The sequence below is a fragment of the Ammospiza nelsoni genome, chromosome 5, assembly GCF_027579445.1.
Source record: "Ammospiza nelsoni isolate bAmmNel1 chromosome 5, bAmmNel1.pri, whole genome shotgun sequence".
Taxonomy (NCBI): domain Eukaryota; kingdom Metazoa; phylum Chordata; class Aves; order Passeriformes; family Passerellidae; genus Ammospiza; species Ammospiza nelsoni.
Window position 1 is genome coordinate 68,160,273 of NC_080637.1, and position 288,358 is coordinate 68,448,630.

The 288,358-nt window shown below is 41.2% G+C and overlaps 3 protein-coding genes across 5 annotated transcripts; 2 read left to right on the plus strand and 1 right to left on the minus strand.

The window, feature by feature from the left end:
• The first annotated feature begins 34,284 nt into the window (after positions 1 to 34,284).
• On the plus strand, positions 34,285 to 166,757 carry PHF21B (PHD finger protein 21B). The gene is made up of 14 exons (XM_059472906.1): positions 34,285 to 34,338; positions 34,892 to 34,924; positions 35,218 to 35,283; positions 132,085 to 132,177; positions 141,166 to 141,516; positions 143,362 to 143,484; positions 148,335 to 148,386; positions 154,133 to 154,209; positions 156,644 to 156,698; positions 160,876 to 160,898; positions 162,243 to 162,401; positions 163,083 to 163,158; positions 164,263 to 164,366; positions 166,533 to 166,757. Exons 1-14 carry the CDS (start codon positions 34,285 to 34,287, stop codon positions 166,755 to 166,757), a joined length of 1,491 nt encoding a protein of 496 aa, XP_059328889.1.
• Positions 166,758 to 216,033: 49,276 nt separating this feature from the next.
• On the plus strand, positions 216,034 to 232,787 carry DDX11 (DEAD/H-box helicase 11). The gene is made up of 26 exons (XM_059472403.1): positions 216,034 to 216,191; positions 216,265 to 216,471; positions 216,961 to 217,047; positions 218,495 to 218,652; positions 219,782 to 219,830; positions 220,335 to 220,442; positions 220,979 to 221,066; positions 221,948 to 222,150; positions 222,716 to 222,868; positions 222,977 to 223,023; positions 223,791 to 223,870; positions 224,656 to 224,700; positions 224,825 to 224,892; positions 225,272 to 225,310; positions 225,775 to 225,898; positions 226,418 to 226,552; positions 227,022 to 227,134; positions 227,455 to 227,527; positions 227,893 to 227,996; positions 228,541 to 228,690; positions 230,573 to 230,641; positions 230,812 to 230,912; positions 231,321 to 231,405; positions 231,981 to 232,056; positions 232,194 to 232,348; positions 232,456 to 232,787. Exons 1-26 carry the CDS (start codon positions 216,048 to 216,050, stop codon positions 232,483 to 232,485), a joined length of 2,691 nt encoding a protein of 896 aa, XP_059328386.1. The 5' UTR covers positions 216,034 to 216,047; the 3' UTR covers positions 232,486 to 232,787.
• Positions 232,732 to 270,548, minus strand: WASHC1 (WASH complex subunit 1). 3 transcript variants are annotated; one of them, XM_059472405.1, is made up of 11 exons: positions 270,489 to 270,548; positions 259,360 to 259,513; positions 243,667 to 243,778; positions 242,830 to 242,976; positions 238,334 to 238,470; positions 237,299 to 237,434; positions 236,069 to 236,273; positions 235,446 to 235,610; positions 235,083 to 235,241; positions 234,445 to 234,513; positions 232,732 to 233,898 (listed from the first exon to the last, which is right to left on the minus strand). In XM_059472405.1, exons 2-11 carry the CDS (start codon positions 259,506 to 259,508, stop codon positions 233,747 to 233,749), a joined length of 1,431 nt encoding a protein of 476 aa, XP_059328388.1. In that variant the 5' UTR covers positions 259,509 to 259,513; positions 270,489 to 270,548; the 3' UTR covers positions 232,732 to 233,746. The 3 variants fall into 3 exon arrangements, with proteins under 3 accessions (XP_059328388.1, XP_059328390.1, XP_059328387.1); XM_059472407.1 differs by lacking the exon at positions 270,489 to 270,548 and adding an exon at positions 263,354 to 263,447; XM_059472404.1 differs by lacking the exon at positions 270,489 to 270,548 and having other exon boundaries at positions 259,360 to 259,538.
• Between the last annotated feature and the right edge of the window lie 17,810 nt (positions 270,549 to 288,358).

The following is a 288,358-nucleotide window of genomic DNA, read 5'->3' on the forward strand; positions in this document are numbered from 1 at the left end:
GAAAAGTGGGAGCAAGGCAGCATTTCCTGGTAAGATTATAATGAAGCAAGGAATAAATGCTTCCACAGGAAAGCTCAACACAAGGCAAACCTTTGTGGCTGCAGCAGTGAGGTGACATGGCTGTGACCATGACCCTGACAGGACAAAGAACTGGAGAGCAGCTCGTGGCACTCACTGATACCAGGCTCCTGAGATGTGAGAGGGCAGCAGGGAACTTGGTGGTTGAAGGTCTTTGCTGCCTTCCTTGTGGCACTTGGGGACAGATGTAAAGGTCCCAGAGCTTGTCAGTGGCTGCTGATATGAAGGGGATGTAAAGTTATGTGACATGTGAACACTGCAGAAATACTTTGAATTACATTGTAGGGATACAGATAGTGTTGTGAGGGAGATACAGAAAAAAATTGCAAAGGTGAATGTTTGGTTCTGGTTAAGTTTTCATAACTGAATCCATTTTCAAAGCAAACAGAATAGATGTTTAATATTTATTTAGCTGCAGTTCTTAAAAACCTCCAGGCTGTCTTACATTCCCAGCTTGAGAGAAGCCAGAAGATTTTGAACTGTGTTGTCAGTATTTTTTACACCTTCCTATGCTCAGGACAAGTGTCCTTGAAAGGGCAGCAGCTTTGGATTAGCTGGTTGTCATGTAGACAAGGATGTTTTCAAAATAAAGGCACACAATCCATTTGTAAATCTTCCAGAATATATGAAAGTCTAATCAGACTGACTCAGACAGCCAAACTGCAGTGAATCTCATTTGAATTCTCTCTTCCCCCAGGCCTTGTCTACAAGAAATATGCAGACATTGTATTGGAAGTAGAAAGCATGAATGATAACAATACTCAGTGCTGCTGCAGTCCTGAATGTATTTTAGTTTTAAATGCATCTAAGCATTTCCATTTTTCATATACTGGCTGTGGCTGCACCAGCATTATACAATACCTACTTTTTGTCACCAACAATGTAGTCCAGGAACAACACAACCTTGCACTGCCCCACTTTTTCTTACTGTTAACACTTGGTGGTATTTTATTTTCTGCAGTAAGTTACATGGTTATTGATCTGATAGACAAACAGGGATCTTGCACAACCTTCTCCTTGAATGAGGGCATTATTATAAGACTCTCAGGCAAAGATATGGGATTAGCAATAATAGTTCTTTACCAGGAAAAACATCACCAAAAAACCCAAAAAAACACTGACAGGGTCAGAATAGGCCCTGACACCCTGTTGGTCAGGGTGTTGGTATCAGTCCAATTAAATGGTAGCTGCAATCCTCCTGCAGTGCCAGGTGTGGTTCTGTTGGAGCAGGGATCCAGTAGAAAGGTGGAGTTTTCCTCTGAAGGTCCTGTGGTGGTATAGAGGGTTTGGTCTTCCTCTGGGAATCCAGTGGGAAAAGGCTGTCCTGGTGTCCCAAAATCTCAGATTGTATCCAGAACAGAATGCTTGGCTCCTCCCCCTGGGCGGAGCATCTCCCAGTGGGATGATGGAATTTTTTATCACACTCAATTAACAGCAGATATGTCCTGGAGGGAGGATTGGTTTGTGGAAGAGATAAAGAAAACTGCCCAATTAACAGAAGATAACTGCCCCACCTCTAACAGATGGCAAATAGAACACACACCTTACCTTGCAATCTAGGACATTAAGACAAGGTCTGCTGCAAAATCTGACACCTGTTTCTTCCTCTCTCTATCCACACAGGTGAGGCCACTGCTGTGGCTCTGTAGATAGAACATGATTCCACTGCCTTTCCCCAGAGATGAGAAATGCTCTTCTGGCAGCCAAACTGGCTCGAGATTCAACACAGTGCCTATAAGTGTCAAAAATGAGACAAATTATAAACTTCAGAATTCTTTAGAAAAGGCGAAGAAACATTTTTAGAAAATAACTTTGAAGTAAATGTTAAAATGAGAACTCTAAGGAGATCAACATTTAAGGGTGCTACATTTGATGTCTGAATTGTTTGAAACTGCTGTTTGCTATTGTCATAATCAAATGTTTCAGGACAATGGTATTGATAGCTATTCTACAAGATATTTTCTAAGTCCTTGTGATTCAAGTATAAAAACTGTCAGGAAACATTGTGATTTCCTCTCATCTTTTACTTTATTTTTCATAATCCAAGATAATAAAGCCCTTATTTCACATCTAGAAATACTTGAAATAATATGCTTTACAGCTAGGAAAAAGACTTGGCAGCAGTTAAGCTATTATTTTCACTTAGCCAAATAATAGGCTTTAATAAAAAGCCTCTTCTTAGCTGTGTTGTCCATTATTAACATGACTACATCAGTCCTGTAATATTAGTTTTTTAAGGACTCTTGATGGTGCTTTTTTCCTCATGAGAGTGGTGATCTGTATGTTAGAGGCTGGTCCTGGCTGATGTGCCAGTTGTGCCTTTCCATGGAAATCCTCATTTCCCCAACCAGCCTCTGACAGCTGATGCACTTGGGTCAGTCATGCCTGTATTAAGTGCATGGCAACCTAAATAATCTTGCTAAAAAATACTGCAGTACACCTGGGATTGCAAATGCTTTGGGGTTTTGGTGTACTTGTGAAGATAAAAGGAGAGTTTAATACTGAGTGAAGGGATCATTAGTGCTGGGGCAGTTGTCTGTATTAACCATAATACACTGAATGTTTTTAATGCAAAACCTTTAACAAAAAAAATGTTAATTAACATAAAAAATGTTAATTTTGCTGAACATTGCTGTCTCCACACATCCTTGGGGTCGAGCACTGCATGTTAAAGTGCAGAGCCTGCTGATTCCCATAATTTCTGAGTTCTTTGGATCAGAAACCTGCCAGAGTTTGTTCTGGAGTGCCCAGTAGCTTTCTTAAACCAATTTATTTAATCTTTGTAGCCAGAAGAGAGCAGAACACAAGAGAATGATGTTTTGATGCAGTAGAAGAGCTACATGCCTGTCTTTCTTACCTTAAGGTCTCTGCCCTGTGGTGCAAAGTAACAGAATTTTTGCTTCTTCAGATCTCACAGTAAAATCATTGTGCATTATTCTCTGTGGAATTTCTTTAGGGAGATTATTTTAGTCTGACTTCAGATTTTAACTGTTGCCATTCTTTTGGATGAGTTTGCTCCCAGACTGGCGAATTCAACAGTGTTAACCTTGCTTGTAGTCTGTCACAGGCTAGAGATAATTACATATATTACTTGACTGTTAGGGCTGTTATTTCAGTAGTTACTGCTTTCTGCCTGAGAGTTATTTTCACCTAGATCCTTCTCCAGACCTGGGCAAGACTGCAGTCTCAGATCTGCTAAAGTAGCAAAAACCTCTCAAACTGATGAAGACAGTGTTGGGAGGAGTACAGAAGAGTTAGAACAGGAGTGAGTACTAATCACCTAGTCATCAAATCTACTGTTTCCAGGAAATAAATGTATTTACACCTTGAAAGCAGCACCATCCAAGGGAAGTGCAAAGATCTTTCAGTGACCCACCCAGAGTGGTGTCAGGGGGAAGAGCCAGTTGCTATTTTGTCATGGTTTTTCCCTGTGATTTGTTTTTTTGCCTTATATCTTTTGTTATTAATATTGTTGCTGTTGCAGTTCATTTTCTTATCTCATTTCTGCTTCCAGTAAATTGTTCTTATCTCAGCACGTAATTTTTACTTTTTTGTGCCTGCAATTCTCAATGCCATCCCCAGAGTGGGAAGAGGGAGGAGAAGGATGGGGTGAGCAGGTGGTGCCTGGTTCAGGAGAGTTTCAAGGAGGGGGTGTACTAAACTGGGGAGTGGCATTCCTAAACCAGGACACCTATAAAATACAGTATCACAACAACCAATAATTTAAAATTAACTTTATGTCCTTTGCAGCCTATGCAAAGTGCAAAGTTACTGACTACCCTGGTCCTTACTCTCTTACATGTGCCAGTGAGAAAGGACTACTCAGAGCTTCCATTGTGTTGTGATAAACATCCTCTCTCAAGGTGAGAGGATTCTTACAGAATGCTGTTTATGACTGTTTTTCCCTTTAATGAAATATCCCACAATAAACTGCTGGAAAATGTTACCTTTTTTTGGCAATTGTGAAATTTTCAGTGTCACTGGTGGGGTTGCCTCATCAGTCCACAAACAGGTCTGAAAGCAACAGGGAGTTTTGTGTATGAAGCATGTTTCCTACTAATGCAAATTTCACTAGTCGAATTACAAGAAGAATTTCCATAGTTAGGGTTTTATGAGTCAAACAGTAACATCACTGAGTGACATGACTGGAAGAATTTTTTTTTTTTCCTTATGGAGTAACATACCTAGAGTACTAAGGAAAGTGGACCCAGGTCTTGGATCTGAAGCAGAGAACAAAACACATTGATTACAACTTTTCAGCCCTCATCTTAGAGGCCAAAACTGTAAGAGGACAGGCTCATGTCTTCATCACTTGCTACGTATGTAGAGGGGCCATTTCTGCTGGCTTTTGGCTAGCTTAAGGAGCATGTTCCAGTGCACAAGGTATTGAGCTGGGTCCTGGCCATTTCATCATCTGAAATTTTTTTCTGCTAGGAAATAAAGGATAAAATGGCCATCTATGTACCTATACAGAGATTAAGTGATGATATAATCATGGCATGAAATGTATGAAATGCTGTTTTCTTTCTTTTTTTCCTATCCTGAAAGGTTTAAAGACAAGATTTTCAGTGTATGATTGCCAATTTTCTGGGTATTCCTTTGATAGAAAGTGTCTGCAGCCTAGCTCACACCTGAGTCTTTGCCCATAAAGTGAAGAGATTTATGGATTATATTATGTTGCCTCTTAGCAAAGTTATTTTCCTTTGTCTGAAAACCAAGTACATTTATTTTAGAAAGACCAGTCTCTTCATATCCTCAGTGTAACTGTGCTGTAACTGCCTGTGAAATAATACAAAAGGAATTTCCCAAATAAACTTTAAATTTCATTAATTAATGGAAGAAAAACAAATTCATTGGTTGAAGAACAGCCATTTTTTGCAGCTTTTCACACAACTGCTCTAGGAACAGATTTAAAGAATGATTCAAATATCCTATTACTCTAATTCAATTTTTTCCCCCTATTGCTTACACTTTTGAGTAATACTGTGTAATACTGTGATATTCATGTTACCTTGAGAGAGGTTCAGTTTATTTCTTTCAAAAAGTTGGTAAGATATTCAGAGTAAATCAATTTTATGCTGTTGGCACTTGGGTGGAAGGACTTGCTATAATAAGCACCTCCCATGGCAACTCCTGTACCACAGCACGATGTAGGTGGTTTGATTTCTGAAATGCAAACCTTGTCCTTCAAGAAGCCAGACAGCAATGCATGAAAGAGATGAAAGAGACCTTTTTCATCCTTGCACTGGAATGGTGAAAAGTTACAAGCCCAATTCTTTTAGCATTTGCAGTTCTAGAATAAGGGGAAGCACCAAGAGTGGATTGCAAGCTGGAGTCTGCTGGAGAATGATGCAGAAGGACAGATGTCCTTCCAGAGGACCTTCATGTTCCTCTGTTCATCCAGAAATTCTCATATGGCTTAAATTCTTGTAATTCTGTTCAGCCAGAAATTCTCTTATGGGTGAAATTCACATTTATTGTCTTCAGCCAGAATTTTCCATAAAGTTTATATAGTATCTCAACCTGGGCATTCATGGCACACATATCATTTTCACAAGACTGGGACTCCAGGCTTTGTCTGGATCATAGCCCCTATCAGTTGGACTGTTAAAGCTCTGAATTCTATCAAACCTTTGATACAATTCTGACCATAACAATACAAGCTTCCAAATCAAATTCAAAGTGCTGTGAAACCTACAGGTTCCTCAGGCATAGCCAGGAGAGGCTTTTATGTTATTTGCCAAAATAACTTGTGTTCAGCTGAATACTGAAAGACTGGAAGTGACCCTTCTGCCAAAAATTACTTAGAAGCCAACTGATCAATAAATGGTACTCACGTAAACACTCTTTATCTAATCAGTTATTCCTTTCAAATGCTGACAATAAGGAATGTTCTAATAATTACTCAGTGTGTAGCCCCCAGGAAAGAAAACAATGGGCTATCAACCTAGCTGAATCTGCCTTTTTCAGCTGTTTAGATGGTCTTTAAGGGAACAGCAAATTGGGTCAGGCATTGCATTTGTTTAAAAACTATGTTTGAGTAAGCCTTTATTTCTGTTTATTCTGTAAAGCCTCCTGGAAAACTGCTGGGGAGTACCAGGGGTGTTAAATCATTACATCTGTTTCTAAACAGTTTACACCTATTTCTGTGAGGTTTCCTCAGTTCATATTTGTTTGCCTGTCTTTAATTTCAGTCTAGTTTGAGATCTGGAATTTAATTTCTGTGTATCTGTTTCCTTCAGCAAATAATGTACTGAAGCCATGCTGGGAAATGTGCTGCACTTTTATCAGAGCAATTTTCTCTGCATCTAACCCCAGATGAACTAGAGTTTTGAAAAATACTTCTGGCAGGTAATTTACTTTTAGTATGTTAGAATTTTGTTCAAAAATATGTTGTGTTACTTCTGCCTGTTTGTTACCCAGAATTGTCTGAGTCCTTTTTTCAAATTCATGTCAAATTAAGGACCACTGGAAAGTTGACATGCTTGATTGCCTTCTTTGATGTGTATTAAGAAGTTCACTCTGTATTGGATTACTTTTGCTCTCCTGGTGGACTATTGAAACTTTCATGGAAGAGTGGAAGAAAATGGGATTTCAAAGGAACAAAATTAATCCTGATTTCAATATATAATACTTCAGGTAATTTGTTCACAACTTGCTGATAATAAACACTACTCATACAGATGAAAGATAAAAAAGGAAATTCAAAGTTTTAATCCAAACACATATAAATATAAATTCAATCTAGCTAGTGTCAGTTATTGCTTGATAATCTTTGTCCAGGCTTGTATGACCAAGGGACTTCAGTCTTCTGATTTATTGATATAGTTATTTAAGTCCTATTTCTTTCCTTTAATCAGCTAAAAGTATTGTGAAGAATGTGTTACAGAAAACTGTAATTTCTTTTTAGTAGGCACTGATTAAAAATACAAGGAGTATGAATCTAGGTAAGAATATTTATTCTGAAAATCAATATTTTGACATGGCCAAAACATATTGGGAAGGATAAACTTTTAAATACACAGCAGTGAGACAGCCATTAATTTTCAGATCAATACAATTCCCATTGATTACAGTGGTAATCTTTGCATTTATTTCAATATTCAGTGAGTTCAGTCTCCTAAGCAGCAGTATCTTTTTCACTCATAAAACTGGCCTGACACCTTGTTTGTGTCCAGATTTCCTGCTGTCTTTGAGGTGTTATAGCTATCCAGACTGGGAATTGTGTTTGAATTCCGCTGATGGTTTTTTGGGTTTTGCTTTTGGGGAGGTTTTTTTTTTTTGTTTTGATCTTGTTATACTTCTGTGTATTGTTTTAGTCCTCATTGATAAACTCATTTATTTCAAAAGTTTCAACCTTTTGGGAGTCTCTAGCTTTTATATTATTATCATGTGCATAAAGACAAGAGTTGGTCTAAATAATTGAATATTGAAGAGGGTTTTAAAGGGAGTGGAGAGGGCAGAGGAGAATGGTGAACACTTCTCATGAGAGAAATCAAGCAGGACTCTGTGTGCAGGCTGTGGGGTGGGTTTTGTGCTGGGAGCAGGGAGATGAGTACACATTCCACGGATGACAACACATGGACAACACTTGGCTATAATGAGCAAAAGAAACCTGCACATTTGGGAGTCCCTCCACAGAAGTTAAAGTTAATTTATTGAATATTTGTTTCTATTAAAATAAATGGTGACTTTTCAAATAAGGTAGGGCAGTAGTACCTGGGAGAAGACATGATGGTGTCAGAGTAACTGTATGTAAGGTAGGGACAGCACCTTTTAATACAATCCCTGCAATAAATTCAAACACCCATATCGGGTATGTAGGTGTTTATATACATATGTAGGCCATATCTTTATGTATGTGTGTTTAATTTTTTAGTTTCTTGTGGTTTACCAGACATGTTGTAATGTCTCAGAAGTTAGTGTTATGGTATACATAATTAAAAAAAAAAGGGACAGCAAATTTTTAATATCTATTACCCAATATATTAAGGGAGCTTCTAAAGACCAATGACACTCCACTGCATACATGTGGGTTTCAATAATTAAAGAAACTGGATGATTTACTGAATGGAAAAAATATAAGTTTTCTGCTACTGGTCAAAGTTGGACTTGGTGATCCTTGTGAGTCCCTTCCAGTGCAGAATGTCTGTAATAATGGTTCTATTGTTCTGGTCTTCTGCATGCTGGATGAAATGCTAGCACATGATATAGGAAAAATTAGGTGTGATGAAACAGAACTCTGCCCCTCCACTCCACCTTTTAGCTAATGCTAAAATATGATGAAATATTTTTTGTTTTGCATTCCTTCTTTTCAAATATTGACCCTCTTGGTAGGAAAAGATTAACTGACTCATGATGGTGTTCCTGATGCTTGAGAAACCTCTGGATGGAGAGCAGTGTGAATTTATGTTCTCTGCTGGAAAGCACTGTGTATTTGTGTCCCATTCTGTGGCATCACAGAGGGCTTGTCCTAAAAGGACAAGTGATGCCTCATAAAGAAAAAGGCACTATTGTGGAAAAAAAGCAAGACAAATTTCTGAGAATTAAGCAGCATATAAAAAACATGTAGCTCTTGGCTTAAATTTTTGGCACTGTCTTATATTCCTCAGAGCAGTTCAGAAGGCAGCCATTTCATCCTTGTTTTCTGAGTCCCTGCAGATTGAGTAATGGGTGAGAATAAAAACATTTTGATGGCAAGAGGTTTACAATGGGCTCATTGTCAGATTGGTACCTTGAGGGCTCTACTGGGGGCTGTTGTCATGCCTGTTTCCTTTCTGCTAATGAGTGGATCCAGCTCTTACTGAGGTACAGGAGAGATCAGTGTAACAATCCAAGAGCTCAGAGTGGCTCATCTTTATTGTCAGCCTCCCATACTCACTGTGACAAAGTGAAAGGCTTTGGAAAAACCAGGCTCATTCAATGTAATTGGACTAAATGGATAATAGGACACTTATTAGACATTAAACAGAATAATACTCTTTGCTGGCTTTTGCAAAGACTACAGCTCTTTGTCATTTGATAATAGACATTCACTTAGGAGTCTATTATTTTTTTGTGTGCATTGGGATTTTTAAGATATTTTACTCACATCAATATTAATGAGAATTGTGCAAGTAAACCTTGGGAATTCAGAAAAATAACACCCAAAGACCTTTGTGTTTCTAGCAATCAAAAGCCTCAAATAACTGAGAATCTGTAATTGGTTCTATTATGGGACAATCTTGGATGGGATAAAGAGCTCCAAGTATAAATAAAAGTCCCCCACTTAAGGACAATTTCTACAGTCCTAGGTTTGCCTAGATAGTAACTTGCTCTTCAGACAATCTAAGTCTGTCCAGTTATCCCAGCTTTTTGTGGAGTAAAAGGGAACTCAGAATAAAGCAGTATGAACCTCCTGCTTCCCAGTCTAAAACCTTGATATACATTTCCTGTATAAGGTTATCCTCTTGTTCTGTTAGCATCATTCAGAAATATAGTTTTCAACATGAGGAATCATGTTAAAATGAGGATTTTTAAACTCAATGTTTAATTTCAATGATCTGAAAGTACTAGTAAGACTGGTATTTCCACCTTTCCAGTTCAGCTCTGCATAGATTCAATAACACCCATTTTGCAGTTTATGGATGCCTTTTGTCCTCAAAAGGCTTTTTAAATGTTCAACCATATTTTCTTGTCATTTAATGCTTTGGCATAACCCAGACCTGTGAAACCATCAGAGTCCACAGCAATTATAAACTATACAAAGCCACAAAGAAGTGATTACTTGTTAGTGTTTATCTTGTGGAGAAGTATTTCAGCAGGACAGCACTGTAATATCAAACTTTACATGATGAGACCAACATTACAGTAAAAGAATTCCAGCTTCTAATGTTTTTATCCTGCCATTTCTTTTTTGAGAGGTGGAAAAGCTGTGTGAGGAACATGGGTGTAAATTGTTCTGGTCTGAAAAGTGGATCAAATTAGGAGCAGAATTAACATTCAATTGCCACAGCTGCCCTTCAATAAAGTATCTCACAGTCCTTCAGAGTAACTTGTTGCTGGTGAAGCCAGCTGCAATTACAATGGAAGTACTGGAGTGAAGAAGGAACTGGGGTAAAAGGTAGTGCAGCTCTGCATTCTTGTTTTGTTAGTATGTGGGGAAAAAAGAGATATTTGCCTGGTATAGTGTGACCTGACCCTGTTTTGTCCCCTCACTTAGTTATTTTAGTCAGCTTAAGAAATATCCAATTTGTTCCTCATGGTTTCCTTATTAATTTGATATAGTACTTTGTGCATTTCCTTTGCCCTTCTAAGTGAGTAAGGATTTTCCTGAATGGATCAGTACACACCTACTCACAGCTGCAGAGAAATTTCAGTCCTTTGGGGCCACCTCTGGCTGGGCTAATGGTAGGAACAAACCCAGGATTTGTCAAGCACTGAGTTAGTTTTTCTGTTAGTTGTTTATCTCAAATAGACAGTCTCTAGGTCTGAAAAAAAGATTGCTTAGGAAAGCACCTCAATATACACATAATATGCCCCATTCCCATCATTTACCTTTATAAAATCAGAAACACACTCATTAATGCAGAACAGAGTTATGCCAAAGTAGAGCCAAGCTGATAAGAGAAACCAGCCTATTATATTTGGGATGTTATCTTTTCTTAAAGAGAGGAGTTAGCCTAATAAAATTGCTACTGTGTAGCTGAAAATGATGCTTTAGGAAGACTTTCAGCAAGGTTGCTGCCTTTTTGATTGCTACTTATACTGAGATCTTCTGAATGCGTGCAGAAACACTCTCTTCATTTTTCCCTGATTGGGAACATTCTGGTTGTGTTCCACTAGATGGCTTCAGGGAAAGCAGTTTTGCAGGGAGCAGGAACATGCAGCTCTTGGTATCCAGGGAAAACCTGTCTGGGATTTTTGTCTTTTCTTTGCAAGTTCACTCTCTATGTGATACAGCTGAGCCAAAAAGTCCTGTTCAGTGGGGCTGGAGAGCTGCCTTACTGGAGACTGCAGCAAATCCAACAGGATGATCCATTTGATCCTGGTTTCTTTCACTGACATTGCGAGTGCCAAGACTGGAGGTTTATCCTGAGTGTTGTGGGCAGTGGAGCTTATCATGGACCCCTGTAACAAGATATCAAACTAGATGTGGCCTTGCACAGATTATGCTTCACGGGGTGTTTGCTTAATCAGTGCTGCAGGAGCTAAAACTGGGTTTGTGCCTGACTTGGTCACCTGAAGCACTGAGGTGCAGAGCTGTGGAGAAGCGCTGGTGATGGAGTGAGAGGCAGTGGTGCTGGAACCTTCCAGAAAGGTCTCCAACAACAAAGCTGCTCAGTGGCACAGGCACACACACAGTTACTCAAGCACACACTTCAGGGAGCTCTTGTAGAATCACTGACAAAGAAATGGAAAGGATCTTTGTGTGGCATTTTGAGAAGGAGATTTATTCCAACCACACGCAAAGCCAACCATGGACAAAGACAAAAGCACAGAGCAGCGTCCAGGTTTAAATATGGGGACGGGGGGGTGGAGCAGAGCATCAGGGCCAATGGGCTGGGGGCTCAGGGAGGGACAAGCAGTGGCAGCCAATAGGGTAAAGGGGGTGGGACACTGTGGCAAATGGGGCCAATGGGTAAGCAGGGAAGGGAGAACATTCTAGGGGATATACATATAAGGAAAAAGGGGCGGAGAGAGGCCAACAGGCCAACCAGGGAGGTAGAACTGATATATATTTGCATCCACGACAAAGCATACTGGGAGTGGTTCTGATCAGCTGCCCTGAACAGGGGATATTTTTCCGACTTAGGGTCTGTCCCTCCAAGGAACCATAATGGACCCATTTTGTGTAGGCCCACTGGCCTCCACAACAAGCACATGCAGGCTCCTAAACAGATATCACTTTGTTTCCATCAAATTAGCCAGAGCACCTTATTCCAGCTCTCCCCCAGCTGCCAGAGGACACAGAATACTTGCTGTAGAATAAAACCTGAAATTTACAAATTAATTATAAAATGAAATTTATATTCACTGGCCAGAAACAGTCACTGTTAGATTACCCCCCACCTCTCCTTATTTCTCATGTGTCACAGGCAGTTAAGGGGCAGGTCAAGGCTTGGTGCTCTTGCAGTGGTTTTTCTGCTGTCTGTATTTTTCTCTCCTTGTGCACAGGGTTCTGCTGTGGGAGAGATGGGAATGCAATCAGAAGCTGCGCAAAGTGTATCAAGGAATACTGCCAGGGCAGCCAGGTTTCTCTTCACTTGTTGTAGCTCTGTGAGCAGAATCATAATCTCTGTGTATATGTGGAAAAAAATATGGCAAACCTACAGTGATAAAATAATGGAACTCGCAAAAGGCAGAAAATTCAGAGTTCATATTGGCAATCCTGCACTCCCTGTGCAGTTCAGAGAGCCAGGCCAGCTCAGCTAGCGCTGGGGATTGCAGCCATGCAATGAAGTTCAAATGCTCTCTCAGCACATGCCTGCTGTTTGGAGAATCTCCACCCAAATAAATACTTGCCTACTGAGTAGTTAAATTTGACAAGCAGCTTTCATTCCTATTTCTGTGGTGCTTTCCATCAGCTTAGTGTATGTCCCTCTTGTTACTGTACTGTCATGTTTTGATAACTTCTTTAGCCTGACTGTCCCCTTGTTCTGCTTCCAAGTGCTCTGTTTCCCAAATTCCTTCTCAATACATCTTGTAGCACTAGAGAAATGCTTTAATTTCCATCGGACTCTGCTGCTTTCTGCTCACCAAAGAAGCATCTGAACAGATTCTCTCTTGTATCAGCTGCTGAAGTTTGTTTATTCGGCACCCAGGAGAGGGGAAAACAGAAATGAGCAGGATTTTCCATGTCTTCTGAAAAAGTTTGGTTTGAATATCAATCTCCTGCAATTTTGCCCTAATTTATCTGAGACTGTAAGTCCCACTTTTGCTTCTTTCTGATGTGACTAATTCTCAATATGGGCTGCAGTAAGACTGATAGTGTAAGAACCTGAATTATCTACAGTAAAATTTGTAGCTTATAATATTCAATAGTAAGAAACTAAGTTGTAAAGTTTAAGCAATTTCTCTAAACTCATAGTAAAATAAAGCTGTGGTGGAAGATCATAAAACACATAAAGATAATTCAATATTTAATATCTTCAATCCTACTGGACTAAATTTATTAATGAGGTTTAGATCTAAATGCCATCCTGTTTCAGGTGGGACAAGTCAACTCTTTTACTATGACACAATATATATAATAATGGAAGAATCTTTCCAATCTAAAGTAATTTGAAGCTTAGCAAGAACATAATTGCCATGGGCATTCCTGTGATTTGGTCCAAAATCAGTTTCCCAGAGTAGGTGAAAATTGGTGGATTAACACACAGACATGCAGACACACACACATGCTACAAAGGCTAGATCTCTGCAAATAACTTGTCTCCTTCTCAAAGTGCAAGCAAGCTATAAAAAAAGAATAGTTTGGAGTTAAAGAAATTAAACAATGTTAATGTCAAGATGGACAAAAGTATCTAAAAGGAGATACTTAAGTTAAAACAAGAGAAAACATTTCTATGTGACTTCATGTCTTCATGATTAAGTTTGCTTCCAACAAAACTCTACGACCAGTCTGAACTGATTAAAGGAAGTTTTGTTTGGAATTTCTAAAGCAACTTAATGGTAATCAGCATTTCAGTCAATGTGAACTTCTGTTTCTTGAATGAAAAATTAATAAAAATAGTCTACTCTGTTAATGTTGCAATCAAATGGCAAAACCAAGTGACCAAATATCACCCACACATAAAGGAGGGCAAGGAAAACTTCTGAGTGTTCCAACCAGAAGAGGAGAGTTAAATGCAGAGTTTTGGGGAAAAGAAAGTACTGATAATCACCTCAAAATTGTAAATAACCTCCTTGCAAGCAGATGTCAGTTAGGCAGAGATTATTGATCGAATCAGAAAAATAATTGTTACTTTAAAGATATTTTGAGGATTAAAAAATAAGGAGGAAAAAAGCAAATAAGTTTAGGTGAAAGTTTTCAGAGAAAAATTCAATGCTTCCATTTTTGATGAAGTTGTAATTCCAGGGAGAGAAGTTACAGTCCACAAAAAAAATTGTACTTGAAAACAAATTTCTTGTTGAAAACTTGCTTTGATTGGTTTTTTTTTTCCTTAAAAGTTCCAAGCTGCTTTGGTAGAAATAGCTATATTCAAAATGTGTGAGACAGTAAAAGACCTAAAAATTTTGACAACATAAAAAATACTGAAAGATGTTGATGTACAAAAAGCTGTATAAAATCCTCTTCCTTTGAAAAATTATGGCCAGCTGTATTTAGTATGCCTTAATTATGCATTTGATCCAGAATGTCATTCATCCTGCTTTCCCCAGCTGATTTCTGACTGAGCATCTCAATGGTAACTGGGTCAGCTGCATTTTTGGTGTGAACTGAAAGAGAGAATAAGTTTTGATCCCTAAGGAAAATTTGGTTTTGGCTATGAGAAGAAGTTTGAGGTGAAGGAATCAAGCATGCAAACATATAAACATTTATTTGTAGTGGAAGAGTTTATATAGGACAAGACAAAATTATTTGCATTGCTGCAGTTACTCTGCATGTCAACACTCCTTGTTTTGAGGAACCATCTTGCTGTTAGCAATATATGGGCAGCATTCAGAGAAATTTCAATGCAAAAAGATGTAACAAACCACTGGTTACTGCTTTGAAATTCCCTTTCCCATGTCCAAGATTTTAAAACTTTCACACCAGATCCTTGCTTGCATTACTGAGGAGGAAGATCTCTCTCCAAGACATGGTTATTTCTTCCCACACCTTGCCAGAGTATAACAAGATAAAGAAATGGACCTGAACAGAGCTGCAGGAAGACAAACAGAAAAGCAAGTCAGGGGGATCTTATCACACCATTGTTTTTGAGGTACTGTTGATTTGTTCTTTCATTTTAATCCTTGCCTGTTTGGGAACCAGATCAGTTTAAAATAAGGAAACACTTAAAAAATATAACATTATGAAGAGATTTCCTGTTTTTCTTCTTCCCTTATATCCTTAAATTATTTAGTGTGCACCTGAGGACTGTCAAGTGGCAGGGCCCCAGGCATCATTCTGGGGAATACTTTTGTTAGAAGCATGAAGTTTTATAACCTGAACTGTGAACTCAGGTAAGCTCTGGTTCTCACTTGGATGGGCATTAAGTGTGAGCTGGTTAAGTACAATCTGTTTTCAGCCCTTTTGGGGAGCTTTTGGCTCATCCCATGAGCTGTGAGATTCTCCTCCAGCCCATGGGATGCTTTGGGGAGGGGTGTCCCTGCTGCTGGTGCTGATCACACCCAGGTTCATCTCACCACGGGAGCAGAACTTCCTTTTTTGTGATTATCTTTGTCTTCATCAGTTCAGGCTTATTAAGTTTATTTTGGCTTGTGAGTGTTCATTAAGCCTTAGCTGGCTGCTTTGAGAGGTATTATTATTCCTCACACAGAAAGGGACACTTAATTGTGAGGTGAGTCTGCTTCTCCTGGTCTCTCCAGATTTCACAGATGGTCACTTTGGCCCTTTCAAAACTGACTTGAGCATGGCACTGTAAGATGGCTCACACCTCTTCATGCAATTCCCCCAAATTAAACTAGAAAATGTAACAAATCCATATAAACTGTGAGGAAACAGGGAAATGTCTGAGTGACATTGGCCCTAAAGGGCCTTTTTTTGGAAATTTCTGATTCTGCCGTTTCTGCCCACTTATATAAGCTGGGTGACACTGCTGCAGAACAGACAAAGCATCTGCCTTGGATATTTTTAAAAAATGCCAATTTTGGAAAAGTGTGATTAGTTGTTTATGTTTTTTTAAAAGTAGGAAGGCTGGATGTGAGTCACTGGCTGGGTTGTCCCAATCCTGCAGGTGTTCAGGGACAGACAGGACATTTTCCACCTCTGCTGCTCAATGTGGGGTGCTGAGGGATGGCTTTGCTGAAGGAGTCTCTGGAAGTGCTGTCTCCTAGGATGGCTTTGTGCCCTGTGTTACAGCAGGATTGCACTGTCATTGTGCCTGTCATGGCAGCAGGGATGTGATGCCAGTTGGGCAGTGGAAAACATCCCCATTAAGTTCAACTTCTTTTTCTTTAGCAGGGCAGCACAGCATCTCAGCTGGGAGTGCAGTTCCTCCTCTGACTTTCCTGCTCCCCTCATGTGTGCATCCTTGTGCAGCCATGGAGCTGCCAGGTGTTAGATGGCACAGCCCCGGAATCTGATGGCAGAAACTGCAATTGTTACCTTTACAAGTAGATAATGATGCTTTTACCACCCTGTGTTCATTCTCACCCTGGTGCCTTCTGAAAGGGGTTAACAACTTGGATTTTTTTCTGGAGCTTGGAGGGTGAAAGCCTCCTACAGCAGCCCTGGAATGACAGACCTGCCTCTGCAAAAAGTGCTGCAGCATGGCAATGGAAGATAAAGTTGACACAGCGTCTTTATAAAGAATGATTGAAAAAACAGGGTTTTGGCACATGAGTGTTCCCTAAAATTTTGAAAAGAAAGGGCTAGGTACAGAAGCCATTGAGACTTCTAAAGACTTTTATTTTATAGACTTATGTCTTAACCTAGCTTGCTTAGCTTAGAACTTAGGGAGGAAACTTGAATAAAAAGAAACATCTGAAAGTGTATCCCAAACTAACACAACTTTGGTAGCAAAATTGTCAGTGTCCAAAAACCCTTCAGGCTGAGATGGCTAGTGACAGCTCCTGGCACCTGAAACTGAAACACGTTTAAAAGTGCCCTAAACATGGCAACTTTGGCTTCAAAGGCATCATCGGGAAAGTGTTTTGACTTGCTAAGGTTTGCCTCTTCTCCCTTATCTCATTTAACACCCAGCCTGTAGCCTGAGAGATTGGGTGTGACTGGGCAGCTGCTGTGAACGACCCATCATTAACAGTGTGTCAGAAATGTCAGAATCTTTGAACTTAGATCAAAGTTACAAGGTGATTATATAGCTTGAGTTATAAGGTATCAGTATATCCTGGTATATCTATATAACCTGATGTCAATATAAGCTAAATCACTTTTTATAGATCTATGTAACCTGATACCTTATATAGCCTGAATCATAACTTTTATACCTATATGTATGACCTGATATAAATAACTTTCTATACAATGTAATGGCTATTTGCTTAATGCTGAATAGATTAAAAAAAAGGAAAAAAAAAGAAGAAAAAACTCACCAGTTTTGTATAACCACCTAGTAATTTTGATCTAAGTTCAGAGAAAGGGGTCGTATATTCCTAGTTTGAATTTTTTTTCTATTTTTACTTCATGCTAATAAGATAGCCTGTGCCAGAGAAAATAAACTCTTTTCTTTTTCTCCATTCCTAGTCTGTCAATGTGATACAAATACCAGCCCACAATTTAGCATTGTTAATTAATATGTACTTTCCATTACCTTCCTTTTGGTTCCATTACTTTCCTTTTTCCATTACATTCCTTTCTTGAGGAATGTAGCTCTTCATTCAAACATTTCATTTCATAGCAGGAGAAAGAGACAGAGGCACAGAAGAACTACTTTAACTGGATGGTGTAACAATGGCTGTGCTAATAATTGTCTGGGAGAATTATATGGAGGTAACAAAAGGACTCACAAAATGAATACATTACAAAGACTCTTTTATGACTGAAAAATACTGATATCCTTAAAAGAGAGAGAGAGAAGTAGGAGTTGGATGATTTTTTTTTAAGAAAATGCAAAGATTACACATTGAAGTTTGTCTTGGCATAGGGAAGATGTTTTTTAGGACTGCTGGAGGAAATGGAGTGCTCTGTTCCATGGTTTCCTCCCCCCTATTTCCACGGCACACATTCCTTGTCCTGCCCTGTTGGCAGTGAGGGGCTGGGCTGGTCAGCCTGACCCGGGCTCCAGCAATTCTGCTGCCACCAAGTGCTCGTCCAGCAGAGCAGCTCCGGGTGCCTTGGCTGCTGTGCCAGTCTGATCGATCTCTGCTCAGACCCAGTTAATTTGGGCAGTCGAGCCTCTCTGCCAGTATGTCACCCTTTAGGATGCCGTTCTGCAAGCAGGGTAGTCCTGGATGGGGTCAGGAAGTGGGAGACTAAGAGGAAAGCAGAGAAGCAGAAGGGGTAGCAAGTTATTCTGGGCATCCATTACCATGGCAGTGATCTATTTCTAGATCTATCATATTCACACTTATTTCCAGACCATGCAGGGGCCTGGTCTACTAGGTAAAATATGGGGATTTGCCCCTGTGAAAAATATGAGATACTCTTTGTTGAACCCATTTGACAAGTGGATTCAATATTGTTCATTTTCTCTTAACTTTAAGTTATAATCATGAGAAGTCTTTTTTTCATATCAGCTATCATATCAGCTTCATATCAGTTTTTAGTATCAGCTATCTGTTTTTTATTTCAGCTGAGAAGTTGCACTTGCTGTCACCATTTGGAACGCTGTAGATGATTGTACTGAACACTGTTCAGAGATTTTAATTTTATCATGAAAGTACAGCTGTATCTTGGAGGTGCTACAGAATTAGAATAAGGTATAATGAGGTACTGTAGGTTGCTAATACACATTACACTCAGTAGCACCTTGGCATGTGGAAATGTGCAACTTTACACATCTGGATAACAGGAACCAACAAAAAAGAGATCAAAATTCTTTTAACGTTAACAGGGGAAATATCATCCTCAATGAAACAAATAATTTCTTCCTGTAGTTGGTGGCTGCCCAGATGATCACCTTTCCATGGATAGTGTTAATGTAAGCACTTCAAAGGCATGGGAATGTGGGAGAGGAAAAAATCTGCTTTAAAAAATATTTTATACTTTTCTTTGCTGAGCATCTTAATACAGTAGAACCAATCTATACCTTAACTTTTATCTATAGCCTATCATCACTACTATAATTACCATATTCATGTTACTATTCTCCAAACACTAAAAGTTAGTTCATTACAGTTTAAGCTAGAAGTCGTTATTCAGTTTTCTTGCAGTGGAAAATTCTGAGACCCTTTTTCTGCTTGCCACATTTGCTGACTTATTTGCCTGTGCTATCTTTCTGCTTGGTAAAAACATCTTCTTGTTTGAGGTGGGTTTATCCTTTGCTCTAAGCCATAAAAACCCCTTCTAACTAACACACCCTTTGCCTTCTTGGTTATCCAGTAAGACTGGCCCAGCAATTCTTTTCTTCTAGATCAAAACTTGCTTCCATCTCTATTCCTTCATCAGATTCCACATTCAAAAATCTTTCTGCTAAGCATACATATCTGTGAGACTTTCCTGTCAAACTTTCACCTTTCCCAACACTTCCCCTTTCTTTCTCTCTGCCCTCCGAGCAGATTCTCTCTGCAGCCAAAGCCGGTTTTCCCCGGCCAGTCATCAAACCAGCCGGATGAGGCTGCTGATGCGGTTGCGAGGAGTGCCTGCTGATCTGTCCTTTCATGTAGCCTCTGCCGGTTACAAAAATTAAAAAAAAAATAATTTAAAAACCAGACCCAAAACAAACAAGCAAACAAAAAAGCCCCAGCAGCTCCCTCAAACCCAGGCACCGCCGTGCGGGATGCGCTGGCTTTGGCGGAGGTGGGGAGGCGAGCGCTGTACGAGATTCCTGCGGACCTGCGAGGAGGTGGAGCTTGCTTTTCTCCGCTTTCTTTGAGCCGCATAATTCCTGAGCTGCCGGCGTGTAAAGGGGCTGAACTTGGGCGCAATTTGCCGGCCTCGGGTGTAGGACGAAGCCCTGTCCTGCTCCCCCATCTCGCAGCAGGGCAAGGAGAGAAGCTGGAGCATCCCTCCCCTTCCTCCGGATCCTTCCCTGGCATCCCTCTCTGGCTGTCCTTCCTCCTCTTCCTCCCACTCTCACCCCGCTAAAATACACAAGCCCAGCGGCTTTAATGTGATAAAAGAGGAGTTCTTGAGGAAAGTCAGAAGCACGTGGGGAAAGAAACAGGTTGGACATGCAAAGAGAGAAAGAGCTCAAGAGTTTCACAAGTGAAATGAGAAGTAACAGCTGGTGTACTGAAGGGAAGGAGAGTTGTCATGTGGAGCTGTGGATCCGAGGTTAGTGGGAGGGAGCTGGAACTTAAAGTAATTAGCCAGGCAAAGGAGAAAGCGAAAGAAGGAGATCCAGGCTATTGCTTTGTGCTGCTATAGCTTGGAAAGAATCACCAGGAAAACTGGCAAACATTTGCAAAAGCCTTTGTGTGGTCCAGAGCCCTTCCCCTCTCCTATTAGAAACACGAGGCTGAGCACCTGATTTACTTCCAAAAAAAAAAAAGAACAAAAAAGCCTAGAGGATTTCCAAGAATTTGCATTTTCTATTCTCACAGTTGAAAGGAAGAACCTATTTCACTTCCCCCTCCCCCCTAGTTAGAGCATAAATACAGAAATAAAGAGCTAAGGAGTAGCAGTAGAGGTGTAGGGGGTAACTGTGCATCGAGGTGTAGGTTAAAAATGTCAACACCCCTTAATTTTTCATGCAGAAATATTAAAATGAATGTGTTAGATGTTGAGAAGAATGTTGAGTTGAATACCAAATCCAAGGAAGGATTTTTCCTGCTCCCGTTTCACAACCTCCTATACAAACACAAAGCAGGGCAGAAGTTTTCCAAGGCCCAGGAGCCACAATTCCCATTGCCCAAGCCCTAGTGCACAGAGAGGGGTGACATGTCTGCTCCCTGTCCCATTTCATCCCTCAGCACGTGGCTTTTCCACCAAGTTGGCCAATGCCCCAGAACAATGAGGCCAAGGAGATTTGCAGGAACGAGCTCTCTGTGGGATCCTCATTTCCTCCTTTGCTCCATGGCAGTTGTGGCTTGACTGCATCTCCCAGCAGGCTGAGATGGGAAAGCATGGGAGAAAGGCTTACCTACCCTTTTTCCTTCCCCATTTCATCCCTCCTCAGTGAGATGAAAAAACCATACTCACTTTGCTGACACATCATGTGCTTTGAGAAGACGAGGTGCAAGGTTGCAGGAAGTCAGTTAAATCCTGAAGGAGGAAGGATGTAGCCCTGAGCTTTGAAATCTTAATAGAGGTGAGATTTTTTTTGTGTGCAGGACCAATCTCTCTGGATACACAAATTTAGGCAATCTTTTCTCCATCACCAACTAAAGCACATGCATGCCTTGCATAATATTGTTTGCCACCATACAAATATTTTTTTCTGGCCGCTGTAGAGGCTACAGATTGCTTTGCTGATCTTCTGCATCAGATGGCTTTTTCCTTCTGGTACTGCATATATGCAGATCTGAGGTCTGTGTAAATATGTATAAACAAAATGCATATTCTGTAACAGATTTATTTTTAGTCCCTATGTTTTTATGCTAGGGATAAAGAAGTTTTTTAAATTGATATCATTGGTGTGAAATGATTACTGCTAACAGTGGAAGCTGAAATCTTATCAGGACTTTTAGAATTAGAATTAGAATTGCTGGTTGTAAGTGGTCTCCCTATAAACACTGTTCTCTTAGTTATTCTTTTGATTTCAGCAAAGCAATGCTTGCTTAAATTAAGAGTTATCAGTCTCAGGTTTCTGAATAATCCCAGCCTCAGAGTTTCTTTTCAAGAAGAGCTTGGAAGTGATGATTATAATGAACTCTGGGAGAAGCATGCCAAGCTCTGCTCCTCAGAGAGATGGTTCTGCTCACACTGAGTGCTGCCCTGTGTGTGTGGATGTGTTTGGAAACTGAATTTAAATGACTAAAGCAAGCTGAGGAGTAGACCTTACCCTCAAGCATGGGGATTTGGGTATATATGTGAGTGTCTAGGTATTTCTGTGTGCATGTAGACATAAATAGCTTTATAAGTACTGCATATCCAGTGTGTAACAATTGTCTGTGTGGTATTGATGCCTTGTGAAGGCTGACCTAGAACAAGCTGGACAGAGTTACAGAATAAAGTAGGGATTTATTAAAGGCCTCAATTGATCCTTGGGCAGTACAAGAGCCCAGCCAGGGCTGCACCCAAGATGAGCCAAAATGGTCCCAAAATGCACGAGCGGTCACGAGGTGTTTCACTTTTATAACTTCTGGTCCATTAGCACATTGGAGTTAATTGGCCAATTATAGCTTTAGGTTATGAAGTTTGTTTTCCTCTCTTCATTCTGCCGTTGTTTCTGCTCTTGGGCCTGAGATTTGATCCTTTGTCCCTGGTCCCCAGCTAGAGGAGGAATTGTTTTGTCTCCCTACCCTGTACAGAGAGCTCACCATCCCCTGATATGAAGCCCAGACCCACACACTAAAGCAGTACAGAATCTGAAAAATATAAAAGCTAAAACCTGAGGCATCAATATCATGTCAATATACACAATTGTCTGTGTGATAAGAGAGAAATATAATGTCAATATATAGGATTGGGTTTTATTTTAAATTGTAAATTGCATCAACTTCTCTGGCTGATTTGGCAGAGTGAAAGTTGCTGGACCAGCCCTTTTAATAAGATCACATTTATTTTTGTGATATGTTTTTACAGTATATACTTATTAAGAGGAAATTAAGAGGGAATTAAGAGGAAAACCTGTAGGAATAGAAGCCAGGCAGTACAGGAGACACCTTTCCAAGTCATGTTATTTAGGTCCAAGTTATTTTAAATTATTTTTTGGCCTTTAAATTTTGTAATCATATATTTCTCAGCAATGCAAATCTGCCAAGGATGAGATGAAGAATTGTGAGGAGCAGAGGACAGAGACGTTCCAACAGCAAACTCAGGATTGCTGAGCCAGGGCACTCAAACCTCATGAGTCAGCCTGTTCCTGCCTAGTCATGAGACTGAATTAAAAAATCATGGGCTGTTCTCAAAGCAAATTTGGGCTTCCTCTTGTTTGCCCTTGGATTCTGGTTTTGTTTTATGCCTAGGATATGTGTCCAAGTTTTTCCCCATAGATAAAAGGACTACAAGGGGATTTAAGTCCCAAGCAAAGGGCATTTGAAAAGCAAGTCAAATGCTAGTCCTGCAAGAATGGGCCAATGTGCAAAAAAGGTTTCTACAGAGACATAAAGAGAGTAAAACAGGCATCACAGAACATAGCAGGATGAACTGCTTGGCATCCTTACACAACTCACCTAGTATTTAACTGGGGCAAGGACAGGGAGGCTGATGTTTAGCCCAGAAAAAAAAGCAGGGAAAGCATTTAGGCTGAGAATTTAGTGTGGAAAACAGGAAGCATCAGGACATCAGTGACGTTTTAGCTAACTTGCATGAGCTGCAGCTTGGAGATTAGCAACCATTTCTGGGCTGTGTGTCACTCAATCTGCTTGTTCTGACCCAGGCAGTGTGGCCATGGCTGGGGCACAAATCTCCCATGGGAGACACCTCTGCACCTGAGAAGTTTCTGTGTTCATCTGGGGTATGAGCACAGTGTTAGTATACCCAGTGCCCATCTTCCTCCTTTATTTTGACAGACCTGGCAGCTTTTGGAAGGCCCTCAGAAAGCTTTTGTTTTGCCATCTTTTAGAAGAGCGTTCACAAGCAAGGTGAGAACACTTTAATGCCTTACTAGAATATTGGTGGTCAGGAGAGAAAGCCTCACTCATGCAAGGGTTTAATACATTGTTTTCTGATAGCCTGTTGTGTTTTTTCTTTGCACATCTTTCATTGTACTTATGCTTAGGGCAGAGAGGACTATTTAAGGAAACTCACTATGTTTATTTAAAGAAGAGAAGAAAGCTCTGAGAATGCAGAATGTACTCTCTAATATTCTTTGGAGCTGTTCCCCATGATTGCATATTTAAGTAAGACAACCGATAATTGCATTGAACATGGAAACTTTCTTTCCTAAGTATTTCACAGAATCACAGAATCACAGAATTTTCAAGACTGGAAGAGACCTATAAGATCATCTAGTCCAGCCGATGTTCTAACTGTTCAGCTAGATCATGGCAGCAAGTGCCACATCCAGTCTTTTTTTAAATTCTTCAAGGGATGATTTCACTTCATTTCATTTCATTTCATTTCATTTCATTTCATTTCATTTCATTTCATTTCATTTCATTTCATTTCAATTTCATTTTTTTAAGCTCAGCTTGTACAGCTCCTAGCACAGTTGTCATACTGAGGAGCCTGTGTGTGTGCTGCTGCAATAGCAGGAGATAATTAGTGTACCCTGCCCTGCTCCAGAGAATGAGTGCATGGGCTGCATGAACAATATCCTGTTGCTCAACACTCTCATTTGACTTTCTCAGATCCCCATTCTGAAGATGATATTCCCACAGCCTCACTCTGTGATGCTCTGCAATGTTGCTTTCCAGTGATAGCAACAGGAATCGTATTGATCTGAATATATTCCCAGAGTGATCCTTGGAGCAAGATTTGTCGAATGAGTGTTATGAACAAATTCACCTCGATGTACAAAAGAAATTCAATTCTCCTCTTCAAAGCAGAGTGATAAAAGGATTCTGGGGACTGGATCAGCTTTGCAAGACAGTGAGGCTGGAAGTGAAGGACAACAGCAGCAACAACAAAATTGAAAAAGAGGATGGGGATGAAGAGAGAAAAGAAATACAGTATCTAGGAGGCTTCAGTAATTAAAACCATTTTAAATATCTGTGCTCTGCAAATTATACCAATTGATATAGTTTCAAAAAGCCATTACTGGGACTCCACTATGGGAGTTCAATATATTTTCTACCCTAGGGCTTTGTTCAGCAGAAATGTTAAGCAGGACATCTATGTGCAGGAGCCTGCTGAACACAGTGAAATGGGCTGCTTCATCTCCTCATCCCATTCAGCAGAAATTTAACTGTCCTGTGAAAATATGTCTCAGTACTGCTGGGAACTTTTGCATAGAGCCAAAGAGAGGTGAAGGCTTCATTGTAATGTTCCTCTTGCTCCCTGCTGGGTCACTCTCTGTTCATTGCACTACAAAGCCCTGTTGCTTTCTGCCACAGAAATTAATTTGATATTTTCCTTTGGAGCAGAATGGGTTTGGGTTAAATTCCGCATGGGAGATCAAAAGCTTGGGAACAGATGTGCATGAACTTTGTCTAAGAGCAAAATGTGGCATCAGGCAGCTGAGTGAGTTAATTGTGATGAAGCCAAGGTGATTGGTGTCTGTGGTGGTTTCTGTTCAAAACCAGGTAGAAACACCAATTGTGTTTAATGGTTTTAGTTTGCCAATTAGAAATTTCACCAACTTCTAGATTTCCCAGCCAACGCACCAAAGAGCTGGGTGGGTTGGTGCTGGCTGATCACCAGTGCATCAATTCCTGCTGTGAGATAAGTTTCTTTCATCTTTAACATGTGTTTTTCACAGAGGTGTGTACAGCACTCATTGGCTGAAAGATTTGCATCACTTTGCATGGACACATAAGTGTCTCCCATGCAAAACCATTACTTCTTCACTTGACCATGAGGAGAGGTGACAGAGAACAGAAAGTTTGTGGCATCTGCCAGAGCCAGGCCTGGTTTTTGGAGTAGTAGGACAAACACAGATTTCCTCCATGACAGGTTGGAGTGAAGACATTAGGGGCACAGATACCTCTTCCATAATAGTGTGGTTGAATTAGGAATCAGGCTTGGGCTGAAAACTGCTTATTCTTTCCTACCTTTCCCTACTAAAAAGCTTAAAGAAAGTATTTCCCAAACTGCTAAAGAGATTCAAATTCATAACTCTTGTTTGAAAGAGGCTTCTAAATCTCCTTGGCAGCTTGGGAAACCTTAGGCCTTGCATGAGACGTTTTTTCTATTACTGTGACTTTCAGCCAGGTTTATCCATCAATCTGCCCATGTTTTCCCAGGTGCCACAGGGAGATGAAAGCATTCTGTGGAAAGAGTTGGCTCATTACCTCCTGCCTGAAAAAGAGGTGAAGGCACTGAGATAGGGTTCTTTTCTCAAAGGAGATGAGCAGTTTCAAGGTCTCAGTGGGGCTCAAGTATGAGTGCATACATCCTGGAAGGGTTGAAGAATTCCAAGTCCAAATGAGTGATTCACTTGGAGGTTATGCTTTTATTTTCTGAACCTTTGACACTTTGACACAATGTTATGCTATACTACCTATATACCCCTGTTCTTATGCTTCTATCCTAAATTAAAAAAAGGAAGAAAAGGAAGAGAAGGAAGGAAGAGAAGGACGGAAGGAAGGAAGGAAGGAAGGAAGGAAGGAAGGAAGGAAGGAAGGAAGGAAGGAAGGAAGGAAGGAAGGAAGGAAGGAAGGAAGGAAGGAAGGAAGGAAGGAAGGAAGGAAGGAAGGAAGGAAGGAAGGAAGGAAGGAAGGAAGGAAGGAAGGAAGGAAGGAAGGAAGGAAGGAAGGAAGGAAGGAAGGAAGGAAGGAAGGAAGGAAGGAAGGAAGGACAGGGAATTTGTCTACTCTTTGTTTTCATATATGTAACCTAGTACATCTCAAATTGACTTGATTCTTCAGAAAAAAAAAAAAAATCAAATGTTAGCACCCTTTCCAATTTGAGAAGAGAAACATCCAGAATTTACTGATCTAATTTAACAATATTCCTTGAGTGTCAAGGTCTTCAGAGGGATTTTCAGAAGTGCTCAGCATTATTATATCTCATTAGAATTTTACTCCTCACTTCAAAATTAGTGATGTTAGCCCAGCATGAGAGCTTTAGGAAATCACAGTGCATTGATTTAGATCTCACGGGTGGTGATTGCCCTGTAGTGACATCATGAATGTGAATCAGGGCAGGGTAACACTCTCAGGACTTGCTTCAACCCAGGCACAGCTCCTGCTTTTGGAGTAACGTGCTGGAATTCTTTCTCAGTAGGAAAGAGCTCCACTGGAGCCTTTTCCAGAAAGAAACATTTTTTTGAGCAGCTTTTCCCAAATATCCAAGACTAGGTAGAGTTTAGCTCCCTTCCCATACAGGCTGCTCTATCATACGGGGACCATACTAGAATTTGGGTTTTCAATAGGACTGTACTTTGTATTGTCATTTACTTGGATTTAAAAGTGTGTTTAGCGATTCAAAATGTTCTTTAAAAACTAAAATAATTGACTCAGAATAAAACTCTTTTGTTTTAACTCTTGCCAGGGAAATTGAACACAAAAATCTCCCTGTAATGCATCATGCTTCCAAAAAGCAGTTTATTCACTTTACCAGACACTGTGGAGTAGGTGATATGTGAGCAGCAGCACACAAAAACTAAGTTTTGCATTTAGAATAAAAATAAACTGTGTAGGGAATGGAGGTGACTTTACTTTTTTGCCCCCAAATAAGGTGTGTATACCTAGTGTTTGGGTATGGAGGGATGAGTAAAAGAACTTCAGTCAATCCTTCACATTCACTCTTGACTAGAGTGGAATGTATTTTTTCTCTTTTACCTGAAGTTCTACATTATACTTACTGATGCAGCTGTTTTTCAAAAAAAACATCATGAGGGCAGTGCTGCTTGGCTTGCAAATGTGACAAAAAAGTTTGATATGAACAGACTTTTTTCCCTTGCATTGGCATGTCTGCATTTTTCAGAAGTTCTTTTACCTGTGGGTATGACAACACAGAGAGGCATTTTTCAAGGTCTAAAATGAAAGCAAAAGCCCAGCTGATAGTTTACACTGGCACATAACCCACTGGAAGTTTGTCAAATGCACAAAAATGCTGGTAGCATTTTGCATTTAAAGGGCCAGATATTTTCAGCAGATGGAATCAGGCATTCTCCACTGAAGTCAGTAGGAGTTGTTAATGCATAGAATAGAATTTTGTCCATCTTGAGATTCAGAGTCTGCTTAGGGGGCTCTGATTCTGTGATTCAGACAGAAGGCTAAAATGAGATAGCTGGGAAAAATCAGGGGAAATAGAGAGAGGAAAGGACAGGATGAAAGGCAGAACTGGAAAGTTCTTATAACACAATGAGAGAACAAGGAGATGGTTATAATTAGAGAGATGCTCAGAGCTGACAGTGGAAAGGAAACCATTTAATTGCAAACAATGGATTTGAGAGGACAAGAAGAAGAGCTCCTACCTCCAGAGAAAAGCCAGAATGTAAGCCTAAACAGGCACCTAACACCTCCTGAAATCAAAGAAATTGATGCTTTGGAGGACCAGCCAGATCTCTAAAGTTGTTTGAGGTCCAGTCAGAGGGATAAATATCTTTACAAATTTAGTCCCAAAACTCTCAACCCTTCAGTGTTGAGGAAATCTGTGCTCCAGAACTGGGCTTCAGCTAATGTTAGTCAAAGTAGAATGATAGAAAAGTCTGGTGAGGCAAATCCTGAATGCCTTGCTAGAACACAGACAAGGAAATTTGCCTTTAATAATGATAGGATGAAGACTGCAGAAAAGCCTCAAGATGTTCTGTTATAAATGCCAGTTTTGCAGAAGTAAGTTTTTGAGAAAGGCTGAAGTGAGTCTTGTGATTGCACTTTAAAATCCGTAGCTGCTTTTACATTATGGCAATATCCTAGAACAGCATCCTAGCTCCTGTTAGATTGGTACTGCAGCTTCTACAGTTTTCAGTGTAATCCTTTTCCATAAAGAAGGCCAGGATAGTGTGTTTACACCTCTCTAGAGTCTTCAAGTCAGGAAGGATCTTGTGTTTGTCCTGACTGGTACTAAGAATATTTCTGTGAAGTCAGTATGTGTGAATCATTTTGGTGGATGTGGAAGAAGTAAAGCAAGAAGATAAACATGTTCAGAAAAACCTTGATACTTCCTTAAAGCCTATCAGTACTTAAACTTCTTTTAAGTTGGTTTACATTTGGAAGATAGTTGCACTTAAGGAATAATATTTTAAAGAATTCCAGTTAAGAGGAGATTGCCAAAATTCAGCAGAGATTTTTTTCATGGTTGAAGGGATAAGCTCTCTTTTCCCATGCTGAATTTCCAAAAGAATTGCAATGCAGTCTGTTCTTGGTTTTTTGCCTAGCATTGTGTCATTAATAGCTGGGGTAGTGTCAGCTTTCAAGTGCACAAGGTAGAAATGATCCAAGGAGAATAAATTCTGCTTCTGGGACCCTGATCTTACTCCAGTAAAGGAAGGGAAAGAACACAATGCCTCTTGTAACTACATGCAAGACCTACCTTATAAACCAGTGAGGAATAACTGATTCAGAATTCTGGTGAAGGAATTGTGGGAATATGGACACTCATGGTAATGAGACAGTGAAGATGTCAAAGACTCAGAAAATAATCCAGAGGATCAGATCTTTAGACAAATGTTTCAGCCTCCTGCATACCTTAGCCTTCAGCATTTCATTGTTCTTCATATCCCTTCCCTCTGATAATCATGGGGAATTAATTAATTTCCTGACTCATTTTCCCTCTCCCAAAGGTTTTTCCACCAGAGACAAGAGCTGGCTACATCTCTCAGTTTCACCAAGATGACTAACCATTGTCTCTACTCTCCAGATAAGTCTTTTGAGAAGAGGAAAACGTTACTTCCATAAAATATTTCCTGTTCTCTAAAGCATCTCCTCAGTTAAGGTGGAGAGATGATCCTAAAAGGGAGAGAAATATATTGCAGGATGGAGGTATCCAGAGAATACAGGACATGGAACTTACAATGTCATTAATTCATTCGTTGCCTTTCAGTACTTAATTCCTCCATGTCTTTGTAGCATTTTCTGTAGGAAAGTGAGAATATTGCACAATGGTATGGGGGAATGTGAATTTCCAAGTTAACTATAATGAAAGACAGTATTACCAAAAATAATTTAATGCCTTGCCCTCCTCTGTGAATTTGCAAGTCTTGTTCTGAATCAGCTATAATATCTCATAAGGGAGGAAGATCATCAGCTCTTGTGGGGACTTGAAAGGTGAGATTTGACTCCCAGATGTTGGATTCCTGTATCTGATTCCTGGATATCTGTAATTAGATGCATGGGAAGAAAAAAGTTTTGTGTGTCTTCTGTTCTTGATACAACAATTGGTCCTGAGTCTCTGTATGCAGGGAATATTGTTACAAGTGTTATTTATTGCTCTTCTATTGATGCTGTACTATGCCTTTTTAGGTAACCTCATCAGACAGGTCAATCTGTCAATGCATTTCTGCAATAACTTTTAGCAGATAAAGGTTCTGATTTAGAAATGTATGAGCACATAAGTAACTTTATTAGCAAGGACAGTAAAAGTGATACACATTAAACTTTTTATGAGTGCTTGTAAATTGACTACTGTATTTGTGGGGTGCCCCGTGGCAGGAAGGAATGATGAATCTGACTCCATGTTCTTAGAAGGCTAGTTTATTATTTTATGATACTATATTATATTAAAGAATATTAAACTAAACTATACTAAAGAATACAGAAAGGATACTTACAGAAGGATAAAAAATAATGAAAACTCATGACTCTTTCCAGAGCCTTGACACAGCTTGACCCTGATTGGCCAAACAGTGAAAACAATTCACATGAAACCAATGAAACAATGACCTGTTGGTAAACAATCTCCAAACACATTTCAAAGCAGCAAAACACAGGAGAAGCAAATCAGATAATTGTTGTTTTCCTTTTTCTCTGAGGCTTCTCAGCTTCCCAGGAGGAGAATCCTGGGCGAAGGAATTTTTCCAGAAAATATGAATGTGACAATTGGCCTCTTTGTTCTCATCCAAACAATGTCATATAGAAACTAAAATACCTTCTGGCAACAAAAAAAGCTATGTTTATATTTTGCTGTTAAACACACATCTTTTCTCCAGTGCTGAAGAGTAGTTTTGTTTGTAAAAGTCCCTTTACAGGTTCTGAATTGTGTCTCTCCACCACTCCAGGAGAAAGAAGGGATGCAGTTCCTTCTGGAGGACCTCTGGGGCCCCACAAGTTCTTAGAGCAAGAATAATCTTTTCAGGAGATAATGAAAAATGTGTTTAATCACATGACATAGGACATTTCATTCAAAATCATCTTTTTGTGTTTAGCACTGACCATAAACTTCCACCTGCAAGACTGCCAGCCATCCAACTCACCCCCCAATTCACTTTGAAATCATTTCCCAGCCAAACTGTAGCTGTTCCTAATGCAGAGGAATAGATGGAAGGGAAGTCCCCTGAGCTCTTGCAAGCAGGATGATTTTTGCCATCATAATCCTCAAGTAAATTGCACAAAGCTGTTAACATTTTCCTAGGTGATTGCATAATGTTATCGCATAAATGTATTTGTCAGATTAATGTATTTCACACAGCTTCACTAGAAAACAATATTTGCAGCATCAATAAATGAAAAGCAATGCACTTCATTAGGGGTTATAATTTATAATTTATCACTGATAATTTATATTTATATTAAAATTTGTGGCCCATCAGAGTAGCATTGAAGATGTATAAACTGATATTTGAATGGTAGGCAGGTTAAACAAATTTCTAAACTTTTCCTGTTGACATCACGGTGCTGTGGGGAGGATGACATGATAATCCTCACCCCTTGCCAGTTAAAATCAAATTTCTACTTCATGAACCCATAGACATCTTTGCAGGAAGTCAGGCTTGCAGGAATCACCAGTTTTGTTGTGGTCAGCAAGTGACTATTTTATAATGGTAAGAAAAAGGCTCTTTGCTCTATGCATTAAAATAAATCAACCAGCCTAATGTCAGTGAATTAATCACTAACACATAAAGAAATCATACTTTACTAGTTAAATCAGCTTTAGTTGATGGCTGAACTCACAGAGGCTTTGCTCTGCTATAACCAGAGGTTACAAAGGTAACCTTCACAATTTACAAAATTACTTGGCAAAGCCCTAATTTTGTTGTGTATACCACTAAAAAATACCTTTGTACATAACATATGAGAAGTAACATCGCTTCAATATTGAAAGATTTTCATACTTATCAGTACCTGCAAGATTGACTGATTTCTCTTTACAAATGTGAGTAGAATTTAGATTTTAAACAAGGCTCTTCCAAAATAATTTATTTCATTGTAACATTAACAGAAAATTTCTGTTTAGACTGTACTCCTAATTTTGGCTGGCTAAGAATATTTCACCATGAATCTTCAAATTATTTTAGTGTAAGAAGTTGTGCTATGCTTGAACAGAATATGTTTGAGAAGTTTATTGGGAATTTGCTACATTGTTTTGGATTCACAACACATTATATCTCAAACCAGTTTTAATTAGAGTATAGTTGATGTAAGCTGGTTTTGCTATATATTGGTGCCTTTAAATAGTTTTGAGATGAATTAGTTATTAAAATTGGCATCCAAGTACAACAGCACAGTGGTGTTTTAAATACTGACTAATGATTTAGGCTGAGTTTCAGCTTTGTGTTTCAGTGCGGACTGAATAAAATATCAGTGTTCAATCAGTGCAGGAGTGGAGTATGTATACACCCAAATTCTGGTCCCAAGCACTCCATTGGCTAAAAGGTTCTTGCTAAAAGGTGCCCTAAATTTTGACTGTCATCAATAAAATTATTCTGAGCATTGTTTTTGGCTTCCAATCCTACTCCAGCCATGCATCAAGACAACAGTAAATCTAACTGCACAGCTCCCATTACTGCATGGAAAATACTGCAGCTGCATGGTATAACACTGACTGAATGTACATTGATGCTGCTGGTTTGAATCTATTTTTAAAAAGTTGGCAGCTGGCTTGATGCTGCATTAGGTGGGGTCTGTCTGTAGGACCTGGAGCCTTGTCACATATTCATGTGACATCAAGGTGATGTGTTTGTGTCCACATCTGGAGCACATCTGTGCTGCAGGGTGACCTGGTGGCACTCAGATCCCTCACTGATGCAGCAAGTCAAGTCAGCAACCATGACTTGATTTGGCTGAACTGGAGCATCCTCTTGAGTCAACACTTCTTGAGTCAACCAGTTTAAAGTATCACTGCTGTTATTTATTGACTAAACAGAGTGAAAGGATCTGTGTTGCCATCCCTCAGATCCAACATCCAAATGTCCCACACTCCCATCCCCTCCCCCTTGAGCTCCCTCACCGCAGGGCAGGCCCCAGTGGACACACTGCGGGTGGGTTGGAAAGGGAAAGGAAAGGAAGCTGTCCGTGCTCCTGTCCTTTCCTCTGTCCCTTTCTTTTCCCCTGTTCCTTTCCCTTTCCCTTCCCCTAGTCCTATCATTATCCCTGTGTGCTTATTTCTGTCCCTATCCCCATCCCAATCCCTGTATTTGTCCCTTCCCCTATTTCTATCATTATCCCTGTACCAGTGCCTGCCTGTCCCTATTTCTGTACCTGTCCCCATCCTGATCCCTGTATTTGTCCCTGTCCCTACCCCTGTCCGTATCCCTATCCCTATCGCTCTGTGTATCCCCTGTCCCTGTTCTTGTCCCTATCCCTATTTCTGGCCCTGTCTCCTATCCCTCTCAACCATTCCAATCCCTACCCTTGTCTCTATCCTCCGCCCTCTTTCTCTCCTTCTCCCTATCCCTATCCCTATCCCTATCCCTATCCCTATCCCTATCCCTATCCCTATCCCTATCCCTATCTCCTATCCCTATCTACAGACCCTACTCCCTTATCTCTCCCCGCCCCTCCCTCCCCACTTTGTTGTGGCGGCCCCGGTGGCCGCAGGAGCCGTTCCGCGCACGCGCGGGGCCGCGAGACCCCCGCACACCCCCTCCCCCCCCCCCCGCCTCTCCCCCCCACCCCCAGCTCCATCCGGGCACCCGCGCGCGCGCGCCGGGGCCGTTTCACAACTTTCTGCCCCCCCCGCGCGGCGGATCCCGGCGCGCGCGCGCGCGCTCTGCCAGGAAATATAGTCCCTGGCCGGCCGTGGCTGCGGGCCCGGCGCCGCCGGAGCGGCCCGAGGGGGCCCCCGGGGGGCGGCGGGGCCAGCGCGGGGCGGGGCGGGGGCCAACGGGGCCAGCGGGGGGGGCCCGCGGGCGGGGGCGGCCGGGGAGGGGCCCCCCCAGATCGGCGGAAAGTGAGTGATGAGTCCGTGTCCCCAGCAAAGAGGCGAACAACTTGCCGTGCACGCCGAGTACTTGTGTCTGCCCGCTGTCCTGCCGCTTTTCCTCACGTATTGTTGTTCTTGGTGGCGCCACTCCTTTTCTTTTTCATTTTTTATTTTACTTAATTTTTTTCCGTCTTTTCTTTTTTTTTCTTTCTTTTTTTTTTTTTTTTTTTGGTTACTTAAAAAAATTATTTTCTTCCATTTTCCCGCTGAGGGAGGGGTGGCTGGCTGGCCGGTCTGTTGCAAAAAGCGAGGGAGAAAAAAACAAAAACAAAAAAGCCAAAAAAAAAAAAAAAAGAAAGAAAGAAAAAGAAAGGCAGGGAAAAAGAAAAGGCCAAACAAAATCAAACCAAAAACCAAACCAAACAAAACCAAAAAAACCAAACTTCTCTCGGATCTGAAAGTGGCAGGAAAGTGCCTGGCAAGTTGCAGGGATGGAGCTACACAGCTTGCGGGAGGCGTTAAAAGTGGAAATCCCATGTCAGCAGGTAACAGAATGCAATGCTGAGGCACCGGCCGAGCCGTGCCGTGCCGGGCCGTGCCTGGCTCGGGCTCGCAGCACCGAGCGGGGTTGCATGTTCGGAGCGAGCCTCGGTGCCGCAGCGGCCCGGGGAGGGGGCGCGGGGGGCGCGGCGGGGAGGGACCCCCGGCTCCCCGCCGCAATGGCGAGCACTCCCACAAAGTACTTTGGCGGCTTCTTTGGCTGAGTTTTTTGTGTGTGTGGGTGCCGTGGAGACGCGGAGTCGACGCTGCAGTCGTGTGAGTGTGCGTGAGTGTGAGAGAGAGTGCGTGTGTGCGTGTGCGTGTGCGTGTGCGTGTGTGTGTGTGTGTGTGTGTGTGTGTGTTGGAGAGATTAGGACGAGACTTGAATATTTATGAGCTTTGCTTGAAACTGACTCGCAGTGTTTACTTGCCTCTTTGTTCCTTACCCCCCTCCCTCCCCCGTCCACACACATACATACATTTAAAAAAATCCATTAAACTTGAAACAGTTTCTAATTCCTCCTTTTTTGCGGGGCGATTTTTTTTTTTTTTTAATACAAACTAGTTGCACAGATGAAGCAAGATCCACAGGTAAATGCAGATCCTTTTTTTTTTTTTTTTCTCTCTTCTTCAGTATTTTATCCCTGCCGTAATAAGCGCAGTTGTGCTGGGACAGCAGGATGAGAAACTTTATCAGTAAGAGATCTCATTTTGTAGTCTGCACTGAGCTTTCTTGCTAAGGAGGGTGTTTTGTGTGTGCATGCTTCTGTACGGCTTCGGTGGAATGGTTTTTGCCTTTGAACAATTTCTAGCTCGCAAGTTTATTCATCACGGGGTTAGTTTGCACTTTGCCTTTAATATGCGTCTTGTTGCCGTTTTTGCAGAACGGGGATCTTAAGAAACAAATCCATGAAAGGCAATCAAGAATAGCAGCTCTTAATGAGAAACAAGTAAGGAACAGATCGATTCAGTTGTGCTTGGTTTTTCTTCTTGTTTTTATGATGCACTATCTAAACATCCGAAAAGTGTCTGCGTTAGCTGAAAAATACTGGCGGCAGGGGATATAACATCCATTTTCTTTTGCATAGAGTCAGAAAATGCATGTTTTGATAATGAGGTCGGATTCTCTGATGTCTTGCTGGGGGAAAGAATTATTTCAGGACTAGCAGCAAAAAAGATAAGCAGTAGTTAAAACGTAAGAAAAAAAAAAGAGGCGTCCATTTTGAGTTGGTCGACATGTTTTAGGAATATGGAAAATTCTCCTGTCTTGGGCTACTTTGTGCACTTCTGTGTAATGTGCAGAGCAAGAGTTGGGAAGGAGGAGGCTGGAGCCCCGTTTGGAGCCATTTCTGGGTTTAATTACAAAACTGATTTTTATTGATCACTTTATTTCTTTTCTTTTCTTCTCTTTTTTTTTTTTATTTTTTTTTTTTTATTTCCCCTCCCCACTTGCCTTTCTCTTCCCTTGGTCTGATCTGACGTGTTGCCTTTTGATTCGAGTTCACTTAGGCACTTTCACTTTTTTCCTACCCCTTCCAAAAAAATACGAATAAAACCAGATTAACCCGCTTCAGCAGCCAGGGAGAGGGGGGAGGAAAAAAAACACCAAAAACGGAGGAGAGAAACAAAACAACCCGGGAACCTTCCCCGCTGCCTCCTCCCCTTCCCGCCCTTGCCAAAGTTTCTGTTTTTGTGCCGGTGACCCCTGGGCCGAGCGGGGCCCGCAAGGAAAGTTCAGCGGCGGGGGCTCCGGGGGGCTCAGCACCGCGGACAGCGCCGCCGCCCTCACGGCTTCCCGGCCCTTCTCCCGGCACTTCCCGGCGGGAAAGGCGCTTGGGAAAGGCACTTGGGAAAGCAGCGGGAGAGCTGCCGGCCCGAGCTTCCCCCCTGCCCAACTTTGCGGGTGGCCTTTGGGCTGCTGGGCTCCCCGCTCCGTGCCGGCCCAGCGCGGCCTCCGCCTTCAGCACCGCGCCCGGGGACAGCGCCCACAGCCGCCCTCAGCCGCCCCTGCCTCCCCCCTGCCTCCCTCACACCCTCCCGGCGAGAGGCGACGCGTGTGCTGCTCCCCCGTTCCTCTTTTTTGTTTGTTTTTATTTGTTTGGTTTTATTTTCTTTCCTTCCCTTTTTTTTTTTTTTTTTTTTAATTGTGTTTTGTTTTGCTTTGCCGGAGTTGTGCTTAAAGTTGCCAAGTGCCTGCGTGCGGCGTGCCTGCGGGCCACGGCTGCACGCCACCCCTTTTTCTCCCAGGTTTATTGTAATGAGAATTGGTCAGCACTCTCAGTTTGGTAGTGGAAGCTTCCATTTTGTGAGGAAGGGGTGTTGGTTGCTCCTAACATGGAGAAAAGTCTGCGGAGTTTGCCGGTGGGGGATGGGGCCCCATTCATGCTGAACATTACCATTTTGATTGCTTTGATGCCGTTTTTGGAGGGGGGAGGGGAGAGAATGCCCTACTCAGCAGAGCACAAAGATGTTTAATCACTGTATAGAATCAAACCAGATAGTTTCTTTTAAAAAGCAAATCTGACACTACATGATGTGTAGGGGCTGTTAGTCCTTGTTGTGCAGTGTAAAACAGCAAATTGTTGACTCTAATACTCCTATATTTGGTAGAACCTTATTTTTTGTTGGTTTTGGTTTTTTTTTTTTTTTAATAAGGTAAAACCCTTTCCTACATCTTTATGTACTATTTCTTAAATATCAAAATAGTTTTACTGTTCTAAGTGGGTGTTTGGAACATAGATTTGATCATTTCCCCCTATATTGCAGCAACTGTTTCAAGGCTGTTTAAATTTTTATGATCGTGGTAAATGAGAAGCTATTTATTATATGTCATGTTGGAATTTAGATAAGGCAGAGAGACACATTTGAAAATTCAGTTTGAACATTCTGATTCAGCTTGGGGAAAATGGTTTTTGCTACGCTTGCACAGCATATTTATGTATAATCCAAACTAACTAGTAAAAATATCTTGTATATTTATGACTTGCTATTCTCATAATCTTGTAAATAAATCTATAGACCATGAAATAATTAACCATAAAATACCTAAATTCTTTAAACAGCAAATTTGGCCTAGCAGGAAATGTCCTATTTTTAGGCAAAACTCTGGATTTCTTTTGCTGTTTTCAACATGCTGTGCAACAAGAGCTCATAATTAAGAGTCTGGCTGGTGCTGTGGTGTCCTCATGCTCCAGGCTGCCACCTCCAGAGGTCTGTACTGAAATCCTTCTCAGGTCACAAGTGAAATGAGTTTGGAGGTCTTAGCTCGTGACCAGGTCACAAACCCATCGAGTAACTTTGCAGACTTGCTATAATTATTAGCTGCTCCTTAGGAGTGGCTTGTAAATGAGCTCTGTGTCCTTGGGGGTGTAGAGAAGGAGCAGTGAGACCCCTGAGACCACAGATGGGCTCAGGGTGGGGCTCTTTGGTGGTTTCATGCCCTCACTTTCACGGAAACACAAGTGTAAATTTAAAGAGGCAGTTCAAGCAGGGAGGTTATTTTTACATATGTGTTTACACTCTTTCCTCCTTTATCCCACCAAAGATTTGTTTAGGCACAACTAATTCATAATTCAATAATGAATACCCTTGATTTTGTGTACACTGAATACAAAAGACCCTAAAATTGCCTTTTAATTTAACTGCACATGTTAATGATGAAACAGTAAAACAAACAAACAAAAACCCCCATCTACACCTGTTAGGAACATAGCAGGAGTAAGTGTTATCTCCCAGTGCCCCCATTCATCACTTTCCATTGTAGATGGCTACAGTGGCATTTGTGGCAATGTGTACTTTTCTTGAAACTTACAAATGAAGACAAGAAAGAACTGAATGACAAACTCAACTTTTGAGGGAAATTTACAAAGTGGACTTGTATATGCAGTTAAAGTTGCATCCCAATCAAGGATCCCTGGTTAGTCATTGATGTTTCCTTTATTTAGAATAGTTTTAATATTTTTCAGTATGTGCAAATGAGTACTTAGAGCCATCATTTTCATTTCAGGAAGGCAATAGTTTCAATCAGTTCCTAATTTGGCATCCAACTCAGAAAGACAGCTTAGACTTCTGTCACAAGTACATCCCTCAGATGCTGTGGTTTTGATTAATTGTCATCACATTTGAGGATGGGTTACCTCTTCTTTAACAAGATATGATGTGTGAAACTCCATTAGTTAGTCCAGTGGTTTTACACCTTCAGTCTCCAGCACATGCAGAGCAGCAGTAACATTTTTATCTAAATTGTCAAGCAACAAGCATTTATATGGAAATAAAAGAACCATCATAAGAGCCAGCACTGGCCTTAATAGCACACCAGAGTTGCTCTGCTGCATGTGTTTCTTGCTCTTTATGTCCTTAAAGAGTTGTTAAGGGTCTTAATTCTAGGAAATTGTCTCTTATTAATTAATAGATCAAGATTTAAAAAAATAGACAAATCTTTAACCTCCATTGGAAGTTCATTTTTTCTTATTCCTCCTTACTGACATAAGTGTTAGGTGGCCAACCAGGTCTTTAACAATGAACATGAGTGGGCCACTATATTTTTGACCATGATGAATTCAGACACCCTGTCCTGTAGCACAGTAATAAAAATATGCCTTGCTGAAAGACATTATGCCATTCACTTGTGTGCTGCCTCATTTCTTTACCATAATTTACTATCTATGCAGAAAATCAGCATCAGTTTCAGGCAGACTTTCCCAGACTGTGTTATTGCTGGTTATTTGGGGTTTTTTGGGTAGTACACCTGAAATGAAAGCACTGACTGTATTTTGCCTGTGGTGACCACCAGCAAAACCTGCTTGTGGAAAGTGTTAGACTTCTTAAATTGAAGTAGAGTTCTTGTGCAAGTTGTTGGAGATGGTTTAGCTCCAGATGTCTCATTGTGCTGATACTGTCTCTGTTTTGGGGAAGAGGAGGAAGTGGATTTTGGGTTTGTTGAAGTTCGTGCTGCAAATGGCAGCATTGTTTACATGAGGTAAAGAGTAAATTATTGATATTGCCAGAGCTCAGTATTTCTTATGGCTGGGTTCTTTCAAGATTATTAAGGTAAAATAAGGGTTATAAGCTTCAGTGAAAACTCAGGTAAAATCTGAAAGGCATTTCCAGATTGAGTTGGACCTGATGTCAAACTCTGACCCAAGGCATGCATGGCCCTCCCTGTTGCTGTGGCAAGAACTGCATCCATGTCTGGCTCTGGGTGTCAGGGCAGGCAGGTGATGGGCTCCCAGGTGGAGCATTAAACTTTCCTGTCACTGCACTGAGTCTGTGAACACACAGACAACAGGCATTAAATATGAACTTGACTTTGCCATTCTTCTGTATAATGAGGTCCTGCTGACTTTGCTGGGAATCCTGGACAATTGCAGAATAAAATGAACTTGCTGGATCAGAGTAAAGATTCTGGATTGTAATTCAGAGAGCTCCAGCTCCCAAAAAGCTCCAGTTCTTTTTCTTTTTTTCCAAAATCAGGTGGCAATGTATTATTTGTTTTGCCATCTATACAAAGAGGAGGGAAAACTAGGGAAGGATTTACCTTCAGCTTCTTGGAGGAGAAACTTAGGGATATGGTTTGCATAATGACAATCCTGGCATTCTGTTTGTGCTTTCAGTAACAGCATACTGGGAGTCCCATGTCATATTGGAGAAAAAGGGTAATAAAGGACATTTTCATGGAGGAATGGAAATATGGCTTTCAGCCTGCCATCAGGTTGCCCTTAAAAAGATTCATGGAATTCACACATCTGTAACAATAATTTCTGCTGGAGGGGTTAGAACCCCATTTTGTTTGGTAGCTGCACTGGCATGGGAAATGCTATTTCATTCCAGCATTTTTCTTTGACTGCACACTTTTCTCTACTTGTACAGTGTATCACTTGGCAGGGCTAACTGCTGAAAAGAGAATGTTACATTCATTCTAACCATTTTAAAGAGTTCACTTTGATATTTTACCCACTTAAAACACCTGCTGTCAGAACAGTACAATTGATTTCAATTAACTTTGAATTTCTTCAATAAGATGACTCTTATAATAACTCCAGTAATCCCATGATGCCTCATTAGAGGAGCTGGCTATGATGATTATCCCTGTGATTTAGCAATTTTTTCCCTACAATGCTTTTGTCTATTTAGAAAAAGGAATTATGCCAACAATGCCTTCTTATTTCATTTCTGGTTTTACACTAAAGACATTTGCTACCTGTTACACACTAAAATATCTAATTTATGCTTGCAGCAAACAGGTATTTGTTCAGATGTGCACAATACTTTAGTAGGGAGATTCTTTCAAAGTAACTTTAGTTCTTTGTAGGAACTCTGCCTCTTGGAGTTAGAATTTGTTTTAATTTTTGAGCATTCACTTGGGTAGCTGTGAAGTGGTACTTCTAGAGGAGTCTTTGTCAGGAGCTCTGGTTTGATGGAACCAAATCTCCACTGCTCATGCTGTGTGTGGCTCATCCAGAGCAGAGTCATGGCAGATGTTTGAACCAGTTCCTCTTGTCTCAGGATCTGGTGCACAGACTCCTTGGATCTGTGGAAGAAAAGGGGAATGTCTGCTTTCCTTGGCATGATGCTAGAATGGTGGTTTTAAATAACATTTCCAATGGGATACTGCACCAATCTAAACACTTCTGCTATGCTCAAATAGAGAAAACCCCTTTTCATCTCATTGCAGATTTGATTGTCAAGTTGAAAGCATGAAGGCATATAAATGTTCATACAAAGTTACTTTTAACTTTTCCTTCTATGCCTTTCTCTTTGTGATCAAGGATATTATGTGCAGTATTTTTGTACTTGGTTATAAAATGATGCTGCCTCCTCCTCCCCTCCACCCCCAAAACAAAATCTGAAGCACCAACAACATTTTTAGGCAATAAAGGATAGAAATTTGCAAATCAATGAGACAAGGCCATGGTAAATGGTGTTTGTGAGGCCATAGTGCCAAGGATGGAAACTGGTACATGCAGAGGAGTTGGAGGTAAGGGAAGTATGAAAATAGGCTGCAAGTTTAATATAAGAACAAAGAGGAGCCAAAAAGAACCAGAATTGGACTGATTGAAGTGAAAATTTGTCATTCTGCAGTAAAGTAGACAGTTACTTCAGTGTAATAGACTCATATTTGGTCTATCCAATCCTCATCACACACTTCTCTTATATGTCTGTATATACAGATATTTTATATAATTTTTATTTTTTTTAACTTAGGGTGGTGCTACTTTTTTATTTGGAATTGTTCTTGAGTTAAAATGTACTTCAAGAAAAATGTTTTCTCCCCCACTGCTCTCTTTTTTGAATCAGCTGCTTATTGTTATGCAGTAGCAATTTCCAGAGTGTCATATGAAATTGCTGATGTGGCTTAGTTCCTGCTCCAACCTGCAACTGCCAATAGTAAGGCTCTATTGAAATCTAATATGTACCACAGGGCTTTTTGCACATGTACAGGCAGACCCTTCTGCTTAATAGACAGAGAACTAGGAAATAGGAGCGTGTGTCTTCCTTTTTTAACCCATGGAGAACTTAAATATATGTCCAAGTTTAAATTATAAAACAATCCTTTGACTGAATTAAAGTAAACCAGGGTATTGACCATAAGTGCAGCTGCAGTAAAATCAAAACAATAAGTACTTGAGAGCTCTGTAGATATGATGGGTGGTGTTAATTTAGGCTTTTGAGAGGCAATCTTATTTTCAGAGCTGTAATTCTGTTTTAAGAGCCTGGGTATTGAAGCTCTGGCCAGAGCAGTGTGTTCACCTGAAGGTTGGTCTGATTGTTTGTGTTTAATTGAGAGAAGCATATCATTGGCCTTGAAACAGAAGTTAAGTCTATATTGCTGATAAGTTATTTTTGTTTCCACATTAATTTAGCTTGATCCTGTTGGTACTTTGTGATGTAGCTTCTGTATTATCTGGGGAGAAGGAGTGGGATTGCCTTTCTGTGCAACTCAGCTATTGATGACAAATCTTATAAGGTTACAGAAAGTGAAATTGTATATTACATTTCAAATAATTGAGTCAAGTGAGAATCATTGATACTTTTGACATGCAGCAGAGATTAACCTACATTTTCTATAATGATCTGTTTTTCTAAAGTGCTTGAAATCAGCTAAGATTGCCTAAAGATTTATTGGTGAGTCAAAGCTTTTCTAAGAATGATGAAGAGAGAAGCTTCCATTCTCAGAAATGTACAGAGTGTCTCTGTGTATAAATTTGCTTCTGTGTCTGTGTGTGTGTGGGTGTGTGTGGTTGGGTGTGAGCATAAGGTCTTTCTCTTTGATATCATTCAGGCAGAAAGCCAATATGCGCATGTAAATGAGCCTGAAAATGTAATTAAAAATATATATACGTACTGGGGACTGCAGTACAGAATGTAGTGTGAGATGCAGGTTATAAAGTGACAAGTAACATTTCCTATATAATCACTGATACTGACTCTCAAGTGGGGTTTATGCATCTTGTGTGTTATTAAGTGCCAAACAGATAAATGCTGAAATTATTTCTTTAGCATTGTTTCACCACAATGACTGAAAGCAAAGTACATCTTGCCCATTCTCTTCCCTTCAACCAAAACAAAAGCCTGAGTACCCCTACCATCCAAGTGTTACTGGGAGGACTAAAAGTATTTTATATAAGGTCAGATAAAGACCTATCTAATAGCATATCTTTCTTGGCAGTAAAATATTACAAAACAGATTTACTTGTGAATATATTAGATCAAGGAAATTCTCTAAATCATTAATACACATCTAGGAATTTGTGTACAGATGGAAAAAGAGAAAGATTGCCAGGGGAAAGGCATGAACAATTTTGTCCTTTATGTCAGGGTAGATAACAAAGGCTTGCATATAAAAGCCTATATGAGAGGCACCTCATAAACTCCAAACTTTAGGCAAGAAGCCAGTTTTCTTTGCTTGAAAGTATTTTCTGAAAGTTGGGTCAGAGTGCTGGGTGCAGAAGCTAATGTTTCTGCTCTCTTGCTTAGGGATAAACTACTTGAAAAAGCATTTATTTTGCATTTAAAAATACAGGTGGAGTCCAGATGCATTTCTATCAACAGCTCTGCAGCCCATAAATATGTACAACCTAAACCAGTGCCTTATTTACATTATTTTATTAACATTCTTTGCTGAGTGGGCTTGAATGGAACACAATCTCTCATATAGAGGATCTAATTATAAACACAAGGGACAGAACCAAATAAGCAGTCTTTAAAGGGAAAAGAGTCTGGCAGCTTTGTTTAAAGTGTCCTTTAATGAACTTCTTTAGCAGCTTGTATCTTAGCAACACGTTTTATTACATACCAGTGCGGGAGAAGCAGTTTGCAGATGGAGTTGCACACAGTAATTTATTTCCCCCCTTTCCCCCCTTTTTTTTCTCCTCTGTGGTGACTCAACTGGAATCTGCAGAGTAGCTTTTCTAACACTGATAGCTCACTGGAAATCCCTGATTGGTTCATTTGTATCTGTTCTGTTTTGTTGGTTGATGAAAAAGGCATTTATTATGGTAAATGCATACTGATTTTGCGTGCTCTTAGAAATTCAGATATGACTGTTTTGAATAGGCATGGATTTAAATGGAAAACAACCCCAGCTTTTTCCAGAGCACTTTTATCCATGGATGTGTTGCATTCAGCGCTCGTCCTTGGTTGCACACGCCAACGAGTTTCTAGATTTGGAGGTTATTTACTCCCCATGTAAGATGGAATTGTTTTAATTTCTCATCTTTCACCCCTTCAAAAGTAATTGGAATATAGGAGTGACAGAAGTATTTGCAATCTTTTTTTTTTTTTGTCTTCTTTGACAAAACCTGGCACTTAAACTGCAAATACATTTTTTAAAAGCTGCTGTTTCAGAAACCAATTGAAATTCTGCACTACTGTCCCTCCTTCAAATGACCTACAGGGCTGATCTTTGTTGAAAGAAATACTTTTTGTTCTCTCCTCTACTAATTCCAGACTAAGTTCTCCTCATATGTTTTGAGTGAAAAAGTGGGTAGCTTTTTTCAATAGGATCATTTGAGGAATGTGGTATTACTGAAGATGAGTATGAGCAATGCAATCCAGATTTCATTTCTTTCTTATAAATTAAAGGGGAAAAATGCCTTTAATGAGCAAACTAAATACTATTCAGCTAAATTTACATTTTCTGCTGGCTAGGCAGGTGTAAGTCCGGAAATATATTTCCCTGGAGTTCACTGGAGTTACCCAAAGTTTGCACTGGTGTGATAAAAATCTGGATATTACCAAAGGGAGCAAAGCAGGTAGGAGGGGAGAGGGTAGATGAAGGCAGTCCAGAGTGTTGGGAGAACCCACAGAGGATGGAGATTGTTGGCTTAAAGATGCTGCTCTTGGGGATGGCTTCATTAAACTTCAGTTAAGAGCTAATATATTAGGGGTTGATATGAAAAAGACAAAACCTATCCATTTCATAAAGTCCATTGATATTTGCAAGTAGACAGGAGAAGGCTTTTGAAAGAGATGGAATTGTTTCTCTTCTTAACAGTAGTGAAATATAAATGCATTTCCATTAACTGGCAAACTGTTATATTTCTTGAGTGCTTAGTTCAAAAAACCCAGTTTCCTTTCACTCCAAAATATGGATGGATGGATGGATGGATGGATGGATGGATGGATGGATGGATGGATGAATGGATCTCTCCAGTTTTCAGGTTTCAGTATGTCGGGTGACAGCCTGCCTCTTGTCCCTTTTGGATCTGCAATATCTCAGCCTCAGCAGCAGCATGAAGGAGTGCTTTGAACTTTAAAAGCAGTAAGAGAGGTGAGCAGTGGAGAGGTAAAGGATGCTGTAGTCCCACTCCCCTTAAACCATGATGATACTGGTTTTAAAACAGAAGCATATCCTCAGCCAAAGATGATTTAGTTGCCATCTGATTAACTTACTTTTTCTTTCACAATTCAGCCCACTGTTAATTAACTTAATTTGGATTGAAAAAACTCTAATCTGGGGGAATGCACTAGAATCTTGCACATGATGGTAGTCTGAACTGTCAAACAAGCTAAATCATGAAATTTGCAATATTGCTGGACAAAGGCTTGTATCTTTTTTTGTAGCTGTAGATCCCTAAAAAAAGGGACCTGGAACAATTCATGTCCTGTCATGAGAAATAGTATTTATGCCAGGTACAGCATTTAAAGACGATGTCTTTGGTTAATATTTTAATGTGATAGAGCTGGGAATGCTTAAGTGAAGTGTTAAAACAAGAGTCTTAACACATGACAAAATTTCCTTCAGAAATGTTGCAGTAAGAAAGAACAAAATGAAGAACTTCGTTATTTTCTGAAACATTTAGGAAGGAATAGGAACCTGTGTGTCAGATTGGCTAAATAAATCAGCAAGACCAGTGTTTCATTTTTCCTTCAATAGAGGAAAAAAAACCATTTTTTTTTTCCAGAAGCACAAACATTTCCAGAAACTTCTTTAACCCTCTGAGTGCTAGTGCTGTATCTCATTACCAAAGTACTTTTAGTAAAGGAAGCTTAAAGGAACTTCCATCCCCAGATGAAGCAAAGACTCATTTATAAACAATGAGAGCAGGAACAATAGAATGCTGAGTGCATTCTGCATGAATAATATAACTGAGGATTGTGAGAAGCCTGTGATTTCTGTGTGCCAAACTCAGTTTGGGAGTGCAGCATTCTTTTGCAGCTGATTTTTTTGACACTGGGGAGTCATCCCTTCTCCCTGCCATGTGTGTGTGCAAACATACACACAGAGGCCTGGTACTGGTGATTAAAGAGGGGAGTCAGCAGCTCCCAGCAATGGTGTAAATTCATAAAACTAGTGTAAATTGGGCTGAGATCTAGGCCAGCACTGAGCCTGAGGTAGGTGGAGCAAAGGTGAAAGACCTGGTTTAGCAACAGAGTCTGAGCTTCTGTCTGTATCCTTGGCTGGGAGGCTGTTTGCATTTGTGTATTTTTAAGTCCGAGAGTTTATGAGGCCTTCAGCATGAATTCCTATTTCTCACATCTTTAGATAGATAATTTTTTTAAAAATGAGACTATATCTGGATTTCAGGCCTTTTGGTTGCAAAACTTTGGCCATAGTTGATTATTTTATCTTTTTTTTCCTCTTGCACTTTCTTAATAAAGTAATTCTCCTAAATATGCTGAAGTTTTTTGGGTCTGGGCCTGTCTTTATCCTGTGTGTATTTAGGTTTGGCTTAATGAGATTCTCCTCCAGGGTTCAGACCACAAGGTAATGCAAACAGTGAAAGCAGTAGTAGCTGACAGTTTCCCATACACAGTGGAAGAATAAAGTTCCCCCAAAACTCATCTTTGAGTGACTTTACCAACTGTTACAAATACAGAGCAAGTCAGCTGGCATTTTCCTGGCTTGGGCTGCCTGAGGTGGTCCATTTCACCCACTGTTATGAACTTGCTACCCTATTTTATAGAAAAATAAAAGAAAGATGTTCTTTCCAACCTAAGGAAAGGTGTTCTTTCCAACCTTAGCCATTCTGTGTTTCTGTGGTTCTCTCAAAGTTGAGTTGTTGGGTTATTTTGCAGTTCAGTCCCTGGTTGCTGTTTGAAATTGTCTCCTATTAAACTGAGTGCTGTCAAATGATGATGATTTTGTAAGATGATCCAATGTCCTGAAAGCTGGACTAATGTATTTTCTAAAGATCTTCCTACTGTGTGGCTCCTATTAGTTCTACTAGTGTTAGCTGGGTAAAGTGGTGTGCATCAGCTCTGTCTGTAATTACAATTTCTGATAGTCTTCTATTTGCTTCACTGTTTGAAATAAAAAAAAAAAAAGGAAAATATCTGAGATCTTCATGTTAAGATTTTGTAGTTTCCTTGGGTTCAGTTGAACTGTGCCTGTTTATACTTCTCAAAAATCTAGCCCAGGTGCACTTAAGTTTTCTTGCCATCCCAAAACTATGAAACTGGCCAATAACTCATACAACATTTGTCTGGATCTCTCAGGTTCTTGCTCTTTCATTAAGCTAGCTTCAGTTTAGGTTAGCATCAGCTGCTGGTTTGCTGGTAGACTTTCTCTAAAGTCTGTGGCTAAACCTTTAAATTTCAGTGTCAAAAAATAGCTTTAAAAATGTTATTCCAGAACAAAGTCTGAATAATAATGCTTAAAATTGCTACATATTTACTTAATGATTCACTGTTCCTTGAAAAAGATCTTTTGATCATCAGATAGTTATGTATTCATCAGCTGGCCTGTTCCAACCTATCATATAAATACATGAAATTTTCAAAATGCACAGTTCTCAGCAGACTGGGCATGTACAGAATCTGGCATTTATTAAAATGCAGTTTCTTGACATGACTAACTCAGCAGTCCTGTAGTCTGTTGAGTTATTATCCACTGAAGGAATTTTACCTTCTCCGGTTAAAGATCCTCCCAAGTAATTACACTATTTTCAGCATAAAAAATCTTGAAACTGGAATTAGTGGATGCTGGAATTCTGTGAGAATTTGATTTACTGTGCTGAATGTGCAATGGATCAGCCTTAAACAAAAATAATTTGGTTGCTTTACATGCTGTCCAGTGTTGTTCTGAGGGAACTGACTGTTGTCTGAGAGCATCCCAAATGTTTTTAGTGGAAATGACTTGGAAGACAAAGTTGACACAGGGATTTATATTTCAAGGACCAGATTCTGCCAAACCCAAGGGTGTTGGCACAAACACCCTTCAGATTTTAGAGAGAAAAATCCCCTCCTCCTGGAAGAGGTGTACAATGTGTACTGAGATCAAAACACACAAAGAGCTTGAGAAAACAAATTTGAGGTGATATCAAGAGCAAAGGGATTAAAATTGAACTGGCAGGTTCTTTGTGAAAACAGCAGGGAGGTCTCAGTATTTTGATGAGAAATAGAGAGGTAGGTCAAAGTTTGAGATGGAAGAGGATTTTCTTTCCCAATTCCTGGCAAAGCAGAGGCTGTGGAGCTTCTGTGGAGGAGCTGCTGGCAGGCACACTGTGACTTTATGGATACTCACAACTGGAAGAGGTCTGAGCAGTCTCCTTTTCCCACATTTCCTTGTTTCCCAGGAGAAATGGGAGAGAACATTTTAAGATTAATTAGCTAATGATGATATGCAGGAATTCTCTTCTACAAGTTTGATGCTAGAAGGGGTATTAAGATGAGGATTGAGACTCTTGTGAACACTTTTCACTCTTTGTTTATTTGCTTGGAGTTGATGCAGTCTTTCATAGAACAAGTTTTTCCTGAATGTGTACCTAGGAAATGTGCAGGAAGCTGAGTTTTAATGTAATTCAAATCAGTCAAAATGTCAATCAGCAATATCAAATCAGTAGTTGTCAGAATGCTGTGCATTTTTATATCTCAAGGCTAATATACTACATCTATATTTAATTACCAGCTGTAACTGGAGGTGTGATTGATTTTCCTCTACTGGAATGTCATTACTAGCATTTCTGTATTCAGTTGTCCATGTGTATGGACAACTGTTAAAGTTTTGAATAACAAAATTTAGAATGATGATGTCCCACCTCTAAGTGGTAATTTCAAGCTCAATAATTTCAATATTGAAATATTTTAATTCCCAGAATAGATGCATCACTTTGCTTCCCTCACTTGTGTTCCAGGGGGTGTAACATAAAGCTGATATAGCAAAATACATGAGGGAACCTCTCTTTCTGTTTGTTTAGCTAGGTACACCCACCTTAGCTAGGAAAGGAGGAAAATACTGAGTGCCGAGAGATGGTGGCATCTAATGCTGTCACTTCCTTAGAATTAAGATAATCAGTTTCTAATGTGGACACTGTATCCATCCCAAGGGCTCATCCCTAGGCTGATCCCAAGGACTGAATGGCTGTTTCTGTGTGCTCCACAAGTGTGCTCTGCTCCTGAGTTTAACCCCAACAGAATCCACCTGGTCCACTCCTGAATTACTTTGCACTGTAAAACAAAGTACAAGATCTGCTTGAGAAATGAGCTCCTGACTTGGAAGCAGTGTTTAATGTGGATTTACCCAGTATGTGTTCCTTGCTGGTGGGTTCCTCTGACACTTAAAACAGCACTTCTCATCTCTGGCCCTTCTGTCTTTATAATGATATCCCAGGCTCTGAATGGAGGAAAGGGAGAAAGGCAGGGGAGGGAGGAAGGCAGTTTCCCTGCTTGTGGGCATGGGCACATCAGGTGCTTTCCTCTCTATTCTGCATAATGAGGATGAAGAACCAACCCCTATTATCTTTTCCCACTTTATTCTGAGGGCTAGAAATGTTTTATATCCCTAAGATCTGGGCCACTTCAGGTGTTATGGAATTCAGGTCTTATGGAAGACCTTATCCTACTTAAAGCTTTTATTTTCTTATCTTGGATGAAAAACTTATATCCCATTATGGGTGGGAACAGGGTCCCTTAAGGCTGGAGCCTCTTCCATGACATTACAGTATTTTGGGTTGCAGTCTGCACTTAATTTGTCTGTGTTAACAGAACTTCATGTCCATTGATTTTGATATCTTGCTTGAACAGAACATTAGAGGGGCACTTTGGAACTCCTTATATTTCTTATGAAAATGCCACCTCTTCCTGTTTTCAGTAGGAATTATTGCCTCTCCTTTCAGATTCCTAATGTTTGTAGTGTTGTCCATTACACAAGACCCAAAAACTCAATGAGGTTCATAAACACAGTTGAAACTTACTTGACTTAGTTTACTCTGAATGTTTTGTTCACTATAGAAAAGTCAGCAAATACAATTGAAAGAGAGCAGAGATGTGCCATTTTAAAATGTTGAGACAGAGTAAAGATCCATTCTGAATTAGGTGAAGTGTCTAAGAAAGGTGAAAAGTCTGTGAGGCCAAAGCTGAAGGAAAAACTCGCATGCCGAGACAGCAAGGAGACAGAGAAAGAAAAACAGAAAAGACCACAAGGTCGATTTGCCCCCAACTTAGAAATTCCTTTGATAAAGAAGAATTGGTGCTAAATGTCACGCGGAATGAATATGTATGAACTTATTGTGAAACTGTATGCATATGCATTTGGAAGGGGGATAAAAGAAGACCCGAGGTCTTCAGAGGTATGCATGCCTTGTTGGGGGACTTGCGTCCGGCGCGCGTCGCGTGGTAATGAAAGCATACCGGGCTTTGCAACTTTTACAAAGTTGTGAGGTTTCTTCTTTTCTCTGCAAAACAATGTTAAATAATATTGACTGTTACAAAACAAGGAAACAAATGAGTGGTCTTCCAACATTCTCTAAAAAACCAGTAGCATTCTTCCATCCAGAACTTTACCACTGCTGACCTTCAGGAGCTGTGTAGCAGCTGGGCAGGGGGCCAAAATGCCAATGGTGCTTCCTCTCACTGGTCTGGGTTGGGTTGCGCAGGTTGGGTTGTGAGCTGGTGGTTGGGTAGCACAGGTTGTGTTGCACAGGTTGGGTTGTGACCTGATGGTGCAGGGTTTGTGCTATGAGCGGCAGGGAAGGGGGCTTTTCTGCCCCTCTGCCCTGCTCAGGTGAGACCCCACCTGCAGAGCTGCCTCCAGCCCTGGAACCCAGCACAGGAGGGACATGGAGCTGCTGGAGCAAGTCCAAAGGAGGCACCAAGATGATCAGAGGGCTGGAGCAGCTCTGCTGTGAGGAAAGGCTGAGAGAATTGGGATTGCTCAGCCTAGAGAAGAGAAGCTGTGGGGTTACCCAATTGTGGCCTTCCAGCTGAAGGGGACCTGCAAGAAAGATTGAGAGAGACTGCAAGGGCCTGGGTGTAACAGGACAAGGAAAAATGGCTTAATACTGAGAGACAGTAGGTTTAGATTAGATGTTAGGAGGAAAATCTTCCCTGTAAGGGTGGTGAGGCCCTGGCACAGGGTGCCCAGAGAAGCTTTGGCTGCCCCAGCCCTGGAAGTGCTATGGGCCAGGTTTGATTTGGCTTGGAGCTACCTGGGATAGTGGAAGGTGTCCCTGCCCATGGGAGAGGGTGGGACAAGATGATCTTTGAGGTCCTTCCAACCCAAACCCATTCTGTGATTCTCTGATAGGTTACTGGTTTTTACCCAGCAATTCCTCCTATACCAAATGCAGGTATAGCTGTCTCATACAATTCTTGCCTGACACACTTTCCTGATTTCCTGCTGTCAGCATGTTTTTCAATGGCATGGCACTCCTTCTCCACAGTAAAAAGTCTGCATAGAAACACATCACAGAATTAATGGAGAACTGTGGATGCTGAGGGATTAGTGTGTAGTGGGGATCTTGTGGGGTAACAAACATTTCTTTAAAACTTGTGAGGTTCGAGGTGTGTAAAGTTACATTCTGCTGTGGTCCTCTTACTGCAACCACAGTAGAAATGAAAGCTGGACATTGTGTTTGTCTCAAAATGACAAGAACACTGGAACACTGGAACAACTTTCCAATAGAGGAAGTGGAAGCAAACAACCAGTTTTTTATTATCCAGTGAATACAAGTGAGTATTTTTTATTATTCAGTGAATAAAAGGTGAATCTGTGACATGCAAAGATGTTGAGAAGCCTTGGCAGGAGAAGAAAACACATAGCAGCTACTTGTTTGTGGGCCATAATGTTTGAAACTATTTCTGCAGAAAAACAAGATAAAAGATTGAAAGAGCAGCTCAACATCTGTATTATCCAATCTGTATTTTATATCACGTGGGGAGTTGGATCCAGCTGTCATAAACTTCTTGATGGACAGATGCTTTTGTTCTAATAAGAAACTGATTTCAAAATTATTTGCTGTTCTAGTTCTTATGGTATCAGTCATAGGAGTGTTTCTATAGTAAGTTGAATATAGAGACTTTCAAGGCACAGATTGCTCAGTTTGTAGGAGAGAATTGTTATTTCACAGTAAATCATACTATTTCTGGCACTTCATTTTTCATTGGGATTGTGGTACGTGAAAGAGCCATGAAATACCTGAAGAGCCATGAAACATTTTCTCAGAGTACAGTGCTCCACTCAGGTACAGGATGATAAGGAGAGCACTCCCTGTATGGAAATAGAGGTGACAGTTTCAGTTCTGACACTGGAATTTCTGTTTTAGCTGCCAGGAAGCACCAGAAGATGGCATGGTTTGTACAGATGCGTGCTGCAAAGTGAATGAGCTTGTGAAGCTGCTATTAATAACCTTGGGCAGAGTGTTTAACACTGTAGTAAAGAAAAGCAGCAACATGAAGTGTTTTAATTCTAATTTCTTCTTTCTGCCAGTAAGGGACAGCAGTAAAGTCATTATTCATCAATTATCTATTGATTAATCTCTTTGTCAGTCAGTTAGTCTGTCTTTCTATCCTTCTCTGAGTTTGGATGGTGCAGAAAATGGGAGGGAAAAAGTGAAAAGAAAGCAATTGTGATGTAATCTTGGTGCAACATACACTGAAAGGTCATCCTGACAAAAATGGGTCTTGATGGTAACTGAAAAAGTTGCTACTGAAGTCTTCTTAAGAAGGTCAGATTTTTTAAAATTACTATATTGAGCTAATTTTGACCATCTTGTCTCAATTTTAAATCTCTGTGATTACTGTTTGCTTCAGTAGCCTCCAGATGCTTCTTCTTGTATGTGGAAAACCTGGCAGTTATGAATGTTCACTGCTAATGAGCTGCTTTTTGTGAAAATACATTGATTTCTAGATCAACATCACAATTTTAAATGGCCTTTGTAAACTCTGTTTTACAAATGGCCTTTGTAAACTCTGCAAACTGCAAACAGTTACAAGTAGCTGTTTGCAAAGTTCAAAGTCTAAAAGTTAATTAAAATCTGAGGCCCTCTTTGGTATAAAATATTTTCTTTCTTTTTTGTTTAGAATGTCAGATGTTTGTTCTCAGTTGGCAACTAACGATAGCTGCAAGTTAATTTGGTTATTGTATTTTAGGCACCACTAAATATTGAAATCCTGTTTCATTGTTACATTAACTGTGGTCTTTTCTGGATTTGAATTTGTAAAAATAGTGGCTAAGGTTTTGGAGCAGGACTGATTCACAGCATTTGAGGACTCATTTCTATTGTGACGCAAGACAAAGTACTGGCTGTTGGTTTTCCCTCAGAATGTGGTTTGCTGCAAAAGTGGAAGTGGTTGGGTTTAGGATGGGAGAAAGTCCTCAAAAACAAGGAAGGATCTTAGAGTCTGATCTTTCAGGAATCTTAAAGATTTCCAGGGGCTGTATTGGTAATTTGGGGAATAAACTCCAAAAACTTCCAAAGGCCATGTTGGTAATTTGGAGAATAAACGTTTGTCAGTGTTCAGTGTGTGCCTATAGCAAGTTTTCCTCTGTTGTGCAGGACTGTGGGTGGAATAGTCAAGTTCATTTCAGTCCAACAGCATCTGGAGCTGCCTGTTCACCTGTGTGAAACTCCTTTCCAGAACACCCAGATCTCTGGCACGTGTGAAAGTCCCCAGTAGAAGGGAACTTATTACAAATGTATAGAATGGTGCAATTTTTAAAGGAAAAAGTTTCATTACTTTCTCTTTTTTCTGTGTGAAGGAAAATAATATATTTGCTAATGTAATTACAGTTTTGGAAACCACTTGTCAATTATTTTGATTAAAGGAGCTTCCAGAAACCTTTCAGGAGTCTCTTGGTGTTAACCCAAGCACAGAATTGTGGGGAGAACTTCTGTCTGAAGAGCTTTCAGTTTAGAAAAAGTGAGATTATAGTTCCACTTCCACAGAGTGGCAGCTGAGGCTCAGAGGTATTTAGCAGGCTGGGAAGTTTGTAGCAGAGCTGGAAACTGAAGCCAGGGCTTCTATGTGTAGTTTATCAGTTTACCTGCATGGGCATCCTGTAAAGGTTCTGCACTTCTTCTGGGAGGGATGTGAGCATGCTCTGGCTCTTAAATGAAAACATTCAGAGTGCTAAATAATCTTCCTGATGGCATTTTCTACTAGTTCACATTTCTGCAGTGTGAAATGAAAAAAAGGCCACTGGCCTCTCCAAACAGCCACAACAACAAAAAAACTCACAAACAAACAAAAACCTCCACCAAAAAAAAGCAAAAAGAACAAAGCTTCATTTTTTATCCTTGATGAAATATTTATTTGGAAGCAGCACAGCAAGTTGGAATGGTTTGATTTGATTAGCAAGTCTAAATGTATTAGCAGCAAGACAGAAACTATATTACGATTAGTGGTAATTAGTTGCACTGATTACTTCAGTCTCAGCACTGTTTGACAGATGTGTTTCTGTGGTGCACTCCTGAAAGAGGAGCATGCTTTACCCTTGTGGTGGTTCTTGCCTTCCCTTTTTGTGATATCTTTGCCTTGTCATTGTTTGCTGATGAAGTCTCCACTGTGGCCGCTGCAATTTGTGGCTTGGCAATACAAATATTCTCTTGAAAGTGAAGTTTGAACTGGGAAATAGTGATGGATGTGCTCATACTCATGCTTGACAGTCCTAGAGAAGGCCTCTTGTTCTCTATGGAAATGGTCACAGCCAGCCCATCATCCTTTATGGTGCCCATCAGCCCTGTCCTTCAAGCCTGATCCAAACCTTCATGAAATAAGAGCTGCTTCTGTGACTGGAGAAGACTTTGGATCAGATGCCTCCACTGGACAGAAGAATCTGGCTTCCCTGCCTGCTTAGCCCTCAGTCTGTGGGGACTACTGGTGTCAGGATTTGTAGCAAAGAGGCTCCTTAGGATCAGATTAGGGAGAATAAAACCCTTTGGGTGGAGTGTATCCCACAGGGCAGAAACAACCTCTTCTACTGGCTTCCTGTGGTGGGGAAACGTGGAAATATAATTGCTGTTTTCTGACTGAGGAGCAAACAGGAAGGAGAACAAGCATTCTGGAGCTACAGTTCATGGTCTATAACCCATCTCAGATTCACTGCTCAATCACTACATCCCTATAAATTTCAGGTTCTGCTTCAAAGAGAATCCCTTCTCAAGTTGGGTGTCCCTTTTATAGACAGTCACTCTCTAGAACTCTGGATCAGACTGTGGATCCTTTGACACAATCATATTGTCCAGGAGCTATATCTAGCTAACCTCACTGGCTCAGCCTCATGTTGATAAACACATTAGGCTCTGACAATCATTCTGGTCCTTAGGAGTAAATGGAAACAATTTTGAATGTCCTGATTTTGGTGTATGAGCAATAATCCCATTATCAGTCATCCAGAATAAAGAGCATTATAGACCTATGCACTGTATTTGAGCTATTTGGGGACATAGAAGCCAGAAATATGAATTTGTGCAAGCCAAATGTTTTCCATCTTTCTCCAAAACATACATCTTATGTTACTGTGCATGTGTTTTGCTTGTTGCTTTAAAATAGTGGTTCACAGGCTATGAATGCTTCTATCACTAGGCAGATATGGTAAGTCAAAAGAAAAAGGAATCATTTAAATGTGTGACACAGTTACTTGTTAGTATGGCAGAAAATGCCACAGGTGAAACATTTGGGATTGCCCATGGAAAACATTTGAAGATTGCCAGACAGCTAGCTCTGGAAGAAAGGTCTTGGATGCTAAAACTACATGAGTGGACAATTCATAGCCATCAACTCTTCTAGAAATATTTGTATATTTCCAGCTGGATGAACTTATGAGGCAAACTTTAAATAGAAAAGGTAAAATGTAGAGTCTGTCTTATCATTCTGGAGATGAGATGATTATGTCCTTTGCCAATAAGGTTGTATTTCTGGATGTTTCTTTTGACAGCTCACCAATCCTTAGTCACTGCTATGATAATACTGAGCTCTGAAGGGTTTTCCTGTATTGTCATTTTCCTGTATTGTCTGACATATTGATGTCCTAGGGATCACTGTGTTACTTGTACATTTCTTAGGGATTGTAGTTAACCTGCAGTGCAAAATCAGGGTAAACTGTATGGCAAGTAGGAAAGGATCAGCTAAACTAACTCGTGAAGAAATGTTAGGAGATATTTGATTGCTGAGTTTTTTTCTCTGATGGTGGGATTGTGCCCTTCTGCAAAACTCTGGGCAACCTGAGTTGGTGCTTTCTGGCTTTTCTGGCTGTGTGGCATTTCCCAAGGGAGCTCAGCACGTGTCAGGACAGAGCCCAGAGCCTGCAGTGAGCAGAGGTCAAGAGAACCATCACAGAGATTGGGGCAAGAATGTCAAATGAAATGAATTTGAGGAATACATAAGAGAGAGTGGAGGACTGTGCAAAAGGCAGGAATAGAGGAGGTTGAAGTACTTATAAACCTGGTGGCAGCTCCACCATGGCTCTGCCTCCCATGGGTGCTGCTCCCTCTGAACACCCTTTCCCAGCTGGGAGTCCTCCTTCAGGATTACAGAAGGTGTCCCACTTCTTGTCATCCACCTTCCTTTAATAAAAAGACTTTGCTTTTCCATTTCCCTCTCTTCCTCAGCTCTCCAAGCAATTAATAAGCACAAATTAATACCAAACTCCCCAAGCCCTTATTGTAGAGAAGGTTTGTCCCCTTTTCTTCTGTTCACACAAGGGTGAGGAAAAGTATGGGGCTTAAGTGGTGTGACAAAAGTCACAATAAACATTTGTGGCAGGAGTGGGAAGACATCTTACTCATATGCAAACTCACAGAGACTTTTTGCAGCTAATAGCCCCTTGAAATCAAAAGCTTATAGATATGTTTATGGATCTGGACCTTATTCTGAACAGTGGCACTGTCTTTGTGGTATCTACCTTGTCAGCAGATGTTTCACTGAAATAATTATGCCCATGTGGTTTGGCAGCTGTAGAAAAAGGAACTGCACAATATCTCTTTAAATAGTATATGGGGTATTCATGTTCCCAATGCTTTTCTATAGCTCACACTTTTTACTTACAACTAAATACTTTTTATAAGCTTATGAAGTGAGCTGGTTGTCATGATGAGTGGAAAGCCATCTGTGAATGCATGGCTTCCTCAGAGCCTTTGTATGTAAACTACAATGTTATGACAACAGTCCATAGAAATCCTCCTTTACTGACTGGAATTATAGAAGGTGGCAAATTCATTGGTCAGCTGAAACAGGAAATTTAAGTGAAGGAGAAAAACAGTAGGTGAAATTAATCATAGAGCTTTGAATGTGGAAAAAATGGATTTTCAGAATTAAATGTAACTTTAAAAAAGGCTTTAGAGGATACATAAGGTAACCTTCTGGCTGTCATGCTCAATTTGTCTTGATTTTTGGCAGGTCACCTGCACAGGCCATTAAACTGATTGTCTTGGGATATATGCTAGAGATGGAGTAAACTCCCTAATATTAATTTAAGAAAAGGTGATAATGGTGTCATGCTGACAGTGTACATTTATAGCAACCAACACTGGCAACTGTTTCTTTGAAAGCTATGAAAACTAAGACCATGAATTTTCATTAATGAAAAAAACATTAGAGCCATGCCTAAAAATTGAAGTAGGACAGCTTTATACCAAGCTATTAAAACCTGTGTTTTCAGAAACCATTACTTGTTTTCTTGCACTGATCAGAAAGCTGCATTTAAGGCCTGTCATGACCTGCTGTACTTGTTGCAGGAAGCTATCAAAAAGCCTGGAGAACCCAAATCAGCTGAGAGCCCAACTTCACATCTACATCTTCTCTTAGTTACTTGGCCAAATGACAGTACCCCAGCACTCAGGATGGTGTCTTAACAACCAAAGTCTGAAGTTAAATTTGCACTTTTTTGTTTGATTATTAACTTCTGTGTATACACATATGTGTCTATTGGTGTGTAATCTATATGTATATATATATATATATATATATATAATTTCATCATGAGCACAACAGAGCTTTAGCATCCCTGCAAATTTTTGTCTTTGAAACTGACTTACAGAACATCCTTAAAATAGAGACCCCACCTGAGTTATTTTAAAATATGTAATTCTAAAATATAAAAACTTTATTCTGCATTCCCACTGACGCTTCTAACTCTTTTGCCAAGAGGAAGTAAATGGATATGAGCATAACTACCCCAGATAGCTGTTGCCTGTGACAGCTAATCAAAAGCAAAACTCTCAACCCATCTAGACAAAAGCTGCTGTCAAATATACAGCAGAGCTCACTTAAAAAAGGAAGAGTTTTCCCTTTGCTGATGTAGTTTAGTTATCACAGTTAGTCACCATTTGTACCCATAACAGATACAGTAATTTCACTGGTTTTTGAAGCTGATAATGTTTCTGTAACTACAGTAATACAGGTCACACTGTCTCTTATACAGCTGGCCACCCTCAATAACTCTGTTTTAAAAAATCATGTGGTGGTTGTGCAATATATGACAAGTGTCTTGTTAGATCTAATCTTTATGTAAAACATGCTTAGTGGTGTTCACTATATAATACTTGCCCTGGTGAATTTCAATTACTATTATAGTTAGGAAACTCTGATTTAAAGTGCCTTTCTAGATGGAATGGAATGTTACCTGTATTTAAAAGAGACAGTTTTCTTTCTCTTGCACTTTCTCGTCTTGTTTGATACCCAGTGTGCTTTGCTAGGTCACCCTGTGTGATGTGGCAGACTAAAATGACATAAAGAGGTGCAGCCAGGTATTCTATGGTGCCTGTGTGCAGCTCTTTTAGGAAACTGAAATGCAGCTTTATCTATTCATTTGCAAATGAAAAATTCCCTAGAAGTGCCTGACCTTACCTCTTGGAGTGGACATGTGCTACTCTTCATGGATAGGGAATATAGCAATGGTAACTGTTTTTTAGAGCTTGTTACTGCTTTACTCAGAGTTATGTGCCCAAAGTCATTGGAAATAATGCAGTTGTGTTTTAGCACTGTGAATATCCAACTACATACCCCAAAGATTTGTCTATATAAAAATGTTAGCAAAATATAACTGTGTTTTTATATATTACACCTGAGCAATTCCTTTCTAAATGTTGTGCACTCAAAACTTCTGCAAATTCCCTCTCCTTTTGTAGGAGAGCCTATCTGCTGGCTTACTTTCTTAGCACAATGTAGCCACATAAAGCATCACTGGCTTCAATTTCCTCCTGAACCTCTTTAACTTTAATCTTGCAACCTCCTGCCCTCTCTAGTACTGCTTCCCAGTTATCAGGCAAGAGCAGGGGGTCACCAGGGTTTTCAGAATTTGATTAGCACCGTTGTTATGAATAATTCAGATTGTTTGGTGCCAGCACAAGTGATCCAAGTAGCATTTTGAAAAATCTGATTTAGGATTTAATATCTCTGAAAAAAAATTAATTAGTGCTGCTGATGAGGGCTCTTGACTTTGTCCATTCATATTGATGAATTTGGTGCCAGTGAAAAGCAAGATTGAAGCAATCCAGCAAAAACAAGTGTTTTTGTGGCAGAGCCCATGTTTTGTTACAGATACCCAGGGTGCACATGCTCCTTCCTCCCTGTTCCAGCCCAGCTCTTTCACTGTGTACCCTTTTCCTACTAAAGAGCAAGTTCCTGAAAATCCATGTAGCTGTAGTAGCACACTGCTGTCAGTAATGGAAGGTGTTCCCCAAGTGATCATGTGCCCATTAAATAGTTTTTTGTGATCCTATTAAGTATTAGTTAACAGAACATTCTGCTTCCTTGGTTCTGTAAGAAATTTGAAATCCAGAAATTTGGGAGCAGAGCCTAATGACACTGGGTTTGCCTCTGATTAAGTTGTTGCATTTAACTCTGCCATCAATTTGACACAAGCCTCTGCAATACTTCACCATTTGAACAGTAATAACAAGACCTCTGCATGTTTAGGACAGTTTTGCACTGGTTTTGTTACACAAATATTTGGGGGTCACTGCACTTACTGTACCTCTTCTCCTTTCCCACTTTGTTTGAACTTTGCAGTCTCCCAGGCAGTAAGATGTTAATATTTTACACATTGAGGCCCTGAGAAATCAATGGAGAGTTTTTCAGGAATGCCCAACACTTTTCCCTGCTCATATCAGTGGGAACCCTTGGCCACTCTGGAAGATGAAGCTTCAAGCACAGCACCCCTTGCCTTGAGTCCAGAGTAACCTCACAAGGGTGAACCAGGGTCAGTCTGTGTGGCTAAGCACGTCTTGGAAGTTTTCATGCTGTGAAAATCTACCAAAGCCCAATTGGTAGGTATTTCCAAGAAAACACAAACCTGCACTTCACCTTTGAGCTGCTGGCTGTGTATTGTCTCAGATCTTGGAAGTTGTAGTGCCATCTCATAGGGACCCATCCTCAAAGTTTCCTTGCTTCCCACCTGACACGTTGGAGCCTCAGCTTGGATTCTGTAGAGTGGGGCAGCCACAAGACACTTTCTGGCTTTGCAAAAGCTGGGGCTGCTAAAACCCAAAGCTCTGCAGATCATCCTCACACCATGCTGCTGCAGAACCTGAAGACAATAACACAGCTATTACAATATTTCAGCCACTGAAACATATTTAGTTTCATCTCTTTCCAAAATCCAAAGGGCCATCGCTGTGTTTTGCACAGTGCCTGTTTGCTGTGCCCCTCTTTGCTCCATTGGCTGTGACAGTGGCAGAGGAGCCCTCTGTCCTGGCTAGTGTTGGTCAGACACTAGATGGTGGTCAGATTCCCTTGCCTTGTGCCCACCCAGCAGTGTGCCAGGCTCTGCTCCTGTCAGCTGTATGCAAATCCTCAGTGCTGATGTTAATGCCAGCTTGGTTTTCATAGCCTGGTGACAGCAACAGCCCTCAATATTAAACACAAGTACACGTACACAGTTACAGCAGTGATTACTCTAGATGTTCAGCTAGTCATAATATTTGCACTTGGCATGATAAGGAGCTTTGAATGATAATAGCACTGTAGTAGAAGCTTGTTAAAGTGACAGTAACCCTGGTGTCAGTGTGGAGTGGAGCACTGGCGCCTGCGTTCCTGCAGCTTTCCCACAGAGTACATCTCTTCCTTTGCTGGATGCAATGTGTACAAAGTGCTTGAGGATCCTGAGTGAAACCCTCTAAACTTCTCTCAGAGTTTCATCTGCTCTAAGACAGCACTGAGACATGAGGAGGAGTGTAGTTGTTAAGGACTATTTCTATGTGAGTCTTGTTTCATTAAAATAATGCAGTCCTGATGTAGGATAATTGACTCAAAAGGCAGTGCTTTTATTTTCTGACAGCAAAGAGGCTCTCAGCTCCTGTTCTGCTTCTTTGACTGGTACCAGCTGCAAAGGGGAGCCAGTAAGAGCCATACTGTCATGTCATGGCTGCATTTTATATTTTGTCTTTTTCTTTTGGCTAAAGTGAAAATTAAGCAGAGGACTAACAGCAACCATCCCAAACCATATGTCTTTTTCCAAAATGTAACCATGCAGGCTGGCTTTTATTTTAGGAATTCAGTTGTGTCAGTAAGACCCAGGATATTTCTGCTGTCAAATGAGCAGAGGCAGCTCCTCGAATTTACTGGCAAGGTTAGTGCCATTGCATCCATGGGTGTCACTCAGTAAACCTGAGCCAAAATCCTCCACTTCCCAAAGTGGCGTGGTCTAGTCAGAGCTCTTAGGTTGTCAGACTCTGAATGCCTTGTTAATGAAAGTTTTCTTTATGCAGTTACTGTTACAGCCGAGTCTGTCAGCACCTGAATGCTCCTTCCTCTTCTCAGGTCTTCCTTTGTCTTCAAAACCTTGGTTTGTGCTTTACCTGGGAAACATTCAGCCCATGGTGGTGTCTACTGGCCCTTTGGGTTTTGGAAAGAGATGAAACTAAATATGTTCCAGTGGCTGAAATATTGTAATGGCTGTGTTATTGTCTTCAGGGTGTGCCAGCAGTGTGGTGTGAGGATGATCTGCAGAGCTTTGGGTTTTAGCAGCCCCAGCTTTACAGTTCTGCCCCATTCCTGTCTGGTAAGACAGGAGAGACTGACTGCAGTGCTGGGCATCAGAAGGTGTAGAGAGAGCTCATTGGTAAACAAAATTAAATATATGCCTGAAAATGTGTAAATAACTACAAAAATACTAAAAATATGTATTTATATAAGTATATGGAAGACTGATAAATGTATGCTCTTGAGTTTTTTGTTTTTAAAGTGCCTTTTTATAGCCAAGAGACTTCTCTGGTAAGTAACAGGCACTTTTGAATTAGTCTTTAATTTGACCCATCTTCAGGAAAGCTCTTCCCGTGCATTAATGGAACCCCATGGATCACCCAAGCTATTTGTCAGGGATTGTAACACCCAGGTCTCCTCTTCCACAGCTGCCTTTCTGATGCAATTAAGAGCAAGATGGATGCAGGAATCATAGGACTTAGCCCAGACCAAACACTAATGAAACAAATGTAGTGATTTCAAATGGATTTCTTGTTAAAGCTGATGTTCTACAAGTAATAATCACATTTGGAGCAGGCTGTATTGGCAGATAATGTGCCTTTAATGCCATCTTATGATTTTGTCCTCTTTTCATCAGGAATAACTGGGATTGGAGCCTATTATTTGCCCAGGAAACCCACAGAATCCCTAACTAAATGTAGTCACCAGAGTATCCTCACCCAGGGGAAAAAGTTGCTTCCTTGAAGCCATTTTGTTGAACATTTAGTGTGCCTTTTCATTCCAGTTCTGTGTTTAATATGCAATATTTCAATTTCCATATATTGTATGTCTGCTTATTTTAAAAGTTTGGAACAGTTATTTTTTATATTGAGTTTCAGTTTTGTTTTACTTTTGAAAAAAATAATGGGCACTAGGCAATTCATTTATGTTAAAAAAGAATATGTGAGGAGTTTGAATAATTTGGCAAAAGACAGAATATTCTGATTTGAGACTATCATTTACATAGTTTGTTGTGAGATTTGAAAAACATGGAGCCAGTTAAACTCTGAGCCAGTAGATATTTCTTTTTCTAGACAGAAATCAAATGAGAAGCTGACAAGATACTTGTTTTATCTTCTACCATCTTGGGTGCATGTGCATGGCTACTTAGCTAATGCTAGAGGTTGAGGGTGTCTATTAAATGTCACAAAATTCAGTGTGTCCATGCAGATTAATTATGTTAGTGTTTTCCACTTCAAGTTCATTTATATTATAATATTGTGCTTATTTCAAAATCACTAAAGCATTACAGGGTGATTGTAATTTTCCCAGAAATAGCTATTATGCATATGCAGAAATAGAGTTAAAATATTAAAGTTTGGAAGTGTATCAAGCATGTCTTAATATGGAATTGCAACATTTAGCCACATTTAACTTTGTACTCAAGCAAAATCTGGCCTTAGCCATCCAGTTGGGATTTCTAGTTTCCTGTTTGCAGCTCTGGTTTTGATTGACCTAGTTTGTTTCAAAACACAGGAGGGCTTTTGTCCTTTCTTATTTTTATATTTGTGTTTGTGCTATCAGTTCAGGACAGAATAAAGGTGACCTGATTTTCTGTCACACCCCATGCTAGAATGCATAAGAGAGGTTGTACCACCTGCAACTGCTGTGACAGCATTGGCAGTGGCAATGGGAACACAAAATCACTACTTCCTTTTTGTAACTTCCTAGGAATTGTGATAATTCCTATGGATGTCAGTGACAGCTCAAGATTCTTTCTCCTGCTTTTTACAGAAATACAGATCAAAAAAGCATGTGTCCAGTCCCAAGATCTTACAGTCTAAGTTACCTTAATTTATATTAAAAAATCAGCATGCAGGGTTATTATGGTCTGAAATAATACAATGACATACTTTTAGAAGGAATTGACTTCTAGGCAAGTGCAATAATAAATTTTGTATGAATAATAAAATTAATTTCAATTTAAAATTAGAAAATGGAACTGTGTTATTTGCAGTTGTGAAACACCAGTACTGAAACTCCAGTAAAGCCTTGGTATACTGGTTTTGCAATAATTGATTTTTGGTGAAGAGGGAAGACATCAGCCACAGAAGTGATTTTTCTGTGAGGAGTACTAGCAACTTCCTCTGTGCCTGGCAAGACCAGCAGCAGGTTGGCTCTGAGGATGGGCACACTGCTAATGTGGAAACCCAGGGCACAGGGAATATTTCTCTGTCTGCTCTGGGGTGCCCTGACCCCCAGGGCAGCACTGACTCTGACCCTCATTCATGGAGAAAGTTTCCTGGACTTCAAGATAGACTGGAATCCACTAAAGTGTGAAACAGATTATAGAGAGCAGTGTAGATGTATCACTTGGTGAGAAATTTAAGTTTTGGGATTTTTAGTGTGTTGTGGACAGAAGCAAGATGGAGGGCACAGGGTGTCATCCTGGGTTTCTTCTTCATTCTTCTTCTTCCTTCTTCTTCTTGGGTTTGGATGGCATTTTGTAATTGGGCAGAAAAGTCTGCATTGTGGGCTCTTTGGGATCAGTTATTGGGTTAAAAGAGAAAATAATCCAGGTGTCAGTTCTTAATTGGATAGTTTGGTCTTAAAAGACCTTGTAACAAGAGATTGTTGGCCATTTTGTGCTTTGTTAATGAAAAGGTACCAAACTCAGAGTAGTGAGACTGTTTTACTGATAAGAAATAATAAACACCTGAGTCCAAACATGAACTACTGTCTCAAGTGCCTTCATACGATCAACTCAATATTGGTTTCCCAGAGAAACCAATAGCTAAGCCAATCAAAAGGCTGGACACACCTCTGTGAATCGTATTTAAGAAGGAAAAGCTGTAGGATGTTCCTTTTTTCCTGCCTTGGAGGCTCAGCCCCAGGCTGGAGCCCAGTGAGCTGAGATACGTGGCTGGGATCAGCACCAGGAGCAATCCCAGGGCCCAGCAGGGATCACAGCACCAACAGCAAGAGGAATTCCCCCATGCAGAGCTCAGGTGAGATTTACCTTTTCAGCACTGCAGAACTCTATAAAGTCTTTTCCATTAATAGAGCTTGAAAGCTGATGAACCTACAGGCATCAATTTTCTCCCAGAAAAAAGAAAAAGGTGAAGACCTGTGAGGAGAACTGTGGTGGTGTTAGGTTTTCAGGATGAGGTGAGAGATGAGAATTGGGCTTCAAATTTTTAGAAGGTTGATTTATTATTATATTATATGAAATTATATACTAGAACTGTACTATAGAAAGAGAAATGATACAGACAGAAGGCTAGAAAAGAATGAATAATAAAAACCTGTAATGGACCAGAGAGTCTGACACAGCTGGCTGTGATTGGCTATTCATTAAAAACAATTCATATTTTTGGATAAACAATCTCCAGACTACATTATAGAGGAGCAAAACATGGAGAACCTGAGGCCTCTCATCTTCCCAGGAGAAGAAAATCCTGGCAAAGGGATTTTTTGTAAAATATCACAGTAACAGAGAACATGGAAACACCAAGGTCAGTGGAGAGGGAGGAGGAAAAGGAGGTACTCTGGGCCCCAGAGCTGAAATTCTGCAAACTGTTGTGAAGGCTGTAGCATACCAGACTGTTTCTCTGTAATTCATAAAGTTTATAGGGGAATTCAGCGTTCACCCACAGCCCATGATAACTGGAGAATGTAGATGCTAAAAAAGCTGTGATCTTGACTTGAACAGAGAGAGAGAACTTCTGCTTTCAGAGATAGAAGAGGATTCTGCTTCTGTGTTAGAACAGCTCATCCTTAGGAATTGTACCCCATAATCCAAAATTTCCCACAAATGGTAGTTGTGGGAAGAATTCCAGAGCATGGGAGAGTTTCCACATGCAAGCAGGTGCTGGGCAGACTGTTTAGCCATTAAATTAAAGCCACAAGAAACTGTTCCTGTGGCATGGCAGGAGAGACTCCTCTCCCAAAGTGAACTGAAGAAAGACTTATTTTTAGACCTGGTGACTGACTCAAATCCCAGGTTTTGCCTCTTTACATTGTTGGTGGAAAAGAAAGAGGGGCTGGGGGGAGGAAAGGTGGTGTAAGGTTTATTTTAGTTCTTATCATTCTTCTTTTATTTTGATAAAATTTTCTTTATTTTATTTTTAAAGTTTTGAGCCTGCTTTTGCCCTTAAAATATCCTTATCTCACCCCATGAGCTCAATTTTTAATCGATCTTTATACCTTCTTTGCTCAATTAGAGCAGAAGAGGATGAGTAGGTGATTTTTGTGAGTGCACTGGTGTTTGGCCAACAGTCAACCCACTACACTTGAGCATTCTGGAGTCTATTTTTAAGGAGTAGCAGGTTGGCACTGAAAACCATGACTGGCAATTGTGCTGTGTGACTTTTTATCATCCTGTCCTCCACTGGGCAGTTTGCAGTCAGTGTGTGCTGCAAGCTCTAGCTGGATAAGCTTAGTGGAAAGAGCATGTTTTAAAGCAAATTTTTCCTGAGCCCAGTGTGCAAGTGCTTTGAGATGCTTACATAGGAAAGCCAAGTTGTTACAGCATGCTCCACTTTCCCTCTAAACATGGGAGATTCCTCGTGTATCACAAGTTTTTGTGGGCACACCTTTTTTGTAGGTAGTCAATTCCATCTCTTACACAAAAATATATGTTCTTATACAAAAGGATGTGTTCTTCATAAAGGATGAAGAACATGTTATGGCTGGGAATCTATTGATTGAAAGGGGAGCTAAGCCAGAGCACTTATGCTTTTATTAATAATCCTGGCAGGTCAGTATGAATGGAGAATGGCTTGTAAGTAGGTTTGCAACTATTATTGATTGTTGTCATTTTCAGTATCAATTATCTTACTGCTTGGGGAAAAAAATAGTCTGGAAACTCCTCAGGAATGCTGAGCAGAGCCTCTGGTCTGTCTTTCTGCTTCTCATGATGAAATGGAGCCCTGTCAGCTCTGTGGGTTGGGCTTTCAGTCTAGTGTTGCTGGCTGTGCTCTCCACCTCCTGCATGGCATCTGAGGTCATTGGCTGTCATTCCAGAAGGGATGCATCCTTTTTTTTTTTTGAACTGCTTCCCAATATAAATTTCTGGGGAAAAAAAGGGGCTAAATCTTTGTCTTAGATAAACAGCCAAGATTAATGGTTATTTGTCAGCTGATAACCATTGAAAAGTAAACATATCTGTCACTCACCCCTACAATCAATGTTGTATAAAGCCATGCATATAATGGCCTGGAACAAATGAGAGTATCATGGTATGAGCTAACAAAACTGAAATATAAAATACACAAAACTCCTTTAAAAAGTCTCTGTGATTTCAACAGCTGGCTGTACTGAGCATTCCACACATCTGTAAGATCAAGGTTGTTTACAAACAGATTAGGGAGCAAAGGGAATATGTGTTTTAAAAACAGCAGCAGAGTCCAAGTCAGTCTTTGGTTGTGGTGGCGTGGCTTGTAAAGGAATTTTGTGGGTGGCAGTTTGAGAGCAGAAAACCCCTGTGATTTGTGTTTGCTGAGATCACTGCACCTCCATCAGCACCCTGGGAGGCCAAAGCTGCTGGGAGCAGTGGCTTTGGAGGTTTAGAGGCCATTCCAGAGACTGGGCAGCATTGTTCCTTTGTCTCCTGCATTCAGAACAGAACAATGACATTTCTGGAGAAGAAAAAAATTCCTCAAATGCTTGGGATTTTTTCAGAGCCTTTTGCAACAAGGGCATTTTGCTGAGGTGGTGCTGAGTATTGAATTTTTGCCTAATGGAAGTTTCCTTGAATCCAAGAATATAAAGTGTTTCTAGTAAACAACAAGAGAGACAAAAGCAAGCTATTTTTTCCCCTTGGTCAACTTCTGCTAGATATTAAGGTTTTGGGTTTTCCACCATTTCTGTTTTGATTAGTATGGAACATCTCATTCCACAGTGGCCTTTTTTTTTTTTTTTTTTTTTTTAATAAAGAACAAAGACCCCCTCTGACCTGGATTTGGATGCATCTGTGACAGCTGACTTCACTGGCTGCCAGCTGAGCATAGTGCATTTAATTGATGAAATAATAATGATGTACCATGCCCGAACTTGCTCTGACGACCACTTGAAGCAGAAGCCAGAGTAAATCAGGCCAGTGCTGCAGCATCCCAGTGGTCATGGCCCATCCAGTGACTTGGTGCATGGGAGATGCCAATTTCCCAACCACATCCCCACAGGCTTGCTCCATTCCCATCTAACACTCTCCTCTCCTTTAATTAATTAATAGCCAAATTGAAAGAATCTCTGTTTTTTTAAAGAGCAACATTTTTATGCATCCTCTTAACTGCCCAGAGCATTAGGATTATTAAATCAGATATTTCCTTTTCTGAAGTGTCTCAGTGGAGAGACAGGCTAGGGTTGAACTGCTGAATGGGTTCACTGGCAGAGCAATCTGTCTGCCCTGGCAGTTCTATAGTCTGATTACTGGGGCATGTTCCCTCCAGGAGCCCAAACCTGCATGTTCTTAACTTCCAAACTGCATTTTCACTGATAACTGAGCCTCCAGCCCTGCAATTTTTACATGGGGGAAATCTCAGCAAACTTTGTATCAAGACTCAGCCTTTTTGTGTACATTCATAAAGATTAGTGGACTGTAACAGAGGTTGGTTTTTGTAGTGGTTTGGTGAGGGGAATAGATTTGGAGGGGGATTTGTATGGCTTACTTAATATTACACATTGGTTTAATGCTGTGGAAGGGCACTTCAAGAAGATTAATAGTTTGCCTCTGAAGTCCCCCCTAGGTGTTCTTTGCCTTGAAAATTTGGGTTTTGTTTTCAGGACCAGTGTGGAAAGAAGTATGGGATGTGGAAGAATAAATGGTTTTCTGAGGGCTCTGTTGGAATTTCAGGCTGTTTGTCTTTTGGTTTTGATTCCTCCCTCTCCCCCACCCCTTCCTGCTCAGACATGTATCCATTAACGGCAGCAAAGAGATCAAAGCAGTTCTTACTTAGCAGAAACCAATATTTATGCTCAAAAAGTGTCTTTTGGACCTGATAGTTTCTTTTTAAAAATACAATGTCTTTTTTTCTTGTCTTTAAAGAAAATAGTTAATCTCACCTACTGTTGATAATTAAATATGAAAATTAAATGCAAATGAAGTTCAAGAAAGAGAGTATTTTTTCAATGAAAGAAAATTGTGTGGAGTAAGACAACTGTGTACATGTATCACTAATAATTACCACTGCTTGTTGTGCAGCTTATTCCAAGCAGACTGGTGGTAGGAGGACTTGAGCAGATGTACTGGAGACCTTGGTACATTATCATGATGGTCAACTGCTGCAGGAGTTTTTGTTGTAAGGAATCTTTTCTGTAACCTGTAAGGAATCTTGCAGGCATTGTGAGCTGTAGTATTCCAGGAGCTGGTGATCACTTAGAAGCCTATTTGATTTGCTTGGGACTATTTTGGGATCGATAACCTTGACTTTACAAATTCTGTTCCATAGAATATTATTTCCCTTAGTCATCCCATATGAAAGTAACCACTTAAATGTCAAGTAATTACAACCATGAGGTTGAGAGATGAGAATTTTGCTGTGAGTTTCAATTGTGCAGTGCTTTGCTGTTAACTGATTTTACTTTCCACTCTAACCAGGATTTGTTCTTGCAGAGCTGTGGCTGGAATGCTTTAAATCTTCTGTTCTCAATTTCTTGTGGAAAATGCTGTTTAAGCAGTAGAGTATGGGGTGGGAACCAGGAATCTTGGATTCTTCCTGCAGCCTTGTGTGCACTGTGGTCATTGTCTGGTTCTTGGAGAAGGCATTCTCCTAATCTTCAGCAAGAAGTCACATATGGCTTTGACTGCATCGTTCTGTCCATTGTCATTTTTAAAGGAGGATCCCAAGTGCTGAAATCAATAATTCATGTTTCTGAGAGATCAAAGATATGAGAAGAAAGGGGTTCCCTTGAACAGTGTGTCACAGTAGTTACTGTTTTCTGCATTTTCTGCCTCTCAAAGCTGAGGTGTGCTGCTCCACTCAGATGTTTTGGTTAAGGCACTCAGGTAATCACAATGGCAACTTGGTAGCTGTGACTTCTCCATGTTACAAATGGTAAACCTGTTGGTGTGTTGGATGTGGTGCTTGGACAAATAAAAGTTCAGCTGTGTTCTTATGAATAACTAATATCTGAATAACTTCTGGAATTTCAAGACTTGAGAGTCACCTATCAAATGTCAGTGCAGATCTTCAGGAGCTCTTCAGTGGCATCAGCAATTATAAATACATACCACCATGATTTCATGACCTTTAACAATTAGGAGTTGGCTTTGTCTTTTTTTACAGTTTGCCACACACCATATGTGACCTCTTCACTGCTTGAGCACAGTTTTCTTAGGACCATAACAGAATGTATGGTTCTGGTTTCAATTTTATTAAATTAGGAATGTTCCAGTTCATAACACTAATTTTACCCATGCAAGCCAAATACTAGGGGAGAAAATTTGGGTCAGCAAACTCAGAATTCCTTCTTGAGCTGTATAAGTCCTCAAAAATGGGCATGAGTAGCATAGGTAGGTATTACTCAAATTGTTTCAAAGTGATCAAATGTTTAGAGTCAAGACTTTGGCTTTTTTCTTATATCATGATCTTTTGGAACTGAAGTGTCACTAACTACCAGAATTGGCATGTTTTTGCATGGCTTTAGTGCTGTGTTCCAGTGTCCAGCAGCATTATGACAGCATATCAGTGACTGGAAATTGATTTGTCAGTGCTTGAACTGAGTGAAACAGAAGCAAATGGTAGGAAGAATGGATATTATTGACTTAGAATTGATTTCTTATTAGGATTCTTATCTTAGTGTATTAGGATGAACGAGGCATTCCCCATAACCACACAGCTTTCAGTTAACAGTATTTGTTTTGCAAATGTAATCTTATATTACGAAGAAATACCTGTATTACTCCATTACTTTTAGTTTCATACACATCCTGTAAAAATGTCAACAGCATCATAATAGGGACTAAGTTCCATCTGGCATCAAGTCTTGCCCCTCACACAAACTCTCCAGCCTGTGCAACCTTCCTGCTAGAACTTCCCTTATCAGAGCATCTTGCCTCTTTATTATTCTCCACTCAGCACTGTGGGTCTCTGAGAGCACAGAATGAAATCAGAGGATTCTGAGATGCTGCCTCAAGACCGGCTGTTTTTCCATCAAGCTAAGGAATTATGACAAAAATGTCATAATAAAGTGTCACTTTGACACTCCCCTTCTCTCTGGCTTTCAGGCTGTGGTGCAAGTTCAAGCAGCTTTCAGGTCACTGTCCTGGCTGGAAACTGAAAAAGGCACAGACTCTGCCTTGCTGAGTGTATGTACAAGCCAGAACTGTGCTGAAGTGCATTTTTCAAAATATAAAACAGGCTAATATTTGGTGGGAATATCACAGGATCAATGAAGCTTCCCATGATTTCAGCTCTAAGTCTGTTTTTAAATCAGCTGAAATAGAACTTTCAGATTTGGAAAAGGAGTTTGGAAGGGAGAGGCTGGCAGAGTTTTGACAATGGCCTTAGCATGGAGTTGAGCTTTAGCCCTTACACAAAAGGATTGGGTAGATGAGTAGGTGACAGGGGAGCAGAGGCAGTAACAAGATGGTACAACCACCAAGGGATCCAGCAAGGTATAAACACTTCCTCACTGCAGAGGATGCTCAGTGCTCAAGGAGACTCATGTCTCACCTTCTGATGGTATGAAATTATCTGTCTGGAACAGAGGACCTTAGAAAGCCAGCTTTTGAAGTTTCTATTTAGCATTCATGCTATATTGTTGAGTAATGGAGAATCAGAAAAAGCAACAAAACGCCTTTAAACCCCTTCCATGGTACCTGGAGCCATTCTTCCCTTCACATAAAGCAAGGATGTGCCTCTCCAGTGACTGAACAGGTTTTAAAAATGTACAACCTGTCTTAGAATGCCAGAAGGATGACAAAAGTATTGAGAAGCAGATAGGAAAACTTTAGTCAGATTGAAAAAATACAGGAGAGAGAAGGCTGGGGGGTGGGGGGAAGAAAAGGAAAGCACCTACTAAAATTGTACCTTAAATGTGAAGAAATAGTGCTTCTATGAAGTGACAAGGGATCCATATCCACAAGTTACAATAATGCAGTTTTTAAATTGATTTTTTGTGGCAGACCAGCTGACTAAAATTGCAAAGCTGTGCTTCAGTTGTGTAGTAAGTGGTGCATGTGGTGTGAAAGACAAGCTGCAGTGTGATAACAGACTATCTCCTCCATGCACAAAGAGTTCTGTATTCTGATAAACTCAACAGCAGGTGCTGGTAAATATTGGTCCAAGCTATTTGATCATTAGAATTTAATGTGTTGGTTAATCATATTGAGTTCAGTCATTCTTTCTGCTGAATTTATTGGTTTGCTTTTGGAGACACTCCTGTGGAATTATTATCCTGTCTCCTATTGGCATGAGTTGCAGAATTACTGGGGATTCTGATGAGATGTAGGGGCATGAGTGAGAGGTTGGTGTTGGTGAAAATAGAATCAGCTTTTGCCTCTCTCTGGACTTTCGGAGTCAGTTCCAGAAGTAAGCATCTCTAATCTGAGTTTTTGGCAGGACTAGGAACAGAACAAATTCTGCCATGGTTCATTGCTCATCCCAAATTCATTTGGAGAAATTTTGGCTTGTGTTTGTCATGGGAGTGGTTCCCCCATGACTCCCCCACATCCTCCCCCCTCTCTGTGGCAGAGCTGCTGGAGTACTGGGCAGTGGTGCTGCTGGGGTTCTTGTTGTGCACACACAAAGCACTGCCTTTCATTTTCACGTATTTGCCACATGTCTTTTCCTACTATAGTTTACAAGACCTCCTGGGGTTTTTTTTATTTTACTTTTTTTTCATTGTAAGGTCTCTTGGTTATTGAAGTGAAATTAGTGGAAAAATCACATTTACTTTGGACGTGGCTATATGTGCAGCAAGTGTTCTGTCTTGATGTGGACTCAGATATCCTGTGATTGCAAATCCAAGAGTTCCTTGGGGAGATACTCCAAGCTGTCCCACTGTTTTGGTTGATATGGTTTAGTGATTTATGAGTTACAGTGGCAGTGATGGGTTGATCACTGGGGACTGGATCCAGAGACTGGATGGTCTTAAATGTCCCTTCCAACTGTGATGATTCTGTGATTCTCTGTTGACAAACAGGGATTAGAATGAAACAAATATTTTACTGCTTGTGATTTAACCCAAGTGTCATACCCAGACCAAAGCCCTTGTTTAAAATGCTGGGACTCTGAGGGTTTTATTGCTGTAGCCATCATGGTTTTATCCCAGATCTTACAGTGGTGAATACTTTTCAGATGAAGGCTTAGCTTTTGTCAGCAAACATTAAACTTTCATTTTAAATAAAGAAAAGGTTTTAGCTCATCTGGTGGTAGAGAGAAGCTCAAAAACTCAGTTCCTTTGCAGAAGCCATCCTGTAAGTATTGTGCTCACATCTTAAAGTTTTCAAGCTCATTTCTGTTCTTGTGTGTGGGAAGGGGCTTGGTCTTGTATTTCTGAATGTTTGGAGCTGCCAGTGTTGCTTTTTATGTACCACTGCAGGACTGTAATCTGAGGTTTTTTGGCTTTTAACTCTCAATGAAATCAAAGAGAGGACAAGCTCCTTTCAAAATTTGATCTCTATCTTCATACCAGCTTGTGCTTCACAGCCCATGTGATGATTCCTTTGAAAGCAGTGTAAGATTCTTTTGAAGGGAAAGAAAAGTTTCTAAAATCCCTGAAAGAATTTAGAATCATCTATGTTGTCTATTCTGAAGGTTTCCCTGAAGTGGAAGTAAGTTAGTGAGAAGACATGAAGGGAAGCTTTTTATTTTCAAATTGCCATAGCAATTTATTACATCCAGCTTGATATTTTTGCCTGTGATGTTTGGAGAAATAAACTCCTTTTAAGATGTAATTTCCAGAGTATTCTTTGTAATGTCTGCAGTGGTTCTGGCTCTGGGGATGCTAGGAAATATTGGAAAGTCAAGGTTAGGCATCCTTTCTGGTGCCAGTCAGGTGGGAACTTTGGCAGAGTTTTCATCATGTCCCTGCCAAGTTGGTGGTTTTTATTCTGGCCATGGTAACTTGAAACAGCATTAAGGATGAAAATTTTCAATCCTCGTTTCCTACTGGTGCTGACTTCTTAAATGCATAACTATTAATAAGAATTTGAGAGTGGAGTGGCCCATAACAGGTACAGGGAAAAGGCATTGGAGGGAGGGAGTGAGCTCCACTCAAGCTCCCACAATCTGTGGCTCTGGGCCTTCCTGAGCCAGAGGAGGTCTTTCTTTAACATCTCTGTACTAGTTCTTATCAATGCCTTTATTTAAAATTCCAGTAATCGTTTGCCTACTTGGACTTGAAATAATTTTGGAGGCATATTTATATTGGAGGCCAGGGATAAGTCAGAATATTTCTAAGTGTGAATCACCACAGGTAGCATATCAGTGCCCAGAAACACAAACCTGTATCAGCTGCCTTCATTACACTATTACACTTGAGGGGAGAAAGTGAGATGAAATTAAACCCCACAGCCAATTAATGAAACAAAAGGAGTAGGCTGTGGATTTACAGCCAGATTTTCCAAAGCACTCAATACTCCAAGCTCACACTGCTGAATAGTTGGATTTTCTGAGCAGCTCCATGCCTACTTGTGAAACCTTTAAAAAAATCTGCCTTAGACCCTCAGTGAGGGGTTTCTGAATGCTCAGCCTGTAGGTTTGCAGGCTGAGGAGCCCTGGCAGATGCTCAGGAATCATTTCTTGTGCTCTTTGGCCTCTTCCAATGAGCTGCACATTGTTGTGGTGGTGAGGGTGGGTGGCAGAGTGGGGCAGAGCAGGGGAGGGAGCTGGAGGCAGAGGAAGTAAAGCCTGTGTGGGATTGACCCTCACCAGGGGAGGGGGTTCCTGCTGCTGCTTTCCCAACCAAAGCACACTGCTCCTGCTTGGACACCTGTGCTCTCCTCACACTGGGATTTTTCTTGTTATCTGTTGCTGGAAGCTTGGAAGAGCTGGCTGACACATTACAGCTCACCATCCTCAAAGCACACTTTTGCCCAACTATTTTCAAATCTCTTACACTTCTGTGCAATGTTCATGAGCTTGCTGAGGGATTTTCCAGGGATTTGCAAAACATGGGTGCATCTTGGAGCAGTTTGAGGTGACAGAACAGCCAGAGGTAGAGTGAATGTCCACATACAGACCAGCTGTGGGACAGCATCAGGTCAGGTTGAAAATGCATACAGGAGAAATGTCGAGCAAACCCTTGCTAAATCATCGCATGGCTTCTCTGCAACCATGCAGGTGTGGTGCACCTCCTCCTGCCTCTTCTCATGGCCAGATGGATGGAGGAGTTTTCCTGGTTTTCCTCATCACCTGAGGTGCTCCGGAGCGGGGCTGGTGCAGTGTGATTTACTGCTGCCATAGATCAGCAGCAAAGGAGGGGCTGAGATTTGATTCTCTTCCAACAGGGATGCTGAGGAGTATCCACAGTGCTTGGGGCAAAGATCCAATCTGGCTCTCCATTGTTAGAGCTGGGGTTTCCACATGGGGCCATTAACACACACATAAATGTAAACAACAGACCCAGGATTTATAGGCACTCATTCAAAGTGCAGGTAAATAAAAATTGATCTCTTAGCAGAGAAAGGAGGCTCTTCAACTATGGGCACAACCTTATTTTCAAATGGCTACAAATATGAAATTACTCAACTCATTAATTGACTGTTCAGCTTTGTGAGGATAAGCATATGGCTATGAAATCTCTTATTCTGCAGTACTGTCTCCCCCAGTTTTCTGTTTAGACCTTGGAAATTCAATGCACCATAAAAGCTATTAGAATTCTCTGGTGTTTTGAAGCTTAAAATCTTTGTAGTACTTGTTATTCTACTATATCAATCTAATAAAGATTAGAAATGCTTTTGGTCTGGTTCAAAAATTTGCAGAGAGAATTTTCTAAATGAAGATCAGAAAAGTTTTTTGTTTGGCACAAATGCCTATGACAGGACCTACGGATTGAAGAGATTGTGATGGAAAATGGAGACAAAAATTCAGATATATTTTTGTGTAAGTGTGCGTGTTTTTCAACCAGATCTTTACACATGAACAGATAGCAAAGTATGATAACTGTGTGCTCTGCAATGACATACACAACACATGGATTTCCAAACAAGCATATGCAAACACATGATTAACAAAGCAGATTGTTACCCAAATTAATCCAAAAGCAGATTTTTCACTAAACTACTTATGGGAAACCAAAGTGCATTTCATAAAACTTTCTGTATCCACTGTGTAATTTCACATGTTGTGCTGTTGCCTGGGGGCTGAGCTGTTTCTGGCTATGCAGGTGGGTAGAGGAGACACTTTTTGTGTGCTCACATCTCTGTTTGGAAGCTGTGGCTGCACTTAGTAGGGAGCAAGGAAGGAGGGATGTGCAGGAGGAACCCTAAGCAGGGCAATGCAGGAACAACTCTGCTGCATTTTTCTGCAGGCAGAAATTCCCAGCAAAATGAGTGGAAGAAGCCATGCAGAGGCACACTCCTACAAAGCTGCCTTGGTCCCAAATCACAGATGAGCTTCTGTAGCTTTTCATAGGTCTTTGTGTTCACCTGCTGATGCTCTGTTCCAATTTTCAGCTGGTGCTCACTTGCCTCCCCTTCTCCTCCAAATATTTCCTCACTCACCTCCTGAGGAGTCACTTCAATGCCAGTCTATATACAAGCAAATGTTCCTCTGAGCTGTGTGGTGATTAAGGCAAACTTGGCCCCCAGTTCCATCTTCTTGCCGTGTTCTTTTGAGTTTTTCTAAGCCTTCTATGTTTACATTCTTGTAATGAACTTTCTCATGCGCTTTTCTGAAAATACTTATTGTTTTGCATTCTTTTATGGAGGAAGAGAAATGTGATGAACTGTTGGTTTGTCCAGTGTCATTGGAGAGGTGGCACTGTCATCCTCCAATCCACTGTCACTTTTGGAAATCTATAATTGTTGGAGTCAGAATTAAACTTCCCCTCTTTTTACCTTGGAGATTCCAATGTCCACATAATTTTATTTTTTGTTCTAGAGTGACACCATCTCAGCATGAGAGGGGATGAGAGACAGTTGAATTCTCAGCCTAGTGGTGCCTTTTCTTTCTAATTTGTGACTTTTAGGTAAAAGCTGAGCTGTCCATGGCAGGACAGTATTGAGATCTCCTGTATTTCAGTAACTGCTGGTATATGGAGAAGCCCCATTTTTCAGGAGGAAGGGGTTTCAATGTAAAGTCTCTCTCATCAGGGAGTTGAAGTGCATATTTTTGTTCACCTCAAACAAAAAGTGGTAAAAAAAGCAAAATATTGTGGCATGATCAAAAGGGAGCAATAGCATTGCTGCTTGTTTTCTCCTCTAGAAACAGGGCAAAAATTATCTGTCTTCACTTAATGAACTCTTGTGTGGTAAAAAAGGCAGAAATTAATGTCACCAAAATTTCTGGGTGACAAAATTTATGGGTACCCTCCCACCTGTGTAACGCCTTTTATGTAAGTAAGCCAGCAAGGTCAAAGGAGAGGGAATTAACCCTCATTGCCCTGGAGTGTCACTGGCATCTCAGGTTCTCCTGAATCCAAATGCTCTGCACCACCAGCTGGCAGTGGGTGATCCTAGAAGAATAAAGGTGTCTCAATTACCTTACTGGTTCCTCTGGAAACTCACAGTTGTCTTGTGCATCATCACTGATAGTGAGGAAGCAGGAAAAGGAAATGGCCCCTGGTGCTCAAAATCCACCCTCTGAGAGTGACATGTGACTTAAAGTTGCATGGATATTTTGCCTAATGAAGGAACCCCTTATCTTCTGAAGAGTCATAAAAACTGATAAATACCAATATTTCTGTTACTAAATGATATCGTAACAGGAGCTAAATCACCACCTGCAATGAGTAAATTAAATATTGACTATTTCATTGACTGTTAGGCTTAATTTGAAGCAATCATGCAGGAGGTATAATGGCACAGAAGATGAGTGACTATTTAATCTTGTCATCCCTGTTAAGTGTTGAATAATGAGAAAAATATCCACTTGACAGAATGAGGGAGTTGACTTCATCTTGAGTTTCTGTGTCAGGACTTCATAAATTTGAAACAAAGCTGTTGGGAACAGCTGTTGTTGCAGCTTTGCTCCCTGGTACTATGGCAGGATTTGGGTTCCTCAACAGTCTGTCTACATGACATCCAACCCAACTTTATCCAGCAGAAATATTTGTATGGGCTAGCCAAGGGAATCTGTGCTTTTCCAGGAGCCTGTGCTCTGCCAGGCCAGGTAAAGTTCCCATTGAACATCTTGTCTTCTCAAGCTGAGCTTAGAAAGTAACAGGCCCTGTTGGATTCCCTGGGATGGTATATTTGGCAGCTCAGGTATGCACACAGTGTCTTCTCTTCTTCCTTTTGGCTTCCTACTTTGCCAACCCCATTGAAACCCTCACCTCCTTAGCAGAAATCTTTGTTGTTTCTCAGGAAGTGATCTCTTGTTTAAAAAGGGAAAAGCCTGGTTCTCATGGAGCTCTAAGCCTTTTACCTTCCAGTGAAATCAGTGGCATTTTAGGACTTCAGCACTATTTAGCATCCAAAGAATCATTTCCCAGCTTTTGCTCTTCCAGAATTATTGGATTTCTAAGGGACAGCAAAGTTCATTCTTAACAATGCATAGACACTTGATCTTATGCCATGTTTAAAGCCCAGAGATCAGATAGAATTAAAAAAAAAATTTTAATTGAACTTATTTTTAAAAATCTTATTATCATTCTATTTGAATGGATATTTCTGGAGTGTGGAACAGACAAAAGTTCTTGTTTGCCCAATGCTGACATTCTTCTCCCTTGCATTCACATTTCTCCATGACATAGATTGTCTCTGAGCACTGCATTCAAACTAGCAGCTCTCTGTAGGTGAATGCCATCCTTACTTTGTCTGATGAAGTCTGCTCTAAGATGGTTAAATTGAAAAAGCATCTGTCATGTACAGGCAAGCACAGAAAGAACTGTTTAGAGGCAAACAGAACCATTTTCTGCCTTCTGGGTTTTGAAGGTGGCTGCAGTATTTTTCTCCGGCAAGTAAGATTTTCAGTTCTAGGTGGTCAACTCTGTGTTCCACTGAGTGCCCTGAAGTGTCCAGTGTGGGGATCCCACCCCACTCTGTGAGCAAAGGTGCCAAATGAAGTCTGTACTTCTGCTTCCCTTGCCTTTGCTCACCCAGATGGGTTCTGGAAACAGGAATGTGAATCTGAGATCTTCAAATAGCTGTCATCCATGTGATGTGCTTTCTGCAAAGTTGCTCCTGGCAAATGTTTAATAAGCCTAGAGAGAAAAAATGTTTGAAAAGCCCCAGTAGATAGTTTGCTAAGTAAATTAATTATGTTTGCAAAGGTAGGCATTAGAAAATGACAGCTCAAATTTAAATGGAACTTAGTGACAACTGCAGGAATAAAATAGAAAGACAGAAGGTTTACAAGTGTAACAGGTAAATAATTAATTCCTGCATCTATGAAAAGATGGATCAGACTGTCCCCCTGCCCTGTATTTAGCAGCTCTAAGTGAATCTTCTGCATGTTGCACTTTTGAGCTTGACCACAATGCCACAACTTAGATTTTTTTCAACATGATAATCCAGCTTCTGTGGAGAAAATGGTACCTTGAAAATTGAGTGGCTACAAAAATTTAAATTGGTTCTTGGTCCTTTCCAAACATTTTAAAGCTGGGTATAATGAGACACCCCTTAAAAATTATGCTTTGTGTGAAATGCTGAAAATGCCAAAGATTATCAAATTCCACAGCAAGCATGCTATTCAGGAGAAAAATTATATATTATATATATAAATTATATATATATAGTTATGTATATTTATATGGTTATATATATGTAGTTTATATATATATAGTTATATATATTTTTTAATATATATGTATATTATATATTCCCAGGAGACCTATTCAAGAAGATGAATATTCTGACTCCTTTCAGACACACTTAGCAGGAAGTAACAACTTTAGACCTAAGCAGGTTTTAAGATTTTAATTGTAACAGTTGAAGTTGTTTTAAGGAAACATGCCTATCAGGAAATAGAAAAAAAAAATAAGGATAGACTGTCTTTGTAGTCTTGGAGCTCTGCAATAAGTTATTAAATAACCAGGATCTTAATTTAAAAACATGAACCACATTCTGATTTGGTGTAAATTATGCAATTCTTTTTGAGTGAGTGGAATTACACTGATTAACATCATCTTTGTCTTCCTGTTTCTCAGAGGGAATCAATTTTTTTTCTTAATTCTGTAACTATTCTTTGCATTTTGATAATTGGCTAGATAGGATCTCAGACAACAAATATGTGTTTCTTCAAAATTGTGAATAAACTGCTAGTGTCAAGAAAGAAAATATAAAACAGGTTCACCAGAGGGAGGAAAGAAAAATAGATAATTAGAATATTTGTTTGCAGCTGTTTTTTGTCAGTCGTATTTCCTTGATAGCAGATTGCTGGAATCAGAGATTCTGAAATGATGATTTTAGATTTATCTTCCTTTTATGATCTTCACACAGGGTATTTTGTTCAATGTGGATCGCTGTTGCAAACTTTTGTGTTTGGTTTGTTGTTTGTTTGGGATTTTTTTTTTTTTTGTAGAAGTTGTATTCTACCTGTGTAATAGCAATGAGACTGAAATGGCAGCTGGAGATCTCAAAACTGATGATTTTTGAAGGATAGAAGGTGTTTCCATACATGTGAGCTAGGAGTGAGCAGACAGAACAACTGAGTTGTGAGGCTCAGATCAAAATCTTAGCCATGGTTTGAGAGATAGCAACCAGAATGGTGAAATATCAGAAGAATAAAATGCTAAATTTGTGTGTACTAAATAGTTCTCTAGAATCAATCTATACCTGAACTTTTATCTATAGCCTATCATAACTACTATAATTACTATATTCACGTTACTGTTTTCTAATCAATAAAAGTTAGTCATTACAGTTTAAGCTAGAAGTTGTTTTTCAGTTTTCTTGCAGTGGAAAATTCTGAAACCTTTTTTCTACTTGCAACATTTGCTGACTTGTTTGCTTGTGCTATCTTTTTGCTTGGTAAAAACTTTTTTTTTTCTTTGAGGTGGGTTTATTTTTTCAAGTCCTAAAACCCCCTTCTAACTAACCTACCCTTTGCCTTCTTGGTTATCCAGTAAGACTGGCTCAGCAATTCTTCTGTATCAAAAATTACTTCCTTCTCTATTCCTTCTTCAAATTCTTCATTCAAAAATCTTTTTGCTAAGCATACATATCTGTGACATTTTCTTGTCAAACTTTCATCCTCCCAACACCATAGAACTGATAATTTTCAATCTGGTACCCACAAAATGCCTCAAGTGTTGCCATTGACTTCAGTGGTGAAGGAGTGCTCGGGATACAACAGCAAGAGCCTTGAGCTGTGCCTCCACATGCCTGGCTTATGCTTAAGGGTGTGATGCTGCTCTCCCTCTCTGCATTCCCAGAGGCATTACTGTGACAGCTGTTGTGTGGAAGGGCTGCAGCGTGGTGTTTTTGGGGTCCCCTGTTGTGGGTAGGAAAGATGAATCTGACTCCATGTTCTTAGAAGGCTAATTTATTATTTTATTATCTGTATTATATTATATTAAAGAATGCTATACTAAAACTATACTAAAGAATAGAGAAAGGATACTTACAGAAGGCTTAACAAGATAATAATGAAAAACTTGTGACTCTCTCCTCAGAGTCTGACACAGCTGGACTGTGATTGGTCATTAAGTAGAAACAATTCACATTTTGGATAAACAATCTCCAACCACATTCCAAAGCAGCAAAACAGGGAGAAGAAAATGAGATACTATTCTTTTCCTTTTTCTCTGAGGCTTCTCAGCTTCCCAGGAGAAGAAATCCTGGCAAAGGGATTTTTCAGAGAATATGACGCAGGATGAGCCCCCTTCTCCTTCATGCTCCAGTTGCTAATATTTAAAATACGCTGGAGGAAAAATAATGTGACTAATTCTACTTTTTTTCCTTTGCAGCTCTTTAAATGTGAGGTCAGATTGCTAATGAGAATTTCCATTGAGAATTACTCAAGGAAAATCCAGCCCAACAGTTTTTCTCCGCTATAAGATTCTCCTTAGATGAAATATTAGAAACAATTAAAATGTTTAAAAAGTTAATAAAGACCACTCTGAAATGGGAAAAGGAAAGCCATGCTCATTTATTGAAGTGTTCAGAAAGAATTGTTATTATAGTATCTTCCAGTGTGTCCTTAATAATAATGTAATTGAGAGGAATTTTGCATCAATACATTCTTGTAAAGTTGTTTGCTGAGATTTTTTTGTCTTTTACTTCCCTTCATGCATTTTATCATTCTTCAACCTAGAGGATGAATTCTCAAGCTGGACAGCTCTAGAAGGAATGAAGAGGCAGGGGAAGCACCAGGGGGAAAAGGCAGACTGCAGGTTGAATTGCTGCTGCAGCAGAGCCCCAGTGGCAGGTCGAGGCAGGTGTAGGGGATGGAGGGAACAGGCTGGGACATGTCTTGCACTGGAAGGAAGGAATATAGGGAAATATGCAGTGCCTGAGAGGAGCAATAAGAGAGGCTGGTGGAAAGGAAAGAGGGAATGCTATGACTGATGGGAAGAGCTGTTCATCTCTAAGACTATCCTAGAGCTTGTTGGGAAATTTTCTGAATTTGGCAGTCAAAAATGTTCCCAGAGGAGAGGTGAGAACCTTGAGCAAGGAACAAGAGCCACTTCTCTCTGAACCAGAGACACTGTGTGTGCTCACAACCCCTGCCTACCTCCCTCCCCAGGACACAGAGCCGTGCTCTGATCTCCCCATGGAAAACCCATCTGTCCAGGCTATTCCAGTGACCTCTGATCACCACTGTTCAGTTCAGTGTATATTATGGAGAAAGAGGTACAAAATGAGTTTTTCAGCAATCACTTCCAATTTCCTGGTAAGAAATGATTTGAAGGCCAGGGGACAGTGGAGCAGTGTTTCACAGAAATGTCTTCTTACTCATAGATGACATCATGATTACACCCCAGTGACCAAAGGAGAAGAAATCTAATCTGGCTATTTTCTGATATCCTCCAGATCAAAACCCATTTTCCCTCTCTTCAAACTCAGGTTACTCTTACTAAGGGGACTGAATCCATGTCAGGAAACTTGAGTTCTGTCTTTTGCCTGGGAATTAGCACTGGAAACTTTTGGATGTCATTCAGTTTGCACACATCTTCAGCCACTACTCAGATGCCTTTAGCTGGATGATTAGGATGGAAAGGGAATCATCTCAATCTTTTATCACCACAGAATTTACCAATCTGTAGGTTTTATATTGAAAATAAAGGGCTAATGTCTTAGCATGCCTATTGACAGAAGTAAGCATTAAATTCTTTCTAAAATGAAAGAAAGGGGGGAAAAAGGTTGTAAAAGGAAAGTGAAGGCGTTTCCATCTGTGTTGCAATAGAAGTAAAAATTAGCAATAATCACAATATTCCCAAGATGTTTAAATATATTTACATTTTAGCATTTTCACACTAAGACTGTAATGCAGCAATGACATTTCATCACTAATGGCATAACAGCTGCCTGGGGAAAACTATAATGTAAACAAAACACTGTTTGTTAGCTTTATTGTTGCATGTGCGCTGTTCATTGACAAATGAAAACTTTATTCAAGCTAATTACTTCTTTACTTTCTGGGAGCAGTAATACTGACAATTAATGTTGCATTTTGCACTTGTCTCTGTAGCCTGGCCTACACACAAATAGCACTGGTTGGAATAAATTGGCTTCTAAATCAATTTAATAAACTCATTGCAATCCTGTTGTGCAGACATTCTTTAAACTGAATGAAGCTAACATGATATTAGCTATTCTTAGACCAATCTATGTGTTCTTGCTTGGAAGCTGCTCCAATTTAACTAAATTGAATTAGAAACTGATTTAGATTAAATAGTTGTTGTTTCTGTGTGTAGAGCAGATTAACATTCATCATAAATTGCTGGAAGTATCTGTTGATCTGGCCAGCATGCATTATAAAATTCTCATGGTTGTTAGGGTAAACCAGGATCAGAGGCAAGAATTATCGGTGAGAAATTTGTGTCATAATTGATCAAAAGAGAATAAACAGGGCACTGACAGCTGTAAATTAATGTCAGTGGAGTTGTACTGATTTATCCAGTAGCAAGGGGCTGCTCTAATTATCCTTAAATTCTGGTAATGTGATTCTGTTCTCTGATATGCCTGACTTTGTACAAATCAGATCTTACACCCTTTCTTTGTCATGGCTACAGGTGTGTCTGTCCCATCTGAGGATGCAAAGAATAACTACAAGGATCTGTGTTTCTTGTGCTTGGCTTTGAGGTGTTCATGCCAAAATATGCTGAAGGGGAAGTGAGTCCTTAGGTCTTCAGAAATTCAGTGTTCAAATGAAATCTCATCATACAAGCAGTCTGGCAGCAATGTTATATCCACTGTTGGGTAACCATCACTCAAAAGTAGAAGTTATACAGCAGGATATGAAAGTCTCCTTTCCAAACCTTAATTTCATAGGAAGATGAATACCTTGCCAGACACTTCACAGCATTCTCTTTTTTTTTTTTTAAGATTAAAAAGTTACTGACCCATATTTTATTTGATAAGAAGAAATGTGAATGGCTATGCCAATAGTCTGAAACAAGAAGCCAGTAATACTTTCCTCATGAAAGTGATGCAATTAATGCAATTGAAGTAGCCACTTATTTCTGTCACTTAGGAAAACAGTTCACAAGTAACTGCAATTTTTTACTGATTTCTTTACAGAAATTCATTTTCTTTATGTTTTTAGTCATAGCACAAGTGGACCTGGCTGCAGTAGTACAATCAACATATATGAATCTGAACTCAGACCTAGGCAAGTTCTCAATGGCAGTCAGGAGTTTTTAATTTAAGTAAAGAGTAGTGTGATTGGAAATAGTGTTTTCATTCAATCCATGTTTGCTAAAGCCCTTGTCTGTGAGAAAGGCAGGATTCTGTGCACAATCACTGATACCACAGCTGAGCTCTGCCCCACTTTCTGCAGGTTAGGACCTTGGTTTGTTGTGATACTTGAACAAGTCTTTAGTCCAGTGCAAATATGGACCTGATGGGCTTGCCCAGGGTGTGAAGAATTTTACTTCTAACTTCTGATGGCCTTGCTAACAGCACAACTGATCCTTTTTATATTAGAAACAAAACCCAAAAGAGGCGCTTAGACTTTCCTGCAACATTATGCTCTTTGGCAGGTAAACTTACAGATCCATAAATTCTCTTGTGATTTTTTTTTTCCTCAAAAGCAGCTTTTCATCATATTAAAAAAGTAAAGTGTTCTTTTCATGAAAAGGGTGGACAATTAATACATATATTCTCCTTCAGATCTTTTGTCTCTTAATTGGAACAGGAGGAAAGTCCTCTATCAGGAGGAAAGTCCTTTTAAGAAAGAACTAATTTAGCATTAAATGCATTTAATGTCAAGGCTTAATAGAATGAGTAAATCATCATCTAATACAAGAATATCTTAGGCTAGTTAGAAAAATTGTCAGAACATGAAGTAAGCATTGATATAGTGAAATCCCAGCAGAGCACATCTAACATGAAAAGCTGACTAATAAAATTCCTAGTTTGGCTAATAATTTTTCCAAGTATTAATACTACAGCTAGTGTGTGGAGTCTTCCACTGTTAGCACCATGAATTATTGGAACTCTGAAAACACATTGTAAATAAGTTATAAATGTGAATATGTTCACAAGGATCTTTATGCTTCCTTTCATTACAATGAAAAATTTCATATAATTAAGAACCCGACTTCTACTGCCAAGAAGGAATAATGGTTAAAGGTGGCTATGAAAAATGATGCTGAATGTGTAAACATGGAAACACACTTTGAGATAAATCTTCCTTCTAAAACTACCCTGTCAGCCACCATCTGAATTCATATGGCACAAAGAGAATATATCAAATGCTGCATCCATCTCCCTGGAAAGCAGAGAATACAATGTACAAGCAAACCCAAACCTCAGTAGCTGTTACAATTTCTTCTGAAGGTATGTAGTAGTTCACAGTGTCTTAGAAAAGTTCATTACCTGTCAGGCTTTTTGAATGCCTCATAATAAAATGCCAGCTACCAACAAGCTTCTCCTCACCCTCCTCAGCACACAATTTTTACACCTGCTAGCTCAGGCTTTAGTAAATATTCCAATTTAATTAGCAGAAATTAATATGGCTAAGTTTGGAAAGTCTGACAGTGGGAATCAAACATGAAGGAGTGAGTGTAGCCATGGAGCCTCTCAAAGACAGGGCAGTATAGCTTTTTAGGCAGCAAGGAGCAAATAGGAAAAACACCTTTAAAACCATGGAAAATATCTTACTTTGTCAAATGGCTGTGCAGGTATTATTTCAGTTGTAATTTTGAACATCTAAAGTAAAAAATTCTCCACTGGTGTTGCTTTGCTTACAGCTATTATGGGCACAGATTTACGTGATCTTATTTTGGCTGAAGAAAACAGTCCTTTTCCAAGCTCATTTGTCTTTCCAGTGATGTTAATGGGAGCTGTGTTGTTATGCATGGGAATGGGACTATTGTAATTCTCACACTTGTATCTCCAGTTAGAGTCCAAAATAATTTCTGATTTGGCATAACAGTTGAAAAATCAGCTTTCACTCATTAGCCTTCCTGACTTTAGGCAGGGAAAGCACAGATATTTAATGATATTTTCAGGACAATAGGTAAATAACTGTGAAGTGTCTAGAAAAGAAGTTGGAGCAAATTTCAGTTTACCTCTTCTGATCCTTTGCTTTAGTTAAGATGCATTGGCAGAATTTATCCCACCTGAGATTCATTAAATGACAGAATCACAGAATATCCTGAGCTGGAAGTGACCCATCCAAATCATTGAGTCCAGCTCCTGGCCCAGCCCAGGACACCCCAATAACCCTTCCCTGTGCCTGAGAGCTTTGTCCAAATGCTCCTGGGGCTCTGGCAGCCTTGTGACTGTTCTGTAGACCCTGTTCAGTGCCCAAGCACCCTCTGGGGAAAGAACCTTTCCTGATATCCAGCCTGAACTCCAGCCATTCACTTCACTTGTACCAAATCAGAGTCTATGTGTGAAACAGTCTTGCAAAAGTATCCTTAGTTCAATAATGTTTTCCACTGGAAATGGGTTTTCCAGGTCCATTTTCTATAGTATATTTCATATAAACTAACTTCTCAGTAGTCTTGACTCAGTTCCTGCTTCTGACATCAACTTTTTCTATTAGATTGGAAAACACAAGTATGACTACATGCTTGGTTTCTGTTGATATTCCCAAACCTAGTTCTCTGTGTCATCTACATAAGTAACAATCATATTAATAGCTGGGTACTTTATAAAGGAAGAGTTGTGATATAATTCATTAGTGGTTCAGGAATTTTTTGGGATTCCAGGAGGAAATGGGCATCATTAAGACTCCATTTATTACTGGTGACCAGTTCTTCCACTTCTCCATGGAAAAGAATATAACTGGATCAATGGCTTTCAGCATGACCTGAGGGGTCTGGGAGAGGCAACAAAAGGCTCAGGAAGTCACATTATTGGAAGCCATATTATTGCTATGGTCAAGTTTATAGTCCTGATATTCACAGTTGCATGGGGAAATGTGAGGACTGCACAAACAGGAAAAGCTCTGTTGCTTTGAAATAATGTTTTAAGAGCATGTGGTGGTTAATGCAGGCATTGTTAGTTAAAATTGGGCACTTAGAAAAGGTGTTTATTTCATATGAAGGGCTGCTTTTACACCCCTCTGTAAATGACCAAAGAGGTCTTCAAACCCTATTAAAAGACTGTTACAATGCAGTTTAAACCCCTTTTCTTTATCAAAGCAAATTCCATCAATTTCAGTCCAAAGCTGCCACAGGTGAGTTTTGGGAGCTTCCTGAGAGCCACTGAGATTTCTTAAGGATGAGAGAGGAATTCTCTGAGCCAATCCAAGTGGCACCTGGGTAGGCAACAGACTTTGCAGCAGACTTTGTTACACAGAGCCCTGCTGCTTTACTGCCATCCTTGTTGCCTCCAGGCACATCCCACTGGGTTTTTGTGTGCCTGGGCCCTTGGCGCAGGCAGAACAAAGAGTGATATGGAGTGGGAAAAGAGAAAAGGAAGAGGAATGTATTAGGGGAAAACAGTGTAATGCAGTGTAAATGCTGAACAACAGTGTCCATGTGACTCCTGAGTAACAACTGGAGAACCAAAACCCAAAAATCCACCTGACATAATAGGTAAGCTAAGTGCCAGTGAAAATCAAGCTCATTTGGAAGATCATTTGTTAGTGTTATTTGTGAATAATGATTCAAAACTTCTGCTTATTTTTCTTTGCGTTCTTTGTGCTCCTTTTTTTTGCATGAGCTGCAATATGTTATATTATACACCTGTGACAATGTTAGAACGTATAGGCAGAGGAAAGAGATGGGAGTAGGGACAGGAAGGACACCAGTAGACTTTTTTTTTAATATATACTCATGGTTTTTTATCAAGAATTTTGAAGTGTGAACTTTCTCCCTCTGTTATTTCTTTACAGATGGGAATAGTAAAGTGGTTTAAATCTTGAAAGCATGCGTAAGTAATCTTGAAGTCACAACATTGCTTTTAGACAACAAGACCAATAAAACCAAGAAATCCAAGGTCAACTCAAAGAATAGCTAAAGCTTTATTTGGTTACAGAGATGCCCAATTAAAGCATGTCAGAACAGCCTTACCCTGTCCCTCCCATTCAGTAGTTGTATATTAACAGAGTGCATGAGGACAAATGAAATTTCCCAGATGGATATTTTCCCCTAGTTTTTCCTTCTTCACCAGGTTTTCTAGTCTTCTGGACTGAGCTTCCTTTCTGGGGTTGTCAGCTGGTGGTTCTTAAGGCAGCACTCATGGCTAGTCCAGGATGAAGCTCCAGGCATGGCTTGTGTGAAGCTGCTTTAGGGACTGAATGTGCAGTTCCAGTGCTGGAAAACACTTCTGTCACTGTCATATTTTCTGGAAAAATCCTATTGTCCAGGATTCTTCTCCTGGGAAGCTGAGAAGCATCAGAGAAAAAGGAAAACAATAATTATCTCATTTGCTTCTCCTGTGTTTTGCTGCTTTGGAATGTGGTTTGGAGATTGTTTCATTGGTTTCATGTGATTTGTTTTTATTTAATGACCAATCACAGTCAGGCTGTGTTGGGGCTCTGGAGAGAGTCATGAGTTTTTCATTATTATCTTTTAGCCTTCTGTCTGTATCCTTTCTCTATTCTTTAGTAGAGTTTATTATAGCATTCTTTAATATAATAATAAATTAGCCTTCTAAGAACATGGAGTCAGATTCATCATTCCTCGCAATGATGGGGGACCCCAAAAATACCACGCACTTCAGCAAGGACTGAGGTAGGGTCAGCACAAGTTATTAGGTGTGGTTTTATCCAGTGTTCCCTGTTCCCAGAGGTGTCTGGGTCATCCTGTGTTCTACAGGTGGGGAGTAGAAGTGGCAGCATTGTTCCCAAGGCACTGCAGAAGCTCTGGGTTCCCTCCCAGTTCAAGTAGCCTGTCATGGAAGGATCAGGAATTTCTTTCTTGTTGGTAATGGAGGACCTGGCCAGTCCCTTTTCACAAGTTCTCTTTTTTCCTCTTTGAAGGATGATCTCATTGTTATGTGCCCTCTCCAGGCTGCCTTTGATCAGTGAGATGCAGGAGTTTGTACTGAGTAGATGCTACACCTGCCACTCACTGCAGCGTTTTGACCTTAATTTTGGCACTCCAAATCCACAACCCAGCATTGACAAATTAAAATATTTTTCCTCTTGGCAGGCTGTATTTTACTCAAGTGAAGTATAATTTTCTGCTGTTCCTCTTCCCTACTGTAGGGGTTTTTAGCTTTATAGATTTAAAAGCTAGTCATGGTGTGTCTTTTTTCAGAGAGATGTGGAGATGTAATGAAAGGAGCTTGCCAAGGTAAAAAAGGAGCAAAATTACCTGGCCTGTTTGTTTTAGAAAGACATCAATTCACAAAGACAAATTTAGTCATGGATTAACTGTGTAATAACATTAAAATTCTCCCTGCAGTTGGACTCTATTGATTTGCACCAGAATTATATTGCATTTCCTTTAGTGCACTTTCATACCTTAAGTCTTTACTGTCACAAATTCCAAAAGTGCTTTGTGTTCCATATGACTTCATTGGCTGTTGGATTTGGGGGCACCTAAAAGTTGGTATGAGTGTCTCTTGGGTGGTATGCAGACCACTCCAAAGGCTGGCAAAGAGTAGGGAGGGAGGATAGGGAGTGTGTCTTATTTATTTTAGTGGCACTCTAGTCTCTGTTACCTTGTTCTTCTAAAGTTATTCTAAGCATTCTGATGTTTACATTTTTATAATGGAGTTTCTCGTGCACTTTCATGTAAATAATGATTGTTTTGCATTCCTTTCTGGAAGAGGAGATAATTGATGTTGGTTTGACCAGTGTGGTTGGAAATGTGGCAATTTCCTCCTCCAATCCATGGTCACTTCTAGAATTCTATAAATATTGAGGTCTAGAAATCAATGTGCATTTTTTGCCTCAGACATCTCAGTGTGTGAGTGTCATTTCGTGTTGTGTGGAGACAAGTCTCTGCTTTTAATCCAAATTTGTTGATGATCTCCACCTTTCTTTCTTTTGTTTTTTCATTCTTTCTGTCCTTCAGCTCAGGTTCTTTGTTGTGTGATCAGAAAATCTCTATTTTCAGAGAGCTGCCTATGTAAACCCCAAATTAGTTCTCAGGTAAGAGAACTAATTGTTCTCTGAAGTGAGATGACTGCCCAAGGTCCCTGGGACCCAACATTGTTGTGCTTCTATTTCTTCATTTGCATAAAGAAACATATATTTTTTTTTAATTTGCATTTTGAGCTGAAAACTCTACTGGAATAGATCCAGAATACTGGGTCATATTCTTGTTTAACTTCCACTTTAAATCATTATATTTTTAATACTATAATTTACATAATTAGAAATATTGGTTCTGTTACAAATGAAGCAATTTAACTGCAAATGTGCCAAGAGGCCAAAAAGTAATCAATCTGTTGTTACCTTGCATACATGAGTGAATTGTGATCCAGAGTCAGCAGGGAGTTTTTTACACTCTGTGGTTTGGATCAGTTACCATTAATTTAGTATTGTCCCCATCTCATGTACTTTTTTGATTCCTTGGTGTCAAAGTGAAGCTAAAAGGCATAAAATGAGTGTGTTAAAATAATCTCTGATAGTATCATTAGAGGAACACAGCACTCTTGAATTGTGAAACAATTTCCAGCTCTAGTGCAGGTTTCTCCCGTGGGAGATCAGATAGTGAGATTTAAGTGTGAGCATAATCTGGGCCCTGGAGCACAGAAGCAGAGTGATGTTCTGCATGAGATGAGAGAATTAGAAGTTACATTAATTTTTTGCCTAAATAAGGCTGCAAAGTGAGGTCTTTATATTGCATCATTTGCAAAACACGCCGTCTCACTAGGTGCATGTTTCTGAAGCAATAAACATTGTGTGTTTATTGTTCCTGTGTGTAATGCACACAGGAAGTCTTGGTCTCCAGAGTGGAAGAAACAGATTCAAGCCTAGAGCTTAAAAAAAAACCAACAAGGAATCTTTTAATCAGTGTATCATTTACTGCATTCTCTGGTTGTACCTCTAGCACAGTGGTGTAATTTTTAATTTTTTTTTTCTCTCATAAAGTTTGTTAATGACATTTCTATGTAGTATTTGAAAAGAGTGGAAGACTCAGCCATTGCAGCTCTAAATCTCCCTGGAAAAAATGCCCAAAGAATTCATTCTGGCAGAGGGAAAACCAAGGTGTTAATTTCAGGAGAACTGAAAGTGAAAAAGTAATCTTTAACTACATTTCACATTGTAAGGATATTTTTTTACCCTTGGTTAGAATATGAAGCTGATTTTCAGCTTACTACACATTTTCAGTAAAACATGTTGTTCTTTCTAAAAATACAGACCAGGAGGGAAACAGGATATTTGGTCCCACTTGGGCAGGAGCTGGCTTCATGCACAACTCCTGCTACTAATGCAACTTCTGTCAAAGCTGTTTGGAACTGGCAATATAGTTGAATTCATGGCTCAAGAAAAGTTCAGTGTGGACTTTTAAATGGGCTTGTGCCTTTTCATGGGGTAAAGCTTAAAATAATGGGTGGATGCTGAAGGAGGAAGGCAAAGGGCTTGTGTGTGACTGCCCTGACACTGTAGCTGCTTTTTCCAAAACTGATGAACCTGGTATTTTTCTTGGCATGGCATTTGGAAGCTACTTTCTCCCTTTTCCCTCCCCTTTCTTGCTACATTTACATGAATGTATGGCCAAGGAGAGATTTAAAAGAGCAGAGGGACACTCTGTCACTCTTTAAAATCAATCCCTTTAGTTAAATACACCAGCAGTAGTATCCAAAGGAAGACTGGGAAGTGTAATGGCATACTGCATTTCCTATTTTTGTGACAGCTGTTTTACTGAATTGGAATAGTATTATGATTCAAATGTGCAGTCTGGTTTCAAAGCACTGTCTAAGATCTGAATCGGAAATAACACATACAATGGGCCCTTTAAAAAAGTGGTAGCTTGGCAAAGAGGAAATTCAAGAGTTTGTTTATCCTCTATTTTTTTTGTGATATTCTAGTGGAGACATACATAGAAATATGAACTTTTCCTCCATGAGTCTCACTGGTTTATTCCACATATCCAAACATTGTACTTTTAGAAGAATATACGAGGGGGAAAAACAGTTTTTATTTGAAGACCAAGGGTTTTTTTGCTTTCAGTTTCCTTTGATATGAATGCTATTTAAAGTGCTTGAGTGAGAAATTAATATCAGAAAATTGGCCAAAAACAAACTGAGGAGACATTTGCTGAGGAACTGGCACAGTTATTACCTAATTACTGAAATGATACTTAACATGTCAAGCTCCATTGTACAAATTGCTTGTAATGTAGTAGAGAAAAAAGTACTTTAAAAAAGCAATCCCTAGTATAGTGCACATCAGTCAAGTGGTTCTTTTCAGCATTTACTTTTATGTATATACAGTCATACAACTAAGTATTCAAAATTTGTGTGGCCTCATATATATGTGTGTGTAGTTATCTCCTTGATTTCATTATTGGTGTCTGTTATATCCTGTGTACTCCTGTGTAAGTACAAAGGGATGTAAATTTAAGTTGTCCCAGATAACTGAAGTGGTTACCAGTCTAGAAAAGCCTTTTTTATCCGGGAGAGATGTTCTGAGAAACATGATGCAAACTTTTTCACACTTTTCCATGAATTTCTATTCTTTCACTTTCTGGAAGTTATTTTACCTCACAGGTATGTACTGATGCTTGATGTGACTGCATCAGATAGGCACAGCAGATGCTGCCAACTTGTCTCTTCATGGCTGTTGGTGACAATATTGGCTAAAACCACATGATTTTGAGAGTAACTACTGGCCAACATTCTAGGGATATAGTGAGGAGAAAAGAGAGAGCTTGAAGATCATTTCCAGCCTGCTATAAGCAGCCAACATTAACTACTGTTAAAAAAAACCAAACAAAACAAAATACAGGAGACTGTACAGTGACCTGAAGCTGTCTGAAAGACAGTGCTCATATTTCTTATTGATTTGCATTTATGTGCAAAGTGTATTGTGAGGCAGCCCAGTGCTTTCAAATATTTCATTACAGACCAATCATTAAGACAGAAAGAGCTACATGGCTGCCATCAAGGGCACTAGTTAAATGTGTGTTTGGGTGTGCTTGTGATGGCAATGGGCTATAAATAAAATAAAATACAAAAATCAGGAACACACCAGATACTTTCCTACCTGGTATTTCCAAGTTCACTGTCATGGATGTTAGATGTGGATGTTATTGTCTTCTTGGAGAGGAAATTTAAAAACTGTTGGGTATTATTTCTGAGCTCTGCTGCAGTTTGCAAAATCCTGTAAAGCATAAAATCTGGCAATATTATATCTCTGTAAAGAAAAGGTCATTACTGCCTATGCTTTCTTTTATTGTTGCAGTTTTGTTCAAACAAGCAAGCAAAACCCCTTCAAGTAAATACCTCTGTGTTGCTCTGAGCAGCACTGTGTAGGTGTCTCATAGCAAAGAGGTGATTTAAACTGAGGGGTGTTTTTAATCACATAATACAAGTATTTTATAACAGCACTAACACCTAATTGCTTGTATTAAGCATTGTAAGAAAACTTGGGCCCAGTCACAAAAGTACTTAGGGCATTTCAGATGCCAGCCATGTGAATCTAGAACACGTGTTCTTGGCATGGGCTGGCAAACATTGCCAAGGGAGTCTCTAAAATCAGGAGTAGTGTGTGAGTATTAATCCTTAGGAGGTGCAAAATTGGCTTCAGTGTGCTCAGTTCACCTGAATATTCACATTTATACCCAGTCCTTAGCCCTTGTGCAGAGTTCTTCAAACATGGGAGTGGTAATGATGATTTCTCAGGTTTCTGTGGTTGAGATAACCCCCCAGGTGTTAGAAAGTCTTTTTGTCCCAGCTCCGCAACTGAAGAAGTTGAGATTTGTCAGTTCTGCTTTTCAAGGTTGTTTATTTTCTCTTATCCATTACATTCCTTCTCTGACCTGCTGAGATCTGTCCAGCACGTTGGGTTGTGGCACAGTGACTGCCCTTGGGGTGATGTTAGCTTTTTATAGTAAGAACTATGTGTACTTTATTTACAATAATTTTCCAATACCTATCACCTACGTTAGCAGTCTGTCTCTGCCCTAAACCAATCAAACAGTGTCACCATCCCAGCAGAAGATGGAGGACAAGGAAAAGGAGGACAGGACACACTCAGATTCCTCCATCTTGCTTCTTGAACCCCCTTTCTAAATCCCCAAAATTCTACTTTTTCACACTGCGACAAATTAACTACCATTCTACTCAAACTCTTGTGGCTTGTAACTCTTCACACAAAGTTGGTAATTGTTTCCATGGGCTAAAATTGAAGGCACAGGTGTTTTTGACTCCATGCCAAGGTCTCTGAGCCCCTTGCCAGGGTCTCAAATCACCCAGGGCAGTCAGAGGAATGTCCTGGGTCCCCACAATGATTCAGAGGAACGTTGATGCCTTGTCACTGCTCACAGTGATTGAAGTTCTGACCTGGTTTGGTACCCAAATGTCGAAAGCTTGAAAAGCTTGTGACTCACCAAGAATGAGTAAGGACTGAAATGTCAGCTTTGAACAGCAGCACAAGGTAAAATGGTGCTGGAAAATGTATTTTCATTGCCCAGTTTGAGTTTATAGCATATAAATGGAGGCCAGCCCTAGCAGGGATGTTGTGTGTCATGCAATGCTTGACTTTATTTTTAAAGCCCTAGCTGTAGAAATCATGTGATTGCATAAATTCTCCACTTGAATTTGTACAAATAATTGAACTTCTAGTGATTATTTCTGGAAGTTTGACCACACCACTCCTACACAATTATTAAAGGAGACAAACCCCCACAATTTATTGCTTTTATAAAGTCCCATATTTTTAAGTTGTTTCTGTGATTAGCTGGGGATACAGCATTTGAATACATTACTTTGTCAATATTCTGAATGTAAATGGTAAAAAGTTTTTTGGGTTTGATTGTTTTTTAAATTTTGTTCATTTGCATTCAGTGACCTGTTCAGAAATATTTGAACAATGACATCACTGATGATGGTGATGTGTAGCTGTTACACTGTGGTGTGTAAAAATATCATTAAGTTAGAGACAAGGCAAACACAAAGGTGTCTTAAGGTTAGAGACATGCATGGAAAGCAGGCTATGAGTTTCTTTCTCATCCCTCTCTGGTGGGGAATGATGCAGTTGTAGGTCCCACAGTGTAGTTTCCACTACAGCTCCAGAATTATGGCAGCACAGCAGTGGGAAGGCATTCACAGGAGGAACAGATCTTCCAGCTGCTCCAGGAACAATTGAAGTAACTCCATTTACTCACAGAAATATCCTCACCAGAAAAATCTGATTGTGCAACTTAGTCTCCTCTGCCTTAGGTTCTCAAAAACAATCATCTGTTTATCCAGGTTAGGGCAGAACTTGGATTATTTGTTGAATAACTCCCCTGGCTCATATTTGCACACATGCATGGGAGCAGGAATGCAGTAGGACCAATCCAGGATGTTGATCCTGTTGAGATTGAAAAAACTAGTTGTTCACAGTGAGCATTGGACTATGAGCATGTTTTTTAAATCTTGTTAATTTTGGAAAAAGAATTTGATTTAGTTATCATACCTGACACCAAAAATTATTGAAACGCGTACAACGAGAGAGAAAGAGGGGACAAATTCTGTGGACCTTGAAAAGAGAAATAGATTTTTTTGTTCCCATCCCTCTGGGGAGCCCCAGCTTATTTAAAGGCTGAAGTGAGCTGTGGGACTGTTTAGCTTGTTTTTGACTTCAGGAGCTGGAATAAGCATTGCAGGAGTAGGATTTCCCTCTGTAGCACTGAGCCATATGGGGAGTGTGTGTAATATCTCCTTGAGGGGAAAGGAATGAAACACAATCATGATTCTCTGCTTCTTCTTTGGGAAGTCCTTCATTATTGGATTTCTGCTCCTGGAAAAGTCTCCACCCTCTGAGACTCAACCACCTTTGTAAGAGCAGATATTCTGTTGTAACACATCCACACACAGTGCATGGTTCTGTGCCAGGCTGTAATTTGTTTTTGTCATCTATCTGCTGACTAATGTGACAACTCACACAGGTATTTATTTCCAGAAGGAGGAATGCATAATGAGAGCTGTAGCTCTCCCAAGCTCTGAAAAGCTGTTTAATGAAAAGGAGTGGGGGAAAAAGCAGCCTCCCACCCTTCCTCCCAAATGACAGGTTTTTCAAAGCCCAAGCACCGAATTCAACAACTTTGAAGTTGGCCTTATGCATTTTTTTAGCTGCCATTTTCTCTGCTGTAGCTTCAGAGAAGCTGGTATTTGTTCTTTGTTGGGCTGGGGGTATTTGGGGGCTTAAAGTGAGATGTTGCCAGGATGCAAATGGCTAGGAGCTGGGAAGGTGAGAGACTGGATTGCAACTGCATTGCACGTGAATGACACAAGCTCCTGCACACTGAGCCCACTTTGGCACCGTAAATCTCATTAAAATACAAAAATCCTAGAACAGAGAAGCACCCATCAAAATTTCTGGCCATGTCAGAGGCCCTTGCAGGCCTGGTTACAGCTGCAGGTGAAACTCCTGAGCAATTCAAGTCAAAAACCAGGGTTATATTCTACCCCAAACTTAGTGCCTGCTGTGAGTATTGATGAAACCAGAATCACTGTCCCTGTCTTTCAGGAAAGGAACATCTGAGTGAGGAGGCAGCTGTTCTGTGTAGCTGGGAGAAAGGTGTAAGTGGCTGGAAGTTAAACTGGAAATAAGATGAGGATGTTCAAGATTGAAAGCCATAAACTTAGTAAAATAGTAAGTTACTATTACTTGAGATACTTAAATTGAGGTTTCTCTTTGGTTTCAGAGTGGCTTCCAGGTAGAAATTATAAACTTCATGCTCAATACTTCAAATATTCCTGAATTGGGTTTTCTGAATGGTGCAATGTGATCTGGTAGTCACATAATCCTAAAGTTGCCTTAAAACATTTAGCTCTGCAGACAGTCATGTCCTGACCATTCTGAGATGGAAACCAGTGACTGTCCAGTGGAATTTTGGGGTATCCCTGCAGAGATTTTCTGCTAGACCTCAATTACTGTGTATGTCTGGCCGCAGCTTTCCAGCTTGGGCTGGAAATTAATTCACATCTGTGACTTGAGGCACTGATGGAACTGCCCTACAGACCTGACAGGCTTTAGCAGTCATTGTAAATGCTTTTTCAGAGGAGCCTATCCACAGAAAAATGGAACCAGGTTTGGAATGCTTGGGCCAGCCTCCATGGTAAATGTGACTGCTTTTCAGGGACAGCAATTCCTCAAGGTGCTAGTGAAGATGTGCAGCCCTCATTTGTTCTTGCCCATGTGTGAAGAAACATAGCAAAAGAGCAAGGAAAATACAAATGCTCTTGTAGCATTCTATTGCTGGAAGTCAGGCATGGTGGTTAAATACATCCTTTTTCCTGCTGATGCTGTGGAAAGTTTGTAAATGCCCTTGAAGGGCTTGTCTTTTTCATAAGCAATGACTTTTTCATGGTTGCTTGTGGCTGAGATGACAAATGCCTCTTGATATTTTAATACAACACAATGTAGAATAATTGTGCTGTTGTCTTATCAATTAGTGATATTATCAACTCCTGTCCTTTCAGTTATTGGCCAGTTTAAAAAAGCCAATATTGTGAGAACTTTTTTTTTTACTTCAACATGAAAATGGTTTAAAAGTCAATTTAAAAGTATTTCTGTATGAAATTGTAGGAAATTTTCCTTCCTTTTTCCAGGCCCTAAAAAGAATCACGAGTGAATTTAAAAAATTGAGGTGTCTAATTATAGTTTAGTAACGATGATATGAGGGCTGATTTCTACTGCCATGAGTCAACTTTTGCTTGTTCTTGTGCTGTCTGCCAGGACAATGAGTTTGTCCAGGTCATTTTGCTTTGTCTCCTGCATAGTTGTAAAAATCCTTGTTGATAATGTCACATCCAAGCTTCATTGCTCAGCATGAGCAATCTCAGCAGCATCAGCCTCCTCCCTAGCCAAAACTGCTCTTACATTTCATTGCAGCCTCTCAAGGAAAGCCAGAACTGTCCAAGGCAGGAGGATTTCTGTCCAAGGCTGTGCCAAAAGGACTGTGCATGTTGCCAGTGTCCTAACGAGAGCAAATATTAGGAGCTGTTTTTAAATTAAAAGCAGGAGCAATAACTGGCAGTCTTGGCAAGGGGGAGATGAGCCAATGTGTGCCTGCTTTGGGGAATGCTGGCTATCAGCACCTTATCTCCAGGGGTTAGATGGTTGCTGCAGGTGATGGTGACAGCACATCCTCTTTAGGGATGGCAGGATATTTTGTCAAATGGCAAGTTAAGACCACCTGACTGTGTCTGTCTGGGTCCTGAACAACTGGAGGGTGAGGGCTCTACTTAAATGGACTGTTCCTGAAATCAATACACAAATTTTCCTGCTTGTGTTGTTCAGGCTTAACATTCTTAACATGTTTGAAGCCAGATGAAATGTTCACAGCTATTCAGGAGTTCTGTCTGAACATCAGGAGACGTTCAAGGTCTAAGGCATAAAGGCCTGGGCTAAGGCAAGGTGAGCCCATTCTGTGATTTAAGAATATAATTCCTGCAGCTCACTCACCACTCTTATCCAACTGTTCTAAAACTGGGATACTCCCCACTGAGACTGCAATTTTATACAAACATGTGTTTCAAGACAACAGTGCACTTGCATCACCAAACATTTCACTGTTTAATTTTCTGGGCTAGAATTATCAAAATTTGATCACTCCCCTTTATCGCAGCAGCAAGGCTCATCTGGACATGTACATGTGCCAGTTTAGAACAGTTGGGTTGGGTTTTGTTCTCCTCAGACAGAGTTGCTCTTGGAAACAGCACTGCCTGCTCTGTAGCCACAGGTGTCTGTTGGGAAAGATGAAAGTTTGACAAGAAAGTCTCACAGATATGTATGCTTAGGAGAAAGATTTTTAACTGTAGATTCTGATGAAAGAATAGAGATGGAATCAAGTTTTGATATAGAAGAAAAGAATTGCTGAGCCAGTCTTACTGGATAACCAAGGAGGCAAAGGGTGTGTTAGTTAGAAGCGGATTTTATGGCTTAGAGCAAAGGATAAACCCACCTCAAACAAGAAAATGTTTTTACCAAGCAGAAAGATGGCACAGGCAAACAAGTCAGCAAAGTTGCAAGTAGAAAAAATGTCTCAGAATTTTCTACTGCAAGAAAACTGAATAACAACTTCTAGCTTAAACTGTAATGTACTGACTTTTAGTGATTGGAGAACAGTAACATGAACATGGTAATTACAGTAGTTATGATAGGCTATAGATAAAAGTTAAGGTATAGATTGGTTCTACTGTATTAGGATGCTCAGCAAAGAAAAGTATATAATGCACTGTAACCAAAACCAAAGGGTCTCCAGGCCTGCCTGCAGCTGGAGCTGACAGCTGTGGGCACAGCTCTGTCACCCATGACCCTGGACTGCTGTTACACCTTGGATGTAATAAACTGCATTTTGAAGAACCCCTGGAGTCCCACATCCCTCATTTAGGCTCTTGCAGGTGTCAGCATCAAAAGCCTGTGTTTCCTCCCCCTCCATGTTCCAGTCACTCCAGACTGGACTTGCCCTGTTTTCTGCAGCTCATGCATTGTGGCAAGTCCTGTCATACTCACAGACTACATGGTAACCAGCAAACTCTCTAGGAAATTGATCACATGTCTTAGAGCCCATCAATAAATCCAATCTCTCATCTGAGAGCATTTGTGCCCTGTTGCAACATATCTTCTGTTCATCCACTCCATGCTCAGATAACCAATCAGCTGATAAACTTCCATCATGTTGTGGAGTGGGAATGCTAATAAGCCCCGGAATGCAATGATGTTAATGGATGATGCTGATAGCATTGAGGGAGGTTAATGGATGACACATGAATAGCAGGGGGTTCAGTTATGCTCATGCTCACTGCTGAAATACTTAGGAGCTTTGTTTTAATTCCAGCTTGGAAAAGTTTCCATTTACAGATTGCTTGGCCCATTTATAGACTCGGCTCCTGCTGAATTCAGCAGTCTTTGGCTCTTGCTGTTCTGTCCACCTTCAGATTAAGAAAGCATCTCTGGTGCTGTAGTTGCTTCTTCCTGATACTTTTAGTTAAGAAAACTGAATGCATCTGCCTTTACCACAGCACTGCATTCCAGCCCAGCCTGCTTTTGGTTTTTGGAAAGAATGCTGTCAAGAAACATAAAATTTCAAATGTCTTTCTCTCAATATCCTTTTTTTTCCTTTGCCTCATCTATCCTTCTGCATTTGACTAATTTATTTTTTAATAATTTCCATTGAGTTGCTTTTTTTGATGACTCCTATTCCTGTGATTTATTTCTTATTCATCATGTCAGCAAAAGACTGGGAGCAGTGTCTGCAAGGTGGATGTGCCTATGTGGGGATGTTAGTGTCTGTTTAGCTGAGATGTGAACTTTTAGTGCACAAGCTCTTTTGATGAAGGATTTTTGTTAAAAGAAATTTTAGTTAGAATTATTAAGTATAAAAATATAATAATTTTTATAAAAAGGGATTTATTTTACTTGAAATGACTGTTGAATATACAGAACATATTCCCTGACAAGCTATAAATGCTTTCAGACAGGTCAGATTTTAGATCTAAATGACTTGATAGAGACCTATAATCTTCTGAGGGTAATTTATTCATTGTGTCCATGCAGCCTTCAGCCTCTTTGCTGAGTCTGCATATTATCATTGGCAGCAGCCTGCTGGAAATGGAATGTTTCCACACAAAACTGTGGGAAAAGTAAGTGTTGATCACTGCTGGAAGTGCTGTTACTAAACTTCTGGCCTAGCAGGGAAAGGCACAGAGGCTCTGTACTTGTTTCCTTTGGCCAAAGTGCACTGTCCTCATGCACATGTTCCTTCCTTTACTCTTTAATCCCTTCCTTTCTGTTTCCCACTTTCCTCACAGTTTGAGGTGAAATCACCAAACCTGTGCCCATTGCAGCCCCAACACCATCAGAACTCTCCTGTAATGGCATTTCCCCCTCCTCTTTCCCTCTTCCTCCCCAGTGCTTCCTTCTACCACTCAGGTACAGTTGTTTTTGCAGCAAGGGTGGGATCTGAAGTGGGAAATTCATCTGTATTAAAAGCTAGGGTTTGTTTCCTTTGACAGGTTAGCTTTAATTAATAAATTTAATTATTGCACAGCAATCTGAATGCTGGTGTAGTCACGTTAGTCTGTGTATCACAGGAGGAGGATTCAGGGACCAGGAGATGGTTTCCCTTGGAAGAACTGGGAATTCATGCTGGCTCACTGTGTTCTGTAAAACATGACCTGTTTCCCTCACCTCCTGGATGAGGCCATCATTGCTAAACTTTATTTTTCCCAATTACTTTTAAAGGCTTCAATCCTTTATGAAGAAAAAAAAAAATAAAAGCAGGGAAATGCAGGAGTGGGGCAGCATCTGTACAGAGAAGGTGTGTAGTGAGGAGAGCTACTGTTTCCACATTGAGTGTTGTTAACACCTCCTGCTCAGCTGGAATCCACTGGAATGAGCAAACTTGATATTGCCTCTTATTTGTCCCATTCTTTTCCTAAATTGTGCCATTACAGTTCACACAATTGCAGCCCAATCTTATTCCAAATTGGGAGTTACACAACAGATGATTTTGGAACTTGAACAAGGACTTTATTTTTCATTCCTACTTATGCCTTGTCCTGTATTTGATCTCAACTCATTGGTGGCTGCTGCACAAACCTGCCACTTAACCCTTGCCTTGAGCTCTGAAGGGTGTTCCACTCTTGCAGAAGAAAAAGGTAACTCAAATGGGAATGTAAAACAAATTGGGTGCACTACAGAACTGGAAAGCTAGAGCACCAGGTCTTTTTGACCACTTTGTCATTTTTTGTACTCAGCATCTTTGCAAAATGACTTTTAGCAGAAGAAAAGCTGTTGTCTGGGATAAATGTTCCAGGCAAAGGATCTGGTTGACTGATGGAGGTTGGTGTTTAACTGCTTGTGATGTTTTGCACTCAATAGAAAATGTTTCTTCTGATTCTGAAATGTAAAAAAGCTAGGGGAAAAGTTTGCTGAAGCTTCTCTCGATTACTTTTCACCTTTTTTGTGTCCTTGAACCCTTTCTGAGAATATACACAGATCAGTGCAACTCTGCAGCTTCCTGTAGAGTTCTCATGGCTGAAGTGCTTACCACTACAATAGCAAAAAACTCAACACACAAATGTCTTTCTTTCTCCTATTACTGTTCTTGGGAGTAGTTTAGAAATTAGCTCAGACACAACTGAAGACTAGGGACTAAATTTTGCAGATAATTTCCATTTTATAGATGCTTTAAAGAAGCATCTCCATTTTGATGTGTGAAGGCAGTGGCAATGTGGTGTGTCATTGCCTCCTCCTTAGCCATTGTGCTCCTCTCCTGTTGTTGTTTTGAAGTGCTTTCTGTTCTATGTCATTTTCTCTTCTGCATTCCATTTTATTTGCTATCATTGGCACAATCTCTGTTATTTTTTCCTTGTTACTCTCCTTGGTCTCCACAATAATGGCTGTGTACTCTCTTAGTTCCAAGGATCTACACAGTCCTTCGTTAGCAGCTCTTTTATCTTTTTAATATTCTTTCCCAACTCTGCTGTATACCTTTCTTTCCCTTTAAGCATTGTCTAATCATTTGCATTTCCATTAATTTAGTGTGAAAGCATATAATTCCCTTGTTTCTTAAATTTACACAGTATTTTCTACATCTGCTAATGTATTTGTACAGTTCAGTCATTCTAAATAGTTTTTTCATGCATTCTTGGAAGTCTCATTAACAGAAAAATATTACATGCTGTAATACTCCTTTTTTCAATTATCTCTTATCAATTATTATGATCTTAATATTATCAATTATTATCTTATAATCCTTATCAATTACATGCTGTATCCTCCTCTTGTCAATTATCCTCCACTGATCAATTATCTGTATCTAGTCAAGTGGTATTCCTTGGGATTCTCAAACTAAGTTGGCTTTTGATTTTTCACATATGTGTACTCAGACACCATTCTTTGTCATGGGGGAAAGGACTAGGAAGGGGAAGTTAATTTTTTAAATCTTTCTAAACCACCCATGTCCCTAGAGGAACTGGGCCATTATATGCCCTCAGTAAGAAAAAAAGTAATATATTGAATAGTGGTCTGAGCAAAGATGGGGGTTTGGAGCCCCCAATTTTCAGTTTTTCCCTCTTCTGTAGGAGGTGTTATTTGATCAGGCAGTAGTCATTCAGCCAGGTTTTGGACACTGCCTTATATTTTTGGTAAGGCATTATTTGATAACCTACATGCCTGAAAGGCAGAAAACCCCAGCAGTGCCTTTGCTGCCTGCCTGCACAGTCAGCCCTCAGGCTGGATAAAGAGAGCAATGTGATCATTCACAGTTATGTTTTGTGATGCTCCACATGGCAAATGAAGTGGTGCAAGTGAGGGAAAAATTAAATGAGGAGTGAAGGTGCTCTCTCAATAACTAAAGTTTTGTGCTTGTGGTGTGAGGTTCAGTTTCCAGCTTTGACTTGATACATCATGTGAGTGTTTCTGTGATTTCAGTTTTAGCTCCTGCAGCTTCCTTCCACATGTATACTCAGAGTTCCTACCTCTGGAGGAGTTTCCTGGGTCATGGGAATTTCTTTGGATGATGTACAGATGCTCAGACATCCTGGGAAGGAACAGAGAGAATCACTGAGATTGTCATCCTCTATACATTTTATGAGAAAGTAGGAAGTCTTGAGATGGAAGTTCATTGTCAACTCATCCCTCTGCATCCTTTACTTCTGCAAACACCTGCACAACAGTTCATGATTGTCATTCCATAGTTTGTAATAAACAGTTATTTTATGATGCAGGAGGAGAATCCCTCAGAGGTTTTCTACTTCAACTGTTTTCACTCCATTGATGGCAGAATGGCAAGAGTGCTGTTGAGAGAAATTTGTCTCTGTATATCTCTCCTGCCATCCCTTCTAGCTTCTTTGAACACTTTTCTTCAGACCTGTAGCACCTCTTTTTAGAGGTGTAGTTACCTGTTGTGTGTTTCCCATCTCTGGTCATGGGCTTTCCCACATTTTTTGGTCTGTAGATTGCTTTTTATGTAACATGTGGACAGGAAAAGACATGAAATCAAGTTTCTGCCATCTGCATAGTTCTTTTCATGAATGAAAGTTTTCATTAATGAAGTTCATAGTTCTTTTCATGAATTAGGAGGCCAAGCCCGCACACACAGAGGAAAATGCTTGGACTTATGAAATCTCATCATCTCCACCAGGTTTCCTTTAGACGACATGAGAAAATATTTCAGGAAAACAGCGTGATAGTTCACTACCTTTGATTTGACAGTCATAATCCTGTGGGGTTAAGATAAAATCATATGATTTAATTTGTCCTTAAAATATAAATAAGCAGTATTTAATGGATGCTAACAAGCCCATTTTCACAATACCTCAACGAGGAAAACATGTTATCAAGTTGGGAAACTGAGGCAAGGGGATTTATCCTGAAAGCAGCTCTGTTTCCAGCTCAGTGCTGGTGTGCTTAGCCAGAAGCAAACTCAGGCTGGGCTAGAAGGAGCCTGGCTCTTTGTGCTACCAAGCCATGGATTTTTCATTAGTAAAATGTCCTAACAGCTGATGGCTTTTACAACAAACTTGTTCATAAAGTTGCCTTCATCTTTGTCCTCTGAAGGAAGCACACTCTTCAGGTTCCATGATAAAATCAGCTTCCTGGGATGAAATGTGTGTGTGTAGAATTGCTGCAGAAATGTCTACACCAGGTCTGGAGAGAAGGCAGGGAATTTTTTTCCTTTCTTGGCAACTGATCCAGAATTTCTGATGGGAATACTTCAGCACTGAAGTTCTGCCTTCCCTTGGGGAAAATGCAGCCATTTAACTTCTGTCTTCTTTCTGTGTGTACTGAGGAACTGATGGTTTGATCCCTTGGGAAGTCTGTATCTGTTCACAGTTACATTTGTTCATTTCGGGAGGATTTTGTTATCTAGTAAAAAAGGGGGAGAAAAAAGGATTTGGCTTGGTTTATTGTACTGCTGATTCTTCCTGGCACTCCAAAGAAGATGTGCATTTCCAAATTTGATTTTAAACTGAGGTGAAGGAGGCAGTAATCAAAGAAATAATTATCAGGTTGGGATGGGGTTGGATTGGGACTGGTGGGAGAAATGAGGCACAGGGAATGTGAATTAGGAGGCAGCAGCATTGGAACTGGATACAATAAATTAATTTATTGTTAACTTTTCTGATTGCATGCAGTTACATCTCTTTTTCCAGTGCTTGGTCATAGGAAGCAGTGCCTTTTTAAGCAAAAATAGGAAGCTCCTGAGTTCTACACACATATAATACAAACTTAAATGACATTCATGGAGAGAAGAAAATAGGTAGAGTACTGAAAGGGAGACAAATGATCAAGAAATGTGAGCTTGATGCCATTTAGAAAGGGTCTGTGTCCCGTGATTTATCTAAAAATGACAAAATGCCACTCTGGAAATGCAAATGTCTGCCCTGCATTTATAGCTATAATGAATGAGTTTCACACAACGGAAACATTCAGCTTGTTCTAGAGAACTTATGCTGGCTGCATGTTCCTGGCCTTTAATCACTCTGCCTTTATTTTCTTAAAACTTAAATTAGAAGTACATTAGTGTTTATATGATTTACACCCAGGGTGTTTCTGTGTGTTTGTTTGTAGAGAGTTGGTTTTGTTTTTCACCAACAAATAAACCATATGAATGCAATCCTCTTGAATGCACGGGATGAGGAAAATCATGAGAAACTGAAGCTGACAACAGCAAAAGGGGAACTTTTGAGCTGCTAATGGAAAGTAGGACTCTGGCTTTGGGGCTATGGGAGAACACAGCTGTGTTACATAGCAGGGAGCCCTCCTCTGACCTGCCAGGAGGATGCCTGTGTGCTTTCTGCTTTATTTGCAGTGAGATCAAGCCAAAGTTTTCCTCTGTGGTGAGTTTGGGTTTAAAAGAAGCATGTCAGAGCCTTGCAGACCTGCTGCAGAACACAGTGCCCCTCTCTAAAGGCTCTGTCATTACTGGGGCTTCAGCACTGGCTGTGTCTCACTATTAGCAACTCATTGTATGTTTCACACTTGGAATTAAGGAAAATAATACAGATCCATCTATCAAATAAAATGGAAAACCAACTACTCTTGCCTTGAAGATTTTTTTGGGGGGAGGAGTTTATCCCACACACATAATATTTAATTTTCTGGATGCATATATGCAGCATGTGTGTGAGTGGGCACACATGTAAATCCGTTGCAAGTTTTTAAAGCTCTGTTTCTGACAGAAAACTGGTCTAATTAATAGGAGAAGGAGACAAAATGCCAGCTTGTAGATTTGTTTCCTAGGCAGAAATCAGCTCCCCTCTCCCTGTTACACTGCTCCTTCTTGATCTGATGTAACAAGAAGAAAGAGTCAGCTGTGAATCAAGCGCCTTGTTCTCATTTCCTTGATCATTGGCATGGTTTGAGAGAGAGAAAGGATGAGGGATTATTTGTGAGGTTATTAAAAAAACCCAACCCTTGTTCCCCCTCCTCCTCTCCTTCAAGATGCACAGGCAGTACCAGAATGTTCCATGGTATCAGTCTGACTTTTCTCATTTAATAGCATCCTCTTCCTCCCTACTCTGTGTTAGTTAAAAAGTGCTGTTTACACGTCACTAAGCAGCTAATTCCAAGCTTTGATGAGTGGATTGCCAGTTAGCAATACCATTTAAAATGCATTGGTTTTTGCAGTCAGCAAGATGTTTAATGGGTTCAGAAATTAAAGGCTAATTGCACTTGACTGAATATATGTATTTCTAAGCCCACGGTTACCATTGTTGGAGTATTTACCAGCTTGGAAAATTCTCTTTTTGCATAAATCTGTTAATTAATTCTTTATTGCTGCCCTGTCCTGGAGAGAGTCACAATGAGAGCTTGGTCACTCCCACTGACAAGCTGGGGTGGATGTTTTTGATGCAACTTTAATCATCGTCTGCCGTCACATTTCTGCACGATGGTTTTGCTTGGAGGATTGAACAAATTTGTTCATGTAACATTCAGGTTGTATGTGATCCCTTGTGAAAGAAAATGGCATGTTGGTATTCTCATTATGATGCCAAGGAGACAAGGAACTTGACTGTCTTTGAAAAAAAATACAAGGGTAGAATTAGAAGTGGGAAAAGTTTGGCTGTTGTGCACTGCCGTGTATAAAATTGCTGATGTGCAGAAGAGCTTGTGAATGCTTCTAAACCAGATTTTTAATACTAGTAATGTTAATGGAAGCCTTTCCTGGAGAATGTGGCAGGTTAGAAAATCAAAAGCTGTTTTGCACCTTAATAGAAAGACTGTTTCAATATTTCCTGGCATGTGCTTTCCTTCTGATCAATGTCATACACAGAAGGGGTAATCATTCAGCTTTAAAAGAGTCAAAGACTAAAAACCAAACAATTACACAATGTAATTAATTGGAGAAGGGATTTTGGGGGGCATGTCTGGGGGTGGTGGTGGTGTTGTGCATTGTTCCCCTCTACTGTTTCAGGCAGTGTTTGTCATTCTTTGGCAGGAGTGACTAATTTATTGTCTGACTGTCCTATCTGGATTCATAAAGGGTTGCTTTCAATCCCTCCCCCCTCCCCCTGACAAAACTCCTCTGATGTGCTGTGTATTTGTTTCGGAGGGGAAGGAGGAGGGGGAAAGGGAGGAGGTTATATGTTTCTGACCTGCTTTACTGCTTTTCAGTTGAAGTAAATTAATGCACACACCAGCTTCCCCTCTGCTGTGCTGATTGGATCCTTGTGCCGATTAAATATTTCACACTGATAGAGGGATGCTGAAAGCACTCAGCTGGTAATGCAATATGTACATCAGTGATACAATAACTGACTCTCAGGTTAAAGTCAAACAAAACCCCCAGTTTGCTGCAGTTTTGATTAGAATGAGTTTCACTTTGAATTTAAATCCTTGAGCCTGCCGCAGTGATGGCTAATTAACTAAGATCTGACAGAGACAAAGAAATACATTCTTACTTCTGATGACAGGCAGGCAGGAAGTTGTCAAAGAAAAGGAAAAAGAAAAAGAAAGGAGATGAAACCAACAGACAAAAGAAGCTGTAAAAAAACCCCTGACAAACTAATGCTGAGATTGTACTTCAGCACACACAAACCTTCCTGCGCGTGTTTAACACTCATCTTCCTTTGGCTGACACTCCAGCCCTGGAAAGGCTGTTTCCATTGACTCCCAGATTTTCTTCTGCTATTTTTTAAATTCTTTAATTCTTCTTACAAAAACTAACACTCGAGTGTTAGTTAGTTAGTCGAATAGTCGCTACCTCCTTGTTTATTAATCGTGCTTTTGGGGGCTTCCTTTAGGAAAGGGCAGGGGGCGGGAGGAGGAGGAGGAAGGCTGCCTGCCCCCGGGTACCTCACGTCAGCCACGGTGACCTCTCCCTGGGGGTCATTAAAAATGTCTCTGTCGAGAAATTCCATCCCCCTCCCCTCCTTTCTCCCCACCCCTGCCCCCGCCCAAGCTGGGCAGAGCGTTTGCATCAAGCTGACAGGTCATTTACCAGCAATTGGCAGGAGGAACTGCCCAACCTTCTTTAAAACCCTTCCCTCCACCTCCTCTTCCTCCTTTTACTCCTCTTCCTCCTCTTCTTCCTCCTCCTTGGTTGCACGTCTTGAACGCCTTAACATGAAGCGCAGCATTTTTGGAAACAGCGCATAAAATCTTTGCATGCAATCTTTTCGTTTTCGTTTGTATGAGAACCTGTTTCAATGTCTTCTCCTTGGGCACAGGTAACCTGGTGCCCAAGGCATAAATGCAAAAGGAACCATTCTTTATGGGATTTCAGGGATAAAATACAGACTATGAAGCCTTCTGCCTCCATAAGCACTGCCCAAACTCCTCTGGGCGCCTGTGCGCACACATGTGCCTGGCTGAAGCCCTGCTCATTTCTTTGTTTCAGTGTGTGAAGTTATGAGGATGGCTGGCCCATGACCTAAGGTTCAGATCGGGCAGGATCAGCCATGTATATAAGTAGCAATTTGGAAATACAGGAGAAATACATGGAAGTTCATAGGATTGAACCAAAATCCTCAGACAATGTACTAAAGTGCCATAGCTGGTGTCTGTGTTTACGGTGAGTTTGTGTGTTGTCGCTCTCTGAATATTAAACATTCTGTTGTTTAAGATAATTTTATTGTGACTATTGGGTAAATGAAGAGAGGCCATGGCTCTCATTGCTGGAGAAGTCTGTTCAGCTGGTTTGCATGCATGGCATTAGATTAGTGTGGAATGTTATATTATTGACAGAGACATAATTTTGGTTTGAAAGTGGATTCCCAGTGTTCTGCAAGCTAAGTAAACTCTCAGGGTTATGCCAAATGTTTTCTCATAGCCATGGGGCCACTAAGGGAAAAAAAATGATATTGCTCTGTAAACTGTTGCAGCTTTTCACAACCAGACTGCTTTGTCAGAGCATCACTCTGGAAAGATTAATGGACTGAGGGTTCTATCTACAGCGTGTAGGTGTTAAAATATAAATGTGATGGACAGTGAATTTAGGTCCTTTTTAAACAGATCTCATATTTTACTAGGAAAACATGAAGGTTAGCTGAAAGGTGTGTGCCTGTTTTAAATCACTTCTGTGGCAGACAGCAGCCAGGAGCTGAGAATTCCTCCCTTGTGGAGCATGACCGTGTTCCTATTTGAGATGCATGTGTGAAGTAATGTTGACATCAGATCAGTAAGGGTTTGAAGGCATGATGTAAAGTGCAGCAAGGTGACACTGAAGGAGAAAAAGCCAGCACCAGGAGCAGTGCTGTGTGTGTGCACACATGTGCCCCACTGCACAGTGTGTGGGTCACAGCAGCACAGCCACCTGCAGACAGTTTCTCCCTTTGCTCTTTCCATTGCTTTGTTCACTAAACAGAATGATTTGTGGTTTGTGATAGCAGAAGTAGCATTGGAGTAATCAAATTTGAGGCTAAAACTGTTGGACAGCTACCTTCTTACTTGTAAACCTTTACAGCACAGACCTAGCTGGAAAGGAGGGGATGGGGACAAGGCTTACATGCACTAATAAATAGGAAGGCCAGAGTTATTTTGATACATATGGAAAAAAACATTAACTCTGCTTTAAATAGTTGAGATCCTGCCACGTACAAGATGGGAAATCATAAACAAGTGGCAGATTTCCAGCACATTGTGGCATGTTTGCATGTGACCAGCATACATATTTCAAACTCTGGACTGCCTGTGGCATCCTGCAGTGAAAATGAAAGTCATGTTGCTATTGAAAAGATGCTGCTTCAAAATTGGTGTATTGTGTGTGCTATTATGCTGTGGATGAGAAGCAGAGACCTGCTTTCCAGCATTTATAGCAAAAATTATTTTTCTTTTCTTTTCCTCTCTTTTGGCTCTTCCATTGTATCAGCACATGTTTTCTGCTGCAGTGTCCAAAGCTTGCTTAGTATTTTATTGTTCATAACTCCAAAAGCATCTGATAATATATTATGCTTACTGATTCTCAAAATGTGAATTTTATTTATCTTTAAAAACTCAGATTATTCTTTTAATTAATCTGGCAGAAATAGAATACAGCAGGTGTATGTTTTGTTAAGGATTATTTTAATCTCTCATATCATAATCTTTGTTTCTTGTCAACACTCCTTTACCAACGTCTTCTCATATAATGTAAAAATGGCTGTTACAAAGGAAAAAAACATAAAGAGATGAAAAAAACTCATCTCTTAATTAACACAGTTTGATTAAAGGGGTTGTTTTAAAGTTTTGATAGGTGCATTTTAGAAAATTAGCAAAAGAGACGCAGAAGAGATGCTGTTGCTGCTTTTCCCTAAATGGACAGTTTTATGAACCTCTATTTTGGAAGCTAATTTTAAGTACCCGATCCTCTGTATATACTTCCATATTTAGTTTCTAAAATTTTCAGTTATTTAAATGAACTTAGTATAACATTGTACCCTCAGGAGGTAACAGATGTAACAATTGGTCTTTGCAAGCCTCTCCCAAAGACATAATGTTTTCCTTGTATGTACTTAGAAAAGCCACAAAACCTATATTCAAATGAAATTTTTCCAGTTTTACAAGCATTTCATATTTATCACAACTTAGACTGAAACAAGCAGTAATCTTTATTTCCTTAGCTCTTTTGGTGGCATGCACATGAATAGACAGAATTGTGAGGTTGTTAGGAGAAATGTTAACATGCATCACATGCAAAGACCCAAAACTGACCCACTGTTAATTCTGGTAGGGAGAACAAGTGAGGAAGGGATGAATGGTGGTTTGAATAGTGAATTTTTTTTGTTTGTTTACAGAATTTCTGCTTTTGTACTTCTCCACTAATTTGCTCCTTTGAAACAAGACAAAAAGTAATTAGTTGCTGTTGAAGTTAGTCAAGAAAGTCATAATCTACTTCTACTTAATTTGTTGTTGTTGTTTCCACTGAGCTACCAAGGATACTCTGTCTTTTGGAGTCAAGAACTTTTATTTGCTTAGGTGTTTTCTGTTGCTGAACTGTCTGAGAACAAAGTAAAGCTGTACTAATACCACAAGAATATTACTTATTAGAAATTTAAGTGAAAATATGAAATCAGAGTAATACTGAGTGTTTCTGTGAGAAGTTTTTTTATTCAGTAACCCACACATTCGTGTCTGAGAACAAACTTTAAAAGACACTTCATCAGAGAAAGCTCTTTTCTCTTCAAAACTTCTATGACACAACAGCATAGAGAGCAATTGCCTATGCTTCCTTGGGATGATTGTCAGGATAATGGAGAACAAAAGGCAAAGACAAAAATGAAGAAAACTCAAAACAATTTCTACAAAGTCACTATTGCTAGAGTAATGCTAACATTAGAATCACAGAACATTAGAATTCAATAAGGTTGGAAAAGACCTTAAAGATCACTGAGTCCAACCTTTGACCAAAAAGAAGTAATTTCTGTATATTAAAATCTAAAACTAATATCTCTGGTAAAGCATATGCTTGTGATTTCATATAAACACAAAAACTATAGTTCCCAGAGCACACATATACTTCCACTAAGCCTTTCTAATCTTAAAGTCCATGATGGATTTAAAGGTAAGACAGGATATATTTTCCTAGAAATCACTTAAGTTTTGTGATACAAGGTTTCTACTTTATGCCCAGTAGTAAGGTTTTCAGATATGATTCTGGAAAGAACTAAGCATGTCTATCACTTTATACACACACTTCTATACACACATCATATTTTAAACAAGCAAAGTTGACAGCAAAACTCTTATGGGCTTTAACAGCAGTCCAGCAGTTTCCCAAAGGCTGTTCATAAATGTAATTGCATTGGAGTCCAAAGTTATGGTCAGTGGATAAAGTTAAACATGGGCAGAACTGCTTGCAGGATTGAGTGCCTTTGATGTCAACTCTAGTTGACAAGATGCTTAATAATTAAAGGTATCAAAAGACGCTTGAACCGGCATATTTTTTTCACATACACCTAGCTTGCCTGAATGGCAATAATAAGAAAAGCTCCCAAGATTACTTAAAATGCAGCAACTTTATAAAAGTGGGTTTTTTTCTTTTTCAAAAGTGAGCATTTTGTGCACACACTATTATTTACCATATGCATCTTCAGAGTACCTACAGAAATCTCAAATAAGAATCTTGCCAGAGATCCTATAGCAAGCTCATAATCAAAATATTCCTATTACAGATGATGGAATAGCCACTCTGTAGCAATATAAAAGAACAACTCTTAAGAAAAACAGAGAACTGAGAGTTTAAATGGTGCTATGGAGAAAAGTTAGCTAGGATGATTATACTACTACTACTACTGCTACTAATACCCAGGAAGCCTCTTCCTAAACATCCGGGGCATGACCATCATCTACTGCATCCACTAACAAATGGAAAGCACATCCAGCCTCTTTAAAAACCAAATTGTCCTGTCAGGTTTTCTGGAGAAACAGTGTTCTCTTTAGCTGTTACACTGAGGTATTTGTCTGGGGAATTGGCTTTTGAATATCCATTTTGTATCTCATGCTAGGTAATTTCCTTTTTAGAAGGTATTGTTTATGCTTTACTGAAAATATACTTGATGATATCCTAGTAGATATTTCTTAGAATCCCGGAAAATAACTATATAAATGATAATAATATGAAAGATAATAGTTTCAATATTACAACAGTCTATCATTTTGTGAAGGACTGTCTTTTACTGTCACTGTCAGAAGCCATTGGAAGAAAATAATCAAAGCAGTGAGAGAAGAAGCTTGAAATATAATTAAATGTGTTTAGACCAAATAGTGAAGCAACAGTCCCAGGTGCTGGAGAGCAATGTGAGTTAGAACATTTGGCTGCAAACTTTTCACTTCTTCAAGGGCTGTTGGAGGAAGAGTTTCTAAGCTGCTGTGGTGCTGAATTTTCCATGCTCCTTCCCATTTATCCTTTCAAAAGGGCAAATGGGTCCCAGTCCCACCTTGCACGTCCCCAGGCCTGCTGGGCTCAGTGCTGTATTGAGCCTGCTGGAGCCAAGCATGATGCTCTCAAACCTGAAAGAGTGTTGGCCCTGCCATTGCAACTTTTCCTTGCAAGGAGCAGCTTCATTTCAAGCTGCTGTTGGAATGGCATGGGTATGTTGGCCAGCATTTGGGGTTTGCCTTGGTCTTGCTAGAAAGAAAGCTTTAGTGTTTTTACTTAGAGATGTCTTCACATAGCAAGCTTTCAACTTGTAGTTGAAAACTTGTCTTTTTGTGATTTAATTATCTCTGATTATGTTTGTAATTTATGAAGGAAGAAGCTGAGGAATGGCAGGTTTCTAATCAGAGGACTGTCATAGTTTTATCTTTTTGAGAATAGTCAGCAAGCATGGATAGAAGCAATAAGAAATATTGAATTTCAAAAACAAAAAATGCAAGCTGGCCATTAGTCCTAAACTGTCATCAAGCTTAGTGCCAGATTGTGTGTGATTTATCCCTCCTCTACCCAAATTAACCTTGTTTTGCAAAATTTATTTTTCTAGGAAAATAAAAAAAAACTGTTCTTGCTTCATGCTCAGTATCTTGATTGTTCCTGGAATGTTATAATGAATCAATGTAGTAAAACCTTAGCTACAAGCACTGTAGAGTTGGATGGAAATTTCATTACTATGCCTTCTTTTGAGGTTCTTTTGTAGTGTTATTACTGCTCAGTAAAGTTGTTTGGGTTTTTTTTCAAGAGGAGTGTATGTAGTTTGTAAGATGGAGCATAACAGATTTCTGCAAACTGGGCTAAAATGGCAATCTACCATTTGTAACTGAGATTATTGGTGTAGTGTAGCTTCTTCTGCATCCGCAAAGTGAGGGAAAGGGCAAGGGCATGAAATGTAATGCTATGAGTGTCTGAACAGTGCTTGGAAGTATTTAAAGGATGAGGATGTGTATATGGTCATGTCATGTGGTATCTAGCAAGAAGAATGAAATGCTAAATGAAACTCAGCAGAAAAAAATAGGGCATCAAACACTGTCTAGATACAGAACTTTCAAATACAGATAGGATTAAATGTAAGGTTGTTACAAAAAGTTCATTTGGGCAGCAGCAAGTCATCACTTCCATTTTAGGCTGTTGATTACCCAGCCAATTTTTAAAGTGATTTTGCAATGCTGTTGGCTTAATGGAAGCCATTTCTGCATGGGGAAAAGTATCTAAGTAAATACATGCATAACAATGCTAAAGGATTGTTTAGATACATATCACATGGTTTATTAGAAGCAGGATGCATTGTGAGATTAAAAAGGATTGAGATGTGTAAGCACTGGAAGTGGTGAGCTGCAGGAATCAGTGGTGATCCACACTATTCCCTGGCAGCCTTCCAGTGCCAATCCCATGTGTGAGGACATGACTGACAGAGCTGCACTGAGGAAAGGGTACAGCCAGGGATATCATGGGTGCAGCTCTTGCTCCCACGGCAAGAGATGGAGCTTGGACCTTCATTTGGAGCAAGTTATGTTGGCCAAAGCAGAATTTTGCTGGCATAAGCTGAATTTTGCTGGCAAGTGACGTATACATGATAGGTGTGCTTTGCCTTCAGAGAATTGCTAGAATTGTGTAGAGAGAATGGCCTGGAGCTACTGGGTAGGCAATGGTATGCCTGTACCTGCAACATACTTTGGTATAAAGAGATTTTGATATAAGCCTCTCAAATTTTATTTTTATTGCAATGATATTTATGTGGTATTTACCCTTTCCTATCCTCACCACAATTTCCTGACTGAAAGCAAGATCTGAAATTGCTTTGCTGAAGGACAAAGTCCCATCTTCTGTGCTTGAACAATCTGCCTTGTAAAGAAAAGGCCCTGGCTCCCTGTCCTTCAGGCCTCCACAAACAGAATCAAACCTGCCTCCTGCCCCTCTTTGTGCTTCCCTTCCCACACATGTATTTCCTGGGTCAGCTGGAGGAAATTTGGGAGTTTCCCCATGCACATGTACTCTTGTGTCCCAGGGCTTTTCTATACAGAGGGCTTCTTTCAAAGCAAAATGCAGTATGAGGATTTATAGTGCTATAAACTCTTGGTAAGATAGTAAACTGTCCACAAATACTTCATTAACTCCACAGCTCACAGAACTACTTGTGTCCCTGTTTAGACTGAGCACACAACACAGGTATCCATTTATTTTTTCAGGAAATGTGGCTTTTATACATGTAGGAGGATGCTCATTTATACCTGTTAGTTATCTGTATATTCAATTTGCCAGAAAAAAAAAATGCATCCCAGAACTTTAGGAACATACTCTTACCTACAATGGCCATTTTTCAGAATAATGTATTTGTAGAATGATTTATTACATTTCTCTTCACCATCCTACTTTATATGCTTCACTATGCTCTTTGTAAAAGTACTTCCTCCATAACTGTAAATCTGCCTGTGCATATGACTAAGTCCTCTTTGGTTGTTATTTATTATTTGTATTGCAGCAGTACTTAAAGGTTTTATTTATAGAGGTATTTACCTGTATTGGTTATGTGGCTATATATAGCTTTTTTTTTTTTTTTTAGAATTCATATTACTACAGTGCCTGAAAATGTGGCACTGGTTAATTTATCCTCACAATATGGAGTTAGTATGACTAAGGCATTATTATTCCGTGTTTTACTGTGGGAAAACTGAAAAATAAAGGATCCACTTATGCTGATCCCTTTGTGCTTCTCCATAGGAAGCTCACGAGGGCTGCCTTAGGCAGGATCCCTGTATTGGCAGCCACACTACAGGCCTTTTTGGTAACTTTGAAAATGCCTCAGACATGTCCACGCTGCACAAGGCATCCTTGGGAATGAGAACTGTCCAACAAGTCCTTGGATCATGCCATGGCCCCCTTTAGCCTTTGCTGTAGCTCTTTGTACCTCTGCCTCATACTTTTTGTTCCTTATCCATGTAATTCCATGTGCTGAAATGCAGGTGGAAATGATAACTACTAAGCACAAGGATAAAAGAACAATCCAGAGGCTCCACACAGATCTAAGGGAGGGGAAAAATAAAGACATTTTTCTATGAGTTATGAGAGCCTTGGTCATGTTGGCACCTCTCTGGCATCAGACACGTGCCAGGTTATCTGTGATTGCCCAAATTGTTGTGTTTCTGAAGTCCATGGCTCCTGCTCTTACTGTGTGTTACTACTGCTGCTCAGTTGTATTTTTCTTTAGATCTGTGTTGATCAGGGATGGCTGATGAATTTCAAGATATTGAAGAGATTTGTTTTTGTTGGGGGCTTACTTGAGCTTTGTTTTATCGGTCACTGGTTGGATTCTGGATGTCTGTCCTGGAGGAACAGAGCAATGACTGCTCTGTGTGGGTGACAGTTCCCATTGATGTTCCATATATTGTTCTGGTTTTTATGGTTTCCTCAAATGTGAAACAAGGCTGGGTTTCCTGCTGGGGCCTGATCAGGACTCTGAGCTTTCTGCTTTTGCTGGTCTATGAGAGCAACCTGGAGTGGTAACAGTGTTCTGTTCAAAGTAACAACAGAGGAGAAAACTCCACAGAAAGGCAGTGATGTGGAGATTTTGAACAGGTAAGTACTGACCATGCCATCATGGGCACAGAGTAGTTGTAACTCTGGAGGAATTCTGAAGTGTGATCCTATTAGAGTGTACCTTCAGGAGATATGTGAAAATAGAGGAGAGGTGACCTGGCCAAATTAAATTATGTCCTGGTTTAGGGCAAATTTGAGAGAAAAACCTCCAAAAGAGTTCCTCTTGAAAGCAGATTCAAGTGGCCCCTCATCTAAGTGGTTCAGGGAAATATTTCCTTGGAGAAAAATGGAAAAAACTTGTTTATTTAACAGGCAAAGCATTCACCAGCACAAAAAAAAAAAATGGACACAATTAAACAATAAAACCTCTTGCTGCTCCAAAGAGATGCCAAACTCAGGAAGCCCCTCCATGGGCTGCAGCTCAGCTCACTCAGTCTCTGTCAGCCCCTCCAGGGCTGGAAATGCCCCGGCCCAGGCCCGGCCCGGTGCCCACAGCTGGAGCTGCCGGTGCTCTGCTGGGTGTTCTGTGCAGAGCAGGGTTAAACAGGCCCAAGGAAAGGCCCAAGGAAAAGAAAAAACACAGTCCAGGGAACTTCTCTGCTTCAGCTAGTCAAAAACTAACTAAAGGCAAAGGAGAGCCCTGTCCTGCTGTCTGTCCGTCCACAGACAACACAATCCAGGAGCAGGATGGAGCAAGTGGGGTTCCTGAAAACAAACTCTGCACTTTCTCTCTCTCCTCCTTGCTCTCAGAACCATCTTAAAGGTGCAAAACTTATTTCTGGGCCAAACAGAGGATACAAGCATAATAAAGTCACCCCAGGACAGAATAATAATGAAGAAAACCACCCAGAGAGTAGGAACTCCAAGGATTTACCACTCCACTCACCATCCAGTGATCAGTGCTTGCCATTGGGGCCCAAGTTTTAACTCTACCATTAGAATGTTCTAAAGAACATGGTAATTTTAGGAAATGGGTTATAGAGTGTGTGTGACAGATTCTGCTTGTATCTGCACCCTCTTAGTTGCAGGTTCATTAAGGGAGGTTCATTAATTTACTCCATATTTAAATGTGGGTATCTAACAGCAGGATTTGGCCTTACTACTCTGATATATACAGCATAAAAGCACTTTAAAATTTGTATTTCTTGCTAAATAGCATAAAATTACATCCTTTCAGGTTAATTAAACCATTTCTCAATGCTGGTTGCTGTTGATGGTATATTTAAATGTCAGACTCACAATAAGCACTTATGCTTCCTGATGATAAATGGCTTCCTTTTACAATATCCCGTATGTGTCAATGCATCCAAAGCACGTGGATTTCTTTTCTGCTCAATCTGCATTCCCATTTGGTCTGCATTAGGGTTCAGACACCCAAAGACTGAATAAAGACTGAAAAGACAACATTCAGGAACTGAATAAAACCTCATCAGGCCCTATATAGTATTCATTACCCAGCCAAAAATTTTCAATGAAGGCAACAGAATATTCAGCAGGAAAGGGTAGGTAAAAGTGGATTTACACTGACTGTCAGATACTTTGTTGTAAAAATCTGAGAGCAACTTTTCCAAATTTATTTCTGTGGGAACTGGCAAACAAACACCCTGCTGGAAGAAAATGAATGACCAGGGAATGTGGGGTTGATAAGGAATGGTGTCAGGATGGGTTCTTGTTTGGGGATCCAAATGATGATTTATTGAAAACAGGATACCACTTTTAACACAGTTTAGAGACAAGAACCCAGATGGGCGAGGGTCCAGGATTATATGTGGGATAAGAGGGGATGGTTCAGAGGATCAGGGTCCAATGGGAGTAGGGCAAAATGGTGCAAGGTGTGGTTAAAAACAGGGGAGAGCCTTTGGGGATTGACTGGGCAGAGCAATGTGACAAATCAGGGCCAATGGGGATTCAGGGAAGGGAGAACAGTCGAGCAGATATACAAAAATGGAAATAGGGGCTGAACAGGGGGCAGGGCCAATGGGACACCACAACTCACAGGGAATTAACATAAGAATGCAGAGGCTTGTGGGAAAGAGGCTTTTCTCACCCTGACTTTGGGGTGCATTGTTTATTGTAAGGCCTCCAAAGTTGAGGAATGGTTTAGTCACTGATTCTTTGGCCTCCAGAAGGGAATAATTGTGAGTCCCAGTTTCTGGAGACCAGACAATGGTTGTTGTCTTAGCATTTGTGTCACTGAACATCCCATGTGCAGATCCATGTGCAGTGGGGTGTAGGAATGGACATGCTGCTAAGTATTTGTGGAATGGATTTTCTTCCTGTGAGTGTCTGAGAAGTGTCTCAACTGAGCAACACAAGCAGAGGGAGATTAACTGAAAACTGCTTTAGTTTTGTCAGTGGTTCCTGGTCCTGCAGAAGAATGATGGAGCTGTCAGCACGTTTGTATTTCCTTATAACCAGAAGTACTTCATTGTCCTGTCTATAGAGAACCAAACAGAAGAGACCAGGTTAAAGGAGGGAAATGCAATTGCTCCAATTTCATGCCTTTTCTTGGGAGCAATTCTAAATGCCTATAAAATAAAGTCTTAAAATTTAGGAAGATAAAAATGTAGAAGCATGGGCAGCAGGGGAGGGGGCTTTTCTGCCCCTCTGCCCTGCTCAGGTGAGATCTCACCTGCAGAGCTGCCTCCAGCCCAGGAACCCAGCATAGGAAGGACCTGGAGCTGCTGGAGCAAGTCCGGAGGAGGCACCAAGATGATCAGAGGATGGAGCAGCTCTGCTGTGATGAAACCCAGGGAGAATCCAGATTGCTCAGCCTGGAGAAGAGAAGCTTTGCAGGGACTTAATTGTCTGAAGGAACCAACAAGGAAGGTGAAGACAGAGTTTGGACAGGGGTGTGGAGTGACAGGACAAGGGACAATGGCTTCAAACTGACAGAGGGTTAGATGAGATACAGGGAAGAAATTTTCCCCCGTAAGGGTGGGTGAGGCACTGGCTCAGGTTGCCCAGAGGAGCTCTGGCTGCAGTATCCTTGGAAGTGCCCAAGGCCAGGCTGGATGGGACTGGGAGCAGCCTGGTCTGTGGAAGGTGTCTTTGCCCATGGCAGGAGGTAGGATGGGGTGAGCTTTAAAGGTCTTTTCCAACCCAACCCTTCCTGGAATTCTGTGATTCTGTGAATATATAGGCAGTCCCCTTATGGAAGTTTCTGTGGTATTTTCATACATCTTTATATATTATCCATACAAACAAAATTCTGAGTCCCTTACTCTGATGCTGAGGGTTTGTAGCACATGATTGTTTTGACGTTAATCAGAGTAGCTCCCGTGGAGAGCTTTGGTTCACTTCAGAATTGCAAAGAACGCTCTAAAAATGATAACACACTGTAGCTATTTCATTGTAACTGGAGGCTGTCTGTGCTTCACAGAAATTATCAGTCAAGCATTCCTGAAAATGTCAGAATTTTCAAGTTATTTCTATTTAAAATGGAGGACCAAGAATGTGAGGGGATGGATAGAAAATTTGAGGGCTGTGTGATTCAAACTTGAAGTGCAGTTTGTAATAGTGAAAGATGATCAGCTTTGGGGCTGGAGAAGTCATCTCCTAGGTATTTTTCTAAATTACGGGATGCATAAATAGGTCTACTTATTCTACATATGCCATTACTTTAATAAAAGGCACCACTTAAGGAAATGAAAGGCTTTGGAATATTGCTAAATGTCTTAGTTCCATTTATAGTTTAAAGGTGAGGTTTTCCCATTATGTTCAGAGTTTGTGACATAGTTGAATAATTTGCAGGAATCTGTTTGATACCAGACTGCAAATTCTGTATTTTCCTCTTTCAATGTTCATATTGTAAATACAGGCATGATAAGATCTCCTATTGGTGTTCTAAGTATATCAGGATTTGGCAATTGGTCTGCTGCTAATCTCACAATGTGCATTTGTGTCTATATTGAAATTGATTGGAAAAATGTATCAGGAAATACTGATCTTCAGCTATTTCATGTATAAATGTGGAGGGGTTGGTGAGAGGGATGAGTGAGACAGTAGATGCTGTAAACACAGAGTGCTGATGGATACTCAAGTAGTAAATAGAACTATCTTAGAAGTAACTCCTGACAGTAATAAGGGCAGTAATTCTATTTCATCTATGGATTTAATGAGTAGATAATAAACTTGTTTCACTTCGCAATATAAGTGGTGTTTATGTTATATTAATATTTATTAGTACTTATTGATGCTAGGGTTTAGTTGTTCTCTTTTCCTCACATCACAGCTATTTCATTAAAATTCAAGTTAAATTGCTACACAATAAGCAATTAAAAGTGTTTGTGTGTGTGAGAGAGAGAAGGAAGTAATCTGTGTGTGGAGATATTCCTATGGAGAAGGACAGACCCTCCCTGACAAGAGAGTTGTGCTCCAAGTGATGGATTCTGTTTGCGCTAGTTAAAAAATTTGGTTCTTTGAATGCATATTTCAACCCACAGGCACTGTTTTGCTGTTCATATAAGAGTGGCTTGGATGGGTTTCCTGCCTTTTCACGGGGTGTTTGTGTATCCCTTGCTTTGACTGTGGGCAGTGCCTCTTCAGGGGTGGGATTGTGCACTATGTTAAATGGCCTTTTTGTGTGACATGTGAAGGACTGCCAACTTGGAGGGTAATGTGAGTCACAAAGTGCCTGATCCAAATTTAACCAAATTTGTTCATCTCTAAATTTAGAGAATAGCTGAATGGCAAGACAGATATATTTCAGTTTCCATCAGTGACAAGGACAGAGTGTTGGCGGATGCCTGTTAAAAGCTATAGGGTGTGTTTTTGATACTCATATATGTGTGTATGGGTGGGAAAAGACTGGTTACTTTTAGTTATCATGAGCCTGTTTCTTCTTTGGCTGCTTTTAAATCACTCTTGGGCTTGATGTTTCTTCTGGGCAGACAATTCTATTGCAGATGGTATGCTGTGGTCTTGAGTCGTGTTTTTGTCCTCTTGAGTAGAAAGACTTGCATTGGAATTGGATTTTTGTCATTATGAAAACTGAAATATAAACCCTTTTAAAATAAGGCAGGCACCAGGCAAGGTAAGACAAACCAAACTTCTTTTTGTTGATCTTACAATCAGGCATCAATATCAGTGATTTCAGAAAACTATTTCAAGTTTATCCTCTATTTGAGCATAACCCTGAGTTAACATGTATATAATTCACATGTCTTCAACAACATTAGTCATATCCATGTATGAGTTAATATTTCCCTGCTTTTCTGTGCTGGGGTCTTAATCTTTTGACTGTTTTAATTCTTTGGCTAAATATTGTCCTTGGAGATTTGACAAGTTAAGGCAAGACCATCCCCTCTGCTTTTGTGCAAGGCATTTTGTTAATGGGTATGATTGTTTCTGTGGGGGGTTTTCTCCATGAGATCTTTATTAAAGGCATTTATTTAGCCTCTTTTTCTTATTTTATTACAACCCCAGTTCAATGACTTGTGTCATCAAATTTGCACATGTAGGATATTGCAAACAATTTGATTGTTGCATCCCTCACTGAATCAAGCAATGATACTGCTTGGGTTGGAGATGTGTTTCTTTTTATTTGCAGGATCACTGCAATAGCAGTGACTGAATAGGTAATACCAGAATGTGAATGACAGCTTTGATAGAACTAAAGCAACATCGTGCTTCCTGTAGTTTGCTGAACTGGTAATGATGATTTAAGGGTTTTACCTGAAATATTTACTATCCTTCTGGGTGTGAAATAAACCCACAAGTCAGCGTTGTTTAATTTAATATAATATTAATTTTTCTTTGAATAATCTCTTAGTACACTAAGATTTTTTTAAAGAAGGATATTGTAGACTAGCAGTAATAAGAATACTGTAGAAATTTGACAGAGATGCTTCATGGATACTATGATTTTAGAAGACTGTGTATGGTAATTAGTTAGCATTTGCTCTAATGAAACCCCACAAACCAATCTGGTGTTTTCACTTTTTTTTTAGGGTGAAACATTATATTATTTTCCCTCACACTTGACTTTTCACAATATAAGCCAATCCTCCATATTCTGTCGACATGTAGTTTTTAACCTTTCCTGTAATATGAGAAATTAGATATTGCATTTGTTATTATTGCTAGAAAAGGACAGCCCAAACTCCCTAATCAGTATGAGAAGATAAAAAGCTCCAGGTTTCTGGTGTATTTGTGGATTTGAGTGGGTTTCAAAGCCAGAGTAAGTGGCTTTGAACCATCGCTATGATGGCTCAGAATTGTCAAGTCTTGAGGAATATGAGCTCTAACTCTCATTCTTCTAGCCTGAATCCAGAAATTGGTTTTGAATTTAGAAGTTATTACATGAATTTAGAAGTTATTACATGCAGAATTAATTTATATTTGGCATATCATGACGTGTTTACACTTCAGTAAGTTTAAGTTTATAGGCCTTAATAACACAGTATTTCTCAGCAAATTCTATGAGCATTGTCAAATGTGTGAGTTTGGAACATCTCCACTGAAGTCAGGTCTAGAGAAGCTTTATTTGTACCAGAAGAATTAATCTATATCACTAGCATGTCTTTCACTATTTTCCTAATGACTGTACAATAGGCTTGGCAAGCTATTAGTGGTTTTTGTTGTTGTTATTATTACTGCTATATTTTCTTTTAAAAGGGATGTTTTCATACTGTAATCTTCACATCCTGCAGCTGTGGTAGGACAGTGGTGCTTCAGTAGCTGCTGGGTCTGTTGGAGATTTTCACTCCTGCCTGAGCTCACTTGAGGGAGAGGTGTGAAACTGCTTTGTGTGACACTGTTCATACATTTTCCCTTTACTTGGGAATATTTCTGCAAACTGTGAATGCAGACTAAGTAATTTGAAAACATTAGTCATTAAAAACCAGATCAACTTGGAACAGCTGAGTAGTTAAACAGAAAACCTTTTATGAATCATCTGAGCAAGAGACTATAGGTGTGATCACAGATGCTGAGTCTTGCTTCAACTCATTGGCATTATGCTCATTTGTGCAGGAGGTGGAGATTTAATTAGTTAAATATGGTTTCTGAATAAGGCTACAAATCACAGAACAGGTATGTGCATGCTAATGCATTTAGCACACCCAAACTTTCTTTTTTTCTTTTTTATTTTATTTTGATGCAGAAATTCACAGTGTGGTCTAATGCCTGTGGAAAAATCCTAATAAAAATAATTTATACTTATATATAAAAAATATTTTTATAATATATTTAGAAATATTTTATAAATCTTTTGATTGAAAAATGGTGCATTAGAAAAAAGCTACTGACCAGTAAATACTATGGTGCAAATTGTGTTTAGGAATAGGCATTTGGCACAGATGTCTCCTTGTGTAAGTAATCAATGGGATTTCTGAAACAGGGAAAAATGTGGGCTGTATTCATTGTGTTTTCCTTTTTCCAGAAAACATACCTACAGTGTGTTCAGAGTTTGTATTTTTCAGTCCACCCAGATGGCAATGTGCAAGTGGCAAGAAGTAGAGGTAGTGGTTTGAAAATCCCATGGTAAAAGCAGAGATAAATTTGGTTTGTTATATTAATATAATTCATATAATAATATATTTATTTATTTATTATATTGAATATTAAATATTGTTTATTTATTTCTTCTCTGGAAAGCCTGAGAAACGCAGGAAAAGCAGAACATTGCTTGCTTCATCTCTGCATATTCTCTTCTGATACCTACATGAGATGTGTTACCACCTTGGGCTTCCTTGCAAATGAGTGGTGATGAAAGGGATGAGTACAAAAACCTCAGCAATAACTAAGAATTTGGTTTTCAAAGCAGGTGTGGAATTTAAGGTGATGCTTTGCCTCCTACTGCTTGTGCCTACCCCCATGCAGAGAGAGCTGTTCCAGGACAAAAGTCTGAGCCATTAATAATTGGCTGTAAAGAAAGTTGTTTTAAATAGTATTTTTGGTGCCCAAAGAAAGGATAGTTTCAAAAATATTGATGTTTTGAAAAAGCAACAGGACCTATGTTTTCAATTGTCTACTTCATAACAATCATAAATTGCATATGCAAACATGATTAATGAATTCTGAGTAAAGGGAAAGGAAGTGGGGAGAACAAAAACTTTTTAAAACCTGTAAACCTTTAAATTTCTATGAAATTCCAATTAAATTACTGTTTACACAAAATATGTATCTGAAGTAACAGCCTCTTTAGAATACCATGAAATGTGAAACTGATACCTTATTCCATCAGTTTATTGGAAATACCATGCAAAGTGATTTCACCAGATTTTGGAGAATGAAAAATTATTTCCGTTGATTTTTATGCAAGTTGAGTCTAGAAGGAAAGAAAAAATATGTATCTGAACATGTCTTAGAGGAGCATCAAAGTTATGTCCAAAGGCCTGTTGCTTTTATTGGTGGACTCTGAAAACATGATCATATTCAGATGTTCAGGTGAGCTAGAGAACAGCAGTTATCCAGGATTTGTGAGGAAAGGGGCAGCAAGTTTTAGGTCAAATCAACTTGGAGGCTGCACACAGTGCTTGGCATTTATATAAAGCAAGCTTGATGTTGAATGCAGCATTCCAGTTGTAAAATGGATGTAGAATGGGTAAAAAACCCCTGCAATTACTTCAGCAATGATCCATTCAGGTTAAGAATTTTCGTCTTTGCTGTTGCCATAGCAATCTGTTCCCCTGTCACTAGCACATTAAAAATCCATTCTGTAAAACTGTTGTTGCCAATATTGAACACATAACAGACAAAAAGATTTTTTTTTAATAGCTTAGGTTCAACACGAAGAAGACTTAGATCTTAAAAAGATGCATATGTTCTTTAAAAAGAAGAAGATTAGTATTTCCATAATTCATTGCAGGAACACAGTATTTGTACTGCAGTATTGAGGTCAGTATAAAATAATTTGCAAATAATCCAACAATGTACTGTCAGTTGAGCTCAAATAATTGAACTGTTCAGCTGAGATACAACAAACCCATATGTTCCAGAGTTAAACTCTTATTTTGGTAACATGCTGTAGAACTGAATGTGTCTTTAACCTTCTGTTGCTGGTTGAGTCTGATTCTCTTCAGTGATTGACTGGAGTGATTTTATCCTGGTGTAATTCTGGAGTGGGAGACCAGTTATGTCTCCTAACAGCTTTACATCTGTGATGTAATCTTAAACTGCTCATGGACACAAGCTCTGCAATGAGTTTGTACAGATAATTAATTGTAGCAATAAGTCCTTAAGCATTTGTTACTACATCTAAAGGAGGGGGGAAGGCAATTTATTATTCAAAATGACCATAGCAATGGTTTCACAAATGTAGGTACCCAAACTCAGTAAAATGCAAATATTTTTCAATAGAGATACAATATGTAGATACATACATATATGTGTGTGTGTGTGTGTATTCATTCAGGACTGAAAGGCAAAAGCTTGTTTAAATCACAAATGGTCCTAGATTTGAAAACTCAGGCATTGACTAAATAAGTCATAACATAATAGCTGGAAACTGAATATATGGCCCTTAGTCTGATCACTGATAATGTAGTTTTCATCTTTGTTTCCACTGCAGCATTCTTTTATCCTCTGAGCATCTCTAGACTTCATGCTTTGAATTCTTATTCTCTGCCCATGCCATACTTCTTTGTTTCACTTTTTATGTCTTCCACTTGCTACTCTCCTCACACTTCTATACCTCAGTTGTCTTTGAGAGCCTTTATCCTGGGATGGAGTTGATTTATTGCAGGAGAATCATAGGAGGTTCACAGAATATTCTGAGTTGAAAGGGACCCACAAGGATCATTGAATCCAACTCCTGTTGGTTACTCATGTAGTTACAATGCAGGGCATTAATAGAAATGGCAGTGATAAGTCATCATCCTTAATAACTGCATTTGGCAATATCTCTTAAATTTTTCATTTTCTTTTGGTTGAATGGGAGGAACTGTTTTTTGTTGTTTATTTTTCTTTTTATGCAACTGTATCCTCTTGTTTGGGGACTTGGGCTGGTTTTCCTATTTTAAGTTATTCCTGTTATTTTAGTGAATAAACTGGCCAGTGAAAAGGATGATTTCCTTTGGGTCCCTTCACTTCTTTTTGCAATTTGAATGTGACCCTTTGGAAGGTGCTGCTGGATGACATTTACCCAACAGGGATTGCAGGTCCCCTCCACAGTGGGCCTGCTGCATTCCTGTCTGAGAGCACCTGTGGATTGCTGAATAAAACCATGTCCCTGACATGCCAGATCCCTGTCTGCCCGTGGAGGTGGCTGGAGACAGGAGCTGGGAAATATCTTGTGTCCCAGTCACATGTGTTCATTATCCAGTAACTCTGCGCTGAGGGATGGAGTGGTTGAGCTTTCTGTCCCAGTCCAGGGATGGAGGTTCAGGTAAGAGTTAGCAAAAGATCATGAGCTCCCAAAATGCTTCTGGATGTAAAGTTTAGTGAATTAGACAGTAGGAAATACACTGGATGTATTTGTTCTTATTCGAAAAAAAACCCCAACTGTATAAAGTAATGTCTGATTTAAATGCATACAATCAAACCTGAGGCAAAGTGAAATTTGGCTTTTCACTTCCCCATCCCTTCACATTATAGATGTTTCAGGGAGTCACCAGAAAAGCCCTAGACAAAGGAGAGATTCAGAAATATCTTTGACTTTTATGGACCTTTTCATTAAAATGCTTAGAGCTGTAAATGTAGAAATAAGAAATTCATTTATCTTTACAAAAGTGCTGCTATTCGGCACTCCTAAAATAGTCTTTTAAATTATTGTTTCTGCTTGTATCAATAAATCCATACAAAATGCTTAAAGGTCAAGCATTTCCAGAAAAGATGTCTTTTCAGCTTGTTAATTAGGAGTTTATAAGAATGTGCACAACCTTGCTCTTTGGATAAACTGGAAAAGAAGAAGGAGAAAAGAAAAAGGTCCCCATGGATAAAAACGATAGTGTGGAATTAGTGAGTGGCAAGTCTTTGCTCCATCAGTCTCACCATGGCCTGGACAGTCAGGGCATGAAAACAGGTGGCTCTGCTAACAGGAGGAACAAAAGTTTATTTTTCTGTTTGTTGGGGAGATATCTTGATTAGTTACCTCCTGAAGCTGAGGGCCCAGCTTGAGCTGATGTATGAAGGGGAGTGTGAACAGGATTTGATATGTCATAGCCTGAGCCATGGGAAATTTGTACAGCTCTCATTGTGTGGCCAAAGGCATCAGATAAAGACACTTGTGTTTTTATTTCCCATTTACTTCCTTGTTTATGTACAACTTGAACAAGAACAAAGCAGTGTAAATTGTACCCAGAGACAAACTGCCCACCCACCCATTCTGGCACCTCCTTCATTGCAGAGAGCACAACTGGGGTTCCCTGTTTCATACTTCACTTCTTTCACCCATCATCATGGAGACATCCTGGTCTGCCTAAAAATTAGGCCATTTGGATGGAGGTCTCCATGCATGGATGAGATGAAGTTAATCAGTCACATGGATTAAACACTGGAATTTCCACCTGCACAAAGTCTAGCCCTGACCATTATCATTTCACCTCTAAATCTAGATTTTTTTAATCACTAAAAGGGAGACAATAATACTGACCTCGGCAAACATAAGAGATGAAATGTGTTACAGGAAAAGTACAGAGGTCATTGAATTCTTGAGTAGCTGGAGCCATTTATTGCCCAAGCTGGAAAGGAGTAACAAAACAATGTAAATAGTGAAAAATAAAATAGATTCTTACATCTCTCCCTATCTGAACATACTGTAGTGCTGATATTAACATGAAATTGAAGTTCTGATTTTTTTCCTTGGCTATATGATTTCTATACTGAGATTGTTTCCTTGAATATTCAATGACAGATCCTTACTATAAAATCATTTGTAAAGGGAAGGTTGCATCTTTGTCACTGAAAATTTCATAACTTAAGAGTGCCATTATTTGGTTTTGTACTTTTGTGTTTGCTGCAGAACTGCTCCTTCAGGAAAATAAATCCGATTAAATTTTTGAAAGTGCAGGTGACAGAAGTGACAGTAGTTCCTTTCTCTGCTACCGACAGATGATTCCTCCTGACTCTGCCTTCCAGTGAAACTGAGGAAACAGTGCAGAGTAGTTTTGTGGTGTTTCTTGTTTGTTCTCTCATTTCTTTTGTCTCAATCATTCACTGTTTTGAAACCTGAACCGTAATTGGCCCAGTGAGGCACCCAGGGGCTGACATGACCTCCTTCCTCACAGGACAGACAGTCATTCTGTTCTGGATACTTGGTTGGATTTTATTTCCTGGAGATATTTAAAGTAATACAAGAGAAGAGCTTTTTTGCTCAGACATGGAGTTTACTGTGTATCTTAACAATTGATAACTCTATCTTACTTAACATCTCAGTAATTTGACTCTTATCTTTATAATCAATTTCCAATTTCATTCAGTGTCAGCTCTTTGTATTTTAATGGCATCACAGAATCATTAAGGTTGGAAAAGACATCCAAGATCATCAAGTGTAGCCTTGGACTGAACACCACCATGCCAACCACCATGTATTTTGTTGTCCAGTTTGGAAATCTTTGCAAATCCTTGTGTACCTGTAGGAATATCAGAATGTGTGTTTGCAAGGTCAGAGGCAGCAGCCTTTAAAGTACAACTTTCCAGAAGGCAGAACTTTTTGTTTAACTTTCTGTAGAGGGTATCTATGCAGCCCAGGAGAAGTAGTGATGCCCCTGGTACTTCCAATTAGACCTTGGACATCACTGGTGGTGAAAGAAATCTCATTTGGGACAGTAGGAAAATATAGATCCTACTTGTAATAAGCTTTCTGTAGCATGAGTTGGAAAGTTCACTTTGGTATTTACCCTAAAAAATCTGAATCTGGTGAATTGATTACAGTTTATGCCAATATTAAGCAGGAAGTTGTGATAAGTCTAATAAATGCCCACAGCAGCAGGTGCCAGCTCAATTTCTCCTTCTCCCCAGACTGCAGTGGTTCATCATGGTATTCTTGCTGATGTGTGAGGGCAATGAAGTTGTTTAATCAGATCCTTCCCCTTATTTTTAGTCCCTGTATCACCCTATAAGGAAACTGTGGCAGAAATACCTCCTTCTGTTCCTCTCCCTGCTGCCAGATCTCTAATTTCTAAAGGAAGGTGCAATTTACTTATTTTATCATCCAGGGATGGAAATGCTGCTCTCTCTGCCCCCCTTCTCTTGGCTTGAGACAGAATTTTAATGGAGTATATTTTTCCATGGATAATCCAGGGCACTGGTAATCCACGAGTACTCAAGAAAAATTGTCTTGCATGTTTATAACTGTTCAGCTCTCCTTGTTGTTTTAATAGGCAAATTTTCAAATGTTAACCTTTCCCGAATATGCAGCATTACACCCCCAAATGTCTCTGACAGGAGTAGCAGAGGTAAAAATATAAATGCTGTAGGAGAAGTTTATTAAGAATATTCTGCCTGAATACACTTGTTATTTCTTATCAAACACTGGAGACAGAATGAAATAGACTGTTTTGCCACTCTGTGGGTGAGGTCTGAGGAGAACATATCAGTATGGATATGACACAGTTTCACTTTCCTTGAGCTGATTATGTTATAGTTTCTTTTCTACTGACAAATTTCATTACCAGATTGAGGTAATAATAGCATATTTTATCTTGCTGGCTGTGATCCACAGTTAAATTTAGAGAAATTCAGTTGAATCTATATTTTTCTCCTTATTAGCTATTTCTAACAGCCTGGTAAGATTTTCTGTTTGGTGACTAAGTGTCTCTTGCTGTTATAATGACAGTCATATGCTTGCTTTTATTTCTGTGTCATCCCAACAGTGATAACAAAATGCTGGATGAAAGTTACAAAACTTTGCCTTAAGAATATTGGCCAGTTAACCAAAGTATTTTTAGAACTTTTGGTTAGAAGCTGTGTCTTCCCCATCCCTGGAAATGTCCAAGGCCATATTGGATGGGGCTTGGAGCAACCTGGTCTGGTGGAAAGTGCCCCTGCCCATGTTGGGGGGTGAAATTGGGTGATCTTTAAGGTCCCTTCCAATCCAAGCCAGTCCATGATTTGGTGAAGTGAAATCAGGGATGAAAGACATTGAATGGGAAAAGTTAACTGTCTTCTTTACATATGTGGCCCAATCATAAATTTATAAGTTATCTGCTTGTTCCATCCTATCTTAAATAAGCTTTGAATAAATTTGGTGTTCAACTAAGAAAAGGGTGAGTAACAAAAATAAGCATGGATAGTAATAAATGCTGTGTTGGCCCAAATGGGTGTCAGCTGAATGTTGTGTGCTGTAGTAGATTTATAGGCAGCTTTCCATTTTAATAATTCAGTATTTACTACTTCCTGAGGCACAGCAAATATCTCTTTGTGACCCTGGCTACCATGAAATGCATCATTGTACCAATACACGTCACTGTGGTGCATTTCAGATCTATTTTGAAAACAGTTTGGTGCCTCCTAGAGAGCCTCCAGCCAGGGCAGCTGGGAAGGGAAAAAGAGCTGGAAGGGAACAGAGAGATTCTGTCTGGGAAACCTTTACAATTGTTTTAAGCTGTGTTCAAATGTTTTTCTTCCAACAGACTTTGGGAACTATCACTGCAGTGCCCATTAAGGTTCCTCAGGTCAGCTCCTTGCAGAGGTTGGCAGGACAAGGACCAGCAGTGCTACCTCAGGTACAAAATACACCTTCGAAAAGGGGGTTGTGTCATTTTGCACATATTCTCTGCTTCTGTCTACTGCCCAGGCCTGGGTGCATCAGCACACTGATTTTGCAGAGTTGTGTTTTTCTTCAGTCCATGAAAAAAAAAATTCTTCTGGGTGTGTACTGATGGCACAATGAAAAGCTATAAAATGTAATGCAGATTCATCGTGGGAAAGCAAAATACATATGAATGTGAAATGTAAATTTATGCCTTAAAGTTGAATCACAAACCAAAGAAGTGAAAATCTGCAATTCTGTAATTAAAAGAACTGGTGGAAGTGTTAACCTTCCTCTTCAAGATTTAACCCCATGTTCTGTTTCACTGACTTATTTGTCTTGTCTATCCCAGTACAAAGTTTTGTAACCAGCTAACCCAGGTGCCAGACTGAGGAAAGATTCTCTGAGCAAGAGTGAAAGGAGAGTTGCACTCACTGTTTTTTAAAATGTTTCAAAATGTGTTCTTTTCTGAACACCAATCACTGTTCCTATAACTATGCACTTTATTCCCCATTACAATCCTCTTTCTCAAAAATTTTGGATGTCATTTTCAATAGGCATTTTGCTGCAATTCTATGGTTTGCTGTTCACATTAATGATTATTAAGTATAAATATATTTCTCCCACTGTGGCCCTCACTGCACTGGTCCAGGAAAACTGGAAACTTCAGATGGAAATATAAAAATTCCAGGAAGCAAGGCCATGTGATACCACACAGGTGTTATGATAAAAACATCTTCTTCCTTGTAGTGTTGTGAAAACTAGCACCTAATAAAAAATTATTTTGGAAATTAAAGAAGCTCATATTATCTTCCAGTAGGAGCTGGAAATCATGCAGAATTAAATCCAGTCACAGTCCATGTCATCAGCTTTTATTCTTTTATTCATCAGACTTGGTCACTGACCAGGCTGGTCACTAACCTCCTTTTGTCGCCATAGGTGACAGGCAAGGCCCCACACCTTGCTCTGAGTTACTGGGACAGTCCTGCCATTCTAGGACTGACTTTTGGATAAGCAAATTCCCATCTCCTAAGCATACCAACAAGTTGAGTCCAGCTGGGTTTTGGCACCTGCTAAAACCTTTACTTTGTTTCCCCATGTAACATCAAATTACTGGGAGAGCAGAACCATATTCATCACTCTTCTACCAAGAATTTGGAATATTTCTCAGGGAACGAAAGCAGTGTCCAGACTCAGATGTTATCTATGGCTCAATATTGTTCTGGAAGGGATGGAACCTTCCTCAATGTCCGTCTCTGCCAAATCTAGTTGTGACAGTGAAGTTGTGACAAGTCTAGTTATGATAATGAAACCAGAGCAGCAAAGGCTTCTGTTTAGGCATAAATATTAGGCATAAATATTACCATGCTGGCTGGACAGAAAGAGAGGACTCATCAAATTTTGAGGCCTCATCATGTCTAAAGGGGTTTGATATATTTAACACTTTTGTGCTCCTCATCTTGACAGCCTCTTTTGATTTACCCCTATGCAAACAAAAACATACCACACAAGTAAAACGAGGCATTTAACAAGAGTTACATAAAATAATGCATACAGCTTCCTTCATTTTCCACATTAGTACAGATACTTGTCATTTGTTTTGTTCATTTAAATGGCTTTATGATATGACCCCCTGGAAGCTTTTCCATCTGGGAAATGAAGTTTCAAAATTTGCACATTCACAAATGGCAGCAAAATCCCATCGCTTAGAACTGCTAATTAAGTGGTGAGCAAACAAGCATTACTTATAAGTTCTTTGCACAATACAAACAATATTTTAGGCATTCATTATTTACCAAAACAAGCTTCTTTGGCTTGTTTTGTGTGTGTGGGGGGGTGGTTTGGTTTTTCTTTTTTCATTTGGGATTTTTTTGCTGCTTGTTTTTTTTCCTAATATGAAGGTATTTTTGCTTTCATCAAATAAGTGAGCTGTGATGTTTGAGAAGCTAATTCCAGATAGCCTTTCTCTTCTTACTTTGGTCTTTGGGGTCTCCAGCTGAGTAAGATGCTTTGAAACTGCAGACTCTCCACTGCACTCTAAGAAGAAAATCCTAGAGGTCCTCTGCTTAAACACTGTGGTACTCTGGAGCTATTCCTCTTCCTTATGGCACCATCTGCTCTAAGGAGGGAGTGGCATTCTCTCAGTTTCAGTTCCAATATCCAGCTGCAGAGCAAATATTCTGTTTATTTTAAACTGGTTTACAGACAAATCTAAGTCGCACTGTAGCCACCTAGAGGTAATGTGAAATGTGATTTTCTGTGCTTCAACAGGAAGATTTTAAGTGAAAAGGTGAAAATATTAAAATAAATCCCCTGTTTTATTGTCAGTAATTTGGGCCTAGTGCAATCTTCATTCAAATTAATGGAGAAACTGCGACATTTTGAATGGCAGTTAAATCAAATTACAATGCTATCTCTCTGACCTATCTTTCCAGTGCTGGTTGAAGGCACAGTTTGGGATGGCTTTGCTCATGACTCTGCTGCTTAGAGCAGAGCAGTGTCTGCATTGGAGGGATCACACAGGTTAGTGGTGAAAACAAACAGGTACTCACAGGGCCTTAGGTGAAATATGTGTGTTTCAGTCAACTCTGCCAAGTTCTGCTGTCAGACACTGCTTAGTTTTTATCTTTTGCAGTGACTTTATGTCTTAGGTTGGAAATGGGTGTTTGTATTCTATTCCTATCTGATGGGGCAGTTATCTTCTGTTAATTGGTCAGTTTTCTTTATCTCTTCCACAACCCATCCTCCCTCCTGGGAGATATCTTCTGTTAATGAGCCATTGAGTCCCACTGCATGGCTGATAAAATCCCAACATCCCATTGGGAGATGCTCCGCCCAGAGGGAGGAGCCAAGCATTCCTACCTGGATATAATCTGTAATTTGGAGGACTACAGCAGCTTTTTCCACTGGATTCCCAGAGGAGCAGCTCTTTCCCACTGGATTCTAAGGAAGACCAGGCCCATCTACACCACCACTGGATCTTCAGAGGAAAACTCCACCCTTTTACAGGATCCCTGCTCCAACAGAACCACCCCAGGCACTCGAGGAGGGCTGCAGCCGCCATTTCATTTGGGCTGCTACCCACAGGGTGTCAGGTCATATTCTGACTGTCAGTGTTGTTTTGTATTATTGCATTATTTATTTTATTTTTATTTTCATTTTTTCCTTAATGAAGTACTGTTATTCATGCTCCCATATCTTTGCTGAGAGCCCCTTAATTTCAAAATTATAACAATTTGGAGAGAGGGTTTTACATTTTCCCTTTCAGGGGAGGCTCCTGCCTTCCTCAGCAGACACCTGTCCTTTTAAACCTTGATACATTAACATTAATTCAGTAGGGTCTGAATGTGGTCACTTGTCTGCCCTGGGACAAGCTCTGTTATCTTGGTTTGTGTTTATTCTTCACTGGGTACCGTGTGAGCCCAGCCAGAGTCTCCACATGTTCCCAAATGTTAAAAACACAGTCCCATTTTAAAATTCCATGTCATAGCTCTCATGAAATTTCATCTCATAGTTCTCATAGTTTCATGTCACATTTCTACTGGTAGTTGCAGCTTCTCTTCACATGTGTACCAAACCCAGGTAGTGCTCCTGGCTTCCTTAGTAGTAGGGCTTCTGGAAGATTTCTTGGAAGGAAAACAACTCCTAGAGACAGAAATAAGTTTTTGGATGCCACTGTGTACTATAGAGGAAATAGGTTGGTCTGTGGCAAAGTTGGTCTGCTGCCCCCAATGCTGGGATGGCCCTTCCAGCAGCCACCTCCCTACACCTCAAAAGAAAAAAGAGGAATTGTACATGCTTTCTCTTTCTTAAATATGTCATCACAGAGGTATCACTAACTGTATCAATTGGCTTAGCAGTATGTCTGTTTTCAGAGCCAGACTGCAATTGGTTTGTCAGGCATGCAGGAAGATTCTAGCAGCTTCCCACAGAAAAATTACTTCTGTGGCTGGCTTCTTCCCTCCTCACCAAAAAATCCAAGCCATGTAAAACCAACCCACTATTCAAAACATTGATAACATTTTTAATAAAGAGCTCCCACCTGACTGCCTTATGCCAGCATCCACAAAAAGCAGAGCTGGCAGATTCCCACTCAAACATCCTTCTCAGCAAAACATCCATTTCTGTAGTATCAAGCAGAGATGAAGGAGAAGAAAACTAAATTAGATTGTTTTACCTTCTTAAAAAAACTGTCCAGGAGTTCTATTAGCTGCATGTCACCTCCTTTTCACATAAGTTGGCAGTCCATGACTAACAACTGAAATACCAAATCATGGCAGGTACACAGCACCTGGGAGATGCCTGATTGAGTGCGTGCAATTGGAACACATGTGAAAATACTGCTGTGTGACTCCTGGGTTGTGTTGTGTGTGAACTGAGACCAGGCTTTGTTTAGGGGCTTGTTGCAGTTCTGGCCTTGCTGACGTCTGCTCAGTTTTGCTATTGGTTTTGATCAAACTAATGTCTCTTCCCTGGTCTACTCCATCCAGAGTAGCAGGACTGAAAATGTGGGCTGGAGCTGCTCCTTGGGTTTTGCCCTGCATTTCACAATGTCCTTCTGTATATTCACAGGCTATATTCCAGGGATATGCTAAAGAGAGGTCTAAATTGTATGTGAACATGGGATTCACTTATTCTGGGTCATCTTGCCTGGGCTTTCTACAATGAGGAGTAACTTCTTTTTTATGTAGCCCTATCAAGGAGAAGGAAGAAAAGAAAGAAATCTTCCCTGTGGGAAGAAATAAACTATGTTTATTTTGACAGTGGTCCTAGACCAGGCTGAAGATAATAGGAGCTTATTGGGAAAGGAACTAAACTGAACTCAAGTATTTGAGTGAGTGGGGCAACCTGGATTTTAGGAAGTGTCATCGCTGTGAATTCAAGGAGAAATTTTTTTTTGTCTAATTTTTACTGATCAAAAAAGAAGAGGGAGGGAGTTGGTCCTCAGCTGGCATAAATAGACACAGCTTTATTGAACTCAGTGTGCATCTGTTCATTCTGGTGAAGGATATGATTACCCCATATTGCACTCATTTTATCAGCCATTGCTAATGTTTTCTGTGTAATCCTCTAAAATTTTCAAGAATGAAAGCTCTGGCTGCTGTTCCCAGCACTTTGCCTCTGTGACATATGAATTGTGCCAAATCCATTTTGAGTTTTTGTTTTCAAGCTCTGAGTACAAGGATGAAGTGAAAATCAAGTGTGAATAATGGTCTTTCTCTCAAAGGCAATGTGATATTGTGTTGAGCTGAAGAACTTACTTTCATACAGATGGGCCCTGCTAGTGTGAAGGGCTGATGGATGCTGAGCATGATCCAGCTGATATCTGATACAGGGGAAGGGGAGGGCTCTTCAGTGTTGCTGACAAAGCTAGAACAAGATCCAGGGACTAGAAGCTGAAGTTAGGCAAATTCAACCTTGCTATAAAATGCCAGTCACGAGCATAAAAAAAAAAAAAAAAAAATTTTAACAATTTACTGGAGCTCATAATTAAGAAATCTTTAGTATTTTCTTTTAAAATCAGTCTTCAGTTTCTGGGAGAAATTATATGTCCAGCCTGTGAACTGGAGAATCACAGTGAACCCGTTTGGTTTTGTAATTGAAATACCCTGCATTAACTTCCCTTCTTTCCCAGGCCTGAGGGAGAACACACCAGAAATGCCCTTAACAATTCTCATATCACCTGCAGATCTTCACAGATGTAACTGTTCTAATTAAATCGTGTCCTTTAGGACTACATAGGTTTGCCCACAGAGATTGGAGGAACTGTGTGACTTTCCTCCCTTCTCCTTTTTCCCCATACCTGTATATAGGTTGGATCTTGAGGATTTCTTTTGTAAGAGGTTTTCTTTCTTACCTTATTTTAATTTTCTACAGCAGGTGAGTGGCTCACCTGTTGGGATTGTCTTGGTTTACAAGACAGGTGTCTGCTAGGGAAGGCAGAAAAAGCCTCACTTGGAATGGAGAATGTAAACCCCCTCCCTCTGGATTATCAAAATCATGAAATCGAGGGGCTCTCAGACAAAGATATGGGAATAGGAATAAAGGTCTTTACTAGTATATATAATAAAACAAACAGCAACAACAACTTTGCCTCTAACAACAAACAGAACCCAAACCCAGTCCCAGCCTTTTGAGCTTCATATAGGGACACCTGCATGGAGCTTAATAATATGGGATATACAAGAAGTCATGTTAGTCACAGGAGCTGATTCTTTCCTGATCTGAAACTCTTTAAAATATATTAAATTAGAAGTTGTTGAACAAAAGAGCACTCTGTACATCTCACAGGATTGAGCACTCTCTTATTTCCCTGTCTGAAAAGCAGAGAGCTGCCATCTAGTGAGTGCTCAGATTTGAGAATATCTCATTGAAAAATGTGCTCACCTGCAGCTATCTGAGAAGCACCAGTCTGAGCATTGCCACAGGAAATGAAATGTTTCTGTTAGTGTGGGTATGGAGGAAACTCAAGAACAACACAGGTTTAGGAAATCTTTATATTCAAGAAGCAGCTCTCTCCTCTGCATTTCAAGCCCTGCTAGCATCACATTCTGTTTTGACAGCTGTCACAAGTTAAATGAAAGATACTTGGGGAAAGAAGGGTTGAGCCTACAGGAGAATTGTTACTTGCAGCACTTGCCAAGAGTTGAAATGTTCTTTTGGTAACATACATGCTCTCTCTTTCTCTTTTCTCCTCTTTTGCTCAACTTTGGTACCTTTTTTTTCTGTAACTTCTATGACAGGAACTGGTGTAATCCAACCTGTGCTACTTTCAGTAGAAAATTACTTTTTGGTATTGTGTGTGCACAGTGCACTCCCTGTCCTGCCCTCGTTTTATTCTACCTCTTTCTCAGTGATTGCCAGCTTCCAAACTTTTCCTAGTGCCACTGTCCTCCTTTCATCTCCCAAATTTAAGCTACAGTTTTGCCATGAGGGAAAGGAATTTATACTGCCTTTTCCCTTCTTATTTATTCTCTTCCTAGCTGATACCATTTATCTCCACAAACAACTGTAGCAGTTTGGAATTTTAGGTGACACTCTGCCAAAGGTATTTAATGTAGCTGTTTATTAAATGTTTACACTTTTTGTTTATATTCTGAGGGAAACATTTATAGGCATTGGAGCACAAGGGGCTTCTACATTTGCTTTCTGTTTTGGATGCACACTTGCTGGTCCTTGAAATAAATGTTTTTTTCACTTTAAATAATTTGAACTTTAACTCAGGAGTACCTGAAATTTTTGTTTCTGTAGTCAACCCTTTTTATTGTTCTGTTATTGCAAATAAATATGGTCTCCCACAGTTAGGTAAACTTGGCAGGGAGTTTTCAGAGGCTTAGTCCATGAAAACAGCTATCCCTCTTCTGTATCCCATGGTGGCAGAAAGTGCCCAGCAGGTGCTCTGTGATGTACCAGTTTGGTACATCCTATCAGATAACTTCAGTATGGTTTTATAAAGAATTTAGTATTTTGGAAAATTAAGTTTGTTTAGTTATCTGTGCAGGAAGAGCTTATTTTACAGCAAAGTAAGATGTGTTCATCCATGACTTGCAGGATATGTATTATGGGTGTGTGTAGGATTCACTGAGCTATTACATCATGCAGTAGAAAAGATAATTATATATATAAGATGCTTCTCTCCAGGGCATCATTGTTGTGATGCCTTTCCCCAGCAGGCTTGTGGGTGTCGACAGGGGTGCTATTGATATTTAAGGGACAAATTACTGAGACAGAGAGCTGGCAACATATATGTTGCTGCCCTTAATATTTGCTGTGGGGACATGAAGGGTATGGTTCCTTCTTGACACAATAGGGATGATGGCCAACCTTAAGAGATGGTTTTCTGTGCACCAGTAAATCCCTGCATTTTAAAAAAATTGCTTACTTAGGTTGAAGATTGAAGCTGGCACCATTTGAAGGGCTGCTGTAGACTCCAGTGTGGTGACACAGGCAGCTGTCCCCGTGTTTGTCTGTTAGAACTTGTCATTTTGTTTCACAGTATGGAAGGTGCAAGAAGTGACAGGACTAAATAAGCACGGAGGGAACTGACTGTTTTATCAGCTGTGTTAACCAATAAGCTGGGAGTGAAGCTAACTCCATGTGAAGCATTCTAAATTATTTATTTTCAGTCCTGGAACTATACTTAACATGTTGTTAAGGCAGAGCTGTGTTGACTGGGTAACGTTAATGACACCACTGGAAACACATCACATCAGCTGAAAACAATTGATTGCTGCTATCATTCATGGCTCTGGGTAGAGCTCCAGCTGTTGCAAAACAGGGCAAAGTGTCCTCTTCCATTCATGGAAGTTCTCCTGCATCCACCCACAGCTGCAAGTTAGCTCTTTAATTACTGCAACCAAATATGATGTTTGGTGGTTATGGGTTTCTTGTATGCCTCTCTTTATTTTATTCATTTTTTTGTGAGTTAAGTGATTGTGTGACTGATCTCCTCTCCATTTGACATGGCATGTCTTAAACATATGAGGATGTTTATTGACCAATCCACCAGTATAAAAGCAAATACTTTAGTTTATACTTTACTGTCCCTGTAAATGCTTTCCCACAACTCCCTTAAAGATTTGGCTCCCTCTCCTTAATTCATAGTTAAAATGTTGTGTCCTTCAGAACAGGAAATTTTTGAATCTGGGTTTTCCATTCTTCACAAAGGCTTTGGCTTACAAATCGCTAATGAGAACTGGATGTGACTTGACTAGCATTTGTGTGGATGTGTGCTGATCAAAATAAGGATTTGACTTTCTTCTCTTCTTATTGTTTAGCATTGCAATGAGTTAAGAACTTCAAAATGACCCAGCTGAGAAGAACTGGGAATATATCTACAAATAAATGAATAGTTTGCTACTTGCAGTTGCTCCATTCTGTTTTTCTAGATGCTCCTGGTCCATGGTGAATGCAATTAGAGATTCCACACGGTGTGCAGTGTTTGTTCACTCTCTGTTTGTAGGTTAGGCCAAAGACCCTGATTCCAGACAGCCTCCCAATCTCCCCGTGCAGAGACCAACCTTCCAAGCAGCCTCCCACCTTCCAGAAGGCAACCATAGTGAGCATCAAAAACCCCAGCCCTGCCCTCCCCACCGCCAACAACACCGTCAGCCATGGACAGACGCACAGCAGCCCGGCCCAAAGTGCCACCGAGCCCGCAGCCCTGTCGTCCCCTCTGAGTGGTGCTGGGGTGGCCTATGCCATCATCTCCACGTCCCCCAGCAATGCTGCTCCCCTCAGCACCAGCGCCGCTGTCTCGGTGGTCAACGACGGCATCAAAGTGCAGCCACTCCTCATCAGTGCCGACAGCAAGGTGAGTGCCCGGGCAGCAAACACAGGAACTGAGCAAATACTGCCCTGGGAGTGCTGGCAGTGGTTCTTCTCAAAGGAAATAATCAGAAAGCAACGGGAGAATTCTTACGCGGACACATAGAAGCTGGCGGACTTTTATCTGTGTACAAGCCTGTTTTTTACTGGGAACAAAACACATCTTTATGTAGACTGGTATTAACAGGACCTTCTGTTAATATGAACTTCTCTTTCCTTAAGCCAATCCTCACTAAAAAAATCCCTGAATTCTGTACAGGCTCACATTTCCTATGGACTCCCTCTTCAATGATACACTGATACTTGATTTGTTGACTGACACCAGGGAGTACATAAAATAATCAGAGATTCCCTTCAGTAATGGAGGGAATCACTAATGAAATCCCTGAATTCTGTACAGGCTCAGATTTCCTAAGGACTCCCTCTTCAATGATACAGTGATATTCGATTTGTTGACTGACGCCAGGGAGTACATAAAAAATCAGAGATTCCCTTCTGCTCTTTCAGGGGAAGATCAGATAAAATGAGAGCTCAGGGTTTCAAAACTGACCAGGAGATGAATCAATAAAAAGAAAAAATTCAGGCTATGAATTACTTCTTTCATCTTTGTACTGCTTTTCAGCATTGGAATGCAAGAACTGCGCCACTCTTATACCAGAGTCAGATTCCATACAGGCTGCTAATGTACCAAGCAGACATTCACTGTAGTTTACTACTGGGATCCTTTGGTCTTGTTGGCAGCACAAGTTCTCATACAGTGCTAAAAAAATATATAGGATGTAGGATGACTTTTGAGGTAAATAAAGGCAGACATCTCTTCCCCATTTCTTTGACATAAATTATTTTTCTCTTACTTAAAATGACTGCTGTTTCAGAAAACCATCCTTTTTTATGCTTCTGAATCTTCTAGAGTGACTGAGTTGAGATAATGTATCTAACACTTAAATGACATTGATTGAAAATTAGCAATGAAGTAGATGGAAAAGGCCTAGTTTTCAAATCTAATAATCTTTATCTAGAAGGTGATAGTCCTTGGGAAGTCTTTTTGAAGCTTCCACAGTCCTTTTGATTATAGGTATGAAATCATATGTATAGTTCTGTGGGCAGAAATTCATTTCTTTTAATTTAATAGCTCCTGGATTATGTGACCTACATCATGTAAATCTTCATGTGGTAATTCAAACATAAGCAGCTGGATATACTACCATAAATGTGTGAATGAGATTTGTGTTGTAATTCCTGTAGGTTCTAAACAAGACCTAAATTTAATTTAAATTAAATTTAATTTTTTTTTAGTTTATGGAAATCTGGACATCCACTGCTATTAACGAGTAAAGGCTGAGGACTGAAGTCTGACCTCAGTTGCCTGAGGAATACCTTCTTTACTATCCCCATTTATTTACTCTGAGAAAACACTGGTATGACTGAGATCAAACTGCGTTTGAAAGCTTAGTTATCTCATCTTTTCTACTTGTACACAAAATAAAATCAAAGGAAAGACCTTAAGATCACTAACAAAAATGCTAAAGCATGGCTTCTCTGCCACCTTCACCAGTCCTCTAAATAGAAATTGTCCTAATTTTCAGAGGCACTGATCAAGTGACTTAGGCTGCAGCAGGTTTATAATGCACCAATAATAATTAATTTTTAGGAACTTAAGTATGGATTTAGGACCTTAACCTAGGTATCCGGTTGTTTTATGCTTTTGGCTTGTGACTTACATTTCTTATTTGTAGGCTATCAAGTAACCCTTCAAAGAGGACTCAAAGGTTTCAGGCAGAAAAATCCAGTTTCATATAGTGAATTTTGTTATTTGTACATTGTCTTTTAGGTTATCATTATTCAACCTCAAGTCCAAACCCAGACAGAAAGTAAACTGGAGACAAAGAAATCTCCTGAAGAGTCAGCTCAGGGACTGCCTGCTACCAAAAAGAAAAAGGAGGAAAATCCAGAGGTGATTTCTTTTTTTTAATTTTTAATAAATGAGCTACAATGTGGTTAAGTTATGGGGGCCAAATCTAAACATTCTTTTCTGTGCATATGTGATTCCTTTATTTGTGCTTGGGGTTCTGCCAGCACCAAATCTGCACAAATTTGGTTTGCATTCAAACCTTCCACTATCACAAAATGTAAGACTTGGAGGTCTCATAATACCTAAAGGTCTCGTAATAATCTGGGCACCCCATGGCTTAGCTGGATTTCTTGTGAAAGGTGTACACAAACTTAAGATATTTTCTTTTCTGTTATCCAACATATAGCATCAGATTTAGAGGCTGTATATGAGGTGGAATTAACATTTCTTCTGTAAGCTGAGCTTTTAACATCTTTGTAATGAATCTTGCAAATTTTAGATTGTATTAACAGTTTCCTGCATTTGCTGGGTATATGTCGTCCCATATGTACAAAGATTCTAGTGTGAAATACATTAAAATCCTTTAAATTGAGTAAGAGAGTAGAAAACAAGTAATGAGACTAAATCTCTTTTTGGAATTATAAATTTGATTTAAACTGGAAGTATAAACTGCAACTCTTTGTAAAAATGGGGTCTCCTTAAAAGACATTTTGGGTTTTGACTGGATATGTTTACATTGTATTAGGTGTAATTTTAGGGCAGTTGGAGAAGTTATACAGACTGAATCTACTTCTTTTGTGGAAATGCTCAGCTCCTGTGAAATCTTAAACCTCACTGGTCTAATAAATGTGCAGCACAAAAGCATCCTTAGATCTGTAGGTTTAGGAGAATTATTACAATATAAATTATGTTACTTGAGGCATCCATGTGGTCAATTTTTTCACCATTTTAGGAAGTTCATAAGTTAAAACAGTATTAAGGATAAATATTTTAGCCCAAAATATCACTGCTCTATGTAGAAGCTCTGCAAAACTATGCTTGGGAAAACCTCCCAAGTTTAAAATCTGACCTTTACATGAATCTTCATTACCACAGAATGATGGGACTGAAGAGTTCTGTTTTGTCTAGGCAGGTATTTCCAAAAACTTCTTTATGTTGTAGCACCTTATGGGCAGAAAGACCAGTAGGCCCTGCTTAGAAACAGAATGCTAGAAAAAAACATCCATTTTTCTTTGTCTGTAACTTTTCCCCATGGAAAAAATAATTAATAAAAGCCTTCCAGAGAGATGCAGGAGGAGGCAATTGGAATGGGCACACTTTTGGTATGGGATTCAGAAATGTGAGATTTTTCATTACATTGCAAACTAGAATATCTCAACAGCCTTTTTCTAACCACAGACACTGTTCCTACCCTGTTTACTGGAGCTCTCAAAAACCTTAATTTTCTGGGTAGGGTGCTGACACTGTGCCCTAAACTATAACAATTCCTTTCATAGATTTGTGGCACAGCCATAAATAGGTAGGTCTAGAGTTAATTTCTTTTGTTCTTTGAAAGTAAACTTTAGTTGATTATCATGTATTTATGCAATTAGTGTAATTAGAACTAACATCATAATTAGTATAAATACATGTAATGACATAAATAGAACATGTAATTACAAAATGAAATGCTTTTATGAAAATCTTTGTTTTGCTTCATGAAAAGACATACTGTGTATTTCTGAAAGCACTCACGACTCATAAGCAGATGATTAAGTTTAAAGCAAAAACAGCATGGTATTTTTAAAAAGAAAATAGGCACTCAATGCACTTCTCACTTTTATTTATTTTCAAAGCAGAAAGCTGAGGCAGGAACTCCAATATGGCTCTGTAGAGAACTTCGTTGGGAGAGACTGGGATTTAATAAATTTGAAATGAGCTAACTAGAAATAACCAGACTTATGAATAACCAGGAATCCCACATGTAGTTATTGAGTGTACCTGAACAAACTGAGAAAAGCAAAGATAATTACTATCTTTAGCTCCTGGTCATCCTGCTGGTGAGCCCTGAAGCTGATCATGACTGAGGAGGACGAGGAGGAGGCCACCCACTCATTCTCATCAGCAGGGCACAGCTGGGGATGGAGAACAATGGTGATGGATCCAGTGGTGGGCCTTCTCCCACCAGGATGACTTCTGTATAGAAATGGGCGAATTACAGAAGGGAGCTGCTCCTCTGGGGAGAAAATACCCTGGATATTATTTTTTGTGGGTTTTTTGTTTATTTTTTTAGGGGGGGGTTAATATTTTCTTTTTTTCTTGAAGAGACCTGAGTTCAACACAGAGAGAAACAGAATTCTGCCAAAACCGTTTTGGTAATTTAAAAATTCATAGTAGGAAACTATCTGGCAACACTTTCATTCTAAAATGTTTTTATCTAAAAGAAAAAATACTGCCATAAATGCTGGTTATTTAGTTACTGGTGTTCTAATTTTTCCTGAGCACAAGAGGGACACATGGCCATTGCGAACTAAATGCTAGTATTAAGCCTGGATTGAAAATCTGGAGAAAATGAAGTCTTGGCTTTGCAACTTCCTCTACAGAGGACAAACGATAGACTCTGTGATATTTGAACCAAAAGTTTTGCAGTGGAAGTCAGATTTTGAGTTGAATACAATCAGCTGCAGAGGTGTGAAACAGCAAAACCCATAAAAACAAATAGGCTGTTAATATAATATGCTTGTTCAAAAGAATACAGCTTGTACTGGGATTTTTTTAAAAGGAAGCATCTTCTAGTTCCTTTAAAAGGAACTATAAAAACTAGCACTTCCTGTGTTTAATCATGAGATAATTATCAAGTCCACTTGTGATGGCTCTTCATATTTTAAGCAAGTATGTTGCATTTAGTTAGATACATACTCAAACAATTTTAGCATGAAAAGAGAAAATTGTCTAGCAAAATTCCAGTACACAAATTCCAGTTCAGGCATCAGAAAATATGAGCTTTCTCCACATTTTGATGTTGGGGTGATGCAAGAATTCTGCACTCCATTGAGAAAACACACATTAACCATTCCAGCTTCCTGGTTCTATCCCTAAAATTGTTATTATTTTGCTCACAGTGCTGAGAAGCAAACTGCCACTGTTACTTTTTGACAGGGCTGACGTGAAGCTTGTAATCCTACTCAGTGAATAATTTTCTTCTCAGATCTGCACAGTGGATCAAATATTCATATTTTCCTTCAGGTGTGGGGCCCCCACTGTGCCTGGCTGGTGTTTCAGGCATGTAAGGAGTGAATATTACTGAAATCAAGGTCTGACTTGCAAATGAACACGTGTGCGTAATTACCACAGATATGGAAGGCAGAAATACAGTGTGAATATATCTAAATTGCCAGTGCCATTATACCACCATTTTTAAATCTACCTGGAGAGTATGAATCCCTTGAGGTTGTGGAAAAGAAGTATTCCTGTCTGATGTGGGTGTTAGTTCACCTGTTTGACAAAGGTATTTTCACAGATGCATGAATGGTAGAGATGTCCAATCCTAACCCTCTGATTTTGATGAACCCATCCAATAGTTAGATCTTTTCATCTACAAAATGAGGATGTTTTTGCTTTCACAATTTCACTAAGTGAAAGTCAGAATTGAAAAGGAAATTGTAGTTCTGGTCACTTACTAGTTGATTTTATCCTGAACTGAAATGTTAAATCAGGTTTTTCACAAAACAGGAAGGTCAGACTAATTTTGGCTTGGAAGTGTTGAAACTTGTTATCCTGGCACTCTTTGAATAAAACAATGTTTTGACGTTCTAGTGCTTAAACACTGTGTTTTAGTTGGACCTAAATCTATACATTTTATTTGAGGTATGATAATTACATTTTCCTATGGTCTTTGTACACTTCCTTGGACTGTGGGCTTTGCTGGCTTGGATTTCCCAAGAGCTTGAGTTTCACAGTCAGATTGTCTCTCCTGTGGAATTGAACCTCATAAAAATCCAACAAGATTGTTCTGCACAGCAGAAAGAGGAGGCCCCCAAAGCCCCAAAGACTGAAAACCAAGGAGTTCAGTTCAGTTTGGGCTTGGAACAACACAGTGTAATTTCAGTTTTCATCAAAAACATGCAATAAAAACTTCAGGAAAACCTTTCTGTAAGGAAACATTTTCCAGTGAGAAATCACTGACAGAAAATTTGGAATCTGCTCAAATACTTGTCCTGTCACTGAATCAGCATGTTCTGAAGATTTTTTGGGTATGAAGATATGTTTTGTGCATGTATAGTTTAGAAGATTGTGAATAATATTTTAGATCAGATTTCACGCTGCAAAATTAGTTCACCAGTGTCAGTGGGAGATGTTTGTTCATTCCCCATTGAGGAAAAATGTTGGATCGGTATACATCTTAAAATCCATGCCCAAGATATTATTTTTAAAACTTGGGAAGATTAATTTTTGGGAGTTTTTATATTTGGTTGGTTGGTTTTAGTTTGTTGTTTGTGTTTTTTTTTAGTGGGAGGGGACTTTCAATATGCTTCTGATGTCTTGTTTAGTGTTGTACAGTTCATACTTGTTTCACTTCATACAGCTTGCTCATATCCAATAAAAACAGTGTGTCATGACCAGATTGTAAAAAATAATACAAAATCACTACAGAATTGAGTAAAAATCCAGCCAGCAATGTGAAATTGAACTGGTTGAATTGACTGAATATTGATCATGTGCTGTGTATGATCAGCAGGCATTGAGCATTTGCTTCAGACATCTTTGAACTGCTTGAGTTTATGTAGTCATACAAGGAGAACCAGGCATATCTCAAACAAATCTTCTGTTAAAGTTCTTTACATTACTATGCATTCAAATAAGATACATTTCTAAAAGATTTTTACTGGGTTTATTCTGACAATGCTAATTTTATTTATTTTCTTACCATGATCATTATAATAGAAAATCTAACCTGTTTATTTTTTCCTCAGAAAATTGCCTTCATGGTAGCACTAGGACTGGTTACAACAGAACATTTGGAAGGTAAGGTGGCATATGTTGATTTACAGTTCAGTTTTTGAGTGAAATCTTTTCTGTTGGCTTCTCTGCCAGAGCATATTATTGAGGATTGTGTTCAGATGGCTTTTGAATCTCTCCAGAGAAGGACATTCCACAGCCTCTCTGGGCAATCTGTTCAGTGCTCTGTTACCCTTCTGGAAAAGAAGTTCTTCCTCATGTTCAGGATGAACTTCCTGGGCATCAGTTGCTGCACTTTGCCTCTTGTCCTGCTGCTGGACACCAAGGAGAACAGCCCAGCCCATGCTCTGATCCCTGCTTGCAGATATTTATACACATCAACAAGATTCCCTCCCAGTTTTCCTTCTCTCCTACTCTGAAGGGCATGAAAACTGAAAAAAATGAAAATGAAAAAATCAGATGAAAGGTTACCTTTGCACAGTTGTGCCTTTCAGTGTCACAGTAGTGGGTGACCTTAGCTGTGCCTCCCACCCCATGGCAAAGCTCAAGGGGCACGAGGGCTGGCCCTGCTTGGCACAGGCTGGTGTTTGGGCTCACTCAGTCACCATGGTCCTCTAAAAGATGTTAAGACCTGGGAGAAACAGTGAAACAAAAATCCTGCCAGGGCTCTGACTGCCACTGATCTGGTTGATGGATCTATGAGGTTCAGAGATGTTTGCCTAGATATGCAACAAGTGCCCTCTGCTCTCTCCCATGTGAGATGGACTTTCATTTTTGGGTGGATTGTCTGTCACCTCTAGAGTTCCACAGTGAACTTCACAGAGGTGAAAATCTGGCATTTGTTTCATAAGATTTTACTTACTTAAGACTACTTCTCAAAGAATTCCTTCCCTCCTTTTTCCCCACTTAGCCAAAAACTTAACAAACTTCCCATCAAACCCTGTGCCTGAAAGCATCTAGCATGTCTTCTCAGGCTCCTGAATATGACTTCAAACAAATATTGCACATAAGCTAAAATCAGCATTGCATCCTCTTCAGTTTCCTTCTCCAACCTTCCAAAAATAGCTTGCAAAACTTAGCAGATTTGTATCTTTCTTTGCCTCGGCTTTGTTGCTCTGAAATTAGAGATGAGGTGGGGCGGGGGGGGGGGGGGGGGGGAAGGAGTTTGTTTAGCAAATTTTCCAGTGGCATGAGACAAGTTGGGGTGGCAGAATAGTTCTCATGGGCAAGATGATGCAGGTATTTTGAAGGAAAGAATTGCACCCTGATGGTTTTAGTTACAAGTTCAGCTACAACAAGTTGGTGTGGTTCCACCAGTAAAAGGGGAGAAAACTAGTATCTGTGTCAGCTGGCAGTGATCCTTGATCACAAAAAGTGTTAATGGCAATAGATGTTTACCACCCATCCCATGGACCATAGTAAACAAAATACTTAGGAATTTCTAGTGCACTGAGTTTAACTTTTATGTGCTTTAGACTTAGGAGCATGCTTAGCTACCTCACTGTCTCAAGGTATCTATCTTTTTTTGATTTCTTTTTACTCAGATTTCCAGTTCTTTGGTTTTAAGACAAGTTGTGAATTAGTGAGAAAATATATCTGAATTGTAGTATCTCCTCAGTATATGCAGCAGGTTTCCTGTGCGTCTTGTTTCTATTTTTCAGTGTTTTTCCTTTTTAAATCTGCATTTAAAAAAATAATTTAATGTCCCAGTGATTGAGAATTTGAAAGCAGTTGAAAGAAATTTTAAGCCTTCATAATTTTTAATCCCTTAATGGTAATGGATTGAAATGGAAATCAAAAAGCTACAACAATCTGGGGAGAAGATTTATAATCCAAAAAGTGCAAATGATGATTGGTTCTTTTTTTCTTTGTCTAAGGAAAACAGGACAACACTTGAAATTATGCAGAAATACAAATTATGCTTACAATAGAGAAGACCTAATTTTGAATAATTCTATACCCTTTGATTTTATTGAAACTAATGAATTGTTTGTGTGGATTTATTGCTTATGTTCAAAATGCCAGCAGTGCTCTTCTCTGTTCTACACCAAGTGTGGAGATGCTCATTTTAAACCAAGCTGCTGCAACACTCACCATGCAGAATCAATTCTTGAAGACAAATTCACTTTTTATATTTCTACTAGCATTAAATAAATGGTTCCAGCCAAGAGCTATTTACTATGGAAAGGGTATTTCTTCATCAGAATTGGTGATTACAACTGTCAGAGATTTCCTTATAGCTTTCACATGTTAAAGGTTATTATTTTACTGTGTCATGTTTACAGTTATCATTCATTGCTATATATCAGGAAGCAGTAGTCATTATACAGTTCAGTTTATTTTTAAAATTTCTAATTATTTTTCAATTTCACATTTTTGGAATTTAACTTTATCAAGATTGGATCATTAAAAGCTTATTCATATAGTATCTCTAATTCACAGTGTTACAGTTTTTTTCAATTTTATTCATTAATTTTCTGGTGAAGGGCTGTGATCCACTTCTATGTGTGTTTCTCTATCTGCCCAGAAGCCTTTCCACCTGACCTCCACACTAGCATTCCCTGCCTGGGGAAAGAGCTCAGTTCTGCACAGCCTGAGTGTGAGGCATCTTTACCAGTAAATAAACACAGCTGCTTCCACTAACTGACAGTCTGCAAGGTGCAGCTTTCCCTGAAGGAAAATTGCCATCACAGGCTTCATAGGATGACCATGCAGAGTGTTGATTGGTGAAGGCAGCAGCTCACTGGACTTTGGCCTCCAACATAAAGCTATCTTTAAATTCATTCATCTTTGTCAAATGTATTACCATTTAATTTTTCCTGTTTCGTTTCTATTTTTTTAATTGATAAGCTAAGGAATAAGGTAGCTTAATTCTGTGATGCAGTGCATGGTTGTAACATATTGAATCTCTTTCTCTAGGCTATTACAAACACCTTTTAGCATTACAATTTTGTAAAAAAAAGATAGAAAGCAAAACTTCAAAAGAAGGACCTTTAGTTCAGGTCACTCTAAGAATGCATATGTTGGTCCATCTAGATTACTGAAATGTTTATGATTTCATCAATTGAGACAAATTTAATTTAACTTTATTGCATCATGTTCTGAAAAGTGCACAATATTTTTTTAGGAGAAGTAACAAGTAACAAAAGACAGCACACCAGTGTATGCTTTTGCTCTGTCTAGGTGTAATTATTGACAGAACCACTCCACATGTACATAGATGTATGGTATTTTTGTTTCCACTAAGGAAGTGCTCTCCCTCCCTGATGGCTGCATAGGGTATTGTACATCTCAAGGTGTTTCCATTTATTTCTCTCTCTCTCTCTTCTTTTCCATCTATTCCCACTGCTATTACTTTTTGTCCCAGCAAGCTCTTATCTCTGTACCATAGCAATGCCTCTTCAAAAGCTGCATTCCAAGTATCTGCCATCTCTGTGATTCAGACCCCACCAGATATTTTCTGTTCCCTTGGTGAGAGCACATACCAAAGAAATTTTCTCTTTAACTTGGGACTAAGAAGGACCAAGAGCAACAGATCCATCACTGTCCTTTTATGAGATTCTTGCCCCAGTTACATACCAAGAAAACTCTGCTGCATTTAATTCTTTGTTTCTTTTTTTGGGCCACTGAAAATCCCAATTGTAAATCTCTGTGACCACTTCTGGAAGACCAGGCCTGCCCTAACTCCAGTTTTTTCTCTGCATTGCCATGGCTGCACCAAGGTTCCTCAGTTGTGAAATTTCTGTTACCTTTGGGTCTTGAGAGCATTTCCCTTAGAAGAACTGGCACTGACATCAAGAACAACATTTCTCTTTTGTGGCTTTGAGAAGCCACTGGATCCGTGTAGCACTCACCCTGCTGCTGAGGCACAATTCCCTTTAGAGGCTTTCAAAGAGCCTGGGAGCTTCAGTATGGATATTTCAGCATAGGCACATGAGCATTTCATAGGAAATATTTTCACATTAGGATTGAATTGTTTCCCAGACAAGATCCTGAATTTTGGAGTCTGCGTAGCCTGAATGATGTTAATGTGATGTTACAGTGGTTACAGCCAAGGCACTTATCTCCCATCCTAGTGCAGCTTCAGATCACACATTTCTTGGTGGTGAGATTCTGTGCAGCCCCTTGAGTCACATGGCAGCTTGTGATTGTGCTATTTCAAGTACCCTAGGAGAAGACACCTTCTGAACATGAGAGATGACATGTCCCTCTGCCATAGGAAAGCCCAGCTAGTAGTTACTCTCCTGTTTTTCTTGTCCATCAGTTTCCTTCTGATGCATCCATCACTCCAAGCACAGCAGCTTAGCCAATACTCTTTCGTGAATGGAAAGTTTTAAATCCATTCTTGGAAGTTTTTAAATCCAATCTTGGAAGTTAGGCCAGTACAAAACCCATGTAAAGTATTGGCCTCATCTCCAGGGACACTATGTCCAACACATGACCAAAAATACTGACACCCTGTACTGGAGCTGTGCTTAAAATGGTATATGGGAATGATCAACACTTGAAACTTGCTGGAAACCAGAACTAAGAGCTGGAAATCCAGTTCCCAAGTATATAAACACCCTGAAAGCTCACCTGTATCTTACTGTTGGATTACAGGTGGGGGATCTTGCTGAATACCCTGAAGGCCATTTCTGGTGCTGGGTGTGTTCTGAGATAGACCTCTTCAGCTCAGATGCTGGCTGAGGAGAGACACCAGATCTCCTGCATAATCAGATGGTGTCCTGAGTTTCTGTTGGGTGGGCTCCGGGGCCTCTGGGCTGAAGAACGTGCTCCTGTCAGTTCCTCTCCTTCTGAGATAGAGCAAGACAGAGCAGAGGTATTACCACCATGGGGGCATTTAGAATACCCTCTAGTACCTCAGCACAAAGTCTGAACTTTACCTTATAATATTCACATACAATTTACCACATATTTATTTACTTTAAAATATTCTATTTTGGAATAGAGCACACGCTTCATGTCATGGGATGGATGCTGTGGCTCTCCTTGCTAAAATGCGTGTGGGGTTTATAATCAAAATAATAGGCTCTAAAATACATGCTTGTAATAATCTCAGCATTCTGAACTGACGTCAAGAGCTGGAGAAAGAAATTCCATGTGATGTAAATGGAATCCTGGCTCAGATCAAAGTACATTAAACCTACAGATTTCTGTGGCTGAGTAATCTGCTCCATCTCTCTGTGTTTCCAGAGTTGTGCACATGGCTGGTGGTTGCTAAACACAGCCCTCAGCATGTGTCATCTTCAGTAGGTGTCACCATTTAGTGGAAGGGAGTTGTGGAAGTTTAGTGGAAGGAATAAAATGGGCTGCAATCCAAAGAGCCATCTGTGTGCTGGTGTTTGCAGTGACACAAGCATGCACATATGACTCAAAATGACATTTTGCAAGCTCAGGATTATGAAGTTATGTTCTGGGTGGATAAATCATCACTGAATCCACCTGTGCCATTTCAACTATACTTTTTCTAACCTTCATGGAGGAGAGTACTCTGAAGGCTCTCTGATGATGCTTGCTGAATATGTGTCTGAAGAGATCATAATAAAATTCTTGTAGGGCAGCAGAAGTCTACCTTGAAGGAAGAAAAAAATAAAAAAATGCCTGTGAATCTCACAAGGAAAAGCTTATTGTCAAACCTTGAACTGCAGCAAATATCAATGTTGATGCAACACAATTGTACTTTAGAAAATGAAACAGAACTCAAAGATCAAGGGGCTGAGGGTAAGATCATTTTGCTTTACAAGTTATATCTACATTTTTCCCTGATGAATGAGAAATTCACAGTTCGTGTTCCTTTCCATGGTTACAGAAATCCAGAGCAAGCGTCAGGAAAGAAAGAGAAGAAGCACAGCAAATCCAGCCTACAGTGGACTCTTGGAAACAGAGGTACTTCATCATTCACTTCTTTTACCACAGCTCTAATTCATATCAATAAAAGGTCTAAGTGTGTCTTACTACAAAAATATATATGAATGCAAAACCACAGCTACTTGTAAAGAGATCCTGATGTAGAAAACAAAGAAAATATCTCAGTGGCGAAGCAATAGGTTTTCACCACACAACGTCACTTGCTCCAAACTAGAACTCATCTTAGTTTTAATAAAGTCCAAGAGAACTAAATTAGTGTGGGACCTAATTACTTTTATCTACAAAGGCAGTCCCTTGAGATCATAACTGGACAACAGAAGTGCTGCATTATGTTCAAATGTGCATTGCTATTTCTCTTTTCTTACCAAATAAGAAATTCTCTTTTCTTATGTCCCAAATTATTATTATTGTTATTGTTATTATCTTTTTTCAATTTGTCACATTCATAAAATGGGTGTGTTGGTTTATGAATCATTGTGGTCTGCAGAGGGTATAGAAATCTGCATAATAAATATAATAATGCATGATTAAAAATTACATGCTCTGGATAATCTCTGTTGTCTGTTACACTTACACTGTTGCATTTATAGAAGTATCACAATTTGGTCCTGCCTAATATTGGATTGCCAACTTGGCGTAAAAGCAGCATATAAATAGGCTTAACATTTTATAGATTTTTTTCTTTGATTCTAAACTAGCATATATGCATTTATTCAGCTAATTAAAATTTCATGTTTAAAATTTCAGCACTATTTGGGTTTACTGTCTGAACTTTCTACTGGGATGAAACTTAATTGTAGCCAACTCTCCATTTAAGCAAGGCCTCTCTGTGTTCTGAGTTCTCTAGGACTAAAGAAGTGATTATTCTTTATTTAGGCATAAGTGATGCAGAATTTCTGGTATGCCAGTATTTCAGATTCCTGTCTTTGTTGGCAGATAGCAAACAGATGAGACTATGAAGAAACACACTGCTGCAGTCAAACTGCTGAGTTGTTTGATTGTTCTTTTTTTGAAAGCACTGGAGATTTTTATACTCCAGAACAGCTCTGGGCACTTGAGTTCTTCAGAATTCCTCAACTATTTTTTTTTCAGTGCAAATACTGATGTCCAAATGAGCAGTATTTAGCACAGTAGGAACTTTAGCCTTGCTAGCATTAAATCTGTGGCTCTTTAGACGTTTTTGTCCTGATTATTAAAATACTTGTAGCAGAATTTTGTGGCTATAGCCAGATTGGTGTTTGTGACAAACTCTACTACCTTGGATATGTGGAAGAGAAGATGGCCTAGGTCTACTGCACCCCTAGTTCATATTTCTCATAATATCTATTCTCAAAAGCATATGCTTGAATGAAGGATGGCAGAGAGAAAGAAATGTCTGTACAGGACTCCTGTGGCTGATCAGCTGTGTCCTCATTAGGAGCTGTCATTAACTACTGACCATGGGGATTGTCATCCAAGTAAAATGGAGGCAGATGTTTTTTCTCTAATCAATTAGCTGCTCAGACTGGTTTGCTAATCAGGGAATTGAGGTATTGGTGGCATTTCAGATATTTTGGTGCAGTTTAATTTAGTCTACTGAATGATCTTTAATTCATTATTGTTTAAATTGAAATTGCATGTAAATTAGACCTTTTATTTGCCAACACCCCTCAAAATGGCAGGAGCTCAGCATTTGTAGTGGTGATACTTTGACTACAAAAATATGATCACAGTCTTATGTCTTCACTTGAATGGGGTGCTTTTTCTTCTCAAAGCTTTTTTCCTTAAAAAAGTGAGATACCATTTTATTTTCATAGCCTCAGTAGCCTTGTTTCCATAGGAAATGGTTATACTTTGTGCTTGTTAATTTTTGCAGAAAGAAACATCTATTCAAAGTTCATTAACAGACTCTCAGGCACCCAACTATAAGAGAATAGTTTGTTCACTACAGAATAAAAAATTCAGTAGCAAAACGCCTCTAATTTTATATGTATAATAACCCAAAATGTAACCCTTTCCTATGAAAAAAAAAGGCTATTCAGGCTATGAAAATAAAATGATATCTCATATATTCAGTGCATATATATAGATGAAGGTGAGAAACCCATCACCATTTCCATATATGCAAATAAAAATGTCATCTCACAGCAACAATTTTCCCTTATGGACATTGTTGGGCTTGGAGTTAGTTTTGCTGTAGTCTTGCTCTTACTAATCCATACCATGTATCCTGCAACCCCATCAATAACATTCACAATTTGTATTTCTCTCTTCTTAACAAAAAACTGCTGTATGGAAAACTTGTTAGAAAGATAAATCATGCACCTGTTTGACTGACTGTGTCAGTGGTCTCTAAGTAGCTTTTGGAGAGCTGGTTAGGTATGAGGTAAGCCCATGGAGGTTGATAGTGTGAAATGTAAGAGAAAACCAGAGCACTGCAATGACATGGGGGTTGGTTTCTTTTCCCTTCTAGAGGAAACGCCTTGCATCGAATTATTTGAATAACCCCTTGTTCCTTTCAACGACAGGTAAGCATATTTTTGAATGAATATACTACTCTTCTAATGATGTGTTGAAAATTTATTAGTAGGATTTCATATGAGTTACTGTTAGGATACTACAGGGCATTGCTTTGTGTAATGTCACTGTATTTTTTAATATGGAGTGAAAAGAAATTGTTTTCCTGCAAAAACAATGGAAGGGTTTTGTAGACATGGATCCGAAACCTCTGCAATCAGTGGAAAATCTGATCTCTGGCACTGTTTTGGTTTGAAAAGACAGGTGTCTGCTAAGGAAGGCAGGAACCTCCCTTGAAATGGAAAATGTAAACCTCTTCCCTCTGAAATATTATAATATTGAAATTAAGGGGCTCTCAGGCAAAGATATGACAGTAGGAATAACAGTTTTTTATTAGGGGGAAGAAAAATAGTACTGCAGTAATACAAAACAACACTGACAGGGTCAGAATAGGCCCTGACACCCTATGGGTCAGGGTGTTGGTAGCAGTCCCATTAAATGGTGGCTGCAGCCCTCCTGCAGTGATAGGGGTGGTTCTGTTGGAGCAGGGATCCTGGATAAGGGTGGAGTTTTCTTCTGAAGGTCCTGTGGTGCTGTAGATGGGTTTGGTCTTCCTCTGGGAATCCAGTGGAGAAGAAACCTCCTCCTCTTGGAATCCAGTGGGAAAGGCTGTCTCTGGTGTTCCAAATCTCAGATTATATCCAGTTAGTAATGCTTGGCTCCTCCCCCTGGGCAGAGCATCTCATAATGGGATTGTGTAATTTTTATTAGTTATGCAGTGAGACTCAATGGCTCATTAGAGGGAGAATTGTTTGTGCAGGGGATAAAGAAAACTGGCCCTCCTGGTTTTAATGGTTGGCCCAATTAACAGCAGATAACTGCCTCACCTCTAACAGATGGCAATAGATTACACAACACCAGCCACATCTTGCAACCTAAACCAGGCACTTTAAGCACCATGCAGTGAGAGAACTGATTGAAGAAAGTAGTGTTGCCAACCCCAAGTACTTAAAAATACATTTTAAAAAATTATTACTCTTTTAGACTTTTTTTGCCTCTTCCGACTGGCTTTAAGAAACTGCTCTCCATCCTCAAGCATCAGAAATTTTCCACAAATTTTGCTTCAGTAACAAGGGCTGAAAGCCAGTTTTTCTGATTCCAGGAGGTAGAGTCATAAATCTAGACCTGATGACCTTCAAGATGCCTTCCAGACTTGTACATAAGAACTTAATATCTGAAACTTAATAGCAAATGCCTTGAGAATTAACAGCTCAGAGGAGCCATTTCGGGATGCTGATGATTAGCTCAGGGGAAGAAGCACATTTCAGGAAAAAATGTGCAACACAGAGAAGACAAAGAGTTGGGAATGAGAAGTGAAACACAGAGAATGTTGCGTATAGTTTAATTCTTTAGACAAGACCCATGTACTATTTTAAGAAAGAAAGTGAGAAACTTCTGTTTCAGAAGCCAGTAAAGAAATTCAAATCTGTCCTTGCCCTTGTTTTGCTTTTATAACTTTTTCTCTACTGAGAAGCTATAGAGATAAGGGAAGAGAGACCTTTATCTAAGTCAAATATTATTTCAGTATTAGGAACATTTTCAGGGGTAATTATAATTGAGACATGAAGTTTTGACAGTTTTTCAGTGTTTGCTTGATCTCACTGTCAAGTGTCATGTTTTGTGTTTGAGATTCACCTTTCTGCCCCTGCCTTGACTTCCTGCACCACAGGAGCACCAAGTGAGAGGCAGCAACGCTTCTCTCTGCCCTCAAAATTTCACATTTCAGATACAAACACTTGGCCTACTTACCATATGCATTACTTTACTTACCTCTAATGCATTGGGTCTCAGAGGACAGGAGAGGTTATTACAGTAAGCAGCTATGATGACATGCCTCTTAGCAGGAAGCATGTGAGCCCCACTGGAAAGAATATTATTCCTGGCTTAGTTTTATACTCAAAATTAAAATTGTAAATATTGTTTGTCTTATCATAGCACTTGTTTTCCCCATGTAAACACGTGAGAAATTAGGACAGGATGGCATTATTAGCAAGTTGTGCCTTCAGCCCCTTGGTGAGTTTAAGTTAGGTTTTGATATCGCTGACCTTCCTTTCATTACATGTTTCTCATTTTATTTGCAAGGAAGTGGGCAAGTGACAGATGTCTACTGTTGCAGCTGTCTCAGAGCTTCCTGGAAATCAGCACCCTCTCTCCTTAATCATAATTCCTGATTGAGTCCTGTATCTTTGGTTTTTCCAGAATCCAGAACACCTGTTGGAGTTCTGCATATTCTGAGAATGTTGAGATGGACTTCTTTATAGCAGAATCCCCCACCTCTGCAAGGATATTTCTGGCACCAGCCCTGTTTTGCTGGATGCTGTGCAAGCACTGAGCAGAAGGCAGGTGCTGTCCCAGATTGCTTGGCTCTGCAGTGATGCAGTTCTCCAGCTTCAAAGCAGAGATGGCTGCCCTTCTCTTATAAAGTGCTCCTTTAAAAATATTGTCTTCAGTTTAATTTTTCAGCAACTAAAAGAGGGAAGTGGACATGTTTTAGGAAGTTTAAAACTTTGTAGCAAAAGTGAGCTGAAAAGACCAACAAACTGAAAAAAAATTCCCCATGATGTCCAGGAAGCAACTGTCATTTCTGGATATACAGAAGAGGACAATTCTTGTAAATTTTGATCAAAATGTTAATTGATCAGGATTGATTTAAATGAAAATGTCTTTTCTGAAATGAGGTCACATCCCCTGACATGTATCATTTGTACAAAAGATTCATCAATTATCAAGCCTCTGTTTATCTGAATAACATTTATATCCCCTGAGTAATCATGGTGTCATACATTGGTGGACCTTTGTGTGTGTATTTTTAGATATGAAGTAACATCTACACATTTTATTAGTCTGTGATTATTTATGGACCTCATTGCCAAAGTATACTAGAATTCTTGGGAGAGAAATTTATGGAAGAAAAAAAAAAATCTATCAGAGGCTGTTAGATATAAAAATGAAGATGCAAGCTCAGCATTAGGGAAGCCACAAACTGCCAGCATTGGAAGGATGCTTCTGCATTTACTCAGTGTTTGCCCTGTTCTTGCACTCTGCAGGAGTGGTATCAGTTTGGTTGCCTCCACTTTAATCCAAAGAAATCCCTGTCCATGAAGTGTTTTTCACTGGGACAGTGTGCTGCAGCCCTTGCAAGAACCCAAGCAAATAGCTGGATCTGTTCCAGGGCCATATTAGGCTGGATATCAGGAAAGATTCTTCCCCCAGAGGGTGAAGGGGCACTGAACAGGTTCCCCTGGGTCCAGTCACCGCCCCAAGGCTGCCAGAGATCCAGCAGACTTTGGACAATGTTCTCAGGCACTGGGTGGGATTGTTGGGGTGTCTGTGCAGGGCCAGAGGCTGGACTCAATGATCCTGATGGTACCTTCCAGCTCAGGATATTCTGTGATTCTATTAAATCAGCACACTATGCAGTTTCCATAAAGCTCTTTATTTTTTCTGGCTTTTTATTTTTTGATATCCACTTTTTTTTTTCTTTTTTTTCTTTTTCTTTTTTTTTTTTTTTTTTATGGAAGGCTTGGCCTGCTTTCCAGTGAGCTCTGTTGGTTCTTGTTCCTGTCAGGCTGTGAATACAATCAGTGCAGACTCAGTTCATCCAGAGGTCACTGGTGTTCTGGGTGGGAGGAGTCTGATGAGAAGGACTTGGTGATCCCCTCAGGCTCACTCCTACAGGAGCTGACCATTTTGTCCAGGAATCAGCTCAGCATTTAAATCTGTGTTAAGGATTAGTTGGAGGCACCCATTTCACACTCCACATTGAGTGCGTTGCTGGTTCAGGGCCAGCCTTTTCAATACACAGCATCCTGTTGTCCTTCAGGAAGACTTTTTTGAATACTGGCATGTAGAGAGGAGCTCTGCATGAAAATTTCTGAACATTCCAAATACTATGATCTTTTAGCATCAAACCTTTGGACATGGGATTCCTGCAATGTACATTTTTAAATCTCAAATGCTAACTTCACTGCTTGCTGTTACATTCTTTACTGCCTGCATTAATTTTGGCAATGTCCTGATCTCATATGCCACATCTTGATTAAAATTACTCCCACAGCTGAGAACTAGCAACCACTGCAGCATAGTATTTTCCATTGATCTGTTTTTTGCCCTTCTTTTACATGCTAGCAAATGAGGATTCGTTCTGGAAGGTATGTGTGGCAAAGTTTGTGTATTAGCAGGTATCTTTCTCATCACTGTGTATTCAGTGCTTGCCCCTGATTGTTGTAGTCACTCTCAAGGTACCTGATTGCAGTATTCACTTCTCCCACTTAACTAAATCTTTGAGTCCCTAAGCTAGAATTTTAGAGATGAACTCTTGGGCTTTAACATGCAAGGCTTGAGTTTAGTCCCTTTGTTGACTCTACTGCTTGAGAAATTGCTAGTCCAGATTTATGAGTTTAATGAAAATTTGGTAAGAAAAATGAGTAACCATTCTAGTTCATACAGATTAAGATCTTCTTACATTGGGAGATCTTCTTTCATAATATCTCCTTACATTGGGGTTAAAATTAGGATTCTTTGAGCAGGTAGTTTATGAAGAGTAATATTTTGGAGAGTGATTTTTTGACAGGACAAGTTTAGAATTCAGGATACAAACCTGACTAAAACTGCCATGAAACTTTTAAATTACTATTCCAAAAAATGAAAGCACACTTTTGGAATTGAGAAACATAAAATTACTATTCGACTTCCTAGAAAAGCAGTAGGAAATTTTTTATTTTTTGTAATGGCTCACAAGGCATGAGAGTTTCAGAATCAGTGTCTCCTTAATTAAAAAGAGTAATTAATGTTGCCACCAGATTAGCATAGCAATCTACTACATGACATTGTAACTCTGTTGATGAGTCTCAGTTCATGTTGTGTGTTGCTTCACACAAAGCACTAATCAGTCTTGTTGGAGAAAGATTGTCAGAGCAAGTCTGAGCAGAGACCAATTAGTGCCAGAGAGAAAGGGGCCAGAGGAGTTGACAAAGGAGGGTTTATAGCCCAAGGCTGTGCTCCAGCCTCCTGTTTCCCCAGCTGCCCTTTGAGGCAATGGGAATGAAACATGGAACTGTGCTTCTTCCCCAGAACCCTTTTCCTTTATGCTTTCCTCTGCTTTGGGCATGACAGACAAGTGATGCCCACATTAACTCTGATCCAGGACAGAGCCATGCATGGGGATACATGTGCTGTAGTAACACACTGGCAGAGAAAAAAGTGAAATAATTCCTGTACCACAATCTGGCTGTATTAGTTGACTCTCTCCTGTGTTTAATTAGTAGGGTTTTATGTTTCTGTTTCAATTTCTATGACTTGCTTCTGGGTCATTTGTTGTTTGTATTTGTTGCTATCATATATCTATTATTTCTGTCTTCTGTGTCTGTCAGGGTCCTTTTGACAGTTAGATTTCGTGTTTGAAGGAGCCTGTCTGCTGCAGTAGAGGCTTTGAATGCTGTGTAGAGAGAAGTTCTCAATGGATTGACTTTACCCAGGGCACCCTTCTCTTGCAGAACGAGATCCACCACGATGAGCACTGCACTGCTTGCAAGCGTGGCGTTAACCTGCAGCCCTGTGGCACGTGTCCCAGAGCATATCACCTCAACTGCTTGGACCCACCCCTCAAAACTGCCCCCAAAGGGCTCTGGGTCTGCCCAAAGTGCCAACAGAAGGTAAGCTACATGCAGCATGGTGTACCAAGAAGGGAAAATGGGAGACACCTCAGATTTGTGTACTCCTAAACAAATCTAACCTATGGTGGTAGCTCAGTGGACTACATTAGATAAAGAAGCACTGAGAGGCTTTTAGTGCAGTTTGCAGTATTTATTTATGGTATTTTTCACCATCCTAGAGTTAGAACATACAGGGAGTGCTGTAGCTTGCCTGTAATTGCTAAGAATTGTCCTCTTAAGGTGTCCCTTCAGTTCCTTCAGCTCCATTGTTTACAGTGGCACCACCAGCATGCAGCCAGACAAAAGAATGTAAATCTTAGAGATGAGGGAGGCAGTGTCAGAAGAAGACATTGTTCACCAGTGGATCTGAAAGGTGTGAGGAGAAAACTTCCTTTTCTTTAAATCACATTTGTTACACACAGCTGTTCATCACAGTTATGTGAGATATGTTAAACTGTCTAGTTGCTGTGAATAATGCTGATTGCACTAGTAAGAAAAAAATTATTAAAACACTAAAGTGTAGGTTCTGTGCCACAGAGTTCCTTGTGCTTAGCTTTGAGATAACTTTTATGTTCTGAGACAAGGACCCAAGTTCTGGTCCTGCCAAACTGTAAGGCTGGAGCAAACATTAATGCATGTTTTTTTGGAATCCTAACCATTTATTGTTTCCTGGGCTTATAGGTTTTAAAGAAAGATGACAATGTGCCATGGACTGGAACTCTGGCTATTGTTCACTCCTATGTTACTCATAAAACAGGTAGGGATTAACTCAGCCTCTGACAAGGGATTCCCTGCTCCTGATAGCAATGCTGTGTGAGTCCTTAGCTGAAATATCAAATAGCATTACAATGCTGCCAGATCTGATGGTGTAGGTCATGGGACCATGAGTGACTGGGGAGAGCAGACTTTTCCTGTCCCCTTCCCCTTCATCTGCTCCTCTGCTGCCTTCTCTCTGTAAGGAAGTTGAAAGTGATCTCTCAGGAACTTCACTCTGCTGGAGGAAGCTGTCATCAAAGGGTGCCTTCCCTGGAACAGTGCTGAAAACAGGATTTTGAGGCAGAATCATTGTGAGGCAGAGTCAGGCTAAGCAGAGCAATGGAATTGGATGTGTACACAATGCCAGGCTAGTGTCCCTGACACCACAGCAGCCCCAGCTTCTCATTTTTTCTGTGTTATGGGGTATGGCAGCCACTTGAGTCATATGTGACAGCACTGCATTGAGCATTGGTTTTTTTTAATTCCCTGTTGCACTCTTACAACAGCCTGTTTGGGGCATTAGATCATATTTGTAAGGACCTTTATGGAGGTCTGGCACACTTATGATTGTGCTTTGCTGCCAGGGTCACTAACTATTGCCATTCCAAGGGGCTGGCCTCTTCCTAAATGCCACTCACCTCTTTCTAGGAGACCTCCAGGATCACATGAAATCTAAGGATTAATTTTAATTCACCTTAAGGGTGCCCTGTACCTTTTGGGTTGTCCTCCTGTGTGCTAACCATTGACACAGACTCATGCACAGAATCCCAGAACCATTGAGGCTGGAAAAGCCCTCCAAGTTCATTGAGTCCAACCTGATCCCACCTTGTCAACCAGCCCAGAGCACCGAGTGCCATGTCCAGCTGTTCCATGGACACTTCCAGGGATGAGGACTCCACCACCTTCCTGGGCAGCCCCTTCCAATGCCTGACCATCCTTTTAGTGAAGAAATTCCTGCAGGCAGAAACTCCAGATTTTTTTTGCTATACCTGCTGATAAAAGACTAATGAGACCTTAAACTCACCCTGCAAAATACCTTTCTGTCCTCAAGTGCACAGTACATCCTTTTCTTAACCTCTGCATCCTTAATCTTATTGTTCCACAGTTAAAGAAGAGGAGAAGAGAAAGTTATTAAAGAGGAGCAGTGAGCTGAAGAGCGAGCACAGACAGTTGGAAGAAAAAGATCGACTTCTCAACAGTGCAGTGAAGGTAGGACACCTCATGGGGACACACAATCTCCTGAAGAGATGCTCATCAAGAATTTAAGCCCCAAAAAATTGTATTTTGTGGCTAGAAAATGATTCAAGCTCCCAAGCAGTAGATTTTCAAGTGTGAATGTGTTTTTCTCTGAGGAAGTACGTGTGCATTTTCTTTATGCACAAGAGTAAGCCACTCTGGCAGGCAGAGGAGGAGGGATCACTTGAATTTCTGTGGCAAAACACAACAAAACTCCACAGGTAGCCATGGCTGCCTTCCTTGTAGTTGCATCTATAGCTCTGAGGTACCCAATGACTTCAAGGCACTTCCATCTTCCAGGGGAAAAGTTTGGTCACGGGTGTGTCCTCAGGTGGTAGCTGCTTGTCCATTAGCTCAAACCTCTTGGTATTAAGTAGAAATAACCATCTTTACTGAATGTTGTAGCATCTTTCCATGACTATTTCGTCTCTCCAAACTGATTTTAAAGCTAAATATTGTCTGGAGGTGTCTTCCACTCATATTGTGCTATGAGGAGCTGAATTCAAAGCCCAATTCCTACCCCTCATGGCTGAAGGAACTGTCTGGGGCTACCTCCATCCTGAGAGGCAGCTGTTAGTTTGCAGGGCAGCCTCAATAAATATTTGTCACTTCCTTACCCTGGAAAAAGCCAAGTGGCAGCTGCAGGAATAACTGTTCACTGCTTGTTTTACCATTGCAGTTATCCAGAGGGGGCGTGTTAAAATATTTATCACGTAAAACAGAGTAGAAGGAAAAGCAATAACTTGTTAAAAGACATCACTGTATATTCCCTGTACATGTGTGCAGCACTAATGGAACCACATATGTGTGTAATAGGTAGGAGAGTGCTCAGTGGGCTGAGGAATTTGGAAAAAGAAAAGCTGTCAGCTATCAGGTGTGTGTCATAGCTGTCAAAATCAGTAAGATTTCTACCTAAGCAGAATCAGGTTCTTCCAGTGGGCAACACTGTCTTATTTAAATGGTAATATCAGCCAATGATTATATTTATTGGAAATATATCCACTTGAAAGAAGAAAATAAATTAAAGGTGTCCCACACAGAGCAATTTCATTCTGATATTTTAACAGAGATTTATATGAAAAAGAACACTCTCATACACCCACAGCTGCAATGGTAAAAACAGACCATAATTTATCTTTCATGTGAAATTTCATGTCCCTAAACCAACCTCTGAGCAGCTCCACACAGTTGCTTTCCAAACAGGCTGATTTTCAAGTGAGCATTTCCCAGTTCCCCAGGACTGGAGAATCCCCACCCCTGGGCAATGTGGACCATTACCAAAGGGAAGCAATCTGCAGAGAAATAATTGGTCTGGTCAGAATCCTGGGTGCTCTGGGAGAAAGAAAACAGGTTTCAGGTATTAGACGCCACTGTCCCCTTTCATTGTGGAGACAGACTCAGGGTGTGGGTCTGTCCCTCACTGAAGAATGGGGTGCTGGATGCAGAAATTTATGGGAGAATTACTGATTCTTCCCACCTCTTCTTGGAGAAATGGAGGATTTGGGATGCCTTTATTTAGCTCCTGCTCTCGTGCCCATTTGCATGGAGGTTTTTATTTCAAGAGATCACAGGGAGAAATGTGGCCACCCTGAGGGATGAAAGCTTTCTTGTGAGTGCTCTGGTGTGACAGTTGTGTCTTGGAGCAAAGTTTTCTTCTGGAAAAATATTGATATCATTGAGATATCAGTGAGATTAATGTGTCTTCACAGTGCCTATTCCCTGAAATGTGTGGCACATATGAAATGGATCCTGGTGAGCATTTATCAGGGTTCTTTGGTAAGAGTGAGAGACCTGAGTGGTGCCTTCTGTATTTTCAGTAACACAGCTCTTGCCCTCCCGTGCCAGGCATCTCTGTGGAGTGCAGAAGGTGTTCCTGTCTACAGGATGGAATCAGAAACACCCTCCAAATGCATTTGGCCTGGGAAGGATATTGTTCCCTCAGACAGCTGCTGCAGTGTGTGCAGCACTGCTGATTGCTCCATTTGTTAAGCTGTGGTTTTGCTTTCCCCAAAGGAGAACATAGTTCATTTGAGCAGAATGTGCACCCAAGGCACCAGAGGATGTTTGGAGAGATGTTTGACACAACTTTGAATGTATTCTCAGTCTTTCCTTCTCTCTCCTCTCCTCTTTATTTGACAGAAATGCTTAGAGCTGAAAACCAGCCTGATGGCCCAGCAGAAAGGGACTCAGTCATCACTGGAACGTCTCAAAACCCTCATTAGACTGATACAAAACGAGCAGATGATTCAGGTTACCATGACCACCACCACCACCACCTCCCTGCTCTCCATCCCCTGGATCAAACCCTCTGCTGCCTCTGCTGCCATGCACAAAGCTCTGCAGCCATCGCAGGGCAACAACTGACAGCAGGTGGGAATGGCCACGAGAAACCTTATGCACATCAGCAGAGGAGAGATGAGACTGGAACCAAGGGCAGAAGGAGCAATCTCAGTTTTGATACACTTAGAGACTCTCAGAGCAGGCAGCCCAGTTTGTAGGTCACTGTGGCACCCACAGGGCGGGTTGTGCTGCAGTTTTGTATTTGCCAAGACCTTCAGTGCTTATCGCATTTTGTTTTGTTATGTTGGCCTTAATGTATTTATGACTGAGGATGGACCAGAGGAGCATGGCTGGTAGAGGAGGCAGGAGAGCCTTTTGTGGTGGCAGACAGGCTTTCTGTTCCAAGGGGAGAGGAGTTAGTGAGGCATTAGAGAAGTAGTTGGGCTGAAAGCTGTGGGTGTGGGGGGGAATTGGTGAGATAACCCAGAAACTGAGCTACTTAGCCCTTGACATGGATGTCAGAGGAACAAGTTTGGCCCCATTGATTCAGGGGACCTGGATATGGGGTCTTTGTGACCAGGAACAAGTTTGGCCCCATTGATTCAGGGGACCTGGGTACGGGGTCTTTGTGACCAGAACAGCATCACGGACATTCACAGAGCCTTGGAAACAAAATATCTTTTTTGTTTTTCCTTATTATTAGACTTGAGAATTGCAGATATTTAAATAAAGAAACTGTATGAAGTTAGCATTTCTAGTAAAATATTGAAGTATTTTCATGCTGATGCATCTGTATATGCGTTCCAAAATATTTAAAAAATACGACTGTAAAACTCCTTTTGCAGGTCCTTTTTACTTATTTTGCTATCAGTGTATTTTTCTCATGGAGTTTTTGTGCAAGGTCAACCATAACAGTGGATACCTTTGACAGTTTGGGTTTCATTTTTTAAAGTGATTATTTTGTGGTTTTCTGTCTTTTTGTTAATTTTGGATTCTTTTTTTAAACAAAAAAAAAAGCAAATAAATATTCTGGGTTTTGTTTCTTGTCAGTACAGATAATATGCCAAAAAATAACCTTTTTGTACTGCATTTTTAAAGATATGCAACATGATTTTTTTGTTGTTTTGTTTGGAATTTTTTGGGTTGGTTTTTTTTCTTTTTTGTTGCTTTGAGTTTTTTTGGTTTGTTGGTTGGTTGGTTGGGGTTTTTTGTAGAAATATCTGCTGAAATGGTACAGGGAAAAAAAAACCGCCTCAAGGGGTTGTTTCTTAAACTGGAGACTCAGACACAAGACTTCTGGGGGAGGGACAGAGCATGGAAAATTAGAAAGGTTTGGGAGTATTTTGTTTTTGGAAACTTGATTCCTTTTTAACATTTTTTTTGGATTTTAGCATATTTGGGAGGTGTAAAGCATTGGCCTGAGAGAATCCCAGAGCACTTGCCTGTTTGCTAGCTGGTCTTCCTGATTCTGCAAGGTGCTGCCTGGGCAGGTGCTGATGGACACCCTGCTTTTCCCAGCTCCCACCCCCTGTGCCATTGTCCCTGTCCCTGTGAGTTCTCCATCAATTAGCACAAACAGGTAATTATGGAAAGCCACCAGAGCAGGACACAAGGCTGGTCCCTCACATCAGCATATCACGTGGTGCCGAATAGCCTTTTTTGTTTTTAATTAAAAAAAAAAAATGAACACGAGGGACTGGCTTTTTCTGTTGCCCAGAAAGCACAAGGTCCCTTCAACCATTTTCACAACTCCGGGAGAAACTGTGCAGTACTAAACAAATCTATTTTAATACACAACTCTCGATTGAACAAGATTTTTATATTCTTTTATTGATGAATAGAGTGAACTAAGTAAAACACAGTTGTTATACATTGGTTAATGTATGCAATTATGCATTCTGAGTGGCTTGCGATGTAGATGTTTTCAGGTTTCATAATCTTTTTTTTCCTTCTCAGACAAATAAAAAAATAAAGGAAAATTGTAGAAGGTTGAATATGTGAAGAATTTCTGAAAAACTGTCTTCAACTGTTAAAAGTAGTTATTTTGAAAAGGGGGCTGTCCAGTGGATAGTGTGCATAGAAAAAAAAAAAAAAAAAAAAAAAGAAGTGTTTGTCTTAAATATGCCAATGTAGTTTTACTTCTTTATGATGCATTAAACTTGACTGAGAATTTCCTGGCATTGTTGTGGTGGTCTCTGCTGCCCAGGGCCTGTTGAGGGATCCCCTTCCTGGCCAGACTCTCCTGGGGTGGGGGGGGGGGAAAGAAATTTCTCCACCACTGTGTCCCATTTTCAAACTCAAACCCTGCAAGAACAAGTACAATACTTTCTGCTTGCTTTCTGTCAGGAAGGTGGCCTCTTCCTTGAGGCCAGTGTGTCTCCCAGGCACAGGCACCCTGTCCAGTCCCTTGATCATCTTCCCACCTCTTGGAATAATTGCCAATCCACCTGGGCTTTCCTTTCACACCTGCACTCTCAGGTGCTCTTCAAATGTGTGGTGACCCTATTTTGTAAAGTAATTTATAAATCACTTTATAATTGTAGTAAAGTAACAGGGAGAGAGGGCCCTGACAGGGTTTGGCTGGTTTCTGGCTGGTGGGAGGGATGGGACTTCTTCCCAATAAAATTAATCAAATTAAAGCAGAGCACTGTCACAGCTGCATAAAGCCTGCCACAGTGGCTAGTGCTTATGCAGAGCAGAAACAGGGCTGGGGTTTTCTTGTCAGGGGCAGGAAAAAGGGTATTTTTGGTCTGCCAGTGTGATGCCTTGTCTTCACCTCCTGGCAGTTTTACCATTTAATTTCAGGCTGCTACAGGCAGGGGAACTCAGCACTGTGCCCCTGCTTCCCCTACAGCTCAGCTGCCCTCTCCTCCCTCCCAGCCCCTGCTGCATGGAAGGCAGGCTGATTTTTCCTAGCCTTGCTTCCAGTATGAGAAGTATTAGAAGATTTTTCCTAACCTTGCTTCCAGGATGAGAAGACACCTCTCCCCCATGGCAGAAACTCTGCAAATCACAGGTTGTTGTTGTCGTCACCATCATCTGTCTGCCACCACCCTAACCTTTAAACTCAGTGCTGTGCCATCAGACAGGAGCCATTTACAGAGCTCTGCATGCTGCCGTGATAATTAATGCACTTGAAAGAGAGTGCAGCCTTTAATCTTTGGTAGGATTTTAAATTGGGGTTTTGGTGCAGATTTGCAGGAGTTATGATAGGCTCTATGTTCCTTGCTGTGGTACAGGCATCGTTTTTGAAAAGAACCAGGAGCTGCAGGGTTCCCAGCCTCCCCTCTCAAGTGAAAGTTATTTTCACAGCTATGCCAGACTTCACAGCTTCAGCGCTCTTTATTTTACTATGACAGACTGTTTTCTGTGCTCAGGACTTTTTCATGCCATAAATTATGTTGCAGAGGACCTGCTCTGCAAATAGCCATTTGAATGAAACTTGTTTTCTCCAAGGCTGTCAGTTCTGTATCTGCACCTCTTCAAACGTAATGTCACCTATTCTTCCTCTTCACTGTCCCCTGTCCCTCAGAAATGAGAGGAAAAGGAACATTTCTCTCTGTTGGGAAGTAACACAGAGCAATGCCAGAATGGGCAATTTTTGTGTCAGGATCTCAGATGTTTCATACTTTTTTCATACTTTGTTTCTCAGGTTTCATACTTTTAGCAAAGAAGCCACTAGGACCCAAACACTCAGAAGTCAGGAAGCAAAGTCAAGACCACCCCATTTTTTTTTAGTATGTAGTTTACAATCAGAGTAGCAATTTTTGCAAGATGTTGGAAGATGATTTCACAGTAACATCGGGCCAGCAAGCAGCTTCTCTCATGGCAGACTTCTGTGGAAGGATGGCAACACAAACCACAGCAGCCTGATCAGGAGCTTATTCCACATGCCAAGCTGTTTTCTAGTAGTTTGATGACCTATTAGGATCACTTAAACTTTAAGAAGAATGCATCATAAACTGACACATACTTTTTGTTCTGTGTTCTGCATGTCCTCCCTAGTTGGAAAGAAAGCCATTACACTGAAATGAGTGGCAATAGGCACATCAGGTAAAATCTACTCACCTTAATCAGGTTTATCCAACTGCAGCCTATTTTGCTTAGAAAATGAAAGCTGACTTCTGAGGTCCATCACTAGTGACTGATGATGCAAACAGAAAATGCCACACTTCCCTGCTGTAAGCCACTTTAAAGTTCACCATAGTGAAGATCATTATAGCAAGAGTTGGGATTTTTTCCCTCCCTTAAAAAACAAAAAACCCCTAAATTTTCATGACAGGAAAAAGTACTACAAAGCATACACAAGCTTGCTTGCTATAACACATTCTAGCCAGGGAGAAGGAAGAACAAAAAAAAGAGATACCGCTGCCCTTTGAAGTTCTTGTTTGCAATTTGTGCTGGTAAATTGCAGATGATTCTTTGCTGTTTAAATGCAGCAGAAATACTGCAGTGATTGAGCAGTTACCACAGATATTTTAATTCACTTTTGCATTTCATCTTTGGGCTTAAAAGGCTGCAATAAATCCCCTTTCCCCTCAATATTCATGCTAGAAACACAGCAGTCCTGTTGTAGTTGACACTCTTCCAGTTGCTGAGGTGGAAACTTCAATCGTGAAGAAGGGGTGACATTAGAAATAAATTCACAAAGCAGTGAATTGAGAAAAATGAAATTCTGATGTAGATATTATGTTATGGTTTAAAGTGCACTTGCAAAACTAAAGAGTTTTCTAGTGGTTTGAAACTGCATCATAAAAAAATATGTGCTGAGCCATTGACTGTGTGTTTTGTTCTTCTTACCTTCCTCCATTTCATCACAACTGAAGAAAATAAAGAAAAAAACCCAAACCAGATCCCAAATTCCACCCACATAGATGGGTTTCAATTCATCTGCAGTGCTCCAGAGCCAGGGAACAAACATCTCTGCTTCCCATTCATGCACTTGTGAGATGGCATCGCCCTCCTGCACGTGGTGCTGCAATTATTGCCAGGGAAAAGGAGGGAATTCCACACCTCCAAACATCAATTGAGTTTCCCAGAGCTCAGAGGGACACAGGCAGCTTTCTAGAAGGACTCCACAATTTCTGGAAGAATTGCAACAAAAATAGCCTTTTAAGAAAGCACTTGTAATTTTTGTTGAGTTGTCATGTTCTAGCAGAAATAATTTTTCAATCAGCTTATTTTTAGTTTTTTCATTTGCCAACTATTGTAGGGAGGAACAGCCAGAATAATAGGTCTATGGTCTTATTGTGCACAATTTCCACAGCCTTCCTAGCACTAAGACACTAGTTAGGAAGAAACATGAGAACTCATGTACCAAATCAAAAGACTTTTCCCTCAGAGTGACAATTCTGGGTGACAGTTCTTAGATGCTGATCAACCCACTGTGGAAAAGGATGTTTTTCCTGGTTCTGTTTGAGTTCCCTTACAAGTCTCCAGCCCTATTCACTGTACAAATCACCAACCCTCAAGGCAGTCTATTCTCAAGGAAGATAGAATAGAGTTTTTGTAGCCCCTCACTGCAATCTTCCATTGCTCTCAGATGATGCTGGAGGACACTGGAATCCTTTGCAACATTCCATACACTGAAATGGCTTTCCAGGATGTGCATGGATAGAGACAAAAATCCGACTCTTCAGATTGTGCAAATGAGAATTACTCCCCCAGGAAGGGCACAACACCTTTCACACCCCAGCCATGTGAGTGGAATATAGGATTCACACACATTTCACAGTCATGCCTTTGGCTACAATGGAGTGTTCCTGCTCAAAACAGGGCCTGCTTGCTTCTAGCTTCTCTTTGTAATTGAAAACCTCTTAGAAATGGACAGGGGATGTACAGGAACACTACAGACCAGTAGAGGTTTGGCTGAATGTGAGTTTCTCACATCAAAAATTCCAGGTGCTGGCAGTAACTCTCCCTCACCTTCTTCCCCCATGATCCAACTCCTCCGAGGCCTCTCTAAAAGTGAGAGTGCTGGCAGTCCTACATTTTCCACAGCTGGGAATACAAACTAGTCGGGAAACAAAAGGAGGGATATGTGATTGTGCCATCAATCCCATTAGAAGTTCAACTTGCTACCTAAGTATACATTGATCATGCCAATAAAACATCGGGAGCTTTTCTATTATTAGTCTCCTCATATTAAATATATTAAAGTTTATAAGGCTCTGAGACATTCTGTGATGAATGCTGCTCAAGAATTGCAGCACACCCAGACAGATAATCTAAACACATGTAAGTGATATTCATTTATGGAAGTTTTTTGTAAGAACTGAAAAGGGCCCCCTTGGTTAATGACATTGTTCCATCTTCTTCTGTTTCTTCATAGATTCAGGGTAGAAAAGTATTCCCTTTTCCCTTTTGGTGCTTGTTGCTGGAGGTGTCCTGATAATCAGACTAATCTTGGGACCAATTTTCAATTCCTAGCAGCTCAGCAAACTAAAATGCCCAGGCAATTTATTCTCTATATATCGTCAGCTAGGTAACACTTGATTTCTCATTTCATGGCTGCATTTTATTGTTTTCAACTGAAATCCAGCATGTGTGTTTTCAACAGATTATCTCCACAATCACTTTCTTTTTGCTATGGAAATGATCTTAAAATTGTTCTTTGATAGGAGAGAAGAGTTCACAAGGCCACACTGTACAAAAGCTTGAATCGTGCAATTATCATTTGTAAAGAGAAACTGTTATCAAAGTAACTGCAGGGGACACCTCCAGGACTCCTCTTAGAGTCAGGAAATTTGAAACAGAGAATTCTCTAACACGAATTTCACTGCAAAGCCTTCTGAATAATTCATGTGAGCTGATTTAATGCCACAGTTAAGTCTGGCACTGAGGATGGAGACTGGGGAGTTCTGCCACAGATGGAGGATTTCACCAGTTCCTCCAGGGCTGGGGTCTCATCCCTGGGGATTGTACCCAGGTGCCTTTGGTTTGGGAGAGTCCATCCCCTGAGATCCATTCCCTTGTAGGGGAAGGCTGGGGGAGAGGTGAGTCCCTCCCTGATTCCTGATTGTGCCCAGGCTGCTGGGAGGCAAAGGGGAGCAGGAGCCCCCATGCCTCTGTCCCCACCCCAGCCAATGGCCATCAGAACCCGAGCCTCTGGCTTTCTTATGGAGCATGAAATGGCTGGGATAACACGTGTTATCTGTTCTTTAAAGGAAAAAGGTACCTTGGCATGAGAGAGCACCATTTTGTTCTTCAGTCACTAAATGAGAGGAGATCTTAATTGCTAGGAAATTGTAATTTACAAAGCAGTGGGAGGAGACCTGGTGTTTATCATGTGACCAATACTGAAAAAGGGAGTCTGGTTTTAACTATAATCTCCAGAGTCCACAGACAGGCAAATCAGCTGAAGGGATATTTGCAGCTTGTACTTTTCCTTTGTAAAAGTAAAGGTTCAGAGACAATTGTGTTCTGACAACTGCAGCTGGCAAATTCCTGCTGTCTCCCAGCCTGGGATGAATGAGAGAACTAAATCTATGTGAGACCCCCCACGTACCTCTGGGGATGTTTTGAGCAGAGCTGACTTCCATGAACTCAGGATTTCAACCCACAGGGCTCTGGTCTGTTATGGGGCTAAAGCTGTCCAGGCCTCCCATTCCCATTATGCAACACAGCCTGCAGAACAAATGCCATTTGGCGTTGGCTGGATTTTTAAAAAAAGGACGTGAGGAAATAGGAAACAACCCTTTTATAGGACTTACCAGTATTTAATCCCAAGGAACTTTTCTAATGCCAGGTTCTCCTTGTTATTTTTACAGACAGTGAAACTAACACCTATGTATTTTGACCACAGTCAGAGGGTGGAGAAATACTGTGGTTTTGTTCATTCCCACATTCTTCCAAATTCCTCCCTTGCCAAAACAGGGAGCTGATGTACAGAATGAAGATGCTGAGCAATGCTGAGCATAAGCATATTTGATTTTCAGTACAACTAGGAGGACTAGGAGGTTCTCACACAGATGTAATATAAAACTATGATAGTTTTGACCTTGGCAATCTCATTTTGCTGAAAAGTCCTGAATTCTTGTTAATTATTCTCTGTGTAATATGCCAGATTTTGTATTTAAATAGGAGTCATAGGTGGTTATTACTTACAGACATTCAAATCCACATATTGTCTTTATGACACTTGAGGAACAGGAGAAAACACACAGAAAACACACAGCTGTGCCATCAGAAGTTGGTCCTAACCCACCTTGTTCTAAAGCCTCTGTTTTTCACATTTTAATCACTGCCCAATGCTGCAGATGACACCTACTGGGCAAAGGAAGGCCTGGCACAGCCAGAACTCCACAGCCCCTGAATATTTGGTTATTTCCTGAGACAAGAACAAATCCTCCTCACCCTCTGTGATTTTGTTGCACTCCTCACACGGGCTGGCAATTTCCAGCTGCCAAGAGGAAGGACAGGAGCACAACTCACTAAAACTTGTGGGATAAATGTGGTTGTGTTTAGGTCCTCCTGAGACTATTATTTCTACTGCAATCTAAATCTCTGTTTCATTTGCTCTGTACAGAAGCCCAGAGCATTAGGGAAAATGCCACTTATCTTTTTGAACACTGGCTAATTTTCTTTTGCTCTACAGGCAAATTTGATGATAACTGGTTTAATACATGCCATTTCCAAGCTGTTAAACAACAGTTAAACCTAAATAGTAGGTTGTTGGAGTTCACCAAGCACAAGCAATATTCACAGCATAGTTAGAAAGAGAACTGAAAATTCTCCCTTTATGCTGGCTAATAATTCACATTGGGACTAATAATAGACTTCCAATGTGTAAAAATATTTGGTGTATTATCCAAGTTGTTGTTCTTACTGCTTTCCAAAGAAATCAGAAATTTCTATCAACTCAATCTGCAAAAGCAATGCAGTCCAAACATTGGGGGCACTCAAAGCTAGTCTATATTCTGCATTATGCACTCACCAATATATAAAACTCCACTGATTAAAATTCCAAGAATTTGGAGGAAAATTCCAAGAACTTAGACAACTTATATACCAATTTTTAGACAATTTATATACAGTTATAGTTTCCTACTTAAGCTTCTGGTACTCCAGACCTTCCCCAGCACCATTCTCTTCTCTGGACATGGTTTAGGGGTGATTATGGTGATGCTGGGTTGATGGTGGGACTTGATCCTGAAAGTCTCTTCCAACCTTGATAATTCTGTGATTCATGGATGCCCCAGGAGTGAAGCAGGCACTACACCACCTAATGAGCTTAAACTGCAAAATACAGAGGGTAGAAACAGCCAATTACTGCTACATTTTCAAAATATAGCAACATCACCATCTCTTTGGTTTCTCGGTTAAAATGTTGAGAGGAACTCTGCAAAACACTTTCAAAAGAAAATTACTAGATATTAAAACACCCCCACAAACTGAGTGAAATTTAAGTTTCTACTACCCACTGCCAGCTACTTTGTGGATGTGCAAACTGCCTGTATCTGCTCTATGAGGCTGAATCATCTGATCCTTCCCAACATCTCCAGCCACCTCTAAGCTTTACTGAAGGTAATTCCACTTTTCAATTGGACAAGTGGTTGAGACAAAACAATAACTCAGAGCAGTTCATTACAGCTTGCATTTGGTTTTAAATTTGCTCCTTTGGTTACAGATGTGGTGTCACTACAGGACACAAAACAACGCGAGTGCACACATCGCTGCTCTCAAGGTGAAAAAAGGGAATTTATTTTCTGACTCCAACATTCATAGTTTTCTAAAAGTCACAGCGGATTGGAGGGTGAAAGTGCCACCTCTCCAATGACACTGGACTAACTAACAGTCTATCAAATTTCTCTTCTTCTATAAAAGAATGCAAAACAATAAGTTGTTTACAGAAAGCGCGTGAGAAAGTTTATTACAAGAATGTAAACATCAGAAGGCTTATAAAAATCTTAAATAATCAGGATGACAGATCTAAAGCACAGCCCATGGACCCCAGACCCCTTTTCTAGTGGGTCCAGGTTTGACAATTTGAATTCAGCAAGTTCTTGCAATGGTTCTTCCAGGAAAGTCATCCATCCACATCAGGCATGACTGCAGGCACTGAACCCAGCAGCAGGTAGGGAAAATGTAAGATTCTCTACAGACTTTCTTGCTTCTTTAGCCTTAAAGTGTCATGGAAAAATACAATTATAGTTTTCTACCAAATGATTTTTGGCTTCAGACCTGGGTGCCTGTAGACCTCAGAGTGCTTTGCCAAGTCATCTTCTTTGCAAGGAGACTTCTTTGTTTTCCCTCTTGCTCCTGGTTGCCCATCCCTGCCATGGGACCTCAGCCCACTCCAAGGAGCCCCTACAAACCCTTCTCTAGCAGCTGGTGGGCTGTAAAGCAGAGATGGGATGGCTGATTTATACCTTTCACCACTGGGCTCATTACTGGCAAAATCACTACTAATCCACAGTTAAAGAATTTGGACCTATTTTTGAAATTCAAGTCTGTCACTTCTGCACAAGTTGTGCTGTCTTGCTGGAGTACTCTTGGGCTAGAAGGAAGCAGGGTGGTTGAGACTGCAGAGAAAATAGGGATTTTTTACCTTCTTCCGCAAGCCTGTATCACACTTGGAGTGTTTAAAACCTCTCTCTAGTGATTACAATTCATCCCACTTCATGAAATTGCTACAAGTACCTCTTGCACTACTCAAGACTTAACTCATGGAAGAATTAAATTGCCTTTTATATTTAAGGCAGGAGGTTGATGCCTGCAGGTAAAAACTGGGATTAGTGTTTAAATATAAATTGTGGAAGCTTGTGCAGCACACCAATCTGCAACGAATAGAAATTTCTAGCTCTGAGAATGTTTCATGTTCCCTTGACCTTTCCAAAGGCAAATATTCCCTGAGACATTAAGGAAAAAAACCTATGGATCAGCAAAAAATGCAGATGTGAGCACTAGCATCACTTGACATAATAAGGCCTACTCCAAAAGAATGCTAAATTCTGCTGCCCAATTACAGAAAATACTGTGTGCTACTTTTGCACACCTCATTAACATATCAAGTGCTCAGCTCTCAAGAAGTGCATTAAGATGATGTATCTATTACTGGAACAAAGTCACTTACACAATCCATAACACTGAGGAGAGGTATCAGTTGCTAAAATAATGGCAAATGACAAGAGGATTTCCTTAATAGCTTTAGAGTTCAGCTAGTAAACGAACACGTGGGTATTATAGCAACTGCTGCTTATATCAATGTGTTTATCCTTTAATCTTGCTTTTTGTTAGTATTTAGACGTAAAAAGGGATTAAATGCACTTGCTTCTGAAATACACTGTTGGCTAAAATACGGCCAACATGACTGGAGAAGCCCAAGAAGAGCTGCTGAATGCAAATAACCTCACTGGATTCCTCACAGGAATATGGAATCATGATAATCATCAAAATTAACAGACTTGCCTAAAAGGAGAAGAAGCAGAATGGGTGTTCAATGATTTGTTTTCCTTTTTCTTCAAACTGCTCCTTGAAAACTGTTTCACAAAACATTTTGAGTCTCTTGGCCTTCTGCTGCTGGTGACTCCTGTTTTATTAATTTTCCTAAAAGAGATTCTCCCCATAAAGGCAGTTCATAAAATGACTTCACAATGCAGTCAGTGACTTTCAAAATTACTTCACTACATTTCATAAATTATTAGATAAAATTATATTTCTTTGCCATAACCAGAGGCAAGACAACACAGGGACTCTGTACTCTGTAACTATGGTAAAGTGCATAGACTCAATAATTTTTAACATTTTTAAAATATATATTTTAATATATATAATATTAATATATTTTAATTTTTTTTTTTTACTCAAACCTCATTAGCTGATACAGATATTTTTACAGCTCTGGTGTGACAACCAGAGTAAGCATCCATAAGTATTCAGTGAGCATTAAGTGCCTATTGCTATGCCTCAGGTTTCTCTACTAGTGCTCTTATTATTTTATGTTGACAAATTAATTGCAAGAAATTGTATTTCTGCTGCACCAAAATCAGGATGAACAAAGCACTCACGTTGCCATTGGCAGAGGTGTGATCACATCTTACCCTAATTGTTGAATTTCTGCACATCTTTGATATTCTGGGTGCTTGCTGACCTCCTGAAGAGGCCCTCTACTAAAAGTCCTGAAAAATAATTCAAAAATTAAACAACTATAAAACAAATTTTAAAATTAATCTGTTTTAAGGTGTTTTGGTGCAGATCATTGCTCCTTCCACCTCTCTGGAAGCCTTTGGGACTCAACACTGCCTGTCCATGGTATTTTGAAATACCTGATTCCAGTCTTGAGGCAGTTCTGAATTATTTATCTTAATCTTCTGAAAAATGTCTATAACATTGTGGACCAGCTGAAATCTGACTTTTCAACAGAAAAATGTTGAAAAAGGATCTCATTGGACCTCAGTTTTCAAGGTAAGTTGTTAATCTCAATTATACAGAATAGGAGGGGGCCAAGAACTGCTGCTTTTCTTGAGGCTTGTGGTATTTCTTGCTTTTTCAGTTTGGTGAAACTCTCATTCACCTCTCCCTTTCCTTCTTTCCAGTTTGTGCTGCTCCTCACAGCCAGCACATAATGTAATTTCACTCACACGTTGTCTGAATTGGACATTCCGACTGGAAGCAGAGTAATCTAAAATATTAGCTTGTGCTGCTCTGACAAAACATAAAATTGCAGTTTTGAGAAGGTTGGCTATTACAGCGGCCTGAGTGGGTCGCTGCTGGTGAGAGAGAGACGGTGAATCTTGTATCTTGATCAGAAGGCTGAATTTATTAATATATGATATATAATACATTATTACTATACTAATAGAATATAGAGAGAGGTTTGCAGAGCTGCTAGCTAAGCTAAGAATAGATAGAAAAGAAATCCACAACAAAGTTGTGTCCAGGGACTCAGTCCCCTGGCTTGCACTGATGATTGGCCCTTAATTATAAACATAGAAAATGAGCCAATCAAGGTGAATCCTATTGCATTCCACAGCAGCTGATAATAATTGTTTACCTTCTCTTCGGGGCCTCTGGCTCCCGAAGACACAGAAATATGAAAGAAAAGGATTTCTGTGGAGAAATGTCTGCAACATCTCACCTTTCTAAATTGTATAAAAATAAAAGAAAAATGCTGATGTGGAATGAACAGGAAATTCCTTCACCTATAAAATATAGAATACTAATAATTCACTAAAACAATCCTACAGTATAAGAAAATTGCAAGAAACAATGCAAAGAGAATTCAAGTCCATGCAGCTGAGTTTCAGGAACAGTCCATCAGCTGAAGTTGTTTCTTTTGGACATCTGAGAGTCCTTTTTGGTCCTGAAACAGCATAACACAATTTTAAACAATTTGAAACAATTTGAACAATTTTTAGAATGTCCTTTTCTGGCCCTTCAGTGCTTCAGCACTTCAGAGCTGCTGCCCGCCTATTTTCAATCTTTTTTATTTAATTTTTAATTTTTTTTTTTTCTTTTTTTTTTTTTTTTTTTTTCTTTTTTTGATCGAAAAGCAAAAGAGCAGCAGCCAAGCAAAGCAATGCCAGAGAAAGAAAAGGCCCTGGGGGCCCTGGCCCATACTGGACCAGGAACCCCAAAACTGGCTCACACAGGGGGACCCGGACCGGTAGGACAAACCAGAATCCCCAAAAACATCAAGAGGCCTCGCAGCGGGCCCGGCCCAGGAATTTCCTGAGCCCAGCATCCCAGGCCAAACCCATGAGGAAGGCTCTGCATTCCTACGGGCCTGAGCCTTGCTGCCAGCACAATGGCAGCACGGGTAGTGAGACGCTTCCTTTCCCCTAAACCACTGAGGCATGCCAGCAGCAGGGAAATAGAAGCTGCCCCGAGAATCTTCATCTCGGGTCTGGGAATGTTTGTTTCCCACAGCAAACCAGCTATGGTCTCCTCCAGCTGTGCCCTCTCCCTCTGCAATACATCGGGTTTGTCTCTCATCCGCCCCCTGGCTTCATCCCCATCCCCTCCGGGCTGGGGATCAGAGGCAGAACTCTCTGGATGCACCTGCCCCCCCATGCCACTAGGACACAAGAGAGGCGGCGGCCTCCATGGGACAATCCCCGAAAAACCACCCCCCAAGCCGCCGAGAATGCTGATCTCAAAAACAGGCAGCTGGACTGCCACAACAGTGAGCTGGCGGGCAGCCCCCGCTCCACGGAAGGAGAGACCCCCTGCCGGAGTGACTGCTGGGACGTCCGGTGGAAGCATCGGGGAGGGAGCCGGAACCGGGGGGGGAACCTCGCTGAGCGTGGGATCCGCCGCGGGCTGCTCCGAGGGTCCCGCGGGCTCAACTCCGTTTTCTGCTGCTGACTCTGGGGTCTGCTGTGGAGGCGGCGGGGACACGCGGGAACACGCTGGTGCTGCGTCCTTGGGCTCTGAAAACGGCGGCGGGCACGGCACGGGCACCAGCGGAGCTGGGAGGAGCGGCGAAGCGTCGCCGTTGCTTAGCAACAGGTCAATCGGCGGAAGTGCTGTCTCTTCGGCCTTCTCCGACACAGGCTCTGGCGGGGGCAGGGAGACCGGTGCCACCGCGGGCGGGACCTCCTGGAGAGGCGGAGACGGGATCTCCTGGAGTGACGGCTCTAGCAGGGCCGTGGAGGAAACCTCGGAGACCGGTGCCGCCCCCGTTTCTGAAGGCGGAGTCTGAGAGGCCGGCGCTGGCTTGAGCGGCCGCTCCCATCCCCCCGGAGAGAGAGAAGGGGGGGAAGGAGGAGGCTCCATCTGAGCATGCTCCGGAGCAAGAGTAAAAAAAACTTCTTCGCACCGTGAAGTTTCAGCCCCCCCCGCCGCGAAGCAGGGGGGGAAAAAAAACCCAAAGTCGTCACCCACCGGGTCTTCTGCCAAGGGCGGTGGAAACGGAGCTTGGCCATAACAATTAGATATCCATTGAAAACAAGCTGCTCTGCGCTTCAGGACAGGGAAAAGCTTTATAAATGCTGGGTAGATGGAAGGCAACACGCGTCCCTCCAGGTAGACGCACTGGATAATCGAGTCCATGCACTCCCAGACAAAAGCATCTAAAGCATATAAGACATCAGCAAAGAACCCAAAAAGCTTTGCCCATCGAAAGAATTCATAGATATCTGTTTTTGACAAAAAGAAACCGTCTTCCCTGCACCAATGTTTCCAGAGGGCTATTTTTTTCTCCTCTGAAAGGGAGAATTGAATCTCTTCTGGCAAGGCATGGGTCTGCCATACAAACAGCCACAAGCTACGAAGGGCTGGTTCATCAGGGATAGAAAAGTGAACAGTACCTTTTGAAAGAGTCCAGCTTGCTCTGGCCAGCTCCACAGGTCTGCTGCTCTTTTCCATCATCTTTCCTGATGGTTTTCCAGAAGAAAGATTCTCTTTGTGGTCAGCCTTGGCTGTGAACTCTGTCCAAATCAGGATCTTCGGTTCTTCAGCTCCTGGCTTGAATCCACTTTCTGAGGTCGCTTCAGAGCAACCATCAAATGCTACACATACAGGATTTTTACCCAGTGCAGCAATTTTGCTCCTCTGGTCTTATCAGATTAATTTTTGCTCTGACACGAGGGGTCACCAGATATTACAGCGGCCTGAGTGGGTCGCTGCTGGTGAGAGAGAGACGGTGAATCTTGTATCTTGATCAGAAGGCTGAATTTATTAATATATGATATATAATACATTATTACTATACTAATAGAATATAGAGAGAGGTTTGCAGAGCTGCTAGCTAAGAATAGATAGAAAAGAAATCCACAACAAAGTTGTGTCCAGGGACTCAGTCCCCTGGCTTGCACTGATGATTGGCCCTTAATTATAAACATAGAAAATGAGCCAATCAAGGTGAATCCTATTGCATTCCACAGCAGCTGATAATAATTGTTTACCTTCTCTTCGGGGCCTCTGGCTCCCGAAGACACAGAAATATGAAAGAAAAGGATTTCTGTGGAGAAATGTCTGCAACAGTTGGCAGACTACCCCCAGCCTTGGAGGCACTGCTGGATGTTTGTATATATGACCAGATAGACCTTTATTTTTTTCATGCAGGTAAATAGCCAGACTGGAACCTGAAACATTTGAATATTTCAACTAAAGCACACGTGGGCTTGTTTGCATGATCAAGAATCTTTATTTTATTCTAGAATAAATGAGTTATACATTAATGAAGGATACTCAGTCATTCTTGCAAATTCACTCCGATGTATTTCATGCACGAAAAATCAGTAAATTATAACAAAATTCCCTAATGAACCCATCATCTAGTATTGTTCACATGAATTAAGGTCAGTACGCTGAAAGAACTGATAACATACCACCAAAATACATTTTCATAGACAAGTTTTGGGGACTTTTGCCAAGGACCCCAGGCTCTGTTTGAAAGCATCCACGGACTGGATTTAGAGCTTTGGCTGGAGTTCAGCTGAATTCAGCTCCCAGTTACTTCCTAGCAGTACTTGCCCTTGCCTGTTGAATTGAATATTAAACTTTTAGCCCATGCACTCAGTTCTGGGAGGAGTTAGACATTTCAAACTACCATATCTAACCTTCTTACCATGTGTGGTCACCAAAGGAACCAGGCATGATATATCTGACCCCTGGCTTTATTCTCCATCAGATTTTGTTTCACTTCAATAAATTTACAGCAAATAGCACCACTTTGTATTTGTGTCCTTGCAGCTTAGAAATGCACAGTCTATACTGCCTTTGCATGTAGGAATCAATGGTCTCAGTTTACACTTGGAATCTCTGCAAATCATTTATTTGTAAGGCCTGATGTGTTGGCTTTGCATGGCTTGATTATCAAATTTTAGAAATTTTAGTAATAATCTTTGCTTTTAAATTTTTTTAAGCATGTTGTTTGTACTTTTGAGAATACTCCCTAAAACATGACATACATTAATTATTTTTATTATATAATTATATAATATTATATATATATAATATAATCCAATATATTATATAATAATATATACTATTATATATATTATTATATAATACATTGAGTTTTATATATTATATATGTAAAAAAAAATAATAATATATTTCAAAGTTTGCATACCAGCAGCTACAAATGACAGTGTGTCAATGTTTGGAATAGCCTTGAGTGACATCCCTGCTTTTTGCAACCAATTTGACATCCTCATGCAGGTCTGAACAGCGCAGTTTATACCTGTATTCAATCAAACAAAAATCCCACTAAAGCTGAGAGCTCACCTTCAGATGTTGGAGGGGGTTTGCAAACAAAATACAGATTTTGTTGGTCTCATGTGGTTGTTTGTGATTAATGGCCAATCACAGTCAGCTGGCTCAGACTCTGAGAGTCAGGAGCTTTTGTTATCTTTCCTTCCTATTCCTTTCCTTGCTAGCCTTCTGATGAAATCCTGAGAAAAAAGAATAGAAGGAATCCTTTCTTCTATTCTTTCAGTATAGTTTTAATATAATATATATATCATAAAATAATAAATCAGCCTTCTGAAACATGGAGTCAACATTCTCATCTCTTCCCTCGTCCTGGGACCCCTGCAAATTCCCACAATTGTACACACACAAAAAAAATCTTACTTAGTGCAAGTCAAGCCTTGCATTTACAAACTTTATGGTTTTGATGCTGTGCATAGGAAAAAAACCATGTCCTCTGGTGTGCTGGTTAATATCAAGATACAAATGTGCTTTTTTTACAAGGTAAACCTGTTTGGCCTAAGTCATCACATGGGTTCAGGATCATACCACACCCTTCTGTCTGAAATTAGGAGAACTACTCTGGTTTGGTGCAGAAGATGAACTTAATGAGATTGACGATTTTTTTCAGATACTCAGAACTCGTTTTAACCCAATTCTTCTCTATGGAAGTTAAAAAAACCTAAATCAGGAACTTTAAAATTCAGTATTAAAAGCATTTTTCACTCTAAAGTGAAGCTGGAATGAAAGTGGTGAAATGGCTATATTTCATTCCATTCTTGAAAAAAACAACCTGAAAATTACAGAAATTGAGAAACTTCAGCTCATTGTGTTTATTGCAATACTGTCTGAGGCATGAGCTATAACAGTTATTGTTCCTAAACTACAAACTAATGTAGATGAATCTCTGCAAACAGGAAATTCTTTAGTCTCTGTAGAAGTACTGAGGGGCTTACTACTGAGATCCAGTGGGAGCAATCTTGGCCAGAAAAGTCTAGTTATACAGTCAGAAAATTTTAAATGCCAGACAAACATTTATCTGGGTCCAAGCTGCTCAAGAAATAAAAGTCTGAGTGGTGGAGAATGGACCCAAGGGCCACTGATATTTCAAGAACTCCTAACACTGCTGATGAAGCAGGATTTTTGCAGAAGCTTCTGTGGTCTAACTCAGAGTTTCCAAAGCTGATTTCAAGCACACAGATGTGAAAATGCAGCAGTGGATAAAGAGTAGAACTGCTGCACCTTGGGTGAAAACCAAATCCCACTTGCTGCCGACGCTGCAAGGCTGAAAACCCTGCCAAAATCAAAGGAAAGAGGGCAATGACAGTGAATTTCTGTCACTTTCAGACAAACTGAAGCTTTCACTGTGCTTGTGGCCACGTCTGCAGTGTAAAGAATGTTGCCAGTCCCCCTCCCAGGGCTGTCAGCATCCCACAGGGTCAGCACTGGCTGGAGATGGCACAGCTGAGATATTCCAGATTTACAGGAAGAGTTAAAATCACAGCAGACAGCAGGCACAACAGATACCTGCACGCCTACAATCTAGTGCAAAGAAATGCATGTCTGTCACCCACTGCTTGACAGCCTTGGCATGACAGGCACTTGGCTGTCAGCTGGCTGAGAATGTCAAAAAATGCTGTACCTGACAAGGAATCTCTCTGCAGAAATCTGGTTTGTGGAAAACTCTTTATGATAGGGAATATCACAGCTCTGAGCAAACCTGGGCTTGGCTGGAAAACAACAACAGGAACAGAGCCCTGGACCCTCCTTCCTGAGGGCACAGAAGGATTGAGAGCTGGGGAAAAAAAATAGAAAATTAGATATTTCAGCTAAGAAGTGCTTGAACTGGAGTGTGTATGAGTGGCCAGCACTACTATGCCACTGATTTCTGAAGATGCAGAAAGCAGGACAAGAAATCTCATCCTATCAGAGCCCATCCCTCCCAAGCTGTTACTGATACTACACTGAATGGATGAAATTTTAGCCAAAGGTGGACAAGGCTTGGAGAAAACTCAAGGATGATTACTGCTTTCAGAATGGAAAAACCTTCCATTTCCTCTAAACATTTCATCTGGGAGAAATTCTGCAGTGACAAAGACGAGCCAACCCTGGAGGTTTTTTAACCATAACCATCATGATTAGTTTGGTTTTTTTCCCCTCTACTGCACGTTTGGTGTTGCTGCTTCAGAAAACTGTGAGTATCTGAGCTGAGTCAGCAATTGTTGAGGGAGAAGAGTGAGAAATTTGTGCAGCAAAACACCCAGAAAGAACAAAAGCAAGACACAGAGGTTTTATGTCAGATCAGTGCAAGAATAACTAGTTATTAGTCACTAACACAACATAATGATGGCCATAAACATTACTGTACCTACAGGCAACGTGAACTGTTTAGAAAAGGGGAGTTTTCCTTGCTGTAAACAAACACAGAAATTTTGCTTTAAAAACACAAATTTCACAAACCATGTTCACAATGTGACTATCCCAGACATTTCACCAAATAAATTCTACAATGTATGCAATGTATACAACACACTTGCAGGAAAGAAAATACTAACAGCAAGGAATTGATTTAATTCAGATAATCCTAAAGTATGGTCTTTTATACATTAGAAATTATCATTATTTGCTGCTGCTTGCAAGTATAATCTTTAGATGAGGCCATCCAACATCTTGTTCTTACACATTGGCAAGGCACCATTAATTTCAGTACAAAACAGCACAGGGCCTGCTGGAGCAATGATTCTCTGCAGCAGCATAATGACATGATAATGGCCAGAAGAAAAAATATTTATTAGAAAGAATATCTCTGCAGCAGCATAATGACATGGTAATGGCCAGGAGAAATATTTATGGCCTGACTTGTAAGACCAAGTCCCACTGCAGTGTTCCCCATTATCACAGACCTCTGAGAGCTAAACCAAAGCCTTTGGGTACCCCATAAAAAAACCTCATTCATGAGAGAAGCTTCTGCCACCAGGACCAAGCTCATGACTTACCCAGAGAAGCAACACAGTGCAGCCCCATTAATAAACTAATATTACTAATAAACCACACCAGGAAAGGAGTTCTAGGGTCTCTTTGCACACCAAGTGAAGTTGAAATCCCCAGTGAAATTAAATCTCCCAGTAAGGGACTGGAGAAGAACAGGGGGTAGGAGATGAGGTCAGTTCCTGATGCCAGTGAGGAAAAGCCTGCAGAAAATCAAGGTGAGGGGAAAAAAACTGCACATTAATTTTGGCTTTTCTAAAAGGGGAGTTCTAACATATTCCTTGTGTGTCAAAGGATTTTATTCCATGTACTTAAACCCTTAACACTCAGAGCAGCTTTTATTAAAATTAGTCAAAAGCCTAACTCACTTAAATGGGAGCATCATCAAGACTTTAATGTGTTTGGAAGCTGTTACATCTTTATTATTGACAATTTAAGCTCATGGAACTCATTCTCAGCCTCTCTGAAGTTGCACTGATTGCATTTTCTTTCTTACAGCTGCTCACTCCAGAGGAACCAAACAGCAACCCAGCAGCTTTTTTTAAATGTTCTCTAATTATTATTGTTAGCCATAAATGTGTTTCCAGCTTCAGTGTATAAATAGCAAGCTGATTATTTACAGCACTTGCTCCTGTTGAGAACTAGTATATCTGTCAGGGAGGTAAAACAAATAACTGGGCTATAATTTGTAATAATAAACCTTACACATCACTTTCTTTTTTTCTAGGGGAAAAAACGAAAACGGTACTGTTGTACAGTTTGTGCACTTCTACCATTTTCAATGGAATTCCAGTTTCCCTTGAAGGAAAGGTTCTGTTCTCAGTAAAATAAACAAGGCTCTCAAAAAAAAAAAAAAAAAAAGGTGTTTTAAAATAGAATAGGCTATTCTCTGACAGTCACATGCAAAGGATTTGCTGTGTTTGTGCAGCACTGTGGTGAGCTGGGCTATGTTTTCAGAGCGTTTCACATTGTGGGACACAGATTTCACTTTACTGGACCTAAAGTGATATAAAATTATCAGGATATTACTTCAGGTAATGTAAATCAGATCAGCTCAAAGATCAATGAAATGACTCAGTGAAATGACACCTCTGTCCTCTCTTTTGGATCCTGCCAAGCAATCCACGTTTCTCCAGGAAATCCATGTTGTCCAGGATGGTGGGATGAGCTGCAGTGCCTTGTGATGGATAACACAAAGTGCTCCAGGCCATTTCAAACATGATATTTTCTTATTCTTTCTGCTTAAGTGATGACCAGAACAGAGCATTTCTGCAGTGCTCAGTTCAGCTGCTGGAAATGATTCGCAGATCTCAGCTGTATCACAGCAACGTCAGAGAGATCTGTCCTGGCAAACACAGAGCCAGGGAGAAGAACCTCTCACTGAATTGACACATGATCAACTACAGCAGAATGTTACACACCCAATGGCTCCTTTCTAGACAGCAGACAGGGACCCAGGCAAGGCCTCCACACACAGATTATCAGCCAAGAATACCCAATGACATTTCAGGACTTTATCTCTCTTTGCTTTTGCTCTCCCTTTCATTTTCTCCCTGCTGAGGCCCATGGAGGTTTGATTTAGAATGCATTCCTCCTCCCTGGTCATCCATACACAGAAAGGTGATGACCAAAAGGAAAGCACTGAAATGTTTATGATGACAACTTAACAAGCAAAAGGTGCACAGTTGTGGAAGTTTTGAATGTTTTCTGTATCCCTTCCCCCCATCCACTGCATTAGATAGAAAAAGAAAACATTTCCTGTCTTCTCACAAAAGATATTTAATTTTAGATTTTATTATTATATTAATTACTATTATTTCTTTTTATTTAATCAATATTATTTATTTAATTATTATTAAATACTATTATTTAATAAATATAATTTAATTATTTATTTAGTAAATATTTTTATTATTTATTTTAATAATGTGAAATAATATTATAAATTAATATTATTTATAATATTATATATAATATTGTAATATTGTGATATTGTATATTATTATTATTACTACTACTACTACTATTATTATTACTATTATTATTAATTTTAATTAATGTAAACAGCTAGTCAAGGTCAACCCTGTGTGCTGTATTTGAGCTCAGCTGTGCCCTTCCTTGATGAGAGAGGCAGTCAGGTGCAGCAATAAGTCTTTATTACTTTATTTTATCAGAGCTTGCTGAACATACAGCACAGGACACTGTTTTGGGTTGGCTACCCATAATCTAAACATCTCCAAAATACTTTCAGACTGTCAGCATCCACCAGCAACAGAAATCTCATATTTTAGGAATCTTACAGCTTACTATTGCAGGCTGACTCCAAATTGCTGGGTAGGCAGAGGTGGCCATGGTGGAGGAGCCTTAACCACAGGTGGAAGTTTTCCCTTTTGTTTCCTCCAAAGATTTTCATCATGTCTGCAAAAACACCAAGATTTCAGTGATTTCTGTGCACCTCAGATGACAGACTGTTTATGTGAGCAGCTGCAAGTATTGCTCATGGTGCTGATCTCCTGACAATAGTGTACATGCTGCAGGTCTTACAGAACCCTGTCCTTCAGAATTTCAGCAGGAGACATTTTTTAAGCAGTATTTGTGGTGGAATACTTAAGCAAGACATAGAAGAGTCTTTTTGCTTCAGTCAGTGGAGCATAGTAATAAATGTGTCCAAAAGATAGAATCACACTATAATTTAACAGCAAAATCCAAACATTTTTGCTCCTCAAATTACAACTCCCTTCTCTTTGGCCACCATGCAATCCAATTTATAACCTCAGAGCTCTAAGGTATTTTCTGTTATCCCATATTTACACAAAAGGTGTGTAAAAAGCCACCAGGCATCGGTAACAGTCATAATCAAAGCTTCCAGTTACTTTCATTCAGCAGTGACATAAAATCACTTTCTGTCAGCACATCAAAGCATTTCCATGTAAAGCATCATGTTAGAAAGAGTTATTGATACTAATCCTGGTGCTTGACTATCCCAGCCCTGTGCAGCTCTTTTCATCTCCCATCCACTCTCAAATCCTTCCCCCTAACACACACAAATAAACTCCACATAAACATGATGGACCTACTAACAATAGATACAGCCATAAAGTTTAAAATCAATCAACACTTTGCTGATTGGGAATGCTCTTCATAAAAGGAAGTCAATCTGTTACAAAATGTAAGGAAAGAGGTCAGGATTTCAGTTTTTTTCAAGAAAATTGTGTGATAGTCATAAGCAGAAATGACATGTGGATTGGTTTTGCTAACACTCACACAGAAGTAGCAATTATATTAAGAAAATGCTCCATGACAGAGATGGACTTTTTCCAAATTTTTTAGTAGAAAACTAAACGCCTGATGCACTTCAGTATATCTCTGATGGCAATGCAGCTTTCAGAATTAATTCAACCCAGCACAAACAGGTAAATTATAGGTTTCCAAGAAACAGATTCTTGGAATACAGTGATCAGGATGCAACCACACCTGAGAAAAAAGTGGGGCAAAGTATATTAAATTTGCCACATACCACATGCCTTCTTGAGGGATATTTAACAGGTCATGTTTGAGATGTTGTCCCAGGTCATCTAAATAATTCAAGTAGGTGATCTTTTTCCCAAACTTGCGGCTAAACATTTTTTTTTAAAAAAATCACAAAGTAGTATAAAAATTAGCGTGAGAGGAACATTTATAAAATGTTTCTCTTCTAAATCTACAAAAACACAAGTGCTGATGCAATTCAAAATTAGAGTGTAATTGAAGCAGCAGGAGACCTAAGATATATTTCATTTCATATAATCAAACACACAGAGTGCATGCCTGAGAGTCTGATTTGAATAAAAACAACTGACTTCCATCTGAATGTTTTGTGATTTGCACAGATATGAAAAACATTGCTTTAAAAGGCACTGGAAACTGGGTTTGACACAGCATTAGAAAGCTCACTAAAGGAACTGTTAACCTTCAAGAAAATGTTATCCAGCCAACAGAACAACGTGTTTGTATTATGTAGGTATTCCACTCTGCAAAAAGACAAAATAATGGGGATGTGGAAATAAACTACAGAATAGTTAAGCAACAAGGAAAATTTTCAAAGCATTGATGATAGTGCATAGCCTTGAAGTGCTGACCATCAGCTTTACCCATTTTGAAAAGGGCTGGATATCTTCTAGGAAACAACAAGAATATTATTTCTTTTCTACAAGTTGTGCAAAACGGACTTCCAAATTAGTTAATTCCATTAATTCCATTAATTCCACTAGTTAGGTCTTGAGTTTCAGCCAGAACACACGACTACACGAGCCGAGGTGCTCAAACAAGGATCAGTTTTACACATGATCTGAAATAATGTCTTATTTTTCCACAGCACAAAAGATCTGGACTATAACAAAGTGTCGGAAAAAAATAGTACGTTCTGATGGTAAAAAGTGCACTTTGCTGCAACTTACTTTCACAGTAAAACTGGGGGAAAGCTCTGCATGGATGGTTTTATCCCTGGATTGTCCAATCCGCGGGCACATCCTCCCTCTAGCGGCACATGGAACAAACCATCCCTGCCCTGGATTCAGCCAACAGGAATTTTGGGACACATGAGGAATGTCAGTCTGGGCATGCACAATTTCAGAGCTCTGCAGAGTGCCCCTTATCCCAAAGAGCCCAAACTTCCAGCATCTTTCCTAAGCCACAGCTGAGCACACAAGCCTGTAACTAACCACCTCTGGTAATAGAGGACGTGTCACAGAACCCACAATGTGTAAAAAAAACTCGTGGGCAATTAGGAATAAATGCTGCTCATCACTACTGCCACCTAAATGTATCTTATTTTCATAGCAGGTTCTGCTAGCTCATAGAAATATGATCTTCCTACAGTTATCTTGCACTTTGGAGAAAATGCTCTTGACTTAACACATTACCTTCTTGCTAGTTTATTTTGGCACTGGAAACAAGATCAATCAACTTCAGGAACTTGAAAAATTTCAAGTATTTACATTTTCTTAAATACTCCCAAATAAAAGTATATTAAATACTTCATTCTAATAACTGTGTCATTTGTCCAGTTGTCAGCAAATATGTTGTCATGTAAAAATACTGAGGCCATGTGCTAACAGGTACCAAATGTACGAACAGAAAAATAAAATAAAAAGAAAAATAAATACATGTCTCTTAATAATGAAATCTATTTTACATCAGCTATTTTTATTTGCAACATTATCTACAAATGAGTCTGTGCTATAATTTAGCAAAGCTAGGAAAAAGAAAGTCTAGAGGATTTTTCTCCATTATTTTTGTGAACTGGAATAATTGCCAAGATAAGATTAGTCTAAACTGGAATGAAAAAGTACTATGAAAAAAAGATTAAATTTTACTACTCTAGTAAATTAACGATATTAATAAGTTTTAGTCTTCAAGGAAAGTATAATTTAGCCAAATTGTACATAAGCCCTTTCACACTTAGTCACCCAAACTTTTTTGACAAACCCAAACTACAGTCAACCTGAAAAGTCATGGCTGGCTATTAAACCATTTTAAGCAGTAAAGAGGGTTTTTCCCTAGCTTCAGCTGGTTCCTGCTTTCTGGCTTGTGGATCTTTGCAGAGTTTACTCACACTTTCAATTATTTTGTCAAATGCACAAACAGCTTTGCTGCTGTTGCTCACAGATTTATAAGACAGAGAGTGGAGTGCCACTGAATCACACTCAGAACCAGTGTCCAGGTACACAGTGGCAGAAATTGAGCACAAACAGAAACAACAAATTGTGCTGAAAACAGGGTGATCAGAAGGTCAAGATGAGGATGCATTTAAGATGACAGGCATTGGTTTGAATTATTTATGCTAGATATGAATGCTTAAGTGTATCAGGATCAGCCACTTTTCAACTGCCAGTGTGTCACACTTTCCAGGACAAAAAAAAACCCATTTAGATATAGTAAGATCCAGGGAAAATAAGTATTTGCAATGGATACCTGTAAAGTCATGTTTTGTAAGAATTAGCAGGCAACTATTGCTGCATGTCAAGGCAGTTTAAATGGATGTTGAGCTGTTAATGACGTATTTTACTTCAAGCCTTTTAAAAAGCAACTTATTAGAGAACAAACCGTCCTTGAAATAAATGGGAAAAATGTGTTCAGTGAAGTGCCAAGCACCTTATAAGAGGTTTAAAGATATTCCAAAGAATTTTTATGACATTGGTTGAATGGACAACATAGAGAACTTTGAGTACTATGTTGTACTTTTCTTGTACTGAGTAAAGGAAAACAAAATTGTTAGAAAAATGTTAAATGCCACAGATGGTAGAACTGAATAGCTGAGTTAGTTGTGGGTGGATCAGGACAGATCCACCCAATTTCCTTCATGGAAATTCATTATAGATATTACACAATCTGAAGAGTAAATGAAATCTTTAAGAGATTTACTTCAAATTCCTTGCAGTCTGTTTGTAACCATTTCAGAGGTGTTTTACTCAGAGTCTTCAAGCCACAGGGAAAGTAGACAACCATATAATCACTCTCTACATACTGGTCCAGGGTATACTTTAGGAGACAAATAACACTTTGGTTTTAAGATGGTTTACTGGACGAGATTTTTGAAGCAGTAACTGGGAAAGAAAATGGGCTGTTTTTGCACAGAATGCTAGTGACTGCAAATTCATGTTTGCTCCAAGATATTTATCTAAGAAGTTCATCTTGCTCTAGTGGCAAATAATTCCACATCATTGCAATGCCTGAAGTTTTAAAGAAAATATTTAGTTACAAAAACTACAGTGCTCATGAATCACTTAAATATGAATACAGTATGGTACTGTGCTTGCCAAGAAATTTTTAAGAGATGCATTTTAACTAAAAGCAACTTTTATTTTGCTTTCCTCAGTCTTTGTCCTTCCTTTTAGACAAGCAAACAATGTCATTTTGCATTTTCAAACAATAAAGAATATGTTTTGGACTTTCAATTTAAAAGTTTCTAAATCCTTGAAAAATCCATTACACCTAATTAAACTGCTCTTCTTGAATATATTTGTCTTTCCCTTGTTTGCATGATGAGGACTGAGTTTGTGAATAATTTTCCTTTAATTTGAATCCCTTAAAATTAATTTAAAGAACTACACTATATATCCCATCTTGAAATAACACTGCATGTTTTATAAGCAGATTTCATTCCTTTACAGTATACTTGAAGATGATTTTCATTGCCTTTCTCCTACAATTGAGAACAGAGGATGGCCTATTACACAGCTCAATGACTCAAATAAAGCAATGATGGAGCAGTGCAATCTAGCTGCATTTCTTGCTGTGTCAGATTTCAAATTTCTCATGTTATTCTCAATGATATCTTCTTATTCTGCACCAGCCCCAACTATTGCTCTTAATTGTGTGTAAGTGATTTCCATTCAATAAAGCAGATAGCTCCATGTGCCATTACTGGGCTGTGACTATCTGCAAGCATGAAGAACACTTTGAATATTTCCCTTTGCATAGAAAAGCCCTTCAATTCTCACCCTGTGCTCCCAGTCTCATTTATCTAATTCCCTCAGCATACTGTGAATCTTAGACTGCAAGTACCTTGCAAAAAGGATTGACACTGCAATTAATGTAATGCTGTTTTGATCCCTGATTTAAGTATTAGTGGCATTTTAATGGGAAAAAAGTAGTTGTGACAGTCAATCAAGACTCTTTTTAAAGAGTTTGAAATTAAAATATACCTAAACAGATATTGTTACAGAGTGCATTGGGGTTTATTTACAGCATGTAAATTCCTTGTTACATTGCATCCAGAAAACATGTATTTTTAAAAATAACAGAATGTTTTGGAGGCATATAATAACCAGTATTTTTCTACAGTCAATTACCTGTTCCAAGACCATAACAGAATTGCAGTGACATTACAAAAGCTTTACCAAATCAATTCTTTAAGTGACTTCGTCACAAAATACCTAGCAATCAGGGCCTCCTGTTTTCCTGCAGCTTTTTCTCAGAATTCAACATCTGAATCTAATTCAGAAGGGACAGGGAAAGGGAGGCTGGGATTGAGCCAGGCTGGGCAGGATCTGGAAGAGCCTTGCTCTGGGCTTCAGCCTGGCATCTTCAAAAACCCAAGGGAAAAAAAAAAATTTAAAAATGCATATCTTTCCAAACTGTGAGCCCCTGATGCCTTGGTTCACATTGCTGCACTCAGTGAACACCTCTGGCAGTACCATGCAATGCTCTGGGCTTCTCACAATCTCTGCTGCTCACAGGGACCCCAAGGTGGGTTAGAAAGTCTCTTTTCCCAGCCCAGCGGTCAAAGAAGGAGCCAGAACTTTTCTATTCTTGTTCTCAAGGTTGTTTATTGTTTCTCATCTATACAATTCTTTCTCTGACCCGCCAAGCTCTGTCTGGCAGGTTGGGTTGATGCACACTGCCCATCCTTGGGGTGGTGCTGTCTTTTTATACTAAAAACCACGTGTACGTTATTTGCAATAACTTCCCAGTACCTATCACCTATGTTAGACAGTGAGCTTCTACTCTAAACCAATCTAAAAGTGCCAACATCACAGCAGAACTGCCAACAAACTTCAGCAGAAAATGGAGGCCAAGAAGAAGAAAGAGAAACACTGGGCACACCCAGATCCCTCCATCTTGCCTCCTGAACCCCCATCCTAAAAACCCCCAAAATCTATCTTTTCACCCTGTGATAAATTCACTATTGTTCTACTTAAACTCTTTCGACTTGTAATTCTTCATATAAGGTTGGTAATTTTTTTTCCATGGGTCAGGATCAAAGGCACAGGGTCAAGGTCTCTGAGCCCTGGGCAGGGGCTCGAGTCCCCCAGGACATCCTGAGGAATTTCCTGGGTTCCAACATGTGCCCATTCCACACTCGTGTGCTTGGATCATGGCTCCCACTTGTGCCACAACATGGGGTGATGGTGATGCTCCAACAGCCTGAACTTGTATTAGGAACATCACAAAAGGTGCATGGATAAAATGAATTTCAACCCTACTGGCTTTAGGAGGGTTCGCATCAGTACAGGAGCTGTAACTCATACTGGATTGCTCCAATAAACATTACAGAATGTGGGTGAAGCCTCTCATTTACTGAAGATGCTCTATGAAATCACTTGTAATGCTACACAGATACAATTTGAAATACTATACAAATATTTACCTGTTTCAGCTAATTTCTCACAGTCTCAGACATGTTTCCCCTTAAGAACAAGTAATGCAAACCTTTGCAAACAGATTCTTGAGGGACTGAATGATCCTTGGGTCAGCCCTGTAAAAATAAACAGAGGAAGTTATCATGACAGTGTGGCACATTTTATGCACTACACAAACACCAAAAGAAAACAAAAAAACTCACCTCAGAAATCCAATAGTCCAGTTGTTGTAGAGGAAAAACCCCATTGATATTTGGCTACCATTTTCTTACTACAAGAATGTTATAAAACTATTTTAAAACTGCAATTCAAAAAAAAAAAATAAAATAAAAGCTATGAATTAATAATAAAAAGTTCGAATAAACAGAACTCTTTTTGTTTTGGAGGAGTTGTTCCTCAAAGTACTTATGTATTAGACACCTTTAATGACAAATATCAGAATTTCCAACTAATTCACTTCTGAAAAGAACTTAAAACTTTTTTTTCTTAATGTAGATGATGATATACACACTCCATACCCTCACACCAGGTCACTTCTCTATAGCAATTCAAAGCTTTAGTACATTCTGTACCTCATATTTCCTTTGAAAGAGCTTCATGAAAATTTAAAGACAGCATTAACATATAAAAAACTAAAAAAAACCAGATGTTACTATGTTTAAATGCTGCTTTTTTTTGGTCAAGGCTCTGTGCTTTGCAGAGTACTAAAGAACACACTCAAAATTATAATCAGGACCAAAATACAAGATTTAGAGGATCTTTTTCCCCAAGAATTTGCTTCAAAAAGCAAAATTAGAACTTCCAAGTATTTCCAAGTACTCCCTTTACACTAAAAACCCAGACTCAAACATGGAGGTGGGAAAAAATTGAGCTTTTAGGCCTCTGCCAAGACATCACATTTTGTATTGATCCCTCAAATCACTAAAACTGGGAAATTATTTTGGACCAAAAAAAGTCCAGACAGTTTGCATTCTTGCTACAGGTTCTACCACTTTGAAAATTTTCATAAACTTACCAATTATTTCATTCCTCAATGAAAATAATTAGCTCCACTTACAGGAAACTCAATTTAAAAGTCCATACACACAGGGGAAGGTCCAATTAAGCTGGAAAAAACCTATTATTCCATTTTCCACTGAGTAATAATATTCTTTTAAGAAAGCAATTCTGGGTCAGATTTTGTATTGCTATTAAAAATGCATCATGATTGATATTCCAATGAGTACTTAATTTTTATTATTGGTAGATATTGATATTTAGATATTTCTAAGACTGACAGAAACTGGTGTTTTTTAGCAAAAACTGTATTTTTTTTTAGCAAATAATCTGTAGCAGGTATTGTAGATGATTTAGTAAGTGAGATGGTTTGCTCATAAGTACTTGGTGTATTATCTGCTTATCTGCACCTCTGATGGCCAGGAATAAATGGTGCATAAATATCTACTTTGAATGAAGAAAGTTTAAATGTGTTTATGAAGCCAAGCCACAAAATTAGGAAATAAGGATAAAATAAGGATAAAATAAGGAAATCTGACTTTTTCTATCTTATCTGAATATTTTCTCATTATATTTTTTCCTAAACAAAATGTTTACATTTTTCAGGAATTTAAGGACTTTGAGAAGTTTTCAAGGACCTGTGAATTTGTGCTTTCAGAACAAACAAAACCAATGTCCAATATATCTGAGCTTCATCGACTTCATCCCAACCATTTCCAAAAGCTCTTGCAAGGAAATGAGCTTTACCTTCCTATTTACACCAGACCTTTCCAGTCTGTTGAATTTAAACTATAAGTGCAATCATAAGTCATAAAAATTAGGCTATATCATTGCCACTAGGATGCTTGTCAGATAATGTGAGTAATTAAGGTCTCAATGAATTCAATTGGGGCAGCTTGGCAAAAAACCCAAACAGAAACCACTGCTTCTTCCAGCAGGACCCATCTTTATACACAAATTGCAATATTTATGTGTTTCTACTATGGGAAAGTTTAAAGAATGTTTTGGAACATGCAGGAGGAAAGACAAAACAAGGCACAGCACCAAGCACTCATTAAAGCAGAGTTTCTGCCCTTGTGGCCATCACTCAAACATGCCACCTCTCACATCTGGAAAGTAAATAAAAATCATTCACACATGGTTGTAGTCATTGCTCTGGTATGCAATGACTACAGTGATACTAAGGGCCCTTATTTTGTAAAGCTTTACCTACACACAATCAATTTATAATACAAGGAAAAAAGCCATCTCCTTCAGCCCCAGCTTGAAGGAAAAAAAAAATAAATACAATCCTTCAATACACAGCATGGGACAAAATACATTTTCTCCTTCATAACTGCTAATGCTATAGCTAGAAATAGTGGCTCAGTCTAGAGGGAGCAGATTTAAAAATCTGAAATCTTGGTTTCCCCTGAAACCTGCTGGAAAACACCTGGCTTCTGAACAGCCCAGTTACTGCACAAGAGAGAGCAACTCTGAGAGTGTTAAAACATTAACAAATCTTTAGCACAAAAAGTTGCTATGCAGCTAGACATTATTTACGTGGAATCAAAGAATAAGGGAAATGGGGAAGAAGCCATCTGCCTGATTTTCAGCTTATTGCTCCCTTGGAGCAACAATTAGAAAGTTTCCAGTTAGGAGGCAAACTTAGTGTGGCACCCTCAGACACTGATTTCCTGTTGACTGCAGCATTCTCTGTTCCTGAGACACAACATAATCTTCTTAAGAGTCACATATCACATATCACTGGTTTATATATATATATATATATACACTGTTTATATATATATACACTGTTTATATATATATATACTGTTTTATATATATATATATATATATATATATATATATATATATATACACAGTGTTATATATGTATATATGTGTATATGTATATATATGTATATATAATGTATATATGTATATATAATGTATATATGTATATATATATGTGTGTGTGTGTATATATATATATATATATATAACACATATATTTCCATGCCACATATCACTGTTCTAGTAAAGGGATTTAGTGCCTTCCCCAGACCCACCCTAACAGGAAAGTAATTGAAGGGGAAAAAAAAATAAGTCCAAAAAAGACCCAACCTACAAGCCTTTAATTAAAAATAGAAATTTGGAAGTATTTCACAAAGTCTCACAGAGTGTATTCCTCCTGAGGCAAGGTTCTTACTCACTGACATCCCTAAAGGATTATTGCTTGAGCAGGAGCAGGCAGGCACACACAGAGCTGCCTGCTAATGAACTCCCATGCACAGGGGCTCCAAAGGCATGAGGAGATTCCTGCAGCATTTGTCAGGCACAGGCGTTCTTAATGCCAATTCTTTTTGTGCACTCAGCTGTCAGATATGCTCTTCATCAAGTGTAAATAGTGTGGTTTCTCTTCATTTTTCCCCCCTTTTTTCCTTGCCTTTCACTGATTTTCTTTGTTACTTTTAAACAGCTTGACACAGCTCACCAGTGTAACATCAGTCTGCAATTTACATTTTGATAGGACAAGAATTTTGTGTAAAGCCAGAATCTGCTAAGGGGTATCAGATACAAAACCAGGCAAATGGCTTTCAGGAGATTATTTTATTATTTATAATACTGCAGGAAATTTGCTATGGAATCTATAAACACAGCAACACATGAGCTGAGTGCATAATGTACTTGTGAAAAATGTTTTGAAAACATTCTCCTTGTCTTCCCCTAGGTTGTCTGCCCTAAACAGTATTTTTCCTCAGTGCATTTCCTACACAATGTCTACCAAGCCCCAAGTCTGAATTTCTCATTATGACTTGGTTTCAGCTATTTGGCATAGTTTCTTTTCATGTTCTTTACTGATCTGCCATTCTTTGCTGGCAATGAATTGGTGAAAATCAAAATCAGCAAATAGATACTCATACTGACAGCAAGAGCACACACAGGTTCTTTGGGCCTCTCTCTGCTGAAATAATTTGACAATTAGGAAAAAAAACCCCAAAGAATTTGAATGCTGATGCCACACAGGTTGGGAAGTTGATGTTTGAAATTAAAGGATTGTTACTTTGAAAAGTTCAACGCAATTTTACTGGTGGGTTTCAGGATTCTTCCTTTCCCTTTCTCTCAAGGAATTTTCCCCCATACATGATACTAGGAGACAATAAGTAGGTACTTAGAGAGACAAAAGGATTGGCACAGCTCAGGGGAGAAAAATATTTAGAAATATTCCTGCAACCGTTTAGCATTTATCGTGTGCAGATGATATTTTCTTATCACCTACACTTGTTCATCTGGTACAGTACAAGCACATGAGGTTAAAAAAAAAAGTTCCTAATGTATAACTAGTTGACAAAAAGCCTTCTGTAAGCTTGCTCTGTCATTAGGACAAGAATACCTGGATAAGTGGTTGCAATAAATACACTGCACCATTTTTTGGATTCAGCAAAACTGGTCACTGACTAACCAAAAATTACTGTAATGTAATCATAATAAACACTAATGATCGGTCATCTATGGAACTTGCTCTCCAAATTAGTTCTGCACTACACACTAATGTGGCAGAATTACATTGGGCTGAAGTCCTGTTTAACTAGCTTCCATCCCAAGGGATTACACACTTTCAGCTTCAGAAAAATACATTTTTAAGATTGTGGGTTTTAATTAAATTCCTCTGACAAGTTACTGGACAAAGGGTTGGCGTATTGTGATAAAAAGGGTTATTTTAATGGCATAATTATTCACTGGGGATTCCTCTGGGTGGAATAAATGAGGGCTTTTAAAATAAATTCCTGTTCTTCTTATATTTATGCAACACAGGTCAAGGTTTCTAATTCTTGCCAAAATACCCAGGCTTACCATCATTCATTTCACCTCCAAGCTGCACTAAACAAAACAGTTTTATAAAGTACCAGAGTTCCAAAGCCATTCTATATTTAAATACTGAACAGTAACAGGAAAGATATGTTGAGTCTGTGAACAAAAACACTTTAGTCTTGCCTATTTCTCATACAGCAGGTAATACATTATTTCATAATAATTCAATGCCTGATTAAAATTAAGAATGGACACATTAAATTAATATTCTGAATCTTTTCTACTTCTTCTTAGGGATGTGTTAAAAGATACCATGGAGCTTTTCAAGATGCAGCATCCAATCCACTGGATCCTCAGCATGCACATTACCCTGTGTCGCAGCTGGTTGGTGGATGGGCAATTAATTTGGTTGTAAATAAGAAACCCAGCCATAAACAGGCTCCATAAACAGGTGCCTGGGTGAGCAATGATGGGATTGATTCAAACCTAAACAGGGATTTCACCCAATCATGTTCCATCCTAAGCTGCAGATATCTCACTGCTCAAAGAGCTGGGCTGATGTGTGGGTTCCTTGGGCCAGGTCTCATCAGCTCTTGGAGATCCATTTCACACCCAAGATGGCTCAGCCACCTTAGAAGGCAAAAAATCAGCAGGATGGCTTCTGTGGCAGTGTTGGAAACAGAAAAGTTTTAATAACAGGCAAAATAACAAAACTCTTTACAGAAATAAAACGAGCCAGGTGCAAGAGGTTCTTGCTCCTGGTAAAACACCTCACAAAAACAATTAGTTCCTTTGTTCTCTTCTTCTTCTAGTAAATTTATGGGACTTTTTGGCTTCTGTCCAATTGGCTATCCTTAAGTTTGAGGTGAAGTCCCCCAGTTCTTATCTTTGCTAATTGAGAAGAGAAACTTCTGGGCTTTTTTCCTTTTTCAGGAGCCAAGGGACAGTTTTGTCACTCCATCAACAAGGGGCACATTCCTCTACTGGGCTGTGTTAAAGCCAGACCAATCAGTGATTTAAACTAAGGTGTTTCAAACTCCTATATAAGCAAGACCTCCACACTAAACCATTGCTGTCATGTGGATTTCTAAGAGTTTGTGTCATTTGTATGTCTCCAGAAAACAACGCCCACTGTAGCAATTGTGCATTTATAGACCTCACTTTGCATTTCTTCTAATAAATTTCATGTAGTTTCTCTTTCTGCGGACTCATCCAGTTCTTTCCATGAGGCATTCCAAACCTTTTCTGTTGTAACAGCAGGACTTAGGTTTATGTTGTCAGCAAATTTCATTAACTCACACATGTTTTTTGCCAAGGTCACTAATAAAATTTTAACCAAGATTAGTTCTGAGACTGGTCCCTATGGAAGCACATTAGTAACCTCCTCTCACCAAATCTGTCCCTCTCAGCACATGCTATTGTCCTCACTTTTCATTTCTTACATTCATCCACATCTCTCCATCTTAATTAATATTTTCTTGCATGGCAACCTCTCAAATGTTTTCTTGAAGTCCAGATAGATTTCATCTACTGTATTTACATTGTCTAAGAGAATGATTTATCAGCCTTTATCATACTGGCTTAGCCTGGAATATTCTATCTTTGTGGAAGTACTGCTGCATTTTAACTAGGTTTTCATGTATTTCCACATCTTTAATTAGTTTTCCTTCATTGTTTGTTCCAAAGCTTTGTGCACTAATGGGGTCAGATAAAGAGCCTGTAGCTGTTTGGATCAGTCCATTTTATCACTACATGCAAGTCCCACACAAATTTCTACACTTTTCAGTTTCTTGGGCCGCTGTGGCCACTAGGACTGACCTGAAATTAAAATAAACCACAGCATGCCTGTGGTTTATTTTAGACTAACCCCTCAGGCCCAAAAGTCAAATGTGTAGTTTTTATTTCAAAGTCTACCTCACAGGTTTCTTTTGCAAAACTACACCTTGCCTGGTACCAGGTTCCCTTACAATCACACCTTTGAGATTTTATGTATGCAACCGGAATGCTCTGGCCTTGCTTTGCACAGACCTTTTCCATTTTAAACACATTTCTTCATGCTTTCATTTTTATTAGATTAACATTTTGCAACTTAAAAAGAGCAACTGAAGAACTCTCCTTCTTCTTTCCTCCTCATGAATATGTCCGCTGAATGGACCTAGAATAAATCTCATTGATTTAAAACAAAACTATTTTGCTCATCTTCAGTTGCAGCCAGCTGCCACCTCAAAACAAAATGTAGATGTGAAGTTCATGGCTAAATAAAGTGTTAAATTCACCCTACAGAACTCAGAGAGAGGTTTTTCTCTAGCATTAGTTTGATTTTAAAGAGATATTTTTTTTCCATGGACTTGGCCACTTCTTTAATTAGCTCCCAAATGATACAAGGCTGAATACTTTCAGATGGAGAAGACCATGGTGGGATCCTTGCTGAGAGTGACATTTAATTTCTCAAAGCAATAGCAAAAATGGGAGGGGTGGGGAAGCAAGTCCAGATTTTTTGCACTTCCACAATCTTCAGGCAGCATCACACTCTCCCCTTTGCACCTCATCCCCTCTGCATTTATTTGTATCTCTGAGTAAACAGCTTTTTTGGAGGTGGCTTTATGTGAACCCCACACTGTGGCAGTGACCTCAGTTTGTAGAAGGAGATTCTCTAGAGATTTGGAAGAGGAAGCTCCTGGTTTCATTCAGATCAGGGCAGAGATGGCTCTGAGGACCACAGGATTGTTGCTGGAAGATCTCAGTGCCAATCCAGCTGTTCATCTCAATGAACACAATGTCTGTGCAGGATGTGTGATGTGGGATATGGGGTAATAATTATTAGAGTCGTTATAGATGGATAATGAGATGATTGGTTCTTGCAATTAGGGGATGAATATTGTGTGGAAAAAAAACAAAAGAAAGGACATTATTAGCATCAGAACAGAACAGAGAACAAAATTTCCCAGATCAGTTTCCAATGCAAATACAACAGCAAACGGTAGAATCAGCACATATGGCTGTAGATTTTTATCAATTGGTTAACAGCTCCAATAACATAGTTGCCTACACATAAGAGTTATGTAAATAGAGTTCAGTCACCATATGGAACTTGAACAAGATGATAATGGGCAACAAAGTGAGAACAATCTCATCCATTTTCCATATGGCTTCTGTTGACTTCTATCTATTACACTGAAACTTCTCTGTACACTATTATGGAATAATGTGTTTGGTTTTTCAAAATTATGTATTTAATTAGGAGTCCAAGTCTGCACCAATGTCCCAGAAGGCATATAAAGAGAACTCAAACTGGATTTTCTTAATGTGGTTTTTTATTTCTATATCAGTGTCATAAGCTAAACCTTATTCCACTAACAGGAAAACCCTTCCACTCTTATGAAACAAGTTCTTTTGTAACAGCACAACTATTGCAGGATTGCATGTTTTCTTGGACAAAGGCTGATGGCAGCAAATACAAACATATCTATTTACACATTCTTCTGTCAGCACCATCGCAATTGCATATACAACATATATTATTTTCCTCTCTAGCAAGACAAATGGTATTAGATTCTTGTTCTACTGTGAAAGGGATAGAAAGACATAGATGCTTTGAGGAATTCATGTGAGAGAAGCAAACCATTATTGACAAAAGCCTGATACTTTTCTTGCTTTCAGCTTCAACATATATACCATTTGGAGCCAATAATTAATGGTTTGGATTTTTCAGATGTGCTAAGTACACCTTTAGAAGACTAGACAGAGAGGATGGTCCTTGCAGAGTGAATTGTTGATGCAATGCAAGTGCTTTTCCAAGTGACACGGGGGTGCCATCAAAGCACAGAGGCTTTCAGGCCCCAGACTCGGTGAGGTGGGAGAAGAGATGAGCAGCAAACAGAAAGAAGAGCCTTCCACCTAGTGGAAGCTGGTATTTCAGCAGCTGACTCAGAGCTGTCTGCAGTTTTCACGGCGAGCTCTGTCTCTCAAGCACCACGGACAGAGCCCCCTGCGCCCTCAGTGCAGAGGGACAGGCTGGGATGCTGCACTGAGACTCTCCAGCCCCAAACCACCTTCCCACCTCCCCTGCCATGCTCAAAACTTCTGCTCAATAGTGTTCAAGTCTAAATTATTTCAGAAATGATGTGTGAGGAGCGTGGTATTGCCTTTGTATTTCATCCTTAAATAGGAAAGTGATTTGAACTGCAATGCCTGTTTGAGCTGGGAGCTTCCCTTAGGAACATGAGAGGAGCCCAGGGGCTGGATATTGAACCACATCTTCATACACTAACAGAGACCTCTCATGACTGGTTTAATGCTGTTGCCCACTATTTTTCTCATTTTGGCTGGAGTGTTACTGATTTTTTAGCTGGATCAAAGCCATTTTGATGTCCGGCATGCAAAGTTTGGGAAAGCAATAGAAAATAGGGCAGCAGGATATTTTGGGATTTACTGACTATCTAGCAAATGGTTTTACATCCTCCTACCACTAAAAAATGAAATAAGACAACAAAACCTCTTAGAGGAATGGCCTGCAGTAGAGAACGAAGGAGTCATCACAGCTAGCACTGAATCCCATAACTAATTTCCAACTTGAATGATTAACACCAGTGCTCTTCACAGAATTCATTTTCACTCAGGTCTGTTGCCTCTCTTATGCTCATGTCAAAAGAAAGCAGGGGTATGTAGCATTCAAGTTCTCTGAAAAATCCCTTCGCCCAGGATTTTTCTCCTGGGAAGCTGAGAAGCCTCAGAGAAAAAGGAAAACAATTATTATCTCATTTGCTTCTCCTGTGTTTTGCTCCTTTGGAATGTGTTTGGAGATTGTTTACCCACAGGTGATTGTTCCATTGGATTCTGCTGTGAGTTGTTTTCACTCATTGGCCAATCAGTGCCAAGCTGTGTCAGGACACTGGAAAGAGTCACGAGTTTTCCTTGTTATCTTTTTAGCACTCTGTCTGTATCTTTTCTGTATTCTTTAGTACAGTTTAATATAGCATTCTTTAATATAATATAGTATTATAAAGTAATAAATTAGCCTTCTGAGAACATGGAGTCAGATTCATCATTCCTTCCTGCCACAGGGCACCCTGCAAATACAATAGGGGTGCTTCTTTCCGCAGTGATCTTGTACACCTGAAGTGAGTACCTGCCAAGGATCATCTCCACCTGGAGAGGCAGGAAAAACAAACCTTGATCTACACCAAATCAAACATCACTGGGCCTTTTCCTCTCTCCCATCAATGACAGTCTTCTGAACAAAAGACAGCAAAGGATTGAATGTTTCATCTCCCTAAACAGATTTGTAAACCACAGCAGCACCCCATCAGGTGCTGAGGTTTGAAGTCTCCCATTTGCCTTTTTTTTCTTCATTGAGTAGATGTAGTTACTCCAGGGAAATTGCAAACTTTTAAAGAAAGGGCTTATTCCACCATCTGAAATTCACAGGAGCATTAAGTCATTATTCAAATGAAAAGCTGCTCCAATCCATTAACATATGTTTGTTAACAACAAAAAAAGCAAGATATTCATATAAGGGAAGACACACTCTTATTCATATGGTAATTGAATGGTCAGGGAGCTTGCCTAAGATGTGGTCTAAGTCAAACCATGGTGTGACACTGGAAATCTTCTCCTCTTCCTAAGATGTTATGGGCAAAGAGGCATTGAAAGAGACTTTATGACTGAAAATCATTTTTTATAGCCAAAGGGCTTATGGGGAAGAAGAAGCCTTTGCGGCAGCAAAATAATTGCAGTTACAGGGCCTGGCAGAGGGGTGGTGGGAGTGTGGGGTTGGTACATTTTATTCATAGAAGGATTGAGAAATCAGTGGAAAATAACTGGGAGTCAGAGAAGATAAAATAATGTCATAAAAGAACTGAACTCTGGAAAGGATGAGTTTATGTTTTTTCATGAACTTTTGCATTTTACATGCACATTTGCCCTCTAAGCCTTTGCAAGCAGTCCCAGACATCTGCCAAGACAGAAGAAAATGAAACCAACCCCGTTTTCCCACCTCAGCCACATGAGAGAGATTTTTTTTTCGCCCCTCCTGATTTTACTCCACGTTTTCCTGAATGACTTCCTTTTCTCATTCATCATGTGTGCCCTGCTGCATTCCTCTTGTTCATTTGTGCATCTCATTGCACTGCACACCTTGCACCACACAGAGATTGCCAAAGTGATAATGCATATTTCAAGGGTGACAAAATAAGCCATTCATTTAAATAACACAGAAAAGCTTGTGATTAATATTCCCAAACACATCGGTGCTTGGCAGATAATAATTCTCCTCCACAGTCTCTTTGTAAGGACGTACCAAGTGAAAATTATTCCAAACAGACTGTAAATGCAAACAGAGTTGTGTTAGGAAACCAGCAAAGTCAAGGCAGATGGATAACATAGAGTTTGGAGCTCCTGTAGTTGCAAGACCCTGTGGATCAATTTTTGGAATCCCTGGTTCCATTATAAATTCCACAAGCAGCATTCTGCTCCTGGATGTTAACATGCTGAATGCAGCAAGGAATCAGTTTACACAAGTCCCTGTGGAGAGGGCAGTGATATTACAAGCATCTGTTACACTTCCAGCAGCTTTGTGCTGCCTTTTCTTTTAGGGGTTATTGCTATGAGCAATCACTGCACACGAAAAAGCCAAAAGCCATTGGAAATAAAGCTGGAAGAATTAAAAGAAAGGTGCATAGTGCTTAGAATTTCTTTGAAAATCTCTGTACTTACGCAGAAACTTTCTTCAGAAAGGCCCAAAACTACAAGGGGAATTCTACATATTCTTAAGATGATATTACTCAGTCTCTGGGCTACAGTCTTTTATTTCTTTATATGCATTGGAGGAACTCAATCCTTCAGCTTTTCTCTGCTGGGATCTGTAGAAGAGAAGGAAAACAGGAGCCCAAGAAAGCACAATTCCAGAAACATGCAGAAATAAAGCAGCATGGCAGGGGCAGGTTAGGTTCTTTTACTAGAGGATCTTCCAGAGATTTCAGGTCAAGTACTATTTTCTAGCTCATCCTCCCAAAAATCTTCAGTTCAATACAGTTATGATCAAATAACTTATAAAAAGCTTTTTGGCTTAAAGGAAGGCTCATTTGTGTGGCATTAATATTCCTTATTCTAAATGTATGCCTGCATATTTCTATAAGACAGCAATTTTTTTTCCTAAGGTATAATATATGCACATTTCTGCTTGGGAAAATCATTCTATCTGAGATGTCCAAAAATCCCCATCTCTAGAAATAGTGCTAGAGCAGCTCCTGCCCAGGAGCTTTATCAAAAGGAGAGCACTGATACATTGGCTATCTTGCTGTCTCAAAGTGAAGAGCCAGTGCTGTTTGTGCTTTTACCCAGCAGCTGAAACCTTCAGAGAAGTGAATTCCCTTCTTGGAAACTTAGGTCAAAATCAGTAGTGCTTCCATTTTCAAGGAATTGCTGCTATCCCTGTAAACCACCTTGAGAAAAGCACTGAAACCTGAAGAACAGACCTAAAGCCTATTTAAGTAACTCATCATCAATTATATTTAGACAGAGCCCCTGTACTGAGTTCACCCATCTTTCAAGTAATTAAGGTAACTATTAACAGAAAAGGCTTTGCAATTATTTAAACCTGAAATGTATCTATTCTACATAGGTCCTTGTGGAATACTGGGTTTGTCCCATTCATTTATGCCAACATTTTGTGTCTCATTAATGGTTTAAAAAGACCAGGCTGACTTGCTAAGGACTCCATAGCTTGTGGGAGATGGTTTCAACACACAAATTTTTGCTGTAGCATTTTGAGACAGATTTTTTTTTTTTTTTTTTTTTTTTTTTTGTCTTCAGTAAAAATGCTTCTGTGCAAGATCCACTCGGTGAATGCAAAGTGAGCTGCTAGCAACCAACACCACACAGAGACCACCTCTGTGCCTGGAAATATCACAGAAAAAATCCAAGATACAAATTTAGAAAAACCACACAATTCTGTCCATGTTATATGTCAAAGCAGCAATCTAAAAATCCAGAGCCTGACACACATTAAGGGCCTGTACTCTGTTTTTTTTGTTTTTTATTTCATGTGTGTGGGTGAACTGTAATCACATCTACTTGCTTTGAGAAGAACAAAACATAATCTGCTGCTCTCAGCACTGAAGCTCATTGAATTTCCTCTCATGCACATGCATTCACATACCCCGGCCTGACAAAGCAGAATTTACACTGTTTTAAACAAAAAGATAAGGGCAATTGAACTGATCTCAGTGTTTAAATATGCCATAACATTTTGATGTCTGTAAACCTTGTAAAACAAAGCTGAAAAAAAATAAAGAGCACTGAATTCAGCAATATACACTGGGCTAAAACAGGCTCAGCTGGTATTTCCTGAATGTAAGGCCACTGGTGCTGTGGCTGTGGAGGAGGAAAAAAACGTGTGGGTGTGAGTGGGAAGGAAGCACCATTTAGTTGCAAGACAAGAACATATAGGAAACTCTCTCAAGTGTTAAGAAACCGTTTAAATTCAACTAATAATACCTATCCAGTTCATAAATGTGTGACCCCGGGTCCTTCTGTCTTAATTTTCTTCATAATTTTTTTGCTGTTGCATTTTTAGCTTTCCTGTCTGTAGTCAGGTCCCAATACTGCAGTGAAATATATTGCAAAGTTTATATTTCTGCTTCCCATAAACTGAGCACAGATATTTTACCACATCTCTTTCAATTTAGAGAGTTTACCCATTTCCTTTTATGAGACAGAGAGATTACTAAGGACACAAATTTCTCTATATTACAAAATTGAGACTGTGTACAGCTACTATTTTTTAAATTTTGTCTCCTGGTTTACTTCATGTTATCTTAGCAGCTTCACTTTTTATGCTATGTAAGACAGATTTAATGCAAAGTTTGCAGTTAAGTTCATCCCTTGTCTATCCCTGTCACCACTCATTTTCAACAAGGTCTGAGACAAGATATGACTGGGTCCTGAGTGTAGGACACAGCAATCTTCTCCCATTCCCAGGACAATGGAGGACCTGTGATTCTGAGATCTTTCTAAGGGTTTCTTTCAATGGATAGACACAGAGCCAATATTCCACTCAGCCGTCTGTGTCACTTAGCAGTGTAAAGGAAAGCAGCATCCCAGACTGAATCCACAGGGATGTTGCTTGGTGTGGAGAGAGCTGCCTTTGGCCCCTTTCTCCTCAGAGCCCTTGGTGGAATAGAAAACAAGAAAGCCTGCAGAAGGAAAGGTGAATAGGGGAGTCTCACTTCAGGGGTGGTCTCCTGAAAGCAAAAAACCACTGGAATTTAGCTTGAGTTTGAGGTAACACCATCTTTTTCTGAATGGAGATTCAGACAACCAGAGCTGGTTCTTGGAGAGTTCCCATTCTGCTTTTAGCAGCAAGTGCAGACTCCAGGTGGCTTCACTACAGTTTTACTTACAGGCATGTTCAGTGTTTAGAAAAGAAACAGCACTTCAGCCAAAGTCCCAAGTATCAGATCCTCTGATTTTTTGTGAGAGACAAGAGGCTCTTAGTATGAATATTTATCCTGTGTGTTTCATAACAACATTTCAGAAGGAGATGTCAGCCATGTGCAAACCCCAGTACAAGGAGAGCACGGGACCAGCAGTTCCCTTGCAGGATGAAGCCTTCCTGCACTTGTAGAGCACCCTTGTATATTTGTGTTTGTATATTCACATACATATTTTGAAAGAAAGTTCTTCTCTTAATGCTTTTGAGCAGGAGCACCTGCATTTAATGAAGATTGTCCCATGACATCCCTTGAATGACACAACACCATTAATGGTGAGCAAGCAGTTTTTACAGGAGACAATGGTATCTTTTCAATCCATTTACTTCCAAGAGGAGACCATCTTTTTCTTTGAATCCTGAGCAATGGCATTTCCCACGGCTCTGTTTCCCCACGCATTTGGAAGAGCTGGCTTTTCCCCTGTTGAGCTGTATCAGTTGGTTGGTGACCAAGACACATTGACGTTGTTCAGAGCCACCAGCAGCCTCGTGGCAGCCCTCTGCAACTCTTCCTCCTTCACTGCCTTCCCAACAGACATCAACAGCTTCATTGTCTGCAGTGAGGTCTGCACCTGGCTGTCCAGTATCCTCAGGAGCAGATCCTCGATGTCACTGTTGGGCAGGTGTCCCTGCTGATGGCCACTGGCTGGCACCTCTGGGGCTTCTGTGCCCAAGGGAATTGGTTCTGTGCTCGCAGGGAGGGAGGTGGGGGTCACAGGTGCCTCTGTCTCGGGGCTGGGGTGAGCTGTGGGAGGCATGGGGAGAGCTGGCAGGGGCTCAAAGCTGCTGGATGGCATGGCACCGCTGCTCACGATGGGGCTGGCTCCTGCTTGGATGCTTTGTGTCTCTGGGCGTCCTGGGCACACGATCCTCTGTGGGGGAGAAAACATTCCTCTGGAGAGCCTTAGGAGCAGGCACCCATGCACAGCCCTCTTCTGTGGGTCTAGCTCTCACTGCACAACCTCATCTTTCCCATTTCCTGCTAAGATGAGCCCAGGAAAGCAAAATAAACCTTCAAAAACTCTTGGGATTCACAGCTCTCTTTGCTCTCTTCTGAACTGCATGAATCCCTTTTCTTCTGGAGAAACCTAGATTGTCTCAACTTGTTTGGCAATGAGAGCTGGGGAAGAGGGTTGACGTGGTCCTCAAAGGTTCATTTTCTTGAAGAATGCCTTCTGCAAAGTCTCCTTTTTGGCAAGGGGCTGCAGGTGCCATCTGTGTTAGCTAATCAGCTTGGTGTGAGTGCCCCTGCATGATGGGCTGCCCATGGTTCTCTTCTATCATCTTCCCTGTCTTTTAGCTTTCTGTCTTCCTACTTACTCATATTCAGGGCTCTCTCTTTTTCCTACTAATTGCCCAGAGCACACCACAGGGTTCAGGAAACAGCTAAATAACTCACCTTAAGGAAATACTGTTTCATAATACAGCGATAAAGAGAAAAGGTGCAGAAGTTGAGGAAGGAAGGACTTTCTGGCAGTTCAGAGCATATAGGCCCTAGAAAGAGGCAAATAAAGACACAGATCCAGTGACAGACTCCAGTGCTGGCATCCCCCTTTGCAATAACCTCCCTGTGGGGTGACATCCCTTCATGAAAACCCCTCTGTGTCATATGGGGACTTTTTGAGAACCTCCACTGCTTCTTGGTCATCTTCACGACCCAAGGGGTGAGAGGAGGCTGATCCTAGGGATTGGTCCTAGGGATTGGTCCTAGGGAATCCATTGGATTCCTCTGAATCCAGTGAAATGTGAGAGAGGCTGCCCATGAGCACGTGCCTTCTCCTCACGGCAGGATTGCTAACCACCTCTCTCGCCCCACTTCTCCTTCCCAGATCCTGAGTGTTTCCCAGTGATCAGGGCCACTCAGGACTCCTGTCCTTGGGAATCATGGCTGGCTTTACCTGGAGGGATGGCTCCGTGGTTTTCATACTCATCCAGCCTCTGGACGAGTGAGTTCTTGCAGCCGTACAGCTCGCGGAGCTCGCAGGCGGTTCTGGCTTGGATGGTGATCCTCAGGAACTGGAAGAACTGGTGGTATTCCTGGTCAGAGAGGGGTGTTCCTGGCTCCTGTGCCTTTGTGCCCCGAGGGCCAGCTATGCAGCCCCAGCCCAAGAGCACTGGTGGGAAACAGAGTGCAGGGAGTCAGAGAGATAAAGAAATGCTAACCACAACATGTTTGGAAGAGCTGAATCCACATCTCTGTTGCCTTTTCTGGGTGCAGGATCCAGCACATGGAAAATGCATTTACAAGCTAGACATGGAAGGTCCAGACCTGTGGAAAATTTGCTTGCCCATGTTGTAAGGAGTGAGAGTACATGGCTGAGGGACCTTCACCAAAGCTCTGGAGATTCAAATCTTAAACTGGGAGAAATGTCTCAGAAGTCATGGCTGAAACTGAGACTATTGCTCTGTTGTTGGGGCTGGAGCAAGTAGACTGTTTCCCTCCAAGATTTTTAGCCTCTGCAAACTCTCTTCCTCTGGCTAAATAGGTCTTTAACCAAGGTCCTCCCTCAGACCTCTTTCTCCTGCTTCCCCTGTTGCTTTACCAGCCAACTCTTCCCTCTTAGCTTTGTGGGTTAGCTCCAGACCTGTGCCTTAGTGCTTTAATGCACCCAGCTGTCCCTGTCACGGCATCTCCACCTCTGCTCCAGCCTGTGCCCACTGCATCCAGATCTGACTCCTGTCTGACTCCTAGGTCACTCTGTGGCCCTCTTTGATGAATAAATACCAACTCCAGGGTGAAAATTGACAAAATGATAAGCCCACGGATCTTTGCGCCTGAGGCATTGGAGGATGCTTCATCCCTTCCTTTTGAGGAGTAATGGGGAGTGTGCAGAGCAGCTGGGTTGGCCGCTCTTCCCCACAGCTGGGTTTGGAGGAGGGACACGTCCTACTCACCAGACAAAGCCAGATAAGCCCACAAGGCCGTCATGGCACTGGGAGCAGTGCCTGTGACAGTTGGGGCCCACGTGCACGGCTGGAGCTGTCACCTGTGCTGCTCTGCCACTGATGTCACAGACGCCTCTGTTCCGAACACTCCATGCTCCGCTGCTCCTGCTCCCGCCCTGCTGCCCCCTCCCCCAGGCACTGCTTGGGCATGGACAGGTGTGCGTGCCTCTTTCCTTCTGCTCACTGCCAGCCCTGGAAAATCCATCTGGAAAGAGGCAGTCAAACAGCCATTTTTCTGGAGCACAGGACAGGAAATTCTGCCTTTGGGCTGCTGCTGTTGATAACGTGTGAGCAGGTCAAAATCTTGTCTCTTGCCCAGATCTGTGTGTGCTTGGCTGATCCATTAAGACAGAATCCACAAAGGGCTCCAGACCATGGCAGAAAACGCTAGGAAGAAAGGTGATGGAGAGAAAATGGTTTGAGGAATTGATAGTTTTCTTACACAAAACTCATCAGGAGGTATTTTTGGTCTGGAAGAGCAGCAGGATGAACATCCAGACACCTGTGAGAAGGCAGTGAGTTGTCAGAGGACATCTGGTTGACCCGTGTGTGCCACCTGAGCTGGCCCTGGTTATTGCACCTGAACAGGGATGTCACCGGGTGCATGGCAGGACAGACAGTGACCCTGACTCATGTTTCTGGGCATAATTTTCTAGTAACCTAGACCATTTTCATCATGGTCTAGGTTACTTTCAGCTCCTAAATACTTATCCCCCTGTAATCCCACCCTACAGCACTGCTGCCATGACAAGTATTTATTATGTCTGTTTTCCTTCCTCTGATCAGGACCTGCAGTGCCCAGCTTGGCTTTAACCTTTTGGATAAATGAAGAGAAGCAGGTCTGTGACCAGAAGCAGCACAACACTGAGCCAGTAGAGAGACTGCTCACAAGGTGAGAAATCGCACAGAGCATGTCTGGGAAGGGAAGAGCTGAATGCTGAAAATTTGGGGTGTACCATGCTGCTCACTCCACACCCACTCTGCTCCCTCACTAAATAGATTCTGCTTCCAGGAATATCTGTAGAATATGGCAAAGTCCTGTGGTATCTAAATACCCTTTCAAAAAGACCCTGTCCAAAATGAAATCAATCTTGTGTATTTTTCAACAAAGAATATACTCATAATGTTAAAAGACATAAACAAAAGTATGGCATTTTCTTCTTTTTGTGCTGACAATATTTGAGAATATTCGAGTCAGTTTGCTGCTTTGAGGCGCTTTTTTTGTACTGCAAATGTTTTTCAGCCCTGAGTGTTGTAAACAAAACTTTGGGGATTGGTATAACCAGTGTAGTGGTGTCCTCCAAAATCTGTAGATCATCTGAAACAAAACTGAGGGGTTTAGTCTGCTGCATCATGTCCTGTTCCATGTGACAGGATGATGTTCAGTCTGTAAGCAGTGCTGTCCATTGTACCCCACACTCTAACATGAATTTCCAACATGTATCTCCAAATGAGTATACCTATGAAAAACCAGGACCCTCCAAATGTTTCAGTCCAAAGGTTAATAAACTAGTTTATCATTTTACTCAGTTGTCTATCTGTTCTGTAGATAAAATCTAGATACAAATTGCTGCAGAGATTTCTTTTTAAGGAAAAGGGCTATGACTGGAAGGAAGAAAGGAAATAAATAGTCTGAACTTAAATCTGTTTGTCTATTCTTTCTATTTTCCAAATCTTACATGGGACAAGGAATTCCTACCTCATGATAGCTAGGTAACACAAAACCAATGGCTGTTCCCAGAAAACCTGGATGCAGAAGTGCTTCCAGTTGAAGGGAAGTCTATAGCTTCTCCCAGATTTGTTGTTGCTGATTTGAAACTCCTTCCAACATCAGACATCAACAAAACACGGACAAAAATATGGCTTTATATTATTTAACCTAAAAAGAAAGGATTTGCCCCAGATGGCCTAATCTGAACCAATACATGATGTGCTCTCACTGCTGGTCAGAGACTGATTGCAGTTGTCTTGTTCTTTCTATGCTGCTCTTCCTTAGGTCGCTGTTGTTTCCAGAGCATGAACATATACAGTTCAAATACAGGACTGAGTATTACATAAACCCCTTCTATATGGCAGTGTTTTATTACTGTGTGTTTCTATCTGGGAAAAACGCCAATCACTTGTTTTTAAAATTTTAATAATAATAAAGTGGTTATTAAAATAGCAAAATAATTAGAGTAATAAAAATTTGGACAATTTGGATTAGGATAATATGAGACAATAAAGAGTTACAGACGTCTGGGTACCTTTTTCTGGGCAAAATAAGCCCAAAAAAGCACACACATTAACAGAGGATTAACCCTTAAAAACAATAGCCTGTTGTATATTCATACACCTCATACATGATGCATAAATTCCATTCAAACACAGGATTCTGTCTGGTCAGTGTCAGCTTCTTCCTCTTAATCCTAATGGCGTCTTAAAGGCTGAGCGACGTGGGAAGAAGTTCGTTTCTTCTGATAAGAGGGCAATAAATTATTTTTCTCTGACAGATTTAGGTGTCCTGTGGCTGCTACCTCTGTGCAAGTCCTTTCCTTAAAAAAAGTATCTTACATAGCATAGTTTCTATTTGAACATTGTTATAACCCCAAACTACTCAAGAAAATTACTACAGCGTAACTTTCTAACATAATATTCATTTCATATTATAATATTAATTTTAATATTTGTGAAAAGCCAATCAGAAAATACGCATTTTTCACACATCCTAAATAAAACTTTTTTTTTTTTTTTTCCCTCTGAAATGTAATTTTGTGTCCGTGTGCGACGGGAGGGATGGGGAAGGGGCTGACAGCTCGGGAATGGAGCTCCGCGCACAGCGGCAGCGCAGGGCGCTCCTTCCGCCGCGTCACGGGAAGGGGCGGCCGCGGCCGCGGCGCCCGGTTCGAAGCGGGCGGGATGGAGAGCGGGGCGGCGGATCCCGGAGCAGGCCGGTTCCCGTTCCCCTACACTCCGTACCGCATCCAGGAGCAGTTCATGGAGGCGCTGTACGCCGCGCTGGAGGCCGGCCGGGTCGGCATCTTCGAGAGCCCCACGGGCACGGTGAGGCGGCGGGGCCGGGCGGGACCGCGGCGCTGGCGGCAGCGCTGCTCACCTTGCCGGCTCTCCGTGACAGGGAAAATCGCTGAGCCTCATCTGCGGGGCCCTGGCCTGGCTCCGGGACTGGGAGGAGAAGCGGCGGCAGGAGGAGGAGCAGCTGCTGGCGCTCGGGCAGGACGCGCCGAGCCCGCAGCAGGGCAGCGCGGACACGGCCGGGCAGCCGGACTGGGTCACGGCCTTCGTGCAGAGGAAGGAGGAGCGCGACAAGGTGGACAGGCTGAAGGTGGGGATGCGCTCTGTGTAGAGGACGGGTGGAATAACGAGGAAAGGATCGGGAGGGCTCATATCACATAGTCACAGCATGGCTGGGGCTGGAAGGGTCAGCTAGAACATCCTCTGTGCTCGAGTCCCTGGAGCACGGTACCCAGTGTCCAGGCAGCTTTCTAGCATCTCCCGGGAAGGGAACTCCAGCAGCTCTCCGGGCAAACTGTTCCTGCATCCTGGATGGTGAGTGGAGAACACGTGAAGCAAATTTGGTGGTGGTGTGTCTTTGCCTGCAGGTTGCCCAGGACAGGAAACTATTGGTTTGTATTGCTTTGAGCAGAGTAACACTCTGTAGGTGAGCACACCCAGAGAAGGGAACCCTGTCTCAGCCCTGTCCCGGCAATTTTGTTTCCCTTAGTCTTTTTTCTATGCCCAGAGCATAAGTAGTGATACCAAGGGTTGAGGACTAAATCCACTTCATCCTGCCTACAATCTCCCATTTTTGTAGGAAGAGCAGATCAGAAGGAAAAAGCGAGAAGAGCGTCTTGAGAAAATTCGGCAAAATGTGCAGTTAAAATATGCAGCAAAGAGGAAGGTGAGTTACTCCACAGAGATGAAAACTTTCTGTTTTGGTTACCTTCAGTGTTGTTTATGCAGCAAAGAGGGAGGTGAGTTGCTCCACAGAGATTAAAACTGTCTGTTTTGGTTATCTTCAGTGTTGTTCATATTTGCTTATGTGTGACTTCACGCTGACTTTTCCAACCCACCTGTTTGAGGAGCTCTTTGTATGAGGTTTCTGAAATTGGTCATTCAAAATTACTTGTTAAATTTTCTTTTAAAAGACAGATGTGAAAAACAATTTGTGCATCAATAATTTCCTGTGGCAGTTTTTGTGTGTGGGCACAAATTATGTGTGTTCTGATTGCCTTCTGGCTTTCTGCTTTTCTTTTAAAAGCTTTAATACTGAGAGGCTTTTTTTGGAAAGATCTCTGTTTTATGAACATGTGTGAACAGTACCTCTGGAATAAAAATGATGTTAAAGTTCACAGATACATATTTCACATATTTCCTCTCATTTAGGTGCATGAAGTGGCCTCAGTGCTCTTGATGGTTTTTGATTATATGAGTTATACTTCCCAGAAATACTCAGTTCAGGTCCCCAGATAGATTTATTAGGCTGCCAGGCTATTAATTTCTAGTGTGCTCTGTCTCAAATACTTATGTTTTGGTCAACTCCTGTCAAAAGGAAATGACAGAAATAGTAAAGAATAGCAAATAAAAAACAAATGGAACAAAGAACTTGTCTCTTAAAAGAGACTGAAGAGCATGTGAAATGAGAAGCATGATGAAAAGCAAGAAAGCAACTGAGAGAAATATTATGGAGATTTAGAAAAGTGACTGATTCATCTTTTCTGTAGTGCTTACTAACTGCATTTTCTGTATAATTCCCTGGTAATAAAATGCTCACTGACATTGGAAGATACTGTTTGGAGATGGAAAAAAATGAACTTTTCTTTGTTGTGACACAGAAGTTAATCAGAAAACTGTTCGTCAACAGTTCAACTGAATTTTTGTAGAGAGGTAGACTTGTGTTAGAGCAACAGTCATACAACTGGAGAAAAATCTGGAAGACAAATCTTGTTCTAAGCCAGATGCTGGGCTGATTCTAGCCATGAGTTAAATGTGCATAGTGTTTGATTATGTCCTTACATGTTTGTTCAGGTTTATTTACACACTATTTTCTCTCAGGCAGACATCTTTTATGGGGCACTTTAAGCAACTAACACTGGATTACATGAACATTCCATTGAGGATCTGTTAGTTCAGCAGGCCTTTTGCAGAGAAGGTCCTTCATGTTTCCCCTTCATAACCATCTGTGTGGGCAGGTCTTTGGTTTTGGTAACAGCTGCCTTCTGTAGGGCTGAACAGCTTCAGCCTTCTGTGAGACACTGTGCTGTCTTCTGCCCTGTTCGTGCCATAAAGCAGCCCCTGTGCCACTCTCTTTTTATATGAGAAATGCTGTGTCTTTGTGTTCCTTCCAGAGATGTGAGGAGGATGAGGCAAAGCGCCTTCTTCAGCTCAGCAAGGAGGCTCTTTCACAGGGAGCTGGAGAGGATGCTCTCGACCAGCTGGATCACAACGAGGAGGAGCTGATTGTTGCTGAATATGAGAGTGATGATGAAAAGAAAGTGGTATCTGGGTAAGGACAGGGAATGAGGGGGTTCCATGAGGGGGACACATTTTCTATCTAATTTTTGTCTTGCCCTGATTAAAGAAGTTGTGCAGATTTTATTAAAAAGTGTTTCTCACCTTTTCAAACAGTGAAGGATGGTGGTTGTTCTGGGGTTTTATTTAGTTGGTTGTTTGGGGGGGATTTTAGTTTGGTTTGTTTTGTTTTTTTTTAACTTTTGTTAGACCGATCTGAGTGACTTGAAATGCTTTCTGAGAAAGTGCATCTTAAAATGTGTAGCAGTGCCCTGCCTTTATTCATGCCCAGCTTCCCAAAGAGTGCCTCTGGATGCTGAGTGAATGATTCAAGATTGAGTTCCTTGCATTAGAAAAGCAGAGTGGAACTCAGGACACCAGAGGAAGCTGTCAGTTCTGCAGATTAGCACTGGCATTTTTTGATACTCTAAAGGCAGAGATAGTCACATTTCTGAAGACAGAGCTTTGGCATGAAAAATCCCATGCACACTTTTCTCTCTCATGCATTTGCTTTATGCAGAAAGCCAGAGGCCATACTTCAGCACAAAAACTCAAGCACATTTAAATTACAAATTTACTAATTCGTGTCTAGACATATCCTTCTGCCTTAAAAATTGAAGAACACTTAACTACTTTTTTTATATGTAAATAGTTTATCAAACATTGAACTGCTGTTATCTTTGAGGAGCTCAATGGCAGCTAGCTGAGTGCTTTCCTGAAGCCCTTCTTTATGCAATATCTGGAGGGTGGTAAATTGCTTCTAATGGGAAGCTTTACAAAAATAAATAAATAACGTCACCAAAGAATAGTATAGCACTGATTAGCTTATGCCTGAGGCTTAGAGCCCCTCAATCAAAAGAAAAATAAATTCTTGGACTTGGGAAAAAGGCACAGCCCAGGAGAGATTTTTCCTTTAAAGAGAAAGGCTTGACTTGACTATGCGTACTTACACTGTTCTTAAAAAGTTAAATTTTCTTTTACCAGCTGAGATGAGTTCTGAGGCTCTTTTTAAGATGACTTAATCATCTCTCTTGAGACCTCACTCCTGTGGTGGAGCATCATTTGATTCTTACTGTCATTCGATTCTTTCTGCTGAAAGGAAACTGAACTTTCTCTTTTCTTAGGCTGGAAGAAGATGATGATGATGATTTGGAAGAGGAGCATGTGACTAAGGTGAGAGGAGGAAATTAAATAGTGCCACTTCATAGAATACAGTAGGAGTGAGCAGAATGATGGCTTCCTTGCACCTTTCCAACAGTCAGGCAGTACAGAAGGATTTAGGAGCTAGCTTCCAAGACCTGCCAGGTCTGTTGATAAAGACAGCTAGTTCTGCTGTGCTCATCTCCTTCTGGACTACACTGCCTGCCTAAGCAGCTTGCTGTGCTAGCACTGCTTCATTTTTTGCTGCAATAAATAGTTTTTTATTACTCTCCCATGGTGAGTCCTTGTTTTATAGAGACCTTGGAAAATTAAATGGCAACAAAAGCAAATGCAGAGGAGAAAACAAAAGATGGGGCTTTTGGCCTCAGCAGTTTTAAGCACGTGCCTTGTGCTTTTGGAAGGCTTGAGCAAGGTGAACCTTGCTGAAGTGCTTGGCTGCTTCCTCATAAGATTGGTCATAGGTAGGGATTGGCTTTCACATTGTTCTTGTCTTCCCTTTGTCGTTGCTCACTGCAGATCTACTACTGCAGCCGCACCCACTCCCAGCTGTCCCAGTTCGTGCGGGAGGTGCAGAAAAGTCCTTTTGGCAAAGACACGCGTCTGGTCTCCTTGGGATCCAGGCAGGTACGTGCTGCTGCTGTTGCCAGGGACCCAGAGCACACTGCCAGGAGCTGTGGGGATCTGCTGCCACAGAAGTCACCTTGGGGTCTGGCTGAGTTTCTTGTTGAAAAACTAAGGCAGTCATGTGTCGCAACACAGATCAGTGTGATGTGCGTTTTTCTGTGAACTCTGTTTTGGTCATTTACCCTTTGATGTAAATACAAGAATATGTTTTAACTTTTCCAATATGGAGTGTTACAGATGTCTGAGTCACTGAGAAGGTGCTCCTCTTAGTAAACTAGTACTTCTGGCAGCATTTTTCAGAAGCTGTTGTGTAGCAGTGAGCCCTCTTTGTCTCATTTTTTCCTCCTAAGTTTCTGTGAGTTTTGAGCAGATTTGTACAGTTAGTATATACAATGTCTAACTGGTAAACTTTTCATTTTTGGAGTCTGGCCTGAGATGGCTTTAAGGAAAATCATTTGTTTTACAGCAGGGGGTGCACATGGGGGCACTCAGCTGTTAATTGACTCCCTTCCTTTTCCTCTGTTTGCACGTGCCAGAATCTGTGTGTGAATGAGGAGGTGCGACGCCTGGGCGCACTCCAGCTCATCAATGACCGCTGCATGGAGATGCAGAAGAACAAACATGGTGAGGATGCTCCTGTCACTGTCATATTTTCTGAAAAATTCCTTCTCCAGGATTTCTTCTCCTGGGAAGCTGAGAAGACTCAGAGAAAAAGGAAAATAATAATTATCTGATTCGCTTCTCCTGTTTTTTGCTGCTTTGGAATGTGTTTGGAGATTGTTTACCACCTGGTCATTGTTTGATTGGTTTCATGTGAATTCTTTTAACTTAATGACACAGCCAGCTGTGTTGAGGCTCTGGAGAGAGTCACAAGTTCTTCAGTAGTATCTTGTTAAGCCTTTTCTAAGTATCCATTCTCTATTCTTTAGTATAGTTTAGTATAGCATTCTTTAATATAATATAGTAACATAAAATAATAAATTAGCCTTCTAAGAACATGGAGTCAGATTCATCTTTCCTCCCCACAACAGAGGACCCTGAAAATACCACATGCTCCCAGCCTGGGGAAGCAATTCCTAATAAGTGTCATGAGAGTGTGGAGACAGTGGGCACTGCCAGTCAGTTCTAGCAAGAGTGCTAGAAGCTTGAAAGTGACAGGTTGGAGGAACAGGAATCCTTGGTGCTTTTCTTGATCTCCAGGCTATGCTGAGATCAGAATAAATTTTCTGAATGTCTTAAGCTGGTCAGGACTTCTGCACAGAAAGATACTTGTGTTTGTTAACTCAATGCTAGAAATGTTGGAAGATGTCACATGCTAAATGTAACTGGCAAGAGTAGTGTCCACTGTGGAGATGGAAAAGTTACTGCTGAATAATTTAAAAATAAGTGATAGGTCAGGAATACACAGGAGAGAGCTTGCTTTGAAATCCATGAGGTTCTGCAAAATGGTTATTTTAGGCTGTTGTGTGTGTTGCTCATAGCTTTCTTTTGATTTCTGCTGTTAGAAAAGAAGAGCAGTGAAGAGAATGGGGGGAAGAAGAGACGTGTGAGTCACACCGTGTGCCCGTTTTATTCCTTTGAGCAAATGCAGTTTCTCCGTGATGAAGTTCTGGTGGAAGTGAAGGATATTGAGCAGTTGGTGTCCTTGGGAAGGGAGGCCAAAGCCTGCCCCTATTATGGGAGTCGATTTGCTATCCCTGCTGCTCAGGTAAGGCATAACAGGCTTAGTGGCATTAATGCCAGGCACTCTATGAATGAACTGGTGGGCTGCTCCCTCTAGTACTGTTTCTTAGACTGGGGGAGTCTGTGAACAGGCTGTGTTTCTGTCAGCTCTAGTTTTCTCAGAAAGCAAAGGAAAATGAGAATTCCCATCAGAAGTTCATAAGGATGCTGTAATATCTCAGCATTTTGAAATACTTGAGCAGTTCAGCAAGTGTGAGGCAATACTGACATACAGGTGTGCTCTTAGCTCTTACATCACTCTTCTTCCTTGCTGGGTTCTCTCTGAAGAGTTTCAGTGCTCCAAAGGAGATTTAAAAGGTAACCTGAGCCCGTATGCAATTGTAGCATAATCATTTCTCTTCAGCTCACATCCCAGTGCCCCTCTCAAGCATGTGCTCCTGGTTTTGTTATTACTTTTCCCATAATAAGAGAAGTCACTTGGCTGAATTCTGCATGGCCCTCTGATAAGGGCTGTTAATGAGTGGTTGTAGAATGCCTCAAGTTTGTAATGATGAGAGCTGGAATCAGGGCAGTGTGTGCCTCTCCTGTAGCTGGTGGTGCTGCCCTATCAGATGCTTTTGCATGAGCCTACCAGGAACGCTGCTGGCATCAAGCTGAAGGACCAGGTTGTGATCATTGACGAGGCTCACAACCTCATAGACACCATCACCTGCATCCACAGCGCCGAGGTCAGCGGCTCTCAGGTGAGTCACAGCCCGGCCTGCTCATGCTAATTGTGCTAAAGAGCACAATTCCAGAGTGCTCTTTCTTCTCTCCTTTATAACAGCAGCTTCTGCTTTCTGTTTGTGCAGCTGTGCTGTGCCCACTCCCAGCTGTCGCAGTACATGGAGCGATACAGGTGAGGATCTTGGGGGAAATAGCTCAGCACAGCAAGGGCTGGGGATGCCTTGGATTGCCCCATGGCTGCAGGATCTTGCTTGCTTTTCGCCAGTGGAAAGTTACTGCATTAAGAGTTCTGCAGATGAAAAGACACTTGCTTCATTATCTCTGTCTAGAATCCATCTAAGTCAGACTCCCGGGGCTGGGATAAAGCAGTGAGAAGGGGATATCCTGAGGATTTTGTTTTCCCCTTATACACTCAGTTCCTTTCCCAATAACTCCCTCCAATCACTTCTACTTTGTGATGCAGAGTTTCAAAAGATTCAGTCTTTCATGCCTCTCCCTTAGTCTTCCATTGTGCATTATGGTAGGAGCAGGAAGCTCTGAGGAGGAGGAAGCTGTGTGTGGGTTTTGGCTCTGCACCTTGCCATCCCTGCAGTGGCTGGTTGTTGTGTTCAATGATAATAACTCTGAATGTTTGGAGCATTATTGCAACAGGGTCTTGAGGCATCAGTGCCATTGTAATAAACCAACTATAATTAATATGCAAGGAGAAGTGCAATGGTAGGAACAGTGGGGGGAGCATGGATAAATGCTTTGGGCTGACCGTGGCAGGATATCCAGATGACTGTGCCCTATCACAAACAGGGAGAGTGAACTTGGAAGAACTCTTAGTTCCTGACTCTCCAAAATGAAGAAGAGTTCATGTACTTGTTTCTGCAGCTCATCTGCTTTGGTTAGTCCCTGAAGAGGTTTTGGGGCCTAAACATGTCTCGTTTTTCATAGGAAACGTTTGAAGGCAAAGAACTTGATGTACATTAAGCAGATCTTGTATTTACTGGAGCAGTTTGTGGCTATGCTGGGAGGTAAGCAAACCTTTTGTGTCTCCAGGGATACTGATAAAGTCTGAGCTAGTTAATACTTCCTCAGGACACTGTCCCCCTTCCTCCACTGCAGAGACTGCAGGGAAGTATTGCTTATGTATAGGTTCAGATGCCAGTAGTTTTATTTCAGAGGTTGGTTTGTACATGGGGAAGTTGACTGATGTCTGCTGGAACTCTTCTCTTTGTTTCACTAGCTTAGGAGCAGCAGATAACATTGTGAGTTGGTAGAGGCAGTTTCCTTTGTGTGGTTTTGAGATCCAGTTGAAGTGAGGATGATGTAAAATGCCAAGTGAGGAATACAGCAGATTTATATATAACAGATTTATCACAGTGTAACACAAGAACTGCATGAAATAAATCTCTAGGTCATCTGGTAGCAAGGCCTTTATGTGTGTCAGCATGCATGTGCAGAATGAATCTTTCTTGAGTGCTGCCTTCCTTTGTGAGAAAATATTTTGCTTTGATTTTAGGTCCACAGGAATTTGCAGGGCTTGCTCCTTTTCTCCAATGATCTGTTTCCTAGGTCTTAGGAATGTGGGTGGCGTTCCTTAGGATGCAGCAGCACACTTGTTCTGCAGTGTAGGGCTACTCTAGGGCAAATTAAAACTGAGTGGGAGCTGCTGTTTTGTCTGCATAGACACATCTTGCAGATGTGTAGTTACTTCTTGGGGTTTTTGTGCACTGTACCCATCAAGCTCAGTCTTTAGTTTCCTGCTTACTTTTGAGATAGATTCAAGCCTTCCTTGAACTGGTTTCATGCTTTACAGGTAATGTGAACCAGAATCCTGGATGTCAGGCAGTTTCCCAAACAGGTAAGACTGGAGTGAACTCCTGGGGTTTGCAGCTATCAGTCAGGGACATGGGTGTGGGCAGTAAGGGGTGCAGACCCATCAGCAGCCAATAATTTCTTTTCCCCTTCTCTCTCTTTTCTTTCAGGAACAGTACTAAAATCCATCAATGACTTTCTGTTTCAGAGCCAGATTGACAACATCAACCTCTTCAAGGTAATGCAAACGTTGGGGCACAGGTGGTGGTGACTTGTTTGAGATTGTTGTGTGAAAACTGGAAGCAGAGCCAAAGCCCATGCTTTCTAACTGTCTGTAAGGCAAAGCTACACTGTAAGGGCTGTGGATGCAGAAATTCTGCTACTCCAGTAACCTAACTTTCCCTCTTGAACCTCCAAACACAGCACTTTTAACAGTGTGTGTTTTCGCTCTGGAATGCCATTGTAATAAACTCTTCTCTGGCTGGTGGTGCCCACAAAGATCTGTGCAGCTCTCCCCAAAAGCACAGCAAGTGACAGCCTTGCTGGGCAGGGGTCAAGGGCAGCAGGCTGGAGAAGGGGTGCTGAATGCAGCTCATGTTCCTGTCCTCCTCCTACAGGTTCAGCGCTACTGTGAGAAGAGCCTCATCAGCAGGAAGGTACTTGCCCTGGGGTTTCATGGTCAGCAGTGCTCCAATGCTGCTTCACACCTGCACTTTGAGATGGAGGATGCAGCAGCTGGGTGGGAGCTTGTCTTCTCCATCCTGTTCTGCAAACAAACTGGTTCCTTTAAAAAATATTGTATGGGCAGGTTAACTCTTGCTTATCCAGAAAAGAAAAACACAGTGTGGTTTGCCACAGTCTTCCAGTGGGTGCCGATTCTGTGCTGCTTGGCCTCAAATTTGCCAGGCAGGCAGGCTGCATTGCAGTAGAAGAACAGGCATCAGAAACTTGTTTTTCTTTTCAGTGGGTGTAGGAAGGTAATGGGAGCTGATATATTCTGATTAGGCTGGTTTGTGAATACCTACTGAGGAATTTAATTTGTGGCAGACCAGCAAACCTGCCTTTATCTTCTCTGATTCCTGCTGTTGGTATCTTAGTATTTCTGGCTTTTGTTTGGCAGCTTTTTGGGTTTGTGGAGCGATATGGGGGCCCTGCCTCAGCTGTGAAGACCAACAAGGAGAACCAGAAGGTGGCTGGTTTGCAGGACTTTCTTCTGACACTTCAGCAGGGATCTGATAAGGAGGGTGAGTTCAGGCATCCTCTCCATGTGCATCTGTGGGCAGAGTGAGGATGTGGAACCTGCATCTCTGCATGAGGAAAGGGAGGAGGCAGATGAGAAGAATGAGGGCCTGAAGAAGGTGTCCTGCTTGGGTGTTTTTTAACAGGTCTCACTAGCTGACCTAGACAACTGTCCATTGGATTAGTGAGGTCCCTTTCAAGCTGCATGATGTGATTCCATGTTCACACCACATGCACTCAAGCTTTGCACTTCTGTGACCTGCTGGCTCTGGGACCTGAGCTACTGTGTATAGTAGCTTTGCTTAGTGGTGCCATCCACAAAAATCAGATTTTTCTTTTATTTTTTTTTAATTTAGCTATGAGATGGAATTTGGATTTTCCCCTTGAATGGGTATTTATTCTCTGCCTGCATATATAGGCCAGGTATTGTGTTCCTGTAGAGCATATTTTGTGCTTAAGCCTTGTCTTTACAAGTGTGGCCTAAGTTGCCTTGCCTGCCTCTCCTTTCTTTTTTGGGCCAGCAGGTACCCCCCAGAGCCCTCCCATGGAGGCTGAGCACGAGCAGCTCCGAGCTGCCTCTCCACTGATGCAGATTGAAGGATTCCTCTCAGCCCTCACAAATGCAAACCAAGATGGCAGAGTCATTCTCAACAAGCAAGGTACTGGAAAGGGAGAGCTGGGGAGGGGTGGCATGAGTCAGTCACAAGCAGAGTGCTTCACTTGCACTGAGGGAGGACATACAAGAGTCTCTGGGGAACCTGGAACCTGCATTTGTGCCATCTGTGATGCAGGCTGGCAGGCTTGGTCTGTCTGAGGATGCTTATGATCCCAAGGGAATTTTTAGCCAAGGGCATTGGGGCCAGGGTTTGCAGAGGTCTGCTCCCACTTTGGAGGTCAAGTTTTGTCCTGCAGTTTACTGCATCTGTTGTACAGCTCCAGGGAGATTAGGAAGCAGAAGGTAACCTCCAGGCTGGCATTACCTCCTGGTGCCTCTGTCTGTGTTGAACAGCAAATCTTTACTTTGAGAGGTGGGTACCTGCCAGAGTGCCTGGTCAGGAGGGAGAGTCTCTCATATCCCTGAGTCTGTGTGACAGCTCCCTCCTGCATACTCTTCTCTCCTTTTCCCAGGCACAGTTGCTCAGAGCAGCCTCAAATTCCTCTTGCTGAATCCAGCTGTCCACTTTGCCAAGGTTGTGGAAGAATGCCGTGCTGTCATCATTGCTGGGGGCACCATGCAGCCGGTGAGGGAATGGGGATGCTGTGCTGGGCTCTCGGCAGGTCGGGGGTGCTGTCTGCGAGCCGGGGTGGATAAGAGCAGCCAGGCTGAGCTGGTGGTAGGTTGGAGCTAGCACGGGGAGCAGTGGGAGGAGCTCGTGATCCATCCTGGCTCTGCAGGGCCAGGCATCCCACCGGGATCGTGACGCGGGAGCTTTGCAGAGTCGGCGCCGCTGTGTGCGGGCAGAGGGCGCTGCCGCTCCTCGGCCTGACCTGCAGTGCTGCTGCTGCTGTAGAGGTTTTTGGGACACTGGTACTTCACTTGTCTTTGTTTTGTGCATCATAGGTGGCTGATTTCCGAGAGCAGCTGCTGTGCTGTGCTGGTGTGGACCCTGCCCGGATCGTGGAGTTCTCCTGTGGTGAGTGTGCCGGGCTGGCAGGGAGGGCTCAGCAGTGCCAGGGCTGCAGTTTGCCTTCAGCACTATTCTGTCAGCACTCAGAGCAATGTGGCATCTTTCCTAAAAACCAGGGCAGCAAAGGGGTGTGAGTTCCCTTTCACTCTGAGCTTCCCCTGTGGTCTTGACTGGTATTAGCAGGCAGTGTGCCATGTTTTCCTCCCAGGGGCAGAGGGGATGGAAGTTGGAGCAGCTGAGTGACTTAGGCACTTTGGCTTAGCCAAGCAAATGTTTGCCTCTGTCACTAGAATGCAATTCAAGTTCTTGAGCTCGTGGGGTTTGTGCCAGCAGCAGTGATTTTGACTCTCCCTACTTGTTTTTGTCCCCAGGACATGTGATTCCTCCAGAAAATATTTTACCCATCATCCTCTGCAGTGGTCCTTCCAACCAGCAGCTGGAGTTCACTTACCAGACCAGAGACCTGCCTCAGATGGTCAGTTTGTCCTTTGTTCCCTTCCTTGGGATCTCTTTTTTGCTTCACATGCTTTTATTTCAGAGCAGGGTACACACTGTGTTTAAGAGCTAAAGCCGTGGCAAAGGAAATCCCAAACCACAGAAGCAGAAGCAGCTGAAGGTGTTTAGGCATGTCTTCCTTCTTCCTGTGGCAGGCCAGTGGGCACCCAAGGCTGGACACTAGGTCTGCTCTGCCTCTGCACAATCTCAGGCAGATGTGCTAACCAGCTCTCAATGTCTGTTCTAATGGGACAGCTTCCGTGCACTGAGGCAAACCTTCCTTTCCTGAATGACCACGGCTCCACAGCCAGAACAGAAACCCTGGGCTAGGGAAGAAGGCCAAGCAGTGAAGAGCTTTTTAGTGATGCCCAGCTCCCCATGGAGTTCTCACAGACCTGGCTTATTTCCCACATGTTTTCCTCCCCTAAGGCAGGTCATAAGGAAGGTGTGATCCCTGAGCAGAGAATTGGAGCAGCATTAGCTGGACTCCTGTCAGCTGCAATATGCTCTGATCTCTCTTGCAGATGGATGAGACAGGTCGAATCCTTTGCAACCTGTGCAATGTGATCCCAGGAGGTGTGGTGTGCTTCTTCCCCTCCTATGAGTACGAGAAGCAGGTGTATGGACACTGGGAGAGGACAGGGCTGCTCTCCCGCCTGGCAGCCAGGAAAAAGGTGATGTGCAGCCAGGGTAGTTGGGACTTTCCATGGAGGTGTCAAAACCCAAATAATTCCATATGCATTATGGACCTCTCTCTGAGTTGTTCCCATGGTCTGTGCACAGAGCAGAATGGACGTTTATCCAGCTAATCCCTCCAGGAACAAATAAATTACACTTCCTGGGTGGCTGAGCACTGAGCTGCAGTCTAAATGAGATTGATTGCATCTGTACATCCTTGAAGTGCACACTCTGTGCAGTGGCCATGGGGACAGACAGTCTTTGCTACCCATAGCAGACTTGTTCTCTTGTGGCTGGGAGGGGCTGTTCAGGTTGAGCTCCTACAGGGAATTTGTTTTCCCCAGGCTCATCTGTGTGTCCCTTGAGCACAGACCAACACAGCCAAGGGCTAGGCAACGTGAGACAACAGTGCAATTCATAAGACAAATGGCATTTTGCTTTCTGCCAAAAGTAGAGATGAGAACTGGAAGACTAGCAGTGGTGACTCCTGTTGAAAGAGAAACATTAAATAGGGAGATCACTGCAAATATGAAGTCTTTCCAATGGCTCTCACAGGTGTTTGAAAGCTGGGTATTGAAAGTCAGGCAGTTCAGGTTGTGGTGCAGGGATCTTGGATCATGTGCCAGGGGAAGGAAAAATTACATATACCCTGGCTGTGACTTGTGTGTACCAAAAGCTAAACAACTTACCACAGTCTCACATATTTCACAGCCTTGGTGATTCTTGGCATTCTGGCACATGGGGCAGCCTGTAGCTTTTTGGGTGGAATCATTGTGCTTCATTTTCTCTGTGTTTGCAGTTACCACTCTGAGTGCCTTTCAGCTGTGTCCTGTCAGGGTCCCGATGCTCTGCCTGGTTCCTCCAAGGCTTTGGGCCACTCACAGTTTGTTTCAAATTTCAACTCCAAATTGTTCTTGTTTTGCTTTGCAGTCTCCAGAAAATTGGATATGCATTAGCAAGGCAATTGGGTCTAAGTGCAGCAAGTGAGACTTTCAACTGCCCACACACAAGATAAAATCTTAGCAGGGGAAGGTTCAAGGCTTTCCTGAAGTTGCTGTGGTGAGATCACACTGAGATTATCTACAAATCACACAGGGAAAGTAAATTTAAATCAAAAGCTTACACAGCTACCTTTCAATAAGTTAGTTTTGACTTATATTTGTAATTGCCAGTTATTTTTCTACTGAAAGACTGATTTTGACTGGTAACATTTTATATTACTTCTTGCTAACCAAAGGAAAACACATTCTGTAGATTCTTTACTGTTACAGAGAAGACAGATGTTGGACCTCTTGTTTACTAGGAAAACTACTTGTTTTAGGCCAAGCACCTATAAAATACAGCTTAATTAACTGCAGAGGTTTTCAGTAACTAATTAGGTGTGCTAGAATAACATAAAGATATACTACTTTATTTATGCTTTGCATGAAAAGCTAATTTATTCACTGGGCAAGGGGAGTCCCTGATTGGAATTAATTGATGATTCAAATTGATTGGTCCTGCCTGTCCCTATCCTCCAAGATCTTGCAGCTTGACCCCAGAGGGTCTTGATTCATAGGTGCAAGAGGTGCTCATTGCTTTTTTGCCTCTCAGCTCTAGGATGACTTGTAACTTCTTGCAGTATTGAACAAGTCTCCCAAAGCTGAAAGGGAATGCTGGAGGGGCAGGAGCAGCTGCTGCTCCCTTCAGAGCCCAGCTGAAAAAAGCTGTAATGCATTTTCAGGGTGGAGGAAAGTTAGTTAGTGATTTAGTTTTTCAGGCAATTTTCCCTTGCATGACCTCAGTTCCATATGTTATTCAATGGCATGGGGGTAAAATGATTTGCTTTCTTTAAACTGTTTGTTTCCTGTTGCTGAACTGATGAACTGTGCCTGACAGATCTTTCAGGAGCCTAAGAAAGCCAACCAGGTGGAGCAGGTGCTGGTGGAATATGCCAAATGCATAAAGGTAAGCTGAGCAGGCAGTCTGGTGGGAGTGTGGCAGCCCAGTGGGTATGGGAATGCTGCAAAGGAGGGCACTTTTAACAAGGAAAGAGGGCTCCAGCCTAGGTGTGGGAGTGTTTCTGAAGCACAGAAATGTTCCCTGCTCTGGTTTAAGTTGCTGTCCCTCTCCTGCAGCGCTGCAGCCAGACAGGAGGACAGATGACAGGGGCCCTGCTGCTTTCTGTAGTTGGAGGCAAAATGAGTGAAGGGATCAATTTCTCTGATGACCTGGGAAGGTAAGGTGACTGCTCCTTGGAAAGCCACCACTGGCTTGTGCTGGAGTGACTCCAGGCATGATGGGTACATCAGTACCTGCATGGATAGAAAATCCTGGGCAATGTGTGACTTAACTGATGCTTAAAGGAACAGGAGGGGCTGCTGGGTGGTGTAAAACCCTCCTGTCCAGGCCACTCTTCTGTGAGTAATGCAGTTAGGCTTGCTGTGCTGGACAATCCCTTGTTCTGGCACCCTGAATCCCTCTGCAGCTCTGTTCAGCACATGCTTGTCAGACTGCTGTGCTTTATTGTTGCCTTTGGTTTGCAGGGCTGGCTGTCTTTCAGGGGTGCAGTGACCTCTAATTTATCAGTGTATTGGCAGAGTGCCCTAGGATGAGACATTAAGAATAATGCAGTCCTCCCTTGCAGGTGTGTGATTATGGTGGGAATGCCTTACCCCAACATTAAATCTCCAGAACTCCAGGAAAAAATGACCTGGCTTGATAAAACAATGGTAAGAGCCACTTACACCTCTGTCTCTTTCAATTCTGCTTTATAGTACTAACGTCCCAGCACATGAGCCCCAGAGCTGCCTTCAGAGGTTTTATTTTCCTTGAGCTTGCCCTCATTTCCCAGACAGTGTGGTACTGAGAGCACAGCCTTCTCCAGGCTGCTCCTGGACAGGTGGCCCTAAACACAGAGGAAGTTTGGTGGAGGGAAATGCCACCAGGACTTGCTGGCAGCTCTGAGCTCCAAGGGGAGCAAAGGCCCTTCAACCCACAGTGGGTGGCAGGGTGCTAGAAGCTGCTTGCCAGGATCATTTGTCCTTTCTCATTGCTCACTGGAGGTGCTGTTCCTGGGGACAAGATCTCTGCCTTCAAGGGCACCTTGGTTTGGCTCTTTGTGAACGCTCAGCACAGTTTTCTGACTGCAGCCTTTCTTCTCTTCCTCCTTACTCTCCACTTGGGGTCTGCCTGGCTACCCGCTCACCCTGCAGGGGTAAAAGTATTTACCTCACTTTCTCAGCAAAACTTCTCAATTTGATTTACATCTGCCTTGTGTTCAGACTTGCCTATTTCTTCTTTCCAGCCCAGAGCTGGTGGCCAGGCACCGAGCAGAGTGCTGATTGAAAACCTGTGCATGAAGGCAGTAAACCAGTCAATAGGTAATTCATCCTTCCTTGGACAGGCTGGGGCATACCAAACACACTGGAGGAGGAGGGTAGGAAAAAGGATGCATTACAGATGATGGGAACAAACAGTTGAGTGGGCCATTCATTCTTTGTTTTTATCCTGTGGACAGGCAGAGCCATTCGCCACCAGAAGGACTTTGCAAGCATCGTGCTCCTGGACCACAGGTACGCACGCCCTGCCATCTTCAACAAACTGCCCCAGTGGATCAGGGAGAGGACCCAGGTGAAACCTGCCTTTGGATCGGCATTTGCTGAGTTAAGAAAGGTCAGAACTCCTTGTATTGTGTCACTGTTCCCCATTGTCCTCATCTGGACCTTTTTAGAGCTTTCCCTAAGGCCAACGACAAACTGCCTGGTTCTGTGTGTTCCCAGTTCCATCGAGGCAAGCTGGATGGTCTGTGATGTGGAGCAGAGAACAGATGGTATTCATCATTATGACTTAAACCTCTGAAGACTAGGTAAAGTAACACAAGTTGCTGCTTTTCTGTACCATGGACTTCATAAAATCTCTGCCTTATGCATCCTTTGTGGATATTTGCTGTTCAGTATCTGAGTGCTGTGATGGTGAGAGAGCCTTCAGCACCACAGACAGGAGGGAAACTGGTTGTAGGTCTGAGGCAGGTGAAGAGAGTAGCAGCAGGCACCTACTTGTTTACAGCTGTTAAGGTTTTATTTAAATTGATTAAATATTTTCAATAAAAACACTCAAGTATGGCGAGTATTATTTAAGTACACTTAAGTATGGGGAGTAATTATTTTGACTGAACACATAGGGTTTTATCCCATCAACCACCAAGTGTAGGAGGCCTGACTGACCAATGCCATCATTGAGCTTTTCACAGGAATTGTAAACTAGCAGGCCACTAATTTATGTCATATTGGAATAACACAGAGTGGTAATGGAGCAGCTGTGGGTAAGGTTTTTTCTCACCCATTTTCTGCCTTGCTTCAAGCAGCCAATAGATTGAAGCAGTTCATTCTTACAAAGGGAATAAAGATATGGCCACAATACAGAACTTCTCCTTTCTTTGATCATGTTTAAGCACAGGATTGCTTTGCTCTTTTTAACCCCTAAGCTTCTGAATTCAAAGTAACTTCTTGAATTTAACTTTCCTGGGGGTCTTTTCAGGATTATGGGTCAGTGCTGGAGGGCAGCAGTAACACCAGGGACAGCCACATAATCCCTCAGCTGTTCCCAGCTACCTCTGTCATCCTGAGCAAGCCTCATCCCAAGAGCCCTGTTTGCTTCTTTACCAGTTTCAGCAGCTGGATGCCACCTCTCCAGGCTCTTCACAAGGAAGAAAGTACTTATGGCACAGAGCTGTTACCCACTCCCTGTATGTTAATTAGCCCCACAGGGAAGGAAACAGCTGCCTCTGAGAAACTTCCATTGTGAGTCACCTGCCTCTTCAGCAGGTCCAAACCCTGTGGTCTGCACAAGCTCTGCCTTCAGGGAGGGGAGCACCTGCTTCTAGCAGCTGGTGCCCTCCAGCCTGTAGTGCTGGGCTGTGAGGCTGGACAGCTGGGCTTTCCTTTTACACACTCTTAATTAATGACACTTCCCACTTTTACCAAAGTGAAGGCAGTAAGGACCTGCTTCCTTCAACTTCATGGAAATTTTTCAGGCAGCAATAGTTCCACACTAATACTCAATGGATCCCATCTATGACTCCCAGTCATCCTCATCCTCCTCACCCACGGGCTGCTGTGGGGGTGGCAGGGGTGGTATTGAGTCCGACATGCGAGCAAAGGCACCGGCAGGACTGCCAGGAGCATCCGTGTTCCCAGAGGCTCCTGGGCCTTTCCCTGAAATACCTGGGAGGGAAAGAAATCAGTGAGTGACACCAGTGAGTGACACCTGGGGACTAGAGACCAAAGAGATTCAGCAAAGGGGAGGGGGAAAGCCATGCTCTCACCACCCAGGTAACCAGAACAGCCAACATGTTTAATGCCAAGGTTTAACTACAGCTCCCCTGAGCAAGTCCCTGCTGTTGACTGCCCAGTGCTGAGGTGTGACCTTCAATCTAAATGCCCCAGAAACCTCCCATGGCACCTCAAGTGCCCATATGGGCAATGGGCCCAGCTGCCCAAGCACTGGATTAGAAAAGACACTGCTGTCCCTTCTGCACAGGCTTTTAGGGTCCATCCTCTGAAACACACAAATCCCTCCAGTGCCTCCAGCTCGACTTGAGGTGGAGATTCCTCTGCTCATTCTCTGTAAAGACACTCCCAGCTGTACTGTGGTACCCTGCCCAGGAAAATCTCTGTTCCTGTTTCCAAGGCTGTGGCTGACACAGCCTGGGTACCAGGGAGTGCTCTCCCTGTTTCCTGGGGGAAGGAGCCCACATTGCAGGACAGTACCTTTGCGCCTCAGCACCAGCTTGTTGAACAGGTCTGACATCAAATCTCCACCTTGTCCCGTAGCTCTCACTGAAACAGAGCAGAACGAGTCAGTGAAGAAAGATTAGTCTGAGCTAAGCACTATGGCAAAAGCATTTCCCTGCAATACTGCCTTCAGATTAAAGAAAAAACTCCAAACTTCTAATTTTGTATGACGCCCCAAAACTACAGTTCATTTTCAGGTCAGGAAAACACTAGGCACTGCTAGCAGGGTTAATGGCATCTCCTGGGGAAAACCAAGAGTGGAATTCATTGAGGAATGAATTGAATGAATCCATTGAGTGGAATTCACCTCAGCCAAGGTGTTTAAACTGGTTCAGCCCTGTCCCCCAGGGTTTCATTTGTGTGCCTGGTCGTGTGCATCACACATGAAACTTCCCCACAAGCCCTGGGACAGATGCCCTTTGGGCCAGTGGGGTTTAGCAACTTCACAGAGCTCTGGCTGAGTGGTGAACACCTGAGACCTCCATCAGCCTGTGAGGAGACAACTCCTTTCTGCTCTGTGAGTTCACTGTGCTCCTGCCTTGCCTGCCTACTCCCAGACCCAACACCTCCCCGCCTGGAGAATGAGAAGAAGTTCTGCCAAAGAGTCTCAGCACCTTGTTCTTGTTCCTTCTGCTTCTTTTTCTCCAGCTTCCTCTCCTTGACGCTGCGAAGGTTGGCTTTCCCAATGCCCCCGGCCTGGCGGATGGACTCCAAGAGACTGGCACGGCCAGTGGAGGGGTTCACCACCTCCTTTGGGGCTCCTTGGACTGAAGCTGCAGGGACAGGAAGGACAGACAGCATCAGGGTCAGTGCATCAGCTACAGGCCCAGCCAAATTCCCACGGCAAGGGCTACTCCAGTACCTTGACAGCATCTCGTCCCACTGCACATCCTCCCCTGCTGGAAGGCTGGGAAGGCCCCCAAGGACACAGGTGAAGGGAAGGAGGCTGTGCAGCTGTGGAGGAGCCCAGCCCTTACCTGCAGGCACTGTGCTGCTGCTCTCCTCACTCCCTGCCTGAGCTGCTTCCAAGGGTGCCGTGGGCTGGGGCAGGGGCGGTGGAGGAGGCACCGGAGTTGGCACAACAGGAGGCGGAGGGGGAGGTGGAGGGGGAGGAGGTGGCAAGAGCTTAGCGTCTTGGAGATCTGAAATATTAAAGAAATTGTATCTGAAGAGTCCCAGTCTCAGCTCAGAGCTTCACACACCTCAGCAGCAACAGATCAGAGTCGTCAGCACCTGCAGCAGAGCACTCCTGCCCTGTGCACTATCTCTTAACAGCAGGCAGGGCCAAGGCAAGAGTCTGAGATTCCCCTACTCTCCCTCCCCAGCTGCATCCCAGTTGCACAAGGGCATCCCACCAGGCTGACACATACACTGTGCTCTCTCCTCCCCAGCTATGCAGAGAGAGGGGGAGGGAGGTAAAGGAGCTGCAGTCAGGCCAGAACTTGAGCAGGCTGCAGCTTTCCCTCAGGCCTAAACCAGAAGTGCAACATCCATCATCCATTTTAAAATTTCTACCAAGGGACTTTCTGCCTCATCTCCACTTTCTAGCAATCCCTGCCTTCCTCCTTCATGGGGTCCTGGGATCAGAGATTGAAAATACCTGGTTGCAAAGGCTCCACAGACTCGGTGTTGAAAGTGGGCAGCTCTGGAATTGCACTGCTGGGGGCAGAGGGTGCAATGCCAGGGCCCAGGTCAGCGCTGTACATGAGGTCTGCAGCAATGCCAGGCAGGTCTGGCAGGTAGGAGGGCACATCAATCTCAGGGACCTGGCCCAGATCTGGCACATAGAAGTAATTTTCAGCGACCTAAAGAAACCCAGAGCAACAAGGTAAGGCAGTGACTATGTGCTTGCTGCAAACAGGGGCACTGCAGGGAACAATCTGAGCACCAGCCAGAGCTGGGCTGGTGTTCCTTGGTACATCAGCTACCCCTACACCTCTGTGCTCAGAGATTACCTCCTGCAGGCCAGGCTTGGGGAAGGCAGACTGCAGGAGGAGGAAGGGCAGAACCCTTCTTATTTTCACAGTAACAAGTGAACTCTGAAGGGTTCACACACTAACTGCTGCAGCCTAAATAAACCAGTCCCTTCTCCTCCAGAAGAGGATGGTGTCTGAACCATTCCAAAGATTAAAATGCACAACCCAGTAGTTACAGGGGTTTGCTTTTGTGTTTAACACACAGGCAACACAGTAGTGAATGGTGCACGGTGAATAAAGAGTTCACTATATACATTATATCATTATATACATTATATCCTCCACTCCAACATGATGAGCAAATGATTACCAGGCTCCTTTTCCCAGTCCCAGCAAAGATGGTACACCCCATCTATGGCCTTTATAAAGTGTCAGGTACCAGTCACATGTTGGGGCAGCTGGTTTGGTGCACCGCCTGCCCCATGTGTACAGCAAGCACAGCCCTTTGCTCAGTCTGGCTGGCCCTTCTGTTTGCACCAGTGGGCACCCCTTCCCAGCAGGAATGATGAGGGCCCCACTTCACCCCAGGGACCTTCTAGCAGTGGAACGTCACCCTCAGACTCTGAGGCTCAGGAGGTGGCACAAGGGAGCTGACATCCCATCCCATTACTCTCCTTTCACCACTCAACAAAGGCTTGAGCAGAGAGAAATGCCTGCCAAGTGTGAGGCTTCTGTCTCACTCATCAAGCTCACACCAGGACCTCAAGCACAAAACCAGGCAAGGTCCTTCTGATAAATGAATACTCTGCAGCCCTGTAAGGGGCTTTTGTCCTACCTGCTCACCACCCTATCAAAGTCCTTTCTTTTCAGAGAGCTGAGCACAACCCTCTGGAATGTAAGCAGCTGCCTCTCACCTGTCGGTCTAGCTGTCCCCTTTTGGTGATAGAGAGAGGTGCATCAAAGAGCTTCTCTTCTGTCTCTGTTTCTAAAGCCACATGGGTCTTGGTCACTGCTCCAGCCAGGGGATCCAGGAACACATACTTCTTGTACCTAAGGGCAGAAAACAAGTATTTTAGTGAGAGCCAAGGCCAGAAGAAACAGTGTACACAAGAGGGCCTTGGAGGCAGAGACTTGACTTCACTCATTAAGATGGAACATGTTGGGCCTCCCAGCTTCCTTCTTTTAGCTCCATTTTCCTGCCTTTTCCCTCCACAACCAGGAGGCAAGCAGCTCCCCACCCTGCCAGTGCAGCCTCCAGACTAATTCTACAGCAAAGCCCCACTGAAGTGCCACCAGGACCAAGCTCTCCCCTTTTCACCACCTGGCCTGAAACCATCCTACAGCCTGCAGCAGGACACCAGTGATTTTTCACTCAGGGCCCAGGAGGACAGACAAAAAGGAGAAATGATCCATAGCTCAGGAGAAGAAAGACAAGCTCCAGCAGCTGAAAGCTCAAGAAGAGCTTAAAGTAGTTCTTCAATAAGAGCAGAAAGAAGAACCATGATGTGAGTGGAAAAGAGAACTGCAGTGAGGGAGGTGGTGGAGACATTAAAGCAGCAAAAGCAATAAAGTAATGCTGTGAGGAGTTGTCAGGAGAAGCAGCAGTGCCTAAGCTGGCACACAGGGCAGAGAAGGGCAGGCATATCTCAAGGCTGGAAAGAAATCAGATGTACAGCAGGATGAACTAAGCAAAAGAAAGTGCAAAGTTGGGTTGAATCAGATGAGTAGAGGATCAGGTATGGACAAACTGACTGCTTCCACCCAAGGCAAAGAGCAGGGAAGGTTTCCAGCTGGAAGCCAGCAGAGAGGTATCAAACCCTGTCCTATCAAGAGCCTGATAGGTAACAGCCCCAGGAAAGCAAGCAGTCACTGCAATGCCTGAGGAAGGGAAAGCTCCTCTGAGGACAAGCAGGGGCAGGTGAGCAGCACAGCACTGCTCCAGCTCTCACAGGTTCTCGGTGGTATTGAAGAGTAGCAGGGAGCTGAGGGAGCTGATGTTCCTGGGAAGGCTGCCCAGGCCTTCTTCTGCATCATCCTCCTGGTGAATTTTGGTGCTCACGCACACAGGAAAATACTTGAGCTTTTCCTGCAAGAAGACAGATAAAAGGTGGTAAGACACTAGAACCATGGCTGCTGAGGCAGCTCTCCCCAGCCACCACACCCCACACTGCTGGATGCACTTCATGGTCTGGGAACCCTGCTGCTCCCTCTCTATCTCCCTTTGAGCTAGGAAGTACAATGCAACCACTCAATCATGACAAGTGTTGGCAGCTCAGACTGGCAGCAAGTGCTTTTGGTGCTTGGATGGGTCATGCTGAACACACTCTGGCAAGTATCCACCAGAGTAAAACCACCTCCCTGGCTCTGTAGTCAGAGGCAGGGATCAAGCACCACAGCCTAAAAGGCTTTTGTTACAGTGTCTCCAATTATGACACATTTTCAGGCAGGTAGAGTTCCCCACACCTCTCTATTACCTCCTCTCTGTTGCCTTCACTTGATGTTTTAAGAGCTGTGATTGCACAGGTGGGGTAGGCAGGAAGGCAAAGGAAAAAGAGGTTAGGAAAGAACAGAGTGCCTGCACTAGGCAAGAGATCAGGCAGAAAGGAGTGCACAGGCTGGAACGTGTGCCAGATGGTTTTGCAAAGCCTGAGGGATTTGCAGGAGTTTTCAACTCTAATGAACCGAAATCTTCCCTCTCTCAGTTCTAAAACTTCATGCATAATATATAGAGCTCCCTTTCGAAAAGGACTTATTACATCTGAGCTGCCTGACTTTTATAGAGCACAGGGGTTGCCATCCCACATCAGAGCAGTGCTTCAGCTGGCGTGACAGTGCCCGCTGCCACATGCTCTGGGGATGAAGCTCAGTGCCCACAGCACTCTGCTCCAGAGGGAGCAAAGGCATCAGTTCCTGAACAGAGACATTTTGGGATGAACAAACCTCCACCTCAGAGCCCTCTGCAGACCCCTCCTCAGCCCCTTCACAATTCTTTCTTCACAAGAAAGGCAAGCAGCAGCTACAAGGTAGTCAGTGTTCATACCAGGAGAAACCAGAGCACTCTGCCAGGTTAAGTAACTCGCCACACCTGTGGTTTTCTTCTGTCACCACTCCAAATACTGTCCACAGATTCCTACTGCCTCATTGCTTCCAGCATCCCTGCACCACCCCATTCTCTCTCTGAGTCCCTCTCCCCTCCTTGTACTTGTATGGGAGAAATGGACACCACTGGTTTTAAGTTTTAAGACCACATCTAAGGGACACAAGCAGCTCCTGCTGATTGAAATTTCAGTCTTGAATCTGGTAGCCAGAAATCCAAGGAAATGGCTTAGTCACAGTTCAGTTAATCCACTAAGAGTTTATATGATGCTTTGAGACTATAAAATGCTATAAGAAAGAACCTGTAAGGTTTTGATTTAATTCAGGTTCCAACTTGTAAAAAATACATTGAAGTTAACACCTTCTATTTTTTAATGTAAGCAAATAGGCAAAAAAATATAAATTCTTATTTAGAGATTGTAGAAGCAGAGACTCAAAAATGAAAGTTCTTTTGATCATTAATATTCATTTCCCAATGTTTAATTTTTTAAGCATGAGGGAGTACTGACTCTTTTTGCCAGAACTGTTCAGACACACTTAGCCCTCAAGTCATTTATATATCTTTTTTAATTCTCTCTTTTGTATACTTCAGTTAGCACTGGAAGATTGTGCATCACTTTAAGGGTGTAGTGAGAAAATAACCATTTACTTACAAACCTCATCTAAGGAATTTATAAAAGCACTAAGCATGAGTATTCTGAAATGTGAAATATAATCCTTTTAATTTAAATGCCATCAAAGTGCTGGTCTTACTCAAGTACCTAGATAGGCTCTGAAATTTGGAACTTCCACACACTGCCAAAATATCCTGCAACTGTGAATTCCACAAGTTAAGGTGCCATTTAAAAATTAGTTTTCTTATAGGAACATTAAGTTCTTAAGCCAAAGTTTGGCAACATTGACATACTAAAGTCATGGGGGTTGCTTGACAGTTCAAACACCCCAACCTGGGGTCTGGCACCTGGCAGGATCCCACCCCCAAGGACATTTTCAGGCATTTTTCTTCTAAAGAACCTACAGTTAAAAATATTTAAAGTCATTCTGGTTCTTCATTTAATTAAACACAAACCATTACAAATGGAATTGGTGCATGTACCAGAAATCCCAATCCCCCCACACCAATGGAGTGCTGAGGCCAGCTGGGAAAGTATTTCAAGATGAGCAAGTGACAAAAGCCTGGTTTAACCTCCACATGCCTATGGTGGGCTCTGGGAGAGGCAGAATTCACAAGCACCTGCCAAGTTACTCACACTTTTGAAGTCTAGCAAGGTTACTCCAGCAGTGGGTGGTAACTTTTGCCTGGACTCCTTCCCATGTGCAGCACCCAGACACAGCTCCCACCACAAAGGGAAGCCCCACAGAGCTGCAACCAGCTCCCTGCTGAGCCCTGCCTTGCTGCTACCCCTGCAGTGTGCAAAGCAGAGGGATTTCCAGGCTTACCACTAGCACTGTGTTTCTGGCACTCTTACCCATCAGTGCTTACCTTACCTAAACAGCATCCTCTAAACAAATGAGATTTCACTTGCTTGGGATTGAGGGGGCAAGAAGAAAACCCAAGGGGGAAGCATTTAAAATCAACTGCAGACCCACACACATTTCCAACTCAGTTGCTTACCCACCACAGCAAAACCCCTAAAGGCTGAGCACAGGCTGCCACCACTTCCCCTCAGACTGACATCAGCAGAGTTTGCTTTCCTGATGAGGTGCTGTGTGCACGTGGAGTTTAGCAAAGGCCACTGTGCTCACAGCAAAGAGGCTTCTCTTTCATCAGAACTGAAAACAGGCAGTGAGCCCTTGCTGAAAGCCCTGAATAATTGAGGAAAGCCTAAATGCAAACATTAGACTTCTCCCTGTCACATTTCATTACTGCAAGGCTCTGTGCTCAGCTATGGCTGAGAAGGGCCTGTCCCCCTGGAATGTGGTCAGAGCTTGGCCATGCTGAGCCCCACTCAGCACATCAGCCCCTCCATCCTTCACCACTGACAGCAGCATCCCCACCTCACAGAGGAGCTCGTGTGTGTGAGCTTGGCAAGAGTGAACACTGCTGCATGAGGCAGACTCAGCAAAGCCAGAGAAAGACCAACAGTCCCAAAAGAGGATCAAAATATGGGTCACAGGAGGGGAGCAACAAACATCCCCCAGGGCCTGAAACAAAGCCCCTGTGGTGATGGCAGCTTTAGTCACAAAGGGCAGAACATGGCAGTGGTACAGACTGACTGGGACTGGAAGAGATGGCATCCCAGGCACATGGCTGTGGGGAATGGCATGTGCACCATGCCATTTGTGGGATACAGCATTTTAACAGCTGATGTTCTTCTCCATCCCTTCCCTGTGCAAGGGGCTGTACTTCAGCACCAGCCCTTCAGGGTGGGAGCCCATCTCCCCGGCTGCTCCCTGCCTGCCTCTGCTCCCCCCCACTCCAGAGGGATGGGGCCACCAGCCAGACAGACTCACTGGCCCTGGCAGACACCAGCCTGTCCCATGCAGCTCTGCCTGTGCCACTGCCAGGACTGGAAGGAAGCAGGAACCCTGCTCAAGTTTGCCAGCTCTCCATTTGGCCAGCAATGCTGCTTCCTTGGCCTGGCTGAAATATTCATAACTACCTCTCTGTGTGAAGTCTCAACTCCATTAACACTCTGGGAAGTTTAGCATGATAAATTATTCAGTGGCAGCTTTATTTTTGGCCAAGTCACACAAGGATGAGGAAGGAAGTCTCTTTAGGGGTGGAGAGCAGGGAAGTTGTCAAACTGATCCTTAACCTGCTAGGAACAGCACATCTGCTACTCCTGACACAGCACATACACAGCAACTTTTAAACTTTAGGCACAGCAGCTCTTCCTCCTGTTCTCCCAACCCAAGGACAATGCCCAAATGCAATGATTTCCTGGGGCAGAAAAATGCTCTAATGAATGTCTCCTTTTTCTCCTGACACACTCACAAGCCTCCTTACCTTCCCCCTCTCACCAGAAGTTATATCACAGCCTTCAGAAACTATTTCTGAAACAACTCTGAGCTTGATCCCAGCTGCTCACTATGCACAGCCAAAGCCTTGAGCCCAGGCAGCAGCACCCACCAACACCACTGCAGGAAACAGCAGCATTTCAGGAAATGGAACTGCTCCAGACACTTGGCAGTGCACAGCCACCCAGACAAACTCTTGTACTGACATGGCCCTCTCCAACTGGCACCTCCAGAAGCTTCCCAGTCTGACCTCACACCCTGATAGGCCAAATGAAAATATGTTCTACTCCTAGCCTATGTCCCAAAGCCCTGGCCCACTTTATCAAAGAGATTAACAGCCTCCAGGTTCTCTTTGCTTGTCCTTCCCAAGGTCTGTTCTCCTCCTTACCTGCAGAGCTGTTTCATCCAGCATTTGGTGTTTGCTCTGAATCTTGTGTCTTGGCCATTTCTGTTTAGCTGGGTCTTCTGCACCAGCAAAAATTGAACTGTACTCCTGCAGCCGTTCAGGGGCTGGATACTTGGCACTGGAAAACACCTATGGAGAAACAAGGAGGGACTAAAAAACCCCAACAAGTAGGCAATCCTACAAGGCAGAAACACATGGAGAGGAGCAAACATGCAAACTGAGCTGCCAATGGACAGCCTTGGAGTCAACAGGCTCCTAAGGGCTATGTCAACAGACCCAAATATGTATGGACTGCCACTTCTGAAACTGGAATTCCAGAGCTTTTCTCTCTCTATAAAAGGACTAGGAGATCACTGGCAAAAAGGCTTCCACTGGCAGGAAAGGAATTGGAAATACTGTATAAAATGGAGCAAGAATGGGGAAAGAAGGATTTTCACCAGTTTTACATGGCTCAATGGGATTAAGGTACACTAAAGGGAGTTTCTCTGACAGCAGCTTTCATTCAAAGAAGTGTCTATGAGCCCGAACTGAAGGAGTTAGTTAGGCCTAGCTCAGCACATTCTTTTCTCTTTCTCAGGAAGCAGCTGGGACAGAAACCTATAAAGGTTACATAAAGCCTGGAGCTGTGTGGCTCATGGGTCTAAAATTCATCCATTGGCCAATCAGGAATGGGATTCTCACCACAATCCTGCCCAGCAGTAAGGCATGGAGAGGTGAGTGGGCAGCAGCTGCTGAGCACCTTTTCTTCTCCAGAGCTTATATCAGGAGCAAAGAAAGAAGGAAGAGAAGAAGCCATGGAGCCTCCACTGAAGTCCCTACCTTAATAGCCTTCTTGCTGCCCTTTATCTTCTCAATCTTGGCCTGGGCGAGGGTGACTCTCTCCCCAATCGCCCGCAGCTGTGCCCGGCTGGCCTCCACCCGCTGAGAGATCCTAGGAAGGAGGCAAGAACACTTGTTGAGCTGAACAATCAGTGGTTCTTTTCAAAACAGCACTTCCCAGCCCCTCAGAGAAGGCTGTGAATCTCAGGGGAATGGGTTGTTTCACAGTGAAAACAGTGATGGTTGAGCCATGCTTGTATCCACCCTATTGAGAGCTTTAGGTACTCCAACATGAATAGGGTTAATCCATGACTCACAGCATGATGTTCCTGTGGCTGTTTGGGGCACAGAAAGATGGAAAACACAGGGATCATTTAATTATTGCTAAGCAGATCTTAGAGTCAAGGCCTTTTCTGCCTCTCTTCCCACCACAAGGAGCTGGGAGGGGACACAGCCAGGACACCTGATCCCAAGTGACCCAAGGGATGTTCTATACCACATGGCATCATGCTCAGCATATAAACTGGGGAGAAAGTTGGCTGGGGTCCCCTGCTTGGGGACTGACAAGCTTCATCAAGTTGGTGGTGAGCAATTGTTTTATTTGCATCACTTGTCTTTCTTGTGTTGTATTTCTCTCTATTTTTTATTATTTTCCTTTACATCATCATAATTATTATTATATAATTTAACTGTTTTTATCTCAACCCATACCACTAAATCAGCATCAGAATGCTTTGGGATGCTGGGACCAGGCCTCAGCTACAGCTAATGATGGAGTCACCTTCTCAAAGAGGCCTCCTTCCCTATTCATAACCAGCAGATTCTCCCCAGCTACAAGGGTAAAAGCTTGTAAAAGTCTTCTGAACTTTCACCCCAGTTCCACTGGATCATTCTCTGCCTGTGAAAAGCAATCTCAAGCTTTGTCTTTAAATTTCACCAGGAGTCTCTCTTTGCTTTTGAGGAGAGAGCTCTCATGCTCTTTTCCTGCTCTAATTCCCTTCAGTAAAGAATTTGAGATCAGCAGTGATCCATGATTCCCAATTCCAAACTGTACCAAATCCATCTTTTCCAGTATTTTCACTTTGGGTAGCACATTCTCTATTATAGTATAGAAATATAACCCCCCCCTCAATGCAGATAGTGAAAAACAGCAAGAACAAGCAGCCTGTTCTCCTTGTACCGTTCTAAAAAAAAACCCCTCACTTTCTCTAAACTTGAAGTATTTCTGTTTGTTTATAGCCATGCTCTCCTCTTCCTGGAGGCATGAAAAATCCTTCCTTATGCATATGGCATGATAGCACACAGCCTGTTTCTACCTTATTCTGCTTGGAGTGGGAGATGAGCAAAATTGAACCTCATGAGATTCTCCCTCTCAGAATTACTCTCCATTACCCCATTTTATTTTAAACACAGTCTAACAGCTTGTATTTTGTACCAACACTGAGTACAAATCTGTTCATGATTTCCTTCCCACACCCTCCCTCTGCCTCAGTGGAGTAAGTTCATATCAGTTTTACACTTGATAGGTTCTCAGAGTAGTTTCTGTTGTTCCTTTCAGTCTGCATTTCCTAGCACCTGTCTGCAGCAAATTTCATGTGTCACAGGGCTGTCCCATTGCCTCGTTTTGTTCAAGTGTGAGATGCCTCCGAAGGACCTAAATCTTTCCTAACTGCTCTCACCAGCAGATTTTTCCCACCTCACAGTTCACCTCTTTTCTAGAGGTTTCATAATAGTATTGATTGACACTATTTCCAGTACTGCTCTCTAGAGGCATCTGACTATTTTTACTCCCTTCAAAGCTGAAAAAACTGAGTCATTTATTTCTGCTTTGCTGCTCTCCCTCAAATCAATGATGCAATTTTCTCTCTCACCTGAGAGTAGACCTCTCTCCTAGAAGAACTCCACAAAGCTTTCTTGAAGCTCCAAATAAAAGTGAGGTATCAATTGCCTTTTAGCCAGTACCCTGCTGACTTCCAGACACAATTTTCAGCATCTGACAAGGCACATGTTTCTCTCCCAGAAGGAAGTGCTAAGCAAATAGTTATGCAAGCTCAGGTCTGGAAACCAATAAGTGTTCTTCTCCCTTTCACTTCATGAACCTGAGTGGGTCCAGTGAGGCAGTCAAACACCTCCCTCTCCCTTTCCTGCCCCACATTATCCCCAGTGCTTCACCAGGTACCAACCTCTTCCCCTCCCCTCACTCAAAGGAAAAAAAGAGAGGAGACATCCAACCCCACTGCCCACCAAATGCCTGTTCCCAGCATAAGCTGGGAAATTTGTCCAGTGCCAGCTCAGGTGTTTCAAACCATGATGGATTTTCTCTGAGGCACCCTGTACATTCTCCTGTGATCTCCTGCTCAAGGATTTGACAGGCCAAATCCCACTGACCTTATAGGATCTGCAAAAAACCTTCACCTGAGGTGGTACAGATGCCGGCCCACAACACAGAAGGAATACATATCAGTCTACAGATTAATTTATTTGTTGCTGAACAAGGTAACTTTGAAATAAAAATTAAACCCCCTCAGTCCAACCAATCCAAATTCCATGTACAGGCTCCTAGAAGTTCATGACTGTTAGCATGAACAGCTCAAGATACAGCTGTATGTGTTAGTTAGAAAAGATAATATACCATATACCTTACCAGAAAAAATACATGAAGAAACCTCCTCATGTTTGATCAACTATTTCTACTGCTGTGGAAACTGAATTTACTCAAAGGACACAACCAGCTTTTGTAAAGAAAGGGAACAGGAAGGAAGGGATGGAGGGATATGGCCAAGGATTTCAGTGGCAGTGCTGGAGGAAAGGTGGCATTCAGATCTTAATTTCCATTAAAGAGGAGACAAGGACAATTAGGACAAGAGGGATTAAGTGTTAATAAAATGGCCCAATACTGCCTCTCAAAACCACCATGAGCATCTGAACCCAGCCCATGCCTATTTTCTTAGTCATTGCTGTGTTATTTTGCTCTTAGTGCTCTTTTCTGCTTGAGAAACACTTTCAGTTAAATTCAACATGACTTTGGAGTTGCAAAGGAGCAGGAGGCTGCAGCCCCTCCCTTTCAATAGGATGTGCTTCATTGAGGACAAGTGAAAGGTCTGTGAAAAAAGGAGAATACATCACCTACCTTCAAATGCTGGGCATTGAGCCAAATCAACCTTCCCCTCACAGTGTTTTTCTTTGGGGAAGCAATACACATGGCAGATTAAATCTATCTACTGGATTATCTCTTAATCCATACAGACTTTTATTTTTTGATCTAAGCAGATATTAAAGCCAACCTTTCAGCTGCTTTGATTCAAGCTTTCACTTTCTCTTGTCCCTCTGAAATGTTTTTGCCCTCAAGCCCTCTGCACTTCACCCCCAACTTAGCTCTTGTTTCTCCTTTGTCCTAAAATCCTCATCCTGCTGTGTTTAAGCCACTCTCCATTTTACAGGCAATTTTCTCCAACAGCCACAGCAAGTTCCAGGAACACTTCCTCCCAATTCTAGGGAACCTCTTGAGGGCCTCTCTTGCTGGCCCCCTATCCTCTGTCCCATCTGCAACCACAGAGCAGATCTTTCCTCTTACTCTGTTATAACTCCTCTGATAAATCTCACATTCAGGTGCCTACTGAAAGACATCCTCTGCCGTTTCTGTGTATTCATGATGGAAAATTCACTGTTTCCTTACTCCCACAGGAAAAAGATTTGAGGCATTAGGAATCTGGCATCCAGGACACTGGATACTGCCATTATTGCCAGCAGTGCCAGTAATGCTACATTTGTATGCAAGTCTCCAAGCACTTCACAGTGCCAACCAAAAAAAATGGTGATTTTTATCATCTGTATCTGCTAAGGATCAGACAGAAACAGAAAAAAAAGTTTAAAATCAGAGAAGGTTTAAAGATAGGCCAACAGATTCCAAGACTGGTGTCTGAGAAAGAATTCAGCTGCAAGGAAGCATCACAGCAGCCAGAGACCCTTTGCTGTCTGTGTGGAACGTCCATGTCACCCAAAAGAGACAGGGATGACAAAACTTCTGAAATGGCAGAGAGAACAGGCAAGCTGCACACCAAGGTGAACAAGAAAGGTTAGGCAACAGAAGCTGGAGCAAACCTCTCTAGAATACCAAAGAACTTCATTTTCATGTCTGAAGTATAAAAGTAAGTGATCAACCAAGGAGAAAGAACAGTACAGAGTAGAATAAGAAATGAAGTTGCACAGGAGGATAAGGCAGACCAAGTATTAAATTACTTTTTCCTTAAATGAGGACTGTACGTACACACCACAGAAAATCAGGCTTCTCATCACCTCCCAGCCCAAGCTCCAAGCCTTAGAGATAGCAGGGTGATGCTTGGCATTGTTGTTCTAAACTTCAGAGTACATACAGTAAATTTATTCTATAAAACCTTGGCTTCTTGCCTGAAAGTCAAGCTACCTTTTTTTTTTTTTTTTGGCTAAATGACGTACGCTTTTATTAAATTTCTCCCTTACTGCAGGAGGCATGAATAAGAAGGGATTGAGTTTATGGTTGTTGTATTTAATTTTGTTCTCAGACACTCCAAGCAGCTGGTACTGGAGCAGGGTAACAAGGAAAGAAAGTGTCAAAATGAACACTGAGAAGCCCATCCCCACTCCAACTCAGTGCTTCTGCCCCTGCAGCTGGCAACACCTCAGGATCAAGATGGGGAGAGGGAAGGAAAGTCTGCTAAGACACTTATGGTTCACAGTATCCAGGGAAGCATTCAAAATCAGCTCACAAAGCCAATTCACCTCAAAAGTTTGAAAGGCAAAAAGGAAAAATACATACTCTTATGAAGAGCCAAGCACATTCAACCACTCGTCGAAAGATCAACTTGTTTGCTTTCTGCTCTTCTCTCTCCGTATTTAAGCAGTTTTTAAAGTCTTACTTCTTATCTGAGTAAGTGCAATCAGAAACTGTCATCACACACCATCTCTGACAGAAAGAAGTCCCAAGTGAGGCTGTGTAATCAACGTTCCTTCCTCCATTAAGGGTTTGGGTATTATACTAATTAATGTTTATCTCACTCTGATTGCTCCTCGAGCCTGATTTGCAGGTGTTCCAGCATTTGCATATTGCCCTGTTCCTGTGATGCTGAAAGGTCTTGCAGATTGGAGAGTGATCAAGGTTGCCAGGTTATCCTCAGCAGGATCCAGCATATATCACTCTCCACAGGTCATGTTCTCACACAAAAAACATTTCATTTTGATTTTTAATCTCTCATTTCAGAAGGCACTCCCACTACTGTGAATTAAGTTTATGTAAAAACTGGAAACTCAGAATTTTGACCTACCATCACAGGACTTTTCTCTGTCTTCCCCTGCAGCTTGCTCTCCTCCCCAGAAAAGCAGCTTCTCTTTTTTCCTTTGTAGAAAAAGGTCACAAACAAGTTCCTCTTTAACCTTCCAAGCTTTTTACTTGTCTCATACCACTGACTGGTCTGAAAGCAGATGCACTTTTGTTTCTTTAGAAGAAATATATATTAAATAGAAAGTCAGTGTATACTATGCAGAAAATCTCTTTGCAAATAAAGTACACCATTATATTTTTAAACTATACAGGCTACTTTTGGTCAATCTACTTCTCCATTAACAGTGTTGATATACATCTACAGCACAAGTTCTACCATCACAGTGACAACTTTTGGGAAAGATGACTTCAAGAACTCCTAAAAGAAGGAATGGAGAAAATGTTTCTTTTCCAGTACTGCTGGAGTTTCACAGGTGACCTTTTGAGTTCCTCACTGGCAGTGGAATTGCTTCCCAAAGCAGCAGCCACAGGAAGATTCTTGAGATATCATCAGCTGATGATAGTATAGAATCACAGAATCATAGAACAGCTTGGCTTGGAAGTGAGTCAATCACCTTCAGACGATCAAGCTGGTCAGAGCCTTGGCCAACCTGCCCTGACTACTCTGAGCAACCTGTTCTCATCACAGAACATGTCTTCATTATACTTAGTCTGAATCTACCCTCTTAATTTAAAACCAGTACAGACTAAGAAGTTTGCCCTCATCTTTCTTATGAGCCCCTCAGGTACTGACAGGCTGCAATGAGGTCTTCTCCAAGTCATCTCTTCTCCACATCATCTCAACTCTCTCAGCCTTTCCTCAGAGGAGAGGAGTTCTAGTAGCTGATCCTAGTACTGCAACCAGTAGAAGTTACTAGGGAAGTATAGTTTGTTATCTTTAGAGTTTCCACTAATCCTTGAAAAAATTTCTTAAGTATTTACTCACTGAAGCTTAATCTTTTGTAGTAATAGCCTTAAGTGTTTTCAGTTTTGTTCTTCTTTTTTTTAAGCACTTGTCAAAGGAGGGCTAATCCTGTTTGGACAGAATTTTACAAGTCTGTCAAAAATAAATTTTGTTTCCATATTGCTTGAAGTAATAGATCATACTTGGCAGATAGCTTGAGAAGGTGTTTTGGCACCTTGTAACCTTAAATTAATCAACTGTGTGTACACAAAGATTAGGTTTCTCATTCTCCCATCAAAGCTCCATTCTCAGGCTAGCCAAAGATCTTCCTCCCTGTTCCCATTGAAAGGAAAATGTGTATCACCACAGAGTCACAGCACACATAAGCAGTGGAGAAATGCTCAGGTGACCCTGTTGTGAACTATATCTGGGGTAGGGAGAGCTAATGTCTTTAAAAAGATCTGAGATTCCTCTGGATCACTGTGGGTTCCATGTCTGATTCTACACAGACAATATTTCTGTTAGACAGCTCACTCTTATTTGACATTATGCTCCAGTTTCCCTACCAGCAACAGTTACAGCAGGCAGATCAGCCTGTTCTGAAACTTCTGATCTGCGCCCTCTCTCAGGTGGGGCTGCAAGAGAAATACATAAGCCACCAGGCAGAAATACTGTTTCTTCTGAGCTTCACCTGAAGGTAGCAACAGCAGGAGGAGCACTGACCAGCAGCCACCCCAGCCCTTTTAGGCTGTGCCTCACCTGACCAAAGATACATCACCATGATCATGTGGCAGGAATGACATTTGCAGAGCCTTCCTCCCCCCTGGCCAGGCAGTCAGGAAGTTTCTCTTTATTCCTAGCTTCCCCCATACTTTCCAACTGATTTAAATCAGTTTTCTTAAGGTCAGTAGTGCTCAGTTACACAAATGTAACAAAACACAATGAAATTATCATCTCTAAAGGTCTTTCCCTGATGTAAGGCTGAAAATATCAGGAAAGCTGAGCTCCCACTCCTTTATTGGGATGGAGGTTTCTCATACTGTGACAGCACACAGCACAAACACTGCTCTCAGTCTGCTCATCTCACCAAAACAAGTCATTGTCATCAAGAATAAGAATGCTGAGCAAAACATGCCTGCCTCCAGAGCAGAAAATGATTCCTGGTGATAGCAGTTCCCATTCTCACTGTTCTCCAAGAAAAGCACTGCTTTTCTTTGCATTTAATCAAACATCCTCAGAACTTCATAGCTTTTCACCCAAAGATCTCCAAGCAATTTCCAAGTGTTAATTAAGTCTTGGTTGTTTGTGAAACCAAGAGTGGAATCATTTGTTCCCTGGAACAAAAAAAAACCTAGGCAAATTCACAGTACAGTCTCAGCAGATCAGATTTTCAGTCCATTATTCACTAACTCAAACAATTTTGCATTAATTCACAGGACTTAACACATATTTTTCAGTAGCTGCCTAATTTTCCATTTTACTGAGTTTAGGGCCACTTGTGCAGGTTCATCTGCCCTTTTCAATGTCTTGCCATTGCCAAATCCACCCCACTGTGGCTCACCAGAATAAACTACAGCCAGCAAGCACTGACACAAAATACTGACAATTCTCTCACCACCACCATTTCTTTCTTGTGATCCAAAATGCAGCCTTTACCCACATTTAAGACAAATGTTTACAAGTAAAGGTTTTTGCATTCACTTGAAATTTTCTCCACTTCCAAGCAGCTGATGGCAATCACATGAAATTTTACTTGCAGGTCACAAGTAGAACCCTTCAGTCTCCTTTTCAATAAAATGTATCTAAAAGCTGTCATTTACAAGCTAGTGCTTACTCTATAAAAACTGCTGTCCTGCACAACTGGACTTGAATATTCAGAAGGAAAGCCCAACCAAGAGAAAGGACTTGCTACCATAAAATGTCTGTTTAAAGACAACTACACTTCATGTTTTCTCAGAACTCTTACTTCCTTTCTGACTTTGATCCCATAATAAGGGTCTGCCTCTGTGGTCTTCCCTCACTGTGCTGATATGTTGAAGTTGTAATCACACACTTGGTAAATGACCAAACTGGCTTTCGAAGCATGACTTGGAGCATCCAGATCATTATTCTGTTTTGCACTCAGCAATATGTTTCTGCTTATCATATTGCAGTGATCCCTGTACTTTTCAAGAGCTTACATCTCAGTGAAAATTCTATTTCTTTGCACTCACTGCTTCTACTCAGCAACAATCCTCTTCAACATCCTGCCAGAACTAGTGTGGATTCCCAAGATCCACCCAAAATTTTGCTACAATTAAGACAGTCCAACTTCATAAGATAGACTTTCTCAGAAACAGTTACTTGCCCTTTGCCAGTAACAAAATTTCCGAGCTAATTTCGCTTTTCCCTTTCTTACCTTTGCTTTCAAAGTGAATTTCTTCAATAGATCTTCTTTCCAAACAGGCCTCCTTCTCTTAAAGGAAAGATTTCTTCACATATTTTTTGCAACTGAAGTTTATTTAATAATATTTACTCTTCAGAAACAGAGGTGTTTAGTGTTACTTCTTCATTTTCCTACAATCAATTGCAGTCACACTCAAATCTCAAAAGTCACCTTCTGTGATATGCCCATCAACAAGCTAATTTGAGTGTGCTTCTTTAACAAATCAGAACAACTCTTTATGACACCTTATCCATCTAACACCCTTCCTAAGTGATTACAGCACTTTCTTACTTTCTTGAGGCATTTCTAGTTACTCTTCCACCAAAAACTTTGAGCCACAGGCAGAGATGCTCCTTACAGCATCAAAAAGCAGAGATCTCTCTGCTTGCACTGACAGCTGCTCTGTATTTCAATGAAACAGTCTGAGGCACATCAGTGATCAGACACCTTTAGAATTGGTCTAGACACATGATATCATTTTCCCCCATTGTCATTTTAAAAATCATCTTTCCCATGCACTAACTCACAATTAGTCATTAAGAATGGAAACACTATCCTCACAGTAATACCAGAACAAATTCATACAGTGTGCCTTCCAAACCTCCTTCCCCAGCCCAAAACTGCCAGAAGTGTAAATTCATACACTTGAATAGCTTAAATCCAGGATGTCACTCTCAAAAGCAATTGCTGAAGCAAAACCAAACTAGCCAGTCACTGGGACAAAACAACAGAGAGAACTGCACTGTGGAGACACCATGAACTTCCTTGATTTTTGGTACTGTACTACTGGAATGTTATATTTATATATGTGTATATATGTTGGAATGTTATATATATATGGTCACAGATAACCAGAAGGCAATTCCTACTGCACTCAGAGCAGAAATGCAACAGCTTTACCTCCTCTTCTAAAAGGAATGTTTGTTATGCCTCTTAGGCCCATCAAGCATGTTTTCAGATTCAGCTTTGCTGGTCAATCTAAAACAAGAGTCCTAGAAGTAAATTAAAATGCAAATACCTGGTTTTATAATGCACATTAATCCGGAATAAGGATCATGTTCTTGGATGAATTAAGAAAGGAATCCAATTCACCATGCTGTGCCAGGGAGAGTAGGGGATAAAAATTATTAATGGCACAGCATGATGAATTCCTTCAATAAAATGTTTGTCTGGTGGATTTAGAGGAAGGGATGAAAGTTTCTGGAACCTGAATTAAAGAATTTGGATGGTATAGTGTGTTAAAGAGAAACCCCAGGTGGGTAATTTAGGTTCTGGAAGATGTAGGTGGAAGAAAATCAGAAACTCCTTCATTAGCACCTACAAATAGGTCTCCTGTCTCCAAAAGCACTGCTCTGTCTCTGCTGTCAGTTGCATTTACACCTAAACCCTCACAGCCTTCCCCATTTTCAAAACCCAACAGCACCACAGCCAGACAGAAAGAAGCACCATGGAAAGGGAATTTAATGCACCAGTCATGTGTGAAGAACAGACCTTTGGCACTGCTGTTCCTCCCCCAACTCTCCCCTCAGTGTGCACACCCCCACAGAATGAGCCTGTAATACACATTTCAAGCCACTCAGTGTTATTTTCCAGACAGTTTTCTCCATGCTGGATCCCTAATGGAAGTCATGCCTGTAAAACAAAATTACTTGTTTGAATCTCTTCCTCCAGGGCTGACTGAGTACACAAAAGCCATCCATAGGAACAGAAAATTACTCCAGCATATGTGAATCTCCAGGGTCTGGAGTTGGTTGAGAAGGTAGAGTATCACTTTGTGAAATAAAGGAATAACATGACAGATGTTACTGTATCAAGAATAGTGGGAGTGGGAGAATCCAGCAATATTGCCAAAACCATGGGCTAAGAAATAAGGGAACACTTTATCACGTGCTTCTCCTTGCCTATTTTCAGAGAGTAACAGCCATTTGCAGTCAGGGACTGAGGGGTAAAGGAATTACTCTCTGCATGGGGAAGTTCATAAGATCTTTGCCAAAACCCTTTTAATTAACAGAGACTTACTGCTGGACAAAATTAGCTCACAGGAACTTGAAGGCTGCTACTCAATATTGAATTTTCTCCAACAAGGAACAGAGTACAAACAAGAGACTTCCCTGTCAGCATTCAAAAAAAAATGCCATGAACTAAAATAAATCAACAATTCATGTACTGAAATTACCTTAGTTTCTCCTCACTGTTTGCCTTTCCTATTGCCCATGCCATCTGTTTTAAAGCAAACTGTCTCATATTTCCACAAGATATTCCACTACTGCTGTAAGAATAGAAAGAATCTTCTCAAGAGCTCCTTAAAGTCTGAAATTGTTGTGTGCCTCCTTTTGCTTGGCAGGTTTGAGACTAATTCCAGAAGTAGAACACCTCTCCTGCAGTTTGGCACAGGTCAGATTCCAGAAGATCTTAAGTTTAAGGATTTTAGCAGCATCCAGAAAGAGTTGTGACCTTGTCTCTTGCAGAACAGTCACACTCCCTTTGCCTCTTTCTGGGGGTGTGGGATGCCTGCTAGTGCCAGCTGTTGCCAGCCTCCAAAGCATGCTGATCACACCTCTGTGTCACCTCCTAAAGTCTTCTTTCCACAGTCTAGGAACTTTCTGAAGCTACATCCTCACAAGCTGTCAAAGTTATCTTCCAGAGGATCATGGCAGCCATAACAAATGAAAGGTGCCTTACAAAGTGTGTGCTACACTTAAAAGGAAAATAAATCCACGTTACTTGGACACCTATCTACAAGAACAACAACTAGCTGCAGGCAAAATGTCCCTGTTCTCCATTTCCTCATGTCTGCAGGAGACTCCATTCACTCTTTACTCACTGCTGCTGCTTTATCTTCCTGGCAGCAAACAACTGCTCCTACAGCCTCTCAGGAGAGGGACCTGAAACAAAACTAGACCTGGCATCCTCTTTCAGATGACCTCTGGGACAACTCCAAAGTACCATGAGGCACCTTGTTGTTAAACAAGAGCCATAACACTCCCCAATTACCTGGAGAAAAATGGATTCCCTGTGCTGCAGTGTGTCTCTTGGTGCAAACTCACCTGCACGGTGAGCCATCCCAGTGGACAGCTCTGTTCCTAGAAAATCAACCCTTGCAGCCAGCAGAGGAACACACACAGAGCAGTGTCCAAGCTCCAGGCTGCATCCCAGAGCCCCAGTGCACAACAAAGCACAGCACAGCTTGCAGCAAGACCCTTCCTGGCAAGTTTCCATTCCACAGACCTCCTAAATTAAACACATTTACACTGATGTACTAATCCCCACTTCCATTACTGATGATCATGACTAATCAGAGTAGCAAGTTTAAAACAAGGAGGTCCTTAAAACACACAAATGTACCTCATGATTAAGATTTTGTTGGTATTTTCAATTTCAGAACTACTCACATCTCAGCTCTGCTCCTGTCATTAACATCCCTGAAGGCTCTGCAGCCCAGCCACCTACTCCTTACCTTCCTTATCACAGCCTTACCAGATTTCTTCCCCACCCCAAAGAACATTTCCACAGTGCTTCTGTTTTCCAGCTATGGTTTTCAGAATGCAGCTCTCATTTAAACTTTTGCTTAATATTAAAGCCCTTTTCAAATATGTAATATGAAATTAGTTGGAATCCAGCTGGGGAGGAAACAGGATACAGTGGTTTAGCAAAGTATTATTCCAGACAAGCAAAAGACACTGAATAAAGATTTTAAAGAATAACAACCAGAAATTTTAAATAAATAAAACAAAACAAAAAACAAAACAAAACAAAAAGTATAAGGATGGGATATTTTGTATACAGGACAACTTGGGGCTGGATTACAGGCAAATTCTGGACCTTGATAACATCCTTCCAATCCCAAGCAATTGATTTCTTTCTACTACTGTAACACTTCATGAGATAACCTGCAAAATCAACTTTCCACACATCTATTACTCAAAAGTGAACACTTTGAATAGCAAATGGCCAATATTAGAGATTATTAACATTTCCTGCCAACCCAAACTCCTCAGAAACTGAGAAATGCTGAAGGACAAGCCTACCTAACTAGGAGGGAATATCAGGAAATCTAAACTCATCACTTATTTTAAGCACTTATTCCAAGAACATTTCTGTAAAATACTCCAAAGCACATGATTCCAACACAATCTCCCAGAAAATATTAATGAGAAAAACTCATTAAATAGATGAGAAAGCTAGAAATTGATAGAAAATAGATGAAAGACTACTGTTAATTTACAGTTTAAACTGGTCATCCCAGCTCCTGTGACCTATATCAAAAACCCTTCCTAAAAACCCAGAAGTTAAATTCAAACAGATATTATGTCAGATTGGCTATGTTAGAATATTTATGTTTTAAGCAATATTAATATCTAAGTAACTACATGCAGTGAATCTGATTTTTACTGCAGCTTCCACAACAGATTCATGGCTTGGATTCAGTTAACACACACAAGCTTAAAACTTCCATTACTTCAAAGCATAAAGTTGGGAAGGACATGCAGCCTCTTGGTCTTGTCACAGCACTGGTATCAGCCCCAAGAGGACAGGACTTCCTCAGAGGAAGGCACTGCTGGACAGCACTGCCCTAAGACATCAATCTCCATTGCACAGCAACCAAAGCTTTGATGCTGCCCATGTGAAAAAAGGCAGGTGGGTCTCTGCTGCTGAGAGTTAGGGATATGATGGAGAGGGATGCTGGGCTGGTATATCCTGCTCTAAGTGATTCCTGATTCAATCCAGGACTGTTCTCCAAGGCTGGGGATGCTCTAGGTCTCAGCCATAGCTTACCTGAGGTTTTGCACCCACACATCCCTTGACTGTCTATGAACTACTGAACTCTGCAGTGTCATTCACCAGGTACCTTGCCAGAGTTAACAGCAAGTAAACTTCTTTGAGAATGATGGGAAGAAGAGTTGGCAGAGACTTGTCACATGGGTTATTTTCCAAGTTGCCCAAAAAGAGGGGAAGTGGAGGAAAGCTCCCTGTATGTTCTTCTAATTCCCTAAATGGAAAGGTATCTATCTTCCTTGTGTCATTTCAACATGTTCATTTGAAGATTTCATACTCGATTATCATGTCAGCAACAATTATGAGCAGAAACTTAGATTAGCTAAAATGGAAACAAAGATCTGGGTGTGGAAATATCCCTTTTTTCATACAGAGTAGGAGACACTTTCACTCCACCTTCCACAAAGTACAGATTGGCTTGCCACTCTCAAAAGCACTGTACCAATCCACCTGTTCCCACAAAACAAGCCCAGAACATCTGCATCTCTGCAGTACTGCAGTAAGGAGTTGGACACACTCAGCCAAGTCCCCCACAGTGAACAAGTTTCCTCTCCATCAGCACTGCAAGCTGCTGTTCTGCACATCAAACAGCCAGCTCCTCCAGGTAAGACAGCTCCTTCCTGGAAATGGAACACAGAGCTGCCTTGTCTCAGGAAAGGGAAGATAAAAGGTCACTAAGTAGCAAAGTTCTCACCTTGAAAGCTTTGCACCTTGACTGACATGGAAGAAGCAAGGTCATGGAACTTCTAATCAGATGCCTGCATAATTACTAAATCGCTCTTAATTATATCAGAGAGCCAAGACCTCACTGGAAAGGCAAAGTAAACAAAGAAGCCAATGAAGCCTCCTCTGTTGTTGGAGAAAATTGTTAATTAAAAGTCATGAGTGCACCAAGGAGTGAGGGAACAGCATCACAGTTACTGCTCAGTTCTCAGGAGTGCCTTGCATACAAAGCAGCAGGCTTATCTCCCCAGGGAAATTACAGGGTACTGTGTTAGACAGCAGAGTGGAGAGGAGAAACAGGGAAAATAGAGATACAGAAAGAGCAACTCCTGCATTATCAAGAGCTTCATTTACCCCACAGAGAGGGACAGCACTGCCAACCAGGCCCACGTCTGAGAAGGGTTTTCCACATGTTTATGGCAGCTCTAGAAAGCCTTCTCCCAGCCTTAGATCATGAAGTGTTCACCTACTTTAGGGAGCACAAATGAAGCAGACCTTATGTTCAAGTTAATCCAACCCACACACAGCTCTTGCCCAAACAAGGACCATTCCAGTGGAAAACCTTAACCTCAATAACCTGAACTCAGCCTTAGAGACTGCTCTTTCTCCAGAGGCTACCCTTCAAAAGATCATTATCAGAAACCACAGAACTTCAATCTACCCTTAAAAAACCTTCCAAAACTCAAAGACAGAATGTCATGATCCTGCTCACACCATAAGAAATATAACTAGACAGTCATGGGACCTGCTGAAACCAAAGCAAGTGCTTTTACTGATTAGACTGTCTGATTACTGATTAGACTACTAAGGTAAATGCTGATCTGTTTCCTTCAAAATGACAGTCCACACTATCTCAGAGCACTGAGATGCCAAAGATGGCACTGGACAGAAAAAAGCACCGCATTATCTACCATCATGTGCAAGCAAACACAAGAATCTCTCTGATCTGCCATACAGACAGCCTTAAAGATCCAATCCTAAAGATGATCATATGCAAGAGGAGCCAAGTCTGGCCCAAATCCTTGAAGAGATGGATTGTGATACTGTGGCTGTCTTACTCAGGGCACTCAGCCCTTCCAAGACACAAAAAGGAAAGGGACACAAAAAGGGAAGTGTGAAACACCAGAAGCCCAAAGAGAACAGTTTGTACATTGCAGAGATCAGAACAAAGAGACATTTTCTACTTCACTGCTTCAAGTACAATGATTCAAAAAGACACATCTTCAAGATACTCCAAATTACAATGCCTCCCCTTCAAAGCATGAGCAAGAAGGAATAAGGGATAAATGCAGAAGCAGTAATGCAATTTTTTCGTCATTAATAAAAATGAGTAAAAATTAATAACCAACAATCTCTGGCAAACTGCAGCCATTTCATTATGCTTAACTTTGACAGACTCAAATCCAATAAACTCACATTTAAGTGCATCTGGTCCTTTTCCATCTCTTTTCTGAACTTCCATTGCTTACCAACCCAATGCCCTTTCCCTTCACTGCTGCACCCTGACTCCAGCCCTGTGTTGTGTAATGCTGAATGCTGAGCACCCAACGCCCCAGGAGAGCACTTTACCTGTTGAAAATATCAGCTGACACCTTCTGCAGATACTGCAGTGCATCTGCCACCTGCTGCACAGCCTCCTCCCTGCGCAGGTCTGGCTGGATCAGGGGCACTGAGTATGGCTGCCCTTCCAAAAAGTGCTTCTGGGCTACTGTGGCCATTGTGCCTAATGGAAAGAACAAATAGGTCATCACACATTAAACACACTGCCATTTTATCACAGCAGTTATTCAGGGACTTCTACTTTCTGCTCCGCTAATTATTTTAGGAAAGCATTTGCAACAGAATTGGTAAGCTGAGGAGAAAGGCACAAGTGGTAAGGCTGACATATTGGATTTTTAATACATTCAAGGCAGCTACAGTGAGCTGAGACTCTCTTGCTTATCTGAATGTTCTTGGAAACCATAATTTTAGTTTAGCATGCTAAAGTAAACAAATCTCTGCTCAGTATTGTGCTGAAAACAAAGACCAGAGTTAGAAGCAAAGTTGGTTCAGAGCAGCAATAAGACTCATCACAAATCACCCTGTCTCCTCCTCCCTTTCCTCATATTCCACGTGGATATATTTCAGGTCACCCAACCCTATTAGCAAAAGGCAGTATTTCATCTTACCCTTCTGCTCCAACAAACACACCATCAGGCCCTTCCAAGAACAGAAGCCATGAAATTACAAGGCATGCATGGGCACACACCCTTGCTCCAAGTAGGTTAATGAGAGTTCTTCCATTCTGACACTCCCAGGAGCCCTTTGCTGCTTCTGGACTGGATTTTTCCTTAGGAACTATCTTAAAAGAAGCCTCCTTGTTTTAGAATCCTTTCACATCTCTAGCATCACCAGTCACCAAAATGTTTCAGCTGTGTGCCACGCTCCAGAGCTGTAAGGACACTTTTGGAAGCAGCTGGGCCAGTACCACTGCTCTACAGCTCAGCCAGGAGAAGGTCACCCACCATCCATGTTTCCATCCTGAGCTTTGCTCACCTCTCCCTCAGCAATTCCCAAAAAGTTGGGCTCCCATGTCTTTACTCACAAAAATAACAAAAAAGTTTCTGGGACTTGGAAGAACATAAAGAGAAAAAAATCCTTTTCTCTGAGCACATTAGAAATTTCAAACTCATAAATACATTTCTATTAGGACATTCTAAAGAATGAACAAAGCATCTATACATTTTTCTAACCCAAACTCTACTGCTAGGTCTGCACAACTCCCTCCAAACTTGTTTTCTCTGTGTCTCTTCTCATTCAGGCTGTAAAAATCAGGTTTTACAGGTGCTCATTACAGGGTTTCACCAAAGAGAGCTATATATCTGTATAAGAAAATATTCATTAAGGTGAGGAGACGCAAAACAAAGAAGGATGAAAATCCAAGGTGTCAGAAACAGACAGGGACATCTCAGGATGCACCACATTCCCTGTGTGGTACTTGCAAGTCTGCAGGAGCCAGTTCAGAGAGCAGTGCTGTGTGCAACCTGCATTCCTGGCTCCACAGCAGGGCAGGCTGAGAATGACACAGAAACACAGCCCATACTGGAGAAAAAAATCAGGAGCCTGAAGAGAGACAGTCACAACACAAAAAAACAGTTTAATATGTGAAAATTAGAGGGGTCTTCACACATTCCTTCAATTCCCTATCTTGCTTCACAAAACAAAGAGATAACAGATTAGACCATTAGACCTGCCTGCAGCCATTTCTGTATATTTAACAAACACCACCCTCTCCAAATTTTTCCTTTAAGAAGACACCACAGTAGGGTAGGAAAAGCTTTCTGTAAATGTGATGTGACTGTTATTTAAGGACATTCTTTTGGGATGTGGGGTTTGCTGAGTTGTTTTGGGTTTTTTTGTGGGGCTGTTTAATAATGAATCATATGAGATTTAAGAGTATGTAGAAGCCTTTCCATGGTTAACAAATTTGCAAGATCAAGCCCAGCCATTACAAAGCTGGCTCTGCTGCCAGTCTAGGAAGCCTAGACCTACTCTGTTTCATTTCATGCATCACTGGCAGCAAGACTCTGTATCTGCACTCTTTAGCAGCAATGTTTGCACACTGATTAGTCTTCTTGACTGGGGCTGCTCTGCAGACAGGAAATTATTATTTAGAGCTGTAAAGCATACAAGTTAATCTGAGATGAGTACAGCTAATTGTGAGACAGCAGTTTTTGATCTGCTGACCACAATCAAGCTTCAATATTTTTCCTTTCAAAGCTACTATTTGAGTGTCACCATGGAATACAGGGGCCAGATAACACAGCAAGGACGTGGTTATGAGTTACTCTGGCCCCAGCAGCAAAAGGAGTTTATAATCCTCCCTGCCACTGGTCAAAACTCTGCTGCTGCATCAGTGCTCCTGATGTTTGGGATGCCTATTTTTAACTCAAATCAGCTCAATGACCCAATTTACCACCACAGCCAGATAAACAGCTGTAATTGCCCAGTCATGAAACACAGGGAGAAGCAGGGGCAAGAAGGAAACTTCTGAAACTTGTTTCCTTATCAAAACCTTTCCTGTGTAAAGGTAATCCTAAGAAAGCCAAGACTTACACCTCTTGAGGCCAGATAAGATTATACAGCCCCAATATGATGTCTCAGACTCTCACCAATCCTAATTCTCCTGGTGTCCTTCCTAAAACCAAGCTCAGTTCAGCTGCTGACTTGGGAGCAGTGCTCCTCTAGCTATTCCCAAAACATTTCTTTCCCTACAGACTCTCCTTCAGGTCCCAGTGTTCCCTTGCAAGGAGAGGAGCCCCCAGTACTGGGCAAAGCAGGAAAATCCCTGCGTGCTCCTGCTCACACTGCCAGTTTGTCTGTTGGCAAACATCACCTTCACAGGTTCCCCATGAAGACTCCCAAAGGAGCTTCAGATTCTCACCTTTCCTAAAACAAATAGTGGAGAAATATGGCAGACTCTGGAAATTACAGAGATAAATACAAGAGACAACTCTTTCTGTGCAAGAGAACAAGCTGGAGAGCTATAGCAAGGAGGAGGGAAAACAGCAACATAAATGACTGGACTTGGGCACAATCCCATGCTACAGCTGCTATTTGTTACCTCCTAGGACCAAATGAATTGAGAAATAAGCCAGTTTTACAAACAATTTGAGTAAGGGCCTCCAACGTGGTTAGAATAAAAGGAGAATTGCTTCACTTAACAGAAACAGAAACTGCAGGAATAAGGAATATTTTAAAAAGGAAATTCAAAATATTACCAGCAGAAGTCAGGAAGGAAAGCAAAGACTGAACATTACTCAGTAAGACTGGCTCTTCCTTTATCTCAAACTCCAGTGCACTGAAAGGAAGCAGCACATTTTCTAGCCATGCTCCACTATCAGAATCAGTACATAAAAATAAAAAAGTGAGTGCTGGGTGTTAAAAATATCAACTCTTCTACCTTATCCCAAGGGTGCCAAGCCTTCATGTAACATGGACAGCAAAGGCACAAATAAACTGTTTATATCTCACACACAGAAGGGTCTTCCAGCAAAGCAACAAACTGGTTCCAGTATCACTCCAGAATCCTACAGAGGGTGTGTTCCTGCAGGAAGCACAGCAATGCTGGAATTATGACAGCTGACATGAGCTACAGTGAGAAATGGACACAGAAAGTTTGAGTCACATACTCAGCATCCAAGAGATTTAATCATTAGTGGTGTGACCACCAATGGGTCACACAAAGCAGAAGAAAAACACAGAGCTTTTCTTTTTTTTTTCTTCTCTCTCTTTTTTTTTTTTTTTTTTTTTTTTTTGTGATCAAAGATGCTCTGGAAATGAGCTGTAGCATCTGGGGGCTCCATCCAGCTTTTATTGAATTATTTTTTCTATGTCAACTTTCATGATCAAGACAAATATGCTCTGGTGTTATATAATAACCTCATTTACCTTATTAAAGTAAAAAAGGTTGTTTTCTCACTGCAGCACCTGCTTCCAAGTGCTATGTTCTGATTTGGAAGTTCTGACTAAGGCTCCTGACTGCTTAGATTTGCACTTCTGCCTTCAGCTGCCTGTGCCTCACCTCAGGCAGGCTGCTCCAAAGCTCCTCAGGGCTGGTGGCTGCTCCTCCTCTGCACTCAAAGCTGCTCTCCCCTCTCAGTTCAACACTCACACTGGCAAAAGCTGAGGGAAACAGCAGGAGTGGGAAACACAATCAGCCTGCACCAGACTGTCTGGCCTCTCCAGAACACCTAAACCAGGCTGAGCACTCCGGGGTTTCCAGGCAGCTGGAACCAACAACTGGGCTTGCTCCTCACTCCCCACAGCCAAGTCTAATGCCTGGAGGGACACGTGCAGCTCTGCCCCTGGAAAAGAAAGTATATCATTCACTGCTCTGGATAGGTAGAGAAACACTCCACCTGCTTTCCTCACCTCTCTCCATAAGAGTAATTACATTCTCATGTTAAGGCAAGCCCTAAAGAACTTGTCACAGAGCAAACAGAGTTTTTAAAAGAAGCAACACTTCCCTAAGTTCTTTAGAAAATACTGCTCTATGGAGGATTGACTACTGGGATAATTATCTAAAAATAAATCAACCCCACAACCTTAAAATATTTTAGTTTTTCAAAGGAACATAAATAAAGGCAGTATTAAAAAATAGCATGGCTGCCCTTAACACAGAGAATGTAAAGCTGTATACAAGCACTTACCAGCTGAGTACTTTGCTGTGAAAATAAAGGGAGAATAAGGCAAGCCATCAACAATATCTGCTTCCTTAACATGCTTCAAGAAGCTAAAAAGAGCAGGCTCAGGGGAGAAGAGGGATTAAATACTTTGAAAAAAATCAGTGTGTATACTTCAAAGCTACAATGGCTGCTTTAGCAATTACTGTGCTGCTGCTTCTGTCACTGCACTGGAAAGGCAGCAAGAACCAGAGGCTTTAATTCCCACAGGCAGTAACATCCCCAAAAAGAAGTGACAGGCTATCTCTAACCCTATGTCTCTCTTTTGTAGGATCCTCATAAAAGATCCTTGTTAGGACAGAGGGATCAGCAATATGCAATAAAACACCTCTGCATATCCCTCACTATTCCACTACCACCAGTATGGCTCCAAAGTGGGGACAGAACAAACCACAAATGAACTGCAGTTAAAGATCAAACACACTCAATAGAGGGAGCAGACAGGCTCTGGGCAAGGCTTACCAGAAAGTGCAAAGTCACATCCATAACTTGGTTAACCAAGGGATTCATCCCAAATTCCTCCCTGAGAGTAATTTCTTACATGTAGTACTTTCTACATAATATACATAATCCTTTCTACCATGTTTAACTGGACAAACATTTCCCCATGGTCATATCCAGTAGCATATTCAAGTCATACCTGGATTGTTCTGGAGGCTTGCCTAGAGGCTATCCCAACAAAATATCAGAATTAAATCCTCTAAGGAAAAAATAAGAATAATATAAAAAGTTAATTATGACACCTTGCCCTCTACATATAAAGTAACTCCTGTGAGTTTACCAAACAGAGAACATTTAAAAAAGAGACTTGAAAAGCAAAATATGCCATTGCATATGAAATGCTGCTCAGGGCAGGAGAAGGCAGTGTGTGCACACAGATGTAAACACTGAAACAAAAGCTAGAAATTGCTCCAAGGCAGCACAGGAGCCCACATACAAATCCATTATTATGCAGCATACAATCATTCTGCCCTGTGCTGACATTCATGGGAGGAGATGGAATTCAGTCCCCCAGCAGAGCACACAAGAGGTAACTGCCCTGGATAGGAGAGCAGGATGCATTTCCAGCAGTGACATGAGAGGCTCACCACAGTCCCCGTGCTAATCCAACTTCACCCTTTTTTGGGGAAGCAAGGTGGGGGCAGGAGAGAAACACTTTTGTAAGCTAAGAGGATGAAAGGTCTATTTATATTTTTTTAATTAACCATCTTCTACAATGTTATTAAGCAGCAATCAAAGATGCAGATGCTACTGATTTGATTGGCAAGAAGCACAGTGTGCTGTATATTAAGGAACTCTGCCCCTATAAATAGGTCTAATCACATCTGAAGGCTGCAAGGCAGTGATGAAAGAAAGCATTAATGAGCCCCTAATTAGGGCCTGTAGCAGGCTGTACTCCACCAGGGTGCTCATGTTACTCTCTCATAGTAGCACCCTCAAACTCCTTTGTAGATGTCACTGCTTTGGCGTTAAGACCTCTAGTAGCTATTTTACACAAGAAAGGGGTTTCTCCGTCTTTGGAGTGCTTGGCATTGGCTGTGATTTTGTCTCCCAGTGCTATTTCTGGAATTCTGTCCATTCCAGCTGTCCCACCCTGCCCACTAGCAAGGAGTGAATTAAACAGAGGAGCTGGAGTTCCCCAGACACAAACTGGCAATGGGTGCAGGAAAGTGAAAACTTGACAAGGCATCATTCTCCCTCTCTCTCAGCAGCAGGAGCACACCACAGCCCAATCTACACCACAAAGCTGCTTTAGTCACAGCTGTAAACGCCATTTCTGCTCCTCCTCTCCAGCTCTGGAGGATAGTTGCTCAACCTCAACCTTTGAGCCTATCCTTACAGCACAGCATTACCTCAGAACAACGCCAGCAACAAAAACTCAGCGTAGAAAATGGATCCTACAGGGCATCTCCTGTCCCACAGCTGCTCATTGATATGGGATGACCTGAACAGCCAAAGCCTTTTCAAAAGGAGCCAAACTCACATCTCACCATGGCCCTGCAGAACCAGTAGAGGGTCACAGACATCTCCTTTCCTGAGGATTTTTCCTCCTGAGAAGCTCAGAGACCTCAGGAACAAAATGTAAACATTGATTATCTGCTGCTGTGGAATGCAGCAGGTGCATCTGTGATTGGTCTCATGTGGTTGTTTGTAATTAATGGCCAGTCACAGTCAGCTGGCTCAGACTCCCTGTCTGAGCCACAAGCCTTTATCATTCTTTCCCATTCTATTCTTAGCTAGCCTTCTGATGAAATCCTTTCTTCCATTCTTTTAGTATAGTTGTAATGTAATATATATAATAATAAATCAAGCCTTCTGAAACATAGGGTCAGATCTTCTTACCTCATCCAAGAACTCCTGTGAACACCAACACAGCAGAGCACTGAGACACCTGACAGTCAGCAGGAGCACCTGGAGAAAAGCACTGGCCTGTCAAAACTCTGCTTCTGGAAGCAGGAGCCCAGCATTTAAGGCACCTCCTTCTCAAGAAGCCAGAGCCTGTTCAAAACACCTTTGGCTCTGACACTTTGCTTTGAAAGAGGCAGCTACTATAGGTGAAATCTCCTTACCCAAAAACCTACTCAGAGCCACTCAGATTTGTTGGTTTGTCACTACTGGCATATTCCACTTAGGCTAAAGAGAAAGAACCAAAACTTGAGATCTCAGAGCCCAGCTTTACAGCAGCATGTGGCAACTCCTTGGCAAAATACCTGACATCTAAAGATGGATTAGATACAACAAATTACATTGACTCTCCAGAGAGAGAATGCTATTACATTATTTTTCTTTTTTAAGAGAATCTGTGAAGTAGAGACTTAAAAGAATTTAGAGGTGCACTTCAATCCTGCCAGCTCCATAAGCTAAGACCCCCTCTAAGCCACTGCTGTCTTCAGGACAATCTTTCCCCACAACACAGAGAGGCAGCCTCCCTCCCTGCATCACCTTGCCGAGAAAGCCCTGTCCTCTAGCACAGCCTGAAATTCATTTCCTCCAGCTGGATACATAAAGCTCATTTTGGCAGACAGATGTTGATAAGTTAATCAGATAATCCCCTCTGCAACTGCCACCTTTGGCTCCCATCAGTCATGGAGACAAAATGCTGGAATGAACAATTGATCTGATTCCAGGGCAGCACATACAGCTGACCACAAACACTCTGCTAATTGCCTATCACTATTTATTACAAAGGCAGCCTAAACAAACAGCTTAGCTACACCTACTCTGCAAACATCACAACTAAAGTTGAGAATCCCATCCCAAATGTGCACACAGCTCCTTCTTTGATTTCCCAAATGGGGGCATTTGGTTTTGTGTGCCTGAAGTACACAGAAGGCACTGGCTATGCAAGGTCCTCTGGAGAGGCATTTCTCTGCAATAACTTCTCTTAAACAATGGAATTCCAAAACCAGGCTAGCCAGAATGCTGCTGCAGAGCTTCCTGCAGAGTGTCAGGAGCTTCTCATCCTCACCATTAGACCACAGCAACACTCACCTCCAGAAACACACTGTGCCCAAAATGAAAAAAGAAGAAAGAAAGAAAAAAAAAATCCTAGTTTTGCCCTCTAGTTTTCTGATGCAAAATGGGCTCCATCCTCCTGCAGAGAGACCTCAGCTGCAGATCCAACCACTGCCACAAACCATAGCTGGCAGTGTCCTGGCTCTCACCTCCACACTCAGCACCCTCTGCTCCAAAGTTCTGGAGTTTTTCAGCCTCCAGGCTCCACCTGCAGCATTCCAACAAAGCCTCAGACGTTCAGTTAAGGAAACAACTAAATCAACCCAGGGACTAGATCAGTTCCTGCCTGTTTTATGCATTCAAAAGCAAAGGCAATGCTTGCATTTCCAAGAGATGACAGGAGGACTCACTAAAGAGGGAAAGTCTTCAAGTGCATTCACATTTGCTAGAAGGAATATTCCTACAGAGCGGCCTGAGTGACAGGAGCTGATGAAAAGCTGGGTCAAAAACATGACACCTGGATGAAGGATTTTCTGGGAAAGGTTATTCTGTGAGGGAGTCTAAGCAGAGCTGATTAGCTACAGAAATTGCTTTTCTGACTGATAAAAATGATTCCCCTCAATCTCTTACACCACAGCCATGGGAAACATAACAATTTCAGGCATAATCCTCTTCTTCCTCTGTACATTACCTTTAATCTAAAAAAATGTTATGAAAAAGAAATCTGCCTTGCTTTCAGGATTATCTCAATACCATTTTTCCCCAGCCCTCAATTTCTACCCTTCCCTTTCACTCCCCAAACTGAGCCTGATGTGACCACAGCCACCTGGTATTCCCAGAAGCCAGATTGCAGAGGAGCTCCCAGGAATTATCTGCTTTCAGTTTTCTGGCCCAAGAACCCCTGAGCTGAGAGAGCAGCACTTTGCATCTGAAGGAATGAAGATTTAAAATTCAGTTTCAATATCTGGAGTGATAGAAGAAGGACAGATGCTAAGAATAGCAGCCTGTGCTGCTCCAGGCATTCCTCAGGCACCCTCCTGCCTCAGGCTCTGGAGCTGGGGCTGTTTCCCCCCATCCAAAGCATCCCAGGAATACAGAAAGATATCAGGCAGCCTCTACATCCCAGCTTTACTACTCAGACAAGACAGACATCATGAAATATCAGCAGAATTTATCAGCAACCTTCCTAAAATAAGCAAGGCAAGTTGACTGGAGCAGCCCTGGTTCCCAGAATGAAGAAAGGTCTCTACAAGGACATGCCAAAGCCAGTTTGCTTCCAGGCCCTGCCTCTGGCAAGAGCAGCACTCTCACTCTTTGCTGTGCTTCCTTTCAGTGCTCCAGCAAAGCTCTGCACTGCAGGGAGCTGCCAAGGAATGGGGGCACCTCTAACTTCCACTCCAGGATGGGTGAGAGGGCATTCCAAGCAAAGTGCCAGCTGGCATTTGCCTCAGCCACAGCCAGCAGCACCCCACACTGCCTGCTGGAAGCTGCACTGTGACTTGCACAGAGTCAAGAATGAGCCTGCTCTGCACAGGGATGAAGAGCCTCCTCTTTGGAAAGAGGGCTTTGGGAAAATCCACGTGCTATTCAACCATTCAATATGTGAATCTCATTTAATAAGCAAAAAAGAAAAGGAAAAAAAACCCAAATAAAACACAAAATCCCCAAATAAACAAAATAAAAAGGAGGGGGGAAACTTATCACAGGATTTCCTGTTGATTACTAAAATAAATACTATCAATGACCATCACCACTGGATGTGAATTCACAACATTCCCTAAATCCATCAGCATCCTTTCTTCATGTACACAGCTAGGCCTAGCAGTCCTGTGGTCTCCTTATTGCTGGCCAACTCATTCTTTACTTTGAACATAGAAAAAGATGATTCCAGTAAATGCATCAGCAATTTGGGTTCACTTGCAAACACTGACAATGTGATTTTATTTGACAAATCACTACAACCAGCACAACTACTGGCCTGGGAACAGTACAAAGTACTGCAAATAGTACAACTACTTGGAATGGTCCAAAAGACCCAAACCCCATCACAAGCCATCAGTTGACTTTCTGAGGAAAAATCACATAAAAAACAATACAGAATCCTCCTTCTTTTTTGCTGTTCCTCCCTTCAGGATGCAGCATGTCCCATCAGTCCCTGCAGGGTACTTGACCAACACTGAAAAGAGGCATGGCCCTCACCATTCCCTGAAACACTGCATGGAGCTCAGGAGTCCTGTATGCCACTGCCAACTTGAGAATTCCATGCTGCATGCCTGCCTGGCACATCTCCCACCCCATGCCATGGCTCAGCACCGAAGCACCACGTAACAATCACAGAATGGCTCAGGCTGGAAGGAACCTCCGTGGGTCATCTGGCCCAACTCCTTGCTCCAGCAGCCATCCTAGAGCACCTGGCACGGGACTGCACCCAAATGCTCCTTGAATATCCAACAAGGGAGACTCCACAACCTGTCAGGAAAATCTTTTTCTAGGCTGAACAGATACAGCTGCCTCAGCCTGCCCTCATAGGAGAGATGCTCCAGTCCCCTACCCAGCTTTGTCGCTCTCTGCTGGAGCTCCTCCATGTGTCTGTCACACTCCCTGAGGAGCCCAGACCTGGACACAGCACCAGAGGGGCAGCATCACCTCCCTCGACCTGCAGGCAACGCTCTTCCTAAGGCACTCACGAAAAGTGGATGCGCTAGGAAGAGCATTGCCTGCAGAACCATTTTCAGGTTCTCAAGAGCATTGCCAAGAACCATTTCCAGCCCTGCTGTCCCTCCCTCCCAGCGCCGCCAAACTCTTCTGCCGAGAGCCGCCGGGTCTCCCGCCGGGCAGCGCCTGCGGCCCCCAGACGTGACAGGCCGCAGCCCCGGCACAGCCGGAGGGCACCCACCGGGGCCCGGCCGCTCTCCGGAGCTGTCCCCGGAGCTGCTCCCGATCCCGCCCGGGTCCCGGGGCTCCCCCGGGGCTCTGAGGGGGCCCGGGCCCGGCCCCGCCCCCGCGCGCGCTCCTCACCTGCCGCCCGCGGCCGCGCCCCCGCGCCCCGCGCCCCGCGCCGCTTCCGCCCGCCCGCGGCGTCACTTCCGGGAGGACCGAGGCTCCTCAGGGCCGCCCCGGGCGGGGAACGTGAGGGAAGGGCGGGACGGCCCCGGCCGGGGGAGTGAGGGAAGGGCGGGACGGCCCCGGCTCAGGGGAGTGAGGGAGGGAAGGGCGGGACGGCCCCGGCCGGGGGGAGTGAGGGAAGGGCGGGACGGCCCCGGCTCAGGGGAGTGAGGGAAGGGCGGGACGGCCCCGGCCGAGGGGAGTGAGGGAAGGGCGGGACGGCCCTGGCTGAGGGGAGTGAGGGAAGGGCGGGACGGCCCTGGCCAGAGAGACCTCACGGTCACCCAGTGCAGCTCCCGGCCCTGCCCGGGACATCCCCACAGTCGCACCCTGTGCCCCAGAGCGATGTCCGAATGTTCCGTGAGGCCTGTCAGGCTGTGCTGTGCCCACTGCCCTGGGGAGCTGTTCCAGTGCCCAGCCACCCTCTGGGGGAAAAAACATTTTCCTGATGTGAAAAAATGCGTGTTTTATGATTGGCTTTTCGCAAATACTAAAATGAATGCTATATGTGTTGTGTTAGAAAGTAACGCCGTATTAATTCTCTTAAGTAGCATGTTAAATATAGTTTTAGGTTATAAAAATGTTAGAAGCTGCTATGTAGGATACTTATTTTTTTTTTAAAGTATGGACTCGCAGCGAGATAGCAGCCACAGGATACCTAAATCTGTCAGAGAAAAAGAATTTATTGCTCTCTTATCAGAAGAAACGAACTTCTTCCCACCTCGAAGGCGCTGTCAGGATTCAGAGGAAGAAATTGACACTGACCAGACACAATCCTGTGTTTGAATGGAATTTATGCATCATGTATGAGGTGTATGAATATGCAACAGGCTGTTGTTTTTAAGGGTTAATCCTTTGTTAATGGGGGTCCTTTTTCGGACGTCCTTAACTCTTTGTCTCTATTGTCTCATATTGTCCTAATTCAAATTGTCCAAATTATTACTCTGGTTGTATTACTATTTTTGTAACCATTTTATTACTATTAAACTCTTAAAATTTTAAAAACAAGTGATTGGCGTTTTTCACACTGATACCGACCTCAACCTGCCCTGGCACAGCCTCAGGCCATTCCCTCGGGTCCTGTCACTGTCACCACAGAGAGGAGATCAGTGCTTGTCCCTCCTCTTCCCCTCTCAGGAAAGCTGAACATTTTTTGCTTTGTTTCCATGTAATCTGGTATAGAGTATGGCACGCAAAAGGGGGCATCTCTGCCTCACACTCCAGTGCTCATGTTTAGAGTTGGGCAATGTAAAAGCTGATTTAACAAATACAGAATTGTTAAGAACGTGGCACTAGTTTGTCACCGTGTTGCCTTCACGCCTCCCTTTGTGCACACATTCCAGCAGCCGACGGCTCCCAGCACAAACGCTCATGAAAAATGAATTGTATCAAACCCACACTTTAAAGGGCTACGTGCTGCACATCACAGAGGTGTTTGAATGCTTTTCCACTTCAGGATCAGAAACAATTTCTCCAAACTTATGTAAACAGTTGCAACTTCACGCCATTTGAATAGCAAACACCAGATTTTGGATGCACCGGGGAACGCTCGTGATTGATATGTAGCATTAAAAGCAGTGCACAGGGGAGAAAAATAAGGCAAGCCTCTTCAAACAGGGAATGCACTTGAAGACATCAGCACCCACTCATGCATTTTAGCTCAGGGAAAAGGGTAAATTCATTACATAAATTACCTGTTGCAGATTGTTTGCAGAGTGAAGGGGGGCAGTGATGTTGGACCCAGAGGAGTTGCAAAGGAGTGGCCAGCAGCAGCTCCTGTGTTTCAGAGCCTGCAGGAGGTACAGTCCTTCCCTTTGTGATGTTTTAATGATGGGCCTGGTAAGACCCATAAGTGTGGAGAGCATAAGGGCAAAAGGCCTGAGCACTGAGGACCAGGATAGGAGCTATTGAAACTCTCTATGAGGAATGGAAAATGCTGCCAAAAACTCAAAGCAGATAAAAAATCAGATGTATCTGAGTCTGAGCAAGGAAACATGTGTGTGTGTGGGTGTCAGGACCTGTCAAAAATAAAATGGGGAAGCGGATGTAAGGAGCAACAATCCAATCTATTCTTATCCATTTTTATTTCTGTACTGCTGACAGAAAGCCCGCCAAATGCTTCTTGCTGCTTGGTGAAATCCACTTCAAACCATTTACAAAGTTCAAGAGAAAGCAAGAGGTGATGGCAGGCTGACACAGTCCCTTCCCATGCCCTCCTGCCAGCCTGAGGAAGAGAAGCCAGCAGGTTTGCAAAACCCATCACTGAAGGACAAAAAGAGAGCTAGCTAACAGAGGGAGAGAGAAAAGGAAGACTGGATCTCAGAGGTACACCAAGTCCTGGGTGAGCAGCACTAGCAGGGCAGCACTGGACTGGATAAAGCCCTCGGAAGACCCTGGTGGTGGGTGAGGGGCTGTAAATGGTTGTGGATTCCTGGGTGATGTTGTCACATACCAAACTTCTTCCCTGTGCAGACAACATCTGTCTAACCAGGCACGAGCGGGTGTGGACAACAGCACAGAAGGAGTCTGGAGGCAAATCAGGAGAGCAGCTGCTTGACACAGAGTTCAGTTCAAGTGCAAAGGCACCAGTCTCCATCCAGCTGCATGGCTTGGCTCATTCCCAGCCTGTGGAATACTGCACACAGTTTCTTCTCTCTCCAGAGAAATGTTTGCTGGATACATTTCATAACCTTTCACTGGCTGTTTTTGGTGGTCCTGAGGACAGGACCCCTTTAGCTCACCAAGGACCACTCTGAGGGATCTGACCGGCACCTGTGACCACCAAGCTCACACTGCACTGCCTTGCATTGGCAATTCCATCCAACAAAAAGTCACACACAGTATCTTCCTCCTCCAACAAAAGGAGCACTACTGTCTAGAGTCTTCTTCTGTCTGATAGCTTTTCCACCACTGCAATGTTCAAATGTTTCCACCCTGTCCAGAACTTTTGCATAAAAGCATTTTTTTCCTGCAGGCTAGACCCATTGCAATTATCTATACACAAACTGATCACCCATCTATTGTTGTGTCACAGGCACAAATTCATGAGCAGCAGCCAACCCTTTTAGATTCACATTGTATTTGAAGCCATTTTCACATTTCTGAAGCTGCATTTTCCCAACAGAAAATGCTTTTTCTGAAGTAATAGAAAAATAAAGGGCAAACCAAAACACTCAACCTTCAAAACATTAAATTAACTTGCTCTTTCTTTTGTTATCTTTTGCTGAGCAAAGTCACCTTGTGCAGGTAATTAGTGTCTCGCTTTTCTTGCTAGAAGAAGGGAAACAATAATATTTTTCCATCTTTAATATTTTTAGGACAGAAAATGTTGCTGCTTAATATTTATTATTATATTTTATACCAAAATTTAATAACATAAAACTCAGAACCTGAAGGCAAAATGTAAAAAGCAAAGGTGAGGAGATTACAGAACGCTGCTGTGCTTGTGTTTTGAAGGTGCTGGAAATTCTTGTAGTCTGTTGAACAGCATTTGTCAAACATTCAGCCAGAACTGTCTGAGTCACTTTTGCTCAAGGTCAGAACACAAATCAGCTCTTGCTCCAGACATCCCTCTTGTTTTGGGGGCTTTCAGATCTGAGGGATGTTTTGCTATTGCAGTTGGATGTAGGGTCGAACTCACCTAACCTTTAGAACTGTTTGGAGCTCAGATTTTGCTTCAGGTCTGACTCTAAAGCTTTGCTTGTAGCATTTCTTTAGAAGAACAGGCAGGAAGGAACTCTGTGCCTCCTCTGTGTCTGGTGACAATTAGCACCTCGTCTGAGTGCACACCAACAATCAGTGCATGCTCACAAGATGCTGAAACGAGACAAAACTAAACATTGATTTGTCATTTGGGAGTGAAAAGCAAAAGGCAAAGTGTCTTTATTTCCCCATGGCATAGAGAGGCTCTAACTATAACATGAATACCTGCATTAGCTCTGAGGAATTACTGCAGGGGATAAAACAAGGGCCAAGTGCAGCCCCTTTTCCTTTTGCTCAAGCTTTCTTCTGACTCAGATATCTGGAGACACTTTTTCCACACACTTCCTCACAAACATGTGGCTTTCCTAGAAGCCTTTCCTTTCTCCCCCTACAAGTGGGGCTTTGGGGTAAAATGCAGTGGAATGGAACAAACTAGAGCCTGAAGTTGATAGAAGTACCATACCCGTATCCCTTCTCAATCATTCTTGTTTCTCCTTCTCCTCAACTCCTTCTGCTTCTACACTTTCTCCACTACCATCCAAGCCTACCGCTCAGCCCTGGAGTCTTTAAACATCACTCACCAGCATCACATTACCTATTCCTTATGAGTGGCAGAGCCCTTCTGGTGCCCTGTGCCTGCACTGCCCTTCAGACTGTCAGTTCTGCAGGGATCAACGTGTCAGTGTTTCCCACAGGGCTCAGGCTGAAGCACTCAGACAAGGCTGGGAACCACCCCCCAATAAACAATAAAAATTCAACATCTTCAGTGCACACATGAGTATAAATTGACCCTTGTATTCCTGGCACAGGTAAGGATGGTACCTCTTTGTATGACTGCACTGAGCCAGTGTCTCTGACACACCTTGAACTGATTGGTAAGGAAAAGCTGGATGGCAAAGTTCTCTCTGTCTTTAGCTGTGAACTTCAAAGTGCCAGTCTTCACATTGGATCCACACAATTTTGCATGCTCACAGCAATAGTCTTTGTTGACTTAAAAAAAACGCATTTCTGAAATACAGGTATATCAGTGAAACAAAGCAGACCACAAAGAGTAGAAAGTCTATGGAGAGGAGCACAGCTTTGGAGATGAGGACACTTTTCCATGCACATTCTTTTACTCTCTGGCTCCTCTCCACGCTGCCAGAGCACCCCCAGCCCTGAGAGAGCTGAGTGGGGCTGCCCTTGCTGCCCTGGGAGATGTGTGGGAGCATGGCACAGCAGCGTGGCTGCAGGCTAATGCTTTTATTTCTGCAGTGTGGATTCCTCAGAGCCTGCTCACAGGAGGTAGGGACCAAATCCATTCTTCTTGCATAACTGAACTCACCATTCCCACTCGGCTACCTGGCAAGAGATCAAACCTCCCATGCCAGGCCTTTATAAAAAAATAAATGGAAGAGAGAAATATTAAGAACAGCTGGCTAAGAGAAAAGCAACAGGTATTCTAAGGTCATCCATTTAGCCCTGCTCCTAAATGACTTGTTTACCATTAAAGTCAACACATACAAGACTCCCAGAACCTGCAACATTCTATTTCATACATTGTATGACAACCATGCAGTCTTATCCTCACATTTTGTAACACACAGCTATTTGCCATGCAGTCCTGGCTACTCTCAGGGCTTTTGCTGGTCAGAGTGACCCTGAGATAGTTTAGAAAGTCTCCTTTCCCAGCCTGGTGCTCAAAGAGGGAGTCAGAACTCTTAATTTCTCAGTCTCAAGGTGGTTTGTTGTTCCTTATCTATAAAATCCTTTCTCCTGACCTGCTGAGGTCTGTTCAACAGGACAGACAGAGACACTCTGCCTGCCCCTGAGGCAGTGTTATCTTTTTATACTAAAAACTACGTGTACAATATTTACAGTTATTTTCCAGTACCTATCACCTATGTTAGACATCTGTCTCTTCTCTAAACCAATCCAAAAGTGCCAGCATCACCCAGAAGATGGAGGCCAAGAGGAAGAAGGAGAAAGACTGGACATGCCCAGATTCCTCCATCTGGCCCCCCGAACCCCCACTCTAAAAACCCCAAAAATCTATTTTTTCACCCCGTGACAAACTAATTATTATTCTACTTGCACTTCTGTGGCTTGCAGATCCTCATATAAAGGTGGTGATTTGCTCCATGGGTCATAATCAAAACCACAGGTGTCTTGGGCTCTCTGAGCCCCCTGGGCAGGAGTCCTGGCACTCCAGGACATCCCTCTGGCTGTCCTGAATTCTGGCAGGCTACCATTTAATTTTCAAGCCAGAAGCCAGCTATTCAAAGCTTCTCCCCTTTGCTGCAGCCGTGAGCCCACTGCTGGCTGTGCTTCTGCTGCCATAACAAAGCCAGGAGTTGTCATGAATTCACTGATTGCCCTCTGCAGAGGGTGAACCCAAGCAGGAAGGAGCCAGCTACAACTCCCAGCTAGAATGTGAGTGAGTCATTGTGGAGATCACTCTTCTTTTGATTCTGACATCCATTAAGTTTATTTAGAACAGTGTAGGTGCTAAATATTAGATGTTGCTTCCAAAAAAATTGAAGATTGATTTTTTTTTTTTATCATCTTGAAAGTCTCAAAAATCATCACGCTGACGAAAATTCACTGCACTCCCTCCCCCAGCTTTGGACATTATTTTTTGTTTTGTTTTGTTCTTAATTCTTCTGGACTTTTAATTCCTAAAAGGAGAAGAAAAAAGATGGAATTCTCAAAAACATTTCTTCCTTTTTATAAAAACAGCTCTTTTAAAATTTTGTATTTTTTAAATCACACCTATTTAAACTAGGAACTTTAATAGCATTTTATCAGTTTCCAACACTAGCTTCAATGTTTTTAAATGTACATTTTAATGCTTCAATACAGAAGTCATTGCTGGATACAAATTAGGGGATTTCTGAATACATTTGGAAAGGTAATAAAAAGAGAAGCAAGAATGAAAAGAGATGCAAGACCCTACATTAAAGATTAGGACTAAAAGGAACTGGAGAGAAAGGTGCTCTATTAAAAGCCTACTGAAAATATTAGTGTATATTAAGGCATTCTGACAAATGCTTGTCTGAATACTGACAGCAGGACACTCAAATCATTTTAGGACAGTCTGTTTCCAAGCAGAATAATGAGAGGTAAAAGCAAGGGGGGAAAAAAAAAAAAAAAAGCCTTTGGCAAATAATTCATTTTCATTATTGTCACCATCAATTAGGACTCAGTCCTGCACCATTTAATTGTACTTTTGACATTGCCTCCTAAAAACATATTTCAGAAAATTAAGTAATATGTGATTAAGAAAAATGTGTACTTAAATGAAATTTGCACTTTAATAAAAGGTTGTTCCTGCAGACTTAGTTTCAAGCTGGAAACAATTTTTCATATTTTCAAAAATAAAAACTAAATAACAGAAATCAATATTCCCTGGGAATAAAACACACACCTGTGAGAAGTTCATCCAAACTCCTTGCTGTCAATAACTAGCTCCTGTTTTAGGATTTAAGGGGATGTTCAAATTGGTTGGTTTGTGCAAATAATTGATTATTTGATTTAGTTGTTGAACCAAAAAATTAAACTCTGGGTTTTTTTCCAAAGACATGCCCAAACATTGTTTTCAGTGTATTTGGTAAATAATAAAATTTCCATCGTTTCAGGGTAAGTTATTTGCTATTTTTTGGTTGGAACCAACATTAGTTCTGTAACCTTTTTTTCCAGATATGTGCAATAAAAACAAAGGACTAGATTCACAGAAGAGCCTAGGCAATACATTCAGAGATTTTTTCCCAGTTTCTACTCAAATGGAAATTCAGTGAAAACCCAGAATTCCTACCTGAAATATTTGCTTTCTGAACGAGAAGTGAAATACATGTTAAACATTTCCAATGAAATTATTAGTTTTGCATTTCAATCTTTCATATGCTTTGTATTGCTCTTCAGTATTCACATCAAGCTTACCTTATATGAGGCTATTATAATATTTCACATCAAAACTTACTGTTTGAGGCTATTATAATTCCTCTGTGCTGCAGGCCAAATGTCCTGGTGGCCATTAAAATTATTCCATATAAATGTTTTGTAATAGCTGTATGCCAAGCTGCCATGTTAATTCCACAGGATTTTTCACTAGAAACATGGTGGGATTTTGCATTTGTGTTATAACATCGGTTCCCTACTTAATTCTAAGACCTACAGATGTAATTTTTCTTTTCATTTACAGAGCAGTAGGATACATATCTCCCACTTCAACCTTTAATTCCCCTTCCCTTTTAGAGTGATGTAAAGAGGCCAAAATAATAGTGTGCAACACAACATATATTTTAACAGCATTTTCTCATTGTTTCATAATAAAACCAATGCATTTGTTTAGCAAGTACTTCTATTAGTATTTCTACATGCCAGTAAAACAGCATAGCTCATTTTTAAAACAAGTACTAGAGCTAAGCATCTATAGGTTACTCTAGGCTTTAATTTTTTCCTGCTCCTGGGAAAAGACAAAGGGCTAAGGGAAAAAAACCAACAAAATGTAATCCTCATTGTTTTAAAAATCAAAAATATTCAGTGAGTGCATCCCAAATTCACAAATAATTTTTCATTGTTCAGTTTGACAAATAAACATGCAGGGAAATAGGGAAGCACAGAGATGGCCAGGACAGGCCAGTGCAACAGCATTAGGAGCAAGAATCTGGCTTGTAAGGAAGAGTCAAAGGGCTCAGAACCTTCACAGAACAACTGCTACAGGGGAGAAAGAGTATCTGAAAGGATCCAATCATATAAACATAAGGAAGAGAAAGATTTTTGAGTGTACCCTACTTATCAGAAGGAAAATAAAAATATAAACCAGCCACAAGAATATCCCTTAAATTTCAGATTGGTCTAGTAGTGGTTGCACTATATCCAGAGGACAGTTGGGGCAGCACCTACCTCTTGTTGTGCTGACTGGGATTTACACTTGAGAGGTCCTGACTTTATTTTGGGCTTAATTCACAGAATCACAGAATGGCCTGGGTTGATAGGACCTCTGGAGATCATCTAGCCCAACTTCCCTGATAAAGCAGGTTGCACACGATCACATCAAGCTGGGTTTTTAAACCGGTGTCCAATTCTGGGCCCCCCAGTTTGGGAAGGACATTGAGATGTTTGAGTGTGTCCAGAGGAGCAACGAGGCTGGAGAGGGAACACAAACCCTGTGAGGAACCACTGAGGGAGCTCGGGGTGTCCAGCCTGGAGAAAAGGAGACTCAGGGGTGCCCTTATCACTCTCCACAACTCCTGAAAGGTGGCTGCAGTCAGGTGGGGTTGGGCTCTTTCTCCAGGCAGCAGCTGGCAGAACCATAGGACACAGTCTCAGTCTGCATCAAGGGAAATACAGGTTGGATATTAGGAAAAGTTTTCCACAGAAAGAGTGATAAAGTTGTGGAATGGTCTGCCCAGAGAGGTGGTGGAGTCACCATCCCTGGATGTGTTTAAAAAAGCCTGGATGTGGCACTGGGTGCCAGGGTTTAGTTGAGGTGTCAGGGCTGTGTTGGACTCAGTGATCTTGAAGGTCTCTTCCAACCCAGTGATTCTGTGATTCTGTGATCTCCAGAGGAGACTCCACAGCCTCTCTGGACATCCTGTACCAGTGCTCTGTCACTCTCAAAGTAAATCAGTTTTTCCTCATATTCAGGTAGAACTCCCTGTGTTTCTGTTTGTGCCCTGTGCCTCTTATCCCATTGCTGAGCCCCTCTGAGGAGAGTCTGGCCCCATCCTCTTGCCTGTATTCCTGACAGTCAGGCAAATGGTGGCACAGCATTCCACCTTGTCCTTTTCACTGCAGAGCAGTCCATCTGGAGCAGCACTAGCAATAGCTTTGCTCCTTTTCCTCTCTGGAAATCCAACCAGGACAGGCAGACTATTACATTAAAGGTCCCTCCATTCCTTTGAATATAGGCAGCAGGACACATCATTAACTTCACAGAAGGGAAGGAAATACAAAAAAATTAATGCCAAGCCCAATATTGTTTCAGTCACATTTGGTATTTTATAGCCTGATTTGTTCAGTCTGGTACAGTACTGTTTATGTCCTGAAATCTATGGTCTGAAACACAGGAATGTATGTTATGGAAGAATCCCTCCTGCTGCAGAATCGCAGCCTCTGCATTTCCAGGAGCTCAGGACAACATGAAAAACTAATAATGCCAGGCTTGCATTAAGAACAACTGGTTTTATTTAGGTTCTCCAGAAAATAAATTTTGATTTTTATAACGACTGGCTTCATTTCACAAGCAGAATTAAAGAATAAATATCATATTTTTTGCATGATATCAAAACTCAGACCATATCAATAAAGTGTTAGCTGCGTCTAAAAGAGTGGCAGAAGGAGGTAAATGAAAGTTGGCAGCCGATGCTTTGGCCAGACAGACTTTTGTGCTTGGCTTGAACTCACTGATTTCAAAATGAGGCCTCGTGCACCTGCTTGCCTGGAGCAGCTTATAGGATTGGGGTCAGAACTGCAGCTACCAGGGAAGCCTCTCCCTCAACCCTGCCTCCAGTTCTTTCTTATCATTGTCATGCTTATATCATGTTTAGCAGAGCTAATGCAGCCTGATCTCTCTAAACTATGTCATACTAGTGGAAGAAAAAAACAATGCTTGTCTTGTCTGCCCTCTCCCCTGCACTCTCTTTCTTTTTATTTATTATTATTGTTACTATTGTTTGTTTTTTTTTTTAATGATGACTCTGTGAGAATGCCAGATTTATTTTGGCAGATATGGATGCTAATTCATATCTGCTATCACTGAGAGACATGATCTGAATTTGTGATGTCTCTCTATTTATAATCCATTTGTTATTTTAATAAATATTTGTGATTTGTTTATCTGACACAGATGACATGTTTATTATTACAAATAAGTTTCTTGGTCATGATTCACATTGGTCTCTATTATTTTGGACTGTTTTCTTTTATCTGTAGGCAGCTCATTCTGTTTTATATATTCTGTCACAGTTGGTTGTGTTTTGCCTTTTTGTGCTGATCTCCATAAAAAAAGACCAGAATATCACATAAAGTTAAAACCCAATGAGAATGTGTCCAAAATCACCACTCTATGACATCCATCCAGCAGTAATTTCAATGTCAAACAGAGCACAAACCTTAACAGATGGGAAGCTTTTAAACAAATCATAACTTAAGTCATCAGCAAATAGCTGTGACTCCTTTAGGATCCAGACCTACACACTCTTACAAAATGGACTTCAACCCAACTTTCAAGTTCTGACTCTTCCTTTTGACTGTACTCAGCATGTCTTTATAACAAATATTCAGTCATTCTCTTCAGCTTACTGAGAGCCCTTTAGGTACCTTTCTGCCTCTTTTTGCACATTCACTTTTCTTCCACAACCTCCACAGCAGTCTTGCCTGCAGACCCAACATCAGCCTTCCCCCTGGCTCAGTTCTGCCCAGCCTGTGCATCCTCAGTCCCTAATTCTACCACCTCCACCAGTCTCCCTGTGTGCCATGCTGCCCAATCCACATCAGATTTTGTGGCTTCTTAACCCTCCCTCCCTCCCTCCAGGGACAGGACCCTTTGTCCTTTGCCATTTCTTTGCTTCCCAAGGTGAGCACTGCAGAGGGAATGAGTACCTGAACTGTTTTCTCTGCAATGGATGGAACCACAAAGCAGTGCTGCTGTGAGCTGTGGGCATTGTTTTCCTTATTTCATCTTTTAAAAATGAGTGTAGGGTTGTTTTTAGAACATACTTCTGCTCACTATCTGAAAAGATCTGCTAGGCTGCTCTTATTTGAGAGGTGTACAAATAAGGTAGCCAGAAAATCAGTGGGGAATTTCTCTCTGGACAAGGTAAATATTGGGAGTTTTCAGCTGCTTGCCTTATCACCAAATTGACTTCAACTACTGCCCAAATCCCATCAGTTGTGAAGAAATTCACGAGACTGAATGGTTTGCACCAGAGCTTAACCTCACTTTAAGCTAATTCATGCAACACAAAAGCTAGACCTGTGATATGCCACCATTTAACCTATCTCCTGCTCTTTATGGGTCTCCCAAAACAGAGGGGTATTTTGTATCTTCTGCATGAGGCAGAGATTCTACCCTGTGGAATGAATCTCTGAAATAATTCTGCAGAGTTCCTCAAAGAAAAGTCTGGAGCAAGTTCTTTCAGTTTTGAGTTTTGCCTGTTCAATATGCTCCTTGAAATTCTTTCAGACACCAAAATAGAACACAGAAATACTTGTCACAAGACAGCCTGTCTGAGCAGAAGGGATCCTGTCTACAAGCAGATTTGAAGACAAAAGCTGACCTGAGCAAAAGCCTGACCCCATGAGCAACAAGAGACAGCAGCACATCTCAGCAGCGACCCCTTCAGCAAACATTTGGGCTGCCTCTGGCTGGTCCATGCTGCAGAGCAGGAAGGCTGAGAGATTACCCCAAAAGCCAAAAAACCCCAAGGACTCAAGTTTTCATAAAATTACATCATTTAAAGAGATCAGTCCGTTTATCTTGTTAAAAAAAATAAAATCAGTTGATTTGATCAGTCATCTTCAAGGAGAGAACAAACTTTAGGACCAAGGAGCTCTTTACCCTGGAAGAGAACGGCATAATTACTCATGTCTGGAAAATAAAAAGGATAACTTAATATAAGAAAAATATTCCAACTTGTCAACCATGACAGAGATCAACCACAGTGACAAAACATCATGGAATGAGACAAATTCCCTACCTTTCTCTATCTTTCCAGTAGTACCAGAAGCATTTCTGGAGATATATTTTTCTTAAACTTATATTCCAAGCTGCATGAGGTTATACAGCATGTAGCACATCAGGCCAGATGCTTTATTGATTTGTCCTGGCCCTAATTTCCCTGAGAATTCAGCATCTGCTTCCCCCTGTTATGCAACCTGAGCCCAGACCAAAAAAGCCACCCTGTCAAGGTGACCAGGACTGCACTGAGGGTCTGTGATCAGAGAAGGCTCTTTGTGCTCCACATGAGGATTGAGAAAAGCCAGGAAGAGTCCTCTGGTGTCTTCTTCTTTAGCCCTGCAGCTAAAAGCCAGGTGTTATGGTCTGCAGTCTTACCTGCTTTAAGCTGAATTCTGCAACAAGGTGAACTTCCTTGTGTTGAGGCTGTGGAATTAAGTCATACTGATAGCACAGAATTAGAAGCAAAAGGGAAAATGTCTTCTACATACCAAACACAAAGAGTTGAAATGTGGTAGGGACAAATGCTGCTTCTTCTGTTAAGTTTTTTTTCTCTTCAGTTAAGAGCTAAGCTGAAATAAATATTTTAAACAGCTGCTCATCAGAAAAATGCCGTATTGTAGCCTGAGCTGAAATGCATCCTGTTCATGAATGTTTGTTGTTCTCTTTTGACAATATTTGATATCTGCCATTACAGAAAAAACTTCTAGTTGGAGTATGAATTACACTTAAGATTATTCAAATTCTTTTTTTTAAATCTTTTTCTTCCCCCTGTGATCTTACACAAGATCAGATCACATGAACTTGTCCCCTCTGAAATCTGGAGGAGCTAGTCAGATAATATTGGGAGAATCAAGCTCATATTCAGGTTGGTTTTTTTTTTCATTTTACTGCAGTATTTACGGAAGACTGAACAATTGTCAGCTCAAACAAAAACCTGACTGACTCTGAAGGAAATGTCTCTGTGAAGCTTTTGCTCTCTAGAATTAATCAATTAAGTGGTCAAAGCTTAATTTCATGAAAAAGGCAGAAGATAATGTAACATTTAGCAACATGAAAAGGGGAAGTGCAGTCTGAAGAGAGACCTTGATTCCTTTGAATTTGAAGTAAATAACAGAGGGCTGCAGTAGCACAGTTCAAACACAGTCAAGATTTTAAAATGTGTCAAAACCACACATCTCAACTAAGGCTACAATCCAGAATTTGTACTTTCTCCTGATGAGCAGCTGTTTTAAATACTTACATTGCAGTTTAGCTGTACTCAACTGAAGAGGAAAAATACTCAACCAAAACTGAAAGGAACCGAAGTATTTGCCCTTACTATATCTCAGCTCTTTAATTTATAAATTGGGATGTTTCCCATTGCTTCTGGTTTTATGGTATCAACATGAATTAACAATTCAACAGCCACAACACGAGAGACAGAGAGATTTCACCTTGTTGCAGGTGCCAGGACTGCAGAGCACAGCACCTGGCTTTTGGGTGCTGGACTAGAGGGTGCCAGAGAACCCAAAGAACAGTTTTTCAGTGTTCACTGGGAGCACTGCTGTTGGTTCCAATGTTTTCTAATTACAGGCACTGAGCAGTGTCCTGTGTGACTGTGGGCAGCACTCTTCTCTTGTGTTAGCTTCATTTTATCCATCTGTTTAATGGGTGTCAGCAGAGAGTGACTTGGCTCGGACTCAGGCTGGTGAAACATCTCATTGATCTGAACAGTTTTGGACGCAGCCTCAAGTGAAAAAAGCCTGAGTGAAAGAAGCATTCAGGAGAAGCTTTTTGGTTTTTTTCCTCTGCTATAAATTATGCATGAGAACATTATTATTGTCTTGATTCTCTCCTCTATTTTGAGATTATTAATCGAATTCCTGCAGAATTCTTTTTGGTCTGCAGCCTGTTTGCAAGCAGTTATGAGAATCTTTACTTGAGCAGCTGCTAACTTCCAGGTGAGACTGAAAATGCCCCCATCCTCCCCCATAAAATCAGAATGAAAGATGGAAATACAGGACCATGATTCTTGCATCCCTTACGTCCTATCTTTTACTCTAGTTCTGTAGGGTTTTATATGGTTTGTGCTATGCTTCCTTGTGTGTTCTCCTTAAGAACTTAGATCTGAGGGGAAATATCAGCTGTGGGGATTTCACCTTTCTGACAGGAAGAAGGGGAGAAAATGTTTGATTAATTAAGGTGAGTTGGCCAACATTAATGTGCCCTTCCTTAAGGATCAAGTATTAATCTTAAACACAAATAATCTTTGTTCTATTCCATGTCCTTGTACACACCTTTCTAAATTCTCTTTCTCCTCAAACAAAGACAATAGAGATGCAGGTCTTATAGAAGTATAAAAATCTTATCATAAGCTTATGATAATAAGTCCACAGAATCATAGCTGGGAACCTAAGCAATATGCCCTGCTTCTCCAACTGGAAGCACTTTGGATACTGAATTACCAGGGGGAAGTTGTTAACCTTGCAAGGCTAAGGCATGGAAGGTGGGGGAAATTGGGATCAAATGCAAGAAATGAGGAAAAGACTGCCTGGGTTTGCTGTGATGACCTCCTGTCCAAGAGGAGATAGAGTGTAACTGAGAAGGGAATGCCTCAAACAGAATTTCAAATGGAAAAACACGGGAAGTCTCTACCTGTCAAAAAGGCTGGAGTGATTTGCTTGCATCAGGTTTCAGTGAGCTGTTGAAAATTACAGTGAGATTAGGACCTCTCAGAAAATGTTACAAGAACATTCTGCAGTGAAAGTTTTTCTGCAGTTGAAACACTTACTACCTTCCCTATCTTCTTAGTATACCTTTATTTATGGATTAATTTTACTCTGAGTTAAATAGCTAAAGAAATATAAAATTAAATCATGTCATATTAGACCTTTCCATTAAATCCTGAGGCTTGACTCATTTGCATTTTGTTGTGGATTTATAATGCATGCTTATTTTAATTACTACTGCTGCACTTTATTTGTAATTGTCTGTGCAATGCCCAAGCACCTTGCTAAGTGGATAAGAAAGCCACTTTATTCCATAAGAACATAATTAATCCATTATTATTCATTATTATTTTTCCTGGAATGGACTGAAAATAATCAGTACTTTGAAAAATACAATACCAACAAATTATCTGTGGCAAAAATAATTTTAACAGAATTCAGGCTTTCCTTATCTTTGCCATTGCTTCCTTCCAGATACTATCTCTCCTAGAGAGAGAAGCAGCAGCATTTAATGACCTGAAGTTTGTGCTAAACGCCAAAGATGTTTGAAATCAGAGATCTGTTGTGTTGTGTGTGTGTGTGGTGTTATCACAGGTCTCTCCCCCCTCATCCCTCCTGCTGCATCCTCTCTCCTCAGCTTCCCGCATGGCCTTGGACAAATCATTTACCCACTGTGTGTCTGCATTTCCCTTTTTCTGATGGCTACAATCCTGCCATTCAGTGTTCACCAGCCTGCAGAGCTGTGCAAATGCTGCGTGCAGGTATTGTGGCAGCACAATCACACGGCCTCAGTGATGGCTGGATAAAAGGGGAGGCGTTTTCCAGCCATGCAGGATCTTCCTCACAGACAGAAAGGAGACATTCACTTTGTGGTGATGTGCTTGCAGATTCCTCCTGCATGAACACTCCATCTTCACTGCATTTTCTTATTACAGAGGATTATGCAACTCTCTTAACTCTTGAAGTTTTGTAAGGAAATCCTTGCATAGTCCCTCATGTTAGGCACAAAAGCATTCTGCTGCATTTCCTTTGGCACGTGCTCTCTTTAGAAACCTGGAAGGTCAGGGCTGGTTGTAGCCATTTTGTCCACCAGTTACAACATCTGCACAGAAAATAGGTTTCTTTCTTACTTTCCTACTAATCTGCTTGATTTTAGCTTACCAATACATGGTTGTAGGTCTCTGTTTAATTTATGACAAAGATTTATCAGTACAAATTAGGCTAATAAGGCTGGCCAAGCAAATTAAAGGTGCAGAAACAGGGGGTGAATACATCAGGTTCACTCTGTGCAGTAAAAGTCACATCTGACAGGCATTGAAGCATCATGACACAAGACTTCCAGGCTGTTTTGCCCTAGCCCCAATCATCCAAATCAGGATTATTTTTTCTTTTTCTTTAGTATTTCCTTAAGAATACATGCCATGACCTGGCTAGCTTTACCTGGATTGGCCAGTGGGATGTCTATGACCCTTATTTCTTCATCTCTTTTATCCAGCTGACCTGCAAAGGAACATGATGTCCACTGCAAAACCAGAACTCTGCACAGGGCTTGCCTTAAGCTTTAAAAGAGCCTCCTCTGTTCTACCAAACACTCAGTCTGTGTCTGAAGTCTCTCCTAACAATGATCTCTGTGTGTGCACATACAATTATGAGTGTGCACTAGTGTGCACCCTGTTTGTATCCCAGAATCTGCTAATGCCTAAATCATGTTATTTCAGTGCTGTCCCTGAACTCTGTTCCTGTAAGGCAAGACTCAAATTCCGCTGTTCAGTCCTGCCTTTGAAAGCAGACAGCATGCCAGCACAATTTCTCAAACTATCACTTCCACTCTGCCCCAAATATAGCTTAGGTGTTTTCACCTCCTGTCTTCCTGTGTGTGCCTTTTTTCACATTCCCCTGTAACCATCCCTCCCCTTGCTGAATAATGCCAGTTTCTGCTAAGTCAATCTCCTGTCATAAAACATTATTGACTCACATTAGGCAATGAGATGGAGGAACTTTTCCCATTCAGTTTTCCAATAAAATTATAAATGTGCCAGATTTGAATGCTCATATCCTTAGAGTTCACTCTGGGGTCTTCCCCCAACACACAGGGGAAATGTGGCAATGTTGAGTGATACTGCAAAGCCACCTCTAAGTGCCTGCAAGAGAGCTGTGAATAGCAGCTCTGGTTCAGGAGAAGTCTGTGAACAGTTTCTAATCCTGGTGATTCTGTTTGCACCTGTTTGCATTCCTAAGGCTGTCTGTGAACAGAAGGGACTGGAAATACACCTTCCAGCTCATCTGAAACAGAGATTCTCTTTCACATTTCTTCTTTCCTCACTTCATGAAATCCTTGCTACAGAGCAGGTCTGGCTGATCTGAAAAGGCAAAATGAGAGTAGCTCTACACTCCTTGTAGAGTGCTTGTACTATGAGTCAAACCTACTGTCATGCTTGTCCAAAACCTGACTGCTCGTGATGCCTCCTGGGCCTTCTGCACTCACAGTGACTGGATAGGATTTTATCCATTACAGAAATAACCTCATGGACCTACACAGAGGTTACTGACTGTGATTTTATTACCTTTAACCCGGTTATTTACTGATGAATGTAATAGAAAGCACACAGTCTCTCTGACTCAAGGCTGTAAGTTTGCAAATACTTATGGCTGTGGATAAAGAAGGGCAAGAGAAGGTATTTCTTGAGAAACAAAGAAAACCTGCATGGAGT

Coding starts and splice junctions, on each gene's coding strand:
- PHF21B (XM_059472906.1), top strand. CDS start 34,285: ATGGAGCTACACAGCTTGCGGGAGGCGTTAAAAGTGGAAATCCCATGT. Junction 34,339..34,891: donor TGGAAATCCCATGTCAGCAG/GTAACAGAATGC, acceptor TTTTTTTAATAC/AAACTAGTTGCACAGATGAA. Junction 34,925..35,217: donor AGATGAAGCAAGATCCACAG/GTAAATGCAGAT, acceptor CCGTTTTTGCAG/AACGGGGATCTTAAGAAACA.
- DDX11 (XM_059472403.1), top strand. CDS start 216,048: ATGGAGAGCGGGGCGGCGGATCCCGGAGCAGGCCGGTTCCCGTTCCCC. Junction 222,151..222,715: donor TTGCTATCCCTGCTGCTCAG/GTAAGGCATAAC, acceptor CCTCTCCTGTAG/CTGGTGGTGCTGCCCTATCA. Junction 230,642..230,811: donor AATATGCCAAATGCATAAAG/GTAAGCTGAGCA, acceptor CCTCTCCTGCAG/CGCTGCAGCCAGACAGGAGG.
- WASHC1 (XM_059472404.1), bottom strand. CDS start 259,538: ATGACCTATTTGTTCTTTCCATTAGGCACAATGGCCACAGTAGCCCAG. Junction 237,435..238,333: donor TTCAATACCACCGAGAACCT/GTGAGAGCTGGA, acceptor TTCTGCCCTTAG/GTACAAGAAGTATGTGTTCC. Junction 236,274..237,298: donor GGGGACAGCTAGACCGACAG/GTGAGAGGCAGC, acceptor GGGTTTCTTTAG/GTCGCTGAAAATTACTTCTA.